Genomic DNA, 253,554 nt, shown 5'->3' with positions numbered 1-253,554 from the left:
TGCATTATATTTTTCCAAACGCTGATTAAATCCAACTGTTTCTGCACAACGCTGTGATGTGCGGCATTTATGTGCTCGCACTGAAAAGCCCTTAAAGCCCCTCCTGGGCAGGTAGGAGGTCACCAAAGAAGAAATAGATGTTTGTTTTTGCGGCGGAGGGTTCACCATCAGCACCAGACAGGAATATTGATAGGATAATAACAACGTCTGCAAAGCAGGATCACAGTTTTATTGAGAGCTTTTTAGCGCGCTGAGATTTCCACATTATTACTGACGAGTGCTGACTGACAGACGACTAAGATGCATGCTAATATATTCCGTCTTACCTACACCTGCAACCCTCCATTCTCCTCAACAAGCTAACAAATGAATATGTTATGATACCACAATGCTAATTTATGTCTCCCGCTCCTTCCCTGCCGCCTCCCTGATTTAATCTTCAGGTTTTAGCTTTAATGAGAGTCTTTTTTTTTTTTTTTTCCCCCTCCCAGGTGTCCATCTCTTTGACATGGGTCTGCCAGACATTGGCCTATGCTAACTGAGCACTCTTATTATTTGCCTACCCAAGGTCACAGAACAATCAAGAGATTGACTATGAGCGAGCTCGCTGTTCCTGCCTCGCAGGGATAAACTGGATTAAGGTAGAGGGGAGGGCCGAGCTTTAGAGATGGCACACGCAATCAGCATGTTCCTGCATGCTTTGCCTCTTTCAATCATCCCCCCCCCCCTCCCAGTGCAATTGTGGCTCTGCAGAAACGACAGCGGCGTTACATATCATCCTAGTAGATATCACCCTTTAGTGGACTTCACGTGCATCCGTGTGGCGATCCTCATCTGTCTGGCCAGTGTGCATCGTGAGAATAAAATATAAGAATCTAAAACGAAGAGGAGGCGACAGCTAAATGCATGCATGGGGTCTGAATATTAAAGGTAATTTAAGTTGTAAGGGTGCAAGATTAATTTGCACGACTCCAAAGAGGCGATGTTTCTCCTGGCTTTGGTTCGTCTGTCGGACTGAAGGGTTGCTGAAAGGCCAGCGGAACAATCCTTTAGATTTGTTAATGATCTGGATTGAAAGGATTCATTGATTTTTTTATTATTTTTTTTTCACAATGATGGAATAGAGGCAATGACAATATTTATGTTCAGACATGAGGGTCAGGCTGTTGCTTTTAGGTGTAATGACATTAGAAGGAAACCTGTGCTGCTCTTTAACATCCATTTAACATCTGGAAAAACATGCAATTTTCATGTTTAAACTCACACGCGTGTGCTGCACTCCGGTCTGTGTAATCCTATAAATAAAATAAATCAGAATAACACTCAGCGTTGCTTCAATTTAAGACAACGCGTGAATAAAATAATCATAAGATTAATATTATATGGAGCTGCTGTGGCTTTGTTGGCTCTGGATTGTTAGATATTCGCAACATTTTGTCGCATCAAAGTTCATCCGAGTCACGGCGGAGGCTTCGCGTTTGGCTTTCCGAGTCACGAGTCCACCTCTTGGGACGACTGCTGAAGGACATGTTTTGAAGCAGGAGGTTACATCTTTCTCTGTGTAAGGCCTTTACTCTTTAATCCTCGCTCCGCTCTCCCCCCCTTCAGCCCATCTCTCATGCTCTCCTGAGCCGCAGACACGGCCTCCAGTGTTCTCTCGTCACGCCGCATGACTAATACATGAAGATTCTCTCTGTTCGTCTCAGGGACTCCCGCTGAGCCGGCGCCGCTCTCCTCCTCCATCTGCATCGCTTCGGCTGCGGCGTCTTCCCCTCACCTTTTCATTTTCCCGTCGCAGACACACACTTTCGCCCTGCAATCGCTCAAACCTGGAAACCCAGCCGAAGTGAACGGGACAGCTGACTCATGCTCAAAGGGCAAGAATCCACGAGTCATTCATGCGAGCTGCCATTTAAAGTGTACCATAAGGCGCGCCTAGAAGCCTTTCACTTTCTCAAAAAACCGACAGTGCGCCTTATAATCCAGTGCGTTTTATAATCCAGTGCGCTTTATAATCCAGTGCGCCTTATATATGAAAACAGTTTTAAAATGGGCCATTCGGTGAATGTGCGCCTTATAGCGCAGGAAATACTGTGATTGACTCTTTACGTTAACTTTAACGGTTTTAATTTCAAGAAACAACTTCCAAACATCCCAAACGACTGTGCTCTGCTTCGGTGATCAGAAACAGTTTTATGGAATTTATTCCCTTCCTCGATCATGACAATAAATCTATTACCGAAAGATCACATTTTCAACTGGCGAAGTATTTCCGTGTCCTTTAAAGTGTTAAACTTCTTTATGTCGTCATGTGTTTCTAGGCTTGTTGAAATGTTGCAGCATAAAGAGCAAGAAAATAAAAGCTGAATTGGTCGAACAAACAGCATTAATTAGCATATGTTAGCACGCTAGCGTGCAAATAACGTGATAAATAGTGATCTTACATAACAGTATGTTAGCGGTGTGTGTGTGTGTGTGTGTGTGTGTGTGTGTGTGTGTGTGTGTGTGTGTGTGTGTGTGTGTGTGCTGAAATATTCTCACTCATTCTGGTTGTAGTTGTTCTACATCAAGATGTCCGTTTTTTGTATCCTTACTATTATTTTTATTTTATTTTTTATTTTATTTTATATACGTACTAATCCATTCCCCGATGGGAAATTAAGCGTATTATTATTATCATTATTATTTGTTATTACATTTTTATTATTACAGTATGTTATTTTTACTTCAATGTAATTTCTCTATAAATTTATTGGTCCCGTCCCATTGAGGTCAGATTAAGCTGCATGCGCCGCCCGCCCCCCCCGCTGACCAAAATGAGTTTGAGACCCCTGTAACAAGGACCCAGATTTCTTTACAAACATGAAGACCAGTTCTCCTCTGATCTTTCTGAGAAATGATCTGACTTTTTCCCTCGGACGGCCGGTGAAACATCTGCAGACCTTCAGACAAATTCCAGTTTCTTTTTATGTAACATCTCAGGACTTCATAGCGGAAATCATAGTTCAAACAATCGTACAGGGTAACTTGATTCTGTCATTTCTGTGAGCCGGTTCAATCTGTTATTAGATTGCATGACAAATAAATATGTCTTAATGGGAAACTAATCTAAAATAGGGACATATATACGATTATTTCCCAGCATTTGTTGCGTTCTAGGATTGTAAGCAGCAGCAAAACAATGGCTGACAATGCAGTCATGTGGGAAACATCAGTCATGTAAACAAAGTCCTGCACTCGGTCGATTCATAGCACGGCTCGCCAACTTCAACAGCCTGATCCAGGATGCTGTTTTCCAACGCTTGGCCGGCCTGAACTTTATTCCATCCATTTAATTTCCTCTTCCTTCCTACTTTTGCCAGGAGCAGACTCGACTCCAAACACGGCTCCCCGTGCTGGATCTCCTTCCTCCCCTCCTGGGGAGGCTGTTTACTCCATAAACAGAGAGGATTTTCACCAGCTTCTTTTTACTGGGACCAGAACATTTCCTGCCAACCATAAACACAGATTTTTATCAATTATTAATCAAAGTAATTTCTTCCTAAGCAGCGCTGGAACTCTAAACTTTAAGTCATGAAATACTGCCGTCCTTGAAAGGAAAAAAATAATCAATCACATTGCATTTTTTATGTGATTTGTGTTCACACTCAGTCATTCTGCAAGTAGAATATGCATGAGAAATGTTTAGATTGTTATAGCAGGCGTATCTTTTCGCGGTATTGATTAAACAGCTCCTATTAGACGACCAGCAGCAGCTCCTGACTCCATATATATCTGGATTACATCAGTTCCATCTGACATATTTGTTTATCAGAAATACACGATGATTAATTGCAATCCCTGGAGCAAAAAAAAAAAAACCTAATGAGACTTGTGATGGAAAAAATTAGAAATGCTCTGATGAACTCCTGAATGTTGTATAATTTCATCATTTTTATGATAAGCTGTTCGCCACAAGTCATTCAGAGAGAGATCGCCACCAACCTGCTGCGCCCTGAGGCGGAGATTGAAACTGGGACGGCAAATTCACCGAGAGCTCATTGTCAAAAGCTATTTGTTTTGTTATTAATCTATTTTAAAAAAAACAAAAAAAAACTCATTTCTGCCATGCAAAGATAAATAAATACAAATAAGGATGAATTTTGAAGATGATAAGGGGGAGATATGTTGTCATGGAGGTAATGAGGAAGTTAAAAAAAAAAAAAAAGAGTGTTAAAATGTGTCTTGAGTAATGATTAATAGACGTCGCCTCAGTTTGGGGTTTAAAAAGCTTCACATCAGAACTCAGTTCTGCAGCCAAAGCAGCAGCGACTACATTATATCTCATCTAAAGAGCTAGCATGAGGACTGGCCTCCCAGTGCTCCCATAATGACAGCCCCGTATCAGTGTGTGCAGTGAAAACTACCTCCTGAATTCCCCTGACGTGTTGGGCTCCAAATGTTCTCTGTTTCCGTGTCACTGTCATCACCATTTGTCTTTATGTTGTGAATTGCTTCCATACCTGTGTGTGTGTGTGTGTGTGTGTGTGTGTGCAGCTCATGCATGCATGATTCAAGCGCGGCTATTTTTATCTACCGGTTTCCTGTCGCGAACACCAGAAGATAGACCTGATGGGGCCGCGGCCTCGGCCTGCACGGGCGCCGCTGAGGTCTTTTAAATCAGACGACTGATTCGTGCCGTGGGTCAGAAAAGGCTGCAGTGATTTATAACACATTCTGTGAATCATTACAGGAGCAGTAGGACTTATTTGTGAGCATCTAACCGAACGACTGACTCTCATCCCTTCACCTCCTAGTCTGAGAAACGTTGCATTAAGAAACTTTTTCTTATCTTTCATCGGTAAACGGAAAAACTAGACGAAGCATCTCACACCTCTGTGCCACCGTAACTGTGTGGTTTATATAAATATCCATCTAGACTAATATAATACATGCAGTGAAGACTTTGAAGAAATTTAATGAAAAGCTATTTTGTTGGTGTTTTGCTGCTGGCATAATGGAATTTACCACTTTATTGATCCCAGGGAATAATCTCCGGTGAAAAACAAGCTGCTTTCAGTTAGAGATTATTTTCTATGGAGGAACACAGAGGACTGGTGGAGAGCTTCATCAGATGGTGCAATAACAATAACCTGAAGATCAATATCAGCAGAACCAATGAGCTGCTGGTGGAATATAATACTTCAAATATGGATGATGCTGCAAAGAAACTAAATCTTTAGCGCAGAAGATCCAGAAATATAATCACAGTGTCTTCCTTTCCTGTGTTACGATGATGGATACGGGCTTGAAAAGTGTTTTTTTTGCACAACGTATGATGTCACAGCCGCACTGAGCCCTTAGATGACATTAGGTGGTGTAGCCGTAGTTATTATGTAAAATCATTAACCACTACAGTATTTTCCGCAATGTAAGGCACACCTAAAAGCCTTTAATTTTCTCCAAAAACCGACAGTGCGCCTTATAATACAAGTGCGTCTTATATATGAAAATAGTTTTAAAATTGACCATTCATTGTAGGTGCGCCTTGAAATCCAGTGCGAAAAATGCACGTCATTATTTTACTGATTTACTGAAATTTTAAAAAGAGAGTCAAATTAAGTGTGAGTGAGTTTGGGAACACAAAGGTCTTTTTTTTTCTCCATCCATCCTATCAGGCTGGCTTTTATAGTTGTTGCTAAATCACCCCATGATCTTGGTCCACAGCAGCATTTCACTCTGATAGATTTCAATTAATCAGTCATGCTCCAAAGCACAGGAAGAGGGGCAATTATAGAGGAAGGTGGTTGATATTTAAGAACTTTCTCCATCACTGTTTCAGAGAATAAACGACAAAGTGAGTGCTGGCGACACACGGATGGATAGATATAGATAGATAGATAGATAGATAGATAGATAGATAGATAGATAGATAGATAGATAGATAGATAGATAGATAGATAGATAGATAGATAGATAGATAGATAGATAGATAGATAGATAGATAGATAGATAGATAGATAGATAGATAGATAGATAGATAGATAGATAGATAGATACAAACATAGCATGTTGCCTGTCATCCAGGGGTATAATGACGTATAATTAACGGTTCCTCCTCACACCATCACAGATAATCCCTTCCACTGGTCTTACAGCCATCTGAATAATGAGACTGTATGAAATCCCATCTCCTGGTCTGCAGGTGTTTAAATAGATATTTCACCACAGTGGAATAATCTCACATAATGCATGTGATGACATGCGGTAAATGACAACTGCACTAATTGCAAGTCTCTGCGGAGACCATCCAGTGTACGAACACTGAGAGTGGTCGCTTTAACACCACCATAGACAAACAGCAAATAAAAATGAATTCAGCGAGAAAGTATCGTTTAATTTATTTATTTTTTTACTCCAAGGTCTTTCTTTCTTTTTTTTTTTTTTGGGGGGGGGGTTAGTTTTCCTGATGTCGGGTCAGATTTCTGCTGGTAATTGGAGCTCCTGGAGGCAAACCATTTAGAGACGACCGCTCTTGAACCAGGACAACGTGCAGAACAAGTTTTTAGTTAAAGAGAAATACGGCCAAACCGACGCCCGCCCACTACTCGAGCGCCATGAAAGGTTTACGCTTTCATAAGAGACACGAGTTACTTTTTTACATTTTGTTTTCTTAAACTCTAAATCAGTCCGCTCGCCCACATGGACACTTATTTATTCTGCCATGCAGCGAGGCCAGCGAACGCTGCCAGCTTCAAAGACCAGTCTGCGGGTCTCAGAGGAGCAGTTCTGGAGACGGAGCTGCACAGATTGTTGGGCATATACTATATGTTTGGCTGGTTTCGAGTCCAAATCACACAATGGGCTTATCTTTCCCATCCTCTTGCCCACATTCAGCACTGTAATTACTGTATTCATTGTCTTCTTTTGCACAAAACATTCTGTCAGGCTCACATGGTTATTTGCACTCCTGCAATTCCACCTTTGGTAATGTCTTGTTTTATTTCTCTATCCATCACTCAGCTCTGCCTTTTCTTTCAGCATTGCCTGCGGATTGATTACCTTCCTGGAGTTCAATGTAGCGACAGAAGGCTAAGCTAATTTCTGGGGTGATAAATGGTGAGCTAAGTGAGTTCAATTCACCAGGATGCAAATTGCCCTCGAGGTGCCGTCTGAAGTGTCCCTGGGTTTTTCTGTAATGATGTTCCCTGATGACGTTAAGGAATAGGAATGACAGGGACCGTCGCTGAGTCTGCATCCATGAAACCCAGATGATATCAGCTATCATTAGCTTCCTGCGCTGCTTCTTTTTTTGAAGTTCTCCTTTTGATAAAGAGCTGTCACGATGGCCGATAGCGACCAACGCTAATGAAAATGTCACATCATGTAATACTTGAAGGTAGAAAGAAATGGTATTTAAAAATGTTCATCACCGCTGGATTAAACCAGTTGGAACTGGAGCGAAATGCAAATATCATTAAATAATAATCGCTCATGTGAAAACAGAAAGAACAGTGGCTTTTGTCTGAACAGAAATGTTAATTGGTTCATAGGTTCACCAGGGTCATCAGCCACCACCACCACCACCACCAGTGTCTGGACTCGAAGGGGGGTTATACATCTTGCTGCTGCTTGAAACATCAATGGAAATCCACATTTTAAGCTCCAAAAATTTAGTGATCATAACTGATAAATTATGATTGAATGAATGAATGAATGAATGAATGAATGAATGAATGAATGAACGAATGAATGCTTTTTTGTATATGTAGAAGTAAAACAACAAAATACACTAAACAGACAAAACAAACAAGACCACTTGAAGTACACGGAACAACAACGACTCCCACATGTCCCAAAAAGGAGCAGGTTGAAGCAGAAGCTTATTTAAACCTACCCCGTCCCAACTACGTAATTAACAATCCATAATATCAATTATTTATGGTTAGACATTAATATTTACAAAAACAGAAAAAGAATAAATTAAACAAAATATACATATTTACAAAAAAAAAAAAAAAGAGTAAGTACTGAAAATAAATGTAGTGCATATAAAAAGATCACAACGTATCGCCTGATGTAATAAATAAATAAATAATTTATTTTTTTGTTTTTTATCCAACATCCTATTTACAACCGATAGTCTCTCCTGATTCAACCACACCTAATCCTTTCCAAATTTCTCTATCAGTACGACCCCCCCCCCCCCACACACACACACACACACACCTGAGGTTTCTTCTGTTGCCACGGGTGATGTGGGGAGATTGAGGAGAGGGGAAAAAAAATAAATAATTGGATGAAATTTGAAATAAATCAGAAAAAGCAATAATATCTGGAGAGTCGGAGGACATCCAGTCTGACTTAAATGAATGTGGAACACGACTAAGGTGGGTTTGCAGTGGCTGAACACACTTATGGCTGTGCATCCTGATAATGGAGGAGGCTTTGTTGTTCTTCCATTGTCCTCTGGAGACACGTCGACAAACAGAGAGAGAACATCTTGACATCTGGCTCAGTGAGACACAACTGTTGCTGCGGAGCAGCTCCATTCATTATTCTTTACCAACTCCCCCAGTTTTTTTTTTTTTTGGCCAAAACAACAGCCCTGTGGCCGCGGCTCGATTTTTCACTCAGCTTCTGTTGTCTATTACGACAACTTTATCTCTCATCTGTTATAATAATGGTTATTTGAGGGACTTGGGTTTTTGTGATTATTTCCCTTCTTCCAGCCAACAAGTTTCACGGAGGAGCTTCTTGTTTTTTGGCGGCGGTTCAACTTCAAGACCTTTTTGGAGCCAGACGTGTTAATTGCTCATTTTCTTGCATGCTTGAATATTTAATGGCTTGAGCTTATTGTCCCATATGTCAGACGTCGACATCTAGACGTCACTGAAAATGTCTTTAGTTCCTCATGATGAACACATGAAGCCTTCATGTGTGTCATCGACCCATTTCTCTTTGACACTGGAGATACATCATATCTTTTTATTTTTAATTTCCTTTTTTTTTTTTTGCACCACATTAACAAAATATTAATCATCATTTGCACACCATCAAACCATCGGATTGCCTATTCATGAGGTTAAGACCTGCGGCGATCAGTCGAATCACGAATGACTTGATCAGCATCTATTTTTATGATTAATTATTATTGTCTCATAAGGAAGAAAGTGAAAAGCTGCCTGCTTCCAGATTATCCAATGAGAGCATTATGTTATATGACAATAAAATGAACATCTGGACACAATTTATAGACGGAGCAATAACTGCGCACTAACATTTAAAACAATTGTTGATGCCACGATGGAGAACTATGGAGAATTGCAGGTGTTAATTTTTCCATCCACCACATTTTTACACACCAACCAACTAAAATTTTAAAAGGCAGCTTGCACGGAGCAATTTCCTGAACAATATGTACTATAAACTGAATTACAGTGAATAGAAACAGTTGTATGATATCTATATAAAAGTGTTGCGGAGACAAAAGCCTCCTGTTCTTAGAAACAATTCTGCAGCGAGAAACGTTCCCTCATATTGACGTTGAAATCTCTAAAACCAATTTCAGGACTCTTGTGGAGCTGAAATCGGTCATTTCGTGCATTTAGACACAAATGAAAATAGATCAGCTGTAAGTTCCAGTCCCTGATTGCACCATTCTTTCCATCTCCATCTGCCTCTGCTCCATGATCAGCATCACCAGATACATTAACAGAGGGGAGCCCAATTTTGTAGCTAGCGTTCAATTGTGAAGAAGCTATCCTGTAATGAAGGTTGTTGTTCAGCTGAGCTAACTGTCAACTAATGGATGGGCTCTCAGACTCCACTCTCCATTGGCTCGTCTCGGCCTCTCAGCCTGCTCATCAGGATAAGTACGTTTGCAGGCGGCGGGCGGCGGCGGCGGCGGAGCCGGTCCCTCAGCACACATACCCTACTCGGTTTTAATGTCGTTCCCCGCTTGCAAATTACCACAATGAGTCCCGGGTGGTACGTAATAAAGCACATCTGATTACGTGTGAAGACGTTCATTAAAACTGTATATCTTCCAAATCCTTCGTGACTCGATACTCGCCTCGATTCCAGGAAAGTGACAGAAGCCATTATTCCCTACACAACTATTTCCCATTTGCCAATTGTTTTCCTCTTCTTTTAAAAAAATCCCCTCAAGACTCGTACACCCAGTTCCTCTTTCTAACCAGAACCCATCGTTTCCAGCGCCGCTCGATTTCTGACCAGCCTCTCTGGAAGGACTTGGGAGGGGTGGTGGTGGAAATAAATCACATCATCAGTAGATAAGTTACTGTGTGGTTAAAATAATCATCACAGATATTTATACATCCAACATGTTATCAACTAGTGACAAGCTTGACCTCATTCACATGACAGAACAAATAAGAGAAGGTGAAAATAACACAAACTGCACTCAAAAAACATAAGCTGTCCAAAGATCGATGGGTAAAAACATACAAATAGTGATATTTCTCAATTGCTTGTTGAAACTATCCAGTTTCACAATTATTTGCATCTAAATTCAAGTGATATTATAATGAAATCTTAATAGTTTTCCATTTTTATTTGTTTTCTCGGAGGTTTTCGCGTGTAAAATGGAGTTTTAGGGCCAATTGGTTTTTGGGCTCCTTGGACCAGTAGTGCACATTTAATAAGTTTCTTAAATAAAAAAAAAGTAATTTTAACATTTAGAGCAGGCATCTACTCGCTGTACCTCATTTAAAATATGTCAATCTATAAATATGCAAATCGGTATGCAAATTAGACTCAGATCCAATTGGATTGACTCTCCACAATGTCTGCAACTTCATATTTATCCGTCGTTCTGTGCAGAAGGCCTGAAGGCAGTGATGGTTGTTGTTACCATGCAGGCTCGCCGTACATCACACCACCATCCTACGGAGGATGACACGCTTCATCCACCAAACAGAAAACATGACAACTTTTGTTACAAGAGCTGAAATATCGTCCGCGGGAGAAAAAGAATCACGCAGCTTTGCTAAAATCAATCGAATAGCTGTTTTTGTAACGGCTGGTGAACATAAAACTTCTCCAGCGTCCGCCCACAGCACCTCTGAAGTGGTGTTCTCTGTTCTAGCCAGAACATTTCACCAGAGCACAAAGAAAACCAGAATATTTTTAACTGCGTATCATATTGAACATTATGTATTCCACATTATCCATGTTTAAGAAAAAATTCCTCAAAGACAAGTAAAACCTTTGCATTTTGTTGAGTTGTATACTCGCACTATCCCAAACGTACATTTGGTTGTTGGTTCATCTGTCAGGAGAGTTGAAAGAACTCAAATGAACACGAACTTGAATAAAACGTAAAAACATCACCTTATCTGAACATCTCTGTCTGAGTCACATCGGATTTTATTCAGCGAAGTTGTTTGACGATGATGACAACAACTCCCATGATGCCACACTCCTTATTTCTTCTACTGTCTTGAGTTCCCCTGCCAGAAATACAGAACACATTTCATCACAACATCCATCCAACCCTCCCGATTAGTATTCTACTAAATCGCATTTGTTGTGGACTGAGAGGAAGCCGTGAAGAACAAACAGGATCCTCCAAGTCAACATAAAATTGTAAACTGGGTCATTTAAACACTATTTATAAAGGAATTATGTGCATCTTTAGCTGAGATACCGCATTTACATGAAGTACACAAACAGATCTCTGCTACTGTGCAGTGCAAACACTGAATAATCGCGAGTCAGTTGACAGAGTAAGCGTGACTTTTTAATTCACCCTATCGACCTTAAGAGTCTAAACTAACACCATTGGATTCATGAAGTCAAGCAGGGAATGTTCCCAAATCCCTCATAAATATTAGAAGTGCGATATAAAGGATGTACATACTGATGATGAGCGGTCCCTCTCAAGAAAGATGTAATATAACCCTTCATTTATAATATGGGCTTCTTAAGCTTCACTCAAGCCTCCACTTACACTCATTACAGTATATTCTTTGACCTCTAGTGATAACATGCTGCCATGTCACTGACAGCAATTATCATGCCTTCAGAAAATGTTGGAGGCCCAATGGAAAAATCCAGTGTCGGTTCCATGCAACGGTGAAGCTATATCTGGATTCCACGTAAGGTGTCTTTGAAGAATTAATGTCTAAGAGGATTAAATGATTAAAAGGAAGATATCATGAATAAGTCAATGAAACGCCCGTTTGAAGAGTAAATCAAGGCTCTGCGATGAGATAAAGATTAATTTCAATCTAATATCGAAGACCCGCAACACGACTATCTTCATCTCGTCTTGTCACTAATCAATCGATCAGTCCTCCATCGGAGATGAGGTCTTTCGGATTATTTGAAAAGTTGAGAGGCCGGGTACGTATCGCTGCTGTATCATAAAATCATCAACTGAACCCTGTGGCGTTTTTAATTTACACTTTTTACCAAATTGAAACGCACAAGAGGCGAGCGGGGTTGATTAAAGTCGGTACTGTAGAGTGAAACCGTCTTTTCTTTGCAGATGATGTGATTGTTTCCTTCACCTGACCTCCACATTTAGCTTGTTGCAGCTGAAGGCTTTGGACCAAAGCATTAAGGTGAAGCAGGAGCTGAGCTGGAGGGCAAAGCTTGAGTTTGATTCTGAAACTTCTGAAACGTAACAAAATTGAGGGAAATCAGATGGATATTTGTCAAACAAAATGTTTTAAAACAGAAGAAATGTTGAACTTTGTGTTGGCAGTTAAAGTCTTTTCTTTTTTTTCTCCCCACAGGAGCTACAATAATAATTACTCAACTTCTAATCATGATCACAACGATTTAATTCATTTATTTATTTGTTTTTCTGTCATCATAAATGACTGGTTAAGACTTTGTCCAGCTGGGAATGGCAGCCAACCCCTCCCACCACCACCACCACCACCACCAATCCCAGCTATTACCATGTGCAACATTACCCCCTACCTTTTTCCTGTCTGCATATTAAGCAGCAGTAATGGAACCTGGAGGACCTCCTTGTAGCGACAGGCCTCTGGGTGTTCCATTCATCTTTGGAGCACCAATCCCCGTCCCTGCTGTTATTCCGCTGCATCTCCTCTAAGATCAGCAGCTCCTCTGTCACTTCCCTCCACTGCTGCACATCCCAATGTGGGAGCTGATGGAGGCCAACTTCCCCCCCTGGCAGCTGTTCAGATTTATGGGCTTTTTTTTTTTTTTTTTTTTGCTTAAAGGCTGACTCCTAGCTGCCAAAAATTACATCTTCCTTTTTGTCCCTGTGGGTGCTGTCTGCGCCACTTTGGATAACATCCTGGAAACAGGACGGCTCCTCGGGGTCTGACTTTAAGGGCGACCACTTAGAAAAATGCATTTTCAGCTACGGCGTTCAAACTTTTTAAAAGCCGTCGCCCCCTTTTTCCCCTTTTAAGATGAAAATTTAATTTCTTTTTCAGCGAGGAGATTTGAAAGTCATGACAAATTATTTATTGCCTATTATTATTAATCATTTTTAAAGGTGAAAACTGGAAAGAAATCCAAAAATATGACTTCCCAGGGAATAAAAAGAGTACAAATGCATAAATAACAGGAAGTAACCCAAATACCAATGCTTTTATAAGTTAACAGATGATGACTTTAATAGCCAGGAAATTCTCTTGCTTCGAGCGACAACATGACCTGAGGGCCAATGAGAATCTGTGCTGCTGTCCATAAAGATGTATTTCCTTGTGCCAGTTTGTTTAAAGGGCAAACAGGAGTGGAGTTATAGCAAGTAAATCCAAGTTCACTTCCTCAAGTATCTGTTTCTAAAACAGGATTACACAGGTGTCACCTATGCTGGTATGGAAACGTATCCTTCCTCCGATGGTGGTTAGCACTATTTTTCAGGCTTTGACTTTGCCTCAGGCTGAAGCAGTAATCCAATAAATCTACTCTCTAAGGTTCCTCCCGCCGTAGCTTCCATTAGTCTGGCGTACGGTCATGTGATCCATGGTAAATATTTAAATACAGGCAGGAGCCCGGTCTGTTCAAATAAGATCTAAATCGTGGCGAGACAGATTTGATTGGAGACGGGCCTGAACAGTAGATGAAAACAAACAAAGCACATACAGCACAGATTATAATTGAGAACAGGGGTCTCAAACTCCTTTTCACTGAGGGTCACATCAGCAGGATGGCGGTCCTCAAAGGGCCAGATGTAACTAATAAGTGTAACTAAACGTAACTCAATGTAATGATCCATAGTAAATATAAATATAAAAATATTAATATTAATATTAAAATAACTACTCCTTAATGTGAAATAACTCCAAATGTATTACTAATTCAAGTTAAAAAAAAACCCATTACAGTAGTTGAGAAAAAAAAATATTTTGTTTGTTTCTCTGTTATAACATAAATATTTTTAATTTGTCAGGTTATGAAATCCACAAAACTACATCAATGAAGGATCAAAATATTTTTTTTTAATTTTAATTTTAATTTTAATTTTAATTTTAATTTTAATTTTAATTTTAATTTTAATTTTAATTTTAATTTTTTTATATATATTATTAGACACTGACCTTTTACGCTCTCGCGGGCCACATAAAATGATGTAGCGGGCCACATTTGGCCCCCTGGGGCCTCGAGTTTGACACGTGATTTAGAACCAATAGTAACACCATGGGGTGCAAACCAGGCTGATGACATCATCGTAGAACCTGATATAATCTGACTTGCGCCCAAGATTTTCAAAACCTGCTTGATGTTTTGCATGATTAATTATGCAATTATTTTCTCACGCACACACACACACACACACACACACACACACACACACACACACACACACACACACACACACACTGTAATAAGATCAGAACCGTCGCCGCCTCGGCTTCACTCACTGGTTTCATCTCCTCAGACAGCAGACAAATCAATGGTGGTAACAGCAGCAGGTACTTGATACCTGACATTTCATTTATTGGACTACCTACATGATTAATCTCTTCAGAGCTGCTCTGGATGACTTTGTTCATTTGCAGTCAGAAAGAACACATTGAACAGAAAATGATTTTACCTCCAGGTGTAATGAACTACTCACTATATGTTAATGCGGGGCAAGAAGCACCTGACCAAACAACAAGGAGCTGGATTTGCTCGTCTGCTTTTATCTATTTCCTTTCTAATACTTTCTGCAAGGAAAATTAAACAGCTAAGGCGAATAAAATAAATATTTACTTATTTAGGGGTTCAGAATCTTCATAAACATTTGTAAACCACCATATTCCCGCAGCTAATCCATGATATAATTCTCTGCATTAAATTTAAAAAAAAAAACTGCAGTGTAAGTTAAATGAAACATGAGAGCTTATAGTTGCTTATTTTACTGACAACAGGCAATTTTACTGTCAGACGTTGCGTTGGCTAAGCAATTTTGTCCCCAACAATTTTCCTGAGATATTATATATCTTGTTGTTTAGGTTGGGTTTTTTTTTCCTCATTTACAGCTTGAAATTAGAATTACCGGAATTTTAGAGCTGACAAGAACCAAGTCGGACGTGTTTATATCGAGCTTTTATCTTTTTAATCTCTTCCCATATAAAGATCTGAATTGCAAACACAATCTAGTCAGTGTTAATAAATAAGCAGGCCTGGTCTTTATTGTAAGGAAATGAAAACGCTGCTACGACTGACAATTTGTCATTCTGCTGGTACAAGAGAGGTACAAGAGTCGATATTACAAGACGTATAAACGCTGTGGTATCGTGGTTAATATTGGTTAATATGAGCACTTCTAGGAAATATAGCTTTACTTTATGTTAAATTTGTTTGACAACCTGTCCGAAAAAGCTTCACGTAGTTTTTACGTGTCAGCCCACCAACTCAATTAGGAGATGATCTGGTTGGGGTTCAATTTTCTCACACATCCATCAAATATCCTCTCTGGTTCTTCAGCGGGGTCGACAGCTTTCCCAGTCCAGTTGTCTGTTGACCTTTTTAACCCCATCCCCGTCTTGAAGCTTTTTCCAGTTTTCCCTCTAATCAGAAATCTGTCAGCGTCACTTCGCCGCCATCAGTTAATGTGCTATTTTAAGACGGATGAAGTTTGCCGTGCCTGATAAGACAGTAAATTGCCCTTGTCTTAATGAGCCAGTTATGCACTGTATTGTCATCTATTATGGAGAGAGATTCCAGCCTCCTCATTAGCGCGCTGTGCTTTTAACCATTATTCAGACTGAGCATGACAGGAAAGGAAAGGATGATGTGGGCGACGTCTTTATCTTCATTTATTTATTTGACTCGGTTTTGTGCATCATCATAAAACAACGCACGTAGCTGTGATATAAGGCATCAGAAGTCACTTTTGCTGTGATCGTATTGGAATAAGGTTAAAGAGTGCGTTTGTGACGATGCTCTAACAGCCTAATTGAGGCTGACCGCAGTTCAAGACAGTGGATTCACCTCTGCCCTGTTGTTTGCTGTTATTTTTGTCCACTTCAAGCAGCACCGTGGGGTTGAAAGAGGCTAATTGCATCTTGGTGAAGCTCTCCAAATCCATGGTAATGTTCCAGCATTATAATTACAGCAGCTCCCTGTTCTGTCGACCAAGGCCCAGCAGCAGCAGCAGCAAGCTTCCAGATGAACGCAAAGTGTTTGCTTGTGATATAAGTCTTATTTGTTTGTAGTCACTTTGCCAAAAAAAAAAAAAAAAATAATCAAATGCAATATTTTTAGGAATCTGCACTTGAAAAAAGAAGGATTTGTTATTTATTTAGTTGAGCATCTTGGGGTTTGTTTTTTTTAAAAGAACAGAATTCCATTGTCAAAGCCTGAAGCTCTGCTTTTACTCAGCACTTTAATTGTCTTTCAGGACCATTGAGTAGCGAGCTTACTGTTCCTCAAGAAAACAATTTGACATTTCAATAGAATTAAGCAAGCAAAGCACATTAGTTCTGCTGCACACACATTCAGAAGTAATTACAGAACAGCAGAAGGGGGAAAAGTAAAGCGATGGAACGGGACGTCTTTTGTGTTTAGGTAGTTAAATACGGGGCGTGAGGTGTTGTTAAAGCATCGCTGTGCGCAGACACGAGACCGGGTTGATTTTGTGGCTTCACCTTAAGCGTGTTTGAATTTCTATGGAGACAAATTGCGCTCGCCGAACCTGAAAAACCCAACAAAACAGACCCGAGGCCCATTAAAGTTGTTAGCGAGGTGGTGCAGTTGTTTTCTTACTTTATGACCTTTCTCTGGAGGAGACATTTTGAGGGGAGAAACACAGGTTTAATTAATAACATTAATAAGTCAGCGGGTACACAGCACAAGCTCCAACCAGCACAAATCAGACATTAATCACACTAACTCCAGGCTGTGATTAAGATGCTTTTTAACAAAGGAATAACAATGATGCAGTTCAAAAGCTGACGCTGAACATAAAATGCAGATGATCCACTCCAGCTCCTTTTTTTTTTTTCCTATGAAACATTTGAAAGCAGCTGCATGAAATTGCAAATCATTATTTGAATGCTATCAGAGGAAGCGTTTGTCAAATGGTTTCCCCCTGCAAGAGAATATTATCTAAATGGCTAAATTCCTCAAGGAGGGCTGTGCAATCAAAAAAAAACAACGGTAATACGTGTTAAAGCTCAGATCATGAAGGACTGCTTCAGTATGAGGAGAGCAAATAAGCTGAATGGAATAATATCGACAGATTGTTGTTTTCTCGTGCCTACGCACACAAAACTAAGAATTAGTCATGAGTAGCACTTAAAATTCTACTTTAAAACTAATCGGGTTCTGTGTATTGTCTCTTTGTGCAACGTGATTTACCAAATTAAGAGCAGTGTTATTGTCGTTTGAATGCCAATCATGCAAATCTTTTTTCTTTTTTTTTTCCCCAGATGAACTCATTTGTTCTCCTGCAAACCCAGATGAATGTTTTTCACGGTTTGCAATGCAGTTTTGATTCGTTTTGTGTGCGGCGTTCCATAAATTTTATGCTTTTCTGCTTTCTTCGCCAGGCATGAAGCAACAACTTCAAACTTTCCCCCTATACATGATTGCAAATGTGAGATCGCACAATGTCTACGCACCTATTACAGAACAGTGCTTGCATCTGAAAAACAAAAGACTGATGAGAAGACCGTGTTCATGCAGAAAGAAAAAGTATCTTCCACAATATATAATTTCTTAGTAATAACCTGAAAAACAAATGCTGACGCCACTTCCTTCGCATGCGAGCTCAGGTCTTTCATCCTCTGAAGTTCTCAAATAAATAAATTTTCTCATGAGACAGAATGTGATCTATGTGTCTTTTAATAGCATCTATTGTTTGACAGTTTTACAGATGGGTACACACTGCTTGTCTCAGATGACGTGCAAATGCTGTTGAGTTTTATGGAGTCGAGATAAAAGTGTTTTAGTGCTGTCAAACAAAACCTGCTGGGTTTTGTTTGTCACAAATATGGGCAAAGCATTGAAAAGAAAACTGAATTAATTCATCAGGTAATACACACTGTTTCTGATCATGTGCTGTGCCGTGATTTTTTCCCCCCCCATTTTTTATATCCGACTCTAAACTAAAGCAACTGGGTACTGATTAGAGGGATACAACATAATTAATTATTGATTCTGGCTTAAATTGAAAATATAATTTAAAAAATTTTCACACTGAGATGCTCGGAACAGCTTATTATCCGCAATGTTGGTAGTTAAAGTTTTGAAAACACTAATGGACACACAAGACCAAGTGTCACATTTAACACCTTCTTCAAAATGAATGATTAATTAATGGCAAATATTTTTTTTATGAAGGACATCAAGAGTAAATACTGAATGCAGTCCATCTTTTCAATAAACAAAGTGCATTTTTTTCAACTCACTGCTAATGCAACCTGGATCGTCTCATTTTTTGATGTTTTTATGTAAAAATCACAGCGAACATTTATATTAACAAAAGTGACATCTAAATTTCTAGCACGTTAAAAAATCCGTCTGATGTCGCTGAAACAGAACACCGGGAGTGTTGATGAGCTGCCATTATGTCAAAATCATTTCATAAGAATTTTTTTTTTTGCGTTTGCCATGAATGTGACTCCTGCGTTCACGCTGTGTTTAAATTTACTTTAGACTATGGAGTTCAGTGATTGCGTCGCACAATCCAGGATTAATTCCCTGCAGACTTTATTTCTATTCATGTTAGTCAAAGCTTGAAATTATGATGTTTGGTTCCATTTTTCTAAACAATGCCATAAATATGAAGCTGCTTTGTCTTACTTTCACCAAACAAAACTAATCCATCTTTTTTGACACTCGGGCTTCAGTTCTTTACCTTTTGTCATATTTTCTCCTTCAATAATTGCCTTCTTTCTACCTCTCCGGCTCAGAATAGGGACTTGATTAAATTGTGAGTCTCTGCAGCGCAGATGGAAAGAAGTAAACCTCCGTTAAAAAAAAAAAAGGAATACAGCAAAACCCCTGAGGTCAAGTAAGTCTGGCAGATAATGTATGCTTATATATCATATAACCTTGTTGGTATTCTCATTACAGCTTAGCCCTTTGGTATCTCTCTCAGAGGACGCTTGAATATGACTACAAACACGTATGAATGTATATGTTACCCTGGAAGACACCAACCCAGGTTCAATATTCATTTGACCTCAGGATGTTGATGTTTTCTTCGTCGTGACTGTGATGAAAGTGCTCTCAGATAAACAGTAAGAAGCGTCTCGTGAAATACAAGCGGCAGCTAATTGGTCGGAGAGGCACCATTAAGGCACTCACATGAATTTCATCCTATGGAAAAATTGATCTATTCACGTGCTGAACTCGCTCTCTTTCTCCTCTGACACATCTGTCACCCTTTGCTCCTACAGAGGTTTTATAAACCAATTTCCACACACACACACACACACACACACGCACACACACACACACACACACACACACACACACACACACACACACACACACACACACACACACACACACAAATCAATGCAATTTAGAATTACAGCAGGAGAAGAAAATCAGTAAGAAGAAAAACTGTAATGAGCTTGTCATATCACCCCCCCCCCCCAAAAAAAAGGGCTTTATATATTCCTGAGAGGTGGGTTTTTTCAAAGCCAGATGACTTATCACAATTGTTTAGACCCGTGGTATAAAGTGAATAACCAGCCTTAAGTGATCTGACCGCTGTGCACCGCCTCAGGTATTAAGGCGGCACCGAAACCTAATCAATTCATCTTTGAGGGAACATATTGGAAAATGTCTAAAATAAATCAGGCAAACTTTAAATCAAATAGGTTAGAGTAACTTTCCCCCGTCTTTAAAAAAGGTTACTACTATCTGAAAAAAAAAATGAAATGAAGCCAAACAATAAAAATATAAGTGTGTGATCTGGAGTAAAATGTAATTTTATTTTCATTTTGAACATCCATTCAAAATGGATTTGAATGTAGCTCCATGCTAACTACATGCTAAATGCATCAGTGTGAAGACGCCTCTTGCACCGTGAGCGTTGGCATGTAGCCTCCTGGGAGGCTACACAATTAAATCACAAATGTTAATTTGTGTATTATGTCATGTATCTGTAAGCCAACTAATATATCAGCGCTGGGTTTTGTTGCTCTACATGCGCTGCTAATGTTAATGATAATAATTATGATCACAATGCAGCTCCAGCATCATAAATATTCATGCAACACTAATACCAAACCCATCAGAAGCCAGTCTCGCACTAAACGGAGCCGAAGCCAAGTGAACGGAACTCAGGCCAACTGAACAAAGACTAATTACAGGCTGCAGGCCAATATGAATAAACCGCAGTCTGATCCCGGGTCAGTCGGGATCGGGTATCTGTTGGGATACATGTGGTGTGACCGATCGGGTTGTGAGGTAGCATCAAACCAGCCACACTTTCCTTTCTCAAGCTCAACGGGGGCTTCCATACAGTATAAATATAAAATGATCATGGATCAAATTATAAGATGTCATTACCAAAGGTTGATTATCCTGCATGGCTAAAAGAAGCTCCTCTATGAGCTACCAGTTTACACTAAATGTAGTGTAAACTGGTAGCTCAGCTACATTTTCCAGCTGGTAAGGAAATACAGAAGACAAAACATAGTGCAGTGATGTTACACTGGTATTAGACGGTGTTGTATTATTCAAATTCAAATTCAAAAAAACTTTATTAGTTCCCAAGGGGCGATTGAAAGCACATAAAGCAGAATGAAACATAACAGTACAGAACAAAAGGAGTACAAAACGCACAGTGTAAACGTCCACGGTGTAAACATAAGCATAAATAATGATATTAATGTAAATGTAATGTTTATGTTAAATAACAATTCAAAACCTAGTTAATTTAGAAAGCTAGTTAGTTAGTTCAAAAACTAGTTAGTTCAAAAAACTTGTTATTTCAAAACCAAGTCCATCCTAGTCCACTGTTTCTGCTTGCTTTATTTGTACATTCTGTACGGTTGTGTTGTTTGTGTTTACAACACAACTGGTGTTTGTTGGATATGTCTGGCCATCCTGCAGCATTTTATTATGTTCTTCATTTCGCGGTGCGATCTAAAGGCCGCCTTGGTGCCGGGTTGGATTCCCAAACATTCATACTATAGCAAACATTATACGTCCGTTAATCCTGACAGCTACGACTGTATAGAGCGCCTGCGGCTGCCGAGAGAGTCGAACGAGATCCGAGGAGCTCCTGTCTGGACGCAGACGTTTGGAAAGACACCCCTGATGTTTTTTTTTGTTGTTGTTGTTTTTTTTCTGGTTGCATTTCTGATTTGGTTCTAATTGGAACAGGATGTACCCAGAGCTGGATTTAAAGATGGGAGAACTGGAGACAGCTAAAGGAGACGGCCATAAAAAATATTTTAAAAAAACTTGTTTACATACGGTATATAAAACCAGAGCTGATTAAATAGAACAAACATGACATGGAGTGTTTTCTCTGTGCGTGTGTGTGTGTGTGTGTGTGTGTGTGTGTATGTGTGTGTGTGTGTGTGTGCACACACAGTAAAATGCCATCATGTTTTCCAGCTCCTGTTTATTTCCTACTGGCTGCGAAGCGTTTTCCTCCGCTCAATGCAAATAAACAATTCACACAAGCAAATGAAGAACCCCGTTTAATGAAAAGGCAAACGTTGATCTCATGAGACCGACACCAGATTGAAGTTAAAATCGACTTTAATCACCAGCTGCACTGATTCCAGACGTATAAACCAAAAGGCCTCCTCAGCTCCACTCAATACGACTCCTCTGATCCCACATCCAAAAAAATTTCCACTTTCTATTCTCAGCGTATCCCGGTGTGTGTGTGTGTGTGTGTGTGTAGGTGTGTGTGTGTGTGTCGTATAACGTCAGCTGAATTATGTGTGGTATATGGGGAGATGTGTCACCTGTGTGCTCACCTCGCCACAGCCTTTGCTGAAGCTCAACTGCACCGATACCCCAACTGGAATTACAGGTCTGGAGGTTATCTGCACCATCATTCCTCTCCTCCTGCTTTTTTTTTTTTTCTTCTTCTTGTTTTTTTCCCGTACTTTGAGCTGCTGAAGACGGATAATAAAGAGATTATTCTGACTTAAATGGAAGAACACTTCAGTGTTTCCATCTAATATTTTTACATGCACACAATGAGGAAAAGCTAACTAGCTTTCTGTAACTTTGTGGAAAAATAGAAATCCTTCAGTGATTTTTTATTTATTTTTGCAGGCAGTGATGAAATGAAAGGGTGGTGGTGGTGGTGGTGGTGGTGGTGGGGGTTTCGACTTTTTTCTCCTCTCTGCTCGGTTTTTCATTCTTGACGCCACATGTGACCTTCATGCTGCCTTTGTGTAAAAAAAACCTTTTGCACCAGCACATTCTGTTGACGTAAAGGCCCATTCATGCCCTACGGATACGGGGACGCAGCCTTCCGTTCATTTTGATGCATTCATTTCCATTGTGTTTGGATTCATTCACAGACAGGAAAAAGAAACAAAAAATGGAAATAATGCGCCGACTCCAAGGACTGCCTCATTTCCTCTCCATTTACTGCTACATATTTAACACCTAAGTTATAAATTTAGTTGAACTGGAAAAAAGATATTCTTATTTGTAAGGCAATAATAATACAATTATAAGTAAAGTAACAATACGTCGATACGGTCTTATAAATGTCTAATTCATGGCGATTGACTGAGGTGGCTGAATGAGAGGGACGGTTGGTGACAGTGATGGTAAATGTGGGTGAAGCAGAGGAAAAGGTTAGCACAGAAACTGTCAGTTTAGCAGTAAATTAAAAGTTTGAGTCATGGGCCTTCAGACACGCCTGCTCCTCAAACGTATTGAGAGGCGATTTTTTTTTTTTTCCTCTGTCCAAGAATCTGACATTTTGACCAAGAGGCATTGATTGGCTGTTGGAACGGATGATATGCCGCTCAAGAATCGGCCTCTGGTGACTTGATTATCCCGGTCGCAGGCGACACCATCGATAGACCTTAGAGTGTAGCTAGAAGTGAGTCATACCGATGCAGGGTTTTTTGGTTATGACATGATTTTTGTCTTATCGTGACTCTTTATTGGGTTTAATCAGAGCAGGGCTAATGGGACAAGGAGTTTCAGACAAGTAAGGAGTTGGAAATATCATGAAGCGGTTTGGGTTTAGAGCCTAGGCTCTTAATCACTCCCTGCAGATATGTTGACATAAGCCGTGTTTCCTCCCTGTAGTACCAGCTGTACTCCGCTCCAATCCACTCGCCTTGGTACCGGGTCATTTTTCTGCAGGTTGCTTTTCATCATGGCGGTACTGAAAAATGTAGTAGCAAATAGCAGGTCCATTTTCCATAATGGACAGCCAAGAAAAGTGATGTAGAGTCAGGTAAAGTCAAACCGGCGTAGTGGAAACAGCACAGAGTCAGCGTTGGGGAGGGACTTCCTGAATCCCTCAATCGGAGGCAGTTGGATACGGATTGATGGTGATGGGGCAACAAGCAGAGGGGAGATGGAAAAGTGTTGCTTTAATATGGAAAGAAAGACAAGGTATAGTTTCACAGTGTAGTTGTTTTTACTCTGAAAATGTATTCTACTTCCTTTCTCCTCTTGAAGACGAGTCAAGTGTTCAGTGTTGTGTTCGTGTAAACTCTTGACGCCACACTTGACACCGAAGGGGATGATGCAACTGATGGCAGAACGCTGAGGGGCGATGATGGAAGGTACAGTACACGATAATGTCTGCATGGATCACAAAGTTAAAGAAGGCCAGAGGAAGAAAAGTGGAGGTAAATGAGTGGAACGGAGGAAAAGGTTGGCAGTAAATTGTTAAACCAGCAGTAAATGTACAGCAGAGACTGCGAGGCATCAGATAATAAATGCTGCAGCTTCTCACAAGCAAGAAAAGTGAACAGTTGTATTCCTGCGGGGGATCGGCTGGACATAGACAAACACACACACCCCCTGCTAACTGGAAGCTGAGCCTCTGCCATAAAGCCACAGCTAAAAATAAATCCACTCATTTCTGTTCTGAATGAAAAAGAGTTGGGTCTACCTCACACACCATCCTCATTCAGCTCCGTGTCGTCGGTCTGATTGGACGCCTTCTCCTCTGTTTTCAGGAGCTGTCATCAGCTAATGCTGCTGAATCTGTGGAGAGGGTCTCTGATTGGTTGAGGTGAAGGGAGGGTGAAACATGTTGACAGATCTCAATATAGCTGCATGTTAGCACCGTGTGTGTGTTTGTGTGTTTTCGTTTGCAAACCTATGCCATGAGTTTTGTGCAGATAAATAAATAGAGACAACTGAACAAACTGGGTCCAGAATCTAATCAGCACCTGATCCCAACAAAGCAGTATGAAGATACTTGAGTAGTTGTTGTAATAAGTACAACTATATCATTGTAAAAACATTAATAAAAAACATCAGTATTGTAGTTGTGTTTTTATTTATAATAATTATTTGTATTAGTAATATATGTTAAATTATTATTCTTATTATTTTTAATTATATTATTATTATTATTATTATTATTGTTGTTGTTATTATATATTATTATTATATATTATTATTATTATTATTATTATTATTATTATTATTATTATTATTATTATTATTATAATGTTGGTGATGATTATAATGATAACCTGTATAGATTATAGATAATTGCTGTTATTGTTATTCTGTAACAAACATCATCCATGTAATATAATAATGTTCAGAATGGAAATATTATGTGCTTGTTGTTGTTAACAGCTGTAGTCTGCAGGAAAAGAACTCGCAAAGACATCATCTTATAAACATACATTAATAAGACATTATTATGTGGAAAACAACAGGAGCTTTAAACAAGTTACATTCTGCTGCAGCCTTTAAAGGCACGCAGGAGGTGATAAATGCCGGTTTGAGACTACAGGAGTTTGAGGCTGTTTTAATCCTGATTCACCTCCCCAAACAATCTGGGATGGGAATGAAAGAATGCAGTGTTACCACCTGCCCAGGCATGAAAAAGCTATTAAAATCTATCCGTTAAATCTCTGCTAGAGACGTGTTTGTTTACATCCATCCACAAAGCTTGTGCCATTATTATTGTGTGTTTATGATAATGGCCTCGACTGCAAACCAGTCAGATGTCTTTGTCTTATTCATACATGTATTTTTGATGTTGACTGTATAACAGGGTCTTGGTTTTGTCGCCATCTAGTGGTCACTTGTGAAACTGTTGGTAAATCCAATCAGGTCAGGTAAATCACACATAGTGGTTCTAAAAACACCAGAGCTGTCTGCCTGAGATGCTAAAGCTACACTGCTTAAACTTTGTTTAAGATGGAAAATAAATGTCTACAATGCCATGAATGATTTTTGTCATCATAGGTGTGTTTTTTCTTGTTAAAACCAGCTATTATCAACGTCTGCCGTCCATAAGTTTAACCTTTTTTTTTTTTTTTTTTTTAAATTCTTAAAGCATTCATTTCCAAACAGGAAACTGTTGCCATCCCACAGCGCCCCACAAAGGTTGTAAGACGCTATTACACACAAAAACAAACTTTAAAACATCCTTGGTGTGGAAAAGAGTTGCTAAACAGTACCTCCCTCAAAAGCTTTTTTTTTTTTTTTCCAATGATTTTGTCACCGCCATATAAAAAAAAACCCCACAGCCTCCACCAGATCTCATGGAAATCCCCTCGGTAATGTTTGTATAATTTTACTGACAAACAATCACAGCAAACGAATTGATATGGACGAGAACACAACGTTCTTGGCAGAGGTGAATCTAATTCCTTGTGCTGATAGATTGATTATAGGTTTTACATCCGAAGGGTGCAGCGAGCCGTAGCACAATTAGCTTTGTGACTGCAGTGAAAGTCTTTATTGTTAAGTCTTATTTTAAAGGCTAAACCACAACAAATGTTTATGAGCATAAAATTTGTGTTAAATAAAACATGCTGTGACTTTGGGAAATATTTACATGATTGCAATAATTAGAATCCCCCACATATCACCTATAAGTAGGCTCCAGTAACCCCCGTGACCCCAGAAGCATGAGGAGTAAGTCAGGGAGGAAAATGTTGCATTGACTGCCATAGACCAGATAGCAGGTTTCAGATTACTTAAGGTCAAATGTCATGAATTTAAAAGCAAAAATGTCTTGAACTAGATTTTCTTCACACAGCCGACTTCTGATAGGATCAATTGTTTTCTAGTTAGTCAGAGCTGACAGTTGAAAACTGTTTGAAGGTGAAATCGACCTTCGGATTCTAAACATAATTTATGCGCACTCTTTCACCATACTTCTGCTAAAGCTGACTCATTAAAGCTGTTCTCGTTAATCTTTTGTTTTGTACTTGCACACTTGCGGTATGTGCATTAACCTCTAGGCTACCAGGTTACAGGGTGATGATGTCACGTCACTACTGGGAAAATTGCTGTTTTTCAAAGGATTCCTTCTGAGTATGCTGTGATTTGAAGCTCACAAAATGACTTTTAATGCTTGTTCTATTCCACACCTGAAGACAAAGTTTAGTAAAGTGCATTCCAGGAGAACACAGAGCGTTGTCTGAAGCGGAGGGCCTTTGTGCAGATGAACCTTAGGCCATCTGAGTAGAGCTCAAATTTGATTTGCATTCTCTTTATATAAATATTTTTCTCCAAACAAACCCTCTAAAGCGACTCAGCAGATGCATCTAGTGTGGTTTAATGTTATAAGTCAGGTAGAACGTATTTGTTTTGACTATACGATGGAAACAAACACGTCTGCGGCGTTCATTCTGACACCTTCACTTCCCCCGCCGTTGACAGTGATGTCATGTTGTGTGTTTGTTGGTGCATGCGTGTGTGTGTGTGTGTGTGTGTGTGTATGCGTGTCGGAGCTGTATGTTGAGCTGTGAAGGCTGACTCATCCCCATAAATCACATGGATGTCTTGGCATCGCTGCTCACGTGTTTGCCTGTTTTCCTCTCTTGGCAGTGGAAGGTGTTGAGGAGGCGGAGCCGTCTGAGGAACAGATGCGTCACAGACGGGCTCGATGGCAGCCAGGTGAGGTAAACCCTCAGGTGAGTCACAGCGACACTCCACAGCTGACCTCTGCAGGGCTTTCTGTAAAACGGACTCAACGAAATGTAGGGATCGTGTCTCCATATCGGACCTGGAACTATTTATTGTTTTGGGATTTTTCTTGGTTTATTCTAATAATTTGTAATCCCAACTGATTAATTGCACAATACACTGCTACACTCTTGTTTCTTGTACCTGTTTTCTATTTTTTATACTTGTTCTTTTTGCACCTGAGAATTTACACCAAGAGAAGTCTTTAAATTTAATTGTACAATTGTGTATGATGACAATAAAGGCATTCTATTCTACTCTATTCTCTTCTATTCTATTCTATTCTACTCTATTCTCTTCTAAATTTATCATTTTGTTCCAAAAAAACATTTCTAAAAAAAATTTTTTTTTAAATGAAACTGATCAAGAAATGTTTTGCAACGATTCAAAGTGAAATATTCTATTCATCACATTAGAAAGTAAAACATGTTCATGGTATTATTAATAAATGCATCTATGAATTGTTTAATTTCATAGATGCATTTATTGATTCTGTTCAGACTTGTTTTGTTTAGATTAAATTCACTGAAGTCATTTTTGCTAACATCTACAGTGGCTTGTTTTAAATGTTCTCTGGTGTAAATAAGTCCCTTTGTTCAGGTGTTTTTGTTTTATTTATTTGATATCCATTAAATGGCCTGATATTTGTAATGCAAACCAGTCACAGAGCTCGTACAGATTGGCCCTCGGTAGTAGAACTGCATGTCTGCCTACTTTCACTAAGTACCTAGAACTCTATAAAGTGACGCTGGAGTGAGTGGCAGCCGTTCTTCAGCCAAATAAACTGGGTGTGGAGAGACGTGCCGTCAGTGGGAGCTCTCATCCACTCTCATCTGTCACTGGTGATTCAAAGTTTTCTAGTGATTCACGTCTGTGAAGATAAACAGCCGTCTAAAAGCGTAGACAGTCTTCTTGTTCTCACCCTCGACATCCTTCTCTTCCTCTCATTTCACTCCTCCTCTCCATTCATCTCTTTGTCTGCGTTCCCTCTCCTTCCTGCCTGCTAATTGTTGTCGTACCAAACCGTTTATTTCTCCACCAGGCCTGCAGTCGTTCTCCTTGGGCCCACGTCTTTCAGCGGTATCTCCAGGCTCTCGCTGGAAGACCTCCAGGAGGTTCAAAAAACTCACACACACCCAGTTCCACCTGCAGGCCAGTGAATCCCGACAGGGGATTTCACCGCCATGATGACGGGGCGCAGTCTTCCTTCCTGAACCCACATAAATCTGTCGGTCGGGTCGTCCTATAGCCTAATATTAAAGCTGTTTTCCATGACATGCTGCTCGGCAGGGGAGGGAAAGCTGTTGTTGACTAACACGGCCTGCTAGCGCCAGGAGCAGAAAGTGTGGTTAGGATTTATTCTCTTGATTCGCACAAAGAGCGACTGACCTTTCCCTGGTCGCTACCGAAGCTTTATCGCTGCATATGCAACGTTTTTGGTGCCTATAGCATACTTCCAACCCGATGTCCCTTTTCCTGTCTGCTGTGTGTTAAAAAGCACCTTGACTTTTCATCCTTTCCAAATATGACAAGAATGGACTTGTAAGGACATTTTTCAACTGAGTGAAGGACCTCTGTCATCTCACAGCGGCAGAGACTACCGACCTCAGGCTATAATCAACACACACACACACACACACACACACACACACACACACACACACACACACACACACACACACACACACACACAACCATCTCAACACATACTTGCGCACACTCAGCATTAGTAAACAAGTTTCACATTAAAATCCAGAGAACCAAAGCAATCACGACATCACTGGAGGTAAAGATAAAATTTTAACATTTAATCTTGAAGTTTAAAAAATAATATGCATTATTTACAACTTTACAAACAGACATGATTTTTTTTTTTTTTTTTTAATGAAATACAGAGAATAAATACGTGAACACAATTTGAAGTTTTGGCTCAAAGCTCAAATCACATTTACTAAAGATGCACTTCTATTGATGAAAGTTACCCAACATCTTAGCGTGAATGTAAACCGTTCAGTCTTTTTTTTTTTCTAGTTGCTCCTTGTGGTAAAGGTCTTTATTTTTGACATGTTTACTGTATTCAACATTATTTTTTATAATTTTTGTCTACAGAAGTCAAAAGAATGATACTCGTGCAACTAGAACACAATACTGTGGTTGAATGATTTACGGCCATCAGTTACACATTCCTCTGACATGTGAGCTGACAAACCGTTTGGAAAAAACGTACAACATTCTGCAGTCTTTGATTGCCATTTCACATTTCCTGAATTACACTTTGAGGACTCTTCCCTCGAATAAAAGAGTTGGGTTGTAACACTGAGCTGATTGCAACAACAGAAACACGAAAGCAGTTCTGTTCTGGAGGTCATGCAAGAGTCTGGCGCTATTGATCGCTCTCTCGGGCCGATAGCGGCGGATTCTCCCCCAGCTACAGTACGTCAGAGCACAGAGGGACGTTATGCTCCGTCTCCTGCAGGTAGCTCACCTGCCAGGGAAGCCCCAGAGCTGGAGAAGGCTCCACAAACGTGTCCATGTATCTCTGAGTGCAGGAGGCCCACATCCCTTGGTATCCCAACCCCTCACCCACCTGGGGGTATCTCAGAGGACTAGGCGGATGGTCGCGGGGGCTGCCGCAGTGTCCGTGAGCAGAGTACAGCTGTCCCTCGGTGGGATAACAAGGGTAGTGCGGCGACGGAGGACATGATGTCACTGCGTTATCTATGTAGACGTGGGACTCTGGTGGCAACCGGTGCATGTGAGGCGCTTGTTGGGGCTGCATCTGGTGGGAGATGGACGCGTGCCAGGGGATGTAAGCCTGGTGCTCCAGACGAGGAACCGCCACCCTGGTCTGCTCGAGTCGTGATGCCCCCATCCCTACTGGCCCAACGGATGACCGGTTGCATTCGCGGTGGGTGCAAGGCTTGCTGGGAGGGTTGGAACTCAGAAATACCGAGAGAGCAGAGATGCGGTTGATGGCCCTCTGGAGGGTGGCGATCTTGGAGAGCCGTTTGCCGCTGAGGTCATGGTTCAGCGCCACCCGTAGGGCGTTGAAGGCCTGGTTGTAGTCCATGATGCGTTTTCTCTCGCGGACATTGGCGGCCATTCTTCGAGCTTTTGAACGGACCGGGCGGTTGCGCTTCTTGGTCTGGCCTTCTTCCGGGTCGCTCGGGCTGCTGGTTGAGCTCTCGCTGTCTTGAAAAGATGCCTTTGGACTTTCCTCATCCTCCCCTTGCTCCAGCATACCGAGATCCAGCTCCTCCTCGGAGAACTCTGATCCTGCAACACTGCTGCAACTCATTATGCTGACAACTAGACACTACAAAAGTCTACAAAACCTTCAAATTTGCTTGGAAGAATTAAGAATCTGCTGTCTGGAACACCGCGTTTGTCAACCCTACGATCTCGGGAAACTCTCCCTGAGCGCTCCTCGGCTTGTCTTGTCGGGCTGTCGGTATTCACCGCCGTGCCGACAGCCCAGATATTCTTCTCCTCTGACTCCTCTGGTGCCTTGTGATTACTTGTACCTGAACAAGACAGGTTGGTCTGCTTTTTAAAGCCCTTGAAGTCACATGGTACAGTCACCTGTGAGGAATGGTGCACTCTCTCTGCCTCTTGAGGTTTATGGGTACCCTCCAGGCAAATGGCACTGTCACCTCCTCCCTCCTCCTACTCCGACTCTCGCTCACATCCTTTACAGAAAATGTTCAACACTTCTCGTTGGGTAAAATCTCCCCAAAACATAGTAATTATTTGATCATTTTAATTAATCACGCTTCCTGTAACACCTTTATAGAGGTGTTCATGATGCTTTTCTTTCACATGAAATAATGCTGTGTATCGTACCTCTTATTTCCCTTCTCAAAGCTTCCCTCTTCTCACCCTGAAAGAAAGAGATATTGATCTAAATAGATGGCCAGTGAATATTAGTGTGAGGGACATTTTTGACAAATTTCACATTTATCCCATTTTCTCAGGTCTGGGAAGAGAGGGACCCTCTTATCTACCATAGGTTAGATTAGTCCTTACAATTAGCTTGTCTCTTGAGTGGCGATTCTCCCTCCCTCTGTTTCTCCCTGCTAAGCTTTAAGGGCCGTGTAATTTAGTATAGCTTCTCTGGAACCCATCCCCATAAATCAGGCCTGGGCAGCACCTGAGGACAGGAGCAGAGAGAGCCCCAGACTTCAAAGAGACGGGAAAAATCAAGGGCAAATATTTTACAATTAGAACCTGCAATCGTTGCTGGTGAGGCTATCGATTTCCAGAATGTTTTATGTGAAGATGTGGCTCAGTTTTGATGAGATTTACTCTACTGTTACACTGGATGAATCAGTTTCTTGTGATGCTGAGGTAGATGCGATTTTTTTTAACAAAGTCCTGTCTTTTATTTCGACTTCTTCATCCTTCGTGATGAAAATTCGATCTGAAGAGCGGGACGTTGTAAGGAACTGCATCCGCAGGTGAGATCGACATGCCAGATATGGCGTTGAACAGTGAAAGGTGTTTGCGCTGACCTTTAGCTTTAGCCTCCTAGCAAAGTGCAGTGCGGATAACTAAAGGGTAGGTCCTCAGGGTCGTTTAGGTGCATTGCTTCCTTCCTGCCTTCTTGTTTTTATTGTACGTGTTGCGGCTCTGAGACGCCAACCTTCACAACAATTACAGCCCAGAGTTTTAGCTCTAAAAGCGCAATCATGATTTGAGGTGGAGACATGAAGTTTAGCCATTTTAGTGCTGTTTCGGTGCAAAAAAGCATTACTCAACCCATCATAAATGTTCTCTAGCAGTGCTGCTGATTGGATGACTCCGGGGCTTTTGCACAATTTTCATCGCACCAGAATTCCATGGAGTATTTTCCATGTTTTTTAATTAAATGAACAAAGAATGATCGTCCTTTTTTTTTTTTTTACTTTGAAATTTTAAGTCCTGGACCCTGAAGCCATCCATCAGTCCTAGCTGTAATAATGTTTTATTGATTCACATGTAACTGTCACAGTTAAATCTACTGGAAAACAGGCCCGGACTGGTCATGGGGTTCTCCAAGAAGACGGCCCGCTGCAGCAACCAGTGGCGTCAGGCCATTTAAAATTACTACCTGAAAGAAACTACTGCACAAAAAGTTAGGAAATTTGTAGATTAATAGATGTTTTTTTCTTTGTTGGATAACGCAACAAAGAAAAACCTGTTCTTTTCCATTTTGTAAGATACATGCATTTGTGGGACGAGTCTCAAAGCTGAGTAAGTGCATTGCTCCCATGAGAAATTTCCCAATTGATCCCAGCCTATGTCTGCATAGAGAATTAAATTAGAGATATATTCTAACAGCAGGGAGATGTTTGGTGTTTACAAGAGTAAAAAAAAAAAAAACGTGCCGGTAAGGTCTCACAGCATCGTGTCACAACCACTTTTCCTTTTTCTATAAGTATATATACTTAGTCTAATTTATAGGAACACAGGAAATGTATACATATCCACGTCTACACCAGAATCTGATTTTATTAATGAAGACAATTCAACGTGAAAGATTCTAAATATTAGCGAGCTCTAATTCTGGGCTGATTATGACGGTTTAAGTGTGAAGGAACACAAAATTAAATTGGGTGTACTCAAAAAATAAAAAACTAAAAAAATATATACTGTAATAATAGTGAGTGAGTCTCGGAACGCAGCGCACTTCCCTGATACACAATAACACTTCAACCTAACAAATAAATCAGTGTCAACATTGGGATAACTGTCAGTCTGGTTGGGGTTGAGTCTCACACCATCACTGACCGTCACGACGGTTTTAAAACGCCAACATTTTTTTTCTTAAGGGTGTTCAAACCAAGCCTAGCTAATCTTTGACATACTTTTATCGCTAAAACTGTTTGAGACGTTCAGGCCATGCTCAGCTCCAAGTGCGTGGGCTTTATCAAGAACTGTGATTTATGGCTTCACAAACATGTCAGATTTACTGCCGTGGAGTAAAGAGCCTGAAGACTGCAGCCCTCGGTCTCTCCCCGTCCATTCATTTTTTGACATGGGGAGAAGACACCAGTAATTATCAGCCGCCACGAATAAATCACCAGATTTTTATCATGCATGCCCTCCATGGAATAACAATTTTCCAGCAAAAGGAACTGGTCCAACACCACTGAACCTAAGATTTGTAAATCTCCTGCTCAAGCCCCCATAATGAGCGGTTGTTAGCCGTTTGTTATTAGAGGTCTGTGTGCCCAACGTTATAGATGTATATTTCCAAAGGGGTAGTTAGAGCTAATAAGTGAGTAAGGTCCAGGTTCACTAACCTTGGCTCTGTGCTGGTATGTTAATGCATGTTTTCGGTGTCTGCCATGGAATTTTCTCACCCCTATAAAAAGCTTCCAGTCCACCCCCCCACCCCCACCCCCCCAAAAAAAGTCATGTAATCACTGCCCCTTCATTATTTGTCACAGCATGATCTCTTTAGATGGTGGATGTACGTTAAAAAGCCCCTCAACTGTAACCCTCGTAGGGGGTAATTGCGTGGCAGTTATTTTATTTGTCACTCTTTAATCAGTTTTATTACAAAAGCACCACTTTTCTTTAGAGGTCAAGTGATGTTGTTGTATATTGAAGGGGGAAAATTTGAACATTTTATTTAAAAAAAAAAAAAAAAAAAAAGCATTTCCTTTTCAATCCTGATCAAACACCAAAACTAGAAGGGCATCCAGAGGGAGGGAAGTTGTAAAAGTTTATTAAATGTCCCACAAAAATGTCCCGTTCCAGGGCCTTTCTATCTGTAAATGTAATGTACTTTAGATAGATAGATAGATAGATAGATAGATAGATAGATAGATAGATAGATAGATAGATAGATAGATAGATAGATAGATAGATAGATAGATAGATAGATAGATAGATAGATAGATAGATAGATAGATAGATAGATAGATAGATAGATAGATAGATAGATAGATAGATAGATAGATAGATAGATAGATAGATAGATAAAAAGGGACAGTGCCTTGCTCAAGGGCGCCCCGGCACCTCCCACTGCCAGTTCACACTCCAAATTTCTTGCCTGACACGGGTTTTGAGCCGCTGACCTTACGGACCCCAACCTAAGGGTTAGTGGATTGAGCTACTGCCGCCGCAGAAATTGCATCTGCCCATTAGGGCATCGAACCCCGGTCTCCCACGTGACAGGTGGGGATACTTACCGCTATACTAACAAGGACTGACACTACTGACTTATCAGCAGACTAACATTTCCACCACCAAAGGCCTGTCTGAGTCACACCTTCCTCCTGAAGTCTCCAAGAATCATGAGCCAGAAAGCAACACCAACAAAAAACCCGTCTTAAGTTCTGAGCTGGAGTAGATCCGAGCGCAGACCGCTGCCGTCGTCTGTCAACATGAACGGGCGCAGACATACTTGAGCGACAGGCTTCTTCGCATCGGTGAGATCGTGTCTGCGCCGGAGATGTCGTACAACGTGTTAAAAAACAAAACATGAAGCAACGCGAGTCTCTCTGACACGACCATGTGAATCATTCCGTCTGAAATTACTGGCAATTACGTGTCGTTGGCTGCTGTAATGCCTGTCAACTATAAAATCTGAAACAGCGCCTCGGGGATTTGGGCTTGCACAGCTCAATGCAGAGAACATCATACACATTCTATCCATCACAGTGTTGACTATCAATCACAGAGGTGTGTTGGATTTGATGCTGAAGTGTTAGAGATGTTTCCAGGGGTATAACACTCCGAGGACATCAGAGCATTGTGATTTATGGAAGCAGAAATCATGAAAACGAAGAGGACAACCTGGTGAAAGAAGTTCATCATCTGCAAAAAAAAAGGCGTAAATTAATGTGTTATAAGTGAATTATTGTCCTATAAAAGTTTGCTTTCTGTAAGAAAGCATGAAATATTCGTGTCATTTGATGAAAGAAACATTTGTGTTTCGGGTCAAAGACACGATCTGGTCGCTGTGAGGAACAAAAACATCTCTTTTCATGTTTGGGTCACTAAAAAAAAAACCAAAAAAAAGCAGCGCTCTCTAATTTAGCCATAAGCAGAACATTACTATAACCTCTCTTCATGGTGATTTACACCTCGTAACAAAACCACACAAAACTGTCAGTCCTGATGTCATGACACGTCTAACAGTTTCCTCTGAGCAGGAATGTCAGTATACTTCCTCCACTTCTCCAAATACTTGAATCATGATATGAATCATCCACGTGTACAGAGTAGTATTTACGGTAGAGTCCTATGAGCTGGAAACACAAGGCATCGCTGCAAACCAAGTGTGTGTTCAGCGCGCTGAGCTGCAGGTGAGAACAAAAGACCAAAACTCGACAACTTTCTGTAAACGGCAAAAAGAAAACGTTAAAAAAAAACACACAAAAAAACCCCCAGTATATGTTCATGGAGCATTCCTTACATGGAAGGAGTCAGTCATTACACTGGGTTATCATTACAGGGTCCATTTGGGCTGCTGGAACATGTGGTCAAGGTTAACTGTCTGTAGGCTGGTTCCCACACAACCACAGCACTTCAGGCGAGCGCCTCCGACCGCACAAACGGCGACAAAGCATCGCAGCAGTTCTGTGTCTGAATGAGGCGGATAGGTTTACGACATCTGATTGGATGTGGTGGACGTCCATCAGGGAGCACCTGGTAGAACAGAGAAGAGTCCAAACATCTGCCCACAAAGTTGTGACGAAGATGGTTCAGGTGTTTTTGTGCCACCAATGTAGCATTCAAGACTGAGGGGTTTATAACATCTCTAAAATGGGACAAAAACCAACCCTACTCCTTTTATTGTCACTGTCGCAGAAGAAAGAGGAAGACTGTAGACCTATAAATGTCACTTCTGTCCAACAACACTAATAAGAAACGCTTGTCAACCTGCTATCAATCAAACACGAGGACGCCCCTCCTGCTGAAAAAAAAAAAAAGAGGCATTTCTGGTATTCCTCCAAGGACCTCTGCATTCCAAATAACAGCAACTATTATCAATACTTTAAATCACATGCTGACATGTTATTTTGGCTGACTTTGTCGGCATGAACTGGAGGAATGAGCGCCCCTTTTGTTTTAACGTGCATGCAGCAGTAGCAGCTTGAAATAAGTTTTAGACTTGTTAATCAGATAAACAATACAGTGCTCCCATTAAAAAGGCTTCAATCACGTCAATCAAAGTTTGTCACATGTTGCTGTTTTTGTTTTGTTTTTTCAATAATTTGTATAATTAAGAAAACTGCCAAGCAAGTTATTAGAAATGTAGCTTGATTTTTCTACAACTATATTTAGATGTAAAATCATGGGATGCATTCACATCTTCACCTGACAGACAACACAATCAATCTGGCTTAACTTTAAAAGATGTTGGGTTTTTTTTAGACATCTTGGTTTTAAGGTTAATTTCCTTTTGAAACGTTAATGAAAAAGGTTTCCCTCTAGTGGTTAAAAAAATAAAATAAAATCACACATGAACCTGAGCAGGAATGTTTCTAAAGGTGGATTTCTCAGCTTTACAGAAACATATTAAAAAAGAAAATAATAATGTTAAATGAACAAAATCTGTAAGTTTAATTTCAACAGAACAGAAATAATGTAAAGTTTTAATCTGTTGAGCCTTTATTATGAAATTAACCAGTGCTTTTTTTGTTGTTGTTCGTAATACTGTATTTGTTGTTGTTGTTGTTGTTGTTGTTGTTGTTGTTTAGTTGCTTGAAGGACCAGAAACCCCCCTCCCCCTAAAAATAGAAAAGAAAACAAGAACACAATTGACAGAACTGAATATTTTCAGGAACATTGTTAGATTCTCTTGTCATGTCTCTCTTTTTGTTTTTTGTGTCATTTATAAGAACCCTTTAAAAATTACATCTACGCAGCTGAAACTACAACACAAACTGTTTAGTGACCAGATAAAATAAAGACAATCACAAAAGAAAAACGCAGTTTGAGGGGAATAAAAACCAAGTAAGAAAGAAAACTACCGAGAGGTGTTGGAACCATCCCCTCTCTGCCCTGCAGGTGGTGCTAGTGAGCTGCATTTACGTTCCCTCAGAGAACTAGACCTGATTTTTTTTTAGTTCTTAGTTCTTCCCCAGAATAAAGCTGAAATCCACAAATACCCTGAGCCTAAGGTATCAAACACAAACAGCATATTTCCTGTATTTTAACCTGCAGTTATTCAGATTTGGTCCATGGGACCTGGGACTTAGTCCAGAACCTGGAGCCTAAAACCTGATGATACCCAGGAATCCTGTGGGTATCATCAGGTTCCACCACCTGGGTGGTTCAGGGTGTGGACCCTTGTGTTAGTTCAGAGCTGCCCCACGACTGCTGATGTCATTTCTCTTGAATTCTTGCAGGTTCAGCAACACTTTTAACTATTTACATGCACTTAATGAACTTTGTTGTCTGCATTTGATCCATGTCTGATGAACAGATTGCAGCCCGTATGTTGGGGATTGATTAGAACCTCTTGCCCTACAGATACGTCCATCAGGGCTCTAACTGCTAATCTTGTGATAAACCACCCCAAAAAAAAAAAAAAAAAAAAAACAACTAAATGCGTTGGCCGGGAATCGAACCCGGGTCAACTGCTTGGAAGGCAGCTATGCTAACCACTATACCACCAACGCCACATGGATGTGTCACAGCTGGGGGAAACAAAAATGAAAAATAGAACTGAATCCCTAACAATTCTCCAGCTATCCTACAGTTTCAGGACCTATGAACCTTCACCACGACCTCACATAGGTGGAAAGAAGGCTGGGGGTGGGGGTGGGGGGTTACCTGTCACGTTTCACCCCAGGGTCACGGCACACAGAGGTCAGAGTGTGTTCTACCAGTCAGCGGGCCTGGAACACTGTAATCATGATGGGATGGAGAACCGATATGATATCAAAATGAAAGACAACTGCTTCTTACATTTTATTAGTGAAGATGAAGGAGCGAGCTCTTCATCTCAAGGTCGACTGGAATCAGGTGTTGATAGTCAGAGCAGTGACTCACACCAGTGCCTTTTATAGATTCCATATGAACGCCAGCACAGCTGGTGCACAACATTACCCACACCATCCATCAGAATGCAATGAATTCCTGTATGTTTGAACAGAACTGTGTGGGTTAAACATCCAGATGATGTGAGTCTGACCGCTGAAGACTCAGGACGTCTATTTGTGTGTCACCAATGGACAATCAGAGGATCCTGCAAAACCTGTAGTCAACTTGACCAGCAGTCCCTAACACAGATTCTAAATGGTCATTGATTTAAAAGGCTAGAGATGTTCACATCAGTCATTTCATGCTGAGAATATGATTAAAATACAGACCTATATTTTTATTTGATCAGTTAATACATCAGAGTGTATTGCAGTTCATAGAATATTGAAATTTTTGGGCAATATTATGTTCAAATTCTTCAATCACTCATTGTTATTACTGGAATTTCTGTGTGAAGTGTGAATACATTTAAATATCGAGTCATTGTGTATTTTCAAAATCAATATCCTTCAAATAATTACTCGTGGGGTTTTTTTTTTTAATATTGTTAATAATTTTTATTTATTATTTATTTTATCAAAATATTCAATTAAAAATAATATGTTTGCAGTGTGATCAGAACCGTTTCAAAAATGACTAAAAGTACTGTACACGAGCAAACATGGAGGTGATAAATAAAAGTAACGCAGAGTTCAGGATCAGGGCGGTGCGGAGATCAATTCTCTTTTGAATTTCGTGATGATTGCGGATTAAATATCACAAGTCAACTCAGAACTGTTTCCAGCTCCAAGCGTTTTGACGTGTCCGTTGTGCGTTAACTCTCCTTGGATGACATGTGTGTCGGTGGGAGCGTGATCCCAATCAAATGAGCTGCACCGTGGACCATGTGTGCAGCTTTCCCTCTCATTCAGCTGTTTTCAAACACCTCCTCCTCCTCCTCCTCCTCCTCCTTCCCAAATCCTCCTCCCGCTCCGAGTGCAGTCATTTCTAGTGCAGAGAAATGTCCCTGGTGACACTGAAGGATGACGCAGGCTCTCTCCTCCTCTCTCCGTTCCTCAACCCCCCGAGCATCACCATCTTTTCTTCTTTTGACTTCCTCTCCTCCTCTTCTTCATCTTTTTTTTCTCCCCCTCTGGCGCCCCCCCCTCCTCCTCCTTCCCTTTATTTCCTCCCCCCCCCACTCCTTTACGCTGCCTCCCCTTTCCTCCTCTCCTCATTTCTCTCTCTCCTCTCTCTCTCTCTCTGCTCCGGCACTGCAGTGCTGATTGTGATTACACACACACACACACACACACACACACCGACGCACACACTCACGCGAACGCACGCACGCACGGACGCGCGCACGCACACGCGCGCTCACGCAGGAGCGTAGCTGAGAGGTGAGGACTGCAGCAGCAGCATCAGCATCAGCAGCATCAGCAGCAGCAGCAGCAGCAGCAGCAGCAGCAGCAGCAGCATGCACCACCCGCACCACCCGCTGGCCCAGCTGGTCGGGGACACGAGGAAGAGGAAGCTGAGGGGAGGAAGAGCAGGAGCTCTCTGATGCCAGCCCGCGCCGTGCATCTCTGCAGCTGTGGAAACGATGCATCACAGGAGCCGATCGCTTGTGTTCTCCGGCCTCCTCTGCACTGCCTCTGCATCCCATTCAGCCTGCTCCTCCCACTCCAACTCTTCCTCCTCCTCCTCTCTACAGCATCATTAGACAGGACTACAGATTGACCGGGGGACTGGCAAGTGCTGGATGGTTCAGCTTCGCCCCGGCTGAAAGGATTCTTCATCCGGCGATGCTACGTCTACACCTTCGCTGAGGGATGGATTTGTAACGGAAATTCGGATGTTGAAGATATCCCCACCACCTGCAGGGAATCTTGGATGTGTGTGTCATTCTTTACCGGTGTTGTCATTGGCGCATTTCCTCTATTTCACTGGTTGTTTTTGCTTTCCCTGAGACTGGCTAGCAGACACTGCAGCATCAGGACCGCAAGACCCGTTGAGGGGTAGGGTATGAGGACCCAGGGGCTACCCAAAGGAAGGGCTTGAGTGCTTCCATTGCTGCCACTGCTGCTGAGGTGCTTATCTTGATTTTTTTTTTTTTTTTCCTCCAGAAAAGGGTGTCTGGTGGGGGGTTGGGGAGGGGTGGTGACAGCACAGGTACCCCAGGCCCCTGCAGAGTAGAGCGGGTGGCCTCTCGCGTCGAGGCCGGCAGGACGTCCTGTGGGGAAAAGGGAAGAAGAAGAAGAAGAAGAAGACGGGCCGGCGTGAGCGTTGGGCTCCTGATGGTGGCTATTTTTGTCTCCCCTAGCTGAGCGATTGGGACAGCGGGTGGAAGAGAAGATGCTGATGGCCCGAGACACGGCGAGGGATGAGGCTCAGAAGCTACACAGGAAGTGGCTGAAGCACCAGGCCTTTATGGCGGAGCTGGCCCGCAATAAAGAATGGCTGGCCAAGATAGAACAGGTGAGTGGAGGTGGCCAGCGATGGATGGATGGATGGATGGATGGATGGATGGATGGATGTGGAGGTCAGGTGCGTCGGGGGGGGAGAGGGTATCATGCTAAAGAGAGCACATGAGTGGGAAATAGTGCCGGTGGTGGGTGTGGTGGAAGAGGAATTAAAGAGGTGAGAGTGGGAGAGTTGTCATCACTCATCTGTCATTTCATCACTCGGCTTGGGGACATCCTGAATTACATCCTCAAGGTTATTTTGCTCAAGTGTTGTTTTCAGATTCACAGGTGGTGTGATCCTCATGGATGTTGTTGGGGGTTTTTTTGTTTGTTTTTTTGTTGTTGTTGTGGGTTTTTACACAGATCATCTGAATTTCATCGCTCAGTCACAGAGGTTAGAATGAATCACACAGAGGACGCCTCTGGAACGAGCATACGGGCGTTATAGTAACACACAGCTGATCTGAGATCCGTTAGCGTCATGAAAACATTCTCAGGTTCGTGTTTTTTGGCCCACCTTTCCCATCATGCTTTGCTGTGCTGACGGTTCATCATCCCATCAACACGGAATGTTCTACATGCCCTCTGCCTCGGCGGAGCTCTTGAGATGCAAATGAACCGATGGGATGCACGTTGCATCTACGGCCATTTAAGTCATTAATATATTACTGCTATCAGGAAAAAAAGAGGAAGTCATTTTCAGCTCTAACACGAGCAAAAGATCACTGCAACGTGTTTAGATTTGCTCATTCTTTGAAATAAATATCAATTTCCGGCTTTAGGTGTTAATTGATTCCGACCAATAAAATCTGTCGGAGGAAAACCAGGAAGTGCTCTTTAGAATTCAAGCCCCTCCAAGCAACGTATGAACATGATCAAAATGTCAAAGAGACAACATTTTGCAGCAGGAGTTCCTCCCTTCCCCCCATATTGTTTTCTTTCATAAGTATTTTTAACCATTTCATAAGTATTTTTAACCATTTTTAACCATTAGGTTGATGAACAGATTACTGCTATCCCATCATGCATGTCATTGGTCAAAGTTTTTACTTTTATATGAAATCTAGACACAAATGGCTTCTCAGTACATAAATAATATCATAAATACACCACAAGTGGCTCCTAAAAAGCTGAATATCAGAGTTTATCACAGTAGGGGTGAGGCTGATCAGGTTTTAACCTCCTTAAATATATTTACATCCCTCATAATATCCTGAGAGGCTATGTCGACATTTTCAATTATTCATTTTTTATGGAATACATTAAGACATTTGTTAGACTGTATGGATTTTTACACATTATTTGTTACAGTATATACTGTATTATTAAATATTCATAACAGCAGTGTAACTAATTATAAATGTGGACCTTGAAGATGAAAACCCTGATAATAAATCATCCTGACCCATCCTGGTTACCCATGTGTGAAACACATGAAGGTTCATCCTGATGTAGTCTGGACCCTACTGGGTCTGTCAGTAATTGTGTGCAGCTTCTAGCTTTTTAAAGAAGCAGTTTGTAGCTCCGCCTTCTGCTTTTTCGACATTTAAAAAAATCGTTTCTGATACCCGATAATTTACAGAGCGAGAGAATTCAAACAATCAGGAAAATAGCTGCTGCATTAGACATAAATATAAGTATTTACTCGTAGCTCTGGAAGAATGTGAAGCTAATTTGATTTTATTGTTGTTGCACATCACAACAACAACAACAACATCAGTTTAGGAATATTATGTTTGGGCACAGGTAGAATTTAAATAAAAATAAAGCAAACAACCAGATATTGTCTGCATTTAAAGTCAACTTAGTGTGCCCGTTATTAAAATTCCAATCTAATTGCAAAACTGAAGGAATTTAATTGCATTTATTATATATACATAAATATTACTATAATATATTTTTATCAGCTTAATTACGTCACGTAGAATTTATATCACATCCTGGTTTACAGCAGGAACACAGACAGGAAACGTAACGTAAGGGGGAGGGAACAACAAGCAAGGTCCACACCGATTGGCTCCTCGGCATGTCAGTCATGTGGTCGTTACAGTACCCTTCACCAACGTGACACTGTCTGACTTAGAATCATATGCAGTTCATGTAAAATTGAATTCTAACACTGCTGACATCAAATTTAATCATATTGAAAACAGACTTGACATAGAGATGTTATAGCGAGGTTATAGAGACGTTATAGAGCGGTCCTCCACCTCCAATGTCATCTGAGCTGGAACTGAAAACGGACTGAAACCGGATCTGGCCTGACTTCTGAATCATCAGCGTATTTGTGTAACCTTTCATACCAAATAGCGGATAAATCAACCGAAAGCGTTGACAGAGAGCAGAAGATGGCTGCTCCGTGGGGGAGGGGTCGTGACTTCCGTTCCGTTTTTCCCAAACTTTCCCGCCGTGTGATCCGCTACATGCGGTCACGCAGATCATTTCAAAACGTTCTCCAACACGGAAACTTTCCCTCGCGCCTCTCTCTGCCGTCACCTTGGAGACGGAGAGAAAAGATGACGCCGCGTCCTGCCACCATCTGAGAACTCTGCGTTCTTTTGGAAAGCTTCCTGTCTCAGGGCCTCACCTCTGTTCTCCCGGCCCTTACTCATAAAGCATCCCCACACCCCAACCCCCATGGCTGCCCCCCACCCCCCTCCATAGAGACAGAATGCCTCCCCACGGGCTCAGGGTCACTTCCTGGTAAACCCGGTTCTGTCCAGCTGTCATCACTGTCATATTGGACCCCAAACACTTGAATTAATTTAGCTGAGGCTATAATTCTAAATTTAAAATAATTTGAATTATCTTCATCTTTGAAGAATTCTTTGTAGGTTCTCATTCATCCAGGTCATGGTTATCCAAGTTGTTTAAATCAAATCCACTAGACTTTAACAAAGTTCCTTGAAGACCTTTGAAGAAGCCTCTTGAAGAGAGGCGAAATGTCTTCAAGGAACTTTCAGTGGATTCATTTAAACAATTTTAGATTTGTTGTAGATGATTGACAGTGGCAAAAGAATTTGACGAGTTCACTTCGGCACATCTCTGAGTGTATTGTTCATCCTAGAACACTATCATTTAAATGTTCCAAAATTACTGAAAAATTAGGAATTCAAGAACAAAAAATTCCTTTAAAAAAAATTTAAATAATGGAAATAATAATGATCCTGGAAACTTAGTCTTTGCTCCACCCATTCCTGGGACATTTGAGACTCTAAAAAACATTAGTAATGATGGAGGAATTCCACATAGCTGCTTCAGTTTCACGCTCCTATTTTTGTCCAAACTGGCTCACTGTCACGCTATAATGCTTAAATCTTTAGCTTTTGCTAAGACAAGGCAAAATGTCTGCTGGAATAAACCTTTATATGATGGCTGAAAAGGACAAACATGTAATTTGGGACATTTATGCATCGTCTGTGTAGCCCATATTGGTAATCTCTCCGAAAACGTACCAAAATACGTACAAAAAAGCAAACACAGACCTCCAAATCCATATGTAAATCCTTTGACATAGGGCATCAAATTAAGTTCAACAGCAGGTCTTTTAAAATACTTTGTCGTGTTAAAGCGGATGCTGTGTCTCTGTGTCACTTCCTTTCTCGTGTTATTTTAACAAGATGCAATGAAGTCCCAGATTATTTGTGATGTAAGATCAATGTGATGTTTTCGTGCTACATCTTGATAATTGTAAAAGGTGTTTTATTACCATTAAGAACACTAGCGATGCCACTAAAGCCTTAAGGGTGTAGGTAAATACATTTCCAAGTGTGTCCTGTTTTGTAATACTCAATGTTTTCAAAACGTTGTCAGCTTTGATCAATAGTTCCGTAACTTTTGTGTCTGTCGCCTTTTCACAGCAGTTAAAACTCTGTGTTGTGCTTTTTGACTCTTCCAAACCAACGTAAAATCAGTTGTAGGAAAAAAAACAAGTCATGCAGGTCTACTAGACAATAAATCACCTACGTACAATAGGACATTCAATTGAATCAGAACATCTGTACTATTAGATTACTGCCAATTACTGTCCTAATCAATATGGTCTTAGCTTGGAATCAGTTTTATTTCCTCATCTATTTTCATCTTGTCTTTAATTGTGCCAGGAAGAAATTCCAACTGTGAACAAGTGTTGTAACCCTTAATCACGCTCAGTTTGAGAGACACGTGTTAGAACGGAGTGGACTTTATGAAACCATAATATCAGCTGTTTTAATTTTGTAGCTGACAGTGTTAGCATCAAGCATGCCTGAGCTTCATTGTCAAGTTACGATCTTTATTCCTAAATTTTATTTGCTAGCGATGCATGAGGCAGCAACGTTGTTCGTGTTGTGTTATAGCTGTGAAATCATCTGCACTCGTGGAAACACTGGTAGTAATGGATCCGGTCCAGACGCATCAGGCTCCTGCTATAAAACAGCATCATGCAAACACAACAGTTTGCATGAGTAATGAGAGACCTGCAGCTGCAAGTTCAGGAGATGTTAACTAGGATTCACTTTGCTGTCTGCTGTTTTCTGAGATTTACATTCCTTCATTTATGGAAATGGTTGAAAAATCTCCAACAGCTGCTGATTTTCAGCATATAGAACATCTAAACTGTGATTTTACAAGATTAAATGTGAACAAGCAACGACGAACAAGCTTCGACTTGTTTATTTCACCCTCAGATTACTCTTTTTTTTTCACTTAAACTCAGTATTTTCAAAGTTCTCTGTATTTTGTTTGTTTGAGTTGTATTTATTGCCCTGTTTGTTGTTTTATATCATCTTCATCTGTACATCTTAATTATTTTCTGTTGTGCAGTCTAAATTTCATTGAACTGGTTTCATAGCATAAAACTGCATAATAAACTAAATAATAATTAAAACTTTAAATACATTTAATGGTCAAGTTTCTGGAAATTCTCATGGGATTGGAGACCGCAAATGCATCACTGATCACAGTATAGTTTAAAAGATTACATTAGAATACTTTGAATCCATCTTTATATGTAAAAATATAAAAATGCTGCTCAAAGTTGAGCAAAATCCATAATTGTAAATTTCACATCCATTTGAAGCTTGTAAACTATTTGTGTTGCATTTTGGGTCACGCTAAGGGAACAACATGACATGAAACCAGGAAGTGCTTTTTTAAAATCCTGATCTGTGCTCCTGGCACAGCCGTTTTGGTGGACGTTTCGCTGTTGGTGTCCTGCAGCTGCTGCTTTGTGTTGCATTCATGTGCTGTAGGTGTGGATGCATTGTTGTTTCTGGTTGTAGTGTAAAACACACTCTCTAATCCCACCCACTATTCCATTATGCTGCATCAGCATTACAGGAAAGCCTGCAGAATTTGGCAACACAGTCCCGCCACAATGGCGTGATTCATAGGTGGTGGCCATTACGACATCGCTGCATGTCAGCTGTCGAAAACATTTTTAAAAAAACTCCATGAAAGCCTTTGGCATCCGACTGTAGCCGCAGCCTCAGTCCTGTTCCATAAACCTTTGATTCCTCCTCCTCCTCTTGCTTCCTTTCTTTTTTTACTCGGCCTCTATCCTCTCTCCTCTCCACCCCCTCTCTGGTTTCCTCTCCCCTTGCTTCACTCTGTGTGTCAGTAAAGCCAAGACAGAGAGAGAGAGAGAGAGAGAGAGAGAGAGAGAGAGAGAGAGAGAGAGAGAGAGAGAGAGAGCGAGAGAGAGAGAGAGAGAGAGAGAGAGAGAGAGAGAGAGAGAGAGAGAGAGAGAGAGAGAGAGAGAGAGAGAGAGAGAGAGACCCGCTTACTGCTGGCTCTGCATTATGGGATGGAGAGCAAGGCCGAGGAAAGGATGGAGGCGAGAGAGGAATGTGAGAGAGTGAGCACTAACAGCAGTTAAGCAGAGAGCCTGTGCCAAGAGGAGAAATGCTGCACTGCATTATGAAAGCCACAGGATATACAGGAGGTCCAGCTCGCCGTGAAAGATGGAGGTGGTGGAATCCAGAAGATTAAGTCCGCCATATGCATTCTTGTTACAGTAAATAATAAATACAGCGGTAAATAACAGAGGAATATTATCAGCCATCGCTACAAAATATATCCCAAATCTCCTCAGAGAAGGAAAACACCTCCTATTTCCCGACGTCTTGGGAAGGAGACCATTAATAATCTATTTCAGGAAAGGGATTTATTCACACAAAGGAAGCTGCTGTAAGTTTTGATCTCGCCACATCTCCTCTTCCAGATCACGTCATGAACAAAGCCGAAGATTTAGAGCACGGAAGAGGGGCAGAAGAGCACAGGACACAACGCTGCTTCATTAGGCTTGCCATATTTGATTTTTAGGTCAGCCTAAGGCCAAACTTTGCTCCATACACCTGCCTCTGTGCAGGCAGGGGGGCTCCCACGTTGGTTTAAACTTTTGTTTAGGGGACGAAATAGGATTTAGCTGCTCCCTTTAAGTGCTGTGGAATTTTATTCTCTGTGTACCTTTAATCCACCTCAAAGCAATCGTCCCAGGATAGTTTGACCCTTGCAGTACGACTCAGGGACCGTGAAAAACCTGCCCCAGTATTAGAAATCATCAGCTCCTTTCTGTAAAAAATATATATATAAAAGTGTAACACCAGAGGAAAACTCATATTATGTTAAAGATATTCTATCTACAATGAATAAAAGTCAGATGAGAAATACATTTTCTTTTTTCTTAAGGTCTCAAATGCCACTGGGACTGTTGTGATGTTGTTCTACAATGTTCTATGCAGAATGCGTGCAGTTATCAGTGAAGCGGCAGTCATCCTATAAGATCCATGTCTTGAAGCAGAAGCTGACATTAAGTACCGTATGAGGGATGAGGAGGATGTCACTCAATCAAACATGTCCCCCCCCCCCCACCTCAGGAGGGTCAGGAGCTGATCCAGGAGAAGCCGGAGCTCCGTTCGGTGGTTCAGCAGAAGCTGGAGGAGATCAGGGAGTGCTGGTCCGACCTGGAGAGAACCACCAAGGCCAAGGCCCGTCAGCTGTTCGAGAACAACAAGCCGGAGCCGACGGTGAAGAGCTACTCGGACCTCGACCACCAGCTATCCCACCTGGAGCAGCAGCCCCCTCAGCTGGAACAGGCGCACCACCTGCCCACCTTCAATGAGCAGCTCCAGAAATTCCAAGTAGGTCTTCTGTAGTAATCCTGAAGAACTGTTGAAAAAACTTAAAGACATTTCTATTTATTATTTTTTTCTATCAATGAAATTCAATTTCATGATGTTAAACTGCATTTAACCTGGAGACGAATGGGCACAAAACACACAACCACAGATTGTCTGTGGTGCCCCAACAACACTCCGATTTTATGGGATAGGCTATCCTAGAAATTAAAGGTTAACCAGTTTCAAGTCAACAGTCAAATTTTTATAATATAAAAATTTTCAATGACTTTTTATATACTAGGAATTACATTATGTGCATATCTGCGACGTGACGGTCCCCTTTCCATTTGGTGCAGGCTATGGAGTCTCAGATAGGGGACTTCTACAAGGATGTGGGCGAGTTGGGGAGTTTGCAGGGGGTCTGCCTATCCCAGCGGGGGTTGGTGGTGGGTGACACGGAGAGCAGCAACCAGCCGGGCGTGGAGACCCGAATCGTCCGCCTCATCGAACCCCTGAAGGAGAGACGCCGCATCCTACTGGCTTCCAAAGAGATGCACCAGGTCGCCCAGGACCTGGAGGACGAGATGGTGGGTAATCACTTCTACTCTCTGAGTCCTCCATCATATCGTTACCTCCTCTTCAGACGTCGTTTTAAACTAAGGTGAACATCAATCGAAGCAATAGTACATTAAGAATTTTGCCAAACCTAATTTGTAAGACATATCTTGTTTCTCAAGTCCTAAAACATTTCTGAAGCTTCATTGCATCTAGATGAAATGGGCGACTGGCTTTAAATTGTAAGAACAATGAAAGGAACCCCCCAAAAAAGACAAAACTTATTCATACAACTTATGTGGTTTAAGTCCTGACATCCAAAACAGATCATTTAAACCCCTAGCCTGAAGTCGTCACCATAGCATCCAAGCTAAAATGCACCACTAGGCAAGACCCAGAACTGATTACCTCTGCATATCCCAGCAATTTAACTCTACGCAGGAGTTGAACACAACAAAGAAAGCTCTACAGGAGGTGCAGCAATACTGAGCAGAATTCCTGTTGGTCTTCTCTAACAGTGTATTCCAGAATTCAACCCTGGGCACCTGCCTCAGATGTGGCACTAGCTAGCGAATACTTTCAGTTTAAAGGCTACAGTGAAGAATTTAGACAGTGAAGAGTGTAGTAAGTGGTTTTCATTTGGCATATTGTAGCTTGGATTTTTATTTAAAACCAGTCACTTGCTTGATCAGTTTGGAATGATGGTGCAATGCGATTTGATTTAAAAACTACTTTATATTCCTTGGACATACATCATGAAAGTGTGATGACCTGACTTTGGTAACCTCACAGCTGTGGATTCAAGAACGACTTCCTTTGGCCTCCTGTAAGGATTATGGCAACAACCTCCAGAGTGTACAACAGCATGCAAAAAAGAACCAGGTAAGGGTAGAACTTGAGATTTGGCGATGCTGAGGTGTTGTGTATCCTCACCGCACTCCCTTCCAATCGTTACCCCAGACACTCCAGAGGGAACTGACAGGGCGACGAGCTCGTGTTGAGGAGGTTCTGGACCGGGCAGGGATTATCGCGTCTCTAAGGACGCCAGAGGTGGAGTTCGTGCGTGAAGGAGCTGGACACGTGCGCCAGCTGTGGGAGGTGCTGCAGCTGGAGACAGAGAGGAGGTCGGTGATGCTGGACGCCACGCTGCAGGCCCAACAGTACTACAGCGAGGCGGTGAAGGTGGAGGCCTGGTTGTCGGGTCAGAAACTCCAGCTGGCCAATGAGGAAAAAGGCACGGTATGAGCAGCCCCTTGTAGTTGCAGAGATATTTGTTTGCATTAATCTAAAGTGAACATGGGAAATCTAGATCCTGATGTTATTCTGATTCAGGATGAAGCGAGCACCCTGCAGCTGCTGAAGGCCCACCTGACTCTGGAACAAACCATAGAGACATACGCAGAGACGGTGGGCATGCTATCCCAGCAATGCCAGCATCTCCTGGAACTTGGACACCCAGAGAGGTGTGACATGACCCACCATCACACATAAAGACCAAGAATAGAAGAGTCAGAAAACTTCATGCCCTGTCTATCATGTTGGATATTATAACATCTTCATCTGTTACACCTGTTTCCTCTCTGGTTTCACCAGCGAGCAGCTCACCAAACAGCAGAGCCACATAGACCGGTTGTATGTGTCTCTGAAGGACATGGTGGAGCACAGGAAGACCAAGCTAGAGCAGCAGTACTGGCTCTACCAGCTAAACAAGGATGTGGAGGAGCTGGAGAAGTGGATCACAGAGCGGGAGGCGGTGGCCAGTTCCACCGATCTGGGCAAAGACCTGGAGGAAGTCACGGTTGGTCAATACGGTTTCATGTTCTAGAGAGATTGATAGATACTTTACTGTTCCCAAAGGAAATTACCTATACATCTTCTCCCATATATACACATTTTACACACGAAAGTGTGTAAAGTGTGTATATATGGGACAGTCTCTCTGTGTGTTCCACAGAGAGACTGTCTCCACAGAGTCCAGGCTCTGACCGGCCAGTGGATGAGTCTGTTCAGGCGTTCCATGTCCCTCTTCCTAGCGCCACGAGCCCAACGCACCCCAACACACCCCAAGACATGTGCTCTAAATTAATCTTTGCAGCAGTTCACAAGCAAATACCACAATCTCCTATAATGTTCTTATAATGTTCCTATATGTTCTTACACAGTCAGCGTATTTCAATGAGACATTAAATCATCAATACAATAAAGCATAAAATAGAAGTACCAATAATAGTGACATTTAGGTACTCTCTGTCGGAATAAATGTGTCAATGGGTGACACTGAATAAGAGATATAAAAAGCACCAACATTATGAAGTGTATTAGCTTATTTGTCTGTGTAGGTTCTCAGCTATCCAGGTCTTCAGAACTGTAGAACTAAAGAAGCCTCTTGGGTGAGAGGCAAAACGTCTTCAAGAAACTTATTTAAAATCCAGTGGATTGATTTAAACAGCTTTGGATATTAGCATATTAAATCATGATTCATTTTAGTGGTCTTTATATTACTTAGCCGCCATGGCTGCCAATGGCCCCGGTGCTGAATGGTATTCATGTGTTTCAGGTGCTTCAGGAGAAATTCACCAAGTTTGCCACAGAAACCAACAGCATTGGCCAGCAGCGCATGGAGCAGGTGAACAAAATGGTCAATGAGATGATCGACTGTGGCCACTCCGACGCAGCCACCATCGCCGAGTGGAAGGACGGACTGAACGAGTCGTGGGCCGACCTCCTGGAGCTGATGGAGACCCGCAGACAGATGCTGGCGGCGTCACACCAGCTGCACAAGTTCTTCACCGACTGCAAAGAGGTACAGTCAAAAACACACAGAACTTTTATGTGTTCTTCAAAGGTAAACAGTCTGGCCATGATGTGCAGATTCTATTTTTAAAGCTTTGGTGACAAGGATGTCCTGTGTTGTAGGTCTTGGCCCAGATTGCAGGGAAGATGAAGCAGTTGCCAGAGGTGAGGGCGTGCCAAGCAAACATCTCCAATCCGGCCACCCTGCAGAGACTCATGCACTCCTTCGAACATGCCCTTCAACTGCTAGTTGCACAGGCAAGTGACGCAATTCTCCATAAATCTATTTGTTTCACAGAAATAAACTCACTCTTCTTTGTCCTTGGTGCAGGTGAGGCAGCTGCAGGAGAACGCTGCCCAGTTGAGAACCATCTACGCTGGCGAGAAGGCCGAGGCCATCATGGTGAAAGAGCAGGAGGTGATGGAGGCGTGGAAGGAACTGCTCAGCTCTTGTGAGGCCAGTCGGGTCCAGGTTACGTCAGTGACAGACAAGGTGCAGTTCTTCTCTGTGGTGCGTGAAAACCTGATGTGGATGGAAGGCATCATGGGACAAATAGGATGGGATGAGCCCAGGTAAGATGTTTTTCAGCCATGTCAGCTCCATTTTTTGGTTGTGATGTCCATAAAAACATATCTTTAGAGTATTTGCTTGGTTTCAGTCACTGCTTCCTGTGGTCCAGTGATCAGTTAGACTCTTTGTAGTTGTGTTGGTTGTGTGCTATCCCTGTGGACAGAACTTTATTACTGGGAGGTGTCAAATCTGGCTGCTGTTCCACCTTGACCTAATTTAACATGACAACTTATATTCAGGTTCATGTAATAAATGAAGGCCAAATTTTACACTGTAATCATGGCTATTATTGATCAATGTGTTGCACTGTGGAGACAGTAAAGATGGAAAAACATCTATTTATGTTGTGTATTGAAATGTTGATAGTTAATTCATGCTAATATTCTAAGGGTGCTTCATTATTCCTCACATTCTTCAAGAAAAAAAAAAGTGAAATTTCCTCATTTTTGGAGGTTTACTTATGTCATATTAAAATCAATCTCCAAAGATATCAGTCATCATCAATATTGTAACGTAAGTGATTAATTGGCAATCACTAGTTGCATCTCAGCAGGAGTCAAGAAGTTCAGTGCATGGTGATATCTTTAGATGTCGTTTTTATCTAATCATGGTGTTCATTATATCTTGATAGGACACAGAAAGAATTAAAATATTGTTTTGATTCTACTTTTAACAGTTATAGTACTGTACGGCTATTGGACGGCCACATAGGACAATTAGACCAAGCAGCACATCATTGGGGCTGGTTTGATTGATTATAATGGAGGGGCTCTGCTACTGGCAAGCAGACATGTTGTAACTGTACTTCATGTGCTTCGGTTGTAAAACACCTTGTGACTATAGTGTCTCTATTTCACATCCATCCTTTGTTGCGTGCCGTTGCCATATATATCCCTTCATTTCTAATCCAGGACTCCATATGTCAAATATCAGAGATAAAGATGAAAGTATTGTAACTAATCTACAGGGAGATTGAGAATTCAAGGGACAAAACAAAATGGGACAAGACAAAATGTAAATTAAATAAACAGGTTTACGAAATGTACATTAAATAAACAGGTTTGCAGCCTGATTCTGGGAAAGAAGGAAAAGTCCAGAGGCATCTAGTGGACACATAGAGGATGGTAATAGATGCTGTGGAAGTGGGAATGTGATGAGGGAGGGGCAAAGGTAGGTAGGAGTAGTTTTAACAAGGTGACAGTAATGTTCAATGTAAATCTTTACAGCACAGTAAAAAAAAAAGAGTAATTGGGAGGAAACCTGCTGAAGCATCATTGTATATCAATACAATTGGCAAAATACACTATCAACTGTTTGCAATATCCAGATCAAACGAGAAGAATCCAAATACTTCAGTACAACAAATATTATAATTTATTTTCCCAAATACAGTTAACATACTTTGACTGACAACGGCTGTCTCAAAGGGATCCATTAATGATAGGTGCTGCTCTGACCTGCTACAAATCGATGTAAACCTGACACCAGCTTCTGGCAGCATTCCTGAGAAATCTTAGCCCTTTCCTAATGGATAAAACCCTCCAGTTCTGAAATATTCCTGTGTTTCCTGGGTGTTTAAAATCTCACTACAGATTTTCTTTGGAACAGGATCATATGACCATGAGGGGACTCTGTAGAATGTATCTGAATCCAGACCTTGGTGGACTTTCAGGCCTGCTTGGTTTCATTGTCCTTTGGGAATGACAAATGAGGATAAGATTCACCAATTTGTTGCTAATCTATTCTAAATAATATGACCTGTTCTTTCATAGAGATTTGATTGCTCTGGAAGTCATGATGAAACACCATCAAGAAATGAAAGCTAAAATAGATGGCCGCAGCAAGACCATCCAGCAGTGTGCGGATCTCGGCAAGATCCTCATAGCAGCGGGCAACCCTGCATCAGAAGAGGTCAGACTAGCAAAACCAGTACAACCAACATCCAAAGAATAGATGTAGCTGTGTCTTGTTGTGACTGCTCATGAGTGCAATCTGTCACCACAGATAAAAGAGAAGCTGGACAGCCTCCTAACTAAACAGAAGGATCTTATTGAAAAATGGGACAAACACCAGGAAAGGCTCCAACGCAGTGAGTAATTCATCAGACGACATCTGACCAGAATTTCAGAAACTGCCTTTGACACCATGCTAAATGTCAAATATGTTTGAACTATAAATGTTTTTATCCCATTTTGTCCTACTTTCATGAATCATGAATGGACCTTACTCTGTTTTAGCTAAAAGTAATGTACACACTAGCACTGAAAAAGAAGACTTTCTGAAGGTAACAATAATTGTTGGTCTGCTGTTGCCTTCAGAGCAGGAAAGGTTCCAGTACGCCCAGGAGACGGTAAAGGCAGAAGCCTGGCTCAAGGCCAAAGAGCCACTGATCACTTCCAAGGGCCCAGAGGAAGGAGAGGCCCCTGCCCAAACAGACGAGGTTGAGCAGCTCATCCGTCGCCATGAAGCCTTTCGCAAGGCTGCTGTAACCTGGAAAGAACGCTTCAGCTCCCTCCGCCAGCTTTCTGCAGTAAGCTTGACTGTAGATAAATCTTTAATCAGTTCAGTGGAGTCACAATTTAATGCTGGTGCAGGAAAAAAATGTGACCTCGGGATGCTGTGTTTGCTTAGTAGGCATAGACATATGCCACGAATTTCCTTTGTTTTTCGCCTCCGTATACCTGATGACGATTACCGTATGACACACAGCCTTACTCGCTGCACCTCATTTGACTTTCATACTCCAATCTGAATTTTGATTGGGATCATATCGCGCTATTAGTCATCTAGTTAACTTTTTTTTCAGGCTGAGAAGAAAAAAGAGGAGGAGAAAAAGACAACACCACTCTCCAGTCGACGGATGTTCCCATTATCTTGTCTGACACCCGGTGTCCCTTCAACCAGCACTACCTCATCTTTCTTGAGGCAGACGGTACAGGCACATTTAGAACCCAAGCCCCTACAGACCAGTCTAGATCTGGGTGCCACCCCTGTAGCCCAGAGATTGTCCTCAACACTAGCAAGCTACAACCCTATTATAAATGGATCAGGCAACCCTGGACAGGAGCAGCAATGCAGTGTAAAATTAGCAGGCACCTCTTACCTAGGGATGCACCAAGGTGGAAGTGACTCTAGTGGTGGTGCAGACCTTTCTCCTTATCTTGGGATAAACCATCGAACTCCTAGCAGTGCTGAGACGTCTGGGTACTTTGGACTCACCACTGGGTGTGTGGGTAGCATGCAAAACCATTTAAGCAGTGGCAGGTTGGGAAGTTCAGGTAACCTAGCTCAGCAGCCGTGCACTGGAGCCATGGGAAGCCCTGGGTTTCTTCCTCAACAGAATATGAGCAGCTCTGGATATCTGACCCAACCACAAAGTTCTGGATACTTGGGACAGCAGCCCAACTTAGGGAGTACAGGATATTTGGCACAACAGCCCAATATGGGGAGTACAGGATATTTGGCACAACAGTCCAATATGGGTAGTGCTGGGTATTTGGCACAACAGACCAACATGGGGAGTTCTGGGTATTTGGCACAACAAACCAATATGGGGAGTTCTGGATATTTGGCACAGCAGCCCAATATGGTGAGTTCTGGATACCTAGCGCAAAATTATCAGAGCGGTGGAGGGATGGGTAGTTCAGGCTACCTGGCACAAAATAATTTCAGCAGTGGAAGTCTTGGGAGTTCTGGATACCTGGCACAGAGCGGTGGCATAATGGATCCTAAAATGGCATATGCATGGCAGCACCTGAAAGCTGACTTCATGCAACCTAGGATTAACCACATCCACAAGGCTGTAAACCCCCTCCTGGAAGCCAGCAGGATGCAGCGGGAGCAGTTTGGTGAAATCCCAATGGCAGACATGATGGGGCAAGAGTCGGGTCTGGATCTCCTCCATGGCCGTCTCCAAAGGGATCCCCGTGGGAGTCGCTCAGATCCTCAGATGGACCATCTAAGGCGAGAAAGAGAGTACAAGCTGGGTAGACAGACCTCCAGTGAACAGGAGATCCAGGCCAGGTTGAACGAGCTGCCGCTGATTGTGCGTCAGGAGCGGTACCGGAGGCGCCTGGAGAGACAGTCTTCCAGTGAGCAGGAGGGGAGCAGCAAGCAGAGGCTGCAGAGGCAGGATTCCAGTGACCTGGAGGGCTCTGTTAAGGATGGCTCTGACAAACGCTCAGGGTATGTGCACAAGTTAAGCTAGTTGCAGTGAAACAATAACATTTGTTTGGGTGACTAATCTCTGTTGTCTTTGCAGGGATAAGAGATCCACCATGGCAGATATTGTTGAACAAGTCCAGGAGAGAGAAGCAGCACATGTGAGTTAGCAAACAGCATATTGGAGGTGTATATGCTAATATCTATTTTTCTTAAATTCATATCATTGTTTCTCTGCTTTCTCAGGCACGAGGAGAACCTTACCGGCCTCCTAGCAGCCTCTCAGCACCCGTGACTCGTTTTGACGGTCGTCCTCGCGCCCGAGACCGCCCTAAACCGAGGAGGAGGCCCCGTCCAAAAGAGCCGGAGGAGACAAGACGTTCCAGATCAGCTCCAGCTACTGGTGCCCCAACAACACCTCAGCCACCTTCACACACTGCCCATAATGAAGGCTTCCTCTACCGCAAAAGAGTCACAAACTCTGACCTTGAAGCTCAACAGAGAAGCCCAAACAGGTACAAATTCAGAGATATTTGAGTGCTTTCGAAGCCCCTTACCCAAACAGCAATTATCCATCTGAGTTTCAATTAATCTGTTTGGATCTGCTTCATGTTTCACGTTGATTTTGCAGCAAATCGTGGGTGAACGTATATTGTGTTCTGAAAGAGGGAAAGCTGACTTTCTATAAGGACGCAAGGAACCACAACACAACATACAACGAAGAGCCTCCGGTAGACCTTAGCGACTGCTCATTTGATCCGTCAATGGGATACAAGAAGAAGAAAAATGTCTTCATTCTTCAGTAAGGGCTTTACAGTCATTTTAAGTAAAGAAATTCCAACCTGTAACTGGTTTACTAGCCTATACTGTGGCTATAGAAGAAACTGCAGTGCAGGAGAAACTGACAATTCCTTGTTGATTTTCCCTGAAACAGAATGAGCGATGGAGACAACTTTGCCTTCCATGCAAAAGATGAGGTAAGACATTTATGTATTTATAAGTCTTGTTTAAAAAAACCCGGCTATATAGACCTTATCAATCGATCAGTCAATCATCTAGTGCTGCATATAAAAGATTACACCTCTATTTTTTAAAATCTGATTAATTTAACAAATTAATGTATTTATACTGTCAACAACTCCAAAGAAACCAAGACCAAGCAGACTGTGATTGTAATATTTCATAAATCAACACCCTCAGTTTTCTATCAAACTGATCTTCCCCATTAAAACGGTCTCACACTTGTTGTCCCGCATCTTCGATTCTTGACCAAGCCACCAAACACACACTGACCAGGGCAAAGCCGCCTGCTAATGTCAATTTACAGACTAGATGGCCAATTAGCTGCTCGGCTTCTACACATTAAACAGCATGGAGGCAAACCACAAATGTCACTTCCACCCATCCGGTGCCGCTGTGGTCTTTTCTCTTCATTACGACCAGCAACAAGCTGTCTGGTCGTCACATGTAGGCTATAGAGTAGGTTTATCAACTCGGTCTCTTCTTCGGGACGGTGAGCACCATGGCAACCTGCCAGGTGATCAGTCGGTGTCTTTTTTTATTCCTCCACCACAATCAGAGTAGAGAGGCTGATATAGTATTGGTTTATTTCCTACCTTCTGACCCTCACGTTTAAATTTCAGATTTTAATATAAAAATTACAAGCATAGTATTTTGTTTTAATCAAATTAGATTTTCTGTTTCCTTGGTTACAGGATGTTTCTGTAATTGGGGTTTGTCTCAGATGAAAGTTTCCTAGGGGTTACTCAAATATGCTTTCTAGATCTCATGTACTAATTTATTGTGTATTTTTTATTCATTTTGATGAAAGTTTCGTTTTTGCAGAGATGCTTTTAACAACAATATCAAAAAGCATGACTGACTTAGACAACTTTCCTCTAGATAAAATAAATACTTTTTCTTTATACCTACTATTTTCTTTATACCTCTGCTCCATTTCATCATGGTATCAATACACAGTGTACTTAGAAAATTCACTATTCCTATTCAAGATGTACTCATTAGTTCCTTTCCAGAGTATTATTTTAGATTTTTAAGTGTGATAAATAAAAAAACCAACAATTTTGGGTTAAGCCAGTACACCAGTTAATGGTTGATCTATCATGGTTTATCATGTTTAGACCTTATTTCAGTTCCATTAGATATTTTACAATAACAGCTCTTCATCCACCACTTAAATTTGAAAAAATCTCGTTAGTAAGTGAATCAGAATAAAGGTAGTGAGAACGCATTTCAAAGCACAAATTGCTGATGTGGAAAAAATAGAAGAAGAAGGGTACAACAAGAAGGTTCAATTGTTGCTTTATGTGTCTTTGAAGGAGGACCTGAAGGCCTGGACTTCAAATATCACCACCTGTATCGCTGAGCATGAAGCCATGGGCAAGTGGGACAAGCCAGGCACCTCCTCCATGGACCACTCGGAGAGGAAGGAGAAGTCGGAGGGGGACGCGGACGCCAGGTCAGAGAGGTCCGAGCTGGTGGAAGGGGAGGAGAGGTCCGAGAAGGAAAGGTCAGAGAAAGGGGACGGCTCAGAGAAGTTAGACACTTCGGAAATTGCAGACAAAATTGAGGGCGGGGCGGGGGGCTCCAGTACGTCTGGAAAGAGCAAATGAGGAGCCCCTCTGCGTTTTCAAATTGCTCACTGACTAACGGTGGCAGGTGGGAGGGACGGATGGAGAGCATGTGCAGCAAGGTGTGCAGATCCTCAGTCACTGAGCTGGAGCCCACTGAGGCCACGCCCCTTAGACTGACTATAGTTACTGTGACAGACTGACCTCTCGCCCCCCCACCCCCCCTTCACTTTGGCAATACATCAGAGCTTGCATTGTGCCACCTGCTGTCAGATGGACGGTTGGCCCAGATGGACAGACAGACAGTCAGAGAGACAGTCTCCAGGAATTAGCCACTGTCACATCCCATCGTTTAATCTCTCGGATCCACAGCATCTTTCTGTATGTATCTTTGACCGATTATGTAATGCTCTGTCTAGCTAGACAAAACCCGAAAAAGCGGTGAATGAAATGTTTCACAATAGTAGAAAAGAAAATAAGTTTTTTGAAGCAATATACTTTTTTATTTCATCTCTTTGCTGAAGAGATAAAAAAAGAGGAAAAAGGAATCAAGAAATAATTACAAATGTGAACTTTATGAATTGTCACGTACGCTTACTGGAGGCAGTTGTGCACCTTAGACACTTGACACACCTGTATACTAATCATTCTGACATGTAATCCAATCACATGGCTAGCTTTGAATCATGTTATTATAATGGAATGCTGGTGTTGCCCATTCTTCTCCACTGGTGTCAGCAAACACAACAGGTTCTTTATTTTTTTCCCCTTCCGTTTGTGTTATCGTTGCTTTTATTATTTGTCCGCGAACGATCAATGTCAAGAAAGAGTCCATCAAATTCTAATTCATTAACCCTGAGGTGTGCAATGCTCAGTGACACCAAGCCTATGTGACACAATGCCTTTGTATACATGACAAAAATCAGAACATTGCATGAAATAGTCTTTTAGTGCACCTGTTAAACTTGCCTTTATTTTTTATGTTCTTTAAATAATTTGGATAGTATTGGAATTGCAATAATGTAATATGAATGAGGGGGATGGGTGTGGATTTTGCAACCTGTGGTCCACTTCTGAGGTGAATCTGACAAGGAAGCATGAGAAGTGCAAAGTTTTTGGGGTGTTTTTTTGGTTTTTTCATGGGGGGTATGGCAAAGAAATGACTCCTCCTTGATCTGTAACATGAATTAAGAAGCCAAATGGCCCCTTTTGCTGTTTGTACTGTATTACTGTATTTTATTTTCCACTGAATGTACTGATTTCAGCCGTGAAATGTTCAATCACCGCAGATTTTGCGGTGCCTAAAATTGTAAAACCCTGCAGCAGCTCACCAAGAGTCAACCCTCTCTGTACTATGTCCTCATTTCAAGTTTCGATTGATCAAAATCTGTCCAACACAGGCAAGTTAAATGTAAAACTATCATGATGCAAGTCATGAGTTGTATATACCTATCTTTGTATGTATACCAATAAATCCTGTGCTCTAATAAAACAATACTCTGAAGTGAAATGGGTAAAATTAAAACATTTGTATTTATCCACCAATACGATCATCACTCAAATATATTAATGCATTGTAATGAAAAATATGCAAATTAGGAGACGCTATGAAATATCATTGTGTATATATGTACATCAGTATGTAGTTGTACGGAACACCTTTTACCAGGGAAGAGCAGCAGGACATACTGTAGGTATGCGTGCTGTATTTTTATATGCCAATATTTATTCATATCAGATTAAGAAGTTGCCCCCCAGTGAGAACTTATACAAACAGGTGATTGTGTAAAAAAAAAAACCAGAGTGTTTGTGACAAGTGTGTTATATCTGATTATTACAGACAGGAAACAGAATCCACTCACCAGGGCGGTTCAGCTCACGCTGCTCTGGACGATCTGACCAATGTGAAGTACGGTATGCTGTGACAGACCAACACACATACTCAACACTTTCTTGTCAAGTATGTCTTATTTTTACACGTTTAAGTACAGTTAACGTTTCCTTAAAGTCATTTTGACATACTGTGCAACATTAAAGGCAAAAGAGGAAACACATGCAGCGACTGAGGCTTCATTCTGTCACATTTCTACTTTCTATCATGTCAAATTTCACCTCATCTTCAACAGACTACTTCACAGTCTTCCTTTCTATGAAATCACTCAAAGTATGTGTCAGATGTCTGAATTCACTTACTGGAGGATTGTAGTCACATTTTTGCTCTGGTCAGTTTTCCTGCAGCCTTGGAATTAGCTGAGCGACAACAGGACGACTGTCTTTACATAAGTGCCATGTCATGTCATTTGCTGTACACAGAACAGCTGGTTATGGAGACGTGATGAACCTGACATTGCAATACACATTTTTACCATAGTAGGAGCTGTAGTGTTTTTGTGTAGCTGTAACTGTCGGGGTTGGACTTCAGGTGCGTTTTAAGTGATAGCTTCCCATCGACTTTACTTAACCCTGGGGATCTTCTTCCACATTGTTATGAAAGTTAAGGGTTGCAAATGAATAGGAAGCATCGCCGTGACTGGGGAAAAAAGTGTTGTGCAAACTCTGTTTCCTTCATTGATGGTCTTACAAGTGTGTATGTTTTTGTGACTTTACATTACAACCTGCTGCTATGACATTAAATAAATCTCGAAATTGCTGATGCAAACTTGACGTGGAATTGATGCTGCTCTCTCACACACAGACACGTACACAGAGACACGTCTGGTCAAAATGTAATGATTCCATTCACAACTCTTGTTTAGTTGCACATTCATAAGATGAACATCTTCATCTGCAGAATCTGAAGGTGAAGACTCCAACTGAGAAGATGGTGCAGAAGGCTGGACTGGGAACCATTGCTACGGTTAAAGCAGTGGTTTCTAAAAACTTCATTTCACTCTACGTAATTCCACCCATAAATAGCACATCGACAGAATGTATGACTATTTTATTTGCAGGTCTCATAAATCATCTAAAAGCAAAATTCCTGCCAGATGATGATGATGATCATACAAGAGAAATGAATTGTTAAAGTGTTAAAGTATGGTTTTATTCTTTACTCAAAATATACAACTGGTAAAATAACTCTTTGGTGTGACCCTTGTGGTTAGTTAAGCGCCCCCTGGAGTTAGAACCTTTTTTTTTTAAGGCTTGTTGCTTTTTAAAAAAAAATCCATCAGAATGTCATGTCAGAGCTTCTAAATGCTTAAGATTCAATCCACTTGCTTCTGTGCATGCAACGATCGATGCAACTTTAAACGTCTTACTCACGTTTTTATTTTAGCCAATGAAAAGTTAGAATTTTATTGCAGCTATTTTTGTGCACTTTGCAATAAAATGTTAGTTGGCACATGAATAATTTATGTGAGCAAAAATAAATGTGTACGCAACTTTTGTTAAGCACTAAGGCACAACCCAGTGTGAGACAGTGGTAGGGATTGATCAAATATGCATGTTTTAAGACTGCATATTTGGATTGTGTGTTGTTTGATGAATTGAACAACAATTTATCCGAAAACATCTGTGGAAATGTGAGGAATGATATCGTCTGGAAAGTCAATAATGCTTGATTATTGTCGATTTCTGCTTTAGATTCTGCTGTTATTTCTTCAGTAGATTTGAATCCCCCTCATAATGAGTATAGAGGGATAGTGACAACATCTTTTGTTTTATGTCATTTTATTTATTTGCATTTTATCCCACGACCAAGATTAAATTATCATTAATGTAATAATATTTATTGGTAGCATTACATGTTACTGGGTTGCTAACCGAGTAATTGTATTACTGTAATCATGTTTCCAAACCTAGAAAAATACTTAATTTTATATCTTACCTGAAGTGGATTTAATTTGTTCTCTTGTAACTTCCAGGAGATTGACATGAGAAACTCATTCTGTGAAATTCCAGCCTCATTCATGAACATTTCTGCCCAAAATTTTATTTGCAGTGATGGTTGTTAATTCCTTTTTAAGATTTGTGTTTTTTGTAAATTTGTTTTTGGCTAATACTGTCTAATTGCCAGTGCAGATATTTCTTTGTAATAAAAGATTAAATTATATTTAAGGAGTCTGAAAATAAATACTACAGAATTACTATGAATGGAATCATCTCATTTTGAGATATGATGCAGAAAATGTTATCTGAGGAAAAAGACAAAAGTTCTACTTAAGATATATTTGTCTAAAATCATTGTGTCGAAATGATCCACCGACAGTAGTTTATGAACTAGGTGTGTCACGTGACCTTTACCTCCTCACGCATTGGAGGGCGTGGCTCTTCCGGGTACGCAAGTACGGAAGCCTTCGAGTTTGGTCGGCTAAGCGAGCTAGCTAGTAGCAATGGCCAGCTGGAGAAGATTCGCCGCCGTGTTGAGGAATGTTTTTCGCGGTCCTCGCTCCCTGAAAGGCGTCGCGCTGCGGCGGGCTGTCGGTCCCGGTGTTGTCGGTTGTTTAATCGGGACGGGGGCTGTTTGTTATTACCGATACCATGCTAACGACAGGGCTTTACCCTTCGTCGTTCATGCTAAGGAGGAAAAAGTAAGTGTAAACACAACCCATGCAATGAGACACATGTGACCACTGTGCATTCCATATGTGTTTAAATGTGATAATATACATTTAATGACCTGCTAATATTTACATTAAGGGGGGAAATACTCCAATACTGTAGTCCTTATCTAAAGCTGACGCCCCTCAGCTGTCACTGATGTTTAGAACACTACCCCCCCCCAGGTAAACTCAGTGTCAACCATACAAAACCATTGCTGTCCTGTTCCAGGATGCCGCAGCTCCCCAGTTGTCTGCCAGGAGGATTCGCTTCATCCAGTTCGCCTCTGTGCTGTACGAGCAGGAGCCCTACATGACCCCCAGAGACTTCCTCTTCTCTGTGATGCTGGAGAATGTTGACCGTGAGATGCTCGCCTCTGATCGGATGAGTGGGGAAAAGCTGTGCATGTTCTCTACATGTCATGGTTGTTACTTCAGGAGGCCATCAAATCTGCAGATATCTACAGATGAACCCCAGGGTTATAGCATTTAGTAAAAGGGATTCCGTTCTGATTAGATCTGCCCTGAATGATCTGATCATAAGCATACAGTTCTTAGTACAGGTGTGAATGCAAGCAACACTGATCATTCAGCCCACATTCAGTCTGTGTGCTGGACCACAGTTTAATCCTTTTTGCCTCATGTAAACTGGCTGATTTCTTCTTACTGTATTTTATTTGTGTAAATTTTATTAAGCTTACAATCACAAGCTTCTTTCCTGGGGCAATGCATCCAAAACAAAGTACAAATCCAACATGGCGGAGAGGACACACAAATATGATTAAAGAACAAACAAAATAAATTCATCTTAATGACAGCTATTTAAACTTAGTTGAAGGACAGGGGATGAATGAGTCAAGAACCCAGTGAATTCTGCCGTAGGAATTTATTATATGCAAGATTAAGCATTTTATACTTTCTCTTCAATTATCTGTGAGTGCATAACAGTGCAGATCCAGATAATAATCCTGATACTATCCTATCTGTTTGTCATGTAGGAAAGCTGCAGAAGAGAACTTTGACAGCGCAGGTATGTTTGCATCAAGTTAACTTCAGATTACATGCATCTTTATCACGTCATCAGATTGTGCTGTTCTTTCTAACTTACCTCTAACTCTGCAGGAAGTTGATAACATGCTGATGTTGACCTCTAAAGTTCGGCCTGGTAACGATCTGTTCAGAACCTTAGGAGACAACGGTGAGTCTTCACCTAAACACCAGAACCACCAGTTTGTTCATCACTTTTTTTGATCTTCAAATTTGATTAACCAACACTGGAATTGTTGTTCACTTGTATACATTCACTTTTAATTTCTCTGCTACAAATTTAGCAGGAGAAAGTACTTTCCTCCTCCATTCCCAGCCCTCCTGACAACTATTAACAGCCAAGAAAAATAAGTTTCTAAAATAAAATGCCTTTGTGTCTTTCAGGTCTGATATCCTACACGGAGTATCTATTCCTGCTGACTATACTGACGAGTAAGTATGTTCCTAAATCGTTCCTTTGCCACTGGGCCCTCAGGGTCTTCCCCCACGCTCACCATTCCTGTGATGATGCAGCTTTTTCCCCAGTTAGCTCTTTGGTAGCTTTGCACGCCTGCATGTTTCAGTGGGGCTGGAACAATTACCAGCTGCTACTTTGACCTGATTTGTGTTGAATCTGGGCTGTGCTGAGTGTTGCTCTGTGCCAACAGTATGTACTGAATGTGAGGTTGGGATATAGTCCATGTCAGTGACCGTGCATTGCTGTTACAGAGCCGCGCACAGGATTTCACATAGCTTTCAAAATGCTTGATGTTGACGGCAATGAGCACGTGGACAGGAAGGAGTTCCTCACGGTAAGAACCTGCTTTATCTAACAGGTGACATTTCTGTTATGATGTGTTGAACCAACTGGATCAGGGTTTGTCTGGTCAAATGTACATATGCACAATTAAATATCTCCATATTGTCACTTTTAATGCTGCGTCGAACGCTGATGCAACCACAGTTGTGAGTATTGACCTGCGTTAAGGTGAGGCGGCGCTGTTTTTTTGTATCCGTCATGTGACTGCATCTCAGCCCGAGCCGGCATCTACATTTAGCATTTTGACTTTTTACATCTCTTCCAGTCAGACTCGTTCTGCGATGACAGGATGTGTGCTTAATCTAGATCAGGTCTAGACCTGTAGACTGCATGCTGGCACGCTGCACCTTGTGACGTACTTTACGTGTTGTGACCTCACACACAGGCATTCATGCGAAAGAGTAGAAGCACAACGGTTGGTGTTCTGTGTGTGTGAGGCACACATGGAGGTCATATCTCCAATCTGATCTTAAAATAAGTTAAATAAGGATGTCGTTCACATTTTGTTATGTTTAAAACAATCTGGTGCAGGAAGTAGTTTCAGATCTCGACGGTGAAACATTAACCCCTTTTCTGCTTTCCTTTTGAAGCTGAAGAAAATCATTGGAAAGAGTAAAATAAGAGCTAAAGATGTCACAGAGGTACATATTCATCACATCACAAGCAGCTTAGCAACTTTGACCCTTTTCATCATGACTTCCTGTTCCGGTTAATAGAGGCATGTGTCCTCTGACTGTTACAGAAAGTAGGAGATGAGGGGGAACAAGTGAACACGACACTGCAGGCCTACTTCTTTGGGAAGAACGGAGAGAACAAGTTGCAGTATCAGGAGTTCCTCAGGTATGGAAATGTCTGAATGCCATTCTAGTTCTCTGCTCCGTGTTTTGTTTTGTTTTTCTAGAGAATCTCAGCAGCTCCTGAAACAACAGATTAACAGTCACCAACTTGTTCAGGTTCATGGAGGATCTGCAGGCCGAGGTTCAGGAGATGGAGTTCCTGCAGTTCTCCAAAGGGATGGACACCATGAGAAGAGAAGACTTTGCTGAGTGGCTGCTTCACTATACCAACGAAGAAGACAATGAGTTGTACTGGGAAAACATGAGGAAGAAGATCCCTTCAGGCCAGGTATTAAAAAAAAATTGGGGGGGATTCTGTGAAATATCATCCAACATAGATCAAAAATAGATTGGCTGATTTTGTCTTGGCAGAGCATCACATTTGATGAGTTCAAAGCCTTCTGCCTCTTCACCAACAACCTGGAGGATTTTGCCTTTTCAATGAAAATGGTCACCGGAGCCAATCGTCCTGTTGGGATGGGTAACACCTCACTGATTACACTCTGGTAGTTTTCTCTAAACAGGATGTAGATGACCAGCTTTACCCCTCCTCATTGTAGCCCAGCTAAAGCGAGCGGTGAGGATCGCCACCGGCCACGACCTGTCCGAGAACGTTCTGGATACGGTGTTCAAACTCTTTGACATGGACGGAGACAATCGCCTGAGTCACAAGGAGTTCATCGCTGTGATGACAGACAGGGTGCTGCGAGGCCTCAAGGCGAGTCTGTCCAGCTTAGCCTTCTATAATGTCTTCTAATACCTGAACTATTAGGAACCTGCTCACTAAAATTTCAGATTCTGATGACATGTTGTGTGGCGGTGGGTGCTGGAACTGCTAACTGTAATTTCATGCCTTCATTTGTGCAGATTTAAATTTTGAATCCTAGTAGATCTGGTGGATTTCTCGTGTTTCATATACAATGAAATGCTCTCCCATATGCCCTCAGGTACAGCATCAGAGCGGCTTATCCGGCTACTGGAAGTGTGTGAAGAGAGAGACGGTGAAGGGAGCTAAAGAGGCGCTGGGGGCAGGCGGGTGCCCATTCTGAGCCGGCGTGATAGTTGAGGTCACATCCGAGAGATCGTCACCTCTGCTAAACTCGGGTTCTTTAAGAACTATCGCTAAAATAACCACACGTACAGGAACAAAGGTTTCACACCACTATCTTCATGTTTACAGATGAATCAAGTAGCGGCTGATAGTGGGTTAAGAACTGCGGTTTGTGGTGTTTACAACATTTGTGCTTGAAGTAGTTATTCAACCCAATAGAAACAGTCATTATCTCCTCAGCTACATGTTGATGGAAGGTCAGGTGAAGTTTCTCAGTTCACAGAAGACTCCTGGAGCTTCACTGCAGAACAGTGGTAAAACATTCTCTGAAAGGACTGAATGAGATGGGGACAAATTTTAAAATTGAAATAGAGATAAAAACGGCGCGCCTCCTAACGGGACTGCAAAAATACTCTGAAGTGATTTTCAGCGATGAAAAAGTAAATGATTTTTCCAATGAATCCAAGACCCACTGAAGTCCTGGATTGCACCATGATGTCGCCAGTTTGTGTTCCTTTTTGAAACCAGCGTCCAGCTTTATAATCCTGCAGCTCCTGTCTGCTATGAAGCTCAGGAAACCTCATCTGATTCAACGTGTGTGTAGATGGACTGAATTTATTTAGTTCTTGGTGATGGGTGTGAACTATAATGCATTTTAAAAAAATATAACAATCTTAATCTGCGCACTTTTTGCAAAACTGTTTAGATTGACTCAGATTCTGTGTTTTATTCTACGTGTGGGTTTTTAAAAATAATAAGTTTTCTATAAATGTCACATTTCAGATTCTCAGAATAAACAAACACGCAATAAATAACTATTTTTGTCATTTATTGTAGAATTGACCAGTTAAGATCACATGAGTATGTGGGTTAACCATTGAGTGTGGTGCTACCTATCTTACCATACATATATTCATAAAGTAAATAGACTAAAACAAGCTTACCTCTGTGATAGATGAACACATTAGTGACTGAGGCCAAGGTTATCAGTGAGTACAGCATACACAGCTACAATACAATAAAATTACATTGAGCATGAAGCCATCTTTGGTCTTCTTATCACAATAAACAAATACTTATAAATTTGTATTGTATCAAAAATAGAAATTACATAGCCATATTGAAAGCAAATTCACATTTTTGACTTACAATATGAGGAGATTACGTAAGAGACATATTGTGGGGTTACATTACTTTTTTAAAATCCTTGGCTTTGATGACCCGATCGTTCAGCCACATTGAACATTCCTTATCTAGCAATAACTGCGGGACAGTATGCGTGGTATAGTACAAAAAACAAATGAAATAAAATAGATTGTCATCTTAAAACAGGTGTGTGCTTCTATCCTGGGCTTTGAAACAAAGGAGAGATAAAGAGAAGGATTTAGTCAGGACATTCTGTTGTGATGAAGCAGGCGAGCCCCCGCCCTGACAGACGGATAGCCCCCCCACCCACCCACCCAATCTCAGAAGTGAGTCTTGTTGTGTCTTTAGTTAACCTTGTTTGTGTAGCTGTCCTGGAGTTCTCAGTGTTCTCAGAGGCACACGTGATGAACTGCAGCCAAAGTGGAACTCCGCTTGAGATAACAGGGAAGTGCTTTCAGAGTGTTTGATCCACTGTGGAGGCAGAGACACATTTTTGGGAGTGTTCAACAGTTGTGACTGTATTCAGATGCTTGAGGCATATTTGTAGCCTAGTAGTGTGTAAGTCTGTGTTTTTATCAGAGTATATCTTCACCCAAATGTTCTGTCACAGTTGATTGTTGAAGAGAAAGGAAACATGGTTTTCAACGGGTTTTACACTCTAAAAAAGGGCTGCATTCAACCATCAAATAAGAGCAATGAATGGTACTTTAGAAGCCTTGAATTTATTTTTAAAAACATTTTCAGTAGTTTTCCAAGTTACATGTTTTTGTCAGTGAACACATTTTGAAAATTCCCTTTTTTATAATTATTATAAATTCTTTTCAATGCTGTCTTTTTTATTTTTTTCCTGCAGATAATATACTGAATGTTTAACGATTTGTTGGGCATATCTCAGCCTCAGTAAACGTGACACTGAAGGGACACCGCTCCTCCGGCTTGGGTCTATTCTGTGTCCTTGTGTCGTTCAAGCTGCTTTGAATGCACCTTTGTTTTGACAGAACGTGGATTAAACCTGGTGGAGCAGACGGACGTGGGTGACTGAGCATGACGTAATCTTTAAGGACAGTTTACGATCAACCGCACTGGAGAACTATTCATTTAATTAAATGAACTAAATGACATGAAGTCTGTTAAAGGCTCTGAATGTCGGTTTCAATACACTCTTGCCCAGCCCTCGCCCAAGTGTTCATTTCTGCTACCAAAAAAGGGTAAATATAAATATAAATATGATTTTTAAAGTTTGATAGATGTAGGGAACGATCAAAGTTGTGTCCTTAAATTGCACGCCCTGCTAAAGGTCCTCAAACATCTTTAATCTTATCTGAGGAACCCTGCAGGGGTCGTAGGGCTAATATTAGATTCGTCATTCAGCACATTGAGTAAATCCGTTGGTTGAGGACACGACATGGATGTTTTCTTTGTCCAGTGTCACTTCAGGACTTGATTTTTCCAAAACACAAAATGCTATATTTATAAAATCACAATCTATAAAATCAGCAGGAAGCTGCAAAAACTTTTAATCCCCTGCTACAGAAAGGAAATCGAGTCATGCGTTCACAGATGTACACGCAGCAGGAGTAATGACTGGTTCTGTGTGACATCACTGTAGTGTGTTTTAACACACACTGTAAGGAAGTATTCCTCACGTGTCAGACTCAGTGTGAACAAACCGATGACATCAGCTTCACAAGTGAATTTTTAGAATGAATCTTCTCCCAATTTGAATTTTAAACAATCAACACCAGTTCTGATTGTTGCGTTGCTGTGAACATGATCAGAATATGTAACTATAAAGTGTTTTCTTCCATATGAATGTTTTATGAAAGCGACTTTCTTACCATTCACCACAATGGGACGGAGATGTCAAGGGTCGCTCTCCTTCTTTACCGTCACGTCTCCGTCTCCGGCCAGGATTGTTGTGATTTCTCCCTGCATGAAGGCCCAAGGCACCGAGGAGCCGGCCAGGGGGCATCGCTCCCCACTGGGGCAGTACACCTCCCCGCCTTGACCTTGACTCCGGATGAATCCTCGAGTACATGGGAAGCAGAACTTGTGGTGCGGGTCGGAGGGACACTGGACGAAATGAGTGTCCTCCAGTCGCTCTCGGCAGAGGGTGCAGCAGAGCAGCGAGCCCGGGGCGCTGCTGGTGGACTCAGCGGCGCTGGCGTTGCTGCTCGGACCCACCTGCCCTAAGGCCGCCTGGGAGACTGAGGTGGAGGCGGTGGAGGGGCTGCTGCTGGTGGGGCGCCCGGCTGAGGAGTGGGCCGTGGACATGTTGGGGCTTTCTCTGGCCATCTGGCTGGAACTCAGGCTGTCTGCGACGCCCATGAGCGCTGAGATGGGTGAGGGCTGGCTGTGTAAACGGGGCAGGCCCTCTTGGGGGGCGGCCATGCCAGAAAGAGGCTCCATGCCTGAGTAGGCACCCCGGGACCAGGTCTCCCTCGCTTGGTGGTCAAGTCTCCCTTCGCTCTCTCCGTTCTCAGAGCCCGGAGAAGCCTTGCGGCGCCGTGTTGTGCCCTTCACTGGTATGGGGCGTCCGGCGGCAGCCATGGCCAACCCTGCGTCTGGTTGTGGTAGAACTTCTGGAATCGGGGGCTCTTTGAACATCCGAACGCCATCATTCAACAGCTCAGACAGCGCACGCCAGTCTCCGGTGCCTTGCCGCTTCTCGTACTCCACGTAGCGTAGCCCGGAGTTCACCGCTTTCCCCACATCTTTGGCTGAATCGCGGAACATCTGCCTGACCAGGTCTGGGACGCCCGAGAAGATCATTCCAGAGCCTGCAGGATACTCCACAAACACCTTCAGCTCGAACTCTGGTGTTGCACTGGCGTCAAAGGCCAGAACGCGACCCATCAGGTTGTGGTCTTTCCTGAATCGCACGTTGAAGGGCACACAGCTGCTGAGCCCCAGGAGGACGTCCCGGACCGCTTTGGGACGGTTCGGCCAGCCTTCGACTCTGCTGCGCGCCACCTCGTTCAGTTCGGCCATCACTTCATTGTTCCTCCAGGCTGCAGGATCTATCCCCACCAGAGCAGAGGTGCTGGCCCCTACACCGAGGGACACCGCCTGTCTCCGGGCAGCATCACTTATTATGGAGCCAGCTGAGACGGCAATAGGGGTAGCCCCAGCTCTGGCGCCGGATAATGGGGCTAAAAGCCCATGGGGGGCTGCCACCAACCCCTGGGCTATCAAGGCATGAGAGATGGTGCCATGAAGATTTGGAACTGCCCCAACCACAGCCCTCCGGGTGTTGGGGCTCTGCCTGCTGCCCTCTGACAACGCCACATCTTCAGCTCTGTGCAGGCCGTTGGGGAGGCGAGAGGACACCCCATACTCACCCCTCCCCCTCTCCGAACGCTCCCCATGCTGCCGCCCGGCATCCACGGACCCGGACGAGCTCGGTTTCCCCTGCGGCGGACCGGGGGACCTGCCGTCTAAAACTCCGTGCGTGCTCTTTAGCTGCCTGGCGGTTTCGATGAGGAGCTCTATTCGGTCTGCCCCGTCGTAGTTGACGCATCCCCGGCACACAGCCTCGCTGAACTCCCACAGCATGGCCCAGGGCATCTTGGGCAGATCGCAGAGGTAGCACCATTGCCGTCTGGAGGAAGACTGCGAGGCGGAGGACATGTTGTTTACAGGCCCTCGACCAAACTTTCTTCGAGGCCTACGCGTTACGGTCTACGTTCTCAACGATTCTTCAATTCTCAGATACCAGGCGACACATGTTGCGCAAAATACGACGAAAATTTAACGGAAACTGTGCTCGAACCGCGACCGTTGACGGTAGTTTTCAAAAGTTAGCGACGGCTTCTTTCTCGGTTTGTTCGTGTCGGTTTGTGTGGAAGGAAGTAAAATGTCATAAGACACCGGAAACACCTACGCGACACAGGCAGAGGGCATTGTGGGATTTGTAGTTTTTAAATGTTAAACCGCTTTTTCGCAGCATAACGAGTAGAAAACGAAATACAGTACAGTAGTTGGATATATTGGCATATATTTTTTGAAACCTTTTTTTTTTGTAGAACCGATAATTATAGAACTTTTAATCCAGAGTTTCTTAAGATTTAGATCCTGAAATACAGCATAAATTTGAGCCTATAATTATTACACACCTAAATTTAATTATTATATTTATATTATACAGTATATTCGGTTTACATATTATATGATATTAAATATATCATATATATTATTAGATATTATCATATAATTATTACTACACACTTAAACTTCTACACAATTTAATGACTACTTACTGTAGGTCATCAAGCACTAAATATAATTTTAGTTTTAGCAATAACATGTGTTGAACAAATGGGAATGTAGACACACATATCATCTAATAAGGAATGTGGAACAGGGCTTAATAACTAACAGAGTAATTCCAGCCAGAGTACATTCTGTATTTTATTTCTGAAAAAGGTGACACCTACCAATCTGGATTGGGACATATCAGTACAGATATATATCTCCCTCAAGTCAGCCATATGTAATAATCTGTGTCATAATACTCTACAATTAGATTTTCAATATACTGAAGGCACCCCAAATACTTCTGTACACGCAGACATTATTTGATCCATAAAAAAACTACTGCTTTTCACTCTAAGAACTTGCCAATAAATGTATTTTATTTGATCAAGAAATAACATGAACCTGTCCCTGTCAAGGGTTAACAAATGATGAATAACATACAAACAGTCTGAACATTTAATCCCTGGTTATATCAACATTGAAATTATTTTCATAATGACTTCACTTGAAAAAACAAAATCTGATTTACATTTCAATATTATTGAAGGGTAAAGGAATTTATTAAAATTTAGTAACACAAACATAAAAATAAGAAAGTGATTAAAAAATAAACATGGTAAAAGAACAGCAAATGATACAAAATCTGACTGTAGGTGACATAATTTAAAGCACATTAATCTTAAATTTTTTTATCAATACTGAATGTTTATTGGGTCGTGACAGAACTACAATATATTCTATGAAATGACATAAAATGCTACAAATAGCTTGAGGATAGAGTTTTTAATTGGCGTGGTGTGTGGTTGAGAAACACAATTTCAGTGTGTAAGGATAAGACCCGCCTGTAAGAGAACAGAGAGAGATAACATGGATTAGAACAAACATAATAAAAGACAACTCTATCCTAAAGGATGCAGGGCCAGGTTTAAAACCTATGTTGGGAATGAGATAGGAACATACTGGGGTTTTTCATCTGGAAATGGTTCATCATGGCAAGAGCCTCCATGGCATCATTAATGGATTCCCATTCCAGAAGACCAGATGCACTTCGCTCACCTGTGAGAAACCAAGACAAGTGATTAGGTGACCAGAACAGTTACTAGTCGACTGTAAGTCAAAGCAGTGACACAAGCAGAGTTCTGTATCAGAACAACCATCAAAACACAGACCAGGCTGTAGATCTCTTTACTCACTCTTTCCGGTAAAAAGTTTCACACTTGCAGGGCTCTTAATTCCAAGTTCCTCACAAACCTGGAAAGTAACACCAGTTTCCAGTTAGAATTTGAAGCTGAGGTTTGTGGGAGGGAAGCTGGATGCCTCTCTTACCTGGTTGAAGATTTCTACAGAGATGTCAGGCTGTGCATTGAAGAAGTGCAGGACGTTGCTGGGGTGCTGGATTCTGTTCTTGGCCGCCTGCTCAGGGGACGTGAAGCGATTGTTGCGGGATCCGTGGAAATCTTTGAAGCTGCTGCTGTTGTCCTCTAACTGGTAACACTGACCGGGGACAATAGCCTGCTGTTTGGATACACTGCCGGGGAAGAGGTTTGAATCTTTAGCTCTAGCTTTTGAATCTTTTTTCTTTTTCTTTAAAGACTAGTGCCAAACTTTTGTGTCCCTCCTTGCAGTGACGGCAATTACAGAAACTGCTGACACAATGAAGGTAAACACTCGATACTTCATGGTCACGGCTGTTCTTACCAAACATTGAGTTTCTGACCAAACAGAAAGTTGTTGTTGAGGTGAGTGATGGCTCGGTCCACAGAGTAACAGTCTCCCATCTCCACCATCGCCGCTCCAGGTTTACTCTTCATGAACTTAATCTGAGGAAAGACAGAAACCTCCAGCTGATAAAACAACTAATTTACAGTATTTTCCACACTATAAGGCGCACCTCAAAGCCCTTAATATTCTCAAAAACTGACAGTGCGTCTTATAATCCAGTGCACTTTTCATGTGAAAACATTTTTAAAATAAGCCATTCATTGAGTTCTCAGATGAGTTCTCAACTCTCAGCTGTAACCTCAATCCAGTGCGCCTTATATGTGATTTTTTTTAAAAATGGGTGATTAATCCAGGGCACCTTATAGTGCAGAAAATACCGTACTCTTATGACCAACGGTGAGGTGGTTTAACGTCATTTTTTGATCATGTAAAGAAGGCCCGCTTAAAAGACTGAGTCTCTACAGGAAGCGTTTGTTGAAGGTGATTCACTTACCCTCTCTACGTTGCCGTAGAGACAGAACATGTTAAAGACTTTGTCGGCGTTGATCTTGGTGGGTTCCAGGCCGTACACCATGAGGACTGGGGAGTCAGCATGAGGGCCGTATTCAGGAGGCGGCGGTCCATAACCAGGCCCGTAGCGCTGGCTACCCCGACCACGCCCACCCATCCCAGGCCCCATGCGATGGGGAGGAGGGGGGCCGTAACTCTCATCATTGTAGCTGTGGTATCCTGCTTGAGGCCCACCTTAATTTAAAAAAAAAAAAAAAAGTCCATATATGTATATTATATATATTGGAATGCGATCCAGATCAGTTTCTTCTCTAAATATTTACCATAATCTGGAGGGTGGTCTCCAAGAAGGGCGGGCTGCCTCTGGCGTTTGTTGGGATTGGCATTCGGATCTAAAATGATGAAATAAAAAGTTCCTTATCAAACGACGACCTTTCCAAAGCTGTCAGGCAGATACATGACGAGGGCTAGCACGTGCTAAGGGGCAGGCTTGTGACAGACATGCAAAACAGCCACCTCACATCTTAAAGCGTTAAGAAAAAGCTGCAGGCTCTTTTGAACACATGCCATAATGGAGATTTTTAACAGTGATTTTGAAATAGAGCTCCTACTATCAGCCATCCTAGTACAAACACACACACACACCTTGTGAATTGTTCCAATTGCCTTCACCATCAGCATCTGTGCAGGTACACATACACACACGTCAAATCCAAATTAACATGGAAGAAGAATTCTAGCAAAGCAGCATAAAAATTAAAAAAAACAAAAACAAAAAAAACCTCTTTACATCCTAGGAAATCATGGAATAAAAACATCGGACATCAGACAGGAAATATTGATCGATGCTATAATGGAACATTTGAATCTTAGCATGTTTTATTGAAAACTATGAGAACTATACAGTTACTACAGACCAGATGAGACACAGGTGGAACATCAGAAGAGAATAGACATCAGAACTGACCGGATTACATTGTGAAGGGAGAACATGAGAACCGAACCGCAGGTTGAAGTTAGCTTAAATCAGTCAGAGGTAAATACTGACGTCCTCTGTAACGGTACAACCCCACACTTAGTGGGGGCCAGTCCCGATGGATATATAGAATTCTACAGATATTAAACTGTTAACTAATCCCATTGGCCCATAAGAGGTAGCTTGAATGTTTGTAAAAGTCCTAACTGTCCATCTACACTAATTAATCAAGAAGTCAAATGGAAAGAATGAAATCATAAAAGCTTCTTATGATGTTTCCCAAACACCTCACCTCAACTAATGTAGTGTAAGAACATGTTTGTCATACACTCTAGTGGGCCTCCAGTAGAACTACAGCGGTCTGATACAATCTTAGAATTTAAGACAAGTGTCAAACAATTAATTACCATGAAAGATTTGTTTTTTGCCTTTCCTTTAATCCCACCATTATAAGTCTGGTTAGAATTAAACCGCCTTGAGGGACCTGGGTGAGCATACTGAGCAACATGTGATTGATCCATTCATGGTTTTTTTGCCATTTTGCCAACCTTTTTGCTTTAATTGTCACAAAATCACTTCTTCCAGTCAAGCTCTGCTTAAAAACAAACTGCGCACGTCACATCTGTGACGATGATCCATGATGGTAGCTATTTCATATCTGCTACATGAAACATATGCACCTGTACCATAATTCTCACAAGTAGGTACAGCGATGTGAACAAAGGGAAAAGTGTGTTAAAGGTGGACAGTGAGCTGAAATCAGAGGCTTCTTGTCAGGAATGTGTGTTGAAGTGTTATAATAATTGAATGATGTCACTGAAGGCAACAGCATTTAGGTAATACATGGGCAGAGAAGAGTCGACTGGCCTGGCCACCGATTGTGATTTTGATTACAATCATCACAAACCCATTGTGCATGTGAACCATGCATCACACATACAGCAACAATCTGAGAATTAAACACAGAGTTTACATAAATGAAAACTAATCTGCTTAATCCCATTAGGAGCATATAAACAAATATTGTCAGGTTGTTGTTGTCATAAATTTTACCACAAAAAACCAACAACAGCTAGCACCGAAACAAAAACTCTTAATGTAGAAAAAAAAAAAGTCAAATGAAATCCAACCTACGTCGCTGGATACAAAGATTCTTGGTAATAAAAAATGAGGTTGTGTAATCAGCAAGCAGTTGGAACAATCTGACGGTAACTTTTAACTCACACGTTGTCAAGAGAAGGCGTGTTGATGACACAGAGTTCCTATTGGCCTACGTCATGTCGTATGAACACGAAGGTGCAAAACAAAAGTCATGCCGTTCGAGGCGCACAAGAACTTTCAACTTGTCAGATTATTCATTTATTTTCTGTCAAGTACTTACAGCACCACACATGAAGCAAGGGACACAGTGGGCAGGTAGGGGGCAGTCTTCAGCCAGGATTACCAGCCAACCTCTTGACTTCCAGCCTCAACTCATTCTCCCTCTTCAGTCCTTTCTTCCTTCTTTCATCCATTGTATCTCCACCACAGAGAGAAAAAGTGCATCCACGCATCCACGCTTGGTTTTGACTTGCCGTTGGTTCCTTTTTAAGGGTCACTATTAAAGGCTCATTTCCAGCTTACCGTGCTCTGACCACAAAGCAGGACATTTGCACCGTTTGAGAGTGGGCTGTCTGTCCACAGACACACTGAGCCAAACCTGCATCACACGGGAGGCGTTAAAGGCGTCACTATGGGCCAGTGCAAAAAAAGGGAAAATGAAAGCAATGTAGAAACAACACAAAAACTGCACAGACAAGAAGGAGAGGGTGGGGGGGGTTAGGATAGGGAGGAAGGTACAGGGAAAAACAGAACACCCGAGTCCATGAATGTAGAAAGTTCTAGGACAGGAATTTTATGTTTGCATCTGTGCTTGTATGCTTGACAGGTGTCTGGATGCTTGTGTCTTCGTAGCACCCCCCCCCCCGTGGATATTTCTTCTGGTGTAAAAATGGATGCTCACGTGATGCTTGCTGTATTTGCGTTAATAGCTCTCAGCCACTTGCAAAGTGGAAAAGGCATCTAGTGCTCGACAGTTAAGTCATCTGGAATATCTGTGTGACGATGTGCTGTCATGGCGTTCAGCGGTGTGTTGCCAAGGTGAAGTTCAGTCGTTATGATGTCATGTTTTGTTCAGGCTCAGGAAGGTGGAGTCAAGCGGGTATTAGCGTCTGATGTTTACTGTCCCAGTGTGTGGTATCATCTGTTCCCTGGGCCCGGCTGAGTGTGTCTGAAATCTCCTCTGTTGCTTCCTGTGGCTGTGTTATGGCAGGTACATCCAAAGGGCTGGAAGGGGGGGGGGGGGGCGTGGCCGCCTGACTCCCGCCCTCACCATCAAATGTGTTGTGTCAAGTCAAAAAAAACAAAAAAACAGTGGCGATTCCTCAGGGTTCTGCAGATGAGATGTGCTGTACTGGTTTAGCGGTGGAGGTGGAGGTGGTGGTGGTGGTGGAGGTAGATGCTTAGCAATCTATCAACGTCAGTCTGTGGCGGATATGCGAGGTGTCTGTTCGCATGGCCTTGGAGTAAATGGTGGATGCTGTCCACCACCAAAACGTAAATGGACTCCATGTCAGCTGGTGGAGATAGGGGTGATGATGAACTCTGAGTTGAGGTTGTGTTCCGGTGTTGTTGTTGTTTTTTTGCCCCACTGTGTCCAATGTACACCACAGTGCAGAGTTACATGAGTTGTGGCAGTGGATGCTGTTATAGCAGCCGCTGTGTCTGCTTATAGGTTGACGTAAGCCTGTATGAGTTGGCGCAGTGAGGACACAAGGAGTACCTCTGGTGGGTAAGGCAGCACGAACTTTAGAATGGCAACAAAGTTGTCAGAAACCTGTATGGAACTTTCACATGTACATGTTGTGGTCCTGCTTGTATACAAGAACATCAGCTACATGGTTAAACAGTCATTCTAGAAAGAAGCCACACCTCATTTTAAAGTTTGAAGATGTTTCACCTCTAAAAGGCGTTACCAAACAAACCTTAAAACGAAGTCCAATGGCTTAGAAATTAAAGCTGCCATGACTTGAATGACATTCTACACAAACATCATTGTAGTGTTTGTCGTAAAAAAATAGATAAAACACGTCCTCCATACAAACACACTGAAGTAATGGATTTACTTATGTTTTAAAAAAATAAAAATAAAAATCACAAATTCCAAAGCTGATGACCCAGAATCTGAAATATCACCACATGCAGTATGGTTTTCTCCAGATTCTAAGTATGTTCAGTGTTAATAAATGTCAGTTTTCCAGCTATGCTGAAATCTGTCTCCGTGCAACAGGCAGCATCTCATACATAAATGTATTTTGAAAATCGGTCACCTCACGGAATCAAAATGTTGGCGTGATCTTCACTTGTAAATGTGGTTTTGTTTGTTCTTTGTTGTATCTCTGCAAACAAAAATGATTTTAGATCTATTTGTTATAAAAGTTCGCCCTATCTGTCCTGCACCGAGTCTCAGAACACGAACATTATCCCATTTCGCAGAGCGATTGCACCACAACAAGGGCCACGCTACGGCGCCTTGGTTTGTTTACACTGAGCAAAACGGTAGGGGCACAACGCCACGCCAAGGTGTGACTTTTGAGAATGTGCCAGGTTACACGCATCAGACACGTCTGTGCTGAGCTCTGTAACTGACAAAGTAACACATCAAAACTCATTTACCTTTCCTTTTACACAGCTACTGATCTCATCCTCTACTCAAAGACCTTGTGCCGTCTCCACAATTTGAAGACTTCTGATCATAATTATCCTCTTCTGCTATGAACTGTTTTATATATACATATCACACACATAACACTGTCAACATATGGCATCTCATTCCTGACTGACACCTTGCCGGCTAGCTTCCTAGCTCTGTTGCTGGCACCGCTGAATAATAACTGCCCCGTATTTACAGGGGTTTTCCCGGACGGTCAGGTGCAATAAAGACACAACAGGCCCACCTAGAGCAAGTAAACAAGGCTTCAATTATGAAAAATTCTTCTGGTTCAAATCTATTACTCGTAATGCTTGTATTTAAATTGTGATAAAAAATACATATACACACTGTTTTTTTCAAATGTTTAAAAAAACTCATGTATTTGGAGCATATATTTTATTGGATGGATGCAAAAACCAACCATCCAATAAAAATTCACTTACATCATATTCAGTATTCTGGAGTCTTTATAATCCTCCTACCCTCCAGGTCCAATCGTCATGCACAAATACTCTCACAGCACATTAAAACCCAGGACAAGGTTTAAAATCAGAAATAGTTTCATGGGACCGTCAATAAGAGGAAGGCCTACTCGTCACAACAAGTAAATCTGCTGACTTGACCATTGATCCATCAAAGAAAGGCTTCATAAAATCTCCACTATGCTTAAAGGAATGCTAGCAGGTGACGTCACTGTAGTGTTTGTTGGACTAGCGTTGGCTGGGATGTGAGGTTGTGCAGCTGTGACATGCTCTACGGGGGGGTGTGAACCTATGTGAAGAATGATGCACCTGCGTCTGTGACGGTGCGCTGAGCTTTTCACATGCATGGGCCTGTCATTGAGGTTGGCTGCCCTCGAGGTTGCTCCTCATGCCCTTACTTTGAGTCTGCTGTGTGGTTGAGGACAATGCATGAAGACTGTAAAGGCAACAGAGGAATGCTGGCTCTAAACAGCTGAGCAGCATGGTGAACGGTGTAAAAAACAAACATCTGTTGTCTGTGATCAAAAGGAAATACCCACAGAGGGAGACAACCCTGACAATCCCATTCAGTGGCATGAGAGGAGAAGAGGAAGAAAAATGAGGGACAGAGGGATGGGGGACTGGATGTTACCTTGGCCACTGAGGTTTGGGTTTGTATAGTCCCATGTATCCTGGTCGTTCTTGAAGACATTGAGGCGCGCTGGCTATGAACAGGATTACATCGCAACAATCAAAAAACACTTTTCTTCTGTTAGCATCTGATGGTAACTCAACATGCAAAGCAGCTGACTGGTCCCAAACTCACCTTGGCATATTCAATCTTTAGTGTGCAGCAGCCTGAATAGATGTCTGCCCCATTCAGAGAGGCTTTGGCCCGTTGGGCACTTTGGACTGAATCAAATGTAAGAGCAACAAGTTAAGGAGATATCTGGTTATACAGTTATTGTGTAGCTGAACAATAACAGCAGCAATATGAGAAATAAAATTGGGATCATTGGAAAGGATATTCCACCATAGCCTGAACACCATTCTTCCTGAAGATGACGATCCTCTGTACCGGACCACAGTTGTTACAGATGGTGTAGAGCACATCCTGCAGAAGCACTCAGATGAGTTCATGGGAAGCTTAATCATAATTTCACAATGCATCATGATCTGACTGCCGTAAAAATTGGTATCAGTTTGCAAACATTTTAACAAAAACTAAATGGTAGGTTTCAATGCTATACATCCAAGACAGACGTGTGTAGTTTTTGCAAGACATTATTTAAAACAATGTTGTTTTTCTTAAGTCAGCAAATCACACATTTTGGAGGTGTTCACCAGCCAAAGTTCATCATGCATTTTTTAACTGAAGTACCACGTTGGGTTCCATTTCACAATCACTTTACCGTGGTGATGGGATAGATGGGGTTTATGATGGTGAGCAGCAGCACGTTGTTGACGGTCCTGGTGTCGTCTGAGTCCCCTGGCCGGGAGATCTTCTGGCTGGTGGAATAATTGATGAAGGCGGGGTGTCCTGCAATGTAAACCTGGTTGTCTGCTGCGTACGTAACAGCATTACAGGAGCCGTTCATGTCCTCGTACTCCACCAGGGCCTGGCGCTTCTTGGGCATCAACACCATATAACTGTAAATATTTCAAAAAAGGAATAGAGAATATTAATAAAAAATCATAATCTGGATGTGTGTAAATAAAAAATGTGACACACGAATACACAAGAAAAGAATAATAATACTATTACTCTGTTATTACCTGATGGCTCCGAACTCCTGCAGGGCCTCCACCAGATCAGCCTCCATGATCCCGTCAGCCAAGCCCCTGATGTGCACCACCGGGGAGGGTAGAGGTTTATGAGGGTCATCGTAGTTCTCCTGAAACATGCAGGATGTTTGAAGGGTAGTAAATATAATGTAATCCGTACTGGAGGAGAAGGATGGCGCAGCGGGGAGAAGACGAGCGGCGGCAGCCTCCAAAAGATGACCGTTAGATGGCCATCGCTCGAACGGTAACTAGCATGAACGCCGAGCGTTGGTACGACACAGCACACGCCTATTAATGCTAATTTGAAACTTTTCCAATTAGCTGAAACGTGTTTTAATCGGCAAATGAATATACATGAATTAATTGTTCAGTACTTGTTCGATATTCGACAAACTCCGCGGCAGCTGTGACGCTGTTCTAAGCTAACGGTAAACCTTGAGTCCAACCTGCCGCTGACGTGAGATGATTTGGCCGTTAGGAAACCCTTCTCGGCTCCCAAAACTCGGCTAAAATTGGCAAATTTTAGCACCACGAAGGATAGACGTCCAAGGAAAACAGTTAACTATTACCGTTGTCATTCCTCCGTCCTCGGTTTTCTGTCTTTTCGTTGCTCTGCCGCCTTCTCCGTAGTATCGCCCCGCAGCTGCAGCCATGTTGTCCTGTCCCCTGTGCCGGGTTATTGCTGCATTCAGGATGTGTAGGAAATTCCTAAACTTATTCAAAGTTTTGACGATTATGTTCTCAGTAACCATAAACAGAAATAGGAAACTGCGAAGACGCATTGATTTAAAAGAAAAAGACGTAATTATTCATATTTTGAGAATATCTGTGTAGAAATGAAGCTTATTTAGTCCAAATATCATTCAATAATTTTACCGCAATTTACATTCACTTATTTACAAACAGGTCGATCAAAATATTTATTTTCAGTTATGGGCGGTGAACGTAACACAGACGTCACACACGATGTCAATCAATTGCGTTCTCTATGACGTCAAAGAGGCGGGTTCAAGCGCTCCTTAATTGTAGAATTTACAATTTGTTTGTCCACCGTGGTTCATTGTATTTGACGTAAAGAATTTAAGAAAACCAGAATAAATAAATATTGTTTTAACTTCAGTACACCTTCTCCTAAATTAATGAGTGATACAATGAAAACAGACTCAGTTACAATTTAATTGTAATTACCGGTATAACAACTTAAAATAAATTACAATATATTATTTTTTCATTTCAGATCAGATACATTAAATTACAAATACATAACATAACGCCATTAACAAATAAACGTAAGATTCAAGGGGTAAATGAATCAAAAAAAATTAAATAGAAACACTTAATGGCAGATATTAGGTAGTATTTTTGTTTCATTCCAAAGCTCATTAAAGGACCACTGTTCGTGTTAATTATACTTTTATACACAATATTAAAGTTAGATCAAATTCAGTGGTTGTATTACAATACAATAAATTGTGCACTGTGCCAAATACCTCAACAGAGAGACAGCTCATCAAGAGAGATATTAAACATACCAGATTATGTCCTAAACTGTATCGTCACCATACTCTTTTAATTTCCTGTCAGTTCCAGACAATAATGTACACCAAGATAATCTGCTTCTGCTTTACAGTTTAACTGTTGATGTAAATCGGTCCTCAAAAAATGTAGATAACCAGAGCAGCAGTGCTTTTTTTATTTGTGCGGCTTTATTAGTGCAACCGGTCGAACATACCTGATTATGGGTTATTAATGGGTTAAAGAAAGGAGAAACAAGACCAAATTTTTAATCCGGATTATGAGCTATCAGACATCGAGCTCACATTTACAGAAAGAGTCTCTACATTTTTTATGAACCATGGCAGCAGTTGTCAAGTAGGTCTTGTCAGTGATAATAACTGTAACAGTACTGTAGAGGTAAATGTCCTGCTGATGAGTGTTTCTGTTGCTGTGCAGTCTTTCATCTCCTCAGCCGTGCTCTCTCAGAAGCCTTGTATATGGCAATAGGCCTCCAAGCTTGAGAAGAGGATGTACAGAAACCAGAGTCCAAAGAAAAGCAGTGAGGTGAGGATCCTGGGGATCCGCGGGCCTCCCAGCTCCCCGCCTATGGACGGCCTCCGGCGCAGCATTAGCACTCCCATGGAGAAGAAGGCGAAAATGGTGAAGAGTGTGACGGAGAAGGCCAGCGAGCCGGGTTCCACGCGGAAGACCTTACCTTTGACCTTCCAGTAAACGGCAGCCACAGACCAGGCCACCCCGATGCCCAGAAACACATTTACTGCGTTGCTGCCTGTCACATTTCCCACACATGCGTCTGCATACTGGTCCTGAGTGGCAGCCACTTTACTGGCAAACGTGTCTGGGGGGAGACATATGTGGGTCATTCATGTGGATAAACTGTTAAAATACTGTTTAAAAACAGAGCAGAGACTCACCAGGCAGCGACGTCCCCAGAGCGACAAAGACCACCGCGGTGACGGTGTCTCTGAGACCCACGGTGCACCCGAAATGGGAAGCTAGGTCTCCGATAATGGCCGTTAAGAAACCAATAACGGTGATTGACACTATGAAGCACGCCCAGCCGTTCCAATACTCCGTTGGTGGGATGAAAGCGAACAGAATCTTCCAGAAAATGGACAATATGTGCATGAAATAGTCAAAGCAGTTTGGCATTCGCTCTTGTCCCTCCTCTTCATCACCTGTTCAAAGGAGACACAGAGAGGACAAATTAAACTGCATGTTTCCTGACATAAGAGTTGGTCTTGGTAGCATTTAGCTTTCTGGGTAATTTCATTTCTTCAACTGCTTCAAACCTAAACATGAAATCTCAACTTCACGTAAATCTGAGCAAACATTAAACATCAACCGCGAGTAAAAAAAACACAGAAACATCAGAGTTGATAGTAAAAGACCAAGTAAAAACCAAATTCTTTCCAACATGTCACCCACACACAAAGCTAACGGACACACACAAAGAGCCACTGACCTGCACTGACTGTTACGGCCTCAATGAACTGCTCTCTCCACGAGTGAGTCCCAATCACTGAAGCCAGATTTGTGTCCTTGAGGAGTTTGTCCACTGTGTTCTGGAACACATTCAATATTTTTTACATTAGTGTCATCAACTCATGATTGAATGTAACCTTTGACCTCAGTGCAGCATTGAATCTGAAGCTAGCATCATCAGCAGATTGGGACCAAACCCTGGACCCTCCAATAAGACAAATGGTGGTGATTTAAGGGGCTAAATTAGGATTAAAATGCTCATATTCCATGTTTTTGTCACATAATACAACAGATCTGTTCCACACATGAGCAAAGGAGTGAAATTTGGGGCACTTTGACTTGAAATGTTTGAATTTATTCTTCCTTTTCTGCAGTCTCTGGAGAGGCTGTTCATCATATTCAAATGTTTGTTGCAGAATGTGAAGTAAATTTCGAATCAACTGACCCAAACGTTTCACACCAAGCAAACACGGATACACACACTTCCTCGTCTAAAATCAAGATGAAAGTAATGTGATTTTTTTGAGAGTTTGAGGAAATGGAATGAGAAAGGTCTGATCACACACAGCATGCTGCCGACAAAACTGTACCTGGTCTAGAACTCCGTTTGGAGTCTGATGCGTAGAAAGGATTCAAAATGGTTAATAAATAAAAAGACATGAACATAATGCAAATCTGCGACTACCACAACCCCTTTTGTGTTTTTGGTCACGTTTCCTGTTGAGTTCACACACCTTAAACTCACAGGACTCCTCTATGATGACCTCCAGCCTGCTGTGCTCCCCCAGGATGGGTTTACCCATCTCGGAGATCCTCCTCGCCTCCTCTTCCTCGGGGCTGGGGTTGCCTGTGATGGAGCAAAAACATTTTATTGGCAAAACTATTGATTTATTGCACCGTTTGCACAACACACATAGTGTAAAGTATAGAAACCCACACGTGAAATAGCATCCCACACTGCACACACCTCCAAAGCATGACCTTTATAAAGGTGCTGTGTGAAGCATTTAGGGAGATCGCTGCTTCCATATTTAGGTGGAGTGGAAAAAAATGTATGTTTTTACTCAAACCCAACACCGACCTCACTTTGTGAGAAAGAAACCGCCATAATCTTAACGTTAATCTTCCTATCTGAGGAGACGGATGATGTGTAGTTACAAAAAAAAGGTTTACCATCATAGGAGAAGCAGAGTTAGGAGACATATAATCATATTATTGGTTTTAATTATGTATGATTCCTGGTAAATAATGAAAAGTCCTGAGATCTTCAGCTCACAGCAGAAGCTCAGTGGATGAGTCCCACATTTAAACCCCCCACTCCAGTGGGCCTAACACTGCCGTTATTGGGAGCACACCCCAACCTAAGTGGAGCAGGACTCCAGTCAGTTAATGGTCCTGTCCTCAAAAAACAAATGCATGTAAGGAAGCCAAAAAGACAAGAAGCAGAATCCTTTTTATGAAATTAAATAGAAAAATCAACTTCAGGCAGTGTGAGATCAAGTTCTTTTAACATTATAATTTCACAATATTTTAGCGTTCAAAAATGCCGCACACAGCACCGATAATCCCCACAGATCACCCAAACCTTCTTACCCTGGTTTAGAAGCAGTGCTGCAAACACAGACAGACATGATTTCAATACAACATCTCTGTTGGGATAGAGTGGTTAATGCACAGTGTGTGTTTCTCTGCACAAACACACTTCCGTATGCATGAAACTAATCCGGCTAATTCCTCTTTGCACGTGATGGATTCCTGTTATTGTTTGATATTTGATGCTGGGTTAGAGTTACCATCTTAAATGTTCATTTCCGTTTCTATTTCTTTCATTATCATCTCATAATTTATCAAGATAAACGTGAAAACACTGATTTATCTGCAGTCACACACTCACCGGATAGTCCTCGCTTCAACCACTTGGGGTCCTCGAGCACGATGAAGAAGTTTTCTTGCTTCTCGTACTCCTCCACATTTATAATGTGCACTTTTAAAACCTGACTGGAAATATGCAAACACACACACAAACACATATTTTTATTTTTTACAACAAAGAACCAAGCGCCGTCGAACACGGTGAGCAATATGGCGCGCAAATACGTACTGTAAACCTCTACATCTGAAAGTTCTTCCCCCTAAATCACATCATAAATTGAAGTGACTTAAATAATTAATAACAATGGACTTTTAAATAATTCAGGCTTGAACACACTCTGCTCTCGCTCCTCAGTTAGCCAAAAAATACCGTTAAAATAAATGCCTTGTGCCAACGTACGTTTGGTTTCCTGTCTGTTTGGAGGTTTAGCATCAGATAAATAAGAAAGTAAATTAAATAATAAGGCTCCAGTCACAGACACTCAACATCTACCGCGTTGCATGTGTTGACAGGTCCTGTTACATAACAGTTTTTCACTAACTGTACAATTAGTCCACGTGCAAACACACCTTATATAACCTGCAAATTTAATGGGAAAATGATCTGCTAGCTTACATGAGGTTCCCACACCTGATCAGGGGGTGGGGGGGCGGTGCAGGATTATCTTAAACTGTCAAGCAGTCAGGTAAAGTAATTCTGCCTCCTATAGTTAAGTTTCAGCGAGGTTCCGGGGCTCCTTTCCTAAATGTACTGAGGGTTTGAGATGGAGGAGAAAGCATTCGATGCTTTTGTGTAAATTTTTTTTTTTTTTTTTTATTCAAGCAACTCACCCAGAAATGATCAATTCTGTCCTCATCATTTCTGGATCTTAAAACGAAAAACAATGTGGCAGCATTCTCCTCACCAACAGATAACGGATGCTCACTTTAAGATGAAATATTAACTGTACTGAATTAGCACCCCCCCCCCCTATGGGAAGTGGACGCTCCAGCATGTATACATGCTGCCAGAGGAGATTAGCTTCGGTAGAGCTCCCTCTGTTGAATGATGGAGGCTCTGGGCAGCAGCCAAACGTGGAGTTATATGGAGATTATACACAGGATTGTATAGACAGCTGGTTTAAATAATTATTTACCATAATATTGATATAATATAATATAATATAATATAATATAATATAATATAATATAATATAATATAATATAATATAATATAATATAATATAATATAATATAATATAATATAATATAATATAATATTAGCATAATTTAAATAATATAATATAATAATTACTATAACTCCATTTAAATCTATAGCAAGATGCTCTTATTGTCTTCTATCTTATTTTTGACTCATGACAATAAATGACGGGAACAAGGGGAACCTGTGTCTCCATCCTCCGACTGCTCCCCACCTGGTCTGTTCGTTGGTGAATTCCAGCTCCCCCCTGGTCTCCTCGTAATCCACTCCAGCCTTGGCACTGCCGTCCTCCGTGTGGAACGGGATGGCGACGGTTCCCCTAGAACCCGAGTTCCTCGCCACGGTCACCGTCAGCGTTCCTGTGCTCTCGCTCACCCGCAGCACCTGCTGGCCAAAGGTGAAGATGCCAGCGTGGTCATCATCCAAGATGGTGACCGTGGCAACCAGCGGCTCTACCAGTCTACCCAGGGGTGGGCTTCCTGTCCCTTCATTTCCACCTTCCTCTAACCTCAGGTTCTGAAGACGCACAAAGAAATGCTCGTCCTCCTCAAAGATGTCATCATCCAAGATGGTCACCTGGAGAGTGAGGAGTGTGCAGGTGAGAGATTTCTTTTTTTTTAATTTTCAATTTTCAGTTGTATCTTGGGGACAAATTAAGTTTTTTTGAATTTGAATTTGAATGAATTTGAATGCAGATGCTTGAAAAGCATCAGAATCACAACTCTAATCAGACACCACTTACATATAACAGTATGGAGCCTTCATAGAAATAAAAATCCTTTACATTCAGGTTCTAAATTATTCTTTAATTCTGTTTTTGTTGATTTTACTTCATTAGAAAAGTTCATTAGAAAATAATTTATAATTATTTCTGAGCGTGTTTCTGATGTTAAATGGCAAAACAAAACATTTTTTTAAAATCAAATCTGCAAAAATGCACACATTTTGGTGTAAAAGCTTAGAAATTCTTGACCGGTTTTCATCTCGCTCACCTTGATCTCCTTGTGTGTCTCTCCTGGTTTAAACACTAGGGTTCCTTTGCTGTATTCGTAGTCTGAGCCGGCGTTGGCGGAGCCATTTTCAGTGCAATAGTCCACATAGAAGGTGTTTTGGCCCGTACCCCCCTCTAGGATCACCCCCAGGTTAATGGAGCCACAGTTCTCTGTGCACTGGTACTGGGCGCTTTCAAAGCTAATGTGCGAGCAGGAGGCCAGGTCCCCCTCCTGGTTTCCTGCCCGACGTGAGTGCTCGGCCGCGTGTTTCCTTAAAATGTTCCCGGCCCCGATCATCAAACGCGTCGCTTGGACGCGGTAGAAGGCGCGACTCTTCTTCTGGTGGACCAGAGCGGAGTAGTTCGCCATCTCGATCAGCTGGTCCAGGTCTTTGTCTGGGTGTTTCTCCTTCAGGTCCTTCAGGATGTGGACCACCTATCCAAGAACGAAAATAAAACCACTCCCTAAGCCAACTCTGACTTATCTGGCATTCATTTTACATTTTTACTTGAGCACTAGGGAACATTTGACGCGATTCGAGAGCAGAATGAGAAAACACAGATCAGCTTCTAGTTACAAAATCAGTTTTCTTACAGGTCAGAGCTTTTATGCAGAGCAGGCAGGTATGTTTTTTAGTAAACTTTGGGAACTCCTACTACGAAGCTTCCCTTGATAAACATCTTGCTGTTAAAACTCAGATTCCTGCTGTGATTGAATCCTACAAGGCTCATCAACCCAGATCTTCCATTAAATTTCCATTAAATGACTTTACAGTTAGAAAAATCTCAGTTTTTCTAGTGGGAATGGGTAGGAGTGTTGCTGATCATACCTCATCTTTACTCTGGTCCAGCTCGTTGGCCGTCTGCACAGACACCGTCACGCTGGAGGAGTTTCCAGGGCACAAGCTGCCATCTGACAACTTTCCATCCATGATCACGTCGATGCCTTTGGGCGCCAGGTCACCCTCCATTTCCACCACGATGCCGTGCCTCTTGTTTGCACGGTAACGCTTGTGCATGTATTTGTAGAAGAGTAGGCGACGGTCAGCGATCCAAGCCAAAATAACACACACCGGAAAATAAACCAGCGTCACCACAGCCTCCCACACCTGGCAATACAAGGATATGTGTGGGGAAATACAAGTGTCACATGCTCCATACACCTTTTTTTTAATCACATATTTATAGGCAAACATCCAAACACACCTCTACAATCCCAGGTGAGATGACCGCCAGTATGAGATAGAGCCAAATGTAGGCAAAAATACTCCAGAAAGCCGTGATAAAAAACACTCGCAGGTGTTTGATCTTGCGTGACTCTCCGTGAGGAATCACCCACACACACAGACCGATGATCACAAACATGTTGAAGGCAGCGCTGCCTATTATGGTGCCCGGACCGAGCTCTCCAGCGTCAAAGTTGTGCCCACAGACCTGCAGACATTTAAGGGACAAAATATGTCACAGGTCTCTGGAGAAGCAGCTATGCCTGAGTAAAGATACAGAAGTAATTAAATATGCTGCACACGCAGATGGAGGTGTTGGACTACATCAGGGGTGTCAGACTCATTTTCATCAATGGGCCACATCATATAATGGCTGTCCTCAAAGGTCCAGATGTAACTTATAAATGTATTAAATTTAGCTCAATGTAATGTAAAAAAAATGTAACTACTTCTTAATGCTAAGGATTTATTAATTATTCGAGTTTTAGACATTATAGTTGCGCAGAAAAAATGTTTTTTGTTGCTCTGTTTTAACCTAAATCCTTTTTAATTTGTCAGGTTTCTAAACCCACAGAAGTCCATCAATCAATGATCACATTATCCAAGGGAATAAATAAAAAAACCATCAAACACAAATTAGGATATTAACTATGTTCAAAATGGGGTTTTTTTCAGTGTTAAAATGGGCTGCATTACTGCATTGTGGGAAATGTAGTTTTTGCTCAAAGCACACTATTGACCTATTCATTCTTAGACAGGCTGACCTTTTATGCTCTCACGGGCCACGCAAAATGATGAGGCGGGCCACTTTTGGCCCCCGGGCCTTGAGTTTGACATATGTAGAGTGTGTGATGACGAACATATAGATCATCCATATATATAGTAGATTAAACTAAACACCCTGTGTACCTCAATGACAGAAAGGAGGATCTCAGGAGCCGAGGAGCCCAGGGCCATGAGGGTGAGGTTGGAGACAGTCTCGTTCCAGACTCTCACTGTCGTGACTGTGGTTTCACCGTTGGGTTTGGTGATGGTCACCTCCTTCTCCTACAAGGGGAGAACTTTAGACATGATCACCTCACATGGATTTCATTCCTTATGTAGAAATGCTTTGATAATACCTGAGACGTGATGACCTCGATGGACGCCATGAAGCGATCAGCGATGATGGACACACCCAGGAACATGTACATGAGACAGATAAAGTAGACCACCGCCCTCCCGGCCTGCTCCCCCACCGGGGGGTCGAGAGGGAGCCACACCGGCAGCACGATTCCAGGTCTGCACACCACCACGCCCGAACAAGTCCGCTTCCCATCCCCCGTGGTGTTTCCAGAGGTCTGGGTCTGTTCAGGGTGGGACGTTCGCCCCACCACCTGCGGCCTGAAGGAGGTGGAAGCGTGGGCCAGGAGGAGGAGGGAGAAGAGGACGAGGGGCGAAAGGCGAACTGGGAGGGGTCCCATGATGTCTCTGAGTCAGTAGGGGCCTGGGTGTCGGTGCTGGGTCAGAGGATTCTCCTGGAGGGACACAAAGACATATTAGTGGATGGAGGCTGTTACAGAATGTCAGACCACCGTCCTGTTTGAGGGTCTTTTTTCTTTTATAAATGGTTCTGTCCCGCTGTGAAGCTTTGAGCCTCAAACACCTCAACAGCTTTTTAAAAGATTGCGATCAATTCTTAGAGTCATGGACGATTTGTGAAGACGCTGTTTATATATCGCAAACACCATACATTCTGCGGCATGCTGACACTCTCCTTTTGATATGTTAGTAAGAAACATTAGCATTTAGCTAAGTGTGTTAGCATCAGTTCTAGGTGATCCAATCACATGTCATAAAAGCCTCACAAGAGACCAACAGTTCTGTAAACAAACATAATTATTCATACATGTAAAATAAAATATTTCCTTTTTTTTCATATCAGTTTTGAATGTAAGATTAGAAATAAATACTTTCAGAAATGTGCATTGTTAATAAAGATATTCATTCATACAGCTACTGTGTTCAATCTGTGTACTGTTTCCAGCTGAGGACCCCCTGGAACACCTTCAATAACCTCTGGAGGGGTCCCTAGAAACACAGCTCAACAGAGCCTTTTCAAAATCCCCGCTGACATCATTTCCTGGAAAAGTTCCCACTGAAGAACAGAACCTTAACTTTTAAAACTTTATTTCCAACTAAAGTATGTGCTTGTTTTCTCTATTAATAATTAAATTAGTATCATCATCTTACTTTTGGGGATTTTTGTTGTTATTCCCATTAAGGCGGGTGAACTGTCGCAGAGAGGGGAGTGGATTCTGAAGCAGATCTGGATTAACTGAATGACTTAAACTTTCTTTAAAGCAAAATAGTAATTTATTATAGTAATAATAAAATGGACGTTCATTTGCAGATTGATCACACTGCTGGACCGCCTCCTTCTGTAGCGGGACCTTCCAAATGTTCTTAATGGTTCTATAACACGCTTCTTGATTTGTATACATGAGAAACAGTGGATGCTATAAGATAATTTGCATCAGCATCAGATATGCCATTCACGCGAGGTGGTCTGAGGATGTGTGGGTGTGAGCACAGGGAGGGTGGTTGAGGGTTCTAACCTCCACCTGTGCCCACCTCCACCTCCACCCCCCCCAGGCGGAGATGACACTGCTCTATTGTGCATGGTGAGTTGAAACAGATACTGGGGTGCTGCATCTTTGATGCCGCCGGAGCTCTGCCAGCTCATTATGGAGTTGTGATTCAGAAGCACAGCCCAGAGGGCCGTCCGCATCACATTTCACTTTCCAAGGCCTGCTATGGTTACCAGGACCTCAGACAGAGGGCCACCTTACACCAGTGGGTGCTGGTAGTGTGGGGGGGGTGGCGGGTAAAACATGATCACCCAAAACACTCCCTTGATGGTCGTATTGGGGCGACATAAAGAGACGTAAGATCGGAGGTGATAACATACGGAGCGCTGTCCTGGCAGGATATTGCTTTTATACGACCCCACAAATGAGGGTATTTCAGTGTGGGGGGTGGGAAGTGGTGGATCAGTTCGGTCCCGTTCCTGATGTTGACTCAACATCGCAGGTAAAACACTCGCTCAAAACGTCCTGGACACGTGCTTCAACATTCACAAACAGGAAACAGACTCACAAAACTTCATGTCGTCTACATTGGACTTCTGAGTCGACAGGAGGTGCAAAACGTTCAAATGAAGATTCTTCCGAAACGTTGGCGTCACTCCTGGATCCGTTCATAACAGGAGTGACACATAGGGCGACGTTTGAGTGCCAGATAATGAAGACGCCGGTGCTGGAAGAGCTGGATGCATTATTGATCAATGCATTCACCTATATATAGAAGGATATCTCTTCCTTTCATGTCACCCACGAGCAGCTCCGTAAACATCACATTCAGCGGAGGAGGAAACGCAATAAAATGGGAGATAAATCGTCAGATTAGATTAAATATCAGATGACACCTCATCAGCGACACTGAGCACCATAACATCCACCTGTTGCTTCTGAAAATGACTTTAAAAGGCGAAGCTTTTACTTCACATTGATGTTCAGAGCTGAGGCTCTGAAAGCCTTTGTGGTGGGGGTGTCGACAGCTCTCCGGTCTCCTCGTCCTGTTGGCACACGGGACCAGAGAGCTGGGTGGCAGATCGTTTCCCCTGGCTGCCACCGATGGGGCCCCCGTCTGTCGGCACCACCAATAAGTGATTGCCTGGGGTTATCTTACACTAATAAGGGTGTTAACCAAACTGAGCGGTAGCGCCCAGTGGCTGGCTTTGAGCCTAATTTTAATGTGGGAGTCAAATTGCACTATTTATCACCTGTTTGCAATAATAAGATCATACAAGAAGCATTAAAGTAGCTCAAAGCAGCACAAATTACAAATATATTTCTTCCGATAAAAGATCCAACTCTTAATTCAAACTTTATAGACACTTAGCTGCTACATGTGCCGCATGTCCAGACACCGGCATCAATTTATGGAATCTTAGCCAATTCCAACAAGAGAAAACCTTCCAATCCCACCAGCGGTTTAATCTGGGATGAAGTCAGGCATCTGTGACGGCCTCTAGAAAATCTCTGCTACCCACTTTGTTTTCACCTGTTAGAAATACATCAACTAGTGAGAATGTTATTGTGCAAAAAGAAAACCCATCCCAGCTTGAGAGTGTATTCAGAAGCAGGGACCAGAAAGACGGCGGTGTTATAATCCTTCCTCAATCACCATCCATCACTGTCTGGAGGAAACTACACTAAACATTAACCCCCAAGCAGATTGACTCAGATCACCTTTCCAGGATGTTAGCTCTATGTAGAGGTAAACCAGTAACATGTTGTGTATAAATTACACAGGCAGACAATCAATGCGTGCATTTAACAGTGTAAAACAATCCAATGTAGCCTCATGCTAAAGACAAACTGTTTCATCTACTCAGCACACAACTGACAAAATTTTACTAACCTAATTTTAAAATGTCATACATATGTAATTTTGTCCAATACATTTGCATTAAATTTAGCCACAATTAGCATATGAAAGGCAGCACCATGGCGCAGTTACCACCACTGCTTCTCTAGCGTAAGAAGGTTGCGGGTTTGACTCCGGATGCAGAGTGCGTTTGTTCTCCCGTGTCTGTGTGGCTTCCACCCACCCCCAAAATATTCAGTTTAGGTTGAATTGATACCAGAAATTGTCCGTCATGTTGTTAAACGGGGAATTAAAATCCAAAAAGGATTACAAGCAGTAAGAACCGAGACTCTAGAAAACAGGTGAACATCAGTCGAGTTAATATCATAATTCCATTGATTGATTTGCTATCAATCGAGTTATATCCTTGTCCTCTGAGAGGAATCATGGTTCAACTTGTTACCATGGAAACAAAACAATCCAAACAAGGAAAGTTTCCTAGCAGCAGAGGGCGCCACTTCAGGAATCACTGACAGTTTTGAGTTATGGTCCAGAAACCAAACATAAAAGACAGACGAACGGACGTAATCCGTATCCCAAAGCAGCTCTCTTTCTAATCGTCGGCCGGGGATGAATAATAATACCGATCATCAGGTGCTCTAGTGTCACAATACTATCATATGCATATTATTAACATGATAAAATCACTATATCTTCAGATGTCACAGCCATTGTCAACACTTGTGTATCATGACATGACGCTTTCTCCACAGGCGATTCAGCACAAAGCTAAGGTTGCACACAAATCAAGGCCAGCAGACAGTCTCTAAGCGTCCGTCTGTTTGCAGTTAACGTAAAGAAAGGAAAGAGATCCTGGCCTTTAATAAGTAACATCAGGTTTTGGCTTGCTGCTCCGGACCTGTCAATGAACCCAGAAGAATCAGAGTGTAAGAGAATCCGCCGGGACACAATCGCATCGTCACACCGGCTCGCTGACACATAAACTGGGCCAAACCGCTAACGTGGAAATAAAGGCAGTCGTCCGGTTTTTAATATCAGACATTTTTACTGCCTGATGGAGGATTGTGTCAAAACTACAGATAAAAGCAGAGCCAGAGTAACTCATAGCTGTCAGTGGTAACTTCTTTCTTCCTTTATTCATTGGTTCAACTAGTCTTTCCCTTTTACCAGACAGGCCTGCCGAGGCAGCAGACAATCACAGATGAAGATTTGGGATTTCATGTGTCATTTCAACTAAATTAACTGCTTTACCAGCTTAAACAAAACATTTTAGATCATTAATTTATTGCATTTTTAAATGGAGCAACACAACGATTTTGAAGGGCCTTAAATCTTGTCCCCAAAATGGTGAGAGAATGTAAATCAGACCAGGTTTTGTTAAAAAATGACCTGGATAAGTTGTTTTTATTACGTGAAATTTTCCAGAAAGTATCAGCTTTGCAAATGTTTAAACAAATTAAAAACATGTCACGGACAAAGTTATGTTAGTGAGCGGACAACGGATCGTCTGACTCAGTGGAGAGAACAAGAGTTTCCATCCAAACACCTTAAAGAGCTGCTGCAGCATTACAAGGGAATAAATTGTGTAACCTGGTTTATAACACCATCAACAAATGACCCATTCTAAAACGTTTTCATATATAAGGCGCACTGGATTTAAAGGCGCACCGTTGGTTTTAAAGAAAATTAAAGGCTTTTAGGTGCGCCTTAGAGTGCGGAAAATACTGTATCCTGATGATGGACGTGAAACTTTTAAATTTAGCTTTTCATTATTCATGTTTTATTATGCTTTCCGGTCTCTCCCTGCATGATTCATTTTAATGCTGCCTAAAAGTGATTTTTACAGTTAATAGATTTTTTTTTTCTTTTTCTTTTTTCTGATTCTCGTCCTACAAACGAGCTCTGGAAGCGTGTTTGTCTCACGGTGTTTTTAGCAGTTCTGCATGTGAGTGAAGCAACTGAGTCCATAAGTGAACGACGCTGGATGAGTCACTAGTGGAGGAATTCATCTGCTTCTGAGAAGTTCACAAACAAAGATACAGGGTGGTGAAAGATGACCCGGGGGGGTGTACAGACCGTTCCTTTTGTATGGACTGGGTCAAAATTACAATCAATCTGGACAGCAGCAGTTCAAGCTCCGCTGAACACATGGTTTAGTTTACAGCACAGGGGGCATGATGCCAGGCTGCTCACTTCCTCTGTTCCTCAAGTATAGTGATCTTCTTTCATTCAGTTTACCTCCATTTGTCCTGCACAGTCACTCAGGAACTGTTTAAAGCAGGAGCTGTGGTCTTAGCAGCCAAGGATGGCTGTAAAGTTCTTCAACACGATGCTGTCCTGTGATATCAGTACACACCGGCACGGAGGAGGATTTTGGATAAAATGAAATCTACCTTCTAAGGATTGTTGTTGGGTTTTTTTGGTAAGTTAGAGAAGAATCAAATAATTAAAAGAACTAAAAAGCAAACTCCGAATAAATCAAAGTAATTAAATTATCAAATAAAAGTTCAACGATAGTTTGACCCCGACACCCGGATCATTGAACACCCTCGTCGGTACCGTCTCGGATCGTCTGTCCTCAATGTGGTGAATTTTCCATGATTCTTATCAATGTAGACGTCCCGTCTCAAAGCATCTCATCTGGTTTAACCTGGAAAGAAGTGATTCGATTATCAGGTGCGGATGCTTTAAACATCAGGCACAAGAGTTTCCAACGAATGACTGGATTAACTACCTGACACACTCTTGAATTACCACCGGGTTTATATCTTTAAATGCCACCACATCGGAGGTGGCTTCAGGTTGAATGAATTATGCACCGTGAGATTTCAGAGGGCGCCCCCTGAGACCTCAGCCGTCTCTCTTCTTCTCTAATCACCCTGACTCTGAGTTAACAATCCATTTGACATCACTGAGCCATTCTCGTCTCTCATTTCTATCCTTCATACGCACACCTTTTCCCACAGATTTCTCCAAGCGGGGGCGACGACGGTATACAGGAGGAGGAGGCGGCTGAACGGTGAGAGGCCGCGTGGGGCCGAAGGTGAGCCGGACCGAGAGGAGTCGCTAGACGGACGGCTGACAGCAACAGACAGGCGCTGCCGGGGGTTTCCATTACCTGGCTGAGACACCCGGCCCAGCTAATGTCACCTTAGAAGGAGCAGCATTCTCAACTTCAGTATGAACCCAGACAGGGATACCAGTTATACAATATTCAGGATCAGAAACATCAATGAGACACACAGCTGCTGAAAGCACTGATATGACAGCAAGGATTGCAACGAAATCTTTTTTTTTTTCTTTCTTTTTTGTTTTTGACGTGACTCATTATAGAAAACATCTCTACTCATTACCCAGTCTTCTAACTCGTGCGCCCCGTCCTGGGTGACTTCATGTGGAGTAAAGAGTAACACCAATGACAGCAAGGAAAAGTCAACAAATCGCTAACTAACAGTTCGGTCTGAAACATTTTTGTGGTGCCTTTTATTCTTCACGCACGCAGGCCGCTCGGATTCAGGGCCACAATCTAGTTTAGACCAACAAAATGTTAACAAAATGTGCAGAGGCAGCCGGCGGGCCCGGACACACAATAGAGCAGGGAGCCAATGAAAACAAAACGGACCCCCACAGGCGGTGACTCTCCTCTCCCACTCACACACATTCACAGAGAGGCTGGTGAATGCTTTCCATGATGTAGCTGCACCTCCACCAGGAATGAAACTCAACTATGGCTGAATAAAAACTTGGGATGTATCTCATCCTATAATGTTCAGAATGAGCACCAGCAGTTATTATGGGGGCTTTGGGGGGTAATCTAGAGGTGAAAGGTGTTGACTTCCTTAAATCTAGTGTACGGATGGGCTGAGGTGAACCGGGTGGGTCGGGTCAGCTGTACCGCACCAACCCATGGCGGGGAAACGTGAGAGAAATGTGAGGTGTAGTGTGGCCCTTTGTCCTGTGGCACATGTGAAGGCACACATGTCGCTGCCTGCATACAATGCTGCAGCATTGGTTTACCTGCATACATGTGTGTGTGTGTGTGTGTGTGTGTGTGTGTGTGTGTGTGTGTGTGTGTGTGTGTGTGTGTGTGTGTGTGTGTGTGTGTGTGTGTGTGTGTGTGTGTGTGTGTGTGTGTGTGTGTGTGTGTGTGTGTGTGTGTGTGAGGAGATGCATTTCAGGATAAGTGACTGTGAGCTTTAGCGGTGGATCGCTTGGATTTAGCTTCTCGACAGACTCACGTGTTTTTGACCAGTGTAGAAAGGCTGCGTGATAAACTGGGAACAACCTGTGAACACAGCTACCTTCATACAGTGGATGTATCTGCTGATCATTTTATCAAAAAATTACTCATATTTTTTAAATAATGTAAAAATAAATAAATAAATAAATAAATGAATGAAACTGGAGAAATTCCTGTCAGAATTCTCCAAATCCCGAAAACACATTTACACTTAGAAAGAATTAGAAAGAAGATTCTAATACTGTATATGTTGATCACTAATATCATCATCATCATCATCATCATCATCATCATCAACATCATCAGTGACTTAAACCATGGACGTAAACAAATTAACTGAGCTCAACGGTATTAAAGTAAGTATGATCTGAATTCAGTTAGAATAACGAATCCATTCCATTTACATACATACAATGATATCATAATATCTAATGTACTAAATATGAGTCTTATATATAATATATGTTTATCATATGACACCAACAGTTTAAAGTATATGAAGAGATTCACGTGTGAGTCAACAGATGCTCACCTGCAAAAAAACAACAACAAAAAAACTGCACCTTGATCTGGTTTAAAATCTAAAGGGGCCCCTCTTTCACCTGAACACCCCCCCCCCCACAAACATACATACATACCCAACATCCCCATCATTGAGATGGCCCCTTATATGTTTACATTTCTTTAAGAAACATTCTAACTACCAATGAATAAATAAATTATTTGTAAATCTACCAATACTGCTTCTGACATAATTATGTTTACATACGTCAAAATACCTAATTTACCTGTCATTTTAATTAATTCTCAGATAACACAATTACATTTCAGTGGCATCAATGGCACCAAAAAAAAGGAGAGCAGAAAAATCTTGCAAAGCCTCATGAATGATCACATTTTTTGGATAATATCTGAAAAATAATAAAACCTTATCGTGTGAATAATTAAATTCTCACAGCAGTGTGTATCTGCTGTCTCACACATCGTCTCATTACACACCCGTGGACACCTCTGCTGTCACGGACACGAGAGGCTATAGGCGAGCAGCCAATCTGCTAAATGATGCTTCTATTCCAGTTAAATGTCACCTCTGAAGTTCAGCACTTATCAGAAAATGCCAGGGTGATCCTTCAAAATAAAATCAATGGAACCTTTAACGTGTCCAGCAGGAGCTCACAGACATCAGTACAAACTACACACAAAACTGACCATCTGACTAACTTCACCTGAGAGAAAGGAACAGGTAGGACATCCTGTAGCCGAATAATGGAGCGACACATACATGCAGCCAGGCTGCAGGAGGATATATAACCTTATTTCTGTGACGTCATGCGTGTACATTATGCATTTTATCATTTTTTTTTAGCATTTTTTAACTTAGATGTTTGATTATGTTTTAACCAACTGAGTCAAAGTATATTAGACTCTTTCAAACTGTTGAAGACAACCTGATTTTTGTTTAGATCACATATTTAAACACAAACATGATTCAGGTGAAATGACTGCTGGATCGATTTAATTTGATGACTGAAGTCAGGTCATGTTATTACTTACGAAAGCAGGGTTGATTTTTATTTAACAATGTTTAAATTTTTTCATAATAAAACCTGAAGACATTTTTTCCTTCAGAATAATGGTTCTATGTTTTAACCCTTTAGTCCCTGCTGTATGGGAATGACAGCAGGATAAACATAATATGAAACAAGTACCCTAGAAAAGAAATACTTGATCAATGGTTCGCAGGGAGGAAAATACAGAAAAGTAAAATACTGAGTAGGCAGCTCCGTGTATATAACATAAAGCGGAGCGGACATTTATTCTAAGGTCCCGGTGCGTCAGGCGGGCGCGGAGCCTCAGTCTCCCACAACGTTGGCGCTTCGAGCCGCACCTGCTTCCGTTACCGTCCAGCTTCCCGACGTTTCTTACCTTTATGTTCGTGGAAGTGCTCCACGAGAGGCTGGCATAGCTTTCGGGCTCCCGGTAAAACTCTCCCCGTCTCCTGGCAGCGGAACCCACTGACGGGACTTCTCCGTTCACTGACATGAACGACCGGCGGCGATGCTGGAGGCTCACGTGGTGCGTTCACTGTCTCCTCCCAATTTACTCCTCACACCAACCTGTTGACGCTGATTCAAGTGTTCAAATAGAGGTCATTTCCAAGGCATGGGTAAATAATTAGAAGGATTTACTGCTGCGATTATCTCCTTAATTAAAATAAAGTTTAAAAAAAACAAAACTCTGTTGGAGTGACTTAGTTTAAAAGCATGGAGTTGTTATGACAACGTTGAAACCTGTTGCTGCAATCAAATTCTAAATAAGTATATAGTTGGAAAATAGAATTAAAAATGCTCTTTTTGTCTGCTTTTTTGTGGTGAGGAAGGGAACTTCCTCACCAATATCCAGTTGATTAGCCAGATTACATTTATCTGCAGCAAGGACAAATCGTAAAGCTTTGATTCATTGGCTGAGAAACTATCCTGTTTTCATGTGAATTGTTTCACTGTGTCAATCATCATGAAACGACATTTAAAAAAAAGAAAGTCTTATATCTTCAGTCTTATATCATTGGTAACCAAGCACTTCCTCATCAACGTATTCAGAGAATCAGCCAGACTCATCTCAAGAAGGACAGGTTGTGAGCTTCTTTTTTAATCTGTCGAGTCAAGATGATGAGAAGACAGTCTACTTAAAGGAGGAATCGTGACCTGATTGGGAGGAGGAGAATAACTTTTGGCTTCTTTTAAGTTAAGTAATTTTGCTATAATTGCATTTGAATCCTTTAACAGTCTAAAAAGAGTTTCCATGTGAGGAACATCCATTATAAATAAATCTGTTTCATCATACACCTCTTACAATAACTTAGCAGCAGTGCTAGCCACATGTTGGTGTGCCTGATCCTTCAACCTGAGGTATGCTTCCCTCTAGTGGGGCTGAACTAATGTAAGGCTAACAGGAGCTATGGGTTGGAAAGCGCATCTGTTTCAAGAACCACATTTTCTTCATTTTCCTGCACTAATTTTCTCTGCTGTGCCTAAACTTTACAGGGCCAAAAGACATCATCATGTTGAAATTCCACACTCATTCACCTCTGTATAGTATTCTTTTTTAATCTTGTTTACTTACACACTTCTTTGTTTATTTATCTCTTTTTTCCTAACATTGTCTGTGCTATGAATAAACGTTTATTTATTTTCGGTAATGGAAACCAGTACCTGTACACCTATACCGAACTATTACGACATTAGTAGCAATAAATAAATGTGTTAAAAAAGGTAAATAAAACATGATTAGAATTTTTTTATGAGTTTATATGAGTCCATTTTTTTTATTTAAGCGTCTGAATTTAGAGGAAAATGTTCGGGGCATACATAATCACAATTTTAAGACGAACAGCAATCCGATCGACAATAAAAATACAACACCCATAATGCACAAAGAGCCATGACGTCAGGAGTACGCCTCTCACTGTGATTGGCTGTTGTTTTTACGTCTTCCTAATCGCAGCTAAAATTGTAGCTGTTGCCAGAACTGCTGCGCCTTCCAATCTCCTTCCTTAAAAAATGTCATCTACAGGACTGTTATCCATGAACGCTCGAATTTGTAAACGTTTGGTAAGTGCAGACGAGTGAAATTATCAGTGTGCATAAAGAGAGTGACAGTTTTAGAATGCAATGTGTAGCATGTAAACAAAAGGGCCCCGTCAGGCATTTAAGCTAACATTGACTGGTGACGTTAACGTTAAATCACCTTGAGAAACCACATTTCAGTAAATAAACTAATAAATATATTTTAAATTTTTTTTAAAAAGCCAGGTGTGAGAGTGAAGATTTCAAAAATGTGGTCTCAACTAAATAACCTATGAGGAGACAAGTGAGAACAGCAGTAAACTATCTTGATGGAATACAGTAGCTTTAATGGTAGTTTTACAAGCTCTTTATAACGTCGTCGGTCATCACGCAGGACGGTTTCCGATATGACATTTTACGACTGATTCTTAAGTATATTCCTTTAAACTACTCAAATAATGCATATAAATTATTTTTTCTAACTTTTTTATATATATTGTATTAAAATAAATAAACAAATTAAGTCAACATATTACATCTTAAATTGTAATGGAAATTACTTTTAGCATTAATAGGAATGGAACATATGAAATATTAGTCCCGTGTTGGAAAAATTCCATGTGAACTTTGTCTCAAGGTCAAAATCATTATTGCGTTCAGGTGTTCCTCTAAGCCTAGCAGTTGTTACTTGTTCGTTGGCTTTTAAATGCTGACATTTAGGAAGAATGTGTTTGCGACAGTATAGATGTATTTTACTGCTCAGTGTTAAAATAACATTTTGACAGCTGTTGGAATCTCTTTACAAAGTGATTCCTTTTGTTGCTTCTAAAACGGTACATCAATCTTGTTGCTAAAAATCTGCTATTCTGACTAACCTGGGATGCATATGTGGTCAGAAACTATTGGTTTCTTGTGTTTTATCACATGAATGCCAAAATGACATTTCAGATGTAAAAAAATTGGAAAATGTTTCGAATTTTCATCCAGAAGTCTGCTGTAGTCGTTGTTTTTCATCATCGATGACAAGTAATCTAATGTTGTATTCATGGTCCGACTTGGACAAGTGTTTTGATTTTAAATTCATTTATTAATTTTTGATCTTGTCCATCTCTCACCCTGATTTTTTGCTGCAATCAATACGATGGTAAATTGAGATAATCCCGATTTTGGAATTTCTGACCTCTGGAAAATATGCCTTCACATTATTGAATGGGAAAATAATATGCATTCTCTGAACGATTACTCATATCAATAGCCAATAATGTTCTTATCAGTAAAACTTCATTGAACTCGTGGACTAAAATCAAAAACTGCCGATGTCTTTTCAAAATCTGACAGCTTCATGAATGAATAGCGACATGCATGAATGATGATTAATACAGAACATTATTTTGTCATTGTAGGCTCACAAATATTTCTCTAGAACCTACTCATCTCATCCTACTCTCAATGTAAGTAATGTTTCACTTGAAAATCTGCAGTTAAATTTCATGATTACAGCTCAGTGATATTTATACACATTAAACACTTGGTCTTTGTTTCTCTAGGAAGTCGTCATTGTCAGCGCCGTCCGCACGCCGATGGGCTCCTTCAAAGGCACCCTGGCCTCGGTACCGGCCACCAAACTGGGCTCTGTTGCCATCAAAGGTGCCATAGACAAAGCAGGTGGGTCCAAGTGGTTGACTTCTAGAATGTTCCCATTCTTTCAGGTTCACATTAGTGGGTGTGTTGCTGCGTGATGAAGGGTTAAATTAATAAGATGACTTATCATCTGTTGTGTTTAGGAATCCCTGCCGAGGACGTAAAAGAAGTCTACATGGGCAACGTGCTCCAGGCAGGACAGGGACAGGCCCCCACCAGACAGGCCTTGCTGGGAGCAGGTATGTTCCTTGCCGCTTAAAACACATGTTGTATTTTGTGGTGATTTTTTTTTACACTTGCAAAAATGTCTGATTCTGTCTTCAGGTTTGACGCTCGGCACTCCAGCAACAACCATCAACAAAGTTTGTGCCTCTGGGATGAAGTCCATCATGTTGGCGGCTCAGAGTCTAATGTGTGGACACCAGGTAGCATTAACACGCTGCTTCTTTGACTGCTAGCAGCTACAGTGGAAATATACAGCTCAGTAACCCTGAACCACTGGGTCAGGGTCAAAATTCCAGGGAAACATTACAAGTTCATGTCTTTATGTATTTAGAATGAGGGAAACCTTGTCTGTTAGCTCAACCTGGATCCACCAGGACTCTAGCTGACCCTGGGTAGCACCTCAGTGCTCACTCTTGCTTTGTTCCTACCAGCTGTTCCAGTATAAATCATAAAGTTGATGGTTTTGTCCTGATTAGCGTGTTTTTGAGCTTTAGACTGCTGGTCACGTGGATCTTGTCTTCTGTGTGTTTTTAGGATGTGATGGTGGCGGGCGGCATGGAGAGCATGTCCAATGTTCCCTATGTGATGTCCAGAGAGACTCCGACCTACGGAGGGGTGAAGATGGAAGACCTCATCGTCAAGGATGGACTCACCGACGTCTACAACAAATTCCATATGGTGAAATAATTCTTCTGATTTAGTTCATTAAAACTACACATCCATGTTAATCCTTGTGATGGAAAAGAAGCTCATTCATCCATCTAATATTTGAAACCTTTCTGTCTACAACAGGGTAACTGTGCAGAGAACACGGCCAAGAACTCGAGCATCAGCAGAGAGGAGCAGGACGCCTACGCCATCGGATCGTACAGCCGCAGCAAGGCGGCGTACGAGGCCGGCATTCTAGCCAAGGAGATTGTTCCGGTTAGCATTCCACAGAGAGGTAAGGTAGGATGCTGTCGAAACAGGAAAGGGGGAAGGGGTGGCTTTAGCTGTTGACTTAACAACGCAGTATTTCTGACGTTGACGTGGTCGTGCAGGTAAACCTGACGTGGTCGTGTCCGAGGATGAGGAGTGGAGGAGAGTGGATTTCAGCAAAGTTCCCAAACTCAGGGCTGTGTTCCAGAAAGAGAACGGTAATCACAGCGATCATTTTCTGATTTACAGATTAGGTCATCAGGATCCTCAAAGAACCCCCCTGTTTTTTTCTCATCTTTATGTTTCTGTGATTGTGATGTCAGGCACAGTGACGGCTGCTAACGCCAGCACGCTGAACGATGGAGCAGCCGCTCTCGTCTTGATGACGGCGGAAGCAGCGAAGAGGCTGAACGTCAATCCACTGGCCAGGGTTGTCTGTAAGAAAACACACACACACACACACACCAGTGATCAGTGGGTTCACCATAAACAATATTTCAATTCATTATTCTAAGACCACTTCTAGAATAAAAACGCATTCTTATTTTGTTCATTAAATGAAATGCACACCTGTCGGTTGTGTTTTTCCTATTGCCTTGTCATTTACTTTAACTAAAGCTACGTCGTTATTACGACTTCACTTTTTTACCACATAGTTGATATCTTATATATTTTGTTTTTCATAGCTTTCGCCGATGCTGCGGTCGCACCGATTGATTTCCCCATTGCTCCAGCTTTTGCTGTACCAAAGGTGAGAATGACCACGTGACCATTGCTTAATATTAAATATGTCGCACATTGAACCCATGAACAACAATTTTTGCAAGCTTCTTGATGCGAATCCCTCTGTTTATGGACACTGAAACACGTTTCCCCCGCCTGTCAGGCACTGGATGCTGCAGGGCTAAAAAAAGAGGACATCGACATGTGGGAGATCAACGAGGCCTTCAGCGTGGTCGTTCTGGCCAACATTAAGATGTTAGATATTGACCCTGCAAAAGTAAACGTCAACGGTGGAGCTGTGTCATTGGGGCATCCCATTGGGTAAGCTTCTGAGTGAGACAAGTCTGCAGCATGACTCCAACAGCACGAACACAAGAAGCTGCTTTGCTTACTTTAAAAAAAAAAGGTCATTGGAAAATATGTTGTCATATTTCCTGAAATTGTTAGCGTGTTCTTAAAATGTGGGAAAAAGTGGAACCCCCTGCTTCCAACGCCATATGTAACACTACCGTACCTGAATCTAAACCACCAATCAGAGCCAAGACGTGTCTGATGGAGTCATTACTCACATTCCTGTGACAGGCGGCCCTCGTCCTGAGGTGTCGCAGTACTATTTTTAGTTTCTAGTTTGTTTTACTTCAGCATCTCTTCTCCTGTGCACAAATATATTATCAGGGTCATTTTGAAACAGATTCATAAACAATGCCCATTAAAGTACAAAATATACTGATTCCAAGTTCTGCTTCATTTCTTTTTTTCCTGTCAGGATGTCTGGGGCGAGAATTGTGGGTCACATGGCGCATAACCTGAAGTCAGGTCAGTACGGGTTGGCCGGCATCTGCAACGGAGGAGGTGGAGCTTCAGCGATCCTCATCCAGAAATACTAGGAATCTTCAAAACAACTATTTCCATTTGATTTTAGTTGATTTTTGTGCTCACTACCTATCAGCTCCACGTGGATAAGATCTTTGTGAAATCCCATCTTACTGTGAAGACTGCATCTGTTACACTTGTAATGCCAGTGGCCTTACTCACACGGCAATGGAGTCACCCTCACAGGACTCCTGTTTATAAAACACTCCCTTGTTTGACAAAAGGAAAATAATATTTACTGGTGAGGTCAAATAAATAGTTTTTTATCAATTCATTTCTGCTTTATTGATTCTTGACTGTGGGTTTGATTTTATCTTACATTTCCGTGTTGCGACAGTCGCACCAAACATTTACGAGTTCTCGTTGTACTTCTCAAAGTGGACACTAGGTGGTGGTGTTTTCCCTTAATGTTCTGGATCGTCCAACAGAACTTAGTGGTTCCATTTCGCCTTTTAACAAGTGGGGTTTTCCACACATTAAATACAGTAATGGAGGTTTGAAAAAGCATTTGTTGTTCATAGCTTCTTATTTTTGTTGGCAGGACTGTGAATGAGAACAAACAACTCAGGCTTTGGCATCACAGAAAGTTTCCCCACAACTTGAGGGCCAGTGAAACCGGTAAAACCAATGCCTCAAATTATTAGCAGAACAAACAACTGGTGCTAAATCCTTCTTATCTTCTAAAGCTTTTCTTTCTGTCATTGCTTCACAACAACGGAGTCACCACAAAGCGGGTGTTCAAAGCAAAACGAGACGGAATGTAAAAATTGAAAGGATTAAAACTTTAGCACATGAACCTGGAAAAAGGAGTGTGGTCTAACTGCACCTCAAAGCCCATTGAATAGAGAATGAAATTTCACAAGCACTCTACAAAGTACCTAAATGCATCACATAATTGGTTCCTTCATTATTTTTTGTGGTGTGTCTTTGGGGTGTAATAAAGGGTATAATCTATCCGTGTCAGCACAAATAATGTTTTTGTTTTTTACCTTATATATGAATTTTGCTGATTTTAATTCTGTGGGTATCAGTTAATTTTTCCTTTTAATAGCTGACACATCATGCCGCAATGAGAGATCTAGTGAGATGATAACTACACATGTACATTTATTTTCTCATCATTCCTCATCAGCTTTCATATTTATATGTAGACAAATGGCCGATCAACAGAATGACAGGGTATTTCCAGAGGGTGATCAGACACCAGCCAGGAGAACATTGTGTTTTACTGAATGACCCTCATTCCTTTCCTCTTCCTGCTAGTTAATACAGTCAAACAATAAGTTAAATATTAATAGAGACTGAAAGGCCTACGTCATCACTGGTCTCTGCCATCTTTTCCTATTTGTTTCGGTGGTAGTGAATCGCACTGAATCCCCTCATGGCTACATGATGTATTTTATGCCTTTAATGAACATTTTGCTTAGTAATAGTCATACGATCTCTTGTGTCTCATAGGAATGAAAGCAGATTCCAGTGTTGCTCAACTCGTGTGAACTATTTATAGACCATTTCTATTTTTTTGTGTCAAAGGTATTATTATTACAGGTTTATTATATATTATACTTTCTGTGGCCAGCAAAGATTTCCAGCTTTGTGAATGTTGAGTGAAATCAGAGAAAGAGAGGGGCTGATTTTATTAGGGGAGGGAAGCGATTATTGGTGCACAGACTTTGCACATGTTTTTTTTTTTTTCTAGAATAAACACAGAACCAGGAGGCTCAGACATTGCAGCGTATCTCATTCTAGAACTCCCAAATCAGTTTTAGGACCTAACTTTCTGCCTGTCTGGGTCAACACAATCCTCCAGTCTGTGATTTCTACCCACTCAACTTATCTGAGTGTGTGAGCTGAAGATAATGATCATCAAGGTGGCCTCGGTCGATACCTGCTGTTTGTCCCCGTCAAGTGGAGAACAATAGGTTAACTGGGCAAACAGAGACAGGAGGTGTGGTCTTGGCTGATAATTACACAAACCGAGGTGAGCATAACTCAACGGAGGAACGCAGAGTGGAGGTGCTGACGGGACCAGAGTGCCGGGCAAAATTTGTAGAAATTTTAAGGTAGGTAGAAATTGAATGAAAAATGTTGAATTCAAAGTCAGTTCACTCAGATGAGTAATTTATGTTGACTTTTGAAATAGTTCTCAGGTCAGTTTGTGTTCTGAAACAAGTCCTGTGAACGATTTGCCAGATTTAAAAAAAAATAATAATAATTTGTATGATTGTTGCTTTAAAACATGTTACAAACATTTTTTTTTACAATGTTAAATTTAGAAAAAAATAAAGTTTGATAGTTGGTGACAACTTGATTATGTTTGTTTAAAGATAAATGTTTCCCTCCTCCCGCCAGCAGAACCAGTTTCAGCATGCATGACAAACAGGTAAGTTGAGTCACAGCAGGAAACGTCGCACTTTGAACACTTCAGAAATGCTTCCCATACTCTCCTCTCTGTTCTGGATCAACGTCATATTTTACTCTCAAACCTTCTTTGTTTCGTTGAACGTTTCCTTCTGTTTACCTTCAGACTTACGGTAACTCCTACGACAACACGGGGTTCCAGCACGACGATAGCAAACCCCCTCCATACATCCCCCAACAGGACGTCTACACCAACCTCCCCAACTATGTCATCACTCCCCAGTTTGTAGGCTCCCACCCCGCTGCAGGGCCAGGAACCCCCTACTACACAGGTCAGCAGCCCCCCACACCACACAGGCCAACAGACAAGTATATCCATCTGACAGAGTACAGAGTAAAGCCATGTGTCAACATTAAGAATAACAACAGCTACAACAGCATCAATAATAATAATAATAATAATGATAAAGGCTGATATGTTCTAGGCAAAAAATGTCAACAGATGGAGTGAAGACTTAATGCTTTATATGCCTCTGGAGTGAAGACTATACCACCATTATGTTTGTTCTTCATTCTTTTATCTTTCATTCTTCCTTCATTCCTTCTTCATTCTTTCTTCTTAATCTTGCTGCATTCCTTCTGCACCTTTCCTTCTTAAACCCTCCTTCACTCTTCTTTCATTCTTACTTCCTTCTTTATTAATTCGTCTTTCTTTCATATTTAATTCTTCCTTCGCTCTCTTCATTTTGTCATCCTCTGGTCCTTAATTCTTCATTCATCTTTTCTTCTTCTCTCATCTTCATTGTTCATTCTTTCGTCTTCTCTCACCTTCCATTCTTCTTCCACTCCTTCAACACTCCTTAAATTCTCCATTCATCTGTCTTTTATTCATTCCTTCTTCTGTACTTCATCCTCTCTTCATTTGTTCAGCTGAGCTCTCAGTGACGTTCAAACTCTTTCACATAAGTCTTTATATTTTAGCGCAACAAAAAAAAACCCACGAAAGTAAAATTACTTGTTTTACAGATGATAATGTAAATATTCAGTCTGAATTTGTTTGTTTTACACATACTGATGTAAACATTCAGTTTAAACTTGTTTTGATGTAAAATGTTCTGTTTCCTTGCAGAACAGAGCAGAAAGAAATGTACCTTGAAGTTCACTTTTGCCATCGTTGCGTTCGTGATTGCCGTCCTGATAGCGATCGGCGTGTTGGTCTGGTATTACGGTGAGTGTGTTCAACGATCCTCGTGTCTTCAGTCGTCACGTGACTGTAGTTCACGCGTGTTTTTTTCCCCCCAGTGTTCTTCAGGTGTTTCCTCGGGAGGCCGTGCAGGGTCGGCGGGAGATGTCTGAACCGGGCCCAGTGGTGTGACGGGGTCCGGGACTGTCCCGACGGGGAGGATGAGCGGCGCTGCTGTGAGAAATGCGCCAATCGTCCACGCGTGGATGTTGCGTGTTTTGCGCATCACTGTGTCTGACTTTCCATCTTCCTCTCAGTTCGCCTCCTTGGCATCGATTCCATCCTGGGGAGTTACGAATCCGACAGATCCACGTGGATGCCGGTGTGCGCCGACGGCTGGGACGACAACTACGGGAGGGAGGCGTGTGCGATGATGGGGTTCAACAGGTGACCCCTTCAGGCTTTCCGTTCAGTGATGGCTGCCATATGTTGCAGAAAACACCACACAAATTTCCATAAAATCTTCTTCAACGTTCCGGGAATTTTGGTTTGATTTTGGAAAAAGGGGGGCCATCGCTTTCCATTTATCTTAAAGATGATATCCCATTGTTATGTAGGATCAGCAGGTGGAACTTCTGGGTCTATTGTTCCTTATATCCAGAATAGACCCACCCTTCTGGCTGCAAAAAGGGGTGTGGCTGTGTGTAGGCTTATGAGAAAATAGACATTGTTATCACTCCATTTATGGCCTCAGTAAACAGTTTCTGAATGGGTTTATGGCATCACTCATTAATTTTAAATCTCCATAAACACAATGAGATTTTAATTTAGTAAATGATGCTCCCGTTTAGATAAGTCATTTCCAGTGTGGCTCCTCAAGCAGATCCAAGCAGCTCATCCAATCACAGTCACATCCAGTCCCATCTAAGGATGGTGAATTGAAGTTATCCTACATTTCTGATGGGATGTTTTCCCTCATTTTCCATCCCACAGGCAGGATTTTGTGTCCTACAGCCGAGTCAGCGCCGGGTCGCTGGGCTCCAATGGTTACCTGAAGCTGGAACCCGGCAGCAATCCGGATTCAGGTTTACGCTCACGGCTGACTCACAGGTGAGCCCACCTAGATGTAAACACCTCACATCAGTTTCTTGTTTGGGTTGTGTTGTCTCAAATATTACATTTTTTCATTCTTATCTTTGCAGCGAAACTTGCTCAGCCGGAGTCGTCGCACTCACGTGTATCGGTAAGGTACTGGGATGTCAGAAAGCCTCAACAGTTTTAGATAGATTTTTGATTTTTTTTAAAAAAATTTATTGGATTTTAGAGTCTTTCTCTTTTCCTGTATCCTCAGAATGTGGACAGAGCTTAGCAGCGCCTAATACTCGTATAGTGGGGGGCACTGAAGCGGTAAACGGGGCGTGGCCGTGGCAAGTCAGCCTCCAGATTTCTGGCCAACATGTCTGTGGAGGTTCCATCATCCGGTCTTCCTGGATTCTATCCGCTGCTCACTGCTTTGGGCGGTGAGTACCAGGATGGTTGTTCGTGTCATTTGACTCGTTTGCTCATATTTGATTTTACTGTCATTCAGGAAGGAGATTTTTTTTCCTGCATCTAACTGTCCTGCCTCATGATAGGAATTCTGATCCTGCACGGTGGAGGGTACACTCTGGAGATGTGAGCTTGTTTCGAATGAACTTCGAATCTGGCAGTAGAGTCAGCAAGATCATCAGTCATGAAGGATATAACTCTGGAACGAACGACAATGATATCGCTCTTCTAAAGCTCACTACGCCTCTGACTTTTACAGGTAAGGAGTCCCTTCTAAAATTCACTTTTCAGTAACTGACTCACATCTTCATTTCTGATGGCATCACACCTCTATTCACGTCTCAGATACAAGGAAACCAGTATGTCTGCCTAATGATGGGATAAACATCTCACCCGGACACAGGGCTTGGATCTCAGGATGGGGAAGCCTGCGTCAATCTGGTCAGTCAAAACCCATTCATTTTTGGTGGTTTTGTATATAGTGGTGAATCAAATGTCTTGACTACAAGAGAAGGACACATTTCCTGATTCGCATTTGTTTAGATTACTACAAAGTTGTACAACTAAGGCGTAAAGCGCTATAAAGACTGGCTTGTCTACATGTGTTCAGTGTATTGATAACAACGGAAGGACGAATGATGGAGGAATGACGAGAAACTATGACATCATACATGATACACATTTGCTTCGCAGCTTTGATGAATTTGTTTGCAAATAGCATAATAATAAAAAGTATTTTTTAAAAAGCAATAAAATAATTGCCCGGTCACATTTCTAGTGTTTTAACTCTCACTGTGGTTCTGATCCAGATGTGAATCCAGATCTGATGGTGCTTTGAGTGGGTGATTTGTTGTAACACTCCAGAGTTAGATAGACTCATGTTGGACTGCTAGTGTTTGCTGTGCAGCGGGGTCAAGGGTCGCCATCTTTTTAAGGTTTAAAGTTCAAGGGAACTGCTTTTTTAACACTTGATTGAGCAAACTCTTTGTGCAATCATTAATGTTATTTTCCAGGTCCGTCCCCTAACATACTAAATCAGGCTCAAGTCACCATTTACAGCAGAGAGACCTGTAACGCTCCCGCCGTGTTGAATGGAGGGGTGACCAGAAACATGCTCTGTGCCGGAGAGCTGCAGGGAGGAGTCGACACCTGTCAGGTATGTCTGGACACACACATTTATTTATTCAAACAAAGTAATTATTCCACACTAATTTCTCATATGAGTGAGTTACAAGGCATTTTAAAGTAATTACAATAAAAGTAAAGCATCAAATTGGTTCCTCCTGTGTGCGGCAGGGTGACAGTGGAGGCCCCCTGGTGGTCAAGGAGGGGAATTCATGGTGGCTGGCAGGAGACACCAGCTGGGGGATCGGATGCGCTCTCAGGAACAAGCCAGGAGTTTATGGCAACGTCACCTACTTTATGGACTGGATAGCAGAGCAATTGCTGGTACATAATGTTAACTCCTATGCATTCCTCTGTCATTCCTCTAATCGCACCAATGAATTCTGTTCTCTTTTGCATCTGACTGAGTATAGTTTCCCTTAATAGTCATCTGTTACCAGAAGAACAAAGATCAAATTATTACCAATGGGAACTCTTGATCAGTTTATCAACATTTTAGGACAAAAAAAGGAACAAACAGAAGCAACATGACAATGGGTCCCTTTTGCTTGCTACCTGATGCATGAAAGTCAATTGTTTTCACATTAAAACAAAAAAATGTGTCCTTAATACAGCAGCACACCACCAATAAAGAATCTTAATATTTACAGGAGCAGAAAGGATGTATTAGCCACGAGTAGTGTATATTTTGGGTTCATATATGTATATGATTCTTTTTTTTTATTTCCACAGAATGAGTGACAGATCCTGAAGATGAACCGCCTCACCGATCAGCAGTAACACACTGTTTGCACTTTAAATTTGAACCTTATAATACACTTGTTGATCCAAAAGACTGCGTAAATAAATAAGTAAAAATGATGTATTATCATACCGTTTTTATATGCTAGTTGGTGCTGACATTTAGTGACAAATGTCCCGCATAAATAGCTGAAGAACACATTCGTTTACCATCATGTTTTTAGGCAAATACCTGGCTGACAGAAGAAACCTTTCCGGTTTGACTGTTACTGAAGGGCTCATAGCGATCTCTAAACTACTGCAGGACAAATGAAAATACCTTTACAATGAGGTTATTTGAGAGCATATTTTATGAAAACAAACAAAGCTTTAAAAATATATATTGTCTTTATATTGTATTTAACTGTTCTGAGGTTTATAAAAAATTGCTAAAAACTGCACAACTGTTTTTACTGGCATTATTCAAAATCCCAACTTTTTTGGAATTTTGGGGTTTTGTCATGAGGACTATAATTTTGATTTTATATAATTTTGTACAGTACTGAACATCGTTACACAGATGGGAGTTTTTCATAGGTAGTACCAATAAACCACCAGCAGGTGTCGCTGTCGCCGCCTGAGCGACATATCGACGTGAGCTTGAGATCCGTTCGAGCGCGCGGGCGAGTTCAAGTTACGTGAGGCAGAGAGAAGAGGGGAAAGAATGCTGTTGTCCAACGAAAACTCGGTTTTCCCATTTAATAGGTGAGGTAATGATGTGAACTGCGTGTGAAGTTGTGTAAAATGTTGACTTTTTTTTTTTTGTCCTTCATATCTTTATGGTGTTACTGAACGTGATTTCTTTCCTTATTTATTGAGTGTAAATGTTAGCTAGCTAGTTGGTAATAACCGGCCTGTCTCCAGTGGTGACGTTTTACCAAATGTTTCTGCTTTTCTGAAAATGAAGACCTAAAGTTACTGTAGGAAAATTTGTGTACCTGAAACTTGTTGTTATTTTTGAAGTAGGACATCTATACTGACGGTATGTATGTGAACTCATGTGACGTCATACACAGGTGTTTCTGGTTTGACCTCGTTGATCCACAAACTAGGTGTATATGTGCTGTACAGGATTGTGTAGCAGGACAGTATATCTGTTTCATTGGAGACGTTTAGTTTAATTATATAGCAAATGCCCCTGTGGTAAATAGCAAAATTATATATAACTCTGTTCCCAGTGTTCAAGTTTTATATATAACTTTTACCATGAGGAGATATTTAATCAAACAAATGAAAACACCTATTTTTTTTATTTACTTGTAGAGGTTTTATGAAGTATTTGATGTACATTGAGATTGCATTAATGCATGAACTTCTATCAAATAAAACTGTGCAATAAAACCCCACAAATGTAATTCTGTGTGATGTTTTCCCTCCATGCGTCATAACATTTTGTGATGATGAAGATCCAGGCAGGGATCCATTCAGAAGAGACACGTCTAGACCAACTTCAATGAAAGAGTGGATTCTCAAAAAAGTAAGGAATGAGTCCTGAACTGTTTTTTTTTTTTTTTTTTTTAACTGCAGCTAGGAAATTATAAGAAGAAGGAACATCTAACAGCTCAATTAGTGTTTGATGTCAACACTCAACTATCTATTTTTAGGCTATTTCTGTACTAGATGGCGGTCATTAAAAAAAAAGCTGTAGAAGTAATATTACGTTGATTTTGGACTAGTACTTACATGAGCAAGAGATTTCAGAGGTATGGAAACTCAGAAAATGTCAATGTTGCTGCATTATACTCCAATTCATGTCTGTAAGTATTCATAAAAATAATAATAGTAATAATATAATAATTGTAGTTCTGGAATCATTTTCCTATCAGTTGTATCTGATTTATGAACAAATTTACAGTTCTGCTCTTAAAGAAATATAAAATTGTGATTGTCATGGGCAACAAAACCACAGATAATCATCATCTGGAATCATTCCTCTCCTTTCCTCTCGGAGGTTGGCTCACTAAAAAGCAGATGCTCATCTACATCTGCTACCTGTTTGTACCAATTAGCAGGCCCCTGATACTACACCAACACCTCTTAAAGGGATTCACAGATGCCACAATTAGCCACTCATTTGAATAGCTGTCTGCTTAGCAAGAGGACCCTTGGTGCATCATCTCCAACTGTGGGGACCGCCTTTCATATTTGCCTTTTTTCTTGTTGCCTCTCAAATGAGGCGTGGGAAGGCAGGGAACCCCGTAGTGTTGAGCACACAATGATTTCACTAGATCCCAAAATTAGCTCCCCAGACTCACTGCTGTAGCTGAGGAGCAGTTTTTGTGCTGCATGAAAAAATGTGCTCTATCCATGACAGGGGAGGTGCTCAGTGGTCTTAGAACAGGAAATTAATAGATGTAAATATATAGTTCATCCATCTCAGGAGATAATGTGTTCTAGGACCCTTCTGTTCAGTTGTGTTACTGCATTTACCTTAAATACCTCTATACCTGTATACACGTGTTCTTTGCTGTGCACCATCTTTGCATTGCTCATTAGTTATTCATTTTCAACTTTGTGTTGTTGTGTAGTATGGTGTAGATCTGTTTTCACATGTAGTCACAACTGTCATGCCACCTCCTGAGTGTCTGCTGGGTAGAAACATTTTCTAGAGCTGATGCAATTATTTAAGGAGTGATTTAGGGGAAAAACTGTCTAGATAACAGTTTAATCAATTTTCAAGCAACATCCTCAAATAACAAAATTAAAATTGAATATTTCAGGCTGTTGGCCAAACAAAATAAAGAGTTAAATGCTGTCTTGAGCCCTGGGATATTGGGCCAAGCAATTTTTACTATGTGTTAGGTCTTACAAATAAACAGGTTTTATTAATAATGGGAAGTAAATTAGGAAATAATTGCAGCCAAACAATAAAAGCTTCTGCTAGCTTCCATTACATTTTTCTAATTATCACTATTTTTATAGATGGTTTAATAACATTTATTTGTAGAAACAAAAACAAAAAAAAATTAGGCATTTTTTTGCACAATTCTTATCCACCAGCATCTTTGAGAATATTCTACTGCAAAGGTGGGATTATCAGGAAACACCCATGTTGTTTTCAGGCCAAATTAATGTTTTTAGCTAAAAGCATGGGTTGTTGGAAATTGTACATCTACTAAATGCTCATAGTAGTTGTGGAAAAACTTCATTTCCAGATGATAGATATAGTTTAAGATATAGTTAATAGTTTAAGAGGCTTACTGTGGTTGTTCATCTCCAAGCTCTCAACAATACTTGGTCAGTGTGAGATCTGTATATGCATAATGCACATTTTTGTGTCTGAGAGGGTTATGAAGAATGAATATACTGTACTCCCAAGCCTTCAAATGTGGATGCAGACTCACAAGCTGCTGTGTGTGAGCATTTTATTATAATCCTGCCTGTGTGTACACAGATCAAAATCACATGTGTCATTTTTGCACAGAGTGTGATCAATGCAACATTCTTGAGCAGCCAATGAGGAGACAGCTCTTGTTACTGGGCAGTTGTGTGTTTACCCCCCCCCCCTGTTCTTTCGTGAGGTCGATGTCACGCGTCAAGCCTCATAGACTCTCAGATCAGCGTGAGTCTTTACGACACACAAGGGTCCTGCGGTTGTGATGAACATCAGCACTCTCACTGGTTTTGTAGGTCAACCAGTATTGAGCTACGGGTGCAGCCCAGCTCACGACACATACACTTGTGTGCACAGCTTTTATACACAGAGCAAAGGTCATATAGGAAATTCTATTCACAAAAGTACAGGATATCAGCTGGAGTCAGTGAAGGAAAATCTCCATTGATTTATTTATTTTTTCTTTCTTTTTTTAAATTTGTCGGTATTATTTTCTAATTTCATTGTGAACCGCTAAAATTGTCTATCAAGGAAATAAATTAATCAATGCTTGTACTAAGGTCAGTTTATGGCTAATAGTGGTGTATTACCCCCATTTGTATTTTACTGCTACCTGAAATGATGCTTCTGCACTTTTATTACTGATTCATTAATGCGGAAATAGCAATCTATTGATGCTTGTGTAAAGTACTTTATGTATACTGCTGTTCATAAGTAAGTTTTATGTATTGATGATTTAAGACGATATGCTTATTATATAGTGATTAACAAGAGAGAAAGTTTTTGCTGGATTGACTTTCTCAAATGTCAGAATTCCTACTTTGCTCTGTAAATTGATTTCTCTGCTTTCTGGCCTCTGTAAAAAAATCACAAAATTTCGTATGTTTAAAACTAATACAGTATATTCAAATAATTTAATACAACAACCTGCTTGTCAATGCAAACCCCTTACCTTTCTAAATATATAATTGATTGACTTCAGTGTGTTATGATTCTTTCAATTTTCTTGTAATTTTTGAAAGCCTAATTGATGCACTGGATGCACTGTGGTGCAACATGTTTCCCTATAAGATCTAAATGTATTAACTTCATAAAATTTAAATACTACAGTAATTTACATGCATGTCAGACTTGTGGAGATGTTGACAAATTACTTAAAATGAATTTGAAATTTAAGAATCTTACTTTCAGACAGCTAACAGGGCTCGAAATTGCGACCATTTTGGTCGCATATGCGCCCAAATTTTTATCAGTGCGACGATTAAATATATTTGGGAGCACTGGTGCAACTAGGGGGAAAAAATCTGGTGCGCCTTTTTTTCCTCTTCTCTCTTGCTCTTTCTCTCTCTCCATGTAGAGGGTCCTCCTAAGGAGAACTTTGTTGCTGGGCCTTCAGTGAAAAGGTGGATGAGAGAGGGACTGAGAGCCAGGAGACCTAACTAATGTTACAAACATGTTTACAAAAGTGTTGACGGTTCTGTGAATAAAATACATGCCATGTTACATATATTGTCTGTAGGCCTTGCTTTTTGGTAGGTGCTCCTAAAGTCTTTGCTGGTGCTACTAACTTCTAAATTTGGGAGCACCAGTGCTACCAAGAAAAAAAGTTAATCTCAGGGCCTGGCTAAATCAGTGTGATGACATCAACAAAAACAAACCCACAGCGTCATCACCACTGTGCTGATATGGCAGGACTTTCATGGTATTCTCCCTGCAGTGACCACCTCCAACCACTAGATGTCATTAGTACTCACCGAGTCTTCCTCAAACTCAGCACCACTGACACTGGATGAAGAAAAACATCCTTTAACTTTAATCTGTTTGTACCATACATTTATTTTTTTTAAAAACAATACGGCAAAAACATCTTTGTGAACCTGGAGACAAGTAAACAAGAGGGACAACAAAAGGGTTTACGAATAATCAGCTGTTTTCCATTAATCTGATCTCCTTGTGTAGAAGCATGTCCATTTTACCAAGATGAAAACATTTATTTTGCATTTGCAAAGCATCAAATCTGTTTTATGTAACATGGAACTGTTCTATTAAACATTCAGGCAGCCCTGGAGATTCTGGTTCCCAGTTGAGGCCTTTTAACTGATCTTTGCAGACTTAAATGTTTGTGTCCCCAGTGCTCTCTTACGGTTGGTCAGCGTAGAATTGCTGTTGACAATTTTGTATTTAGGTCAGTGTGGCCCCCTCGGGGTCTGACAAACCACTTTCTCCCCGAGTTGCCGTGATTGACACGTTTCCTTATAACAAATGAAGTCTTGCTCCTCCGGTTTTAAATTCTTGATGACTAACATGTTAGAAAATACAACAGTAAATGCACATGTTGGTGCATTGTTATTCAGATATCCCCGAGTACCATTTAGTTATTCCCTCCATACAAGTATTACTGATAATAACGATGAACTACATCATTAAAAAGCTGTCTGTCTGTTTATTCTCTGAATGCTAATGCCTTCACCTCGTCTTATGCTCCAAACAGACAAATGCCCCCTCTGGGTCTGAAGGTCTTGTTTTGCCTTGACCACATGGTCATGTGACCCAGTGGGTAGACACAGATACCTGTTGTCCTCCGTGCTGCAGCTCATCCTCACATGTCTGCGGTACAGTAATAATCAACAGCCTAGAAAAAAGCAGAATTACCAGGACATCCTCTAAGAACATAATGCCTGTCGTAGACGCTGGGCATCTGTTGACATTTCCTTGGGATGTGTGGGATGGGGGTGGGGGGGCTGAGGTTGGAAAGAGGGAGCATCAGGCTGGGATTAAGGGGGGAGCTGTGAAGGGGTTGAAGAGAAGGAGAAGAGCTGACCTGACCACATGCTTCATCCTTAAAGCGCTTTTCTTCCGTGCTGGCCCCACGCCCTAGCCAGCCAGTCCAGGTCAGACTCAGAGCCCCCGCTGGGCGATGCCCCATGCTGCAGTCAGCAGCCTTTGCGATCTGGCTGTCTGCTCTGCTTCACCCTCACACTGATGAGGCAGTTTGGGGAGGGTCCCGAGTGGTCTGCAGCTTGATTCTTCACTCAGCACTGCATCATCTTGAACGAGGAAGCATGAGGGTTGAAGTGAAAGCAAAATCAGGATGCACATTTTACATAATTAACCCTAAATCCTAAATCAGTTTAAAACACACTGCAGCTGGTTCTGTCGCTTTGGTGTATCTTCATTTCAAACAAAAGATCATTAACAGGGAGGGACACCTGAATTCTGTTGAAGTCAATCGATAAAGTAGAACCCAGAACATTCTTGTTGTAAGGCGGCAGCGCTACTCACTGCTCCACTGTCCCACCCATCAATAAATCAATACATGCATAACTTTCTCCATACATACATTATGATCCCTTACAAAATGAGATAGTTCCACATTTAGGTGTTTGAAGCAACGTTTTATGATTACTTTTATATTTTATCACCTTTATAAGCTGCACATGCTCACCTTGTGATAAGGAGAAGATTTATGCTAATGATGTGTCAGGTATTCAGTTTATTATTATATTGATTACCATAACTGAAAATGTGGGGAGAGACATGTTTTAGACACTAAGATTATTATAGGTAGCTTCAGACTAATGATCCATCAATATATATTAATAGACTAATATCTCTTACTGTACAAGCAGACAAAAAGAATAACAGTCCAGCTCATGAGTTCATTCGAGACTTTTTGTCCACATGAATTTCACAACATTTAGAAGAAAAATATTTTTCTCAAAGGTAATCCCACCTTCAGGGAGTAACTTATTTCTGTAACGGGTCAGTCAACGGTGTCTAAAGATGCTTTGTCTTTTTGTAGCAGCCAATCAAACCATTCTCTGGAATGCTCCATCATTCTCCCACTCCAGACAAAACGCCCAAAGACTACACTATTTCGTGGAAGGTAACTTCCAGCTCCTGACAGGCTCCTGACTGACGAGTAAACGGTGAGGATGCCCCGGGGCAGAGTGCCAGTGCTAAGGTCAGATGGGAGCCCTGGTCTCTACCTGCCCCCCCACCCCCCACCCAGTGCCAGTCCCCTCACACCCCTTCGTGCCATCTGTGCCGACCTGCCCCTAGCTATCAACAGTTCAAGAGCGGGTTGTAGCGTTCCCGGTTGCTCGTGGCAGCCGCTGACGCAGCTGCACAGATGTTGTCGGGGCGTGAAGATGGTGAGGGTGGGGCTAACATCTGCGCTCCTCGTGTGAACGGCGAAGCAGCACTTTGCAAGGAAGCCAGTCGCTGTGATCATGTGTCAATGAGCCGACAGACGGCGGCGCTTAATGCCCCATGTGGGATTGTCAGCACCGCCCTTAGTAGAGCCCTCCCCACCCATGGGCCCATCCTACACAGCCCATAATACTTCAGTCAGTTTCATAAATATGTTTTGGGGATTAAACCCAGATTAAGACAGTGTAAACTAGACAGATTCAGGTTCACTAAGTAGATTCCAGTGATGTGATCCTGAAAACATCCCATATCGTAGATTAAATGATGCATAATCCAGATTTCCTTATGTTTGTGGACTCTGGATACTTTGAGTGGCTTTGATGAAAATGTTGCCTTGAAATCCTTCACTGTTCTCCTCTGCCTCCCTCCCATCATTCAACTGGATGGAGTAGAGTGTGAGGTGTAGTACTCTATTACTGCCCTGCTGCTCTCTTTCTCTCTCCGCCCCCCTCTCTCTCGATCACACACACACATACACATACACACACAAATGTATTTTAGATGAACACATCCGTGAGAGAGAGAGAGAGAGAGAGAGAGAGAGAGAGAGAGAGAGAATGGAAAATGAATAAAAGGACTTCATACATTTTTATGACCACACCGATAAGGTCAGTCATGTGCTGTGGTTACTAAGCAACACTGCTACCCGGTGTTGGACAGTTACGGACCAGGAGAGTCAAACTGGGATGTGTTTACTGTATTCCGTTCTGTAAAGTATGATTGTCATGTTTGAATGACCGCACTGAACTTTTAACTTATGCCAAAGCTTTGTATTTTAATAGGGAAAACCTGCATCTTCATGTTTCAGTTCAGTGAATTTATAAGAAAGATTTTTTTATCCTCAAAGCTGTTGAAAACTCTGTAAGGCAAGATTTAGTTTAATTTAAAGTCACTGCAGTTGACATAGTGCGTAGGATGAGGTTAACCCACGATATGAGCTGTGAAAAATATTGAAGTATGTGTCAAATGTGTGCCTAAAAAATATAATGTCAATCAAAGGAATCCTTTTTGCTTGTTATGATGAAAAACCCAACCCTAGACCCAAATGTTCCACAGAAAATACAAAATGGAAATAGACTACAGGAAAGAAGAACTTCTCAAACTGCGTTCAAAGGTGAATGAACTTCTTTGCTTTTAAGAGACAATGAAATCCAGAATGTATGATTATCGCCACCTTAAATCTAACAGAAAGGCATCAGTAAGCCTGACAACATTGTGGATGATTGCTTGGCTTTGTTGAAGACTCCACTATAAAACGACAATGATTTTATCATTCTGTTTGCGACACATATGGTTGTCACAGTGCTAAAGTTGTCATATAATTATACTTAAACTCACACTGAGCCCTAAAGCAGACCTTGGTCTCTTAATGTAATCATAATTTTATGACAGTATTCAATTTTTTATTGTTTTAATGTTAGTGGTTTGGCACATTAGTGGGATATTATAAATTAGGGAACCAGGTTTGCATCAAACCTCCTTGTACAGACTGAATTTAATATGTATGAATTGATATTGTAAACATAATTCTGGATGGAACCCTGTTCTGACAAAATAGAATAACCTTTTCTGCATTGCTGCCTCGATAATCAATTTAGAACGCCAAAGCCATGACTCCCTTTTCTTCAAATCACACCTAAAATCTGTTAATGGCCTTCTTGTCTGCTCCATCAGGATGGGACAGGAGGGCACTGAGCCATGACATGCAAAGTAGTCAATGATGGGAATCAATATATAGATTCATTAAGGTGCACCGTCAATGAGCTCCGGCTGCTACTGTATGAGACGGGTGATTATGGAGCCAGCGAGGGTAAATCAGTCGTTTTCAGCCTTGTTAACTCGAGCACTACTGGCATTTATTTCGTCGTCTAATTAGGACTGCTGCTGCTAACATATGAGAAACGCTTATGTGAAGTCAGTGGAACTGTCTCCTTGGACTCAATTGGCCTTAATAACCCTAAAATCATAGAATTTCTTTGGTCTTTTTGTCTCAGATCTTCTGACCATGAAATGAGGCAGATGAGATGGAAATCCCAGCCTCTCCATCTGCAGCTGGGTGTAGATGTACGCCGTTTGTGATCGGAGAATCATCATGAGGATTTGTCCTTAAAGGTCCTTGTTGCTTTGTCTTTGAGAGCATCTCTTTGTCGCGGACACACCGCTGTGTGAAGCTAGCCCTATCTAACTTACTTTAAAGCTGATCCAGCTTGTTATCCATCTAATGGCGAGCAGTCCCTCTCAAAGGGAACACAAATTCTCCTTCTTTTTTTATTCTGGAGACATGTCGACTCATTAAACATGAATTGTGACACTGTCACACATTCTGTTCAGAATTTATGTATGGAGAGGAAGATTCAAAGCTGATCTAATGATAGGAAGGACTCAGGATGTACGCTGGACTCTTCCTCCTCTTCTGCCTCATAATGTGATGTGAATTATTCAGCAGTCAGACCCAGGTGGTGAAGAACCTGCTGTCATTCATCATCTTTAAGACACTATGAGAGGTACATATCTATATATCTATTTATATCTACAGTATCTACAGTATATTTATATCTCTCTATATATAGTACCTGTCTGTCGGTCTATCTATGTATCTTTCTCTATATATATATATGTTCAGATGTATGTATATGTGTCTGTCCAACATCGATATATATACAGTATACAGTATATCGGTGTTGGACAGAGCAGCTTTTGCTTTTGCTGGAAAAAAATGAGTACAGACGTAATGTTGTTCTCACATTTCACTCAGTATTACTGTCTTCTGGTGACCTCGCGTAACCCCTGGCTTTCCCACACGTGTCTCTCATTGGTTTAGTCTATGTGGTTACACCTGTGGCTAATTTTGTTCAAACTGCTAATAGGCACTGCACAACAGAGTCTGCACTCCCCGCTGACAGCGTGATAGTTTGTTGTGTTGCTGCAGCGCTCAATGAGCTGGAAATAACAAGTTAGGCTAGCAACAGTCCACCACTAAAACGTCCACAACAGCCAGATGGACGGATGTGAAATTTTCTGAGCACATTCATCATCCCCTGATGATGTACCTCTCTGACAGCCATCCTTCCTCTGTCCTCCAGCAGCGGTGTAAGGCTGACAGATGTGCTTTCCAGTGAAACGACTTGACTGCTGGATGGAGCACCATGAAATCTGGTCCAGACAAAGAAGAACTGTCGCTCTTCCCATCAGCCGCAGTTGGGCTTTGTGTTTGGTGATTATTATCAACATTTATAACATAAAACACATTAAACTAAGATGACCAACAAGGTAAATATTACACTTATATATTACTAAATTAGCACTTTCCTGGTCAAGTCCCAAGAATAAAGTATTGAACGGTTCCATTACTGTTTTGTTAGCATTCATATACATAAGCAGTTCAGTTCTGTGTCATACAAAAAGCAAATTTTGCAATTATGTCCAGGAGAGTTTCCAACTTTTTTTTTGTACAACAAAACTAGCTATTTAAAAAAAACCCCATGATCCTCCCCTAACTCTTTTTAGTGCTTAAACCTGATTATCTATGTCATGATTTCTTTTTGTCTGTTAATCTGTCAAGTTACATCCCTCCTCCTGTGATTGACCAGATTGTTCTGATTATCCTCAACTACGTCTTCTGAATTCCTTCCTCCTTTAGTATTTAATCTGCGTTCCCGTTCCTTTTGTGCCCTCGTGTTGGACATCCCAGTCTTCCTAGTTCAAAGTCAGATTAGGAAGAAACACAGTAATCCACAACTGCATCACAGATGTAATAGGAGTTAAACACAAAAATATGCGGTTGAATATCATTAGGTCTGTATGTAGACAGTCAGTAGGTGCCTGCATCTGGAGCAAACTGGATGGTTTGTGATGGTAGACAGAAGTTGTAGAGTTCCAGGCTTCAGACCAGGGCTGCACTGTAGTAAATGAAAGAAGAAAAGGTTTTCACATCAGAGTGAACACAACTGCACACGTTGACACTGCTGGGAGCCAATGAGACTGACAGGGAAAAAAACAAAAGGCGAACAAACAAAAAACAACAACTTTTGTATCCAATATATGAGAAATGGTTCCTGTTTTCCTCCCTGTCATCGCGGCTGGAACGGTTGCAGTCAGTGATAACGATCTGTTTTATTTTGGGGAAGCCTGGCTGGAAGCGCATGCAGGGGGCAGACAGGCGGTGACAGGTCCTGTATTCCTGGTGCAGAGCATTTTCATGTGCAGGTTCTGATGTGGATGCTGAGCCTAAGAGACAGACAGTGCATCCGGGCGGAGGGCTAAAGCCCGGCTCGCCTGCTACAGCATTTCAACATAAATGGGCCGAGCTAAATTCAGTGACATGGCAGCGGATGTCTCTGCAGTCACCATTGTGTCAGCGCCTTCAGAATCATTTCAAATTCAACATTTAGCGCAAATGTGACTTTCTTATCACAACAGCGCGCCTGAACAACACAACATGGATGTGTGCTCGCCGAGGATTCAAAAGGAAGCACTTATCCTCTGCCTCTTCTTCTCACGTCTCCTCAGAGGGGCAAAATAATTCTATAAAACGAAGGATGTATTAAGATCTGTGCTTACATGTTAATAATAATTTAAAATGAAATACATTCACACCACTCTTTCATTATGTGCTTTCCTTCTCACATAATGATCCGGTCTTCTCCTGAAGGTGAACCACTGCAGGCAGCTGTGGATGCCTGACATGGCCGCTGTTTGATGCCCCCTGGTGCATTGGGGAGGGTGGTGTGATGGGGGGGGGGTCGCTGCTTATATTTGTCAAGGTCAATTAATGAATGCAAGGGTAAGGCTGGAAGGATCCCCAAACGCCCCTGGGGCTCATAAATTATCCATAAAACACATTAAAAGACAGGATCTGAGCTCCACCAATTAAGATAATTTAGCATTTTCTCCCTCAAACGCCTACATGGTATCCAGTCAGGTGTAGCCTGCATCACTCCCTCTCCCTCACTCCCTCTCTCCTTCAGCATCCCTCCTCCAGCCTGCTACACAACAGCACTACCTGCGAACCATAGAGGGATATCCTGCATGCGCCAATTTCCACTTTCATGTTAATTTACAGTTTCTCTCCTCCGGTTGGGACGCCGTGATCCGTCTTGTCGGAGATAAAACAAAAGAGTTTTTTTCTTTTCTTTAAATGCTCCTTCAGACGTTCAGCTGTGCGCCCCCTCACACACACCCCCACCCCACCCATGCACCTTTAAGGCAATGGAGAGGGAGAGAAGCGGCTGCGGAGAAGAAGGCGAGGGTTTATTCCACTGTGCTCTGAGGCAGGGCAGGTTTTAAGCGCAGGGACTAGTGTGCGCAGTTTGTGTGTGCGGCTGCGGGGGGAAGATGCGTGTGCTTGTTGCTCGCCGGACGGAGAGAGGCGGCGAAGAGAGAATGAGTTTCCAGCGCAGCTAGCAATCGACTCAATGCGCTCATTAATGCTCGAAAAAAAATCCAACTTTTACGCATTTTTACGCGTTTCAAAGGTGACACGTTTGACTGTTTTCAGTTGCCCCAAATCATTGGTTATTATTTATTGATTATTTTCTTTATTCCGCTTTTGGAGCCTTTATTATTTATTCTGTTGTTTTAATTGTTTTACCTTGGAGTTGGCTGTGCGCATAGGCAGTTTGTCCTATGCGTCTCCAGACTCTGACTCAGCAGCGGCACAGCGCACCTGGACCAGAGCGCACCGAGCGGAGCTCCCTCATGTTCCACGCAGAGCAGCGCTCCGACACGGGGGGACGGCTGCACTGAGGCCCGGCGCGGTGCGGTGCGGTCAGTCCAAAGACGGGAACGCACAATTGTGGATCATAACTATCTCCCGCCGTAGCAGAAGACAATCAGCTGCAGGAAAGAAGGGAAGGCACTCGAACCTCCTCCTCTTCATCTTCTCCGGCGTGAAGGATTGAGAAAAAAGAGGGAGAGAAAGAGAGCGAGGGAGAGAGATTTGCAAGCTCCCCTTCCTCGTTCATTGACTTGTTGAAGAAATTAAAGGAGGAAATAACAAGAAGAAAGAGTGCGGGAAGAGCAGAAGAAAAAGCATAAGCTTGGATATTGAACGGAGCGGGGCATGTGGATATTGGCTCTCATCTTTTCCCAGTGCATCTTGAATGGTAGGTGATGCGTTTGTGCACATTAAACTTCAAGTTTATGTCAAGGATCCCAGCAGGCTCAGGGCACAAATAAGATCACAACGAGTTTGCAAGAATTTCCACACTGGATATACTGATTTGATTTAATTTGATTTTTAATTGAAGGCTGTTTCTGTGTTTCTGACACAAGCAGCATTTTACTAATGGTTTAATAGTTAGATCAGCATTAACATTGATATAATTTAAGTGTAAGAATGAGTCGTGCAACATTTAATATCCCCCTTTTATTGGAGAGGATGAGGCACACACACACACACACGCACACACACAGAGGAGAAATGTAGGTTGAGTGATGAGGTGCAGCCTGTGCTGCATGAGGAACAAGGCTTTTAAATGTATTTTCATTTGAGTTTCTTTTACAGTTCATGTTTAAGAAAGTCTAGGCCTAGAGTAAAATATTCAAATTAATTTGTTTCATTCTCAGTTTGTGCCATAAATGATTGTTTATTTCTCATCAAACTGCACTGGGCCTCAGTCAGGGTGCATCCTCACACTTCATTTTAGATCCTTAATCTGCATATTATTATGTTTTGATTCATCCTTTTTTTTTTTTTTTAACAAAAATGAGTTATGCAAAATTATCTTTTTCAAAATGAATTTGTTGTAACACATTTGTAAGGTTGCTCGGTGTAATCAACATTTGTTTGCAAAAATCTCCAATCTGTGTGTAATTTTTTTAAAAACAAGCCATCATTTACCTAATATTTCAGAAATGATTTCTTTAAGGATCAAGAAATGAATTATTAAATCTAAAAATACAGGATGTATACAAATTAAAAATGTCAGGTTTATGCCTGCATGCTGCAGCATAATTGTCCTGTGCTTGAATATTTAAAATAAATAACTTCTTTTCTGTCAGACCTGTCAAGTATCTTCTAGAAACAAGATTAAATCGCTTGTCTATGCTTTTTTCTGGCATTGCACCCGCCATATTAGAAGCACAGACATGGAGTCATTTTGGATTGGAAAAAAAAGAGACAAGCCCTTATCACCCTTTGCCCGGTGCACGTCTTTCAGAACGCATCTAGATCCCGTTCAGTTCATAGAGAATTCCTCAAAACATTTCACTAATGCCCATTGTGTGTATTTTCAGTCTAAAAGTGACTGATTTTTTCTGCAAATACAAGAAGGGTGTGTGAGGAAGGGGGGCAATAAGGAGGACAAGGGGCTGTGATGTGTGTGTATGTGTTGGGGGGGGAGTGTGCGTTTGTTGGGGGGCAGAAATCAGCTTGAAAGAAAATTGGCGTATTTAGAAACTGTTTTGAACGGCAGACGGGTAAAAAAAATTTAAAAATCCAAAGTGGACAGAACGTAAACTGAGAGTAGAGGGTCGATGCGTCAAACAAAGATGACAAGAAAACCATTTTGTGGCCGTGCTGAAGGGTTCAATGAAGGCAGTGTTTATTTATAGGAGGATGGAGTAAAAGCGGTGATGTAGCAAAGACTCCTCTCTGTTCCAGAGGAGACACAATTTCAAGGAACAGAGGACACTGATGTCCATTTTAAATCTGACTCGCTGCTGTGCAGAGATGTGCGTTTGCCGGCCACAGTCTATCGCTTTGCTTTTGAATAGCTGTTTCAGTCTCTTTGGTTCAGGCAACAGCGCTGCAAAATGGCTGCTGCTGCACGGAAACTTTGAATGGCAGCAACAGCATCTGCGATGCTGATGAATGCTGCGTTTGTGGTCTCTGCTGATGCAGTACCATTCCGGCAAACTCGGTTTATTTGATGCTGACTTTTTCCTGTTGATTCAAAGATTTTATGTGTTTGGGTTTTATTTTCACGTCTTTGTATTTATCTTTCTGCATCAGGCTGTTGATTCGCTCACAACAGTCCTGCATAGATTAGTCCTAATGAGCAGGCTCCAACAGGAGCCGTACCTCTTCTGGACGCAGATGCATCTCCTAAAATGAATGCTTTTAGGGCTCTGGTCCAGTCAGGGCTGCTGAGGTTGTCTCTATGGAGACCTGTGTAATGAGTGCTGCTGCAGTGTGGGCATTGGGCTCGAGCATCACAGCACTCTGCTCAGGTGAGCCTGGTGATGCTTCCTGATCCAGTCTTTCATTTCCCCCTTGATTTGATTTAAATGCTTAATGGCTCAAACTCCTGACATGATTCTTATCTGTTTCACATTTTTTAAAATCTAAATATTGATATATCCATCACCCATTCATGGAATCGTGCTACTCCAGCTATGCTGTGGTCATTTGTGAATAGTACCAACTGTCCAAACCCCATTTTGCATTTGAGAAAATCCATTTTCACGCTTTATCTTTGGGCTCATCTACAGCAGATATAAACAATGCGCTGCTGCAGAGAGTAAAATCTGCTGTGGAGTTCACTTCGGCAGTGCTTGAGCTTTTTAAGTGCTCTCGCAGAAGTGTCTATTAAAACCTAAATGGAACTGGAACAACATATTCCAGCTATGAAGAGATAAAATTGGGAGATGGCATAATGTTGTTTTTCCTCAGCTATGCCGGAGGGGAAATCTGACACATGCTCAATTGGACACTAATAAGCTGTGTAAATATACAGCGAGGCTCCTCAATTGGCTCTTAGTATCACTCTGCGCATGTTTATTTTTAGCTTTCGGTTTAGGATGGCAAAGAGGTTTGGGGGAAAGGGCACGTCCGCTTATGAAAACACAAGCATTGTCTTAAAATGTTCATTTCTTACTAATCCAGATGTGATTGGATTTTGTTTTTCAAAAAAAAAACAAAAAACAATCAATCGATTGAGCAGAGAAAATGATCCCACAGCTCCTTCATGCTAAACATCTATTCCTGGATGATCACAGATACAAACGCCTGAGAATTTGAAAACCTGTCAACCATCGTTAGGTAGCAGCAATAAAGCAATATCAGCCCTGCTGGAGACAGACTGAGAGACAATGAGGCTGTCACACATAAGGACATCACTGAACTGTGTGTAACAACATAATGATAACAATTAACGGCATCTGATCGATTGGAACATATGTCTGTAGTTTACCGCATCACAGAGAAATCTCATTTTGTGGGTTCATTTGAAGACATAAGGGTGTAATTGCATTTACAGTTTACACTGCCATTTAGGTTTTATCAATAAGATAATAAGAATAATGATAAGAAAATGTATCTGTAGATCCTTCAGTGATGAGATATTTTATTTTTTAAAATGGAAATGTCTGTAACACATTATACACATCACATTTTTCCATTGAATGTTATTCTTTTAAACCTGCACAGGTTCTGGATTTTCCAATCCAAACCTGGTGCTGGTTCTGTGTAGAGGTTTGGCTATGTGGGTTCTCTGCCTTCCCCCAGCATCCCAAAGACATGTAACACAGCTGAAGCAGCAACTCTAAATTACCTGTTAGGTGTGATGGTGAGTGAGAATGGTCGGGTGTCCCTGCCTCCCACCGATATCAGCTTGGATAGGCAGTTCAAACAATATCGGAATAGATTATAACCAGACAACAACATCGGAATCCAAAATAAAGTATATAACTGTATTTCTATGGCACAGGTCTGGTCATGAACCATCAGGATCTGTATTGAACAGAGGAGTTGGATGATCTGACGTTGTCAACAAAGTCTGATTCTGTTCTGTTGTTGAATTCTTCCAATTCTCTCCAGTCTACAGCTCTACTGAAAGGTCACACTAAGGCCAGTGGGAAACTAGGTCTGTGCTCACCAGCATCTTCCGGAATACATGTCACTTCTGATAGAGCCAGGACTGCTTGACAGAGTTACATTAACACACATCAGCAAACTATTGCATCCCTTATTCGAACATTAATGTCTTGAAACCAGTTGACAAAAGGCAGGCGATCGTGAATGCCTAATAGCAGCATGTGTTTAAGACCTTACAAGAATGGAAAGAAAATTTTAAACTCTCACATTGCGTGATGTAATTTCAGAAACAAAGTGTGCTAGAAGGGTGTTTTAATTTTTTATTGCTGTAATATTTTCAGACATTTTACTGCCATCAGGTTTTTCTGTTTCCTTTCTGCAGTAAGCGTTGCATTAACGTGTATCAGCAGCACGCTGTTGTCATGGACTCGCCGATCACATCAGGTTTTGTTGCGTTGTGGGGATTAGATTTTTTCGTGTTTTTCCGCTGTGCGCGCCTGCGCCTTTGCTTTGTCGTTTAGAAGGGAGTATGCTCAAGCATATGGTAATGGGTGCACATTGAACTGTTAAAGGTTTCATTTAACCCAGATCGGAATGCTTAAGGAGATGATAGTGTGTAGTGAAGCAGAAAGGGAGGGGGGAGAGGGACACAGAGTCAGCTTGTGTTATGTTGTATCTAAAGCTTAAAGAATCATATTAAATCAACATGGTTCTTCATGCAGAAAGAGTTATTTAATCCCTGTGGTGTATTACACACTTATATTGCAGCATTTAAAGGACATTGAAGACCTTTATATGCATATTTATTTTACATCCAATAGGAAGAAAATATAGCTTGTAATGGAGTTCCTGTTATATTGTACAGTTTTGCACATTTCAATTGGTATAGTGTAGTTTAAGAAAGTTGTCGATGAGCAAACAACTTTTTTCAGTGATGATCTGTGACAGGCCGATAAGCCAACAGTGTGATTTATAAAATGCTAGTAAAACATGAAGCTAACTTGCCAAGGTGGCGATAGGGTAAAGGATGTTCTGTCGTCATCAGTGTGTCAGATCCTGTAGCAGCCGTTAAGAGAATCCTGAGCCTGTGATTTAGAGATAAATACACATTGATCCAGATGCTTATCAATATCTGGCATTCATGTATGTCTAAATTACACATTACAGGTCTCAGCCAAGTAAAAGGACATTGCAGATTTCTTTTTTTCTTCATTGGGTTCCACTCCAAAAAGTGAGGATTCCTTCCTTTGCACTTGCCCCATTCTTACACAAAAGTTCATGGAAATCCATCGGATGTTTTAAGAGTTACGGACTGAATCGTAGTTTAGAAAATGAATTGAAAAATGAAGGTAACTGTCTTTATCTGTTGATAAAGACACAGTAAGTTTTTGAAAGTATAAAGTATCTATCTATCTATCTATCTATCTATCTATCTATCTATCTATCTATCTATCTATCTATCTATCTATCTATCTATCTATCTATCTATCTATCTATCTATCTATCATTCTTTATCAAGCCTCAATAGATGGCAGATGGAGTCACCAATGACACATTTTTGAATAATCTTTTGTAAGTTTACAACATATATATGTGATTCTTTTTTATTTTGGATTGTGGTGTGGATTTTGATCTGATTTAAAAAGCAGATGATTGTTTGGTGACACTGAAATGGCATTGAAAGCCATAAATCACATTTTAAAATTTATAATTTGAATGAGGGGGCTTTGACATTTTGTGTGACATATTACAGTGTTCCCAAAAACGGATGTTGCAAAGCTGTATGACAGTAACATACTGTATGTCCATGGTAAAAAAAAAACAACCAACAAAACATTGAACCATAGCTTTTAGCATTGGTCAGCTGGTCGGCGGTGTTAACAAGGTGACATTTAGTTGTGCTGTTTGCGTCTGTAAGCTTTCATCATGAAATAGGTCAGTAGGTTAAAGCAGGTTTCAGGAAAATCTAAGCTAAGTTCACCTCAAGGCAGTCAATTTTAAGAACATGTACTTTGTATAGTCAAGCAGTGATGTCTTGCATGACTGATTAAGACTAATTACATTTATAACATCTTGTCTTAGTCTGCACGCTCTATACTTTATCACGTTGATAATTTCTGTTTAAATTAAAATCTTAGAAGTATTGTTGAAATGTTGTCAAACCATGTGTTTGACCTCACTCCAGAGGTCAAGGATTGTATTGAGAATTTTTAATTCAAGATTGACTTTGAAATATTTAAAGTGTTCACTGAACAATAACCTTCCTTTAGTTGCAGATTTTCTTGTCAAGCAACAATCAAGAATCTATTTTATAAAAATTAAATCTCCCGCAAATCTTGATTTCCAGTACTTTGAGCAGTGGGCATCTTTGACATCAAATGTCGCAAGAATGAAGTGCACATCTGTAACTAAGGGTGGCACCTACTGTATGTGCCCTAATGTATTATGCATGTCAGTGTCAGTTTACATTTATTATATAGCCATTAAGTGTAGAGTTTTAAAGTTATTAGTTTTTAAAACACAAACATATAATACATTGAACTCCCTAGAAACAAGTGGACCTGTTCTGTTTGTTTGTCTTTCTGTCTGTTTATGTGCAGCATTATGCAAAAACTCATTTGAATTTCGATGAGATTTTCACCAAAAATGGTCCCTGTTATATCCTTGAGGTCGTTAGATTTTGGTGATGATCAGGATCAGGATCATGAATATAATCAGCTGCTTTACCAAACTCTGGCTTCATAAATGGAGTAGAGAGAACTGGTTTAAAATAAAAATAATTATATTTACATTTCATGCTAGTTGCTCTTTTTTTTTTTAAATGGAAAAAAAAATTAATCCACAGAAGACAAAGTTGGGACCTCAGCGGTACTTTGTTTCCCTTTGGCTGACTATTGGATGTGTTCATTATGCGTAACCAAACCGTGCTGATTAACATTCAAATCCTTCTCAGTTCCTGAAGCCTGAAACGTGTAACATTTTCAAACATTCTGGCAAATGTTTCATTAAAGTGTCACTAGCCCCTAGCTCCTTTCTGCTCCAGCCTCCACTCTATCAGGCCTTCCCCACAAGTGATTATGCTAATTGCTGTTTGATCAGATGATTAAATTATAATTTGATTAATCCCAGGCGCTAAATGCTCTGAATACATTGGTTTGTCTTTTGCTGCCTGGTAGTGTTTGGAGAGTGTGTGATGCATGCAGTACAGATATAGGACTGGATGTACTGTATGGAAGATTGCATTGGGATGGTGCAGTGAACATGCATAAAACACAGTTCCTGGTGTCCTGTGGTTTGGTAATCACTGAATACATGATGACTAATAAAGGTCGGTTTGCAGATTGAGTTCAGCTTTAATGCAGATGGCAACTGTTGCCTGTTTCCATTATGCTCATTTGACTGTGGAACCATCAGGGTGATTTATAATAATGCTTATGTAGGACCTCATAATAAGGCACACGTATTAAATAACCCTCCACCACAGGTTTCAGTGCCACCCAGGGATCATAAAGTTGTACTCTTTCCCATCATGCTTCATAAGTAAAAAAAGAATTTAAGAGTTCAAGGAAATAGATAGATGATATTTAAATTTTTTAAATTCATGTAGTGAACTGTTTCAGGGTGTGTTTGCAGAGGGGAGGGCGCAGTGGGGTTGCTGAAGATGAAATTCTCTGGCCTTGGGCATGGGGGGTGCGAGTGTTGATGAGTGGGGGTTGATTTTTCTGAGGCATGAGAGGTTGGCTTTCAGCGGAAAGGCAGCCATGTCTCGTCATTTGACCCACAATCCCATTTAACCCCAGGACTCTGATTTGCCCTCCCCTGTCAAGCACGAGCACATTTATTTCTGTCCTGAAAATAAATTGATTATTTCTAATTTTTGTTACGATGTTAGCAGACCCATGCTCATCTCTTTGAGCCTTTTCAACCAAACATCTCTTTCCTCGCCATGTTTTGAGACTGTTTTAAAACATAAGTACAGTATATTTTATGATTAATGCATGTAAGCGCAGCACCTCACTTCTACAGTCTGGATTTCAAATTCATTGATGTTTTTGTGGTGTAAACACCTTTTACATTCCATACACTTGTACCTGGAGATGTGGGATTTTGTTAGACTGCTTTTAGAACAGAAACATGCCTGATCCTGTTGTTTCTACTTCCTGTTTATCATCTTCAACTTCCACATATGTCACAAATTGACAAATCACGTGCAGAATCAGAAACCCGCCTACCCGCTTTACCATTATTTTTTCACATTTAACCTTCAAATATTTGTGGAATCAACTGAAATTTGATTATCAGTTTCATGCAAGTTTACATGAGAACCCTGGCTGTTTAAGAAAATTCATCATTAGATTTCAATTCAGTTGATACCCTTCTGCATGGTGAAACAACATAAACCTACTGTCTTGTCATTTTTCTATTGTGATGTATGTGAAATGTATATAAGCCATAGGTTCCTGTGCTGTGCTGTAGTATAATATAGAAACCTTCTAGCTGTCAGCCTTACTCTTCCAGCTAATCTCCTCGTTCATCCCTCCCTGCTGGGTTTAATGTCCTCTCAGCTCACCGGAGATTTACGTCCTCTCTCCCTCTCTGTCTCTGAGCTCAGTCACTTGACAGTATAGCAGGCAGAGGTAGGAGGGATCTTATTAAAATAGAAGTCAGGCATCTTATGCATTCTTTAAAAACATGCACAGTACACAATTTATTGTCCTGGCATATATTCCATACAAATGTTGCTGCACATCTACAACAGCTCTAACATCTCACTGAAATTTTCTCCTGCATAAAAATGAGCCAAGAACTCTTTTTTTTTTTTTTTACATCATCTGATTTCAAAATCATCTGAGAAACTGATAATGTGCTTGTGTTAACATTATTCTTTTGTAGGCACTGTTATAAAATAGCGGTTTGAAATAAAGGTTTTGAATTGGAAAATGTTCAAGGTGAATCTCTAGCAACATATTTTCTAATAGTATACTTCTTCAGATTTTTGTTGAAGATGACAGAATTGATCTGTCATTATGTTAGTGCATGATGAAGCTGCTGTTGAAGCTAATCAGCTTAATACTGAAATCAACTGTGCAAAGTTAGTGCTACGCTAAGCTAACGGGCTACCATTACCATCAAGATAAAAATATTGAGATAAAAAAAAAATCCCATTGTACTTCAGTTTTTTGAAAAAACTCCCATGCTCCCACAATTTCTTAAGCCGCACAAACAAAAAACTGCATTGATAATGCTGACAAATAGGTCTCAACACCACGACTGCTATTTCATGCATTTAGAGCCAACTTCAGGAATGTCACAGGCTCAAAGAAGCTTTCTGTCATGCCAACATTTGACTTTCACTTCTGCTGGTTGTTTCTTTTGTACAATGTTTCGGGAGGCTGTGGCACAGAGCATAACAGGTCAGCACTGATAGATTATTGCTGGTGAAAAGTTTGCAAATTAGCAAGATTGAGACTTTATTGTCTTGAGCGATAACTTTCTGTTCAAACGTCTGTGGTGATCCATCCAATAGTTGTTGAGATAGTGGTGGACCAATAGAGAGGCTGACCAGCATTAGCACCAAGAAAACCGTGCTTCCAGCATAACATTACGCTTGCTTGAGGAGACCTTTTTCATTATTACCTTGACACAATTTTAGATTTCAATTTCATGAATAAAAAAAGCATCAAATACTAGGCCACTGAATACAACCTGGCATGGCAAGACTTGCATTTTAATCTGATATATTTCACATCATTATTTATGGGCATCCAACAGCATGCCTCTGATAACCTTGTAGACTATTAAAACGTGTGACACAACACTGACAGATACTAACTGAGGTAATTTCTCACCGCATGTGAAGAACTGGGGCTGAATGAGATAGAGGAGAGTTACGACATGACTCCCTGAACTCACAGTGACATCTGAAAGACATCTACATAAAGCTCTGATTCAACCTCAATAATCATGAGATAATTTTAGAAGTTTCTATATTAAATACAAGCGGTCATTTCATTACTGCGTACTGATGGGTAATGGAGCGTTATGGCTGTCTCATATGGCTGTTTTTACTTTTCTTCTTGATGTGCCTTTTCATGTTAGCTTCAGCGGCTGCAGAAGGAGATTGTTTACTTACTCATGACAGCTTCTCACTTTGCCTCATAGCTTTTCTGCTCTTCTGTTTCTCTGTCTCAGCCAATTTGTACCATTTGTCCATTTTCCATCTCGGTGATGTAACTCATTAGAGTCTTTAAATTCAACGCAGGGGAACTTCCTTCTCTGCTGTTGGCGTGCATGTAAATGAGCATTCATATGTATCAGCTAACCCACTCCACGGTGACTCCCGTCTCACCCTCCAGAGAGAGTTGACATCAGAGGAGGGTATCATTGTTTTACACAGCAGCTCCTCTGGCACTGAGTGCACCCCTCCACATTATTCATGAGAGCAAATTGGGAGTTGGTGTTTTAGGAGAGTTGTGGGACCTTGTTCTCAGATCTGCATCTCTGGCGCTTCTCTTTACTGCTTATTGTGTAAACCCCGAGGGCAGAGGAGGAGGGGTCGGAGGTTGCCGGGATGGAGGAGGGTTGGGATGCTTACTCACTGTCATCGTGAGGCCGTCCTGTCCTCCGCCCCATCCCTACCCCTCCCTATCCCTCCCCCCTTTGGCGTTGTCCTACCCCCACACTCTCCCTCCCCAGGCGGTCTCTGCAGAGCTCTGCCTTAATTACCTGCATTGCCTGCCATGAGCTGTCAGTGTGACTCACTGCTTGTTTGCCCCAGCGGAGTTGCCCTAATGTCTTGATGCCCCGGTACCCACTGTAGCACCGCAGAGGTCCCTGACCTGGTAAGAACCACACTGTGGCTGAGGCTCTGTTGGACGGAGATGTTAAAATATATGAGTGGCCTCGGCCCGGAAAGACACGGGTTGGCTAACGGCTAATTCAGTGTGAAAAATCATGGAATAAAGGGTGAACATCAGACGTTGCATAAACACATGAAGCATCAATGAGCTTTTTGTAATTTGGACAAGAAAGCAAGAGACTCCCGATGTTCATGTGAGGCTGAATAATGGTTTTTGGTTGAGGTAAACACAGGCCAGGCTGAAAGCCCCTGACACATCAGTGGACTAATGCACAGGCTAATGCAAAGGCCTTTTTATGCTGCGGGTTAGTGGGATCTGTATTGATTAGACATTTACTTAAATAAATTGCCTGTGTGATTTGGAAGCGGCCACTGATGGACACTGTTAGAGTGGGGCTTCGTGGGTCCTGTTGACCACACAACAGGCAAAATAGAGCCTGGTTTTTTTTATGTTTTTCCATGGGAATATCGATAAAGATCTGGTTTTCACTGTCAACATATAAAAAATACAGCATGGCTGCATGTGAGACATATTTTCTGTAACATTCAGGCTCAGCTACCAGCTGCAGTTTCACCTGTCAGCCGAGCCCACATCAGCCTCTATGTTGGGGGACTCTGTGACATTAACGCTCATCCCCCCTCATCCTTCTGACACGCCAGCATGCACTCTCCTTGACCGAAGCGTGTCTGGTGCCCTTGAGCTCCAAGCACAGTAGCAGAGGCTCCACTATGGGGGAGATTGCATTAGGAGTCCCCTGCATTCCACGATTAGAGGCATCAGCGGGGCCCGCCACCAATAGGTGCTGACATTGGGGACTGAGCCAAGCATTATTTCACCCCGGAGAAGAAAGGACCCACCTCACTAACGGAAAAGGACCCCATTTCCTGCCCCTCTGGTGAGCCCTGCTAAGACAGAAAACACCAGTATAAAAAGAGTCCATCTATTATACATGTGTTGGATTCATAATTGAACAATATCACTTTTTCCTCTTTGTGGTTTGCACTCATGGCAAACTAATGTGGATCAGGAAGGGCGCCAGCATGGATGGACATATGGTGGCTGTTAGTGAGAGCGGTGTAACATCACAGGAGTGTTTGTGAAGCCGAAGGATGAAGATGGAGAGAGAATGATATCAGCGATTTCTGCGTTTGAGGACTTTGGTCTAAAAATAAAAAATAACTTATGTTATCCAAAATCTCTTCAGTGTGCAGACAGAACACAAGAATGATCAGACTTCATAAACATCATCATGAACCTCTAAAGAAGATAATTCATTTGAAATTCAGGCTGGGACACCCAGCGCTATCAGCTGAGACAGAAATCCTTTGAGGCGTGGACCAAAGCTTCGCCTTAATCTGCTAACGCCGACGACGACTGACGACCATCGATAGGGTCCACACAAATCCTTCCTCTCTCCTTTCAAGATCCAGACCACTGTTGTTTTGATCTACTCCCGTGTTGTCAGTTTTACCAATAGATCCTCAAAAAGTTATCCCCATAAAAACAATGCATTGCATATCTCTGAGACACCCATTTGTACTTTATATCTCACTATTTTATGACAGCTGCTCATCAGATTATTATTGATGGTGCTGTAGACAAACTTGATGACTGCCTGCAGCCACCCACAGACTATCTCCTTTGCTTCTATGATAAGTTAGGGTGAAAAGTGGTGGAATATTAATTTGCAATTGAGCATTCAAAATAATGTTTATGTAATTTGTTATTTACAGGCTTCCTTTCATCTGTATGTGCTGTGATTTTATTTAGCCTAGATCCTCCTTTAAATGCGGCGTTTCACATTCTTAAGTCAGGACGTGAGAGACGGGATCGGAGGAGCGTGAAGAAGAGATGAAGGTTAGAGAGAAACAAACAGACGAAGCCGAGTTGGGAAATCAGATTAATTAATAAGGAGGAAAGAAAGTATTCATTTGAAGGTGGTTGTGAGATACAGCTGAGTTGCAGCATGCTTTGACCTTTGTCATGCCACTTCTCCTCTTCTTCTCCTTTCTCTCTTTCTCTCTCTCTCTAATAGTTGCATGTCAGAGTGCTTTCCCCACTCAACCCCCACCTCCGCTGTTTTCCTTGGCGCTGCACTGAAAAATAAATGCACTCCCACTGTATCTGTCTGAACTATCGAAATCTGGCAGGGCTCTCCGTCCATCAGGCCTCCTTCTCTTAAGAAATCAGCCACCCAGAATGAATGCTAGAGGAGGTAGTGGTGGTGGTGGTGGGGTCTCAATTTTTTATGAGTTGGTGCAAATGTCGTTATGAGAGAACGTTTCGTCTTTAACCAGTCACCTTTCAAACACACTCAGACCAGAGGTTGCCTGATGGCTGTTGGGCCTCATTAAGTGTGTGTTTGCTAGTGTAGCAACCACGCACCGTCGCCATCGATGTCCCCAATGGATGATTACAAATAAATGTAGCCTTTACTCATGCAAAGCACCGGAGATGTAAACGATCTTGAACGCATAATCTAGAAAATATATTCCCTGAGAAGTTTTTTCCAAGGAGATGTAGCTTTCTTCCTTCCACTGAGACATCACCCTAATTTTCACAAGACACGTTCATCAAAACACACTGACGCTTGAGTGACTTTCTGCAACTTTTATTTTTTAATAGTAAACAAAATACAGCTTGTCAATAACCTAGAGATTTTTCCTTTTTTGTTCGTCCCTGTTGCATTTACATCTTTATTTTTGTTACCACGTTATGGTCCTGTAGTCTGTCCAAATGTTTTGAAAAGACCTATCCATAAGTTTATAGGTTAGTTCACATTTATATAGCTTCCTACTCTACAGTACTGATCTTTGTTGCTCTTTAATAATGCTTTAAACTATAAGACCTGTTTCCTTTTTTTCAGCAGTTATCAGGTTACTCACAATTTGGTAAAATGACGCATCATTGTAAACTTGTCCAAAATCATTTATATGTAAACATTTCAGTATGGTCAAGCTGGAAATATCTTGTACTGTGGCTGCTCTGGCTTTTCTGTCCACCCTTTGGATAGGAAACTACGGTCTTGTAGCTTTTCAACACCTCCAGAGTCTTCAGAGTACTGCATGTGTGAAGTGAGCGCTGCTAGAAAATGTGCAGAAACATGTGTACTCGGCAGTGTTTGTTTGCTGTAACAGGTTGAACGACCAGTTGGTGAAAGTGGCCGGTGATTTGAGTGCGCTCATTAGGAATTTATGAAGCGCTAAAATGTTTGGTCTCCGGGGAGGGGGGATTGGCAGCTGTCGCAGACGAGGGCTGGCAGTAGAGAAAAAGAGACAGCGATACTGAGAGACTGTAGAGGTACAGCAGAGATGTCTGAAATATTTAGAGGGTCACTGGCTGTTAACACCAGCTGTATATACACCTTATGGTTTGTTTATTGTGGAATTATCACATGCAAATGAGCTTTTTATGCCTTATGATTTACATGAAAGAGTAGGTTATTCTTTACAGACACCCCAAGGAATGGTTGTGCAGAGTAGTCTCACATAATTTATAGCAGTTTTATTAGGCATGAAAAAAAACCTGCTTCCATGGTGTCATTCTTCACATTTTCATTGTACTAATCTGTCATTGTCCGAACATGTCCTTCAGTCATATCGAATGTGTTAGCACAAAACGTTACCTGTCAACATCCAAGCAAATTTTTGTCTGTAAAGACAGGAGATTTCAGAAAAAATATGCAAACAGAGGATGTTTTGTAAAGTAAAAGAAGTTAGGAAAAGAGTTTTAAAAGTGCTTCAAAGAAATAAAACATGAAATGCAGTATAACAACGCATGCAACAAATATAACACACAAATAAGACAATATATTAAAAAATACAAAGACTGGCTTTGGTTCACGTGTTTCAGGTTTGTCTCATTTTTAACACTTTATTACAACATTGCAGTTGTGTTTATTTATACAACAGAATATATAAAAACAGTTATGAAATTAATTTCAAAACCACTTTTTCCTCTCCCTTAAAGGTAGGAGGTACTCTGCTGCTGTGAACTGGCATCTATTGGGACAATGATTAATAGAGCTATTCATTTAGCTCAATAATGACAAAACGATTGATCAAAATAATTACGTGTCCATCAGAAGAGATGCATGTGTTATCACCTTCTTCTGTAATCAGAGGAACTTGGGTTTGTGCGGGGTGACAGGTGGAGTTATGAACACACCAATAAGTAACAGTAATAGCAAAGAAAGAATCCTCAAATCCTTAGATTTATAGAAATATTTTACAGTCAGAGTTCTGCTGTTATCTAACACTTATTTTCCCCACGACTCAAAACAGGAGAAATATTAAAAACGAAGGGATGTATTAGATAAGTCCTCCAGCCTTCCTTGGGCTCAAGCCAGTATACATACACTGGCTTCATGCCAACAGTGTGGGTTGTCCATTAAAGCAAAGTTGTGTTGTCAGTTTTTATCCGACAGAGTAACTTACCACCGGGGAAGTGCATCACATTACCTCGACTTGCTTCATTAGTTAAGATGACTTGGAAACATCCCCAGATGCATGCTGGGTGGACGAGCACGACAAATTGGCTCCAAACCAAATTGTGTTGGGGTTTTTTTGCCAATATCCAAATTACGATTGCGAAAACTGATTGTTAGTTAGTATCCAACACATCAGAAACAAAATGCTGCCACGATGGATTACTTTTTTGTGAGATTAACGAAAATGTATTCAGTCAGTGAGTAGAGAAGCCATGCGTAAACAGGTAAACACAGACATAAAACCTTGGAGACACAAATTTGGCCTTGTGAACTTGTTTTATCATGCAATGCAGCATATTGTACCACCATCTATTATTCTTGGACCGTTTGGGTTGTTACATTTTTTACCTGCATTTTTAAGTAGAAAAATGTCTTCTATTATTGTAAACAAATACTTCTAAAGCCACAAAAACTCTCTGGATTTCAGAGTGCTGTGTTTGTTTGTGTTTGCCTTCAAGCTTTCCAGTTAGTGCATTGTGTGTCTGTATCTGTGTTTATGTGTTTTCTGTAGGGCTGATACATCTGCTGATTATTTTTTCAGTCAGAAATTGGTGAAACATCGCCGGAGGCCACTGAGACATCGTCAAAAGTTTTGTTTTGTTTGACTGAAATCCTCAAATCCCGCTTTTATTATTAAAGTTGCATAATTACAGAGAAAAACCGTATATCATTTCATGTGAGAAGAACCCGGTGCCAGACAATGGTTCTCTTTTTCTACAACTTGAAAACAGATTTAAATGTGTAATGGACTCAAAATAGTCAAACTTTTAATCAATGACATTTACTATTCTTTCTTATTCACATATGTGGTGCATGTTGTAGGTTTACAGACATGTCTGCTGTTACTTCTCTTTCACATCCAGTGCTGATTGCTAGCACATACACACAACACACACAAACATACACACACTCTTGGCCATCACTCAGATATAACTTATATCACTCAGATATAACAGTTGATTTGACAGTAGTGGGTGGATCTCATCACTTAATGTAGTGTTAAAGTTCTCTTATGAAGTAAAATGAATTGTAATTTTCTTCTCATTTGTCTCCCTGTAGTTTTCTGTGAAGATCTACGTTCCAGCTTATATTTTGTCAATGCATCTGTGCAAGAGGTAGTGTTTGCCAGCACCACAGGGACATCGGTGCCCTGTCCCGCCGCAGGCGTGCCCCCTGTCTCACTGCGCTGGTACCTGGCCACTGGCGAGGAGATCTATGACGTGCCAGGGATCCGCCATGTGCACCCCAACGGCACCCTTCAGATCTTCCACATCCCTCCTTCCAGCTTCAGCAAACTCATCCACGACAACACCTACTATTGCACAGCGGAGAACCCCTCAGGGAGAATCAGGAGCCAAGATGTGCACATTAAGGCTGGTGAGTTTCGCTGTTCATGAACATCCAAATTATATTGTTTCAAACCCAAACAATCACAGGCTGCTGTTTTAACTCACTATTTTGTCTGTATCATCCTCCCAGTCCTACGAGAGCCCTACACTGTCCGGGTGGAGGACCAGAAAGCCATGAGAGGCAATGTGGTGGTCTTCAAGTGCATTATCCCTGCCTCGGTGGAGGCCTACATCACTGTTGTGTCCTGGGAAAAGGACACAATGTCAATCAACGCTGAAAGTAAGTCATGGCATTTTTTTATAGCAGTAATGAATATTTGAAAGACAGTAGTTTTTGTTGCTCTTGTGAGGCTCTTCTTATGACTCATTAGTTGATATGAGAGATTAGGCCCAAGAAGAGCCTGCATGATTGATTTAACAAGATGTATATAGAATTTATTACCTTGATACAGATATACTCACCACAAACAAATATGAATAGATGGTTGTGAGCCATTAGGTCAGCGATGGCTGGAAATCTGCAGATTGGTTTTACAACACAGAAGAACAATTATTTAGGTTTGTTACTGGGATGCTATTAAGCTTTCTTTCCATGATTATAATGGAGCAAGGAAAAAGTACAGGGAGATACAGGTACATTTTCTTTTTACTTTGGGGAAAGGAAATGCGGCATGGCTCAATGGGACATGTAGAAGCACAGGAAAGGAAATTTCAGTATTTTTTTTGTCATCTTAAATACTCCAGACAGCCATTAACGAAAGTAAAACCCTCTTACACTAGAAACTAAAGCAGGGCTTCCTGGATGTTTTTTTTTTTTTTGGTTTTATCTCATGATGATTACCTAAACAATGGCTGTTAATATTGTGTCTTATATGACAGTTAAGGTTGTTGCCTGAAAAAAAAAAACCCACCACTGATAAACCTTAATTGATGTCTGTCCTTGGAAACTGAATGAAAAGCTGCCTTTGTCATGTGAAAGGCTTTGTGACACCAGAAGTGAGTGGTCTACACAAAAGAATCCTGGCTTGTGCAGGTTGCCAGGGGTGTGTGTGTGTGTGCGTGCGTGCGTCCATATCTGTCTGACCCAATGACAGTGAGGTCCTGCTCCTCTTCCTCTGCCTGGTCTTCCACGAGAGCACAGGCTGCCAGCCATGTCACTTAGTCTCAGTGTATTGACCCATTTCTCTGGCTGATAGGAGGCACCGCAGCGCTCCGATCATTCAAATCACTTAAATGGAACATTCGCCTATGTGATTGTTTCCCCAGCCTTCAGGGGCAAATTCACTTTATGTGGGGCATTTAGCAAACTCAATAGACAAGAGCTAATGTCATTTTGCTTTTGGATGGAGGGCAAATGCTAGATAGCCACTGCTTTTTATTTGTTGTTGTTGGGTTTTTTTGTAAACGTTTCACATTTGTCTGCCGAGACCAAATTGGCCATGTTGAAATCTATAGCAATCTCTTAATTGCCCATAAATGGATTTGCCGCAAGCAAGCAAGCTTCCGAATATGGGCATATCCAAGGGTTACACTGCTGATGGAATGTTTACTGTGCAGATGGTGTCTCGCTCCAGATGGATCTTTGAACTTAATATTCAATTGATGGGTTCCTTTACAGTACGGCTGTTTTTAACTGAATGTTTTGGAATATAGGAAAACACAAAAGTTTCAGCATCGTCAGAACAAAGGGTTTGTTCTGAGCTGTAAAAAATCATCACGGCTGTAGCCATCAGCCATGTAAACGCTGTCAAAAAAATCACCCAAGCACCATTCCAATGCTCTTCCCCATGCTAAATAATGGATGACAGAAGCCTATGAATCCATGAGCAAATGGTCTTTATTCACGACTCAGCGCACGCATCCTACTGACGCACTGTCCATTGCCCTCATCCTCCACCACACACATTTTAAGTGTACTGTATGTGTGTGTATCCATGTCTATGAGCCTGACAGTTTGACGACAGATGGCCTAACCTACCATGCTGATGACCGATCTTCAACATTATAACTTTTTATGAATTAAAAATAATATCAACACTCGGAAGTTTTCAAAATGTATTTTTTCTGTCTATCACATGAATAATTGAGTCGGCTTTTTCGGTTTGGAAGGTGAAGCATGATGCATCGGGCCCCATCAGGCCCTCTGGAGGTCTCGCTGGACCTGGAGCTCTCTGCGTTGTTGCAGGGGTAGGCTAACAAAGCAGCACTTAAAGAACCACGGTGTCCATTAGAGAAAGAATTGAAAATTATGATGAAAAATGCATTCAGTCAGGTCAGCCAATAACACCTGTCAGATACGGTAGTTACATATGGACTGAAGCAAGTATACATGTCTTGCTGACCAATGAGATTCAAGAGTCAAAGCCATTTTGTTTTTGTGCTTGTGAAAATTTTAAATTTAATTCAGTTCTGGATAGAAGGACTAATCAGGAATATTTTATATTATTCTTTAATAATGGCATTAAAGTGAAGAGTCTTTTCTGAAAACAAAGACAATATGAAATGCTTGCAATCTTTCATTCACCTTTGTGAGAATCAAGGCAACCGGGGGTGGGAGGGGTCGTGGTGGTGGTGGTGGTGGTGGGTATTCAGTTCAAAACCTGCAAACTGCACCGACTAAGAGGATTTCAGAGAGAATTTAGGAACAGGAGCCAATCAGGACCAAGTCATCGTGATTGGTTTACTGGTTTACTATGATTCATGAACACAATGGAGGGGAATCTGTCATTATATGATAAGGCTCTTAAAGAAAGCCTGTCGTCAGGAGGAATGAAAAGGGCAACGCTGACCCCAACTTAATTCATTAACTCCACTGATAATTCAACATTCCTATTGGCAGACTATACATGTGTTGTCACCATAATACCCCCCCACAATCTCAGTTCATCTTATCTTGTTGTTGGTGTAAATACTGAGCAAACCATGCGAGCCCAAAAAAGAAAGCATTAGCGGCGCATTGATGTTGTGACGTCAGCTGAACACTGCGTCGGACCGCTGCCTCCTGCCTGACCAGCGGAGTTAATCCCTGTCAAGATGCCAAACAGTAATCCCAAATCAGGGCCTAGAAGAAGAGAATTTAAAAGGTCAATGAGGAAAACAGAGTGAGAGAAGCACCAACGGGGTATTTTCCATTTATCTTTCGATGATAAGGATATAGACGCAGTTTTAAGAAATATTTGGGATGTTATCTCTTTTTTTTTTCTTTTTATTGTGGTAGTTGATTGATATGCAGGGACATTGCTACATCATAGAGGTCAGGAGAGACGGTGAAAATGGGGGTGCCTCCTACGGAAACAACTCAGTTTTTTAACCTTTGCTAAGTAGCTAGTGTTTTCACAGGAGTTCATTGGACTCTTAATTTTTTTTAATTTTTTTTTTAATTTTATATACTGGTTTGATCCCCGAAGGGAAATTAAGACAGCACACTCTAGCTACTGATTACAAACGCATGCATACATGTGAGTACAGGCCCCTGTATCACACACACACACACAAGGGGGCCTGTGGGCATGCAGGGGAGGTAGAGTGGCAGGCAGCTCCTTTTTGGTGCGCCTCAAATGAGCAATTTTTTTGTAAAGGGGACGGCACCTTGCTCAAGGGTGCCTCGGCAGTGCTCCGGAGATGAGCTGACACCTCCCACTGTTAGCTCATCTCCGGGTATATTTTGGGGGGGGCGGGAGCGGGAATCGAACCGCCGATCTTGAATCATAGGACGACCTGCTCTACCGCCCGCTTTACCACTGAGCCACTGCCGCCCCTAACAGGATTATAGAAAAACTATAGAAAAACTACATGACAGATTTTAATGAAACTTGTTGGATGTTTCAGAAAATTTGGGGAGAAGGCCCGTAAATATTAGAGTTGATTCAGATAAAGGACTTGAACTTGAGGGCAGCCATTTATGTCTCATTTAATATAGATTAAGGTTTAATTAAATTAAAAGTCATGGTACAGATTTATGTGCCCTACTGGGTGTCCTTGTAGTCTTTTTTTTGGTCACATGTAAAAAAATAATAATTTGTCATTATTATTTGTGGTCATTTGCTTTAGTACATAGAGGAATAGCAAAAAAAATGGGGTTGATTTCTAACTGTGTGTGTGTGTGTGCGTGTGTGTGTGTGTGTGTGTGTATTAAGACTCCTGTTGTGTTGAAGATGATCTATACCCTAAATCATGTTGGGCTAGCTTGCCTTTAAAGTAGGTTAGCTTGTAGCAGTGTGTGCCGATAAACAATACGAGTAGGCCCAGATGAACAGCGTGATTGATTGTTAAGAGATCTGTGTCAGTAAAATTGTAAAATCGGCTGTAATTTAGTCATGCCCCTCCCTGGTGCGACTGTGTTCACCTCCTGTTGGATGCTGTGATGGATCGGGGACTAGCTGCGTCTCCGTCGCTGCGTTGGGCCGTTCCCCCAGGTGCAGCCGGCGCTGCAGTCACTGTGGAGGCCTTGTAGTCATTTGCCTCAGCCTGATGCTGCCTGCTCTGCATTCAACACCAGCAGGGACGAGAGGGGGCCAACCCCCCCGGCGCTACTGCAGAGACTTCCACACATATATAAAAAACAAAACAAAAAACACACAAACACCCACACGAGGGCTTCTTTTCATTCACCGCACGAGCTTAGCACAAGGGCCGCTGGCCATCGCGCTGATTCTCTCTGCTCCCCTCAGCCCTCCCTCATCCCGTTTGTCTTTTCTTTTTCCTGCACTCTGCTTCTGTCACCACTTCACACACGTATGAACTGTTACATGCCTGCGTACGCACACCAGAAAATTAAACTGCACCCTCTACACGCTGCTGGCTTTGATGGAACGTAGAGACATTTGTTTAGAGATGCTACAGATTGCTCTAACACTTCCAGTCTTGCCATTTGTGAAGCCGTATTGTGCGTTTCACAGTTTATTTCATGTTTGTTGACATTTGGAATTTGCACTGGAGTTATTTCTGCAGCTAGTCTCCATCCCTGCAGCCAGTGCCAAAAGGGAGAAGAGCCAGCGTCAGTATGTCGGTTTAATTGGCTGTGTATAATGGGCCTTTGAAGCAAATATCAAGAGTTACTATCAAAAGGCTGCTGGACTTATCGTGTGTTTCCACAGCACGACTGTTTCCCCTCCTCCATCTGTAGGCAGCTGATGTTCAGCCGATCAAACGTCAGTCTAGGTTCAAACACTTGATGTAAGCAAAATTAAGATGAATCGTACATTTTGCATATATTTGACATGCAGAATGTGGGGAATTAGCGCTAAATTATCTGCATACCATATGTGCATTCTACAGGTAGTTCGATATGATAAATGGTTCTTGTTGATGTCGGCCTCGCTGTCGGTTTTTTGCCCGTTTCTTAGAATGCTTTGCAGGAAGCGCAGCCATTGGCGCAGCACAACCTTGAACTGGGGGCTGGGATGGGTGTGTAATGGTTTTACTGGCCCCTGTGTGACGGAGATGTGAAGGGAGGAGGGGGGTTGAGGCGGGGGGAGAGAGGGAGAGAGGATTGCGAACCCCCCCCCCTTCCTCCCCAGCCCTGCCTCTCTGTTGACAGGCAGGGTTGAGGCTGTGACGTGTGACGGGCTGGATGTATATAGTCTTATTCCAACATTCTGTCTGCTCATGATTGGATGCAGTCTTGTTATTCACACAGAAAAATGGGTCAGGTGGCCTGCAGAGAGCGGAGTGTTTGTACGTGTGGATGGACGGAAGGCACAAACACACACACACACACACACACACACATACCTGCACATGGACAGGTTTATGCTCGGCTGCAGAGCGGTGGTGGCAGATAAATAACAGATAAATGAAAATAAATCCAGGTTATGTGCTAAGCAGCTCTCATGTTGAATTCACTGTGCTTCCTCACAAACCACAAGCTGCTTCTAGCCTGGTAGCAGGGGCTTAGCGAGATAAATAAAGGGTTGCACTGAAGGGAAAAAAAAAAAAACTGGGAAGAAAATCAATACCTGTGTGCATGAATCTGGCTGCAGCTGCCACAAAGCATTATGGGAACATGACGGATTATATATACTTGGGCTGGGCAGTGTGCTTACAACATATGGGTTAAAAAAAATTAGGAGTCATATATATTTATTTTTCAATCTTTATTTAAGGACAAAAAATGTGAGTTGTTTTAATATAACCCAGGCAGCTATCATCATGGTTCATGGGTTTATTTTGGCTTCACAAAGCTTCTTAACATAGCAAACAAAATTTATTCTATGTATCTTATGCTATAAACTTACAAAGGGATATAAAATCTAGATAGTTCACACATTAGTTTATAAAGGATATCATAAACTGTCCTTCTGTTTACACGGGGCAAAGGAGCTCAATGTTTACTTCACTTCAGTCCAAACCCTGGAGTCATTCCAGAAATGTCTAGTAAGACATGTCATGTTATCCTGATTGTGACTCCTACAGCAAAAAATGTTTTCATGAACGTTCAGTTCAGCATCGCAGGTGGAAAACACGCCTGAATTGTGGAATTTTCCATTCGTGATGACTGAAATGAACAAAACATGTCACAAGTGTCCGATGACGCTGCGGAGCATCACCATCAAATGACGCTGTGTGTGCTCACTACATCCCTCTCCACACAGCCTGCTGATCCAGTCTTAGCCCAAGACTGACAGAGATATTAATTAGATTGGCTGATGGCCTTTCTCTCCCTTCACTGCAATGATCACACTCCCACCTGTGCACTGGGCTGTTTGCTCACCAAAAACTGCAATTTGGTTTTTATTAAACTATCGGGCTTGGAACAATTAGGGTATGAGTAGGATGTGGTGGTGGTGTGCTTGTGTGTGTGTGTGTGTGTGTGTGTGTGTGTGTATGTGTGTGTGTGTGTGCAGGCAGGAGGAGGAGGAGGGTCAGAAGGAGGAGGGGGGATACTAAACACTGCTTAATCTTTGATAAACAGTGAGGTCTCCTTTGTGCCGCTGCAGTCTGGCACATCTTCTCCAGGCTGCTCAGCACTGGGCTGGGCCCGTTCACGGCCGCCGCCGCCGCCGCCGCCTCCTCGACTCCTGGACCTGGATGGAAGCCAGGTCATGCTTGGCTCCCCGCCAACATACAGATTAGCTGTAAGCTCAACATGAGCTAATCATGGAAGGAGCCACCAATTAATTGGCACTTAAACATTCGGTGGACTGTGTGGATTTCAGCTGGAAGTTATCAATATATAAAAGTGATCGGGTTTGGGTTTCACTGCAGATATTTTCACATGTGACACATTTTTGGGGAAGGCTTTATTGCATTAATGATTGTATTACAGATACAATCCATGTAATATGTTTGGTATTAAACATTGAGGCTGTATATGTCAGAGGACTTAGTTTACTGATGTCACTTCCTGTCTGGTTGGGAGGAGGCAACATGACATCAATGATGCGTTCACGCCTAAACGTCTCAGTAATGCAAGGTGGCATAAGTCAAGTTATGGTTCAGACACGATGATGCTCACTTTATAGGCAAATTACGAGCGACGTGGCTCGAGACTGATCATCCAGAGATGATAAATTAAACATACTGCTGGGATTAAGCAGTTGGTTTTTGTTTTTTTTCAAATTAAGTCATTGAAGATGTTTGATAAATAAAACATCAGGCATCAGAATCAGTGATGGACGCTGGGAATCGTTAGATAAGCTTCTCTTGCAGCTCTGGAGAAACACCTGCGTTGCTGCCCGTGAGCGCTTCAGTACGTCACTACTCTCTTGTCAGGGATACAAAAAAAAAAAGGAAAGAAAAGAAAGGTGATTCCCCTCACACTTCTCCATCTCATCCATGTGTAACCCTGCCACATTTTTACGTCAGAAAATTTTTGGGAAAAAAAAAAGCAAAATGATTTATAGGGAAATCCTTTGACTGGTGACAAAGGCTGCTTGAAAATCACAGCATCCCTGTACTGTGTAGGAACCTGCAAAGTGGCTGATATGCATGTAAAGTGTGTGTGATTGTGTGTGTGTGTGTGTGTGTGTGTGTGTGTGTGTGCGTGTGCGCGTGTGTGTGTGTGTGTGTGTGTGTGTGTGTGTGTGTGTGTGTGCGCGGTAGGGAGACAGCAAGGGAGAGGAAAAAAGTGTATCGCTGTGTGTGTTGGTGTGTAGGAGGAGAAAGGGGGAGTTGGCTGTGAATGGTTGCTCTTATCGCGTGCAGGCAGCTGCTGCAGTGTCTTTGAGAGACAGAGGGGCTGTCCATGCATGCCACTCACTTTGTCTATTCACACCCTCCCTCCCCTTTTTTTTTTAAATATCTTTCTCTCCCTTTCTCCCTTCATCCCCGTCTTTGCGGCATTTTACTGCAAGGAAGTAAACGAAAGAAGGAGGAAAAGAAGAAATCAAGGCTCGAGTTTTAACGCAGACAAGAATGCAGACAGAATACAGACGTGGAGGCCTTCAGAGTCATGTCTTCACCGTGACGCTTAGAACAAGGGACAGGCAAGAAATTAAATGTCACTGAACATCAACACATCACCGTGGCTAACGTGTGACCGTGCGAATACACAATGATGTCTCATATTGTTGACACAGACGTTTCAATAAATCATAGCTGTTTACAGGCAGAACTCGGCAGGCCTTAAACATGGGTTGCTTAACCTGGAATTCAAAGATTTAATTTCTTTCTCTCAAAAATCGTCATAGATACAAGTGCGATGAGAAATATGTATCCCATGAGTAACAAACAAACCGTTGCTTCTTCCTCAGCCTGTAACAGGATAACCGTGATGAGGATTCCTCCCCCCTGCTAATCAGAACTATGAATAATGAAGTCCGTTCATTCAGTGGGGAGTCGGCTGCCACGTAAAGGTGACCTGTGGAAAAGTATTTCCAAGACGAGCCGTCAAGGGAAATCACCTTGATAGATGGGTGTCTCAAGCAGCAAGGAAAGTGATATCCCCAAGCAATGCATGCTGCATTCAGAGTGCATTCTGGGAATTGTAACCCCTCCCCCCCCCACACACACACACACACACCTCACCCATCTTCGCCCAGGTGCCCTGTCATGTATCGCTGCACTCCTGCAGCAGTATTTTTCAGGCTGTGATGTGTAACCTTGACTCTGAATGTTGCAGTTGGTGTGAAGGAATTATTAAGATTCATTTTGGACCAGAAGATCTGGGAAGTCTGTAGATCAATTGGTCATTCAAAAAAAAGCAAAATTGGCTTTATTATTTTGTTATTATTCCATCTTCAGTAATAATGTTTCACCTAAGCATTTCAAGTGACATGCAAAAAAAAAAGATCTTTATATTCTTCACATGAATTCGGATTTAGTGAATTAAAAGATCATTTATAATTAGACAAAAATATTTTCAAAACGAACTATCAAAATAAACGTTTTCATATACAAGAAATATGAAATAAGAATTTACATGACAGATTTTAACTACAGAAAATCTCTCAAAAATGCTTAATGTGTTTTCTGATTTTCTTAAAAATTTCAATTTAAATACATTTAAAACAAAATTTTGAATAAAAAGCAATATTTTCCGAATATACTAAATTTTTATATTTAATATAATGACACCTTAAAAACATTAACATATTTTGTGAAACTCCATTTTGTGATAATATCCACGATTTCCTGGCAATATTTAAAATAATTACACAGCTTTTCATTCTAGATAAATTTATATGCTGGGCTTTAAAGAATTTTCCTCCACCTGAAAACTCCTAGTATCGATAATATTATTCTAAAATGTAATGTTGGTCTTGCCAACGACTACTTTACATTATTTTGTCTCAGGTGAGGAAACAAAATTGGTCGGAAATGCTTGCATAATCCTTTAGTTCCACTTGACGACTATAGAGAAAGATACAATGCAGAGGGAGTGTGTGTAAAAATGATTCAGAGGACAAAGAAATTAAACTGAAAAGTAAATGCATAAAGGGTCCTTTGCATAATCCGAGTTAATCCATAATGCAAAATACAGAGGGAACTGTCTAAAAATATCTCTGCCTTCACAAAGCTCAGGAAACATTTTTAATTAGCCTGTTTGGCTGCTACTGCTCCTTCTGCAGCCTTTGAAAAATAATCATTCTATTCCAGGTATTGTTCTTATTTTGCATTATTCCACAATTACTGATAATAAATGTGTATAGAAAATATTTAATGCATCTCAAATAAAAAAAAATAATGAGTTTATCAGAAAAATAAATACAACTAAATACAAATAAATTCTTGCAAACAGATAATTTAATTTAATGTTTTTGTTTGTTTGCTTTATTGTTCAAGCAGTGATGAAGCCTAAATATCTTTTTTAACTTGCATAGAGTAAATAGTCATGTTGTTGCTGAGGGCCTGAGTTAACGCTGTCAGCTGCTTCTGATTGGCTGGAGCTCGCTATGACTCTTTGTGCATTTAACCAATGCGCTTTGCTCAGGTTCCCCCCCCCCCACCCTAAAGAAATTGCCTGGAGAAATTGAACAAAAAATTAGAGGAAGGGAGAGAGAGCCTTTCATCTAATTGACAAGCTCATATTAGCTGTGGTGGGAAGATAAGCTCCGCTCTCTCAGCAGCTATTAAGCTCGCTCTACGTTAGCCAGTTCCTCCTTTTTTCCTCTGTTTTTTTTTTTTTTTAAACTGTCACCTCTGTGCTCTCAGTGTCAGGGAGGTGCAGGTTTGAAGCGATGTGTGCGTTTATCTTCGTGTGTCTCTACTTTATCTGACAGGATTCTGTGCTTGATGGACACTTCAAAATGGAAACCAGATCATGTGACCTTGTGCAACATTTTTTTTTTGCCACACACACACCTTTTCTTGGTTTGTCAGCTCTGTTTAGTAATTTTATCATCCTCCTACGCGGAAGATTTAATGCATTCATATACTGTCATCTTAATATTAAATACACTGTGGGAGTAAATCACACATCGCTCTAAACATACATATATTATATATGTTAACACTTCTTTAATAAAGACATGACTAATTGGCTTTAAAGTGACCTAAAAAAAAATGTATGTGCTATCTTCAACGTGTTTGTTCATTGAGTGTGTCCTGCATCAGCGGTAGTGTCCTAACATATGTTCTAATTGACATCACGGATAAACCTCTACTTGGATTTATCAGCTGGTCTGATTCTTGGGGTGTAGACGTTCCCTGTGATTACATTGTGACTCCCAACGCCTCGAAGCTTTTAGATCCCAAACCAAGATTACATCTCCACAATATAATCCCGCTCGGGCAGCCCGGGGGTCACACTGCACGCCCGTAAATGTCTTTTCATGATGCAGGGTGGGCAATCGAGTGGTGGTTTATGGAAAATTTGTCATTTGTCTCCCAAAAAAATGTGAGGAAAGAATGATGCTGGTAAAAATCTTTGCTGTAAATGGACTGCTTCTGCTTCTGCTTCTGCTGCTGCTGCTCTGGCTTACTGCCTCTTTCACTCCCAGGCAGCCATTTTGTGTCAGCCAGCCTGTGTTGCTACAGAGATGCTTCTAAATTCATATTGAAAATGAGCTGAACAGGAAAAACACACTTAGGAAAATTCTGTTGTATTCCTGACCAATAGATTCCTGAACGTGGAAAGAGAATATTTCATGAAACGATGAAACAAAGCATCATAAATCTAATGAAGGCTCTATGAATGCTGTAAGTAAAAGGACATAGTGTTACTGAATATTGGGATTGTGTAAATATAATTTTTGTGTTTAGATTCGATAAATTAACAGTAATTTACTTCATAATCAGAGCTGTATTTTAGGATGGATGCGACACTCACACCTGTCTCCCCTAGAGAGAGATGCTGTCTCTGCCCATCAGCTAAAATCAGCTCAAATACTTCCTTATCTGTGTGAAAATAGCAGCGCATTAGCGGGAGGCCTGAACAAACACGACGTCCACGTGAGTCATCAATCCACCTTTTCAAATGGGCCCCATAATGGTCGGTTTCTTCTGCTCTTGTTTGCTCTGTGCTTTGTGGCTTCTGGCAGATGGGCCAACAGGGATTATACCTGCTAATGAAGAGAGGTGAGAGAAGGTAGAGGCCTGGGGGTGTGTGTGTGTGTGTGTGTGGGGGGGGGTGATTATTACCAGTTATGATGCGACCAAGAATAAAACAACTGCACCTTGGTGGAACTGGGTGTGTTTTTTCGCTGACAGCTGATGATATCTACTTTAGATGTGTTGGTTTTCTCATTTGCAGGCAGATGAAGACAGATGACTTAATAGTTTAGGTCTTTGCGATGCAGGTTGGGTTGCCCACGGCAGCGTTTTAGATTTTCATAAATACCAGGAATCAAATATACTGGAACCCTAAAATAAATCTGAAACATGAAAATACATTTAATTTAAGAGAGGTGGTTAGTTAGTGGACGTTGGGGGGATGGGGAGGGTCTACCCTCGACAGAGATCCACGGTGACCCGCCTATTCGTGGTGATTACACAAGGCGTATGTCCAGACAGGAAGACCTAATCCCTGACACCCCCCCACCCACACACGAACACATACACACATATGCGCTCACACTTCCCCTCCCTCTTCACCCCTTAACATATGGAGACGGGAGGAATTAGCGCAGTGGAAGAAAATAAATGAGTTAAAGCGTCCAGCGGCTTACATCCCACCACATTTGTTCCTGGGTGACCCGTCTGTACGTTTCTTAGAAGTGACGTACTTTTGGATAAAAACACTTTTTTTTCTTTCTTATTTTGCCATTCAGTAACACACATAGAAACATTATGTTGGTTGTAATGCGATGCACCAAAGTTTGATTGCATTGTGTGCAACCCCATAATATGGCTTTATTTCAGGGATTTGGGGATGAGGACAAGAAAAGAGGTGCTGCTTCGGTGTTCGGGAGCACGCCTCCTTCAAAGCCACGGTCTGACCCCGACAGGCTCCTCGTGTGACCCCACCAACATGCCCCACCCCAGATTCAGACCAAATCTTATTAAACAGGATTAAGCTGGCTACCTGCCATTCAGTGGCTTTGACGGGACCTCTTATCTCCTGTCTTCAGATGGCTGCCAAGAACAACATAATGCACAGCGACCTACATTAAACAATGCCACACACAGGCTCTGGACCAGGCCTACGTCTTGTGGTCAGTGTCGGTATTGTCTTCCACGTGATTTGTATGGCTTCGTGTGGGTCGCCGGGACTTTTACGTAACTAATTGGGATCGAATGAATGGCGTCACGTTAAAAGTCATTCAGGATCAAGTTGATTGAATGTTTTGATGCTGGTAACATCAAGCTGCATGTCTGTTTTAGAAAAGTTTCTGTCTGCATAAATGGAGCTGTATGACCGTACGGTGGGCCTTAAATTTAAATCACAAAAATAAATACAAAGTAACAAATAATAAATAGAAAAGAAGCAATAATAAGTAAATAATAAAATAAAAAACTCACTAACAAATAAAAAAATCCTGCAGATAACAGTAACTAAAACATAAACCAGGAAATAGAAAACACAACATGAACATCTATAAAAGGAAGGTACCGGTAAGTCTGACTGACATAGATTGCCACTCATTGTTTCTTCAACAGTGAATCCAACCAGTTACCAAATTTAGACAGCAGGTTCTTCTTTTTTCAATTGGAAGTTAAAGTCAGTGTGTTTTCTGCTTCTTGGTCATGGTTGTCATTAGTTGTCGTGTTGATTTATTGTGCAGAGTTGACACTGGGTTTAGAGAGTTATGATTTTTCTTTTAGTGTCGTTTTTCCTATTCATTGTTGTGTATTGCACTTCAGGGTTGCTGTCTGAACGTTTATTTCCTGTCCTAATAAAGATTGGAGAGAGCAGTGGAGTCCATGTCCTGTAAACCACATGTGACATGTCTCGAGTGCCGGTCTATACTCTCCCTCGAAGCAGGGACACCAATTCAGTGGCGTAAGAGGCTTTGTGTCCAAATCCCCACTTGATCTTCATAAAGTTTGTGTCTTACAATTAAGTACAGATGGTTTGCAGCTGGTTGTAAGGCTAGTAAATAACTCGTGCTTCTATTTTCCACAGGGATTTGGTGAGGTAATCCGTCTCTCTGACAGTTTACCAGATTCAAATCAGTCCGGGCTTTGCTTTGCTTTCCTTCCTCCACTTTTTTTCAAGCATTTTTTTTTCTCTACTCCTCTCCCCCTCGTTTCATCCAAAGCTCCTTATCCTCATTTGAATACGTGATCGTTTAGTGGGAGCACATACATGACATGAGTCTATCTGAGAACAGTCGTGGGTGATGTAGGAATCTCATTCATTTATCCCTTAAAACCCTCCTTTCAAAATGAAAAGTACAGTGTAGGTTGTAAACTTAATTTCTGGGCCTGCAGACATGCTGAGAGACATAGGGACGGAAAAGTAGCACAAGCCTCTATAGCTTCTATAGCAGGTGCTAATGAAGTTTACCAGTTGCCATCGTGTATAGTCACATAGAAAGCAATATCTTGCTATTATTACGGTAATAATTGCATTGGCACTTTTCATTTGCCTTTTTTCATTGTTTTCATGACTGCAGTATCTAAATATTTTATATTAACATAACTTTGTATTCTGTAAATGTGTAGATTTTTGAAAATTTCATAAAGAAAAATCGATATCTGAACCTACCTAGCGTTACTTTGTCTGGTTTTGCTCTAAAGCTAAACAGTAAAACTACATAGTAAACTACCCAACATCTAAAGTTCTAAGAATATAACCATCCTTAGAAAATAGTGCCCTTCATAAATATGATTTTGTGTCATTGTACAGTGCTTGGTATTTAAAGCTAAGTAGGAATTTTGCTGCTGACAGCAGGCTGGACCACCCCTGCAGCTGATATCAACCTACATAATCAACATTGCTTCAAATTTCGCTGTACCTTCGTAGCTCATATAAAGCCTTTCATTGAGTTTAAGGGACCCCTGTTAAGCAGATTTCTCTCTTGGGATGGTGCTGAGGCCCAGAGGAAGGCAAAGCCTAATGAGGACATAGTTACAGCACTCACACATCCTGAGAGAGCTGTGATCATTGCATAGTAAAATCCAAGCGCTCCCTTTGAAGCAGCTTGACCCTGTTGCTCCTCGTTTCCCCATTATTCAAATATATTTATACATTTATACCATTATTTATCCTCTATAAGTGGAAGGAGCCAGGACAGCAACACCTCATCTGCATAAGACAGTAGCTAACTGTCTGAGTAGCGCCTCGGGAAACGAACAGATGGGACTGTTTAGCAACCTTGCCCACTTACCCCTCCCACCCAAAACACACACACACACACACACACACTGGAACACACACACACACACACACACACATCTCCTCCACCTTTTTCCCCCCACCTTACCTCCCTTTTCTCCCCGTACGCCCAACTATTCACGACCACCTGCCAAATGTTCAGGGAACCTGTCACTTCTCATTGCCCAAAATTCAAGATGCCATATGCTGCGCCGTGACTTCTAACCCTCCGCTCCGTCTCCTTCATGGTGACATGAAAGTCCCCCCTTGAAACACAAGGATGTCTCTCCTCTGCTGTTTGATTCAGAACGCCTGACTGGGATCACAGTGATTTTTAGGCGTTGCTCGTCTTTATTATAAAAGCAGTCGCTTACAGTAAGTCACTTGACTTACTTGTCAAGCGCTACATGACACAGTAGGAGTGTGTTTGCCACAGCTGCGTTGATGGAACTTTTGATCTAGCTACAACAAACAGGTTGGTAATGTGCTGTGTCATGAATGGGAAAATGTTTGATGTGTGCAAAGATATAATCTGTTTTAGGATTGGATGTTAATGTTGCATCTCTCACTGATTATTAAAAACAAATGTATAATAATCCCTGGCTGCCCAGCGGTGAATCCTATGCTCTCACATCTTTTGGGTTCTCTTTTGCGGGTTTAAACAGTCCTGTCCAGTGAATTCCAGGCCATTTGCCCTTGCACAGAGGGCAGTTCCCAGCAGGCCTGTCCACAGTGACAGTTTGTGGTTGTTTATAAGGTCATCCCCACCATAGGGGGCGGCATATTCATTACAACTACCCCATGGCTATGTTTGTTTGTGGCAGTCTGTGTCTCTGTGGGCTCCTGTCAGAAGGTCGGAGGGTATTTACTATCATCCTCTTCTTGTCTTCACAACAGGCCAGGAAAGTCATAATGCCTCTGGAACGAGTATGAAGAGTAATTTGCACTGTTTAAACGAGTGTATGTTGAGAGATGGAGGGAATGGGAGACTCAAAATCTGTATGCAGATGTGATACTGGTCAGGTGTGATACGGGTCAGCTGCATCGCGCTAAGCCTAATAAATCCTAATTTATCTTCAAGATAGCTGATAGACTCCTCACCTCTTTGGTTGACAATGTTTGCAGGATTTCTTGCAGACTTTGCTGCCTTACCTGTCATACCTTAGTCACTTAATGACAACGCAAAAGGATAACCATGAACTTTGGTTAGGATTCATTGCTGGAAATCATTTGATACATCTAGTGTAACAGATGTGATAATTTGTTGAATTTAATTATCCTCTCATTCAGACATTTTATAATGTCAACTCGGTCATAATAACGCTTAAAAGACTAATTCTAATCATATTAAAGTATATTTTTGATTATTTTCATTGCTCAAATCCAGCAGTTATAAGTGGTATATTTTGATCTGAGGATTACCTAACATAGCATGTTATGCATATTTTAAAAGGGAAACACAGAGAGGTACAGAGTAAGGCAGTGTCTTGAGAGTGGGAGCAGCAAGCTAAGTGAGGTTGTTAGGAGGAAACACTGACAGTCCAATCCGGCGCAGCGACCATTCAAAAGACAGTTCCTTTTGTTTCTGCCTCCCTTTCTTCTGCCAGGGTAGAAAAAGAGGGTGAATCTCTCTGTTCGCAGTAAGACACTGACACCTCCCTCTGATCTGCCTCCTGCACTCCTCTACCCCACCCTCCCCTCCATCTACTACATCCCTTCATCAGTGCTCTCCTCTCTCCACCTCCTCTCCCTCCACTGCTCTCTCTCTCATTCCCTATATGCCATTGCCTAAGAGTCACTCTCCTGGTTGCCACAGTAACCAGCTCACCTCTCTCTCCCTCTTTCTCTATCTCACAATGCACCTAAACAGGAGAAACTGTCTCAGTCTGACAGAGACAGAGAGAAGGAAAATTTGGGGGTAGGCATATTTTAGAAAGATTGCTCTTGCACAATTGTCTTCTTTTCTATAGTTCATATCTTTCCATGCACCACACAGCAGACATGGCAAGACTAGACAAGAGAAAAAAAAGATCAGGGATAAAGCAATCGTGTTGGAATAAAGAAATGGTATAAAGGAATATCTGAATATCTGGGGGACTACGTATGGACAGAATAAGCTTTCTTTGAATGAGAAGCTTTTATTTGTTGCTTTCACTGCACCGGTAGCACTACCGCTAACAAGCATTTTCCACCTGCTCCAGCCATTTTCCCCATCCCCCTCATCCATATAAGTCCTCCCCCTCCTTCATCCCCCTCTCTTCTGCCTTCTTGTCTGTGAGGGGCAGTTAGGTGGTGGTGGAGAGTCTGCATATAGAGCATCATCCCTTTGACAAGTCTGTTAGTACCTGAGCACTGCCTGTTTGTCTTATAGCATCTCTCAATGCGCCCAGTGCCCAATTACGTCTTTATTACCTCCTAATTATCATGGACACAACAGCAACTGGTAGTACACTCACAAAGAGAGCAGAATGTAAATCATTTACATTCATTCTGACATTATTTGCAGAGTTGTTGTTTTTTCCACTGGGTGGTGGCACGTTAAATGTTCCCCCGGTGATTGTGGTAATTTAGAGCAATATGGTAATTGAAGAGCTGATGGCTATTTCGGCTCTCTCCAGATGCTGTTGTTTAGCTGTCAGCTAAATTACATTGAAGGTTTAATTGGGTATTTTAGATCACAGGACATCGCAGTTGATGAGTGATAAAAATCAGAGGCTGTGATCATTTTTTTAGCGCTTTTTTTTTTGCAGCATGATTTATAAAATGAGATTGTATGCGTTTGACTCAGCTCAAGGCTGCAATCTGCATGTGATCACGCTCAAGGTACTAAACAGATTTTTCTCATTTTCAAATTAAATGCAAATTACAGATTCAATTTTGTGCTTTCCTGTGAAGTTTGTGCAAATTTGATGCATTTGTCCAAATGTATGATCTGTTTTTTTCAGGGTAATAAATTTACCTTATCTTTTCCTTTTTGTTGCACTTAAAGAAAACGAGCATTTGTTTATAATGCTTCCCTACAGTCTGTTGTATTATCTGTTATCTGTTATCTACTCTCCTGCAAACAGACAGCAACACAGGGAAGAGGTAGTGAGGTCCAGTATTTCCACTCATTATTTTTCTCTTTCCGAGTGGATATCCATTTTCAGATTCACATCATCTTGTGATTTTCAAACACATCCATTGCAAGGAAAAGACTGCACTTTTACATGAAAGCCAAAAACTGCACACAAAATGTTTTTATGTTTATTTCTGCTGGGTAATAAGCTATTAGATGCATTATTGTTTGCAATCAGGCCCTTTTTATGCTAAGTCGTACTTCATATGTCACCTGCATATAAGTAAACAAAATTATTGATGAGTTGCGGAAACATTTATTGCCATTATTTATAGTGGAAACATTGTGTTTTGGAACACAGTGACGGTCGTTGTTCTTTACAACATTGTTATGTTACATTCACTGAAAAACATTTTGTACCATTGAAAATGACTCATTTCAGTGTCGCAGCTGTTTGTCTTTGTTCATCTCTTTGGCCACATCGGTGTTTCCTACTGCTGTCTCAGAAAAGCTTTCTGATCTGATCTTTTTTGGGGTTTTTTAAGTACACTTATTTGAAAGGTTTTTACTAAACAAAGTGCACCCGTCCTTGCTCACTCATCAGGGCTGTAATTGTACAGTTGATCTTTTGCCAGACAATATCTCTCCTCTTTGATGGAAGTTGCACACCTTTACAGGTCTGTTTATTGCAGCCAAGAAAATACATGTAGGAATCACAGCTGCCAGATCTACAGTAGGAATCTTTATCTCCTTTGCTTTTTGCCTCTGCTCGATCTATAAGAAGCTCATTTCTCTTTTCTGAGTAGCCAGTTGGACACATTTGCTAAATCTTCCAACTATTGCTACAGAATACGCTCCTCAAGATGGGTGTGCCAACTTTTCTCAGGCACAGATCAGATGTAGCTCTAAGGATGGAAATGTCACTTTGTTGATGTGTTCCACAGAGGAGGAATTTGACGGAAGTGATTCCACCATAGCTCAAAACCCTTAAGTTAACTGTATTAATTTAAACATCAGGTTTCTCTACACCTGATGGTCGTTTGTGGTTCAATGTGACCCGACTCAGGACATCAGAATGTTAGTATTGTGAGCATATTTGGGTGAAGCTGATTTTAGTTGAACCAGAGCGCAGGACATACAATCATCACACTGTTTAACTTTGAATCAAATCACTGGCTAAGCATCCATCCATTCTTCTCATACGTGCTCATCCATCCATACATCCCTCCTTCCTCTATCCGTGCAGGCTGGTATCTTTATGGGCTTCCTCATCAGGCAGAGCTGTTTAACGAGGGCGGGGGGACAGTGTGGCACTAATTGCTGTGTGTGATTTATACCAGACTGGGACCAAGCAGGAACATGGGCAGACGATGGTACTCTGAGAGCAGCTGCTTCGGCCAATATTTACTTAACCCTCCGTTGGCGGGCCCTGGCACTGGTACCAGCGTTGATTGGTCTGCCGGGAGTCATTTCGCTGCTCACTATTATGTATATTAGCGGTGTTGGCGGCATGTTTTGGTTCCTACTCAAAGTGGGAGTTTGTGCTGTATGGAAAGGCGGATTGCAACAGCTACAAGGAATTATATGACTGGTCTAAGATGAATTGTTCTTTTTCTTTTTAAGAGAGTTGTGTTTTTGTAGTTACTTCATCTTAAGGTTTTTCACGCATGAATGGACGGAGGAGTCATTAATGGTGATTAGCAGCAATTTGAGTGTGGTCCTATATTGAGAAACATGATTTGTACAGTGCTCACTCTTCTGTCATGTGTTGGCAGTGATAGACACTCTCATCCCACGCCTGTCTGCCCGGCTCATCTGGAGAGAAAGTCTGAGGCGTCTTGAGGTTTGCCTCCAAGACTCAATTACTCAGACCTCAAATAAATTAGCAGAAATAGGTGTTGAAGTCTTGTCCCATTGAGCTTAAATAATACCCACGTATTGTAGCCTTTGTGTGACTTCAGTGAGACATTAATACATCAGAGAATCTAGCAAACACCAGTTCATGAAAAGCAACTTGCGAGAAAAAAGGAGGTTGGGAAACAAATGAGCAGAGCCTGGTTCTGTCTCCACAGCAACATTGATTGATATTCTTCAGGTGGAGCAGCTGTCAAGCGGCCTGACCACTGCAAGCTAATGCTCTGCAGGGAGAGGGGGGGGGGGGTGGCACGAAAGGAAAAGGCAAGAGATGAAACGCGAGGACACGGAGGGGACAGCAACGCAGGGGATGAAGGAGGAGAGGGGGTTGGAGTTGAAATTGAAGGGGATATATTTTCCTGATGATTTTGGACCATTGTAGGAAAAGGCAGAGGCTTCCGTGTGAATTTGATTACATGGTAGTGAAGTCATCCTGTAAACCAGGGCAGATGTACACAGGATAAACGGTGTGTGGAGTCAGGTCGTTAAAGATGACCCATATGGCTGACATGTTGTGTGTTTAGTTTTAGTATATCAATATTTAATGTGTCTTTTAGTTTAGTTAGTATGATGTTTAATTGCATTTTTCAAACATGAAAATGAGGAAAAATTGACAAGTAACAGAAAATTATCCACCTGTCTCCTTTCTGAAACCCCTTAAATATATATTTCACAGATGTGCTGTAGATCTTATTGGTGTGCCGTCATCTAAATCTATGTAGCTTGGTCATAAATATTGTGGAATAATAAAAACAAACCTGAGATAATCTTGTAATCAAACACTATAATAATCGCTATGACATATTGTGAAACCTTCACAAGGAAGTTTGTTGAAAGGTAGTCCTGCTGATGGATGGACAGCTACTTGGAGGAACCGTTCTTACATCTTCCTCTCCTTGGTTATGGAGAGTATTAGTAATATATTTAATAATGTTTTCCTGTCAGAAACTATTTGTCAGTTTACATCTATAGAAATATCCAACAGGTGTTACAGAAAACACTGTATTTGTACTTGTTTCAAATCTTCATTGATAGAGCATGTTTTTCTAATGGTACATTTGGATTATAAAATGCAATAAATCAAGTTGTATTTTAGGGCATGGCTGCTTTGTAGGTTAAAACTTGAATGGGGCTTCTTTGCTAAAGAAAGGATAAATGAACCAAACCTCGGATGATTGTCAGGTTCTTAGTAAGTATCCACTCAGGATAAAGATGTAGTGATCAATATCCTCACCTTCTCAGATCTATCATTCAAATACAATCAACTGGCAATGACAGAACTGACAAACAGTTTTGAAACATTCTACATAAAACAATGTACGACGTCACATTGAGTTTTTGCTTGGTTCAAAAAGATCCACATAGATGTTGTTACATAAATTGTTAAGCATTTCTTAGTCTTATTTTTATTCTGATCTCTACACTGTATTTACATTTATAAAATGCTCTAATTCCAGGCTGACTGTTAGCTGTTGGCTCTACCTTCTGCAAATTTGATGTTGTGTATCACCATGAAGAAGGTTCCCGTATTTGATTTATTGGTATTAACAAAGCAGATATAGATATCTGCATTTGGGCAATGTAACAGTTATAAATGTAATTCTGCAACGAAATTATTTCAGATGACATGCATGATATATGTAATAGACTTTAGTGAAGTTAATAATCTTGATAATTATTATGCATCTTATCTAGAATTTGTCAGAATCACATTTTATGTATCAAAAAGTTTAAAACTTGTCAAAATGGTCACATTCACTCTTACTATTGTAAAGATGATGGCAATTGATGTAAATATGTATTATTTTTAAATGAGTTATAGATATGTTATTATTATATCTGGATCAAATTTGAAAGAGAACATTTAAATTTTCACTGTTAGAATCCTTTAAAAAAATGACTTACTTATACTTATTCTTGTTTTTCATAGCAGTGAAAAAAATATTGCTGATATCCATGGCTCAGATATTTGTAAATTAGTTTTGATTGGTTGGAAATTATTTTTCTCATTTGAAAAAATTGATAATTTGGTGTCTTAAAATAAAAATGTGTACCAGTCATCCACATTTTAAAATGTCAGTATCTGTAAAAATTCCAGTATACAGTAATAGTGTAATTAAGTTATTTTTTTGTCTCCAGTGTCTAATTTAGTATTTTATTTTATTTTATTTTTTGAGATAAGATAGTCAAAGTTTTTCATGACAGTACTGAAAAATTCTTATCTGTATTCATGCATTCAATTTTACAAACAATGATGTTTCATTCTAAGGTGAATTTTGAGCCATTATTTCTTCTTAATACAAGTTCCCCAAGCTCAGAGAGACATGATGAGCTTCTACCTCTGTTATTAAAACCAGCTGAACTTTAATGGAAGTTAGTCAAATTACCTTGACGCGTTGAAGATGATGTAATTTCTACAGTGCTGTGATTGGACGCTGCAGCTCTGGGTCACGGTCAGACAGGGGAACTGATTACCGCTCTGTCTCTTTACCCCATTTGCACTATCACTGTGATGTGATCTGCAGTCTGTTTGTTTGTGTACTTAATTCTCACAGCATGTCAAAGTGGTTTTTACTTTTCGCCTGTTGTGTCCTTGCTGAATAGTTTTATCCACACCAAAATATCAGACTGATTCACAAACAATTGCGTTCTCAGTCAGGTAGAGAGGAAATTGTTTAACAGTGTGTGTATTGGGTTTTTTCTATCCTCTTAGTGACCAACAATTAACTGCAAAACTGTTCCCATTGCATGCTTTTTTATGACAACAGCAGGGATCAAACAATATCTATTTCAATGCCTGCATAAAGCGGCACACATACGTCTCATCTTCCTCCCACTCTCTTCCTCTCACTCTTCTGTACCTTCATCTTTACTCCCACAGCTCCCTCCTTCCCTCCCCTCCTCAACTGTGGCTCCTGAATATTTAATAAGCCTGAATTACTGAGGCCCTCAACCGTAATGATGGGGAAATCAGACAATTAAATCAGAAGGGCTCCGGCTTTAAGTCTCACCTCCCCCAGAGGAGCCAGAGATTATTTAAAGTGGCAAACTGTTTGATTATCTAATCCTCCTCGTGCCCCCTCTGCTTTACTCACAGAGCAGCGTCGCCTGCTCCACTTGCCACCACAAATTTCCATGAAACACCAATGAGGACTGTATTTAAGTCCTTTTCCAAAAGTGGGAATGTGGTGCAATGAAGTCTCAAGGGAATGACACCACGGGAGCAACTATTTTACACTCAGTTTGGAAGGCCTTTAGGATTGTCTTGTTCTCACTTAGAAGATGTAATTAACTTTCCTGCTGAGATGTGCACATTTGCATGAAAACCACATTATATGTGGAAACTCTTCTTATTCGTTCACAAACATGATTTTTTAAGGTGTGTCTCAGGGACTTTTGAGTTAATCCTTCTCATCTCCAGGTGAAACAAACAACATTCAAGTTTCTCATGAGCTGTCATGAAGCTTCAGTATACTGTATGTATATACATATACACATGTACGAAGAGATCCATCTCTTCCTCTGCCCTTCAGAAAAAGTCTGTTTGTTTGGGTTTTGGCAATAATAGAATCGTTGTCTGCTTGACTTATTAGACAAAGTGAGAGATTGTGATTGAGTGGATCGTAATGGGTTCCTTCATGCCTGCCAGTGCATCACACACTCAGAGGTTCTCACAGGCCAAGAGATGAATATTCATGATTATACAATTGAGGCGCAACACTTGCTCATTTACTGTTGGCCAGAGAGAGGCCAATGATAGCATTGTAAACACCCAGCCATCAGGGGTATAATAACTACACTCCAGCACCAGCTAATTACGCCTCACATGCAGCCACACACACACACACACACACACACACACAGTAGATAAAAACACACACACACATTTGGAAGCTATTGTGATGGAGATTTCCCTCCTCAGTTTTGACTTCAGCCGACAAACATTTGTCTGGAAGGAGAAGAAAAAAAAGTTCTCACTGCCTCAAAATAGAGACAATCTGTCATAGTAGTCACTGTCTGCCAGATTTTTTCCATAAAAATGATCGTTGTGAGATTAGCAGTGTTTTTGAAATCCTTGGAAAGGTTGGATCACCATATTGGATCAACGTGTACCGCAGCTTCCCTCGTAACCATATAACGATGCAAGATTCCTTTTTTCACATTCATACAGAAAAAGATTCAACTTCGAAGGGTTCATTACGTTAAAATAAAGTCCTCTCCAGCATTCAAAACTCCTCACACCAAACGTGCTGAAACATTCTAGATGGTTAAATACAACTACAGCTTAAAGGGACAAAATATTTATTTTGGATTTGGGGATGAACTGCTGCTTTAAGCCGACATACATCTAAACCCTCATGTATCATTGGTTATTCGTATATCTCATTTCTCGATCTTCTATGTCATGTAGAACATCGCTGTAGACAGAGAGTATGTAGAATTGTTCTCTTTTTTAACATGACAGAGGAATGTGGGGCACCGTTGAGGCCAAGCGCCTCAGGGTTTAAGCTTCCCTGTTGCCTCTCGATTTGAATATCGTTCAACGCCCATTTGCATTTAGGTTTAATAGCGGTTTATTCAGTCAAGCAGAAGATGACATCTTTATCTGTGGTTGACATACGAGGCCGTTAGCCCCGGGCTAGTGTGTGTCTAGTTAATGAGCAGAGGGATGCTGCCGATGATTAGGAACAGCAGCGAAAATGCTCAGCCCTCTAATGTGAGTCAACTCAAACAGATCTGGGTGTAAAACAGATATGTCTGGGGGTAAACCCAGACATGCTGCTTTAAACTTGTCCAGGTGTAATGAAAAATAAGAACCTGTGCTTGGTTTTATGTCTTTCTACATTCTTATGGGCACTCACTCTGTTCCAGTCTTTATATGGGATGGAGAGAGTCTTGATCTCTTCGACATAAAAGTCTAATTTATTCATTTTAATATCGTGAAGACAAAGATAAGCAGTAAATAATTCCTTAAATTGAAGAGACTGGAATAAAGCTTGTCATTTTTACTTAGTATATAGCTGGGGGTAATGATTTAATCTATTATCAGAATTGTTTGCATGTTAATTTGTAGTCCACTAACAGATTAAATTAAATATTAAATAATTGTTTTGATGTTAAACGGAGGTCCCTTTGATGAGCTGTCTGAAATGAACAGGACACACACATGAAGTTGTTTTGCATACACATTGTAACCCAAATCTTAGTTCTATCTTCTGGGTCTTTGCAGAAAGCACCAACATACAACAAACATTCAATGCGCTCTGCTTTGAGATGCAAGGAACCCCATGAAGAACAACAAGAATTTAGAGAAGAGTAAAGTCATTACATAGAAAAGCAGAAAGGTAATAATTTATAGTTAGATTTAATAATTAATCATTACTATGACGAGGATTAAATCTCTTCTTTTGTCATTTTATTCTGTCTAAACAGCAAAATGTTGACTGGACACTAAGTGTTCTATGTTTCCATCTTTTCACCATTTACAGTACTGGGAATATTGCTTGCTAAGCTAATGGTGTGTTGCTATGGCAACCCCAGCAGCTGTCAGTGTTCCTCCTGTAAGAATGACAAATGTTTTTTATTAGAGGGGCTTTAAATTGGTGGGATCCCCCTCTCCATAGAGACGCTTATCCCAGCCTGATCAAAGTGGAGTCACTCTGCCAATAATTGTGAACGGGCCTAATTACAACACGAGCCCTCGTGCGCTCATCATCAACTCATTATTACTCGCAGACTACATCGGCAATTCTGGCGACGGTGACATTTTTATATGAGGAAGCAATATGGCGTCTCATATGGCACACTTACAGAATGTAAGAGATTTGGGATTTGATTATGGATCTAGCTCTGGATATCATTTCTGGTTCATCTTTTTGTCTTGTTTTTTGCCATATTTTGTTTTTTTGTATTGTCTCCTAATGGATTCTCCTTCGAATATTTTATCTACATCTCAAATAATGGTGGAGAAAAGGTTTCACACATTCTATTAAGGGTCCAAAAGATCTGCATCTAATAATCCGTTTCTTCTGTTCAGTTTGTAAAATATTTTATATCTGGCAATTTTCATATCAATTTACTCATATTCAAGTTTTTATTTTTTTATTTCTTTGTGGAGCATCTGGGTCCTTAGATGACAAATTTTGAACTTTTTCTTTTCAGGCCTTATGGTTTTGCAGGTCCAAGGTTACAGTGACACTGTTGGTCTCCAGGGAAACTCACACCAATTGTTCATTCACTCCAAAACAGTTGCTCAGTGGGGACGCTGCCAGCAGAGTGATGAGGAAGCACTTCTTATCTGCATTGTTTAGCTAATGCTACGGGTTTAGCATAAGTGGCATCCGGACTCATGTGTTTGATCATTCGGACAATTTAACGTTTTTCAGAGTGACCGGATTCCAGGTTGTTCAGGGTCATCAGACACAGTTTGTCTTGCATTTTCCCTAACAAAGGAGGTTGTAAATGTAAACGTCCTAAAAGATTTTAACATTCTTTTTAGTCTTTAAGATAGTCCAAGTCTGCTGCATTGAGTTCAGCAATTTAGTAACTCGATGGGAAGAAGACAGACAGAGCTACAGGGTTCCTGCTGAGATCTGTCAGACCGACAGGGCTCAAGGTTTTTTAGTGATAATTGCTCTGCCTAGCCATGATCTGAATTAGCATATGAAAGTTGTGTCATTTTTTCCCCCCTTCACTGGGAGCATGTAGCTGTAAGCTAATTTGTAAGTCATTTTAGATGACAGAGAGTGGTTGCATCCCAGAGGTGCTCTTCCCTCTTGATCTTTTATTTCTCTCTCTCTGGCTCGCTCGCTCTATCTCTTCTTTCCCTCCTCCCATCTCATCTTTCTTCTCCTCGTGTCTCAATTACAGAATATTGAAACAACTCAGGCAACCAGGGCAACTCTTTCTGTAACTCCTACAACTCACCACTGTCTCAATGTGCCATTCTTTTTCACTGTTTTTTTGTGCAAGACAAACAAACACAAGGCAACACAATTTGAATGAACCAAGCCTACTTGCAGGCTCGGCGTGGCTTATATGGGGGATTAATTAAAGCTATTGAGGGTGAATCCACAGAAAGGGACTTGTGTTTTCGGCGCCATCGATGCCAAAGCAGCTGGGTGGGCACAGGAAGCGAAGAGGAGACGACTGATAGTCCAACTCACCACCTGGGATGAAGCAGAGCCATCGTTTTAGAAATATATACTAATACACCCAGGTGTCGGCACATGCTTATATGTCTAGCATGTTAACACACACAGCAAAACAGTGGAGGCTGTTTCTTAAGAGGTTAGTATTCAGCGGGGAGAGCAGAGAGAAGCAGGGAAAAGCATAGTGGAGTGCCTTCGATCGTTATTATTGACCATTCCTCCATGCAGCTGTATGCTGCATAAACACATTCACACCCACTGGAGGCACACGGGTAGAAACACATGCATTCACAGACACACACACACACACACACATACAAAAAATTTAATATGCAGACGCACAAACCAGTGGGATTTGAGATGACTGCAGTGGAATGAGAATAAACAAGAATGCCCTCAGATTACAAGGACATGCACATATAATACAGTTCTGCAGCCCCCGGCTCCAAATAAGACATTAATTCTGTTTGTTGGTACTGAACGTGATTTGGCTCTGAGAAAAATGGAATAGATTCCAACCAAGAACCAAAAACACAATCAAATACAATGGCCTTGGATGTGTTTTTAAATTAATAACAACCTTCTACTCTCTATATCAGGGTTCTTAAATAACGTTTTATTGACTTTTTAATTTGCCTCCTGTTGGTGTTGGTGCAATGCTGTTAGTGGAATAAACTCACATTAAAACTCTTAGTTTTTTTACATGATTTAGGCATCTCGTCTTTCAGAATTTAGAGTATTTCGTTTAATGCAGTTGGAAACTGCAGCGTTAACCCTGTTATGAGCGTTAATATTATGACTGCTCCCAGTCATATTATTGATTATTTAGAACCCCATTTTATTAGGTGTGTGTGCGGGTGTGCATGCGTGCATGTGTTGTAAGATGCATCCTAAGTGGGGCATACTTCTCTCCTACCCTTAGCTTTTTTGTCATAGTGACAGCGAGTCTGCTCGAATAAAAGCTCCTCATTCATAGAGGTACCTCGCAAACGCGATACAGACATGTTTCACATTTGCTTTCTCTGAATTGTGCCCTACATTGAGAACAAAACTTTTCTCACCACCAGCAAAATTCACATTTGATAAAATAACATGGTAAAGCTAGTTTCCGTAGTTATTCATGTGATAAAGGGCAACTGACACGCTAAGGATCTACCTGTGGCTGCAGTGTTCTGCTGATTGTAACAGTGGTTAATCAAGTAAACAGATCAGAGCAGAAATAGTTTTACCTCATTAAAAAAATAAAGCAAATGTATAAAAGTAACAGTCAGAGAACAAGTAGTTGCTCATTCACAGGTCAGCAGCAAAAAATAACTATAAATATAGAAGACTGGCTCATGTACATTTCTGTACTATGGTAAGGCTCACCCTCCTGTGTGTGTGTGTGTGTGTGTGTGTGTGTGTGTGTGTGTGTGTGTGTGTGTGTGTGTGTGTGTGTGTGTGTGTGTGTGTGTGTGTGTGTGTGTTAATCATAATAATGACATGAAATCATTTCAGTTCCTGATTGTAGAATTGTATTTTCAGTCACTGCATTCAGACTGTGCTGTGTCATAACTGACTGGCTTTAAATACAGTTATTGTTTTCATACCTTCTTCTCCGTCAGCAATCCGACTGATTTACCAGTATGTTCCATACTTACGTCAATGTTACCTGCTCTTTGTGTGAATTTTGCATCAACATGGTGGAACTTTAAAAGTTTGATTCATCGCTTTGTTTTAGTTTGAAAATAAACCCAAACTTTTACCACTTTCTGTGATTTTCTGGTCATTTCTCGTTTTCTTGCGATGCTATTTTGTCTCTCAGCATTGTGATGCAATACCTATCGGTGCAATCCATACAGTTAATCAACGCTTCAAGTTAATTGATTAATCAGCCCTAATACTACCACTCCTGTCTGCCAGCATATCAGAACTATGGTCTGTCACTATCTAGGTCATCTTCAGCTTACAATAGTATCCTCACATCCATCCTCTGTGGATTCCTCTTTGCTCTACATTTCCTCCCCCCATTTCTTTCTGATTCTTCTCCCTATTTTGGACTATTACTGTAATCAATAATCACTGTAACTAAAAGATGTTTATTTTCTGCAAATATCAGCAGGGATTTATCTTGTTTTGTGTTTGTTTCCTAAAGTAACAGTGATTTCTTTCTTTCCATTATTTTAAGAGCCCATAGCAGCGAAGTTAATCTGTGTTAAACTGTCCTGAAATTAGTAAATCAGAGTAATTAAACTCTCTTTACATCCACATTATGTTATCTTTATGAATATTCCCAGAGTCCCTCAACATACGGCGACCCTGTTTGATCTCCATCACAGAGTCTTCTCCATCATCAGTCACATGGAATACCCCAGCAGCCCACCGGCTACAGTGCACGTCGCTCCTCATGAACACGGACTACCTCTTTCTACTTCAGTCTGTTCACGAGAAATTAGCATAACATCAGCATGATATTAGCACATACGACCTGCACACCCATGCCTTATCAAAGCTCTCTGTGATCCCGGGCTTCCTGCGCTTTAGTCTGGAGCAGAGAGAGAGAGAGAGAGAGAATTCCCCTCTGGAGAGAGAGAAGAGAGCGATGAGCTACATGATAACGAGCTGTGTTACACCGCTACACAACACAGTCTTGTCACAGTGCCTCAGAGCCGTGCTGAGCTAAATGGGCTGCAGCAGATGTTTGGCGACTACAATCACACAGAGCTGCGTTCCTCACTTGACTTGCAAATATTTGCTAAGAGACTTCAAAATGGGATTCTCTCTATTTTCTTCTTTTAGAATGCTTAAGGTAGTGATTCCCCCTGCATAAGAATGAATATACACAGTCTGCTGCCTGGCACTGTATGACTGTAACATATTAGCTATAAAATATAACATCCTTTAATGAAATCCAGAAAAAAAATCACATCCTGTGTTTATCCCTTTAATTCGTCAGTGTGTTCAAGTTCTGCACATTAAATTTTTACAGAATGTGGGTTATTCGGGTTGGGCATTTTCAGGATTGCGCTGATTGTGTTCACTGATTTTATTCCAGATCTAGATCAGAGGCGTTACTCTGTAGTTACTGGTCATATGAGGTGGCAAGTTTTGGTGGTGTTTGGCGTGCAGGCAGAAGTTTTTATTTCATAAATTCATTAAGATCTGTGATGTAATTGCTTGAAATTACTCTTACACAATGATAATGTGCAGTGGCTCACTGGCTTTCACTTATTTCTTTCAGTGTCACGGTTTCTCATCACATCCACGGGAGCCCTGTATATCCTGGATGTGCAAATGGAGGACGGGCTGTACAACTACAGGTGTATGACACGCCATCGATACACAGGAGAGACCCGCCAGAGCAATAGCGCCCGCCTCATCGTCTCAGGTAGGAGGAAATGTCAAAATGGGGTGTCAAATGGCTGGACAATTCAAAATCAGTAAAAGGAATCACATCTAATTTATTTAAGAAGTAAAGGAATTTGTATTTGATTAAATGAAAATGAATAAATGACACCAGGATAAGTAAGTTTTCTGTAGTAGAATTTTTTTTTTTTTTGGCTGATTTCAAAAATCAACGTGTGCAAACTGACAGAGGAGCATATGGAAATAAATTTGTCCTTGTAGAGATTGATCTAGATAATTTGAATTGATCGGAGAGTGACAGGAACAAACACATGAACTAAAGAGAGGATGACATGTGATGAAGGTCATGAGATCAGTACCAACAGTGATGGAGGGTGGATGGGTGGGGGCTTTAGGACAGAATGTACTTCCTTTGCTTAATCCACAAAGGGACACTCCATCATTCTACACATCAGTCAGAGCACTACTCAACCTGTCAGAGTAGATGTTTAGAGTCTCCAGCTTTTAAATCTAAACCAGGTGTAAAAAGACTTTAACCCAGCAAGGAGGGTCCTCATGAAATTTCAGTGGATGCCTTTAGTGTGAAGGGATCCACAGTTTTAAGGGTTTGGACCAAACATAGACTAAAAGTCACAATATTTCTGCTCTGCTCCTTTATTTTTGCCTTTTTTTGATGCATCTGCTGTGAAAAATCATCTTTAGTTTTTATTGGGTATTTTTTATTCACTAAAATTTATAAATAGGCAAAGGCACATATGCCTTTTAATGACAGCTATACAGGGTTTATTAATGTATTTATTACTTTAACTTAAGCAGTTATGAAGTCAAAACACCTGTCTGATGAAATCTCTCGTACATCATGAATCATTAGACGCACGTGTTAAGTATTTGAGACATTCCTTTTCCAGAATGGTGATGAGTAAAATATTCATTTCAATGTGTTTGATATTTATGACAAGTTAGATTGGAAGTTGTTGATATGAAATCAAAAAGCAACTAAAAAACTTCTTCCTTTCTGTACCCCCCAATAGACCCCACCAACTCAGCTCCCCACATCCTGGACAGCTTCGAGCGTCGTGAGGTGATGGCGTCTCACAGAGTGGAGTTGCCCTGCAAGGCCTCGGGTCACCCGGCACCCAAATACCGCTGGCTGAAGGACAACCGACCGCTGGAGCCCGACACCCGGTTCAGACAGAGCGTGACAGGCCTGCTGATAGAGAGAGCGCAGCCCACAGACACGGGGACGTATGTGTGCGAGGTGTGGAATGGATATGGCAATGCGGAGGTGGTTGGCAGGCTGCTAGTGAAAGGTCAGTGCCCATGGGTTAGTGGGCTTGAATGTAATCATTGGTATAACGCGTCATAGCTCGGACAAACCCCCCGATTGTTGAGTATTTTTAGGGGAAATGTAATATTCAAACCAACTCTTACCTCTGTAGAACCCCTGAAGGTGGCGGTCAGTCCACGGAAGGTGAAAGGCAGCGTGGGAAGTCAGGTTTCTTTGTCGTGTGGCGTGACTGGCTCTGAGGAGTACCAGCTCTCCTGGTACCGCAACGGGGAGCTCATCTACCCGAGTAACAGCGTTCGCATGACGGGCCAAAACAGGGAGAATCTGGTCATGGCTGGTATGGCCAAGAGCGACGGGGGCGCCTATCAGTGCTTCGCCAGACACGGCAAGATGTCTGCCCAGGACTTCGTTCAAGTCATACTGGAAGGTGGGATTTCTCATCGATCCCTCTGATTTGTCCGGGTAACATTTCTATTTTTAAGGAACTGACTGTATCTCCTTCCACTGCTCAGATGGCACCCCGAAGATTCTGGTTTCATTCAGCGAAAAAGTTTACAACATCAACGAGTTTGTGTCACTGTCGTGCACGGTGAAAGGCACGCCTGAACCCCGAGTGACGTGGACGCTGGACGACGAGCCCGTGGTACGAGATAGCCGCCACCGCATCTCCTACTACACCAACAGCGAGGGCCACGTGGTAAGCCACCTGAACATCAGCCAGACCCAGGTGCCGGACGGAGGGGTGTACCGCTGCATCTGCAACAACTCGGCCGGGACAGTCTCCTACCAGGCGCGAATAAACGTAAGAGGTGCTTGTCAGATCAACTCTTCCAACACATCATCACATACACACATCAGCATGTCTTGATTTATTCTGTTTTCTTAAATACTTTTGATTGGCTTTGTTTTAGGGCGCCATAGGGCGGACATATTCAAAGAATATCCGACTACGTTTGTGAAGCGAATTTGCTTTTGTAGCTTTGGAGGAGGATGCTTCTCTTGTTGTTGCACCTCCTGTCATCAGCCTCTGGTATTAGCACGGTTTCTACTTCCTGTCTTCCTACCCAACACATGCTGATTGCTTTATATTGGGTCATTGTAGGGGTGATTTAGCTTTAGCTAAAATGTGGTTTATCTGCTCTCCACATGGACAGGGTTGGCTGGATAGCTGTTGCCACGTAACCATATCACTGGAGCACTCAAGCTTTCTGAGCTTAGTGTGAGGTTATTAGTGCTTCACTACTGTAGTGAGGGAAATTACATTTTGTACACTGATTGGTTTAATTTGACCGTGCTCATTCTTGCAAGTTGTAAGACTAAAAAGCGTGATCTTCTTGCCCTGAAGCGATGGTCCACTGATGCCGGACGCCGCCAAGCGATGAAGATAAATCTCCAAAGGTGCCACGGTGGAGAAAGTGTAATGACTGTTTCTCAGATCGTTGGCTCCTTAATCATGCTAAAGAGAGTAGCAACCCAGGACATGCTTGTTGCTCAAAGTACACTACAGAGCCTAGTTAAACTGTCTTCTAAAGTGCTTTAAAGAGAAGCCTAATAGTCCATTTCCCTTATAGACACTGAGCTATAGAAGCCTATTGGTTATTTTGTTGGTTTTTCACAAGTGTGCGTGAAAGCCAGCGACATGAGTAATGGTTTTGATAATAGCTTCATGAGTGGCTAAAAGGGAACATTCTACTCTAATGCCTGTCGAAGGCAATCACAGTTGGCACCAAAGAGGTGGGAGCAAAAGATAATATTTGCTACCAGCTGAAACAGAAGGACACAAATCCCTGGTTCTGATAAGGCAAAAAGCATGTTTGTTAGGAAGGAAGAAGGACGTGACGTGTCTGATTTATGGTACTGAGTTGCTTGGATGTCTTTCGTTGAGTGACTACGATCTAAAACCACTTTGAATCGCTCCTATCAGAATGAATCAAGGCATGTAAACGTTGTAATGCCTTGAGAAACACACACAACACAACGCAGCTATCGTTTATACCACCCCCTGCCTCAAAATCATTTTAAGAGAGTTGTCTCTCCAATGTATCCTTCAAGGGCCTGCCAGCATCAGACCAATGAAAAACCTCACTGCCATCGCTGGCCGGGATATGTATATTCACTGCCGTGTCATTGGCTACCCGTACTACTCCATCAAGTGGTACAAGGACTCCAATTTGCTGCCATACAACCACCGCCAACGGGCCTTCGAGAACAACGGCACCCTGAAGCTGTTCGATGTGCAGAAGGATGTGGATGAAGGAGAGTACACATGTAATGTGCTGGTGCAGCCTCAGCTGTCCACGCACCAGAGCGTCTATGTTACTGTGAAAGGTAAGAGAGAGCTCAGCATAGAATCACCTGTGGAATCATGGGTTGTCTATGATTATTATCAATCTCAAATATGCTATAGATCCCAGTTTGTTATTTTCCCAAACACTAAACATGTGTCAGCTTTTACTGAGTGCATTCATGGCTACTCCCTCATTTATCTCTAAAACACCATCAGTCTGCACACCAACAGGCGTATGTATTGTACGTCACATTTTAAAAGATACGTGAAAGCATCACTTTAGTATCTCCCTCTCCTTGTTGCAGAAAAAAACAGATTTGCAGAGGTATATTTGAATATCACAAGTTGCAAAAAGGGAAAAAAAAACACAGACACACTCACAACACTGATAGCAAAACCAGCATCTCCATCATGCAGCCAGTTTATCTGGGGCTCATCTGAATATGCAGCGGTGCTGAGCTGAGCTGATGATAACCTTAGATGGCTCCCTCTCTTCAATGACGCTGCATAATTTGAAATGTCGTGTGGGGTAAACCCCCCTCCGCTCTCTGTGTCTGTCTATGTCTCTCTCTCTCTCTCTGTCTGTGGCGGGTCTTGACGTGCTAAGGAGTGTGCGAGGGGGAAATCACACATCGTAGACAAAACTCTGCTGCCATTCCGCCTCGGCTAATTTGCCTCTCGTCTGCTTAGCATTCCACCGCTGCCGAGAGGGAATCCCCAGGAGCCTATTATGCCTATTTTGTTGTGAATTAAATAAGCGCTGAAGTGCCGCTTATTCCAATGCTATTTTAAATCATTAATTTTCCAAAGCATCTGGTTCTCACGATGGCTACAGTGTCCCCAGAGAGCTGGAAAGATTGAGAGAGAATGTTATATGCATGTTGTTTTGAGAGGGAATTCAGCCGCTCCATGCTGGGAGAGGTAATAAAATATTACTCTCATTCCTGCAAAATTACAGTAGCTTGTGTAATAATAACATGAACGAGGTGATAACGAGAGAATTGTGGCTAATGATAATGTTTTATAAAGTAGCTCAACCGTGCTGTGTGTAAGCCTGTTATTTTTTTATATGCACATGAAATGTGGCATTCGGTTGTTGAGCTTGAACGTGAAATGTAAAATATATTTACGTGTCTCTTTTCCAGTCCCACCCACCATCCACCCATTTGAGTTCCCTCGATTTTCCATCGGTCAGCGAGTCTTCATCCCTTGCGTGGTCATGTCAGGGGACCAACCTGTCTTCATCACCTGGCAAAAGGATGGCCGGCCAATCCCAGCCAGCCTGGGCGTCACCATAGACAACATAGACTTCACCAGCTCCCTGCGCATCTCCAACCTCACGCTGATGCACAACGGAAACTACACCTGCATCGCACGCAACCAGGCCGCCGCCGTGGAACACCAGAGCCAGCTCATTGTCCGAGGTGACTGCTTCTTCACTCGTCTATTATCAATTCAAATTCTGGATGAGAAAACAGAGCTTTTTGTGTTTATAGATAAGATATTGAGACACATGAGCACAATTTAATGACAACTTCATTTGCAGTTCCTCCCAAATTTGTGGTGCAACCCAAGGACCAGGATGGCATCTATGGAAAGGCTGTGATACTAAACTGTTCTGCTCAAGGCTACCCTGTTCCAACTATCCAGTGGGAGTACTCTAAAGGTAATAATACTCACATATCAACATACAGTACACATGTAGTACTGTAGTGGCTCACACATATCTCTTCCAGGTTAGTTGGAAGTGTTTTGTTCAAGTTTTCTAAGAGTTCTAACTGGTTGACATGTCAGATTGTATGTTTAGTTGTTTTTTTTTCGGCCTCTGGCAAGTTTATTCTCTGTGCTGGATGATCTTTTTATGAGTGCCAGACCAACAAACGTAACGTCCACAGCCTTGAGGTTGAATGCATAATAACACCCACCTCAATCTAAGCGAGCACTGTGAGATAAAACAGAGCAACAGGCCAAGAGAGAGCTTTTTATTTCTCTCCAAGAAGGAAAGAGGAGGGAGATTATATAACAGACAGATGCACATTATCCCACTGTGACACAATCACAGAAAAGTCTGGCTATCGACTACATTCATCCTTACCAGTTATCATCTCTTTGCTTACTTATGTTCATATAAACACTTTTAGGTTGTGAGTGATAACTGGTTGATGATGAAATGTTGAAACGGCTTCAGTTAAACGTTATTTATCTACCCATCATCTTGTTTGAGTGAGCATTTATCACAGCCTTCAATTTATTATTTGCACACAGGAACAGATTACTAGTGTTGCTGTTTAGTTTTTAGTGAAATCTTTAATTCCCTCGGTGTTTCTGAAACCATTTCGGTATACTGTATTAGCATTGAACACCTCCTTCTATAGCAGACACTTCAGTGGGGTTCCATTCTCAGAGTTTCGGTTTTGGAGCGGCTCTCAGTGTTCGTGGGTATCCTGACTATTTTGTGCTCTCCGACACAGGCGCCGGGGTCCCTCAGTTCAAACCCATCGCCCTCAATTCAGGCTTTCGGATCGAGGTGCTGATCAACGGCTCGCTGTTCATCAAGCACGTGCTGGAGGAGGACAGCGGCTTCTACCTCTGTAGAGTCAGCAACGATGTTGGAGCTGATGTCAGCAAGTCCATGTATCTCAATGTCAAAAGTAGGTGTCGTGGGAAAACGTCGCCTAAAAATGTGAGAACGTATATTTGTGTGTTGGGTCTAATGTGTTACAGTCACTAACGACTGTATTAGACTCTCAGCCTCTCGTGTTCTGGCCGTTCACACTCAGAGCTTCGTCTCATATTAAAGTAAAGAGTTAACGCTGAAGCATAAAGGTTGTGGTGAACGGGAGTTTGTTTGCGACAGTAAGATGACATGGCGTGGCTTGTGCTTTTTGCCTCGAAGAATTCCATGAAAGCAGCTCACACAGCCCCCACATCGCTGCCGCGTCGTTTGGAGGAAGCACAGCATTTATCCGCTGTGGCCAACGACTTAACTTGTCTTCATTAAGCCCCAAATTTCAAATGCAGGCAGGCCATTGGCTGAGGGAGAGGGGAAAGACGGCTGGAGTTGGAATAGGTTATCCATGTTCATTTCCCCCTCTTGTGTCAGCTCAGATAGTTCATCCAACAACAGATACACACTTTTGTTTTTCTTGATCTCATGCAGTAAAGTCTCTTTGTCCTAACCTTCATGTCGGATCCACGTATGTCAACGGACTGGCTGTAACACTTGTCGTTGTCACACATACAGGCAGCTCCAACACTGAACCAATCAGAGATGATGATGGTGATGAATGTAGATGTGTTTTATTTTTCTAACATGCATCCTAAAAGGTCTGACGGTCTTCATGCTTCCTTGATTGCACAAACAACACAACAACACAACCCTCCCACCGCCACGTTCCCTCAGACACAGAAATAACTTCTCCGTGTTTTTATTGATGAGAACTTCTGATTTAGCTTTTTGAATCCCAGCTGAAAAACAGGCTGCTCCATTTATTTTGATTACAAACATAGCGTCTCTTTGTTTTTACCTCCTCTTAGTATTTCATCACATTCGAAAAGATCATGATCACATCATAAATGGCTCGCCGGCCCATCAAATGATCATGTTTCTCATAAAATCGATGCATGTATGGAGGGGAGTGCTGCATCTGCATTGTGTGTGTGTGTGTGTGTGTGGGTGTGTGTGTGTGTGTGTGTGCGTGTGTGTGTGCATGCTCTGTTGCCAAAATATCAGGCTGTTGTTGTGATAGTTGTTTGGTTGTAATTCTTCTCTGTGTAGTAACCTGAATCTCCCTGAGCGCCATCAGAGCCGCACCTCATCTTAGCGCCTGTGTGTGTGTGTGTGTGTGTGTGTCTGTGTGTGTCTGTGTGTGTATACAGGCTACCTCATTGACCCTTAAAGCCTCTCCATGTGCTTAATAGGCACTGTTTGGAGCCTGTGCGCTACACTAAACATGTTCGGCTGTAACACTCACTAATTTTGGACGTTGTGATATTCCGTACACTCTGTACTCTTTTCATATTGTTTATCCAAGCTGGCCTGCACCACTTGAACACTGGCAGCTACTTAAGAGGCTTAGGAGCCAATTAGGGAGGCACACAAGCTGACGCACGCTGAAGTACTCACGTGATGGATAGTATGATCTTCGCTGTGTATTATTGGCTGTCCAAGTGTGGCTTGATGTATCGGTGAGCAGACAGAGGAAAAATCAATATAATTCATCAGAAACTCTTGGATGCATTGTATAGCAAGCCTACATGGCGATCCTATCTGGTCATATATGTGACACAGGTGAGCAAACAAGCTTCTAAGCACACACAAAGACACACATTTGCACACAAAGCGCTGCACACGCTAATGAAAAGACAGATACTGTGCAGCCATTACAAAAGAATAATGGTGAAGGCAGCTAATGCAGTGGTTCAGATAGATCCCGCTCTGCCAGACTATTGTGGTGGACCCCCCTTGAAATGAATTGCAGCCATTGTGATGCCCTAGCTTGGCACTTTCATTGTTATGAGCGTCTGTGCATAAACTAATGTCTCGTCATAATACCCCATGCATCATCCTGTATGAACATCATTGCGCTAACAGCGAGTGGATATTGCTCGCACCCCCCCCCCCCAGCTGCAAGGATTAAGTTGTGCACATCTGCTTGTTTGATTGTGGCTGGATGCACTTGTGTTTATTGTTATTTTTCATTCATTGCGAGCTCAGCAATCGCTGTTTGTTCTGTGGCGACACCAGCTGCAGGTGGAGGTTTTCTGTCAGGCACCCCCCACCCCCACCCCACCTCCCGCCTCAAAATAGACGCCATTCAGTCAATTCATTACCCAAACCATGGTGGATGCTATCAGTCAGTCAACAGCCACTCAATGTTTATCAGGACCAGTTAAGACCAATCAGCCCTATTAGACATCATAATGTCAGCAGAGGCTGTGATGAGGCCAGAGCACTTAATGAGGCTTTGCTGTGGAGAGGTGGGAAACGGTCCTGTGGTCAGAGCGGTCTCCATAGAACCACGTCCTCCAGACAACCACAAGGAAGTCCCCTCTTCCTCTCATCTCCTTTTCTTTCATCTTATTTACTCATCTGAATCCGAGCCCCCTCCCTCCCACCCCCCAGCACAGAATCCCGTCCAATCTTTCAGGCATATATTTAGCATCATGCTTCACGTCCAAGCCAATTGTGCAGCTAAGAGAATTATTTCAGTACATTACAGGCAGCCAGTGAACCAGTGATTCTTCTGCTTTCAACGCAGAGCTGCCCCCCCACCACCACCCCCCATCCACGCCGGCTCTTCTCCAGCACCCACTTACAGCATGCCTCCGGGGCAGAGGGAGCCGCATGCATCCGGCTCGTCTTGTCTCGTCTGGCCCTTCCTGGCGGCATTGAGCCGCGGTGCCCTGTGGGGTTAACGCTGGCCAGCCAGGCAGCCAGTGACATGTGAGGTGAAATGTGGACAGATACCCCTCAGCATGGGTGATAGGAAGCCCGTCATCCACAGATTTGTTGGAAACACCCAAAAAATTCCACAAAAATTTTAGAATGCACAGATTAAAACATCTTCACGGTGTGACTGTTCATGTCCAGCTAATGGTTCACAAACCTGTGGAAACCTCGTGCTGAATGGTGATCATAACGCACCACCATCATCATCATCAAGTTTTGTGTGAGGCTGAGAGTTAATGATAGATTCTTTTGCATAATAAGACACTGATGGCATTAAAACTTCTCCTGTTTGATTGGCTCTGCAGAACAGTTTCATTTTAAGGTGAGTTTATGATCATAAACGTAGTTTTTTTTAATGCTAATCGCTGCAGTAAAAATGCGGTTATGTAAATATATTCTATGAGGAAAAAAAGCCTCAGTGATGATATTGATTCAAATAAGATGCCGCTGCTCTGGTTTGATATCTAGTTAATGTGAATATTGCATATTTAATGTTTCGCAACATTTCATTTTGGCTCAAACAATGCTCCTAAAAATGAGCCCTGTTCTCATCACCCCAGTCGCCCCAGCTCTCTGTGATCACCGATGGAGAGCACCACGACGAAATAGCCGTTCTCATTCTCATTCTCCTCCATTTGGCTGATTCAGTTTTCCACATCACTAACGCCACCAGTTAGAGACAATGGAGCTTCTTTTCCCTCCGTTGCAACATTTAGGCTGTGATTGTGTAATGATCATCACACCCCTGCTAAAAATCAATGGCAGGTCTAGAAACGGCCCCTTCTTTAAGAGAGAGAGGAGACGGGGGAGGAGGGAGAGGAAGGAGCTGAGGGAGGCAAGGCGGGGAGAGAAGAGAAGAGGAGAGACTGTCCGATGCTGGTTGGCATGGTAACCTGGCCAGGTGAAAAGGGGCCTGCGAGGAGGGAGGGAGGGAGGGAGAGAGGGGCTTTTGTCTCACGGGAGTAGCCTATGAACAACCAGCCTATCCCCCACAATCCCCTGCAGGCTCAGGCTTATCATCACTGCCCTCTGGGTTGCTGTGGAGGAACAGGGCTCTCCTCACCTCCACAAAAAGGCACACTGTGATGTGTAGTCAACATTCACTGCACACAGTTACACCGTTTGTTTTCTTTCTTTACATATTATTATTATTTGATTAAATTAAACGCTAATAATATATCAGATTTTAAAGGGCCAGTGTGTGAAGTACAGTGTATTTCCTGGCGATTTGCGTATTCATTTCTTCATGCTGCATCCAATGAACCTACATTCAATCTCACAAAGCTAGTTTTCAGCAAAGCAGTGAAAAACGTGTGAAAATTAAATCGCTTTTTTAAGCTTTAATCTCGACCCTATATGTTTGTGTGTGTTTGCGTTCACACATGAATTACCTATCAGTGGATTTGATCCCTGCTGAGACAAGAGACTCGATTCTTTTCCTCCTGTTTTTTCCCGTTCTGCTCCTCCCAATAGTCCTGTTACCATAATTCTACTGGATATTAAAGAAATAAATCAACACAACAATTACAGGACCACAAAGTGTGCCTCAGGGCTGGCTCAGCTGGGCTGCTTTCACACGCACACACGCACACACACACACATGCATATGTGTGTGCGCACACACACAAATACAGATATACCTCATTTGTTTGCTTTGGTGCGTTGTGGTCTTTATTTGACGTTTGCAACATGTCGGCTGGAGAACTGCTGAGTGACTCGCATCTTAAAATACAAATAATGAGGCTGATCAGAAAACAGTAAAAGTATTTTCTCTGCACCAGCCCCAGGAATAAAAAACAGTCTCCAAAAACGTAGCTGTGGATTTCAATGATTGCATAAAAATGATGCAAAAAGTGTTTCCTCTTTGTGAAAGCTACATCGTGCTGTTAGTGTATTGATATCTGTGTCTGCCAGGCTGTAATATTAAAAAACTGTTTAAAATGTGTTATTTAACATAAATATACTTTAAGTTTAATGTGATTCCCCCCCAGAGCTGTGATGCTAAAGGTCATTAATATTTACACTACAGACGTTCTCTGTGGATCGAGTGGGTGAAGCTCCCTCCATCTTTCCTCCGTCTTTGCGTCCCCCACCACCACCACCACCACAGCACCCCCCCCCCTCCACCGGGGGTGTCTCAGAGCCTCTTACACGGCAAAATGAAAGTGGCTGTGCACCAAAACGATAACGTTTAAATAAAGTCTGAGTAGTCCCCCCCCCCCTCCTCACTTATCCAAATGTGTCTCACAAAAAATTCATACTTGTCATGCAAAATAAATCAGCGTTCTTTTCCACAGCCGGGCCCCAAATGGCTGCAGAGTGAATAAGAGATGAGGCTTAAATGTTTGCAACCTCTTGCCTGACACTTCCCATCACATCACTGAGGTCACACGTTGTGTGTGTTTGTGTGTACGTGTGAGAAGGAGCACACACACACACACACATTTCTCAGTTTGCACAAGCTGTTGTGTGTGTACATGGGTGTGATTGTGTGTGAGCAACTGGGAGCAGAGGGTTGTTATACACTCTGCTGTGGGTGTAATGAAGCATGCATGTCGTTAGTGTGTTTAGCGTTGTGTCTTCAGAGGATTGTCAGAGCATCGCTGCACCAGTTAAAACCCTCGGATACAAGATGTGTGCTTGTTGACTTCAACACGACATTAAAGCGAGGGTCTACGCCCTTTTCTCTGAGGGTTTAATGTCAGCATGGTTCTCAGAGTCGCCATAGATCCTGTCAAGAGGGTATTCTTAATTTACAAACGGTTATTTATAATTTTTATGGAATTTCAGCTGCGTGAATAGTCATTAGATGACATGGTGTGTTTTTAAATAGGCATAGATCCGTTTAGTGTAATGATGACGGGGATAATTTTGTGTTTTTATTTGTTTCATGAAAGAAAGTCTTGCGAACAAGGCATTTTTAATACTCACCTGTCAGCCAATCAGATTTCTGCATTTCCTCAACAAGCTACTACTAGCACAGATCAGGACACGAAGTCTATTGCGTTCCAGCTAACAGGGGCTATCAGTAATAATAATAATAATAATAATAATAGTGACCTCTTTGCAGTCCTATATGCACTGATATGACCAAATATCAATGTGGTTCAACAAGACACAACAAGAAACCTCCTCTCTTTATTTCTTCATGCCAGTTCCTGCCATGATCACATCCTACCCCAACACCACTCTGGCCACGCAGGGTGAGGAGAAGAAGATGAGCTGTACAGCTCATGGTGAGAAACCCATCATGGTGCGCTGGGAGAAGGAGGAACGCATCATCAACCCCGAGACCAGCCGCTACGTGGTTTCTGTCAAGGAGGTCGGTGATGAAGTCATCTCCACCCTGCAGGTAGGAGGCCACGTTTTTTTGGCAGCGTAAAAATGAATTTGAGACCATTTTTTAGATTATTTGAAAATGAAGCCACATTATGTTGAAATGTTTTGTCCCTATGGAGTCAGACCCTTTTTTTTGTGCCTTTTTCCTTTTAAACAAGAGCTTTGCTATATGTTTTATCAAGGTTATTTCAGACTTGCGTTATCCCTGTTATTTTGCAGAAGAGAGGAAGATTCTTACAGGAATAAACATGATTTAAAAATTTTAAAAGTTACCAATGTTGACTGTTAAACAGGATTTGTTGGTATTGGGAGACTCCTGGGGATGGAGAACAAACATTGTGCTTTTTATGCTGTATGAAATCCTTGTGGTGTCACAGCTGAGATGGAATTATCTCTTATCTTATGCTGCTGAACAATTCATCATTGCTTCATTTGAATGAGCCATAAACTAAAAGTAAAGTAAACCACATGTTGCCATTCCTTTTTTTAAAGTCCATATCCACGAGGTACCAGGTAGAACCCACCTGTATCTCATCTTTACATCATCATTCCTGTGTATCTATCAGATCATGCCCACAGTGAGGGAGGACTCCGGCTTCTTCTCCTGCCACGCTATCAACTCCTTTGGTGAAGACAGAGGAATCATACAGCTCACAGTTCAAGGTCAAAACCACAAGAGAACCAAACCCCTTCTCTGCCTTCTTACTGATTACAGATGGGGCAAATGTAAAGTTTTTCTTAATCTCAGTGGCATTAAAATAACAGCCTGCATTAACTTTGTGCTCCATAGAGCCCCCAGACCCCCCTGAGGTGGAGATCAGAGAGGTGAAGGACAGAACCATTGCACTGCGTTGGACTATGGGATTTGATGGAAACAGCCCAATCACAGGCTTCGATATTGAAAGCAAGAACAAATCAGGTACAAGGAAAGTAGTTGGGTCATTATTAATGTATAAAAGTAGACATTTTAATTAGATTAAAGCTCATATTAAAGCAAAAATGAAAGAATTATATTTCATATTTACCACTGGTTAAAATATGATGGTTGATACTGATTGGCTTAGTCTCAGATATAATGAAATGCAGAATGCCCTAATACACTTAGACGTGTCCCTTGACTTCCGTGACCTCAATAAACCTCGCCATCTCCCCTCCACAGCCTCCTGGGATACGGCTCAGAAGACCAAAGACGTCTCGCCTCAGCTCAACCAGGCCACCATCATCGACCTCCACCCTTCCTCCACCTATAACATCCGCATGTTCGCCAAGAACCTGATCGGCAAAAGCGAGGCCAGCAACGAGCTCACCATCACCACCGACGAAGCAGGTGGGAACCGGGGTTTCTCTTCAGGTCACTCTTGGTTAAAATACACCAGGGCTATGCCAGAATTTGTCAACACATCAGTTAAAAAAGTCCGAGGTGAGTGGAAGATGGGAGGCAGGAGGAGGTGAAGGGCCGATGGAGTAAATTCATTAAAAGCCCGGTGACATAAGCACCACTGGCTCTGTTGCATTATTGAACACGCGCTGACCCTTCACTAAAAGCTGAACTTTTCAATTAGCAGCCTCAGTAGTAAAAGTCACACTACGCTCAATAGACTGAAGCTGGACCCTTCACAAATCAGCCCCCCCATCTCTTCATCCCCAACTCTCCTCCTCCTCATCATCAGCAGCCTCCGAAAAAAACCAAACCTCACGTTTAATAACCAAAAAAAAGAAGAAGATCTGTCATTCATATTGTTAGTGGGTTTTAACGCGGGCGTATGTGATCTCAGCTCCTGATGGACCACCCCAGGACGTGCAGCTGGAAGCCCTCTCCTCTCAGAGCATTCGGGTGACCTGGCGGGTAAGTAAATCCCACTCTGTGGGTTTAGGATGTATTTATTTAGTTATATATCCGCGTTCATGTAGGCGCAATCGAAGAGGATCGTTTTGAAGATGGTTTTGCTTGATGCATACTGTCATTAAATCAAACATGTAGGTTCTAGTTAGGCTGCGCCGACTCCTGGCCGGGACTTTCTATTACCTTATGAATATAAAACAGGGTATTGCAGTAAAACAGCATGTGTGCTCATTTTGCTCTACGTGTACAGCAACACTATTTCTGGCTGTTACTTTTACAGCCATATTGGGCTTTCTCTTGTCTTTCTCATATGATGACTTAAAATCATACATTTGACCTCCTTTCATGTGTATTTTAAGATGTAAATCCGCTGCTGTTGAACATTTTCTCTCAGCTCTCTAAAGTTCAGGGGCCTCACAGGTGTGGATATTTTATCCAGAAAACGTAACTTTATTCCCGTGGCGTGTGGGGGGGGATTCATAGATTTATCTATGTATCCTCTTATATGAGGTGTTATAATGCGTCATTCTGCAGGATCAGGTGTTCATTTCCATTTGTGACATGAACCCACTTCTATGTCCAGGTTGATGTGTACCTGTCTGCATTAGTCAGACAGGTTGTATAATTCATAGCAGTGGAAGACAAATGGGAACTGTGGCACCATTGCTGTCAAGTAGAAATAAACCTTGTTACCCCTTTGCTAGACACCTAAGAAGCACCTCCAGAACGGCGCCATCAGGGGCTACCAGGTGGGCTACAGGGAGTACAGCTCTGGTGGAAACTACCAGTTCAGTGTGATCAGTGTGGAGACCACAGGAGATAACGCAGAAAACCTGGTGCTGGACAACCTGAAGAAGTTCACGCAGTATGGAGTCGTGGTGCAAGCGAGCAACAGCGCCGGGACGGGGCCCTCCTCCACAGAAGTGGCCGCTACCACGCTGGAGGATGGTGAGATGAAACCTAGAATGTGTTCAACTGAGGGGTGATGTGCGGAATATTCTGAACAATCCGCCACAACGGAGAGATCTGTTAGGATGTGGCTCCACCTAGTGGAGATCAGGGGTTTCTGCCTCATGCGGCTTTAACTGAGCATCAATCCACATTGTCATAGTCTGACCCCTGGATCTTCCTCCTCAGTGCCCAGTCGTCCTCCAGAGAATGTCCAGGCCACCGCCACATCCCCAGAGGTCATCTCCCTGTCCTGGCTGACCCCCCCTAAAGACGCTCTAAATGGAAACCTGCTGGGCTTCAGGGTCATCTACTGGGCCAACCTGCCTGATGGAGGTACACATTTATATCTGGGCAACTTGTGAAGCCAGTATAAATCACCTTTACCAAAACTCTTTCATTGGAACCTCATTTAAATGATGATCATACCACTAAAAATATAAAAACTCACACAGTCAACTCCCACTAATGTAAACAGCGTGCCACACCGCTGTCACACTCCACATTTGCGCCAGAGGGATCGGTTATGACAGCATGATTACCTTTGACCCCTGTGTTGTCACATCATGTTGGCCTGCCCATGGAACAGAACTTGACAGACTGGGCTAGTTTGCACAGTAACAGTCTGTGGCTCCTCAAAGTGATATCTAAACGTGGTTATTTGTAAATGCTCTGGCTTAAATTCTGCATTAAATATAAAGTGCTGTGTCTAAGGTGAGCGCATCTTAATCAGGAGCAGCTTAATTGTGGTTATTTTAAAATATTTTAAAATAATCAGCTCCAAAAGCAGTGAGAAAGAAGGTTAGTGACCAGCAGAGGGCGACACAAGCCCTGTTTAACTATTGATCTGTACCAGCGACAGTTCAGAGGCAAATTAATGATACCGACATTATAAAAATGACAATATGAAAAGAAAATGAACTAAATAACATGGTATCATTTCCTTATATTTGGAAACTTTAGGAGAGAATTAAATCCACCTTTGAGATGACCACATTTAGAGCAACAACAAAGAATGAGTCAAAGATAAATTATTTCTGTCCAGCAGTTTAAGATGATATGTGGACAGAAAACACCTCAAAACTGGACAGCGTGGGTAAAGCTGTTGATTCTAACCCTGCGTGAAAAACAGCTGAGGGTAGAAAGTTAAAGACCTGCCACCTTTACATCGCAGAAACTTATCGTATCATTAAACATAACAGGCTTTAGATTCAACTTTGTAACTGAATATGGAATTATATCCAAGGCACCCTTGGGTCTGGTCTCTACCTACGAGTCTGAGGTGTCTTTAATAAATGACTCTTTCTGGTACATCAGAGCTGGGAGAGATCAGGAACGTTACGACCTCCAAGCCGTCGCTGGAGCTGGATGGACTGGAGAAGTACACCAACTACAGCATCCAGGTGTTAGCCTTCACCCGGGCCGGAGACGGCGTTCGCAGCGAACAGATTTACACCCGCACCAAGGAGGATGGTAGGCGGATTAGCCAACCCTTTCAAATAAAGTCACGATGATCTCGTGCCACACAGAAAAGCAAAGTCATAAAGGATGATTTCAACAACATTAACTTGAACGTGTTTTCTCTTCAGTTCCTGGTCCCCCGGCCGGCGTGAAAGCGGCGGCTGCGTCGAACTCTGTGGTGTTTGTGTCCTGGCTTCCTCCTCTCAAAGTGAACGGCATCATTAGGAAATACACCGTCTTCTGCTCCAACCCCCACCCCACGGTAACACACAGTCTGTCCTGGAAAAGCCCAGATTACCACAACGCTAATCTGTTAATTCACTGCTTCTTAATATCAGTGTGTGTGACGGTTTTTAACTCTTTCCTGACCCGTCTTGAATGTCTTCCAGGTGAGCAGTGAGTTCGAGGCGGCGCCGGATGTGTTCTTCTACCGCATCCCCAACCTGAGCAGGAACCGTCAGTACAGCATCTGGGTGGTGGCGGTCACGGCGGCGGGACGCGGAAACGCCAGTGAGCTCATCACCGTCAAGCCCATGGCTGAAGGTGGGTGAAGCTGAACCCATGGATCAATACCGATTGATTGGGAAAACGATTTATCATCTCCTCAGTGGGCTGATGTAGCACGTTTGTGCGTTTGCAGCTCCGGCTCGTATCCTGACCTTCAACAGGACGGTGACCACCCCCTGGATGAGGGACATCGTGCTGCCCTGTAAAGCAGTGGGGGACCCGTCCCCGACCATCAAGTGGCTCAAGGAGACGTGAGTAGAGTTCCGACACACTCAGTGAGTCTCTGTGAAAACACCAGACCAAACACGAACACGTCTGCCTTTCAGCAACGGCGCCCTGGCGCCTGTTGCCATCGACAGCCGGCGCAGCGTCCACGGAAACGGCAGCCTCGTCATTCGCACTGTGAAAGCAGAGGATTCTGGGAACTACACTTGCGTGGCCAGTAACAGTTTTGGGTCGGACAAGATCGTTCTCAACCTGCAGGTTCAAGGTAAGAGACGTTTAACAAGTCCTACTCTTGTAGTTCCACGCCGACACACACTCACACACCTTCACCGTGTTCTCCTGCTTTAGTCCCACCTGACCAGCCCCGCCTCACCGTGACCAAGACCACCACCACCTCCATCACCCTCTCCTGGATCCCCGGAGACAACGGAGGCAGCTCCATCAGAGGTCTGACTCATCTTCCTCGTCTTTCATCCTCATCGGTGACCCCCATTTGCTCTTCACTCACGTTCTCGCCCTGCGTTCTCCTCCAGGTTACATCCTGCAGTACTCAGAGGACAACAGCGAGCAGTGGGGGAACTTCGCCATCAGTCCCAGTGAGCGCTCCTACCGCCTGGAAAACCTCAAATGTGGCACCTGGTACAAGTTCACTCTCACTGCCCAGAATGCAGTGGGGCCTGGGCGCATTAGCGAGATCATTGAAGCTAAGACTCATGGGAAAGGTATCAGTATAAAGGTTTTCTTTAAAGACACAAACACATTACAGGTTTTCAGTCGATCGAGTAAAAAAATAGTCCATTGATTATTGATAAAATAGATTTCAGGCTCTAAATTGTTATTCTTAGTTGTTAAAAATTTGATTTTCTTATTTTCAGTCATCTCTGAACACGTTTTTCTCGCTTCTCTGCGTTGTTCCTCCTGCAGAACCTCAGTACTCTAAAGAACAGGAGCTCTTCACCAGCATCAACGCCACTCGGGTCAAACTCAACCTGAACGGCTGGAATAACGGCGGCTGCCCCATCACCTCCTTCACCTTGGAGTACCGCTCCGTGGACTCCCCAACGTGGACCACGGCGCAGCGCACCTCCCTCACCAAAAGCTACATCCTGTACGACCTGCAGGAGGCCACCTGGTACGAGCTGCAGATGAAGGTCTACAACAGCGCCGGCTACGCCGAGAAGAGAGTCAAGTTTGCGACGCTCAGCTATGACGGCAGTGAGTTCAGGCGGGGGAACGACACGGTCGCTCTTTTCTTCTCAGGAAACACCGATGTTAACTTTCAGTAGCTGCTGTAAACATTTGTGATAAAGGGCGTCAAATAGAAAACACAACAGCACCATAAAACCATGAAAATATTTGCAGTTAAATAAAATGTCAAATAAAAATCCAATAAAATTACTTAAAATAAGTTAAAAGCGGAAATAAAATCAGATGAAAACATCATCGTGATGTCACGGCGCTCGTGACGACACGCCGCTCTCCTCGTACACAGGCACCATCGCTCCTTTGGTGAAGGCGCCCAACGTGAGCGAGAACAACTCCGGCGGCGGCGAAGGTTTGAAGATGATGGTGACCATCTCCTGTGTGCTGGTGGGCATTGTGGTGATCTTCATCGGCCTGCTGGTGCTGAGGAGGAGGAGGAGGGAGCAGAGGCTGAAGAGGCTCAGAGGTGGGAGTCGGTGGCGTGTCAGATTTTAGACGCGCTCGCTCCTCCTGAACGAGTAAAATGATTTCACGCTTTGTGTTCCAGATGCTAAAAGCCTGGCTGAGATGCTCATGAGGTAAGAACAAAACTCCCGCCTGTCGTTGGTTGGGGGGGGGGGGGGTTCGATGTGACAGTGGGGGGGGGGTTCTCACCAGTTGGTTGTTTGTGTTTGTGCAGTAAAAACACCCGTCCAGCAGAGCCAATCAACAAACAGCAGCAGACGCTCCGAATGCACATCGACATCCCCAGAGCCCAGCTCCTCATCGAGGAGAGAGACACCATGGAGACCGTTGGTGAGCCCCCCCTCCACCCACACCCACACCCACCCATGACAGACGCTTGCGTACACACACACACACACCGATGCGGCGCTGAGTTTGTTCTTCCTGCTGCCCCACAGACGACAGATCCACTGTGCTGCTGACCGATAACGACTTCGGGGAGACCCAGAAGCAGAAATCGTCCACGGTCACCCACACCGTCCACTACCAGTCGCTGTCCCAGGCCACCGGGCCGCTGGTCGACGTGTCTGACGCCAGACCAGGAACCAGTAAGTCCAGTACGGAAACTTTCTTTTACTTCATGACACGTTTAATAAACATGTTGGGTTCCTTTCTGACTTTTTCCTCCATCGGTACGCTTTTTGTTTACTTGCGTAACCAAACTAAAGTAGGGCATTTTGGAGCAAAGATTAAGACACACACACTTCCTCTGTCTCAGACCCTACAGCCCGCCGCACAGCCAAAGCCGGCCCGGCTGCTCGCAACCGCTACGCCAGCCAGTGGACCCTGAACCGCCCCCACCCCACCGTCTCCTCCCACACCCTCAGCACCGACTGGAGGCTGCCCACACCCAGAGTTGCAGGTTCTGTTGACAAAGAAAGTGACAGCTACAGCGTCAGCCCATCTCAGGACACGGGTAAGGAGTGTCACTTTATTAACCGCCTGACATCCCAGCGTTCCGTTAACACTCGACACTAATTCCTCCAACTAACCCCAACCCGTGTCCAGACCGAGCTCGGAGCAGCATGGTGTCGACGGAGAGCGCCTCCTCCACCTACGAGGAGCTGGCCAGGGCCTACGAGCACGCCAAGATGGAGGAGCAGCTGCGTCACGCCAAGTTCACCATCACCGAGTGTTTCATCTCCGACACGTCGTCGGAGCAGATGACGGCCGGCACCAACGACTACACCGACAGCCTGACCTCCAGCACGCCGTCAGAGTCGGGCATCTGCCGCTTCACCGCTTCCCCACCCAAACCTCAGGACGTCAGCCGGGTCATGAACATGGCCGTACCCAAAGCCCACAGACCGGGTGAGGATGGGATGTCAGAGGTCACCCGAACCCCAACAACCTGATGATGACAGAAACACTAATATCTGACCCTCCTGTCTGCTACTGACGCCTAAAATAACTCATGCTGACAATGCTAATCCAAACGACAGGTTTCAGAATGTATTGATTATGATCGGCTGAGCAAAACTAGACTAAAAAATCGTGAAATACAAAAAGGATGTTGATAGATATTGATGAAGCGTTATCATTTCACACAAGAACGCCATACGAATCTATGGAACAAAGCTTCTTGATATTTGTGTTACAGGTCTGTTTTTTTGTGCGTTCTCCCTCTAACATGTGCGCTTGTCGTCCTCCAGGGGGCGAGCTGGTTCACCTCCCTCCGTACCTGCGCATGGACTTCCTGTTAAACCGAGGCATGTCCTGCTCGGGCTCGTCGAGGGGGACAGCCAGCGGGGAGCGAGCGGCCATGGGCCAGGCCTGTCTGGAGCCCCAGAAGAGTCGCTCGCTGAAGCGACCCTCTCGCATGGCGCCACCGACGCCCACAGAGGCCCCCCAGGCCAGCAGGGACCCAGCGGCCCAGTGGCAACCCGGCTCCGCGGCCACGCTCCCGCACAGGGAGGGCTCGGAGCTGGCCCAGGCCGCCAAGCTCAGCACCTCCCAGGAGTCCCTGCTGGACTCGCGAGGACATCTCAAACAGAGCAGCAACCCCTACGCAAAGTCCTACACGCTGGTATAACAGCAGGGGGGTGCGTGGGGGGGGGACCAGAACTCACTCTAACACTGGACTTAACACTCAAGTGCAGTAAACTGACTCACCACACAGTTCTGTAAATACGCCTCCCGTCAAGGGAGGCCCACTTTTACTAATCTCCTTTTATTTATTTTAGAGTTTTCTTTTAAGTATCGTTTGTATTTTTTCTTTTTCCAATTTTTTTTATTTTATTTTATTTGTTTCACTTGAGGAAAAAAAAAAAAAAAATTTCACACATTGGAATCGACTCCCACCGGAGCTTTGCCAAACTAACGAGGATCGACGAAGCGTTATTTATTCTTCATTACTGTTAATTCTCTATAATTAATCAGTGATTCTTAATTATTAGTTATAAGCTATTAATGATCATCAATTATTGATGACCAAATGATCTACTATCACTACAATGTTTTCATAAGAAAGACGGACGTCTTTATTTTCATCTTTTGGAGCAGAAGATGATGATTTTGAGTCTTTTTTTTTCCTTTTCTTTTTTCTTCTTTTTTTCCAACGGATTATCCTTCCGAAACACTGAATGAAACTTGGGAGAAATCTTGGAAAGAAAGCAATTGAAACCAGTCCAAACTTTTCAGCTGCTCTCAAATTGTTACTTTTTTGAAGAAATAATAATAATAATAAAAAATAAAAAAATCTATTTCCTATGGATGCATGGGGACTGACCAATTAATAGACAATGAGGATTACCATCGTGGCTGGACGGCCCAGTCGAGCATTTTGTCACACTATGAAATGATCCAATGTGAAGATTTATTATTCTTATTACTATAAATATATATATAAAAAGAGAAATCACTTTTATTTGTGGATATTACAGGGAAGAATTGATTTGGTTAATAAAGTCCTTAGTCATGTTTGCACATATCTTGTTTTAATTAGGAAATGGAGTCTCTGTTGATCTTTCTCTGTGTCCCATTCTCTGATGGTGCAATATGAAAAAAGAAAAGTATATGAAAACTATTGCTCTATACTGTACTGTAATGATGAAAATAACTATGTTGTGAGTATACTTACAGGGCCGGACGCGCTCCGGCTGTGTATTCAGGTGTAGTTTACCACTGCTTGTTTGCCAGGTTGGTAAATGATGTTAGCTAGAAAAGGGAGGGTTTAGAGAACTAATGGTTTGCACTTCACAACACCCCCGACTCAAGTGTGTCCAGATAGATCCCCCCCTGCTCTCAGTGCACTAGGTAGAGCCTTCAGGGCTCTCACTCTCCTCAGTAGATTTACTGTTGCTGCATTGCAGCAATTCTCCTCTACAGGGAAAAAAAAAAAAATACGTGAGACAATCCAGCAGAATTCCCCCTTCAAACCAAACCAATAATGTCTATGGAAATATCTAAAAAATGTGGATATACGTAACAAAATGTTTTCTGTTGCTGTCTGCCCTGGCCCGTTCTGTTGGTTCTGTATCTTTGAGTTAGCCTAAAGGGAGAAGAGTTTGATCCAAAATGCTGTGAGGTTCATTATGTCGGTTTCTATGATTAGTTTCTATGATTGAGCTTGTCTTCATTATGATTATTACATTTTAACAAGAGAAGAAAAGAAAAAAAAATGTCACTTTTTATTTTTAACATGAGTGATCGCCACGGTGACACTGGAATAAAGAAAAACTAACACAAAGTTCAAATTTGATTAATAAAATGGCTGTTCCCCAAAGTGTCCTCAGCGGCTTTGACATGAGTGACTGACGCTGGTTTCCATCAGGCGGTCAGGTGGGGTGTAGTTCTCTGAGCGGCCTGCGGGCGGCGCTGTTGGAACGAGTAGTGAACTCATTGGGCTTCATTGTGTTTTTGGGATAAGGTTAGCAGTATAGAAATACTGTACGTGTTTGTTTTTTAATTTTTATTTTATTTTATTGTTGTCTCAAACATAAAAGTCAGCTAATCACTAAATATTAATATGGATGGATGGCCAATCGCATTTCCTGTCACATGATGTCAAGAGTTATTTTGCAAAGCCGTTTCTCAGATCCATCAATCGCTTCCATTTATGGATTTACTGGTGAAAGGAATTATGGGAAAACACAGAGCAGGACTGATTCTCTTCAAATGTTACCAGAGTTTCACAGCTCCTGATGGTGAATTTAAATTTGAAGTGTCACCACGTGTAAAAAATGAGCTTCTAAATAGTGATTCTTCATCTGGAGGTTGAGGATCTTAACCTGGTTCAGTGAGGATTTTACAACTCCTCAACACGACGACATCTGAAGTCGAAACTCGTGATGTGTTTATGAACTCTGTTATCTGGTAGCCTCAGGCGATCTGGATTCGGCCTGAGGAGTTTAAAAAAAAAGACTGGGAATATAAAGGGATGAACTCCCAGTGACTGAGCGCCGCCATCCTTCATCTTTCACTGTCAGTACTCAAATATTTGCTCTCATCTCCAATCAGCTTATAGAGGGGGAAAAAAAGGCTTCAATCTGTTTGATCCGTTCCTTCTTTAAATGATTTGACAGACCAGACAACCCAAACATGTCACACTGATTCAGTGAATTAACGCCAGTGATGAGTATCTGGAGCAGCATCAGATTAAAGACGAGGGTTTCACGTCCATCTTGTGTTGAAATCTACAGAAAGTTTTTTCTCTACATGTGACTGAAGTCTAAATATTGTAATATATCGTAATCAATCATTTCTAACTGAACAGGAGCAGCAGGACGTGTTCAAATGATGCAAAGCAAACCAACTCCTTTCAGATGTCTTTATTTATTTGTGTTTCATCATATGCATGTGTGTGTGTGTGTGCTTTAGTGCAAGCTTGCGTCTTGCATGCATAATGTGTGTGTGTGTGTGTGTGTGTTTGTACAGCATGGCCGAGCCGTCTGGACGGCGCGCCACTTAAATCACGTTGGAACAAGAACACAATCGGAAGCAAAGCACGGCGTCGAAACAGAGAGGTTCATATCACACAAACACACACACAACACACACACACACACACACACACACACACACACAAACCAAAAAAGGGACATACACAGTGAAAGCACTGGCATCTGTGAGATCATGAACAGACCCCCCCCCCCAAGCGGTCTGAAAACTGAAGTTGGGGGGGTTTGATGTGTGTGGCTTTACTTCCAGGTTCAGATTATGAATGAGGAGGATGATCTAATTATCTTAACTGGTTATTAAAACGGGTATAAAACACTAAATACCACAGAAGAAGAAGAAAATGTGTAGCTGCAGCTACACTGAAGAACCACTAAACCAATAAAACAAAACAAAAAACCAGGAGTAACAAAATTATAGTAAATATTAAAATCCTGAAACCCAAACTGTTTTAATATTCTGTGTTGTTTGTATATAATAATCACCATAAGTTAATAATTACACACTTTCACAAGGATGCTATTTAGCCCCGCCCCCACACCCTCCGTTATCAGTTCATTACAGCTTGGTTAACATGCAAATCTGGGCCTACGCCGGCGGGGTCAGGGGACGACCCGGATGACCCCCGCCGACCCCCTTCCCTCTCTAAGACTTGGCGTCCTGCTTCTTTTTCTGGAACTTCCTGAACTGCGACTGGATCGCCACGGCCGCCTTCTCCGTCTCCGGGTTCTCCATGTCGATGTCGAAGTCCTGGGGGAGGCTGCACTTCTTCTCATCTGGGGGAGGGCGGGGAGAGAAGAGGGAAATAGTGAGAGGTTAGGAAGATGTGTCACGATCCGTGCATGCAGTGCTCGTGCGCGTGTGCTCGTGCACGTGACCTGCAGTGAGAGATGTGCACGTTAGTTTCATGTTTTAAAACGATCTACTCACGTTTAGCGGCCTCCTTCTGCTGACCGTGAAGCCCTTGGATGACAAGGAAAACCCATTCATATTTTATGATCGGAGGAGCCACACACACACACACACACACACACACCCCAAACCGCACCTTTTTAAACCGAGGGGGTGGATGGGATGCCCTTTACGCCACAGAGGGATGTGAGATTCTGGGAGGCGGCGGCGACTCTTTGGTTCACGTGCCGCTGCGTGAATGAATCAAAGTGCCACAGAGGGAGTATTTCCATGGCGGCTTTGGTAAAGGTCACGTTCAAATTGGCTCCTGTGAGATTTTAAAGCAGCTGGAGAGTCTTTGGAGGTGACGGATGGAGGCACGGGCCGCAGAACACACACACCCCCCCCCACAATGAAACTTTAAAAAGGTGACGTGCTCAACCGAAGCACTGACGGTGAAAAATGAAGGAGGCAGTTTATTAGCAAACAGTAAAAAAAGACCTCTGATCCCCCCATAGGGAGTGTGTGTGTGTGTGTGTGTGTGTGTGTGTGTGTGTGCGTGCGTGTGTGTGTGTGATGGATGGTGGTCATCCAGCCATCCAGACATCCCTCCATTGTTTCCAGAGGATTAGAAGATCCCAGAATGCATTGCTAGCAGAGGCGACGTGAATCAACAACGGCTCCCATTCCATTAAAAGAAGTGTAAATGTTCATATATCTTCACGAAATAACAATTAAAAAATATAAAACACTGACAGGAATATCCGACTAATGTTGATGTGATAATAATCTGAACCATAACATAAGCGAGCAATTGATGTAAAAAAAGGAGTTGCGATGGAAAAGTAAGGGTTAAAAGGAGGAACTGGGACCGAACTGGAGTCATCAGATCCAAACTTTGAGTGTGAAACTTTTTTAAAGTCTTTATTGGAGCAAACTGGACTTGAGCGACTCTCCTCAATTAAAAAGGAATGGGTAAAGATAGAGGTGTGAGGGTGTGAAGAAGGACCAGCGGTTCACACCTCTTTCAGACTCAATCAGGCCGCTTCAGAAACCTCCTGGCCGCCGCCGCCGCCTCCGCCGCCAGCGGGACGGAGCATCATCCCACGAGACGGGACAGGAGTCCACCAGTGTGTTACCAGTGTGTTACCAGTGTGTTAACAGCAGAGAGAAGACCAGCTGGTGACAAACACACACTCTAATTCTGCCAGGTTCCACATCTAACAGCATCATACCTCAAAAGATTTGGATTTCACGTTCAAACCGATGACGTGTCCGACAGTGTAAGAGGGATGGGATGTACCTCGCTCTTCAAGTTGGCCTCCTGCTATTCATAACAGGGGTCCTATTATGACAATCACACTTTTTCAGGTCTCCACATATACGTAGTTGTTTGTTTCTTGGGTTTTGCCTGTTCGTCTCTTCCTTGCCTGATTTTCAGAAACCAATTGAAGGAATTTTTGGTAAAATAAAACTGTAAATGTGGACTTCTGAATGTGGGTCTTAACTGAGAGCGAATAAAAAAAAATATTCTGATTCCTCAGCGATGAGATTCTGATAGACATATTATTGTATCACCTACAAACAGACCAATGCTGCAGTCGCAGCTAACCTGAAGAGATGATCATCATTTCAGAGTCATATTTTTTTTCATATATCGAGTCAAATATATTTGTAAATATTCATGATGATACTTGGAAAGCATTATATAGCCAAAGGGTTAAATTGCCATCAGTCAGAAGGAATCCATCAGTAACACTCTGCGTCGTTCTGCCTCACGTTCTGAACACACCTTGGCCAGCAGACGGTTTGCTCTTTTCAGTCATCGCTCCAGATGCTTGTCTCTGCAGAGAAAAACACAGAAAAGCATTATTCTACTTATGCTTTTTATTCCACAACATGTTTTTAAGATTGCCATCACTCAAAAAAAAAAAAAAAAAGTAATGCTGTGATGCAAGAAAGAATCATTTGCGTGTTAAACTCTGAACATGCTAGAGGACATGTTCTGTTTCTGTCTGCTCCGGTCGTCCCACCGGACCGACAAAAACCACTCAGCTCTGAAAATAAGACCTTCTGAATGTGGACACAACCGACTCTCGTCCGCGTTAGCTTCGGTTACATCAGTCACGTTTAATTTTGTTTGCTCGCGGAAATATAATTCTGAAAAATATTGCATCACGCTGAGCATCAAAGTGATTTGATTTTGAGAATATCCCATTTCAAAGCTTCATCTCTCCACCTCGCCATCCCCAAACTGAATTATTAACCCTGTGCTTTTATTGCATTTTAAAACAGTTTTGAGTCATGTGAGCCCAGATGGAACGAAGCAGAATAACACTGCCAAAAGACACCCCCACCCCCCTCCCCCATCCCCCAGGACTCTGACAGTGCCAGCTGAAGAGAAGTTATCTGGCAGCCTGTCCATCTGTTTTTCTGTTTACACACACACACACAACTCAAAGTGAGTCAAAGCCGCTGGGACTCCCAGCACCATGCTGACTCTCGTCTGCTTCGCCGTGCGCTGCTGTTCTGTATTGCTACGGCGATGGCACCATACATCACACCTCCACCCACCAGGAAGCAGGCCGGCGTTCGGCTGAAGACAGAGTGGGAGTCTGGGAGCAGAGCGGCAATAAGCTCGGAGTGAGCCGTCAGCGCAGCTGAGGATGCAGGGAAATATCCAGATATCTATTTAGATAAAGGCAATACAAGCAGTGATGGAAAGGAAACTGTAGGATGAAATTTTAGATGTTTCTTTCCATTCTTTCCATTTCGCATTTATTCTTTATTCATCTGTTCTAACATTTTCTTTTAGCTTCAATTTGCTTTTTATAGCCAAAGCAGATGGACCATAGCTGTAGAGAACCTAACAAATATGAGAGGAGTTTAAGTTTAATTAAGATCTTTCCATATAAGGTCAAATTTCAGACAGAAAATATTTGTAGTGTTCACGTAGGAGCTAAAAACGACTCCCTGTACAGGCTAACAGAAGGTGTGGGTGCTATTTGTGTCTCCGGTGGGCGAATGAGTTGCGATAAAAGTCTGGGAAAACACTATTTCTGCCTCAAAATGTCAGAAAAAGTCAGCATTGAAGAAAAAAACAACAAAAAAAACAAAAAACATTTGGCCTGTCAACATAATCAAACTTATTTGATGGAGGAAATTACGTCCCCAGGAAGAATTCCTGTTTAGTCTGCCTCTAGTGGCGGGTTCAGGTATTGCGGCGTGTCGTTTTAAAGCAATAGTGAAAAGGGAACTCATGCTCACAGGTTCTATATATTGTATATATATATATATATATATATATATATATATATATATATATATATATATATATATATATATATATATATATATATATATATATATATATATATATATATATATAGTATTTCAGTATTTATATATATATAAATACTGAAAGATCGCCTTAGGCCTCAGTTTGCTGACCGAGTCTCTGCTTTCTGATCACAGGTTGGGGTCAGATGTAACTGGACAGCGGTTTCTTATTCCCTCGCCTCCGACTTGGAGACGTGCATGATGGGAAGGGAAATAGCGAAAACGTGACCACATCTTTTAAATGCTGAATCCCTCTGCTGCTTTTTCTTTCCTTCTCACCACAGTGGATCCTCATCACGCCCCCCACCCACCTCACTTTCTGCCTGGATACAGTCACAGCTTGCATAACCAGTCCTGATGTGCATGGGGATACCTCTCACTACTACACCATTCCCTTTGCTTCACAATATTTCCTTTTGTCTCGCTGGTTTCGCTGCTTTATGTGTCTACGGTAAAAATAAAAATAAAAAAACAAGAAGAAAACGCCAAGAAAACACAGGAATTATAGGAAACTTTTCAGAGGGATTTTTGTCATGGCTCATTTTAGTCTCGAGTCGATCTCGTTTGATTTGCATCATGTGATCTAATCAAACAAATGATGTGTTGTCGCTCATTTTGCTATCATGCTGCGTTCACCATGCTTATCACGGTTGTATCACGCTGCTATCAGGTTTTCATCTTGATGGCGTCATGAAAGCAGTGAAAGTCTTTGTGGTATAAAATTAGAAACCGAAGAGAAGAAGAAAGTTTAGAATAAATTTTTTTTTTTAAAGAACATTCGGAAGTAAACAAAACAAAAGAATCGTGATGGTGAGTTAAAGCCGAGCGATTACACCGCAGCTCGTCCTAAAAATAGTTTTTAAGGGTGATTTGAAAGATGAGATTTGGGCAGGCTAAGCCTCTCTCTTAGCAAGGTACTCTATTTAATCTACAATTGGGAGCAGCCAATTGAGGATTAAAAATTTTAATCTAGGCTTTGAACATCCAGCGAGAGCTTGCTGGGTTCGCGCAGGGTTAAAAGACGTGTGATGTCACGGAGCTAAAACGTTGAAGCTGCTTCTGGAAGCATTTTTAAACAGCGACTGCAGCGGTGAAGTCCAAATTAGCTGTACAATACTGATACCGTCGCCCAGAGGTGCAGGCTCTAGTATTCGTAACCGTGACAACGGGGTTAATGTCATCATACTTAGAGGCTTTTTTCTCGCAGTGAGTTGAGAATCTCCGTAGCGATTCGGCATCAACCATCAACCATCAACCACCACCCCCCACCCCACCCTACCCCCCGGAGGCAAACCGGAGTGTTCGGCGACAACCAAATAGTGATGATGACATCGTTAATGATGATGTCATTCTGGACAGCAACAAACGTCCGCCACGGCTGACTGATGATGTTTTTACAAAAACGGCAAATTTTTTAAATTTGGATTATTTTGTTCACATTTCAGTTTTTATCAGATGAAAATGAAGGAATGTTTTTACAAGAATCTGATAAATCATCTAAAAGTGGCCAAACTATTTATATCAGCCTTTTAAAGTCTATTTTAGCTCATCCCTCCTCAGACACACAGAACATATTATTTAGGATGACACGTCGGATCGGATGGAGATTTGAGTTTGTGGTGCTGAAAAAAAAACGCAACACACACAATTACAGACCAACTGGTTCGTTCTTCTCTCGTTGATTGACTGACGGTTTCCGTCAGACACGGGAGGAAACGTGAGAATAAACCTCCTTCCATTGTCGGGAGCTATTTTTGGATCTTATTTCCCAGAGGAACTCCAGGCTGCACTCTGGATCTATTAACAATTTAACTGGGAGAAAACTGGGTCACAGACAGCATCACAATCCCGAGCAGATTCCCGCCACCGGCGACGGAAGTGACGCCACTGAGCAGCCATGAACCAACGGTGATGGCGTTACGATGTCATCACGGTCACATGACCTTCATTGTCAATGCAGGAGAAACAAACAAAAAAAAAAAAAGGTGGTTGACGTGAACAGCATTTTTGCTGTTTATTTGCACGACAATGACATTTCAGGTGTGTCTTTTCTGTGATCTTAATCTGCGATGCCGCCACCTAGTGGTCTGGCGTGCACACTGCAGTCACATGTACCGTATGTGTCCCTCTCTAATGTCACGGACGGCCACTGCCGTTTATTTTTACCAGCAGATCTGCTGTACTCTGTATAAATATCTGTTTACTGCAGACTGTTGTTAATTGGCTGACAATGACCAGACTTGGGATACTTCTTAAAATTTCAGTAGCGATATTGGAGGTAAATCTAAAAGATTTATCAACCACATTTTTATTGTTCTGCCAAACAAAATACTTCTAATCTGTTTATAATTTAAAGCCACTTGAAATCAGGAGTCATGCCCTCTGCATTGTGTTTTAAATGTATGATCAGGTGTGTCATCATAAAGCTGCAGGTTAAAAGACTCGGTAGATGCTACTAGAGCTCTAATCCCATCTCTGTAATTTAAGTCTAATATGCTCTATTTTCTCCCGTGTTGACTGTTCACCCCTCGCTCGCCGATGTTTGACGTTTTCCCTCAGGAGAATCCGGGATTACCCCCGAGGCCACGTTACAGCGAAGGCACCGCCGAAGTCTGCTGACAGTTTAGGTGGATTACAGATTATTTCAATGTAATCTCTGTTCATTGTTTAAAGCAGGATTGGGGTCAGTCTATATGCTTCACCGCAAACCTCAGAGAATTGCAGATTAGAACGTTTTTAGAGTGCGGTGAGAGGAGAAGAAAAAAAAAAATCACAAACTCAGTAGGAGCTAAATGACGTTTGAACATTTCCTGCAGAGTGCTGGGATTTCTCTTTTTAATCACCGCTTCGGCGCAGATCTCAATCACTTGATTAGTCTTCAGTCAGCAGAAGAGAGTTTTAAGGAATTTGCTGACTCAGCCTGTTGTCCTTTTTTTTTTTTCATTGATCAGCAACTTTTAACACTCTTATCTCATTAATTTAATACTAAAAAAGGCGCTGTAGTCCGCTTTGGATGATGGAACAAACGGTGGTGCCAAGGAGCCGCCGCTCTCACTATAATTAAAGGACGGGCTAAGTGAACCCAGCAGGAGACCATTTAATGATGCATTGATTGAAAGACTGGATCTCCTCCGTTAATGCTGCCAACGGCCTGCAAGCATTTAAACAGGATTTGTACAGATAAATAAACAATTGCAATTTAATCAACATCCATGTAGAATTACTTTACATCCATTAGACCAATGAAATCCTGCAAATATAATGTCGAGCAGCATTTAAGCACAGCCTACTGAAATTAACCTGGAGAGGATTACAGGCTAGGAAATGTCAGATATCATGAAATGAATGTTAAGAATTTTTAGTTCATTACAACATGACTCTTATTTTGATAGTTTTGAACATTCTCTAGGGGGTTAGGATTGTAATGTTATAAACATGCATTCTTTTAAAAAAAAGATATAACTGAGATCCTGGATCCGCACCAGAACCCTGACTCGCATCGAGTACATTTTAACGAAATAGAGAAAATGTTGAAAAATCGTACAATTTTGGAGGAAGATATAAAAGAAAATATCTGTTTTGTGGACTTTTTTTTAAAAATCAGTTTAGGGCTTGTTTAGGGCAGTTTAACAGTTTCCTGTTGGAAAACAACAAAACCAGCCCTAAGAAGTGATCATCACAGTCACACCACATTAGCATGGTTAGCTCCTGAGTCACCCAGGCATTGTCTCACCTGGTGCCACCCATACAGGTGAGTCTGTGTGGAAATCACCTTCTTTCTTTTTTTTTTTAAATTCTATTTGGCAGTAATTAAAATGATGTCAAACCACATAAAGGATTAAATAAAGGATTTAAACCCCAGATCACCATGTAAAGACAAAAAGCACAATTAGAAATGTGTCATATTGTGTTGTTGTGTTGTTTTTTGTTGTACTGGGATCACAAGAGACACACAAAAACATGAACCTCCAAACTGAGGCGTCATTAATGATCGATCAGGAATGATGTTTAGTGTATTTTACTGTAAATCTGTGTAAAATCAGGGATTTTATTCTGATAATTTCCTCCATTTGTGTACATTTATCATTAAAATGTTTATGCTGTGGCCGAATGCAGCGCTGCTAAATGTTAATTTCGCTCTCCATGTTTTGTGGCTTGTTAGTGAGGCTGGTAGTGCAGGACTGTTCATCGCTATGGTGACGGCGCTCATTTAAGCTACTTTTCACTACACGAGCATCAAACTGCCTGATGTTTTTTGAACACACACACTTATGTCCTCCATTCTTCACGTTAATCCTGGAACATTATCAAATTCATTCTGATTAGAATATTGATTATTTGGGTGCTATAATGAAATCCAAATATTTGGAGGCAGAGATTTCTGCCTGTGTAGAATCAGAACCATTAAATTTATTTCATGATTCTGTGAAGGTTGGAGGAATTTGACAAAATAGATCTAAATCAACCATAAATTAAATAATAAACACAATTCCAGCTCCGTTCTGATGAAAGCTGGAGCTCAAGGGAAACTTTGTGAGTCCTACCAGGATAAAGGTGAGGGCAGTAGAGCGTGGAGGAGGATGGAGGAGGTGGCCATCGATTTCCAGTGAATTATTCATTCAGTTGTCTTTTCTCTGTCTCGGCTCTGTTGGAATCCATCGACGTGAGAGGCTACTGGAGTTCCTGTGTTTTCCTGTGCGCAATTTCTTATTCATAAGATGCTAACTTCACTTTAAGGGAAGAGGAGCTGTGTGTGTGTGTGTTTGTCAAAAGGTGATATTTAATGATTACAGCAGCTTCTTATTGATATAATAATGACACTCAGACAGAGGAGCTGAGGACAGGATAAAATGTCTTAATATCCGCCTGAATCCACTTCATTCAGGGGAATAAACTTCATGAAGTCTCTGCTCCTCTGTGCTGCTGGGAGGATGTTTCATTTCTGTGGGTTATAGCAGCCAACCCTGAATAATTCAGTGGCTACAAGACGTGTTTGTTGCCAATAAATCCTTTTCATGGGAGGATTGTTGCCTCTAATATCCACCCTGACACCACCAGAGACTCCGTCACCTCCTGAAAGTCTCCTTAAAAGCTGTAAGCAAACTCAAAACCGCCTCTGTTTCACCCAGCATGGGTTCAAATGTCAAGGTTGAGTCACGTTTGAGCCACATTTATCACCAGGGTTGTGGGTTTGATGGTCACACAGGCTGTCGTTTTGGAGTTTAAACACTCATCACTTGACCTGCAGCTCATTTTCACCCTCCGTCAGCATCTACCCATCATGCATGTTTGCCAGCCAGCATCACAAAGCGTGGAAAACACAAAGAATAACTGAACTGTGTTGTTTCTACAAGCCAGTGAAGCGTCACTTTTATTCTAATTCGACTAATTATTCATTTAAAAGCAGTTAACTCCACTTTAACCCCATTCCTGATAAGGTTATAAAGCGACACACATTCCAAACTGAGGATTTTGGACTAAGCGTAACGTTTACAAGGGAATCCATCCAACTTTGCGCCCGTGCGCCTTTGCGCCTCCAGCTCCAGGTGCGCAAAACCCGAACCTGTTCGACTCTGGGGGACCACACGGAGCGGAAAAGCCCGACTGGAAGCACCTACCTCACTCATGGCTGCTCTGCGAGTGGGGTCTGTCGGTGCTGGTTGCCAGTGATCTGTGATGTGGCCCCAGCTGGAACGGTCCTCTCTCTGTGACGCGCACCGCGCTCTCATACGCGCCGCTTTTATACCGCGGGCAGCCCCGCTCTCCACGGCGCGTCTCCACGAAGCCAATAGGCACGGATCTCCTCCGTCTCCAGCTCCTCTCTCCGGAGTTGCCTCATATTTCCGAGGGTCTGACACGTGTTTGGATGTTTTTGCTCTCAGGATGATCCACAGACATCAATTAATCACGGAACTGATGATGGGGATTTATTCTCAGAGCAACATGACACTCAGCCCGTGACGCAAATCTTCTACCTTCTATCATGCAGAAATGTGCATGAGATGAAAATTAATCATGGAAAATAAACTCTCTACATATATTCATGCATCCAGGATCTGCTTGAGTCTTCCTTGCCACGTGACCCGCCCTCAACCCCAGTGTCAAGAAAAATCCATCATGTTTTTTTGTGCTTATAATTACAAAAACTTAGAATTGCATATTCTTTTTGTTTCTCCCTTACTGCATCCCTTCAAGCCTATTCCATTAAAATCTGTTTATTAGTTTCTTCTGTCATCGATGCAGCACTTCAATTCAATTTCATTTCTTTTAACGTCACCAAAACCTGTATTGAGACATTTTCCAAGGAGAGAAGGTCTAGATCGACTCCATATTTCTGGAGTCCCAACAATCCCTCATGAGCAGCAACTTGAAGGCCGCAGTGAGAAATAACCGCCTTTCAACAGGAAGAAACCTCCAGCAGAACCACAACTTCCGATGGGCGGAGCCTAGAGATGGAGGGATGGGAGGAAAGAGAGTTGGGGGAGGCAGGAGAATGCTAACGGCTATTAAAATTTTAACGTTTTTTGATAAATATTGCGATTGCAATTATTAAAAATAGTAATAATAACGTTAATAATAATAAATTTAAATTTGATTCATTTAATTTATTCTAGGGGTTGTTTTCTGCAATCACCAAACACACAAAGGAACGACGGAGGAAACACACGACCTCCTCGGTGGAGATAATAAAACTTTGACTGTCCTTTTCCTTCTTCTGCTGATTCGCACCTCGGCAGGAACTTCACCTCGATGCTGTCAAAGACGTCACAAAGAGTTTATAAGTGAACAAGAAGCGCTGAAACAAAAGCTGTCAAACCCGTAGGAGGAAGAATGTCAAAATGCAATTTAATAGGAGCTCCTGTCTGAGACTAAAACTCGCCTCAGACTTTTTTTATTTGTGGCCGACCATGAAAAGCACCTGCAACTCACTGAGTGAAGCGTTCCCTTACTAATCAATGGAGTTGGCTTCAGATGCTTTCATTGATCCGGCTCAGGAACGTGGTATGTCCACACACACACACGCACACACACACGTGTGTGAGAGAAGACGACCATTAATCAGGCTGAGACAAACATCCTCTAAATCAGCCAGTCAGAGATCCACTGGAGTCCGGTTCCCCCCGGGGGGGAGGCCACGATTGCTGACTAATTGATCAGCCGTCACCCTGGGAATGGATTTCTTCGGTTTGCTCACAGACCCAGAATCTCATCCGTTTGTAGAGTTAAAAGTCTTCTAGATCAGTTACACCTATTTATCTATTCCTCACACCGTGCTCTAAAGACAAGCCCGCTTATTCTTTAATCAGGATTCTGTCTGCATCGGGATCGTCTTCTGCACGTTCTGGAAAAGTTTATAGCAAATCCTAGGCGAGAAGAAAATCAAATGTAATGAAAGAATCTCTAGTCCTGCCCAAAAATATGTTTCTACTCATGGAAGATTAAATCCATTCTGTTTAAGTGTAGCACAGACCATCATTAACAAATGCTATTTATTTGTTTGTGGGAGCGTCTGCATTCTGTCTCATCAGGAGGCCGTCTGGGAACTACTGCTCATGTAATGTAATAAATCTGAGGTCTTCTGGTTCTGGGGTTGTGGATGATGGCGTCCATCTTTACGCTGCTGGTCGAGCATCGAAGGCTCGAAGGCGTTCATGAACTCCTTTTCGCCGCTCGGACACATTTTCATTTGCAGCTCATCGACTCAGAGCAGCGAAACACGAGAGGAGTAAATAACGACGCAAACGAGGGGATGTAATGACCCAGGGCTCCGGTACCCGATGACGTCAGAGGTCCCGTTAGAGTGCGTGGTTGTCATGGTGACATTAATTGAGGTAGTCATGCGATTTCGGTGCATCGACACATCGGATCATACGATATCTGCACAGATGGTTTATCAGCAAGAGAAATCAGCGTGATGAGAATCTCTTCCTTCTCACAGCTACTATATGTATCACTGCTGGCGTTACCAGGACAACGGTAGTGATGGGAGAACCCTTAACATGGTTGGTCTTGTTCTTCTGGGGGGTTTTTTTTGTTGTTGTTTTTTTTAAATGAACGACGCGTGAATGTTAACGTCACAGGAGAAGCAGATGATGGAGACGATTTCTTCTCAAAGCTTAAAGCAGATTAAGAATAAAGTGTGAATTAAGAATAAAGACTTTTTATTCTTAATTTTTCTGTTATTCTTCTAATATTTATAAGTTAATTCTGGAAATCCCAAGACTTAAACACATCTCTAATTGTTGGGTTCTGATGATTTTTATTTTACTACCATGTGTGAGCTTCTCTCTGTCTTCCTGTCATCCGGCTCCTTTCTTATAACCTTACCGAGCCATTTATAGATAATAGCTGCTACCTTTCTGCTATTTTTGGTGCTGGTTCTCTGAAGAGACATCTTTTTGCAGCATCTTTTGATGAGTGCATCATCCTGTAGGAGGTAAGGTCCCAACAGGTCCCATCTGCATTGCTAATATGATCAGTCAGCTTGACCTCACAGCAGGAGGGAGAGTGTAACCCCTGGAGGGAAACATCAGGTTTTTTTTTCACATCATCAGTCGATCAGATTCCTGTTGTGTGTTTTTTTGTTTTGTTTTTTTGATCGGCACCAACCTGATTAGAGGAAAAGGCTATAATAAACACTGGAATTAACATTTCATCTGAAAATATGTCAGGATGCGGGGCCATTGCTAAGTTTAGTCAAACAACTGTGAGTTCTGTTACATTTGTCTGTTGGAGAAGGAGGAAAAATACAGGTTCTGCCAACAGAAATGGTTTCAATCTGGAGCAATAGTTTATTTTTCCTTCCATGATAATATCAGTAGCCACCAATATTTCACAATGAAGCCCAGCTGGTTCAAACAGCCCCTTACTTTCCATTATGTCCAGCCAGCAGGAGGCATGTGTGCCATCCCTGCTCGGAGCCAATTTGATGATTGAAGTCTGCTCTGGGAGATTAATTTGCTAATGGAGAAACTGCTTAGGGAATGTCTCTGAAAGCCAGCATGACTGTACAAGTCGGTCTATATATGGCTTATCAATAGTCATTACCGCACGTCATTACACCGCCAGCCTGCTGCTTAAGTAAATGCTCGTATTTAGCAGAGCCAATCGAGCAACTTCTAAAATTATTTTTGCCACCTGCTCAAATTAAAACGCTGAATAAGAGAAGCAAAAATAATCCAGTCTTGCTTTTTCTGCAGGAAACCCCAGCCAGATAAAGTAATCAGTGTTATTCACGCAGAAGAGAGAATAAAAGAGATTGTGTTTCATTGTTTATTCCATTACGCCGTGTACTGTAAAATAAGACAGATAGACGTGAGCATTACTGGCGCTGATTTGATTTCCAGCATGGATGCAGGTAATCAGATTTAGTGTTTCTGAGACGTGGAGGGATCGTCCTGTTAGACTGACAGAACTTCTCATCGCTTGATGCTTGCAGAGGTGTGAAAGATCAAATCAACAAACCAGGAGGGGGGGGGGGTTCCACAAAGTCAGGCTTCCTTTGAGCCGCCTGGACAAACTCCAGTCAGAGATAATGAGGAAGACAACGGTATTCCTTCAGCAGGAACTTCAAATCCCATAAAATAGATGGGTTTAGTGTTTCATGCGGCTCTCCTGGTGCAAACTGCATTCCATTATTCTGTCAAGAAGAACAAGTTGTTATAATGGACAGCCACAAAAAAGGTCAAATGAATAATGACATCTGGAGGCGTTTCTGTAAATAAGGATAGCAAGGAATGTGTGCAGAAAAATACTCTCATTATTTCCTGGATTCTGTTCATTATGGCGATGAAAAGGTCCCAACTTGTTGGATATGAAGTCAAACGCCAGACTGGACCAGTTTACAAACTTTATCACCAGCTGCTGCTCTCAACTGCTGTCAAGGAGCCCATAAATGGGGGTGTGGCAGCACCACAATCCAACAACTATGAGATTATTATGACCTAAAGCAAACCAATTAGTTCACATTGGGAAAAAAAACAACAACCTGATGCATGCAATAATTATAAGATTGAAGAATTAATTCATAAACTTGGAACTAGAGGATAATTGTCCACTCGGACTTTTGCTGTGGCGACTTTGAAAAAGATTAAATCTAATCATGGATTAAATTAAGCTTCTAATTATCTGGACCTGCTGCTGTGGATCTCTGTCACGCCGCAGTGAACATCCTGTTATCACCTGATCGATTGGCTGGGAGACACGTCACTGCTGATGTGTGTCCCTATTGGATTGTTTTCTCCCTGCTGCCGCGTCTTTCCCAACAAATCCAGAGTAGTGAGTTTCTTTACAATTTAAAGGGTCAATGGCATTCAAGCAGGATTGGTCTGCAGGTGAACTATTAAAGTACATCAAGCAAACAAGAACAGACGTGTGAATTAGGAAATTAAAGCACAGAAATTCAAGTCGTTGCAGTTCATTCAGCTTCTGGTGAATTACATGAGCTGCATTACAACTGCGACACCAACAAAGATGTCTGTATTCAAAGTGGAGGAGTGATTAAATAATGACAGAAGACAGTATTGTTATATTTTTATTTTACAAAAAAGTCTCTACAAAACACTGCATGTCAAGGCTGGATAATGAAGGGAAACAATCATGACATCATGACATGACATCAAAGTTTCCAAATGGGCAAAAAAAGGAAGTCTCTCATCTGTAATGTTGTTATATACAACATGCTTTGATGTCTTTTACAACATACTTCCATAATCTTATACCACATACTTCAACCTCCCATATAAAATACTTTGATGTACACATTACTCAAAATATTTAAGTTTTTAATATAAGATCTTATATTACATCATTACTCTGAAATTATTCATTCACATTTTCCGACACGCTTTTCCACTTGCCTGGGTCACGGGGGTTGCTGGAGCCAATTCTCTCAAATTAATATCTATACAATAACTGCACTCAACCCCAGTTGCATTTAATCTAATTGTGTTTTCAACATATGTACTGTGATTTCTACATTCTGCGATACAATTATATACAGGCAGAGACAGTCAGTGTATTTTATGTCTCCATCGCCAGCAGCCTTGATGTTACTGTAGTGCTTCATCTTTAATCCAGATGGATCCAGTCCTTCTTCCACATATCTCCAATCTTTAGATCCTGAGTTTAAGCCTCAAAGTGCCGGCCGGGTTCTTCCGATGCTTGTAAACATTCATTAATGTGGAACCTCTGTCTGTCCTTACACGATAGTGACATGTCTGTGTTTCCTGAAGCCTGGTTCATCCAAAGTGTTGTAGGCAATTTTATAGTCATTTTCCCTTTGGTTACTGTTCACAACATCAGGCAGCTATGGGGTAAAAGAAAACACATTATTCAAAACGTCTCATTTGCTTTTCAAATAGGAGATTTGTACTTTAAACAATATGGACTCATATTTCACAAGCTTTTTCTTCCATGCTACTTCAACATAAATCTTACATAACTATATTGCCCTGCTGGGAAGGCAATCATCTTGAAATGACTAGGCTCTAATTGGAGACTTAAATAATAAATTTGTTTAAGAGGTACCTCATTCTTTACTTAAATTAAGTGAATGATCAGACAATGAATTATCCAAATGTAGCATGCCTGATAAATGGCACAAATAATCATCAGCATCTCTGCGATTGAGGATAATAAATCCACACGGCTGGTAATTTCTTCATAAATGGAACCAGGCAAAGTGATCGATTGGAGTCACCACTCATGTTATCTAAAGCCATGTGGAGGCACACTGGCTGAGGGAAAAGATAACTTTTTCATTTATACTTTATGGAGTCTAGCGCAGGCAATACACCATAGCTTCTTGTGCTTTATCCTGATGCTAACATGCTGATGTTTTCTACTTGAATCACTATTGTGCCTGAATACAGCTGCACAACAAATGCGCAGATAATCTATCAATAGTCACAGAGACATCTTTATTCTCACTCTCTGTGACGTCTCTTCCTTATTTGTCATTGGGAAACTCTACCTCATTGCCATTTGTTTGGGAAAATCCACTGTCAGAGTGTTCGCTGGGAGCAACATCTATGAATAGAGAGGAGAGAATGGAGAGTGGTTGTACATATAAGCTGTTTTCATTTAAAACCTTGAGTGTGTTTGCATTCAGTCTTACTTGTTTGACCCTCCATCACGTATGCTGCATTCACTTGGCCTTGCCTTTGCCCGGGTACACTGACAGCACTTATCTGACTCTGAGTCCTCACTCTCTTACTACGCACAAGGACAAACGACGACCCAACTTGTTACCAACGTAAAAATAACGTAAAAATGTAAGGAGATATTTATGTTTTCTTACGTCATTTCGTCTTGATAGTTGGATTCTGGAGAAATTTGAGAGATTGGTTAATATACAGTTTTCAACACATCAACATCAGTTTTATAGAAGAAGAAATGTACTTTAATAATCCCCTTGGGGAAAGGTTCTTGGGCTAGGGATGACCCAGTGGACTGAGCTACTACCACCCCTATTATTTCAGAACTTTACAAAAAAGGTCAAAATAAACTTAAATCTGTGAAATTTAAAGAGTAGATTAAATCTGATTGATATAATGAGGGCCTTACTTTTTTCTTTCCTGCGTCTGCAGCAGAAGATGATTCCATAGATGAGCAGAACAAGAAGACCAGCACTTCCGAAGGACACGACTACGGCTATCAGCACTGTCCAATTAGGAGGTTTGGGAACTATTCGTGCCAGAAAGACCAGGATTAAGAGCGTAAGACTTGAAGGACTTTAGAGATTTTTATTGTTGAATTAAAAACCCTGAATACAAGAAGAAAAGGAGAGCTATGTTGTTCTTAAATTTCTAAAGAGACTGATTGTAGTCTAACATCTCTGATACGTTTGCTTCAAACGTAGAGAAGGATCATTACACTTTCATTATACATCCTGATGGAAGATGCTAATGATCGAGAACAACACATTGAGTCATGCTGTGGTGCTGTTTATCCATAGAGGTCTCTAATCTACCATAACTCCTCATTATCTGCATTATGCTAACTATTACATCTCCCATCCAGCAGAGGCAGACAGGCTTCAAGGAGACAACACTATGATCTTCTTACCGACCGCCAAGAAGCTAGAGCTGGATATTGGGTTTGGCAGTGTTGGTACAGTCACCCAACACACCACCGTGGTGTTTCTGACCGCCTGGAAGGTCAGGACGCTGGTGGAGTTAAAGGCATCCCCGTCAGGAGTGTTGGTGGTGTTGTACAGGCTGCTGCTCGCAGGTTCCCCGTTGAGAGACCAGCTGATGTTGGGAGCAGGGAACCAACCGGATGTCATACACTGGAACTCCACCTGGTCATCCTGCACCGCCGTCACATTTCCTCCCATAATGCTGACTGTACCACTCTCTGAGCAACAGAAGCAGAGACAGACGAGGTTAGACCCAAGGGATTGACCCAAGATACTGACCCTGGAGACTGTCCCAGGAGACTGTCCCAGGATACTGACCCAGGAGACTGACCAAGGATTCAGATCTAGGGTAGTGACCCAGGATACTGACCCAGGATTGTGATCCAGGTTACTGATCCAAGATACTGACCCTGGAGACTGACCTAGGGTACTGACCCAGGATACAAACCCAGGGTACTGATCCAGGATATTGATGCACTAATGAGGTGTATTTTAACATTATTACACCTGCATGAATATAATTGGATGTGGTGGGTTACCTGTTGCTGACATGCTTGATCAATGGGCCAATCAAGACAGCACTAATAAACTAAAGTTGTGCTTTTGCTTATTTGTGCCTTAACACAATAAACTTCAGCTACAATTAGAAATCTATCTCCAGAAACCTTTAGTGTATAATAAAATTTGATGCTATATTACGTGCATATTATGTTAAAATGAACACCAGGGGTATTGTGTTTACATCAGTTCATTTGTTGGCTTGTTCCTCCGTTGATCATTATTACATTTAGTGCGGATACAGATGAAGGAATAATCTTTTTTAATGTGATATAAATCTCCAGACAGAGCAAATTAAGGTATGAAGTCAGGTTCTTCATGATGAGTCAATACGGACATTAAAATGTTTTTGTTTTAATCCAACACAGATGGTACTCACCTACTTTATATTCATGTGAAAATGGTATGTTGTGTCTGTTTATTATTGTGTGAATCCTGGTAGATAAGATAAGTCCGTCCACACAGTCCAACAGAGCAACTTTGCTTTTAATTACCCCCCCCCCCTCCCTGAATTAACTGAGCTGGAAGGAGCCGACAGTCAGGAGCAGCAGGTCTGAAGGTGATGAGGAGATAATGAGCCCTACTGTTTGTGTGTTTGTGTGTTTGTGTGTGGTTGACTAAGTCAGGTGTAAACTTTGAGCAGTGTTCCCTCATTTTATGTAGATTTGAAGCCAGTAGTCTACCGGAAGCTGCTGAACAGCGCTCACTACTGCCCCCTAGAGGACATTCTGGTCATTACACTCCTTGTTAGTGGTTTGTGTGTGTGTGTGTGTAAACACTGAGCTGAATTGATGCCTCTGTTGGGGAGGCTGTTGGTTCTCCTGCTGTCATCCTGACAGCAAAAGAACCAAGGATCAAGTATTATGAATAGATTTCGGTGAGGCAGAGATACAACCAGTCAGATTTTGGCTGTAATCGGAATCATTATAGTTTTGAAAGGATTCTTTGTCATTACCAGATTTTTACTTTGTACTTCATGGATAATGTCTACAGTTGACAGAATGATGTCCCCATGAGAGCTTACACACAGCAAAATGAATCCTCAACATCTGATGCTCCAGAATATTAAACTTTACCAGGCTCGCAGAAAATGTACGACTGTGACAGAACAAATAAGAGTGATACGGCCTTGAATTGAGGTGAATTTGTAGCTGAAAATATGAAGATTCTTTTTTTTTTTGTCACTGAGTAGGGTATTGGGTATCACAGTGCCACAGTGGGTCGGGCCATTGATTCACAGTAATAAGTTTTCTGGGTTTTAATTTCTTACTTTGTGGTTATATTTCCTTCCTTCTCTCCAGGTTCTTCCTCCCACCACCAAAAACATGTATTTTAGGCGAATTCATCACAAATTGTCAATATGTGTGTGGGTGTGAGTCATTGTTTTTCTTCCATGTGGCCCTGCCCCTCAAATCAGTAGGGTGGTGCACATTAAACAGGAACTTAGATTTTATGCAACCTGTATGAAGTCAAAGGTCAAAAGGGCGCCACAAGCCTTACCTTGTACCTGAAGTTGTGCCGTCTTAGATCCGTACTCCCCGAGCACGATGCAGGTGACCGGCCCCGCCTGACTGCGGGTGACGTTATGGATGGTGAACTCCACACAGTCCACGTCCCCATTGGAGCAGTATCTGGCAGAAAACTGTTCTGATGATGAGGTGACGTTAAAACCGGTGCGGGTGGAGACGGACAGGACCAGAAAGCCTTTCACATGCCAGGTCATGACCTGCCATTCTCCGTGAACTGTGGCGTTAAACCGTGCATCTGATCCTTGGAGCACTGAGGAATTCAGTGGCTGCAGCTGGAAGTCTTGTGACAGCGCTAGAAATAAAAATATAGAGCATAAATATAAAAATATAGATTTTTTTTTTAATTTCATGTATTATTTTATTAGATGTTCATTTCATTTATTTATTTAGTTGATATTGTAACAGAAGCCATCAGGAGATGGAATAATGTGAATGAGGTGTAATGTTTATTTAATGGAATAGTTGTACTGATTGAATTAAAACTGATGGAATTAAACTGCATGACTATTTATTGATTAATCAACACATCGGTTTTTAGTTCAGTCAGTATTGAACTGCTCCATAGTTTCCGCTGCCAGCTATTTGCTGGTGTTCACTTTGCTGCAAGAGTGAAGCAACGGCAGTAAATAAAGAAACGGAATGCAAAGTGAGAAAATCAAGCAGAAAGCGTTTTGTTCAATCAGTGCTTCGGTTTGTTTAAGGTATGTAAATATCACAAAGGCCAACTGATTGGTATTGTTGGCTTTTGGAATGACTGAAACTCAAACACACATCAATCAGTACTGAACAAAGACTAAAACTCTGAGTTGGATGTTTTCTAGAGTTATTCTTGCATCCTTTAAGTGGAGTCTGTTTACACTGTGACGGGAAAACGCTGATTAGATTTGCGACACCTCGCTTTAGTTCAGTGTCTTATTGCAGAAAACACCAAGGGTAATGATTAATAACCGCCTGCTTGACATGCTGTGGCTTGGAGGAAGCAGAAACATTTCAAAAATCATTGACAGCGGGATTGGGAAGGGATCACAAAAACTATCATCCTCCTGTCCCGTCATTTACCTCGTGGCTCTTTTAAAGAAGATTAGCAGTCGCTGCAACCTGAAAATATTGTGTTCAGCATGCAGGAAAAAAAGCTAGTTTTTAACAATTTGGGCAATTCTAGATTGATATTTTCCAGTTTGGCAGGTTTATATAGACTTAATTTAAAATAAACACATGAATGCTGACCTCCAGTTGCACAAAGCAGTAAACAGATGAAGAGGTTAAGCCATGAATCCCAGGAAACATTCATGCTAGTGTTGTTATCCTGGAAGATAAAAGAAAGAAAGACAGCTGTGAAGGTTTAATCATGAATTCATTCAGCTGTTAAACCTCCAGATTTGTAAAATGAAAATATAATTTGTGTTAGTTAGATTCCATGCTCGAGGTGTAAAGTCATTATTACAGAGAGTAGATGCTGAATGAAATCAGATCTCTAGAGGTAAATAAATAGAAGACGAGCATCGAACATTGATGACATGCTTAAATAGCGTCACCGTTTCTAATCTATTATTTAAAGTTTGATGCTTGAATTAAATTTACAACCTCGTCTCACATCCTGTTCTTTTTAGCGTTCCATCATCCATTCACACACATAAAACATACATTACTTATAACTTCTGCTGTTGTTACTTCCTCATATCCTAACAGTCACCTATGCTTCACCCTGTTCTAACTCTATTATGACTTATAAATAATCGTGTTAATATCAGCTCTATTAATAAAGATATATTTATGTGTCTATAAACCAGCTGGTGGATTAATTCTCTAAACATTCTCCAGCATCATTAATAAACTTACCGCCTGGAGCTCCTGCAGCGGTTCAAACACTCATTTCCTGAAACAGCAGGTGAGCAGCAGGACTCCACCTGAGCCTGTGAAACTCTAACAGGGAGCAAGGTCCAGATCCGGGCCATAGAAACCCAGCCCTTATCGCCTCAGCGTACAGTCATCCAGTCAGAACAACACACACACACACATACACACACACTCACCTGTCTGGCTGTAGGTGTGAGGCTGACCATACAACAGACAGGTGGGGCTATCAGCCTGAGTCACTGCCTGAGGTGTGAGTTTCATTCTTTTAAGGCTTTGAGGTAAATATTTTTACCAAAAAAAAAAAACCAAAAAAAAAGTGTCTTTATTTTTTTCTTCTAAAATCTCATTTAATTAATTTTTCTGAATGATAAACAAAGCGACATCCGAGCAGAGAACAAAAGGATTCATGGATTCTGATTTTCTCATACATCTTCTTTCTCTGAGCGTCGGGGCTTTAAAACCAAGTGTGAATTATTATTTTTTTGTTGGTGTAAGAAAAGATTGAGCCGGTTTAAATTCATTGTGTTTCTTTTTCTTCTCCTTATGGTTCTTTCTGTTCTGTCTGTGTAGGGTTTCTATGTTCTCTCCCCGTGTCTGAGGGGGTTATAAATTGACCGTAGGTGTGAGTGTGGGGCTGAGTAGTGGTTTGTCTTTTGCGTGGTACTGCGATGCACTGGTGACGCACTGGCGACTAGTCGGGAGTGTACCCCGCCTCTTTCCTGTTGTCAAATGGGATGGATGGATGGATTGAGGCTCAGATAGAAATGGTGATGTCATCTTTATCTGTGCTGAATGTTAAACTAATTGTGTTTTGTGAAAGAAAAGAAAATGATCAATATAAAACTAAACATTAAATGTTTAAAATTCCGCACCATTACAATGGAAGAACCCTAAAATCCACAGTTTAGGATGTTGAATATTTAATGAAGTCCACAAAATGTTCCAAAAACACGATGCTAAAAAGTAATTTGTCTCTAATTCTCTGGCCATAAAAGCTTCACTGGTGCCCAACAAGTTGCAGCTGTTCAAACTTTTGAATAAAACACAGGAAATTTCTCACACGTTTTTATTTAGTTTTTATTTGTTTCAGGCATTCAGCCTGTTGCAGCTGCTAATCACACTCCACTCATGTTCACTGAGGCATATTGACACTGACTTAAGCTTCTTCACACTACAGTAAAAGCAGATAAGCTCCAGGCCCGTGAGCTACCAGACACAAGTGAGGCTTATTTATAGTGTCTGTGCAACCAGTGTGATGAAGGTTACCTTCAAGGCTTAATCTCTATGAGGAAGACTGCAAGCATTCACCCCGATGAACCAGCAGCAACATGACCTTTGAACTTATGCAGGAAAGAAAAGAGAGAAATATCCACTTTAGATTTAACCTTCGAGGATCACCATGAGCCGATGAATGAGAATCTCCACCAACATCTAGAAAGAGACTGTTTCTGCATGATCACTGATGTCTGCTGATGGATGAAGATGGAGGTTTAATCTCTGGTCTACTCTGTGATGGTCTGATGAGCTAGAATCATCTGGACTGTTAAGGGTAATACTTGTTTGAAAAATACTGGTGGAAAAAACTGTGAGATTTTTTCTAATTAGCCACTAGAGGTCACTGTAGGATCACTCTGCTTCAATAAATAATTAATAAATATACTGTACTGTATGTATTAACTGGGTAATGCCAAAAGCCTGTCAGCATGTATTCCAAGAGTGTGACACATACAGTGTCAAAATTCCTTATTGAAAAAGCAAAATTGAATTGAAACATATTTTTTGCAAGGATTGTTTTAGTTTGAAAATACTGATGAATGGCCTGCTTACATGTAAGGATGCCATAGTAATTTCATTATTTATGCTGTCTGGAGTCAGTTTACATTGAAGTGTATGTATGAAGACAAGTAAACAAAAATGTATTGATGATAGAGAGTATAAAGATCACACATGAAGTACCAGAATGTATTCAGATTACTAATATTCAGTATATGAAAGATCATAATGTGATTTTTTTTTTTAAACTTTCATTAAAGTTATGAGAAATGACATTTGAAATATGCCTCATTATTATATTATTATTATTATTATTATTATTATTATTATTATTATTATTATTATTATTATTATTATTATTATTATTATTATTATTATTATTATTATTAATGCATTATCATCTACACTGTATTAATTTTAGTTGATTCGGGGAAGGGTGTTTTTTAGTACTATATGTACTCTATGTAGTTGAATTCATAATAATGGGTTGTATTTAATAACCTGACCATATATTATATATTTGTGTGGTAAATATGATGTCAAATGCCTCTCTGAGATGTCTTATTATACAGAAAACATGAGGGCAGTTGGTTTTAGAGAGGAGGATGCAGAGGACAGATGAGACGCTGTGGCGACCCCCAACGGGACAAGAAGACAGGAATCAGTGGAATCATTCAACTCTGACTTGTTCTTTCAGGATGGAACTTGAATGACTGCATTTGTGACTTTCCACCACTTCCTGTGTGTCTGATGTGGGCTCTCCTGCTAGATGTGATAAGACGCAGCAGGGAAGATAAGAATGATCTGAATGCCAGCAGTCACGGTTTTATGGCTGCAACAAGTAACTCTGGAATGACACAGCTCGTATTGTGCAGGCAGGGGCGAGTAGAAAACCATTGAAAACAGGAAGTAGGTAGTGGGGGAGGGTCTGCAGCCCCTGCCTCCTCTGACCCCCCCTCCGATGGAAGAAGTCTGGAGACCTCAGTGTCATAGATCAGCGGTTATAACTCATTATCTGTGCTCATCCTCGTGTCAGCTGCTCCTCCTGCGTCCAACAGGCCCATCGATTCATTTCACATCAGTTCCGTTCAATCTCCTGGGATCAGACCTGACCTCAAAATGTGAAACTTTCCCCGTAAAAAGATCACTCCTGTCTATGCATAATGAATTTATTTCCATTGAGGGATTTGTTTTTGTAGCGTCAGCTGTTGGCTGCTCACTGGTTAAAGCCGACTAAGGTTTATTGTTACTGAGCTTATTAGTGTGTGTGTGTTACCAACGGGGCAAGCCGACGCCCTTTCTAGATGACTGAGCTACAAGGCGGGAAGAATTTCCCTCATAATGAACACAAAATGATGTTTTTAGAAAGTGAATGTGACTTTTTTCATTGAAATATGAATAGTATTTATTCCACAGAGAAGGAGGTGAAGTCTGCTTTATTTTTAGCTGAGAAGTGATTTTCATCTTCAGTTTAAATTGTATTTTTGAACTGATGCATACATGATTTACCATAAAAGCCATCGAGGTTACTGCTAATAGACTGAGCTGCAAGGTTCATGTGATCTCATGCTGGGAGCACTGGTAATACCAGAGCCTCTCATCTACACAAACTGGTATAATCTGGCTTTACCAGTTGCTCCATATGGGAATGCTGCAAATGCTACGTGATAGGAATCCACTTAGTGATTATATCTACTGATGGAGTCGTGTCCGTCACCCCTCCAGGCCTGTATTACCAATTAAATGTGTGATTTTCTTTATGGGGAACCAATGAATTCAGTGTGTTATGCTGTTCAGCCTCACCTAACGTACATCATATAAACTGTAAGGCAATCAGTATCGGTTTATCCCTGGAGAAACTTTAATCCATGCCCACCTGCTGCATGGGCTCCACAAATGGTTTCACTTTGCCTATAGATTGTCTTGAGACCCTACAAGCTGCTCCGGTTTTTCTGCAGCTTTTTACCGGAGGAGCACGAGGAAACCTAAATGAAAACGATATGGGACGTCTTCATAGTCGACACCGTCCGTTCAATCCCTGCATCATCTCCTGGGTCGCCCCTATCTGTCCTCCCCCCAGTAGCTGAGACTGTTTCTTACCATCACCAAGGTGCATGTGAGACAGCATGGCCCTGAGGAGTAGAAAGGAGCAGAACTAGACAGGATTCTGCCAAATCACCATGACCTGATTTGCACAGAACACAAAGAAAAGTATGTAAATGTCCGTGCAGGCCGGAGCGCATTGAGTGCAGATTGTGAACATAGCTTGACAGCTGGTGTGTCTCTTGCTCTGCATCAGGACAGTTTGTGCACACAGTGAATCGAACAGCGGGGTAGACATTATGTTTGGAGGGGGTCTTTGTATTGGGGGGGGGGGGGCTGGAGTTGCCGTTCTGAACAGGTCTCGCTGGTCTGGAGGAGGTTAGGCAGAGCAAAGGTACAACTTTGCTGCGTCTTGCTGCTAATATATATGCTAACACACGTCTTCCCTCATGTCCTGCTGGTGTCTTGGTTTATTCGACTGCATGTTGGAGCGGAAGTCCAGAGCAACCATCAGGAGTCACTCAGGGGTCTGTCCAGACTTGCCAAAGTTGCATTTTTTAAACTCTCTGGGTGTTTAACAGGTGAAGCGGCTGCAGCTCAGGAACAAAACCAGAAGCTCATGAAATTCTATCAGCTAGTTTTGTGTAATCCTGCAACGGACAGACCAACCAATGCCACCAAAACAATTACCTCCATGGAAAAAAAACAACAAGGGAAATGAAATTCAGTGTGTAGACCATGACACACATCCAAAGAATAGTCATTTTAGTTACATTCATAACCCCTGAGCATGAGTACAGGCACAGCTCTCCTGCAAAAAAAAATTTTTTGGGAGCCATTTTTAATATTGCAAAGTAATTTATGCAAAAGGTGAGACTGTGTGTCAGGCTGCGACCAAATATGGACGTGCATAAAAATGTATTCAGTCCTGGGATAAAAGAATAAACCCAACAGAGAAGGGCTGCAGTTTCACTCATGGAATCCAGAGTTACAGTTTGTAACTACAGAATTGCTCATCTGCAAAACTCAACCAGTGTGTGTGTGTGTGTGTGTGTGTGTGTGTGTGTGTGTGTGTGTGTGTGTGTGTGTGTGTGTGTGTGTGTGTGTGTGTGTGTGTGTGTGTGTGTGCGTGTGCGTGTGTGTGTGTGTGAGTGAAGAAGATAAATGAACAAGTCACCCCTCTGTCAAAGAGGCTTTGGATGAGGTCACCTTTACCTTCATCCGGTCTGCAGATTATTCCGCTCCCGGCTCCCGGCACCTCTGAGACGACTCAGCCCTCCATTTATTCTCAAGTCTAATATATTAATTATTTGTACCACATAAAACCATGAGACCACTTTGCAATTGTTACCTCATATGATTCAGAAACAATCTTCCTCTGTGGAGTCGTTCTGTCCTTTCAGTGTTCCTCCAACAGGAGCGGGGGGGGGGGAGGATAAGAGGTGAAGGGACGGCAACAGGCAGCAGCTGTATTGTCAGGGCTCCTACATACTCCACACAACAACCACATTGTTATCTGAGACCTACCTAAAGCCTCGCCCTCCCTCCCTCCTCCCTGTCCCCCCCCCACCCACCCCCTTCTGTTGTGTATGTACAGAATCTTTAGGGACAGACTCCCGCGCAGTGACAGGATATTCCTTTACAACACGCTGATTTTTATGTCTTGCACAAGGAGGGAACAGAGGAAGCTGCAGCTTTTTAATTCAGCAGTGAAGGAATGTATCATGCCTTCCATTAATAACTATGGATTACTGACTCCGTGGTGTTTTTAACACACAGCCCATCCATCATTTTTACATTTCCTCCTTATGTGTCTCTTTCCTTATTTTTCCAACAACACTGCAAAATGCTTCTAATGCGAGAGCAACAGGTGGTGGATAATGAGACGCCACCATAAACACAATGGTTAAAGAAATAATGGAGAAATATGAGTTAAAATACACGTAGATGTTATTATCAGGAGAATCCAAAAAGGAGTACAGAATAAATGAGTTGGTGTGTGTACAGCATTGTGTGTGTGTGTGTGTGTGTGTGTGTGTGTGTGTGTGTGTGTGTGTGTGTGTGTGTGTGTGTGTGTGTGTGTGTGTGTGTGTGTGTGTATTGCTCTTTATGTGTTAATGTAAACTAACTTATATATATATATATATATATATATATATATATATATATATATATATATATATAAAATAATGTTTTCAATAGCATGGTTATGTACTATTACTCAGAAGAGCACACAACTTCTTAAAAATCTATTTGTATGACACATAATGCAGGTTTCTCTTTAACATTCACCAGTTGTGAAATACTGTTTTAAACCTAAAAACACAAAGTTATAGTTTTTGCCACTGTTTTATTGAAATATAAATAGATAAGGTGACATTTGCCTGTTGAGTGTGAAGCCCTGATGTCATTAATGTCTGCCTGTGATTATTTGTTTACACCCCCCAGATAAAAGTCAGAAACGAGATCAATTGGGTGAATAGGGGTCCCTGATGGGGGGGATTGACTGAGATGTAAATGTAGGAAACACATTTAGACAAAGTATTTTTGCATTATAGTACCATGATGTTTGGGCACACGTTCACTTATTAAGTCTGTCTTTATGGGTTCTATTAAACTCTCATACTTTCCACACTGAGTGGAAAACTGACTCCAGGTTTTGGGCGTGTAAATGAATTGTAAATGAATGATGGACACGTTATTTAACTTATTGTAGTAATATTATACATCCTTGAGTAAGAAGTTAATCTGCAGGATTAAAATGAAACCAAAGTGGAAGTCTTTGACGTCTTTAAAGTACAAGCAATGCAAGAAAAGGACAAGCTTCACTGTGAGCACCTCAAATTGAATTTTCCACGGTTCCTTTGGTGGACAACCAGAGTACATTTTTTGAGTTACGCACATGAAATCTGACCTGCGTGCATTTGACCATTTGTTAACAACAAAATGTCACAGACAGCTGCGACACGGGGTCGGAAGGCCGTGCCAAACGAAATCAAATTTGGAGTCTTCTCAACTTGCTGTCGAATGTGGCTCTGAAGGATCTGGAGGTTCGCTGTGAATCTGCTCTGTTTGTTTAATTGGGTTCCTCAGTTCTGATGTTCTTGTGGCAGCAGAACCTTCATGCAAGAAGCAGTTTTTTTGTTCAAGAGTTTTAAAGAAATGAATGGAATTGCATAAAATTATTAGGCCTGCAAGCAAGATTAGTCAATTGACCGGCAAGGCAGAACTTTTCTTCTGTTACTTTTCTTAAATTCAATGGTGACTATATTTATTAGTCCTCAGAACACAACAGATAAAACAGATCAAATGTTGTAATCTCAATTTGGTTTGAAAATCATTTAATCCACTCAGCTGGTTACTGAGACAAATTTCAATCATACATTTTATAATACTGAGATTGATTAAAAGTCAACAAATATTTGGTGACCGTTTACATGACAACAAGAATGTGGTTTGGTGGCATGACAACACAAGATACTAGATTTGTGTTCCAGTGTGCGGTCTTTTGAAAATTCCACTGTATATACACCATGTCTGACTCCACTCAAGCAAACAGGACACTATGAAAAGAGAAAGAAAACCGTCTAACCTGAGGCTCTGTTTACACAAGAATGGTTTTGCTGAAAACTGATTCATTTTTGCTTTTATTTTGAACACATTTACATGACAACGTTTTTAAAATAAGCCTCATATACAGATCTGTACTGGACAACAGTGCGGTGTGTAAAATCAGCACCAGGGATCACAGCAGGTCTCCACTGGAGCAACTAAATTCAGCACTGCAACACTGGATTGGTCAACGCAGTGGAGCCCTTTTTTGCAAAAATTTTAATTTTAAACTCTAATAATTCTGTTAAATACATTAAAAACTTTGCATTTTACCGTCACATCTGTCTCCTCTTGCGTGGATGTCCTCTGTGTTTGACCACATCCTCCCGTTTTTTGTTGGGAAGAAAGATAAAGGGAAGATACGAAATGTTTCTCAGCAGAATTATTGCACTTGTGTGGAAACTGCCTTCCCTGTAAAAAATGAAATGACATTTTATATTTTCATTTCGCCTCTAGTGTATAATTGAAATCTTGTTGTTGTTGTTGTTTTTTTACAAACTTCAACCACATTTATTCTTTTCATTACAATGGAATTAAAATTAATTGTAAAAATAGCTGTGGGATCGTTTAGAAGTCTGTTAGGTCATATGATGTTATGGTACAACACCAATGTTATGGTATGTGATGATCTGTGGGTTATTTTTCTATATATAATACACCGCAAATACGGATTACAATTGTCCCATCTTCTCATATGATGCACCAATTAGCAGACAAATGAAAGAAACCCGTTTCACATGAACACACGCTTCTCTCCTATAAATAAACAGGTCGCACAAAGCGCTCAGCGCAGTAAACAAACACACGTCGCGGAATGAGTATGATTGAATGGAAATGAATGAAAGTGTGCGTTTTCAGCACAAAGCTGGAGCACCAGTCCTGTTGGGAACGCACACTGTCGGGGGGAAGGTAGGTAGGGGGGGGATCAAGTGAAAGGTCCGGGGGCGACTGCAGGAAGAATCCCCCATGATCGGAGCTCCGGGCTACCGATTACTGTCGCCATTTTCCCCCCCTGCTAAAATACAATAGGCTGTGTAGGGGCTGCACACACTGAACGTCCACCAACCCTGACACCAGGTTTTTTTTTAATCACTCCCTATGGAATTTACTTATTTATCATAAATATCGTGGTTACATCTCGGGTTTATGGAAACATCTGGATGGCAGGACAGTAGATTTTAGACATTTTGCCTGGTTAAACCAGATGGCTGCGCGGACGTACAAATATGGGGGGGGGGGTCACCTTTGCTGATTGACGTGTGACGTAACCACGCAGGTTGCGGCCCGTGTTTGAAATCTTGTTGCTGCCCACCGTGTTGACCAATCAGCGGGCGTGGGAGGCGGGCTTTAGCAATGTCCATCACGTAGGACATATAGCGCTTTTAATAGTGAGGGGAGGGGGAGAATCCAATCCGGTTTCAGCTAGTTTTCCTTCCAATGGAACATTAGCGGCTCGTTGCGCTGTGTTAGACTGTACTGGCACAGCCTTACCTTCCCTTTTACCACTGTATTTTCTCCTGTACTGAGTAGCATTTAGCTAATTTTTTTCTTTTCTTTAAAAAAACAAACAAAACAAAAACACCCCATACAAACCAACCATGCCTAAAAGGAACGCAGTGAGTACACGACATGTTTCACGAATTCAGTAATACACCATTTATAACCCCCTAAGTGTAAATCTGTGGAATGGCCTCGTTACCTATGGCGTTTTGGACTTTTATTATTATTATTATCATTATTATAATTTTTTTTAAAAAAACAACTAACCGTTATATGGCGTCGTTGTCGCGACCGGACGTCAACACAACGCTGCACCTCGCAGAGTTTAGTTGGTATGTTTTGATTTTTTTCTCAAGTGGCTTTCGAATCCCACTCCGTGCAGTGATTATCTTTTGTTGTCAAGGGTTGTTGTTGTTGTTGTTTTTAAATTTACCCTGCATTTCTAATTCCACATTGAGACATGCACATTGATGCGAGCAGGTATGGATGTATTTACTTGCAATGGAGGACAGCGCCGGGTCGTGTTTCTGTGTCGACGGATTGAAAGTTGGCGGCATATTGATTGTTTTCAATGGGGGTCTTCAGGCTGGATCCAGCTTCACTCAAGTTTCTCCGCTCTGAACATGCAATTAATGCCTTATGTAACAGCTATATGTCTTAAAATCCTTATTTTATTTTGCATGATTTTTTATAAACATCGCTTGGGTTTATGCATTGCATGGCCGCCATTATTTCCTCCCCGGTGGGAAAACGCATCTCGTCGGCGGCGTTTCGGTCGTGGGTTCCCGTGTCGGAGGTTATGCAATGGCGCTGCTCCTGTTGCTGGGGGTTCCAGGAGATTCTGTGACCAGATCGGTCGCTGAGCATCTCGGAGTGACTCCTTTCAAATTCGTGGCGGGAACGTTCAACTTCACTGTGTTTGTGTGTGTGTGTGTGTGTGTGTTTCTTTTTTCGTGCACCGGCAATCCCATCTATTACTAATGAATGGACGCGCCGGTGGAGGAGGCGGAGCCCGCCCCTCCTCCACCGGGGCTACGGGAGGCAAATCACGGGCAGGAGGTGGGGAGCGGGACGCCGTGTCAACCACACTTTTTCCACTGTCATTGCACCAAAAATCTCGCTATGCACGGATTAATTCCAGATTATTATTGATTAATTTGCAAAAACCCTGATCGATATGAGCGGAATCCTGCTAACATCAGATGTAATCAGGGCTGTTTATAATCACTATTGTGCAAGAGCGTTCCAGCCAATCACGTGCTCAGCCTCATTTAAATCCATCTGTACAGCCATTGGTTAATGTATTGTTAGGACACGCCCACCTGAGTTGCATAACTAATATTTCCACCCCACTGCCATTTAAATGATACAGCTATAAATACATTCCTTAAACAGTTTTCTCTTTTTTTTGGTGTCCTTTCAGGCCCCTCCAGAGCCAGAGAAGGTAAGGGATGATCTGATTGATATTTATTTATCTATTTATTTATTTATTTTCAGAGAATATGTTTTCAAAGTAATGTAAAATGTAATCTACAACCCACCAGGGGTCAGTAATGTCCATCAATGTAAGCCTCTCTGTCTGATCTCTGCAGCCCAAGAGGAGATCCGACAGGTTGAAAGAAGTGAGTACAGACAAGAAGCGACTGTCACAGACAGCTTGTTGTTGAAATCATTCTCACAGATTTACATGAATGCTTTCTTTCCCCACAGAGACCCGAACCTCCAAAACCAGAGGTCAAACCGAAGCCAAAGGTGCAACTTTGTCCTGAAAGTTTTCAGTCAAGTAATTCATCAGAGTCAGCTGTCGTAATCATGACTAATGTCTTTTTTAGAAGGGACCTGCTAAGCCCAAAAAAGGCAAGGAGGTGGAGAAGGCAAAGCCTGAGGAGAAAGCACCAGAGGCCCCCGCTGAGAATGGCGAAGCCAAAGCCGAGAACGACGTAAGGGTCTTGGAATTACGTGTGCAAGTGCAAAAATAAAGGTCTTGTCCTGGGTTGTGAGATTCTAATGACAGAAAATGTGTGTTCCAGGCACCAGCTACAGGCGCAGCTGAACAACAAGACGAAGCAGCAGAATAACATCTCTCAAACCATGTCTTTTACCAGTACTCCCTGTACCTCTTTTCTTGTACAATTCAGGGGAATATTTTTATCAACTATTTTCTAAAAACAGGTTTTTTAGTAGTTTGATTGTAGAGAACACTTTTTTTTAAACGAAGGAGGAAAACCCCCCAATTTGGATTCATCACATCCCACGGTTATGCATCGGCGTTAAAAAAAGAAAGAAAAATTGCAGTCATTGTTGTTACTGTCCGATTTCATTTCAGTTTTAAAAATGTGAAGGAGGGGAGGGCACGGCACAGATTACCGTGTCGACACGCAAACACGGAGTTCACAGGAGCTTGGGGCAACAACTGCAAGAGCTTGCCTGCTGGATTACATTCCATATGCTTTATAAGGGACAGTGTGTGTAATCTGTGCTGGGGTGGGAACGGAAAAGGTCACAGGGCAACTCATCGTTTTCTTGTTTATAAATGAAGAACAGTGTTTTAGAATGTTTGTAAGCTTTGTTCCTACATGTTAACTCTTGTACTCATATAGTTTTTCTGAACAAATCTGATCAATAAAGCTAAAGTCCCTCGTATTGGAGCTCTCCCTATCAGAACTGTGCATCACATGTGTTGGTTGTATCTCTGTTCTGTGATAGCATTGCAATAAATTTGTATAGCTGATGTGAAAAAAAAAGAAGGTTTTTGATCTTTCTATATGCGATGTGTAATGGTACATTGTAAGGATGGTAAAAATGGAATTTGTTTTCTTAGCCAAGCTAATAAGCTGTGTTACTATCAAAAATCAAACTGTCGACACGGCTCCTTAAAGGCCGATATACCAAGTGTACATTTATTTGAGATGTAAAATGCATACCAGCACTAGCAATATTCATGTAAGTTCTAGCTCTCTGTATCCAGTACAAGTGTTCAGTTTTTTTTGTTAATAGATGTACCTGTGTAATGATTGTCAAACCAATAAAAGTTGGTTGGTAGTAAATTTGGTTTCGTTCTGAATAGTCAGTTAATAATTAGATAATTATGTTCAAATACACAAGCTGTTTCAAAGTACGCCTCAAGGGAAAAGTAAATAGTGAAAAAAAGGTGTCCTAAAACGGTACTGTAAGTATTAAAATGTCACTGATGTCTGTAATAATGAGGGGAAATCTTTTAGAAAGGTTTAGAAGTAGTTCATCCTGTGCAGGTAAACTGATAATAGTCGCAATCCAGATTCAGCTCATGCAGCTAAAGATGACAGCAAAAAAAATAAATGTTGGAAAATTCCAATAAAGAAACCACAACAATTGTTAGCACGTTTTAAATAAATTAAACAAATATATAAAAAGCCAGTCTGGCAAGTTTTATAAGTTGTGGCTCCGGGCGATAGGTGGGGTACGCATATACCCTGGTGAAGCCACCACTCACACACACACTCAAACTTGTGGTAAATTTAGACTGATCAGTTCCTAAGATGCATGTTTTTGGAGGTATGAAGAAGCCAGATAACCCAGGAAGACACGTGGAGAACATACAAACTCAGCATAAACCTTCTGCTGAGGGGACAGCGCTCTCTAAAGCAGAGACATTTTTCAGCACCACGGACAGCGTCTGATCTGATGCTGAGGAGACTGGCTCCAAATCACAACCACGTGTCCAAATAAAAGGGTGGGTTGCTGTGTGGAATGTCAATAGAAGCATAATGTGATCATCTGCAAACCATTTAAACCCCATATTTGATCGAATAATAAAATATAACATTAAAATTAGAGAAATTTCACGTCTTTTATTATATACACACTGTATTTCTAATTTGACTCCAGCCACAACTTTTTTTAAAAAAAGTGTCAACAAAAGACCAGAAAAGTTGTGAAATGCCAAAAAGAAACAACTTTAACAAGATTAAGCATCGGAAGTTTACAAACCTGATTATTTATCATTATAAAAATCAGATTTCAGAGAGGCTGTTTGAAAAGCAACGATGGAGAGAATTCTGTAGACATCACTGCCTCAGAAGCAGATATGATCCTGTGGTGACATCATTACATTAGATCCAGGTTTTCTCATGGAGTCATTGCAGGGGTTTAGGAACACTTCCTACATAAACTATAAACTCAGTTCATTGCTGCGATTCACATGAACCAGATCCAGAAACGGGTCTGAGCTTGTTTAAGATGAGGTAACTTTTGATCAAATGAGTTCCCATTTAAATTACTTTTACAAATCACAAACCCCACGTCCTCCAGCTCCAAAATAAAAGTTGAATCTAATTTTTAAAAACCCTTTTGTATCAACAGTTGTGTTTGTGCTATTCTCAGCTGCATACGAGTTCTCAGTTATCTTTGAATACTCTGTTTCTGGAGACATGGAATACGTGAAAGAACTGAGAGACCACTGGTGTTTGTTGTGTATTTATTTCCCTACTGAACTGTGGTGAAGGGAGACAAAAGTTTCATTTTCATACAGACAGCTGCCAGATTTTTACTTTGAACTGCTGATTATTTTAACATTACCTGAATAGTTCATTAAAAAAATCAAGTGAGGTTAATTTTTAATTCCAAAAATGTGTACAATACCCACATTACATTGAAGATGAGACTGTTTACAGTACATGTGTAATCCAGCATTGTAGCTCCTGTGGCAGTGTGGGGCAGACATTTATTAAATCACGTCAGGTTACAGAAGCGGACGATGACTTAGGAGTCATGGGTATCATGAAATCTATCGATTCATTACAGATAAGTGAGGCATTAGTAAAATGTTCATGGCACATGCTACCGTTTGTGCAAACAGAGCAAAATTTGCTATCCTTTAATAAAAAGGCTCATCAGTTGACATTCAGTAGGTTAAGTACGACCTCGTCTGGAGGTCCTCGTCTTCTTCATCGCTGTTAAATCAACTCAAACCTTCGAGTCCGGCCTGTTTTTAGTCTTAAAGCAACTCTAGGATGACGAAGAAGACTTTAAGTGACAATTATCGTCTATCTTTGTGATTCTTTGTGATTCTTTGTGATTGACACATTGATTCTACATGGTTTGACGGCTCTCACCCTGAGGTACGAACACAATCAATGGGTGAAAAATGTCCGAGATGAGTCTAGCATGGTGACTATTTGGATTGGTCGAATTGAAGTTGCATTATTGTGCAGTATTCTGTTCACAGAGGTGTCGAAAGTGCAGGAACGTTCCCGGTACACCGAGTTGGAAGACATGTTAGTCCAGCTTCTCCGCCATCCGTCCCATCTTGGTGCGCATGTTCCGTACGAGGAAGAAGCCGACGGTGGTGGCGCCCATGATGACCTCAGCTATCCAGAAAGCCATGTCCCAGCTGTGCTGCTTGGCAACGGTGCTGAAGGGAAGGCCAGCCACGAAAGCCCCCACTGTGGAGAAGAAAAAAGAAAAAAAAAGGCAAGGTGAATGAGTCAGGCTGGAAAGCGACGATAAAGTCTAGTGTGAAGAATTCCATTACGAATAGGTGCAACATGTTAATATAACTGGATGTTATTCAAGTAGAACCACGAACAAATAGTTAATCAGATGTCTTCCATGAAAGCGGATGAACCAGACATGCAGCTGCTTCATTTAATCCCCAGGAAAAGAATTATGACTATTAGGAGGTGAGTAATTAAAGTCACCACATTTTCTCAACAAGCTCACCAACCTCTTATTAAAACAGAAACTACAGCAAAAATCCTTCTGTCAACTATTCATTCCTCTCAGCTTCGGTTAAAATATAAATAATACGTTTTCAAAGACACAATTTATTTATGAGTAACTTTATTTAGGGGGGGGGGGCAGTGTCTCCCAGCAATCTGCATCTTTTTCGAAGTGAGTCTGCGGCTTACCGTTAGCCATCAACGCCACAACGGCATGAGAGGTTCCACAAAAATTTGAAGGAGCGCTTTCACTGGCGATGACTCCGAACAAGGAAATTGGGCCGTAAGAGGAAAATCCAAACACAGCTCCAAGGAGCAGGATCCAAATCTGTGCGGGACAAGATGTAATAACACACGTGTGTATGATGTTATTACACGCGAATCCCAAAACCAAACAAGAAAAAATGATTGTGCGTACCTCTTTTTCTGATACTCCAATGAGGACAGAGATGGGATGAATGATCTGAACCCAGAGAGGAGTCTCCTGAGAAAGAAAGAAAATACGAGCTCAGCGTTAGCAACGTGAACATTTCCAGCTTTTTTTTTTACACAAAATGAGAAAAAATAATTGCTATTACCCCGGGGATTTCAGGCGTGATGGTGACTCTGAAGAGGTACATGGACACGTACATACCGGCCATCATGAGGATGAGCAGAGTGTGCCGAGGGTTGCCGTGGGTGCTCAAGCCTTGCTGGAGTAAGAAAAAAGAAAAGAAAAAGATCTTTATACTGCTCGGGAATTCCAGTCGTTTCTGTTCATGTTTTCTGTTCTCACCCGAGCCACAGCTCTGTCGGTGATGAAGCCCGAAGCCAGGCTGCCCACAAAACCTCCAACCTCCAAGGCGCTCATGTAGCTGCTGCCTGTAAACAAAAGGCACGATGTCAGCATCTCCACCCAGGAAAGGGAAGGGAAAGTCAGGTGGAGGATGAACATGCATACCCATCAGAGCGGTCTGGCCTTTCTCCTGCATGAGGAAGAGCTGTCCCCAGTCGGTGGCGGCCGTCTTCACACCGAACACCACCAGGTAGCCCAGAGACAACACCCACAGGAAGGGAGACAGGAGGAACTCGCTCAGGGTGCTCTCGCTGTTGCCTGGAGAGAACAAGAGGTGGATTCACTAACACGCTATAACCGTTTGTGCTCTAAATGAGCAGAGGCATCAAAACTCATCAAATCAGTGGATGATGTGGAGCAGCAGCTCAGGAAGTCTGGAAAGAGGAATCGGTTATCTCCAAAACAACTGGCACCTGAACAACAGAAGTAAAACATCTTTATCTGTTCTTTTCAAATGTTGGTTTATTAAACTGAAATTTAAGCAGCTCTGATCGAATCTAAAAACGCTCAGGAAAATGAAGTGTCTTCACTAGACTGACTCGGGTTTCATTGAGTGATCGCCTCGGGTTCACATTAGATCAGGTTTAGATCAAGTCCAGACTCGATAGAAGACATACGGTGAATCTGTTTTTATGGGAGTGAAAAGTAGGTCAACCGTCTCCTCTGATTAAAAGTGAAACCAACACTTCCAACAGTTTGTTTACCACTGTGACTTAAAATGTGCTTTTGTTTGTTTATGTAAACAATATTTTTATATTCTGATGAAATTTGGTCAGGAGATGTGCCTGAAAAAAAAAAAAAGCAAACAAGAACGGTTAAGAAAAAAAGAGGAGTTGAAGACACTGAGACAGATCGAGAAGAGAGCTCTACATTTTGACATTTTTCTTAGTTTATCATTGAAAAAAAGTTCAGGAAACTTAACACAGTCATTCATCCCTTGAGTAGTAGTAGTTCCAGCTGCTCCCACAATCATTTAAAATTTTCACGACCTCCGTTTACCTCCTTTAGCCCCCTTCTTGACTGCGGCCTGGATGCTGGGCAGGCCCACGTCCTTGGGTTCATTCTTCACAAACACCAGACAAACAAACGAAAAGGCGGCGCAGACGATGCCCGACATGGTCAGGATGGCCCTCCAGTCGTAGTAACGGAGAAGAACGGTGACCAGGATGGGCCCCAGACACCCGGCCAGGTTCATGCTGCAGGACATGACGGACCACCAGGTTCCAAACTGGGACGGCTCGAACCACTGATGGGGGGACAAAAGAGGTTTGAGTTTAGCTTCGGAAACCTCACCGGAGACAAATCCCACCAACAGCATGTAGCCATGGAAACAAGATACAAAATTAAAATTAAAACTTAATTAAAAGTTGCTAATTAGCAAAATGCAACCTTTACTAGGTTGTTGTGTGCATGAAAGATAAATGGAACCCATCACTTTGTCCCACCTCCTCACTTTGCCCGTGGCGGGGAATAATGATATTATTATTATTATTATTAACAATACTACAACTACTACTAATAATAATAATAATAAAAAACATTTGAATTCTTTACTTAATTCAATGCTTCTAAAAAAAACTGGATTCTATCCTCATCCTACACGTCCTCATGATGTAACACAGCCAGCAGGACAGTATAATAATAACACACTACAGCCAGCACAGCAGCAGAATCATCAGTAACTCCAGAATCCTCTGGACGAAGCCTCCGGCCCGCCCACTGGTGGATTCAACACGGGGCTGAAGCTGTGTGTGGATGTTTGCTCAGCTCTGCAGGAGCGGCAGAAAACTGGAGTTGCAAAAAACACGTCTCTGACCAGAGGAGGAAATCTCCTTTGGTTGAAGTTGCTCTTCTTTTGGACGGATCTACTGAGGATCTCCTAAAAATACATCCTCCTGTAATCCGATCCTTTTGAACCAGCGCCAAAGCCTATTTATGCCCCACCTTTAAATGCTGCTGCTTTCACGGCAGCGTCTCACAAGTGTTACGTTGCCCCTGAACATAGACTGACAGGGTTTTCTCATGTGTTCAGTCTTCTGGGGGCAGAAAAAAAGTCTTACCGCTCAACAAAAAAGGCGACATCCCAACTAAATCCAGTGTTCTGGAGCTACTCTGGACGTGGAGCGACTCCTGCAGCCGTTACAGCCAGGATTCCACCTGTCTGAGGTCTGACAGCAAGAAGCGGCGTCATCCTTACCTTGCGCAGCACCTTCCCACACGGGGGCCACCCGCAGCCTTGTCCCAGGCCGTTGATGAACCACAACAAGGAGAACATGGACACGGTGGAGGTCCAGGAGAAGGCCACGTTGATCCCCCCGACCACGAAGAGGCCGATGGAGAAAAGCCAGCGGGCGCTGATCTGATCGGACAGCACGCCGCTGATGAACTTACTGATGGCGTAGGCCATCGTCTGGCTGCTGCTGATCAGACCTGCAGAGACAGCAGGAAGGTTAACGTTGATGTGTGACATCACAGAAGACCTGGGGCGCAAGTTTGAACCAATGACGTTTACAAGTTGGGTGACAGCAACCCAACTATCCAACAATCCAACTACCACATAACTTTTCCTTTTTCTGATGGGGGGCCGGGGTCAGTTTGTGACAGAAAAACTATGACGATTGCAGAGATGCCTAAACATACACATTTATTGTCTTCCAGAAAGCAACACATAATAATAATGATTAATCACCCCTTCTGGGATCTTCACGGAAAAAAAAGTTACGAAATAATTAATAATACTATTAACGAAGTAAATAACATTATTTATGAAATACATAATACCCAGGGTGTTTTTCTGTTCTGTTCAGGGGGCCGTGCCAAACGTGAAGGTGGGCCGCATCCGGCCCGCGGGCCGTCATTTGGTGTCCATTGCTTTAGACACTAACGGTGCTCAGAGGATAAATCCCATCACTTTTAACAATCTTCTGACTTTGCCTTCAGCATGACAATAATGGTCATTTTTAGTCCCATGTGTCGTCTGTTATATATTCCAGCAAAATCTACTCAGCACATTCATGTGCCCTGCAGGATGGATTCAATTAATATAATGACTGTTACCTCACCTCTATTAATCTTTCTTCTTTTCTGTGGTATAAACGCCTTGAGCATTAGCTGTACTCTAATATTTAAACCAATATGCAAAAGGTACTAAGCTGGAATAAGATTGTTAGCAGAGCAAACATACCTGGAATTATCACAATGCCCTGTACTAGCTTTAGCATTTAGCTCAAAGGACCGCTGTGCATCAGGACGCCTTCTCAGGAATCCATTAGCACATTCAAGGCACCCTCACAATGTTATGTGAAATCAGGAGGTCAAAGGTCAAGGTGGGGTGCGAGTAAAATTGAATTAAGTGTGATAAAAACAAACTTTTGATTATTCTTGATGAGGCTGGAATCAGGTTGTCTTTACTTAAAGTCAACACACAGGAATCGATCCTGCAGAAGGTTTTAATCAAACGGCCTCTAGACACAAACCAGAACATCCTCCATTCACGCCGACGTCTCACCCAAAGTCGTCTTTGTCGAGGTGGATCTCCTCCATCACTGAAGGCATGACGAAGGCGAAGGTCTTCCTGTTGAAGAAGTACAGCGAGTAGCCGATGAACATGCAGAAGAAGATGGCCACCCGGTAGTAGCCGTAGCCTTTGGTCCCCATGATCGCTCTCAGACATACAACTTCAAGAAAGTTGAGGACAATCGATTATTTCTTCAATGTCTGCACTTTTTTTCTGTGGAATTCAGCCTTTGGATCCTCTGTTTTCCAAACTACAGCCCAAAAAACTCCAGGACTGCTCTCAATAAAAACTCAGCGCCCTCCAACACTTGCAAGATGTTTTATTTGCCGTTGAGCACCAATTAAAAAAAGGCTTCCTTGAGGAGAAACGGCCCTGATAGGACTCTTCCTGCAGACGGGTGGTTCTTTCTGGGAGGCTGTTGCTTGTAGAAACCAGGGCAGATGGGGTAGGGGGGGGTGGGGTGGGGGTGTAACCTTACCCTGCCTGAAAATAAGAACAGCATAACAAATATGAATTCACGTGGCACGGGAATAACCAGTCACACAGGTATTGAACAGTTTTAACAGCGTAATAGTTCCGATACAACAATCTGATGACTCATTCTAAATAAATTACTTAACAGAGAAATAACATGACTCTTCTCTTTTCTATTATAGTCCCATAATTAAAGAACCTTCTATCAGAATGGAGTGTTTTTAATTCAAATTCTATAAATAGAAGGCACATAAAGTAGGATTGGTGCACACAAAAGAAATGCAGAGTGTAAAGAGCAAAAAAAAAAAAGACTTAATACACAGAAAGCCAACACAAACACTAAAATATACACACACAAAAACAAAAAATAGATATATAAAATTAAAAAAACAGTGTAATAAAGATATCAATACCCCTCATGTTGTGGCAGCCTTGTGTGTGTTGGTATAAACTGCACAGCTTGTTCTTTTAAACTTGCAGCATTTGCTGTCACGTAAATGTCAAACTTATTCATTCTACTGTCGTGGACATCCTGCAAATATCAGGTGTCGCCGACAGGACTGACTTAGCTTTAGAAGTTAACAGGAGCTCTAATAGTCGTTCAGTGTTTCTACAGCTCCCACTGATTTATCGGCGACATATCGGGTGGCTATCGGGCTGCTGTCGTCCCCACGCCGAGCGGAGCTACCGTTGCTAGCAGCACGATAGCGTCCACGTAACCGGTTACTCGTGGCGAACTGATCCACGGGAACACTTCGTGATTTGTCGCGTCACTAATGCCCCACGTTTGACCCAATTCCGACGGAAAGTGAGACCCGCGACGCTCCATAACGCCCCACGCCGCCGCATGCTAACCCTCCCCGGGAGGAAATGCACGTAAAGCCGCCTACCTTCTCTCAGCCGCGCGCTGTCCGCTCGCGGTGTCGCGCCGTGTAGACAGCGGGTGCGCGTTCACGAATCTGCAAAGCTCTACGCGCGTGATCGCCACGCGATGGAGCCACCGTGGCAGGAACGCAGGAACCGGTCATTTCTGACCCAACCGGGCTTCCGTACATCTGTTCAGAACGGGGACTTACGTAGAAATAAGAACGTAGCGTCGCGTCTGTTTGACTTTATATAGATATGAATTATTTAAGCATCCTGTTTGTTTGGTGTTCTTGTCATCTACGTTAGGAATAGGAAAAGAAAATAAAACAAAAATTTAATTTTCTTCTATTTTATTTTTAGGCATTGACATGGCTCATTGTCGCCCTCTATTGTCATCTTGGCACTAGTGCTCCCTAGCTGGGACAGAATCTACAAGATGTCAAGTTGGAGAAAAAATATAGTCGACTCTAATTGTATATTAGGTTTATTTGTCAAATATATGCTATTTATGAAATTGGACTAAAAGACTAATTATAATGAAATAAATTCAGTAAAGAAAAATAAAATACTTAAGATTAGGACATAAAATAGAATAGATACAATACAAGTACCGCGGTGCACTGGCGTCGCGCCCGGAGTTTGAAGACAATAACAGTAATGAATAAAAACAGAACACTATTTAAGATTATCATGATCTTTAAAAACAGGGTAAAAGCAACATAGTATAGGAGCATAAGAAAGGCTTAAAATATGAGTAAAAAGCCAGATTAATATTAGTTAAAAGCCTGATTAAAAAAGATATTAAGAGTCTCTGCCATCCTGAGACCCTCCAGCAGACTATTCCACATGTGGGGGCCATAATGCCTAAATGCTGCTGTAGGTTTTGGTATGAAATCTTATCCCATTCCTCATGGTCAAAGGTCTTGAGTTATGGAAGTCTCCTGCATGGGTACATAAGCTGAAACCACTTTGTTCAAGTCCCACCAGAAGACGTCAACTGAAGGCCACTCTAGAAAGCTCCAGTTGAATGATTATATAGATATACATACATGATAATAAAGGTTTCACTTTTAGCAGGCCATGTGTGTTTACAGGGAACAATGCAAGTTCCCTGTATGTTTTCTATTTTCCATTTTTCCCTGTTCCCCTCAGTCATTGTGTTTTCTGCGAAGCACCAGAAATGTTTTGTGGACTCATAGACTTCATCTGACTTTCCATTAGCATGGGGTGAGTAGAAAATGGCTTTATTTTGGGGCGAGATGCTCTTTTAATGCACAGATATCATTTTGTGGGAATTGAACGGTCACTATGGGAGTAAGAGATTTGTTTTACAGCAAAATCATTAATACAGATGCAGACAAAGCTGTTGGATGCACGTAAACTTTGATTGCCAGCTGGAGTGAGGCCACAGGAGGTCACCTTCAGAGCTCACAATACAAAGCAGAAAGTGCTGCAAGAGAAGTCCAAGCAGTCTCTTGTGTTTGCAGGGCATGAGAAGTGGAGTGTCCTCCATCATCTCATCTGGGACTGTCTCGTACAGTAGGATTAATGAAGGGGACCAGTGCAGAGGACAAACTTCAACCTCAGTGACAGACCAATGCAGCAAAATAGTTAGAATGGCCTTATGTAACCTGAAACAGTCCTTGAGGAGGGAAAACCTTTGCATAATCTTAACTATGTATGACTCTACAGTTACAGGAGTAGTTTAGCTGCATGAATACTGTGAGCATCTGGACTGGATTTAATCAAGATTTTTTTTTTTTTTTACATGGATCAAGGACAGAAAACTGGAGGTGTCCCTGGAGCCACTGGTGCTCATGAAAGGGAGCTAAATAAAGACAGATTAGCAAAAACCAAAAACATTTTAAAAAAATCCAGGTTAAGACTCAAGGTGGTTTGAAAGGTCACTGCATCATGCTTTCTTGGTAGAAACGGGGTGAATATGTCAAGTACTTGTACACAAATGGTGAACACAGTCACTACACTGTCGGGTAAATATAGTGCACCTTATTTCAGACACAGGTCAGGACCCTGGAACCAGAGCGTCTAAAAGGAATTCAGCTGTCGTTCATCACGCTGACATGATTTGTGCTCCGGTGTCATTGGCATGTCTACTTAAATATGTATTCAATTTCAATCCATAACGTCATTCTAAGTTCAGGACATCAAAAAACAACAGTGAAGGTTACTGTCTTTTCTCTGTACCCCTTTTTAATGAAGTTACACAGAAACCTGCCAGCAGATGGCGCTAAAGCATTGAATAATTTGCACTGGTTGCAGGGGACAGAGTGTGTCATCAGTATAACATCTGTGTATCTGCCTCTGACCAACTGTAACAAAGCTGCATTTTAATTTTCTATCAGGACAAATGAATTCACACAGATGACTAAAACTTTTTTGTATTCATTTTATTGTTGTTTTTTTACCCCCCATTGCGTTGCCTCATAATGAATGTGGTAACTTGTGTTTAAAGATGGAAGATATGTTCAGTATTTCTACAACCAGAAGTCATGGCACAGATAGATTCACAATTAGCACAACTGCTAACTGTCAGAAAATCTACATAGAAGAAAGAAAATGTAAGTTTGTGGAAAAGTTATGTTTTATTCCATTGCTATTTGTTGTTGTTGTTATTGTTGTTGTTGATGCACCCTAAAAATTCATTTACAAATCACACCTTTAGCCTCCATCCATTCAGTCTTATTTAGTCACTTAACACGTCTGTCCGGAGCAACTGTAATACAGATATTATTTTTGACCATGTGACTAAGCACACAATCGACTAACATGATTTCCCACACAGTAAAGTTTGTATAATATTATCTTTTGCCTGCCATTGGAATTGCACCAGACAATTTGCAGCACAAAAGCTGAAAGAGCTTCTAGAGGCTCCGTTAACTGAGCAGGAAGCGCAATAATGTCAGCTTGAATACTGTTTGAAAAGTTTTTAAAAATGTTTTCATTTTTTTGTGTCACACAATAAAAAAATGTAAAAAATTTTTTTTTTAAATGTGTGTCAACGCTTAATGCAGCTCTGCCTCTATTCACAGCATGCGTCGATGGAATGGGGTGAATTCTGACAATAACAGACTCTTTTTGGAGCTTTAAGGTCGTTCAGAGACATGAAACCAGTACAGTTTCCTAAAGGATGTTTCTGAGCTGTCTCTTCTCTGGTATAACTGCAGAGGATCTTGGATTATTGGTAGAGTGACAGTCTGCAGAGGGGAGAAGGAGAGGGAGTCTCTGCACTGCAACATAGAGGTTGTTCTTCAGAAAATAACGGTGAAATCACAACGTATATTCTGGTCTGGAGGGAGGCAGCGATGTCTCAACAACACCTATATACCTCAACCTGGTTTTAAATTATTTAAGACATCATCTCATAACTGTATAGCAGAGAGAATCAAAAATTTATTTAGCTCCAAATGTTGGAGAAAGTGCTTTTATTTCTAATTATGTAAAGCCTTACCTAACCACAATTGGAAAAGCTGATGGACTTTCAAGTTGAAGTTGTTTTAACATGTATGTGCAGAATAAATGGTAAGAGAGGTGCTTCCTGGTTCAATGAAAGTTTGTGGTCCACACTCACTCAGCAATCATCATCAGCATGAAAGAAGAGAAATAATGAGTCTGGGATTGTTGTACCTGTCGGCATGAGCCAGGAAAAGAGAAGCTAACTGCACAGTTCAAGCGTCAGTCGACTCTTACAGCAATTACAATCTCACAGCAGGAGAGACAGGACACAGTGCAGGAATTAGCTTCACGTCCCAATTAAAGCATCAAACCCAACCCCTGCTGCTGGAGACTTGGCACGGTCATCTCAGTACCCCATCCTTCCCTCCACTCCCATCACCGTGTTTTGGATGAGGATAGATTTTCTTAATTTAAAGTTAAAATAAACATTGGCAGGAAGAAGGAAACACACAATGTTCTCCTGCAGGAATAGGAGTTTGTATTTGGGGGTACAACTACAATGCAAGAAAAATAACCACATCATATTTATGTTTGGGATGTGGAGAAAAACTATCCTTGCATTGGATCGATCTGCTGCAGGATTTTTATTACTCCTCCACCTCACCTCCTTAAAAGGAGACAGAACAGGAGGTGAGGGAGAAGATCACAGGTGCAGGATCATAAAAAAAAAAATACACAAGTGAAGATGGAAATTTAATAAAAATGTAAATTTCTTTCAAGAGTTATAAGAAGCAATTTGAGGATCTGCAGAGCAACGTTGGTATGATTGGATGGCATAAGCGCACTGATGGGCTGTGTTGATTGTTTATTGAATGGAGGCGGCAGGTCGTGATATTAGGGTGAGCTATTAAACCCTGATTCATTCATTGTGAACGTGTAATTGCATACCAACAGTAAGCACTGATAACGCCAGGATGGATGGTCATATCAACGCAGAGCTGGCTTTAGTCAGCCGTTGTTAAATTATGCAGAAACATCACAGGCTGGAATAAGAATTATGTAAATCTTAACAGAATATAATGATGAGAAAAATAATGAGAGTGGACTGGAGTGGGAATGAGGGTGATTCACCAAAGAGGAGCGCTGATAGAGGGGTGCACATAGTTTGAAGCTTTCTTTAAATTTCTATTCATCTAGAGACGCATGCGGAACCACTTTGTCACACTCTCACAAAGCACAAGTCCTAATCATTCTCATAGTGTGCTCTGCAGTCCACCACATATGAACAAATCAGCATGGAAGAAATGCATGAGAGGCCTTTATTTCCCTGTTTTAAAAGCATAATGTCCTGATTAGCTGGTGAAAAGAAAAATGATATTGACGTATAATTGCCCTGTGTGGTAACAGCGTGTTTATTTCTTAGTGTCAATGTCAGCTGAGAGCACAAATTAGCATCTGATGCAGTGTTTTATGGTGTTTATATACAGCAGGTATGTTTCATTCACAGAAATAAACCTGTTGCTCTCAGATCAGCCTCAGTGACACATTTGAAACAGGAAAATACTGCATGTCCTCCTATACTTCCTTTATGAAGGTCAATGCTAACAAGATTACATATTAAGTTTAATCTTTACCCTATTAATTTTTTTTTTTTTAATTTTATATGCTGAATTGATTCCCAAAGGGAAATTAGTTCCACACTCTAGTTAGTCACAGGCATAGATGTATATATTAGTGTGTACAGGGTGTTTTGTCTTGACCCCCGTCCCCTCCGAACCCCTGAGACCGACTCACCGAACCCCTAGGGTTTCGATCGAACCCAGGTTAAGAACCACTGATCTAGAGGATAATCTTATCTGAATAATCAATATTTGTGATAAAAACTGTGATTCCATAGTTGTTAAAATATGTAAATTTCAGATTCACTGACAACCACAGCTTTAGGGTTTGACCAAAGTAACAATCAGTTGGGTTTTCATCAGGATTATTTTGTTTTACTTTACTTTTAATTATTTTTGTAAAGTATGAATAATGAACTCATTTAATTTATTGCTGAGCTTTCAAATTTCATTTTTAAACTTTTGAACACCGTCAGTCCAGTTGTTGCTGCATTTATGCTAAGCTAAGCTACTATTGCTTGACTCTAGTTTCACTTCTTAACCTGTAAAAACTCACACCTAATTGTCAAGACAATCACAAATACATTTGCTAAAATGCCTTTTTTTTTCTCTCTAAACTTATTAAAGCTGTTTTCATTCCGTTAAACGTAACACGGCGTGAAGCCGTTTACCTCTTTAACCACTGCAGACCTCCCTGCAGACGCCATTGCTATCACGTTTAAATGACATTCAGAGCTTCTTCCTCTTATGCAATGTTACATTTTAGCTTTATTATTTTGTGAATGCCTAATAAAAGTAAAATATGTTTTCAATTACTTTAATTCTATTGCAGTAATGAAACGATCCAGGTTGAGTAATCTCATTAAGTCGACTGTTATATAATTACATTGAATATTAAGGGTGCTCTCAGCTATTGTGCTTCAGGAATGACTCTCTATCATGATGGCCTAATGAAGACGGCACATTTAATGCCCCTTTACAGATAGCATTGCCTCATAGTACACAACGATTACAATGTCAAACTAAGTGTGTGTCGAAGAATGGTAGAGCGGTATTTAATAAATTCTGATATATTCGAAAGACGAACAAGACGAAAAAAAAAAAAAGCATTTTCCTATAAGGAAAAATTCTCATTTGTTAGTTAGATCGTTTGATTTTGACAGTCAAATACTGTCACTGGCTGAACTGAAGTGGAAAATGTCAGTCAGTAACAACTAATTAATAATCAAATCCTCACGAATGTATTTACATACATGCAGCAATAATATAATGTGTCCTTCAGCTGTGATTGTGTGGCTCTGAAAGAGTCGATGGTTGAAATCATGAAGCTTTTCCTTCACCTTAGAACGCGGCCGTTTCTCCAGTGAGAAGTTAAGAACTAATAGGAATCTGACGCCCACTCAGACTGTTTGTTGAATATGCATGAGATTCAAAATCTGTGAGTTAAAGGTGGATAAAATGTGTGTATGTGTGTGAGTGTGCGCGCGCGTGCATGTGTGTGCATGTGAGCGTGTGTGTGTGTGTGTGTGTGTGTGCTTCATGGCTGCACAAAGACCGCTTTGTGAATCCTCTGAATATTCATGAGAAAATGTCACATTAAAGAACTGTGATCATGGATTTCCACACTGGCTGTGGTGGATCGTCCTCCAACAACTGCTTTGATGGTTCCGTCCCAGCTCTGCATGCAGAAGCAGGTGGAACCCCGGCTCCAGATGGTCAGCCATGCATTTTGTAGGAACGAGGACACGGGTGGAAAGAGGTGACAGAAACACAGAGTGGGTCTGTACTGTAGTAGGGTCGAGCGAAATCGTAGAAACGACTGTGACTGTGACACGCTTCACGCAGCACGCCTTTACCATGAAATCTTGACATGCATACTATGGGCTCGGAATAAAAAGGGATGGATCCCCCATGAGAATATAACCTAAGTCAATCACAGATTTATTTCTTGGTCACCTGTTTCCATCAGATGGAGGGATTCACTTCCTGTCTACTGTCTTTACAGCCTTAAAAAAACTTTACCGTTAACACGACCAAACTGATAATCATGTATTCACACGTGTTCCCTGCTAATGAAACATGTCTACTCTAACAGTAGGCAAAAAAACAAACAGAAAATTTAATTCAAACGCAACAAAGACTTGCATAACCCACCTCCTCTCGGTGATGCGTTGATGTGTTTGTGGTTCTTTGTGGTTCTATAAATGAATGAACGTAATCACTCTGTGCATCCAAAATTGAATAACAGCTTTGTTTCCTTCCAACTAAAGGCTGGTGTGACATGATCCTGTTTTAACCGTTTAGTTTGAAATGGCCCTCAAGTAATCCTTTAATGAGGGATTACATTACAAATCTAATCTTTAATATATTAAATGTGATGAAGTGATGGCAGGTTTCCACACTCAGACATGTTACCTGTAATGTTCACACCTGATGTTAACACCTTCATAAGTAGCTTCACCTGCAGCCCTCTGAACTCCCACTCCGGGTAGAGTGTCTTCATATTCTCCAGAACATCTTCCTCCTGCTTTTGATTCATTTTCACAGCTCAGGTGTGATTTCTGCCACAGTCAGGATTGGATTGAATCGTCATGACTTGTTAGGATGTTGAGACAAGTTGAAGCATGAACAAAGTTTGCTGAGGAAGTTCAGCAGCCCTGAATGCTCATTGGTTGAGATCTTTTTAGTTTGGAGTTAGACCAGGGGTGTCAAACTCATTTCCACCAAGGGCCACATCGGCCCCCTCAAAGGGCCAGGTGTAACTAATAAATGTAACTTAATGCAACTCAATGTAATGTAATATAAATGTAACTATTCCTTAATGTTAAATAACTGATTTTATTACTTATTCAAGTTACAAACATTACAGTTGTACAGACAAAATGTGTTTGTTTATTTGTTTGTTTGTTTGTTTCACTGTTATAACATAAATCCTTTTTAATTTGTCAGGTTATTAAACCCACAGAACTCCATCAATCAAGGATCAAATTACAATATCCAAGTGAATAAAGAAAAATAAGATCAAACACAAGTTAGGACATTTACTTTGTTTAAAACTTTTGTGTTAAATTTGCAATGGCCTTGATTACTGCATTGTTTTGGTCAAAGCACAATTGTGACCAATTTATTTACCTTTACTTTACTTACCTTTTATGCTCTCGCGGACCACATAAAATGATGCGGAGTTTGACACGTGTGAGTTAAACCCTCCGTCAGGGTCAGCCTGACTCAGCCTAGCGTCCATCGGTTGTTATCTGTGTGCCGTGTTTTAGAACATCATGTGAAAAACGCAGATAGTGTTGTGTTATCTGTGTTTGTGTAAGCAGAATGCATCACATATCAATGAGATACAGGGAGACGTATTTCTTTAAATGATAGGAGCTGGAGGGAGGGGGAGGCTTAATGTTGGTTCAGAAGAAGCTGTCACAGTGGGGGGGTCACAGTGACCCATGCAGGGGGTGCTAACCAATTAGAGGAAAGCTAAGCCTGAAGCCTGCAGGCTTTTCCTGCAGGAGAACCACAATGCTTTGTGTTTTTGATCATCAGCCGCTGCAGAAGCATATAAAGGTTTTAATCTGGTATTTATAGGTATTTATAGCCACAAATAACATGCTAAATTTGAGTTCTTTCTCATTTGAGGTTTGTACAGTTTAAAGTTTGAGGTCAATGTCACGAAGAATAAAACCACAGAATGACAAATAAGTTTTAATGAGCAAAGATGTGAAGATATTTGACCTTCTCTGTCCGACAGAAGGATTTTTATCTCATTGGAAGATGCTTAATTCACATGCAGACAGCATGGCAGCTCTATAAAAAAACAACCCCCGATGACAGCTAAAATTGTGGTAATTGATCAATCAAGCGACGCTATTGAACGGCGTTCACAATGCAAGATGCGAGACAATTTTCAAGAAATCCAATAAGAAACAAACAGACGGGGTGATGATGGAATTGATGTGGACGTGTCCCAGTAGAAAGCCACGAGTACAACCTGCCACAGAAATAATTTATGAAACAGCATGGACTGCTAGTCCTGTCAAAAAAAATAACCTAGCTCCTGATTCTAACCCTCCATGGGGGAGCCACACGGAGCTCCTGAGGTTTCAACTTCTTCTCTCGAGAGCAACAGTTATCTGCAGCCCACTGCAATGTTTTACATTATGTTGCATGCATTTGAAAAGTACGATGAATAATACATCCTTATGTTGCTGTGAAGGCTACATCCTCTCAGGCAGGTAGCTGTGCGGTAATTTGTCACTGCAAAAGGAGCCCAGATGAAGGAGTTAACCTGGCTGTTCTGATATATGTGTTGTGGATCGTAGCCGTGCAAGTTGGCAAAGCACGATGATCGCACCGCCTCCCTTCACACTCATATTCATAAATTATCACGGCGCCATTTATCACAGGCTGCTGCAACGCCTCCGACGCTCCTCATTAACATGTCACACAGTTAGCATCACCGAATGAAATTTTATGTACACGGCAATGATTGCACGGTGATGATTTCTCCACATCTACGCCTGCAAAATCCAAAGGTGAAAATAAATTCTGTTTTTCATTGTCGGCGCTTCCTGGAACGGCTCCATTGTGGACGCCGACACAAATACTGAAAGGAAATAAAATGGCAAGAGAGGAAACCCCAGATCTGATCCAGGACCGCATTGAGAGCAGCGCACTTCAAACTCTTAGCAATCAACCTGTTTCCTGTTGGAGGCTTTGAGCACAGGCGCTGATGTGAGCAAGCATGTCAAACTTGACGGCAGTGTCAATTTAGGCCGAGGAGGAGGAGGAGGCGCAGCGAGGGCTGGAATAGCTGTGGGGGTCCTCGGGAGGTCTTGCTGAGGAGCAACGCTCAGTTAATTACTGCCATTATTTCCCCAGTCGCCTCCTGAGATAAAGGTCTTTTTGTGCAGCCTCTCTCATTATTAAACACGAGGTTATTTGTCTCCTTATGCTGTGGGAGGACACAAAAAAACAGCTTCTTCATGGCGGTTGTGTGCGTAGCTACAGAATATGGGTATACGGAGTAGTTATCGGCATCTTGAGATGATTTAAACTTGACATGCTAACATGCTAATGCTACATTCATTGTGATTCTGTGGAGGAGGCCATTCGTGCATTGTCTTGTAGACGAGACGGCCAACTTGGAGTGATCCATTCACCGAAATGGCATGTTTTTTTGGTGATGGGAAGAAGCCGGAGAACCCGGGAGAAAACCCACGTAGACACAGGGAGAACATACAAACTCCACACAGGCGGCGCCATATTAATCACATTTAGATGCAACAGCGCCCTCTAGCTAAACTCCATAAATAATAGTTGAGCCCAAAGCAAGATTTTGAGTCTTCTGATACCCAAACATTGCATGCTGGGCCTGAACATGTAGTCGTACATGTATATCCTCCTTTTTTGGGGTTTCCATGGTAACGTAGTGGGTCTTTCAGGTCAGTTTCTGGAGTGTTGATAGTTTGGTTGTTACACATTGTTTTAAGTGGGTCGTGCAGTTTGTGACTGTCACTGGTCTCACCTGGTTTATTCTAGTGTCAGAATAAACCCTCTAAAAATACACAAACATGGAAAACAGATCCAGCTATGCGTATCTTCTGTTTTGTGTTTTGCGAGATGAGTTCATTAACTGAATATTTCACACATTGACACTTGGAATCTGTGTTCTTTCAATTAAAAGTGTGTTATAAAGTATGTGGCAAAAAACAAAATTACAAGTGCCGTCAGACGGTTTTTGTCATCTGCTTCTGCAAGTCCGTTTTGTTTAAAGTGGACTTACAGTACATAAGTCAACGCAAGAAGTCAAATGACAGTCAAAACTTCAGCGTCATGCTTTAATCCCACGAATAATTAAAAAGCCGATCCAGTCGATGCAGTTTGTTGTCGGGTCGCTTCTCCTTCCAGGACAACAGAACCCAGTTGAGGGTTAAACTGTAATAACGGCGGCACCGTTATGAGCCCATCAGCCATCATCCGTCATCCTGTTCCAGGTCAGCACTGGTGCAGGGATGCAGATTGCGTTTATTTTATAGATCTTTGGCACAAAGGTTGATTTAATACGTATATTAAAGGGAACACAGTGAAGCCACAGTGAAAATGATTCCAAAATAGTATTTACTGCCTGTAGTCTAAGGAGGGAGTGACTATCTCTCATAAATCTTTAAATTCAGACCTCAACTACTTTGCGTGTAACACTATGGTTCAACCGCTGCTAAATGATCATATATCACTTCATGTTAAAAATGAAATTTGCAAATTAAGAGGGCTTAAACTGCTGAAACTGCACTGCATGAATGAATACCGATTGTGATATCACAAACTTTTATAGTTATTTATACACGTTTATCCCTTTTAGACTTGCGCATAAATAAAAGGTTACTTTAAAAGCATCACAACAGAAATACAAATCACAAATCAGCCTCATAAATTGAAGAATGCCGTTTACACATCAGATAAAATGCTCTCACTGCTTGCGTTGAGATCATACGTCCTTTATGTCGCAGAGTTTTCTCCTCAATTAAATATTCATTGTCCTCGTTTCTAGCTTTTACAACCGTAACGCATCAACACGGACAAGACAGTCGTCTTCCACTCTTCGCTACTGAATAATGAAGCCAGGCTATTCGGGTAATTAATAATTCATCCTAAAAAAATAAAAAATAAACACGATGTCACAAGATGGACATCTGGATGTCGCTGGAAAAGATCTTATTCTGATTCTGTTCACTCCTCATCCTCCATAGCCACCACCTTTCATACAGCAAAATAATAAAAAGTTATTTCTGACTGTAAAAGTGGCGGATTGAAAACAAATTAGTCAAAGATCTATTTTCTTACAGCAGATGGCGTAATAAAAATAAATTAATTCAAGTTTAAAAAGTTTTTAGAACACTGGTGGTGGCGGCCGATGACTCTGCTGCGGCTGGTGAAGTTGTAATATTTTTGAAATTGCAAAGACTGAGAGTTGTGAGTCTAAAAACCTGTTCAAAAAGACAGCAGCACGCTGATCAGCAAACAATGAAGTCGTGCCACTTTAAGTCCACCTAAGATTGGATGTAAAGAAACTACTTAAAGCCAGGAGGCTTCATTTGTCTATGCAAATCGGTTTGGCGGCATTAAACCAAGCAGTAAGTCTTTTGTGCATCAGAATGCTAAACAAAGGAGGCTGATGTTGATGGCTGGTGCATGAAGACCTTCAGTCAGACTCCCCTGTCTGCATGTGAACCATGACCTGAATCTGATCCTGAATCTGCTGTTCGTTTCCCCGCCAAAGCTGGAGAACCAACCCCAGAATACCAGTGGTGCTACGGAACTGATCGGTTTGCTGGTTCAGGAAAGGCTGGTTTTGGGGTTCTATGTGAAGGAAGAATTAACACACATTGTCGGCCGCCCACTGAGACTACCATAAACGACCCCCCCCATCCCCTCCCACCCCACAAACACACACACACACACATTTTAATTTCTGATTTAAAGAACTCGCTTTAGAAATGCAATAACTCTGCTGCACCCAAATCACCTACAAGCCAATCGATGCAGCGAACGCCTGACTTACAGAGCCATCTGTGCATGTCTTGAGCTTTATCATAGTTCTCTGCAGGGAGGAGATTACTGCGCAGGGATTTGCCCTAAATATTGCCTTCACCCCTCTGGAGACCAACTTCCAGGAGATCTGGAAGTCTGTCAGAACGCTTACAGGGTCCCAAGGCGCTTTGACCTACTTGTTCATGGTGGAGGCACACAGAAGCAGAAAATAGTTCACAGTCACAAAGAACCCAGTCATCATCAGCAGCGCTCGCATCAAAACGAGGTAATTCGCTAAAATCAAGTCAGACAGCACAAACCACTCTGATGTGGTTTACTTCCCGCTTCGCAATCTACTCTGTTTTTTAGTGAATGACTTGATGGGCTGTTCAGTACAAGACTCCACAATCAAATCAGACGCGGCTCAAATCAAACCCATTTCTGACTCATCTGCAAAATCAAAAAAAAAAAAGAACAAAACAAAGGATCATCGTCTTCTGTTCGCCACTTAATTTTGCACCACTGCTGGGTAAATAAACCCAATGCCTCACATTCACCCATTCTTCCAAACTTGTCATGATTAGGGACAAAAATTTAAAGGTCAACCTTTGAAAGGACGCAGCTGCTGCACCCTCAGGTCTCATTTCAATGAAGCCAGTGGGGATAATGCATCTTGTCACAGAGCAGGTTCAACAAAACCTGCATCATAGGGGGGAAAAAAAAAAAACACATTAATTTGAGATATAAATTTTCCTGAACATAAAAAATGACTTTACATTAGTTAAATATTTGTGAATACTGACACCCTTTAATGGATAAGTGGCAGCATGTCATCACAAATCAACCTGAGAATTAGCAGGATGAAGAGCGATGCCGGTGACGTGCTGATGGACGGTCCACTCGCAGCCAAGTGAATGAATCTCCTTTTAAAAGTGCATTAGAGGAACATCACAGACCTTCACTGGAGGGCGATTCCCTCCATCTCTTCATTCGTCTACATCGCACGTGTCAAACTCGAGGCCCGTGGGCCAACTGTGGCCCCGACGCATCATTTTACGTGGCCCGTGAGAGCATTGAAGGGCTAAAAATAAAGTGTTTCAAAATAAATAAGTCAAACGTGTACTTGGACCCATTAAAGCCCATTTTAACTTTTGAACAAAGTTAATGTCTTAACTTTGATGTGTTTTGTTTTTTATTCGCTTGGACAGTTTGATCCTTGATTGATGGAGTTCTGTGGGTTTCATAACCTGACAAATGAAAAGGAT

General features: G+C 41.8%; 13 protein-coding genes and 1 non-coding gene across 19 annotated transcripts; 6 read left to right on the top strand and 8 right to left on the bottom strand.

The window, feature by feature from the left end:
- Positions 1-29,968: 29,968 nt before the first annotated feature.
- Positions 29,969-30,838, bottom strand: bhlha9 (basic helix-loop-helix family, member a9). Its single transcript, XM_068332165.1, has one exon. The coding sequence runs from the start codon at positions 30,836-30,838 to the stop codon at positions 29,969-29,971; it is 870 nt and encodes a 289-aa protein (XP_068188266.1).
- A 7,249-nt stretch (positions 30,839-38,087) lies between these two features.
- Positions 38,088-38,159, bottom strand: trnag-ucc (transfer RNA glycine (anticodon UCC)). The gene has a single exon. It is a non-coding gene; the product is annotated as a tRNA-Gly (tRNA).
- A 2,652-nt stretch (positions 38,160-40,811) lies between these two features.
- sptbn4a (spectrin, beta, non-erythrocytic 4a) lies at positions 40,812-58,955 on the top strand. Its single transcript, XM_068331676.1, has 19 exons — positions 40,812-40,983; positions 47,828-48,091; positions 48,427-48,657; positions 49,418-49,507; positions 49,586-49,864; positions 49,958-50,088; positions 50,219-50,423; positions 51,183-51,428; positions 51,542-51,676; positions 51,750-51,991; positions 53,762-53,900; positions 53,994-54,078; positions 54,308-54,519; positions 54,796-56,174; positions 56,251-56,311; positions 56,397-56,665; positions 56,782-56,952; positions 57,085-57,127; positions 58,490-58,955. The coding sequence occupies exons 1-19, from the start codon at positions 40,861-40,863 to the stop codon at positions 58,781-58,783; spliced, it is 4,599 nt and encodes a 1,532-aa protein (XP_068187777.1). The 5' UTR covers positions 40,812-40,860; the 3' UTR covers positions 58,784-58,955.
- A 4,067-nt stretch (positions 58,956-63,022) lies between these two features.
- micu2 (mitochondrial calcium uptake 2) lies at positions 63,023-68,469 on the top strand. Its single transcript, XM_068331129.1, has 12 exons — positions 63,023-63,273; positions 63,515-63,644; positions 64,281-64,312; positions 64,405-64,480; positions 64,714-64,761; positions 65,038-65,120; positions 65,719-65,769; positions 65,871-65,968; positions 66,082-66,253; positions 66,337-66,445; positions 66,525-66,682; positions 66,912-68,469. The coding sequence occupies exons 1-12, from the start codon at positions 63,076-63,078 to the stop codon at positions 67,011-67,013; spliced, it is 1,257 nt and encodes a 418-aa protein (XP_068187230.1). The 5' UTR covers positions 63,023-63,075; the 3' UTR covers positions 67,014-68,469.
- Positions 68,470-68,480: 11 nt separating this feature from the next.
- LOC137606075 (interferon regulatory factor 2-binding protein 1-like) lies at positions 68,481-71,997 on the bottom strand. Its single transcript, XM_068331128.1, has 2 exons — positions 70,000-71,997; positions 68,481-68,632 (listed from the first exon to the last, which is right to left on the bottom strand). Exon 1 carries the CDS (start codon positions 71,789-71,791, stop codon positions 70,025-70,027), a length of 1,767 nt encoding a protein of 588 aa, XP_068187229.1. The 5' UTR covers positions 71,792-71,997; the 3' UTR covers positions 68,481-68,632; positions 70,000-70,024.
- Positions 71,998-72,558: 561 nt separating this feature from the next.
- On the bottom strand, positions 72,559-82,325 carry LOC137606073 (heterogeneous nuclear ribonucleoprotein L-like). The gene is made up of 14 exons (XM_068331126.1): positions 82,193-82,325; positions 81,615-81,733; positions 81,251-81,488; positions 80,867-80,952; positions 80,665-80,761; positions 80,491-80,563; positions 75,296-75,331; positions 74,974-75,042; positions 74,634-74,884; positions 74,117-74,238; positions 73,745-73,946; positions 73,612-73,669; positions 73,379-73,474; positions 72,559-73,260 (listed from the first exon to the last, which is right to left on the bottom strand). Exons 1-14 carry the CDS (start codon positions 82,274-82,276, stop codon positions 73,202-73,204), a joined length of 1,590 nt encoding a protein of 529 aa, XP_068187227.1. The 5' UTR covers positions 82,277-82,325; the 3' UTR covers positions 72,559-73,201.
- Positions 82,326-82,816: 491 nt separating this feature from the next.
- On the bottom strand, positions 82,817-100,634 carry slc8a2a (solute carrier family 8 member 2a). Its single transcript, XM_068330949.1, has 12 exons — positions 100,514-100,634; positions 91,038-91,433; positions 90,826-90,963; positions 89,897-90,124; positions 89,521-89,799; positions 88,692-89,126; positions 87,914-88,275; positions 86,521-86,624; positions 85,361-85,473; positions 84,607-84,706; positions 84,056-84,319; positions 82,817-83,979 (listed from the first exon to the last, which is right to left on the bottom strand). Exons 2-12 carry the CDS (start codon positions 91,377-91,379, stop codon positions 83,603-83,605), a joined length of 2,742 nt encoding a protein of 913 aa, XP_068187050.1. The 5' UTR covers positions 91,380-91,433; positions 100,514-100,634; the 3' UTR covers positions 82,817-83,602.
- A 1,436-nt stretch (positions 100,635-102,070) lies between these two features.
- acat1 (acetyl-CoA acetyltransferase 1) lies at positions 102,071-106,803 on the top strand. The gene is made up of 12 exons (XM_068331285.1): positions 102,071-102,198; positions 103,557-103,604; positions 103,701-103,818; positions 103,938-104,033; positions 104,119-104,219; positions 104,554-104,697; positions 104,812-104,962; positions 105,060-105,155; positions 105,261-105,374; positions 105,624-105,688; positions 105,824-105,981; positions 106,427-106,803. The coding sequence occupies exons 1-12, from the start codon at positions 102,148-102,150 to the stop codon at positions 106,545-106,547; spliced, it is 1,263 nt and encodes a 420-aa protein (XP_068187386.1). The 5' UTR covers positions 102,071-102,147; the 3' UTR covers positions 106,548-106,803.
- Positions 106,804-108,288: 1,485 nt separating this feature from the next.
- LOC137606065 (transmembrane protease serine 2-like) lies at positions 108,289-114,871 on the top strand. Of its 3 annotated transcripts, none has more exons than XM_068331115.1 (14): positions 108,289-108,596; positions 108,889-108,916; positions 109,061-109,226; positions 110,024-110,122; positions 110,197-110,313; positions 110,395-110,524; positions 111,071-111,187; positions 111,280-111,320; positions 111,429-111,597; positions 111,712-111,884; positions 111,971-112,066; positions 112,639-112,781; positions 112,922-113,074; positions 113,483-114,871. In XM_068331115.1, the coding sequence occupies exons 2-14, from the start codon at positions 108,902-108,904 to the stop codon at positions 113,489-113,491; spliced, it is 1,428 nt and encodes a 475-aa protein (XP_068187216.1). In that variant the 5' UTR covers positions 108,289-108,596; positions 108,889-108,901; the 3' UTR covers positions 113,492-114,871. The 3 variants fall into 3 exon arrangements, with proteins under 3 accessions (XP_068187216.1, XP_068187217.1, XP_068187215.1); XM_068331116.1 differs by having other exon boundaries at positions 108,886-108,916; XM_068331114.1 differs by having other exon boundaries at positions 108,861-108,916.
- An 11,546-nt stretch (positions 114,872-126,417) lies between these two features.
- Positions 126,418-195,227, top strand: LOC137605952 (cell adhesion molecule DSCAM-like). 2 transcript variants are annotated; one of them, XM_068330919.1, is made up of 33 exons: positions 126,418-127,180; positions 143,242-143,559; positions 143,662-143,811; positions 174,014-174,160; positions 175,170-175,448; positions 175,578-175,853; positions 175,939-176,235; positions 177,479-177,754; positions 178,859-179,137; positions 179,260-179,379; positions 180,185-180,364; positions 186,321-186,517; positions 187,071-187,167; positions 187,295-187,423; positions 187,664-187,831; positions 188,280-188,350; positions 189,052-189,295; positions 189,485-189,631; positions 190,613-190,768; positions 190,885-191,018; positions 191,146-191,299; positions 191,397-191,514; positions 191,590-191,753; positions 191,837-191,935; positions 192,022-192,210; positions 192,413-192,703; positions 192,981-193,157; positions 193,239-193,269; positions 193,371-193,486; positions 193,594-193,743; positions 193,914-194,111; positions 194,204-194,506; positions 194,848-195,227. In XM_068330919.1, the coding sequence occupies exons 1-33, from the start codon at positions 127,138-127,140 to the stop codon at positions 195,225-195,227; spliced, it is 6,078 nt and encodes a 2,025-aa protein (XP_068187020.1). In that variant the 5' UTR covers positions 126,418-127,137. The 2 variants fall into 2 exon arrangements, with proteins under 2 accessions (XP_068187020.1, XP_068187018.1); XM_068330917.1 differs by having other exon boundaries at positions 193,594-193,752.
- Positions 195,228-197,982: 2,755 nt separating this feature from the next.
- Positions 197,983-208,053, bottom strand: pcp4a (Purkinje cell protein 4a). Of its 2 annotated transcripts, XM_068331916.1 has the most exons (4): positions 207,940-208,053; positions 200,775-200,826; positions 199,022-199,054; positions 197,983-198,867 (listed from the first exon to the last, which is right to left on the bottom strand). In XM_068331916.1, the coding sequence occupies exons 1-4, from the start codon at positions 208,048-208,050 to the stop codon at positions 198,737-198,739; spliced, it is 327 nt and encodes a 108-aa protein (XP_068188017.1). In that variant the 5' UTR covers positions 208,051-208,053; the 3' UTR covers positions 197,983-198,736. The 2 variants fall into 2 exon arrangements, with proteins under 2 accessions (XP_068188017.1, XP_068188018.1); XM_068331917.1 differs by lacking the exon at positions 199,022-199,054.
- Positions 208,054-212,876: 4,823 nt separating this feature from the next.
- igsf5a (immunoglobulin superfamily, member 5a) lies at positions 212,877-219,509 on the bottom strand. The gene is made up of 9 exons (XM_068331711.1): positions 219,389-219,509; positions 218,777-218,855; positions 217,521-217,841; positions 215,390-215,680; positions 214,889-215,008; positions 214,623-214,647; positions 214,440-214,537; positions 214,296-214,351; positions 212,877-213,629 (listed from the first exon to the last, which is right to left on the bottom strand). The coding sequence occupies exons 2-9, from the start codon at positions 218,838-218,840 to the stop codon at positions 213,522-213,524; spliced, it is 1,083 nt and encodes a 360-aa protein (XP_068187812.1). The 5' UTR covers positions 218,841-218,855; positions 219,389-219,509; the 3' UTR covers positions 212,877-213,521.
- Positions 219,510-228,241: 8,732 nt separating this feature from the next.
- Positions 228,242-231,384, top strand: LOC137606297 (non-histone chromosomal protein HMG-17-like). The gene is made up of 6 exons (XM_068331499.1): positions 228,242-228,450; positions 229,758-229,778; positions 229,927-229,956; positions 230,045-230,086; positions 230,167-230,274; positions 230,365-231,384. The coding sequence occupies exons 1-6, from the start codon at positions 228,433-228,435 to the stop codon at positions 230,410-230,412; spliced, it is 267 nt and encodes an 88-aa protein (XP_068187600.1). The 5' UTR covers positions 228,242-228,432; the 3' UTR covers positions 230,413-231,384.
- A 1,133-nt stretch (positions 231,385-232,517) lies between these two features.
- On the bottom strand, positions 232,518-239,721 carry LOC137606177 (glucose-6-phosphate exchanger SLC37A4-like). Of its 2 annotated transcripts, XM_068331301.1 has the most exons (10): positions 239,273-239,721; positions 238,380-238,868; positions 237,066-237,300; positions 235,868-236,114; positions 234,974-235,126; positions 234,809-234,894; positions 234,612-234,725; positions 234,452-234,517; positions 234,223-234,361; positions 232,518-233,757 (listed from the first exon to the last, which is right to left on the bottom strand). In XM_068331301.1, the coding sequence occupies exons 2-10, from the start codon at positions 238,523-238,525 to the stop codon at positions 233,591-233,593; spliced, it is 1,353 nt and encodes a 450-aa protein (XP_068187402.1). In that variant the 5' UTR covers positions 238,526-238,868; positions 239,273-239,721; the 3' UTR covers positions 232,518-233,590. The 2 variants fall into 2 exon arrangements, with proteins under 2 accessions (XP_068187402.1, XP_068187401.1); XM_068331300.1 differs by lacking the exon at positions 239,273-239,721 and having other exon boundaries at positions 232,540-233,757; positions 237,066-237,298; positions 238,377-238,515.
- Between the last annotated feature and the right edge of the window lie 13,833 nt (positions 239,722-253,554).

Source organism: Antennarius striatus, chromosome 13 (genome assembly GCF_040054535.1).
Source record: "Antennarius striatus isolate MH-2024 chromosome 13, ASM4005453v1, whole genome shotgun sequence".
Taxonomy (NCBI): Eukaryota; Metazoa; Chordata; class Actinopteri; order Lophiiformes; family Antennariidae; genus Antennarius; species Antennarius striatus.
Note: the sequence above shows the minus strand (reverse complement) of the source record. Positions and strands in the feature narration are given on the sequence as shown.

Coding starts and splice junctions, on each gene's coding strand:
- bhlha9 (XM_068332165.1), bottom strand. CDS start 30,838: ATGAGTTGCAGCAGTGTTGCAGGATCAGAGTTCTCCGAGGAGGAGCTG.
- sptbn4a (XM_068331676.1), top strand. CDS start 40,861: ATGCTGATGGCCCGAGACACGGCGAGGGATGAGGCTCAGAAGCTACAC. Junction 56,312..56,396: donor AGGAGAGAGAAGCAGCACAT/GTGAGTTAGCAA, acceptor CTGCTTTCTCAG/GCACGAGGAGAACCTTACCG. Junction 56,953..57,084: donor AAAAATGTCTTCATTCTTCA/GTAAGGGCTTTA, acceptor TCCCTGAAACAG/AATGAGCGATGGAGACAACT.
- micu2 (XM_068331129.1), top strand. CDS start 63,076: ATGGCCAGCTGGAGAAGATTCGCCGCCGTGTTGAGGAATGTTTTTCGC. Junction 64,762..65,037: donor CCTGCTGACTATACTGACGA/GTAAGTATGTTC, acceptor TTGCTGTTACAG/AGCCGCGCACAGGATTTCAC. Junction 65,770..65,870: donor GAGCTAAAGATGTCACAGAG/GTACATATTCAT, acceptor TGACTGTTACAG/AAAGTAGGAGATGAGGGGGA.
- LOC137606075 (XM_068331128.1), bottom strand. CDS start 71,791: ATGTCCTCCGCCTCGCAGTCTTCCTCCAGACGGCAATGGTGCTACCTC.
- LOC137606073 (XM_068331126.1), bottom strand. CDS start 82,276: ATGGCTGCAGCTGCGGGGCGATACTACGGAGAAGGCGGCAGAGCAACG. Junction 80,564..80,664: donor TAAAGATTGAATATGCCAAG/GTGAGTTTGGGA, acceptor TCCTGTTCATAG/CCAGCGCGCCTCAATGTCTT. Junction 73,261..73,378: donor TTTCCAGATGAAAAACCCCA/GTATGTTCCTAT, acceptor GTTCTCTTACAG/GCGGGTCTTATCCTTACACA.
- slc8a2a (XM_068330949.1), bottom strand. CDS start 91,379: ATGGGACCCCTCCCAGTTCGCCTTTCGCCCCTCGTCCTCTTCTCCCTC. Junction 90,964..91,037: donor TCGAGGTCATCACGTCTCAG/GTATTATCAAAG, acceptor CTCCCCTTGTAG/GAGAAGGAGGTGACCATCAC. Junction 89,800..89,896: donor TCTCACCTGGGATTGTAGAG/GTGTGTTTGGAT, acceptor TTGTATTGCCAG/GTGTGGGAGGCTGTGGTGAC.
- acat1 (XM_068331285.1), top strand. CDS start 102,148: ATGTCATCTACAGGACTGTTATCCATGAACGCTCGAATTTGTAAACGT. Junction 103,819..103,937: donor AGGTGCCATAGACAAAGCAG/GTGGGTCCAAGT, acceptor TGTTGTGTTTAG/GAATCCCTGCCGAGGACGTA. Junction 105,689..105,823: donor CAGCTTTTGCTGTACCAAAG/GTGAGAATGACC, acceptor CCCGCCTGTCAG/GCACTGGATGCTGCAGGGCT.
- LOC137606065 (XM_068331115.1), top strand. Junction 111,598..111,711: donor GCTGCTCACTGCTTTGGGCG/GTGAGTACCAGG, acceptor GCCTCATGATAG/GAATTCTGATCCTGCACGGT. Junction 111,885..111,970: donor TACGCCTCTGACTTTTACAG/GTAAGGAGTCCC, acceptor TTCACGTCTCAG/ATACAAGGAAACCAGTATGT.
- LOC137605952 (XM_068330917.1), top strand. CDS start 127,138: ATGTGGATATTGGCTCTCATCTTTTCCCAGTGCATCTTGAATG. Junction 190,769..190,884: donor CACCCGCACCAAGGAGGATG/GTAGGCGGATTA, acceptor TTTTCTCTTCAG/TTCCTGGTCCCCCGGCCGGC. Junction 191,300..191,396: donor CGTCAAGCCCATGGCTGAAG/GTGGGTGAAGCT, acceptor GTGCGTTTGCAG/CTCCGGCTCGTATCCTGACC.
- pcp4a (XM_068331916.1), bottom strand. CDS start 208,050: ATGAGAGCGCGGTGCGCGTCACAGAGAGAGGACCGTTCCAGCTGGGGC. Junction 199,055..200,774: donor CAAACCGTCTGCTGGCCAAG/GTGTGTTCAGAA, acceptor TTGTCATCCAAG/GGCTTCACGGTCAGCAGAAG. Junction 198,868..199,021: donor GCAGAAGGAGGCCGCTAAAC/GTGAGTAGATCG, acceptor GCCCTCCCCCAG/ATGAGAAGAAGTGCAGCCTC.
- igsf5a (XM_068331711.1), bottom strand. CDS start 218,840: ATGAATGTTTCCTGGGATTCATGGCTTAACCTCTTCATCTGTTTACTG. Junction 215,681..217,520: donor GGCACAACTTCAGGTACAAG/GTAAGGCTTGTG, acceptor TCTGTTGCTCAG/AGAGTGGTACAGTCAGCATT. Junction 215,009..215,389: donor CTCTAGCTTCTTGGCGGTCG/GTAAGAAGATCA, acceptor TGGCACGAATAG/TTCCCAAACCTCCTAATTGG.
- LOC137606297 (XM_068331499.1), top strand. Junction 229,957..230,044: donor GATCCGACAGGTTGAAAGAA/GTGAGTACAGAC, acceptor CTTTCCCCACAG/AGACCCGAACCTCCAAAACC. Junction 230,275..230,364: donor AAGCCAAAGCCGAGAACGAC/GTAAGGGTCTTG, acceptor TGTGTGTTCCAG/GCACCAGCTACAGGCGCAGC.
- LOC137606177 (XM_068331301.1), bottom strand. CDS start 238,525: ATGGGGACCAAAGGCTACGGCTACTACCGGGTGGCCATCTTCTTCTGC. Junction 234,726..234,808: donor CCGACAGAGCTGTGGCTCGG/GTGAGAACAGAA, acceptor TTCTTACTCCAG/CAAGGCTTGAGCACCCACGG. Junction 234,518..234,611: donor TCACGCCTGAAATCCCCGGG/GTAATAGCAATT, acceptor TTTCTTTCTCAG/GAGACTCCTCTCTGGGTTCA.